Source organism: Artemia franciscana, chromosome 7 (genome assembly GCF_032884065.1).
Source record: "Artemia franciscana chromosome 7, ASM3288406v1, whole genome shotgun sequence".
In the NCBI taxonomy this organism is placed as follows: Eukaryota; Metazoa; Arthropoda; class Branchiopoda; order Anostraca; family Artemiidae; genus Artemia; species Artemia franciscana.
Window position 1 is genome coordinate 26,264,210 of NC_088869.1, and position 266,114 is coordinate 26,530,323.

The following is a 266,114-nucleotide window of genomic DNA, read 5'->3' on the forward strand; positions in this document are numbered from 1 at the left end:
TTTCAAAATTTTAATTTAATAAGTCTGGGAAGTAATGGGTGTGGGGAGGAGGCATATAGCCCTCCAGTCGCTTTTGACTATTAAAAGACAATAGCCCATTGAAACTCCAATCGAATGAACCCTTTTCAAAGTTTCTACGACAAGAAATAGCCATCTTAAAATTTTGATCATATACATTTCGGGGAAATACGACGTTAGGGGGGGGGGGGGGTTCCACCCTCCGATCAATTTGACTCTTAAGAAGGGCACTAGAACTTCTGATTACCAGTCCAAAAAACCCCTTTACACGACCACCCTTCCTATAAAACGTAATATACCCCAGGGCATAACCTAAAATCATTGCCCTAAGGGCTATGGGGTTTTGTCATCCTCAAAGATAAAATTTCCGGAGATTTAAACTGCGCTGAACAGAATGGCTATCTCCTTCTCTGAACAAAGAGGCTGTCATCCTCAAAGATACAATTTTCGGACCTTTCAACTCCGCTGAACAACAGGGTGTGGGAGGGGGGCTGGTTGCCATCCAATCACTTCTGACTATTAAAAAGGGCAGTAGCCTTTTTAATTTCCATTCGAATGAGCCCCTTTTGAAGTTTCTGCGACAACCCCTTCTATACAAAGTGACCTGGTCTGTAAAAACAAAAACAAACACACACACACACACAATAAAAAAAGTAGTAATAATACTAATACATTATGCTCACACCGCTCTTTACTTAGGCAGCGGCATTACGCTGTCTATAATAGAACTCATATGCAATAAATTGAAAATCTACAAAATATAGGGATTTGCCCCAGGAGTTGTGGGGGGGGATCAAGTCATACCAATTGCATATTTGTTGGATCTTTCAACGATTTTCCTAAACTTTTTATCCCGGGTCTTGAAGGGGAGAGTAGCACGAAATGGCAGGGAAGCAGTTCGGCTGCCATAAATTGAATATGCAATAAATTGAAAATCTACAAAATATAGGGATTTGCCCCAGGAGTTGTGGGGGAGGATCAAGTCATACCAATTGCATATTTGTTGGATCTTTCAACTATTTTCCTAAACTTTTTATCCCGGGTCTTGAAGGGGAGAGTAGCACGAAATGGCAGGGAAGCAGTTCGGCTGCCATAAAATCACTTTTGCCATTTAAAATGGCACTCAAACTTTCAAAAACGAACCCGCTCCAAAGCTATTAAAATTAGAGCCAGAAACGCGAGACCAACTTAATAGCAAGCTACCCGAAAAAGAAAAAAAACTGCGATTCTGAGTGATTATTCGCAAACCTTACATTTTAATATGGCTCATTTACCATAAAATGTGCTTCACTTTAGTAGCTGTAACATCTAAGAAGAAGATAAAAAGTAAAGTAATCACCGCAAGAACTTTGTAGCCGAAAGTTGACTCCGAGGGCTGGTTTTCAGAAGAAGGAGAAAATAATATTATAGTAACAAAAGTATGTAAGAAAAACCTTACTAGTTATTTTGATGATCCCAGCTGCCCTACAAGTACCACTTGCTGAAAGGATATTTAAAGAAGCTTGCGGAGCAACACCATTTCACGAGAGAAAGAAGTCATTTCTTAACGCAGCAGAAAATAAATCTATTTAAAGAGGGCTCAGAGGATGGGGCATTGACTAGAACAACATGCATCTTTAAGGGTAAGGTTGACAATGAGTGGCTTCGCTGGGAGTTCCTATGCTACTGCGAAGTAATTGCATCTTTAACGACAACTTAACGAGCTGAAGCCACCACGGAGCATGCATAAGTATAAAAATTCTTAAGCTTGCTCCATACTGCGATTTAAGGTAAGTAAGGTATTGCACTGAAAATTGCCTAAAGGAAAACAAAGTTCGCTAATTTACTAAATCTAGAGTCCATTCTACTTAACTAAAACCTCTTTTACCTGTTTTAGACGAAGCAGACCAAATACCGTCTAGGTCAATAACCATTTGATAAGTACCTTGATTGGGTGGGGCCATCGCCAATTTATTTTGGTAAAGCATCATTGTAATCCTTTTGACATTGCATGACAAATTTAAGGAAATAATGCAATTGAAGACCGCATAACCTAATCAATGAAAGAAAAATAAAATAATAACAGTTATGTTGTTCATGTGACTAATGAGATAAGGACAAATATAAACTGAGAAAAAAAATTAAGCTAAGCACGAAATAGTAAAATATTTCGTACAGACAATATTTTTTACTTGATTTAACCAATGACGTACTTCTCCATAGTCAAAAATATGATTAATATTCCATTTCTTGTATTTTTTTTATTTCTATCTTATTTGTTAGTATCTCTGGTTTGCTACATTTCTTCTTTCTTCCCCGGCATCTTCCAGGATTACTCTAGAATTAGTAAATTTATATATTGGTATACCTCTCAAGGTACTGCTGGCCTTAGAGAAAGTAAATTTTGATACATTAAAAGAATAATTCACACATTCTATAAGGAAAATTTTAGGTGGCTAAATGCTAACCATTACAATTTATAGAATTAACAAATTAATGCTATTGCAGTTTTCGTTACAATTTTCTAGTTGCGATTTCAAACCTGACGTCTCATGTATTGAATAGACCCAACGTTGCTATTTCTATCATGAGAGTTTCTACTGGGACAATTCAAGAAGTACCTCATCTCCTAGTGATTTTGACCAGGACTAATTCCACCATTGCAATTATTTTGAAAGCTATTCCTGACCCAAGCATCCCTAGAATGACTATTCCTACTCAAACCCTTCCTACCAATATTACTCCTACCCATACTACTTCTACCACCAATCCGGACTTTTCATCCGGACTTTTCCCAACACGGCACCTCCTACCACCGCTCCTCTTACCATGATTAGTCCTAACCATAGCTACTTCACCGAAAATTACTGCTACCACGTTTCAAGACAAGCGGTATTAACTCCTATTAACAGTGGAAGCTACGTTCTTTTTCACAGCCAAACGGAGAACCTATCACATCAGAATAATCTAAAAGAGACTCTAGACAGTGAATTATTTTGATCAAAAGCTTAGTAGCGGTCTTTCCCTTCAAAGCTTCAGTCCTTCACAGGACACATACCAGGGCCAATGAATACCTCATTTGCACAACCGTATTAGCACACGATTTGGGTGAATGATCGTATTAGCACACGATCAACCGTATTGACCGTAAAAGACTTGAAGTATTTGATAGTCATTTGCATGAATTTTCAAAGTGATCAAATTTTCCTGAAAGTCTGACTGGGAATAAACATATTTAAAGTTGATTAAGGGATTATAGAGAAAATTAAAAGTTTTTTTTAAATCGTTTTAGGAAAAAACTAGCACACTAAGTGGGTTTCATGATTTAAAAGGTATCAAACCAAGGCTTCTTTGTATCAATGCATCACCTATTCTTGTGCTAAAGGGTAATTGACGTTTCACACCGCGTTTACGTTCAAAATCGCTCAAGCTTTGAAAGATGTTCATGAAAATGTTGGCGAAACACTAAGTTTATGTTTTCCCACCGCACTTTTACAAATCGAAGGAATTAAAAGAAGTTTTTGACAGGGTATTTATACAATGAACCCAGCTACACACTTTATCGCAATCATAGAGTTTCTTGGCAGTCAGTATCAAAAGACTGAGGCCTTTTCCCATTGCATATATTACAAGCAGATCTTATTGACTCAAGACGAGATTCAAAGACGTCGTAATAGCCCATAAAAGTATGTTTTACTTGCAATCATTGTTTTAGTCGCTATACATATGCCATTTCATTGCGTTCCAGACAGAGGTGATGAAGTTGCCAGAGTCCTTTAATCTATATTTGAACAACATTCATATAGACAAAAATTCAAACAGATCCGGGTAATGAATCTATTAATCCACATGTAAAAGAAAGTTTTAATTAAATATAATAAAATACTCTATCACAGTCTTAGTCGGATTATGGCAGCATTGGCTGAACGATTGATAAAAGCTTTAATCTTGTGATTTTGTGCATTGAAAAATACTGCTGCTTTTATTCCAGATCTACATAAATTTTGATTTATAATCAGCGCAGTCATCAATCCTGTTGGATCATGCTTCTCTTGAAGTTCATCACAGTAACAATACAGCTAAAATTGTTCTTCTAAAATATTCTAATGAGGGGGAGGGAAAGTGAAGAAGAAGAAACTCAATGTAGGTGATAGAGTTCTAATCAAACGAACAGGTAATGTTTTTTAAAGAAGAATTACTTGTGGTCCACAAAAATTATTTAAAGTGTCAAAATTCTTAGACACTAAACTTGTAACGTGTCGTCTACGTGATATGAAAGATGAAGAGACTCTTGGTGGTTCTTACGAGTATGAATTACAAAAACTTAAGTGGACTGTATAAAATTAAAAGATATTAAAGGTTGAACTTGCTAAGGTTGAAGGAATGTGCTTGATCGTTGGCTGGGATACAACTCTGATTTTGATTCTTGGATTGCCGCTGAAGATGTTCACAATACCTAATGATTTCCATGTGAAACTTATGTTTAATTTCTCTGACCCCTTCTATGATTCTAATACTACTATCACTACTAACAACTCACCACAACCAAGCTGCCTGAGACCACCGTAGCTACGCACGCTCCCCTTCCGTCCCAATTTATTCAGAACCCCCCTCTTTACACTCTTCCAAGAAGTTCCCATCTCCTTTAAGCCTTTCTTGATGACATCCTCCCACCCCAAACGAGGACAACCTGCTTTCCGTTTAGCCCTAAACGGTTGGCCTAAAAGGACAATCTAGGGCAATCTGTCATTCTTCATCCGCAGAATGTGCCATGCCATCTCAAGCTTTCTTCCATTGTAACCCAAGAAAGCGCGATTGAACTACATTTTTCGTACAGCCTACTGTTTGAAATTCGATCAGGCAGCCAGTTACCCAGAACAATATGCAGGCATCTCCTGGGTTACATCTAAGTAAATCATCATCCGCTTTTCGGAGTGCCCATTCTTCAGAGCCATTTTTGACCTCTGTCATCACTGTGCCTTCCACTATTCTAATCTTGGTTTGCAGACTTATCTTCCTATTCTTCTAAACTTTTTTTTAATGTTGAAAAAGCACAATGGTTCTTGGATATTCTACTTTTAACATCTTCATTGTTCCCACCTTCTTTATTAATAACACTACCAAGATAATTGAGTCTATCCACTTGATCAATCTTTTCGTTACCTAACGTCACCCTTTCATCTTCTCTTTTTCCTAGCCTTAGTAACTTAGTCTTTTTAACATTAATTTTCAAACCTATTCTCGCATCCTGAAGTCACAAAACCTCTAAAAGTTCATTCATTTAGCTCAAACTTTCATCTAGGATGCTTAAATCATCATTCACCAACTACCATTTAAAGCACCTTCAATATATTCCAGTGTATACTTCGTATTTGGAACTCTCTCCGTTACCATTAAGAAGTGAATTAGGCGATCCTATAGCAATAACAAAGATTTGGCTGTGATTAAATGTAATTTTTAACACATTCAATAACGAGATCGCTAACTGAAAAATACTTTTGTTTGTCCTGATGCTGATTGCTATGTTGCTAAGACCAATACATTTAGATCAAAGACTGGAAAGTTACAGGGGTCGTTCGCCAATTTACGGTTACGGTTTTGGCAATTGGTTTGTTTAGTTGTTCTGCTCTGCATTGTTACTTGCTAAAAAAAAAATATATTATTCCAGTTGCCACGGATTTTGCGTCCTCTACACTACATAATTGAGTCTCTGGGAAGGATTTTGAAGATAGTGTTTCACAAAATAGTGGACTAAATAGTCCACTAAATAGTGGACAAAATAGTGAATAGTGGACTCAGGTCCTTGGTGTGATCTTTTGGTGAGCGGTGGAAAACCGAACAAAGTGGAAAAGGTTTAAAAAGGAGTAGAAAGATCTCATCACTCACCTGTCTCAACTCTTGTCAAATAAGAAAAAGACACCAAGAATAAAAATTTTTAGACCAAAAAATAATCCCTAGAATCGGCAGATCTACCACATAAAGAATCTCATTCTTCGGTTACCTCGTCTCTAAATCCTTTAAATGCATAACATGTTGATGTTAGTAAAAAATGGCTACTATGAACAATTTTAACTGCAACAACCGCTCTCTGAAAACGTTCGTTTTCAAATGTGTTTTTGTGAAGACTATTTCATAGATTTGACTTCATCATTTATGGATTTGCAGGTGATTATCAAAAAGTCTAACAATGAAAAACCAAGTGGAGCTGAGGGGCTTTTCTATGAAAATCATGTGCTGAACAATTTGCTTAGACAAATAAGTGTCTACATAAATAGAACGTCGGTGAACACAAGCAATAGTTTGTCAAACTACGCAAGTTAAATACAATTCACGTTGATTAATCCAATGTAATGTAAGAAATTGAGAGGTTTAGCTACTGGATATGAATAACAAACGGACACTGACACTAGCTATATAATAAAAAACGTGGCCAATAAAGATTTACACTTGGTTGGGAAAATAAATGATGAAATATTTAATTTACCTCAATGGATGCATCCTAATGTTAAGAATCATATAGAGCTACGATTTGCTCCGTCCGATTTAATTTTGCGAAAAATAGTTGCAACAGCGCCTGTGTAACAGTCTTTGTTATCTCGGCAATACAACATGTACGTAAACTACACGTTATAAGCTCTTTTGATTTGGCAATTAATAAATTAAGAACTACTGGAAACAATATCAAACTTTTGGTTCCGCCTACAATTATGAATCAACGACACATTGCTACAGTTACTCATACCTACACCGATTCATCATTTATCAATGGAGAATTTCCTTGAAAACTTTCTTTGGCTTTTGTAAAAAGTGCTAGTGTCACAAGACCATGGAAAAAATTTTCAAATAAATTTGAAATGTTTGAATTTTCATCCCCTGTATGTAAAGTAAAAGGAATTCCACTCTACAATTTATCCTTTGATAAATCCTATAGGACCCTATTTGAATTGAAATATAATCACTAGATCAAGAGCCACAGCTATTTGAAAAAGGTATGACCGATGAAATGCTTGCAAAAACTCATGGTATAATTGTATGGAATTTGTCTGCTGCTCAAGATATGAGTATTGACCGAACGGGCAGAGTACGTTTAGAGTGTACCTTTTCCAGACCACTGGGAGAGTATAGCATTAATCTCGCTAAATCAGTTTAAAACCTATTTCAATATTACCCCGATGGTAGTGTTTTATTTGACTGTGCACCATTAACACAAATCAAATAATCGATCTATTCAAGTTGGATCCCTACATGTCCAAATACAAATCCGAATGTATACCTTCGGATTTCCTCGACCATATTCAAATTGTTAAAAATACCCTTATCATAGTTAATAGTAGCCCATTAACTGTAAAAACAGGATATTGGCTTTGTATCTTTCTAACAGTAAAGAATATTGTGCTTTTCGATCCTCTTGGCCTACCGTATGTTGTCTAGATGCCTTATTTCCAAAATTTTCTTGAGCAAGTGAAAAATCTATTATTCAAAATCAGATGCAACTAGAAAAACTATCGGCCAAATCTATGGTTCTTATGTACTATTATAGTTTATTTTTCGACGTCGTGGCATACTTACAGTACATTTTTCAGCATTTTTGTAGACAATTCTCGATTGAACGACTTTCTAGTTGAAAATACTTTTTCTTATCTTTATAATATAAACTTCAGCGCCCTAATAGTGAAATGCTTGAAAAATGTTTGTGAATTTGTTTATTAGTAAAGCTTGTATGTACAATAAATATTGATTGTAAATTTTGGACCATGATCATATATTTTTACAACCGTGACCTCCCCAATTGATTAGCGGACTTTAACAAGTCCTATTGCATAGCAACCAAATAATGAATGATTTGGCGGGGCCCCTAAAAGTTTTCCTTGCTCTCGTAGATTTTTAAACAAAAGAACCAAAGAAATCTTAAAGAAAAGACCCGTATTATGTAACAAGCACCTGAATCTTGACTATCAACCCTGGAACTATAACAAGTCCTATTGCTTAACATCAAAAGAAATCATTTGCATTTGTAAAAAAAAACCTATTACGTAACATACAGGTGCACTATATCTTTACAGGTGCATTATAGTATTACATAAGACCAGGGTGCAGGTAATAACGTCTTGAGGGACTAGTAGCTCAACTAGTACATCCTTATAGGCGTCGTAGGAAGCCTTATAGTGTCACTACTGATACTATGTTTCAAATTGAAAAAATCTGCTTTATACCAGCCTTTTCAACAAAAATTTTGCAGCGGGGACAACCAAGTGCAGCTTTTATAGTTCGTTTTTGCACTGACTAATGATTTTGATTGTTTTTGGCCTCAATCAGGACTGGACTAGCTTTTACGTGGAGTCATCATCCAATTTCTATTGAATGTATGAACCATAACGATGAAGCTGTCAATCCCTGGAAGTTATATAAACTGATGCCACGAGCTTTTATTAGTTCATCAAGGATTGTGTATCATTCTTTAAAAAGAAAGCGTAACTGTCGTAGTAGAAAAGTTGAATTTATCGTCGCAGGCCTTTTTTGTAATATCACCACTAGGACAAAAAAATTTGTTTTTCTTAGAAATGAAAGAACCAATTTTTCTATTTATTAAGGTGCAGAAAGCAGATGTAATACCATTTCCTGGCTGCGTCCCAAGTGTAGAAAAGGAAATGACAAATTCAACCTAAATTACAAGTAGATGGGGCTAGTGGCAGTAGATAATGGTCCTTTCAGACCCATGAAAAATTGCTCCTTTTGGTCAATTAATTTTAGATTTTTATTCTAAGAAAATACTTCGGCTATAGGACCATAAAGCACCCCACGCCTTAAACACTTTCAGGTTCAGCTCGTCTTTAATCTGAAACTGGTGCCTGCATGCTTGATTGCTGGAACGAAGTCTTCTACTTGATGAAATAAAAAATGAGGAGGGGTTTCCCCTCCTCAACACCTCACTCTTCACGCTAAAGTTTTCTTAGTACTTCTAAAAAAAACCTTCTTATTGTTTTACTTAAATGACCCTTGTGTTTCAGGAGTAATTCTCAAAGAATTGGGATAACATTAAAACTTTAGCGTAAAAAGCGAGGCATTGAGGAGGGGGCAATGCTCCCACATACGTAGTAATTTCCGTTCATTTTAAGTTTCAATGTTTCTCCTTACTTTAAGCTTTTTTTATTTAATTTCTTATCGTTAGTTGCTAATTGTGTGTTATCATGTTCATCAATTGATTGATGTTCGTCAATCAATGTACCTCAAAGGTTAGACCTCTACCACATTCCCCAATTAATTCAGATGGGTTGCATAGAAAAAAAGAACAGGAAAAAAGCAAAGTTTTGCTTCACTTACGCAGAAAACGTTTAAAAATACAAATAACCCTCTAGCTGCTTTAAAGGACTTGTACAAATTTATAAGTCACGTTTCAACAATAAGTTCAAAAATTATATGATGCTAATCCGTGTGCCCGGCTAGTAGTACTTGATTTAATACGAACGTCTTCAGGTTATCTGTAACTAGTTTCGCAAAGTCTGCAAGTTCGTTCACCGCAAAATATTTGCATAGTTAGCAATGTTACTAAAGGGAAATCGCGGCTTTTTCTCTTCTTTAGTGATCTCCACCGTAGCCTTTTTAGAACTGATTTTACTATGGAGGATATTACGTTCTGAAAACCATAAATATGAAGAAAGTAGCTGTGAAGGAGTTGAACGGCGACTTTTTGCTCGTAGTGGAGGATTATCCGAACTAGCTGGGCCACTTGTAAGTAAAAGCATCCATCTCTCTCTTTACTTAATGAAACTTATAAGATTAATTATTTAGTGATAGTTCGATAGCAGACAGTGCTATCGAAAAGATTAATTATCTTTAATTAATTATCTAAGATTAATTATTGATTTAGCAATCATAAAACTGAACAGACACTGCAGTGATTAAGCAAAAAAAAAAAAAAATTCCAACTGAAAGTAAGGAGCAACATAAAAACTTCAAACGAACAGAAATTATTGCGTATGCGAGGGGGGGGGACTGTCCCCTCCTCAACACCTTGTTCTTCACTCTTAAGTTTTTTAGCACTTTAAAAGAAGTTACTTATTATTCTAATTAAACGACCTATGTGCAGGAGTCGTTTTTATACTATTGGGCCAAAAGTTAAACTTCAGCGTTAAGAACAAGGTGTTGAGGAGTGGCCATCCCCCTCATATATGTAATAATTTCTGTTCGTTTTAAGTTCTAATGTTGCTCCTTACTTTCAGTTGAAAAACTTTTTTTTTATTTAATTTCGATTTTTTTAAATAACGCCAGGATATCTGGCTCCACCTCCATGGAAAAATTCCCCCGTCAACAGAAACATTCTCTGGACAATTCAATTCTGACGAAAATTTACACCGGACAATTACCCCTGACATCTCCACGCGTAAAATTGAGTCGGCAAAGAGACAGCGAGACATGTAAAGAAATTTTGCATAGGAATTCTGGCAAATTTACCCTGTACAAAATTTCCCCTGGAAACTTCCCTATTCATAAAAATTCTCTTCGTGAAAAATCCGCCCAACAGAAAATTTTTCCTCCTATCCTCAACCCAAAAATGTATGCATACTCCCCAATAACAAATACTATACGTAACAATGGGAAAATTTTATAACTTAAAGACCTCTCCCCCGGGACTGTGGAGGGAGGGGTCATTTTATCTCCAAGTACATAATTATTTAGTCTTTCAACTATGCGAACAAAATGGCTATCCCAAAATTTTCATCGGGCGATTTTGGGAAAAAAAGTGGCATGGGAGGCGGACTAGTTGCCATCAAATTTTTCGGCCAATTAAAAACGGAACTAGACCTTTTTATTTTTGTTAGAATGAGCCCTCTCCCATCGTTCTAGGCCCACGGTCGATACGATAACCCCTGAGAAAAAAACAAATAAACACGCATCCGTGATCTTTCTTCTGGGAAAAAATTCAAAATCCGAAGGTTTTGCAAATAGGAACTTGAAACCTCTACAATAGGGTTCTCTGATACGGTAAATCAGATGGTGAGATTTTCATTAAGATTCTATGACTTTCAGGGGATGTTTACGCCTTTTTTTCAAAATTCAGGTAAATTGGCTCGTAATCTTTGATTGGTAACACTAATTTAATGAAACTTCTTTGCTTGAAATCACCATAAAAATTAAATTCTTTTGACATGATTACTGATACCGAAATTCCATTTTCTAGAGTTTTGGTTACTATTGAGCCAGGTTGCTCCTTATTTACAGTTCCTTACCACGAACTGTTTGACATTAAATATTGGTTCTGGGTATTTATCCCCACCCCCATGTTTAATTCCCTGGAAAATACCCTCCGATGAAAATACACTTCACCGCGAAAATACCCACCCCCCTGGAAAATACCCCTCGACGAAAATACCCACTGGTAAATATCCCCCCGGTAAAATACCCCTCCCCCTCAAAAATACCCCCCGGGGAACGTAAAGCTTCCCAAATTTGAGAGATTTATCTGAGTTTTGTTTTTTTTTTCCGCAGGGGGAAGGAAATTTGGTACTCGTGTATTGTGCGCCACTCACTCAAGTTTACACTGTATAACAATCGAGAAAAAAAAAACAATTCCTCGTTAGTTTCTTCCAACTTAGCATGAGACAAGAAAAAGACAAGTGACAGAATAGATGGGGAATGTATAACTTGGGCTATGTATATGCACATAAGGGGGGGGGGTAAAGTATTTGGACAGTTTTAAGTCAGAAAACAATTCTTACTTTATAATAAGCAGAATAATTGTGCCTAACACATTTTGCATGCAGACCGGTATCCCTTACCCACCCCCCCCCCCCTAATGTGCAAATATATAGCCCAAATTTGCTTCTAAAGTAACAAAGAAACTAATAAAGAAAACAATTTGTTCTCGAGAATTGCACATCGTACACTTGAATGAGTGGCGTATAATACACAAGTACCAGCATTTTCAAACAGTTCGTGGCAACGACCTGTAGTAAGGAGCGACCCGGCTCAATAGTAACCAAAACTCTAAAAAATAGAATTTCGATAAAAATGGCTACATTAAAAGAATCGCATTTTAATGTTGATTTTAAATATATAAGTTTCATCAAGTTTAATCTTACCCATCAAAAGTTACGAGCCAGAGAAAATTTGCCTTATTTTAGAAAATAGGGAGAAACAACCCCTAAAAGTCATAGAATATTAACAAAAATCACACCATCAGATCCAGCGCATCAGAGAACCCTATTGTAGAAGTTTCAAGCTCCTATCTACAAAAATGTGGAATTTTGTATCTTTTGCCAGAAGGCAGATCACGGATGCCTGTTTATTTGGTTGTTTTTTTTTTTTTTTGTTTTTTTTTTCCCAGGGGTGATCGTATCGACCCAGTGGTCCAAGAATCTTGCGAGAGGGCTCACTCTAACGGTAATGAGAAGTTCTAGTGTCCTTTTTAAGTTACCAAAAAATTGGAGGGCACCTAGGCCCCCTCCCACGCTAATTATTTTTCCAAAGTTACCGGATGAAAATTCTGAGATAGCCATTTTATTCAGCGTAGTCAACACCTTGTAAATATGTTTTTGGGGATGAATTACTTCCCCACAGTCCCCGCGGGAGGGGCCACAAGTTACAAACTTTGACCAGTGCTTACATATAGTAATGGTTATTTGGAAAAGTAAAGACGTTTTCTGGGGAATTTTAGGTTGAGGGGGGGGGGGTTGAGAAGAGGGGGATAAGTTGGGGGGAACTTTCCTTGGAGGAATTTGTCATGGGGGAAGAAAAGTTTCATGAAGGGAGAGCAGTATTTTCTAGCATTATTTAAAAAAAATGAAAAAATAAATATGAAAAAGTTTTTCAACTGAAAGTAAGGAGAAGCATTAAAACTTAAAACGAACAGAAATTATTACGTGTATGATGGGCTCCCCTCCTCCTAATATCTCGCTCTACTCTAAAACATTTTTAGTAATTTCAACTATTTATTCTACGGCTTTTGTGATTCAGGGGTCATTCTTAAGAAATTGGGACAAGATTTAAGCTTTAGTGTAAAGAGCGAGGTACTGAAAAGGGTGGGAATCCCTTCGTATACGTAATAAAAACATGAGAATACAGAAGTTTGTTACGTAAGCTAATTTTTAAGTTACGTATATCTTTTACTAATAAACATTTGTATAAAATTAAAAGTTCTAGTTGCCTTTTTAAGTAACAAAAAATCGAAGGGCAACTAGACCTCCTCCCCGCTCCTTTTTTTACTCAGAATCACTCGATCAAAACTACGAGAAAGCCAATTAGCCAAAAAAAAAAAAAATGCAAATTTCGTTTTAATTATTCATCTGCGGAGAGCCAAAATCAAAACATTCATTGATTCAAAAACGTTCTAAAATTAAATTAAAAAAACAGGTTTTTTTTAACGGGAAGTTAGGAGCGACATTAAAACTTAAAACGAACAGAAATTACTTCGTATATGAAAGGGCTGCTTCTTCATCGACACCCCGCTCTTTACGCTAAAGTTTTTACTGTTTTAAAAAGTAGAATTAAGAAAAAAAGTCAAACTTTAGCGTAAAGAGTGGGGTGTTGATGAGGAAGCAGCCCTTTCATATACGAAGTAATTTCTGTTCGTTTTAATTTTTAATTTCGCTCCTTACTTCCCGTTAAAAAAAACTTGTTTTTTTATTTAATTCATGGAGAGAGAGACCCGGATCCAATATTATTTAAAAACGATCAGAAGTTAAAGTACAAAAACACAAGTTTTTTTCAACTGGAAACTATGAGCAGCATCAAAGCTTAAAAAGTAACAGAAGCTATTTCGTATATGAAAGGGTTCTTCCACAAGACTTTGTTCTTTACACTAAGGTTTTGACTTTTTGTCCTAATTCTGTAAGAACCATTCCTGAAACACTATGGCCGTTTAATAAGCTTTGTTTCAAAATGCTAAAAAGAATTCTAAAAGGTATTTAATGGAAGGGTATTTTCTGCAAGGAGTATTTTCCGCGGTGCGTATTTTCCACGGAGGGTGTATTTTCTGGAGGGGTATTTTCCCCGAGGGGGGTGTATTTTCCGAGGGTTTATTTTCCGCAGGGAGGTATTTTCAGCAGGGTGTATTTTCCGGGGGGGAGGGGAGTAAACGCCAGTTAGAAGAGGGCTCATTCTTTCGCATATTCTGATATTGTGTGCACGTCATGGTCTTGTGCACCCATAATCCTATATAATATCAGATCCAGATTCCAAGATAGTCATTTTAACGAAAGTTGTATAAACAACTATAAAGTATGCCATACGAGGCATTATAGAGATCAGAATTACGTCAAGATTGTTAATATAGAAAATTCGAGAGTCCAAAACTGGGTCAAAGACCCTTTTTTCTTGTCCCTTCGCTTCTCATGTTCGAACTTATCGAGGTGCTGTACCTGTTCTTGAATTACGTCAAGATTGTTAATATAGAAAATTGGAGAGTCCAAAACTGGGTCAAAGACCCTTTTTTCTTGTCCCTTCGCTTCTCATGTTCGAACTTATCGAGGTGCTGTACCTGTTCTGAATCATGATAATTCTCGGGTCACTTATGAAGTGGCTCTAAATGAGTAATTAAACAAAAAAAACAAGTTTTTTAAATGAAAGTAAGGAGCGACATTAAAACTTAAAACGAACAGAAATTACTCCGTATATGAAAGAGGCTTTTCGTCCTCAACGCCTCACTCTTTACGCTAAAGTTTTTTAAATTTTTAAGAAGTCGAGTTAAGAGAAAGAGTCAAACTTTAGCGTAAAGAGCGAGGCGTTGAGGACGAAAAGCCCCTTTCATATACGGAGTAATTTCAGTTCGTTTTAAGTTTTAATGTCGCTCCTTACTTTCATTTAAAAAAACTTGTTTTTTTTGTTTAATTTCTGGACGTTTTTTAATTAATGCATTTTTTTTTATCTTGGCTCTGCACGCATAAATAATTAAAACGAAATTTGCATATTAATTTTTTTTTGGGGGCTAAATGGCTTTTTCATAGTTTTAATCGGAAGATTTTGAAAAGAAGGAGCGAGAGAGGAGGCCTAGTTGCCCTCCAATTTTTTGATTACTTAAAAAGGCAACTATAACTTTTAATCTTTTACGAACGTTTTCATAAGTAAAAAATATACGTAACTTACGAATTAACTTACGTAGCGAACTTCTATATTCGTATGCTTTTACTGCGTATATGAGGGGGCTCACCCCTCGTCGATACCTCGCTCTTTACACTAAAGCTTAAATTTTGTCCCAGTTCCTTAAGAATGACCCCTGGATCACAAAGGCCGTAGAATAAATAGTTGAAATTACTAAAAATGCTTTAGCGTAAAGAGCGAGGTATTACGAGGAGGTAAACCCCTAATATGCGTCTAAATTTCCTTTCATTTTAAGTTTTAATGCTGCTCCTCACTTTCAGTAGAAAAAACTTTTCATATTTATTTTTTCATTGTTTTTTTTTTTAATAATGCTAGAAAATCCTTCGCCCCCTCCATTGAAAGTCTCTTCCCCAAAAAATCGTTCCTCCATTGAAAGATCCTCCCACGTAACCCTCCCCCCTTCAACTCTCCCCCCGAACCAAAAAAAAATCCCCTGAAAACGTCTGTACACTTCCCAGTAACCATTACTATATGTCAACACAGGTCAAAGTTTGTAACTTGCAGCCCCTCCCACGGCGACTGCGGGGGAGTAAGTCGTCCCTAAAGACATAGTTATTAGGTTTTTCGACTATGGTGAATAAAATGGCTATCTCAGAATTTTGATTCGGTGACTTTGGGAAAAAATGAGCGTGGGAGGGGGCCTAGGTGCCCTCCAATTTTTTTGGTCACTTAAAAAGGGCACTAGAACTTTTAATTTCTGTTAGAATGAGCCCTTTTTTGACATTCTAGGACCACTGAGTCGATACGATCACCCCTGGAAAAAAAAACAAAAAAAAAACAAATAAACACGCATCCGTGATTTGTCTTCTGGCAAAAATGCTAAATTCCACATTTTTGTAGATAGGGGCTTGAAACTTCTACAGTAAGGTTCTCTGATACACTGAATCTGATGGTGTAATTTTTGTTAAGATCGTATAACTTTAATTGGGTATTTCCCCCTATTTTCTAAAATGAGGCAAATCTTCTCAGGCTCTTAACTTTTGACGGGTAAGACTAATCTTGATGAAACTTATATATTTAAAATCAGCTTTAAAATTCAATTCTTTTGATGTAACTATTGGCATAAATAATTCCATTTTTTAGAGTTTTGGTTACTATTGAGCCGGGTCGCTCCTTACTAGAGTTCGTTACCACGAACTGTTTGACTATTAATAAATAACAGCTACTTGTATTGTCTAAAGTTAATTTTCTAGACATATTTGATTAAAAACTTAAACTAGACAAAAATTTAGCTTTACAAAAAGCATATGACCCATAAAAAAGGAAATTTGTAGCCTTGCAGAAAGTATTCAGCTCCAATACAATTGCTACTACCACAGCAAGTACCAAGGCTATTTATGTCACGACTTCTCCTACCAGTACTGCGTCTACCACCAACTACCACTATCCTTACTGCTACACCTAATACCACTATTACGACGATTACTCTACAAATTCTTCTGCTAGTACCGGTGCTAGTCCTACCAGACCACCACTCTTGTTAGGACTACCACAATTATTGTAGGACTACCTACAATTCTTACTGTGACTAAATAATAAAACCAGTTTTTTTCAACTGAGAGTAAGGAGCAACGTTAAAACTTAAAACCCACAGAAATTATTCCGTATACGAAAGGGGCTGCCTCCGCCTCAATTCCCCGCTCTTTATGCTAAAGTTTTTAGTACCTTTAGAAAATATTCTGATTCTAATTAAACGACCCTTGTCTTTCAGGAGTCGTTCTTAAGAATTGAGACAAAGGGTCAAGCTTTATTGTCAAGAGTAGGGTATTAAAGAGGGACCAGCCCCTGTTATATACGAAATAATTTCAGCTCGTTTTAAATTTTAACGTTGGTTTTACTTTCAATTGAAAAATACTTGTTTTTTTAACGCAGAGAAATCCACCTCCACCTGCATGTGAAATTCTCCCCACCCCACAAAGTTATTTCCGCGTAAAATCCTCCCGCCAGGAAACTGCCCTGGACAATTCCACCTAAGCTCTTATGGCCCGCAGAAAATTTCTTGTGAACGATTCCGCCCTAAAAGCTGTCTTTAGGCTAATTTAATTTTAAAAAAGATTTTTTCTATTTTCTACCATTTTAAATCATGCTAGAAACAACCACCCCTATTTGGAAATTTTTCTGAAATCCAACCCCCCCTCCTAATGGAATGTTCTTACCTTGGAGATTTCCGCATGGAGAGGTGTCCTGGTGATAATTTCCTCATGAGGATTCATTTTCCCCCTTACAGAAAAATGCTTAAAATAATTTTGATGCTGCTGAAAATTCTCCCCGGCAATTCCCCCAGAACATCTCCACACGTAAGACAAATAAAACAAATTCCATATGTGAATTTTGACAAATTCCTGTGTGTATGACTTCCGGTGGAAAGTTTGACCCCAGGCATCTCCATCCCATAGACAAATTCTCCTGTACCCCCCTTCCCCGCGGAATATTCTCAAATCTCCAAAATGCATGTATACATCCCAATAGCAAACGCTATACATTAATAATGGTTGCATAAATGCAGTCCTTTCCTTGGGAGATATGGGAGGTCATGTAATACCCAAAGGCATTGTTGTTGGACCTTTCAACCATGTTGAACTAAATGGTAGTTGCAATTTTGTGCAGAAAAGAGCATGGAAGGGGGCCAATTGCCCTTCAATCTTTTTGGTCACTTAAAAGGACACCATATGTTGATTTAAATTTAAATAATCCCTGTCCCGGTATTCTAGGACTATTGTTTCGATGTGACCGTCCCTGAGATGATAAAAAAATATATAAGTAAAAGCCTATAGTAAAGTTCTTACGGCTTCAATGTTTTATTATTTATTTATTTTTTTCCCAGAGGCACGTCATATGGAAGTGGTTGTCGCATAAACTTTGGAAGGGGCTTATTCGATTGGAAATCGGAAGTTCTAGTGTCCTTTTTAAGAGTCAAAAGTGATGGGAGGGCAACAATCCCTCCCACGCCCTTTGTTCCCAAATGCATCTGATAACAGTTTTGAGACAGCCAATCCGTTAAAAATATTTCAAAGATCATATAACAAAAACTTGTGTGTCCAAACAACCCCCCAGGGCCCGCGGCCAGGCGTTGTAAGCTACGACCTGGGGGCATATATGGTTATTATTGAAGGGATGCTCGTATAAACTTCAGAGAGAGCTCATTTGATTGGAAATTGAAGGTTACAGTTTAGTTTTTAAGATTCAAGAGAGATCGCAGAGTAACTAGCCCCCTCCCCCTCCCTCTGCACCCTTTTTTCTTCAAACCCATCCGGTAAAAACTTTGAGATAGCCATTTTTTTAAAATAGTTCAAAGATCATGTAACGAAAACTCTGGGGTCCACTCAACATCCCAGGGCCCAAAGCAGGTGTTGTATGTTATGCCCTGGGGGCATATAAGGTTCTTATGGAAGGGATGCTTGTATAACTTCAGATAGGGCCCATTTGATTGGAAACTGAAAGTTCTAGTTCACTTTTTAAGAGACAAAAGAGATCCGATGGCAACTTGCCCCTCCCCACGCCCTTTTTTGCCAAAACCCATCCGATAAAATAGTTATTTTAGAGATAGCTATTTTGTTAAAAATATTTCAAAAGTCAGATAAGAAAAACTCTCTTTCGATACAACCCCTCAGGGCAATGGGCGTTGTAAATTATTTCCTAGGGTCATATATGGTTCTTATGGAAGGGATGCTCGTATAAACTTAAGAGGGGGTTCATTTGAATGGAAATTGAAACTTCTAGTTCACTTTTTAAGAGTCAAAAGAGATTGTAGGGCAACTACTCCCACGCCTATTTTCCCCAAATCCATCCAATAAAAGCTTTGAGATAGCCATTTTTTTTAATAGTTCAAAGGTCAAATAACATAATCTATGACCACCCCCCAATGACACAACCCCCCAGGACCTGGGGGAAGGCGTTGTAAGTTATTTCCATGGGGCATATATGCTTCTTATGAATGGGATGTTCGTATAAACTTCAGAGATGACTCATTTGATTAGAAACTGAAAGTTCTAGTTCATTTTTTAAGAGTCAAAAGAGATCCAAGGGCAACTAGCCCCTCTACGCCCCTTTTTCCCGAAACCCATCCGATACAAATTTTTAGATAGCTATTATTTTTTAATAGTTCAAACATCACATAACAAAAACTTTGGGGTCGAAACCCCCCCCCCCCAGAGTTCGGGAGTAAGTTTTTAAGGTTTTTTCATGTAAGAGGTGGTTGTATAAACTTCGAAAGTGGCTCATTTGATTGGAAATTGAAAGTTCTAGTTACCCTTTTATGATTTAAAAGTTGACAGAGGGCATCTAACTCTCCCCCTCCCTCACACAAACACCCTCTTTTTCTCAAATACATCAAATTAAATTTTTTAGATAGCCAGTTTGTTGAAATAGCCCAATGATAAGATAACTAAACTTCGTTGTCAACATGCCCCCCCCCTCCCGAGCAAGGGAAGGGTTGTAACTTATGTCACGGGGCATATAAGGTTTTTATAGAAGAGGTGGTTGTATAAACTCTGTAGGGTACTCAAATGATTAGAAATTGAAAGTTTTAATACACCCTTTAAGAGTCAAAAACAATCCCACCCCATTCTCTCAACCTGTTTTTCCTCAAATACGTCCAATCGATTTTCTTATATAGCCATTTTGTTCAAATTAGACAACAGATAATATAACAAAAACTCCACGGATAAAACAGCCCCCCCCCCCCCGAATCCAGAGGCAAGTGTTGTAAAATGTGCCCTGGGGGCATATAAGGTTTTTACGGAAGGGATAGTCGTATACAATTCGGAGGGGGCTTAGTTGATTGCAAATCAGAGTTTCCTCAAGAATCAAAAGTGATCGGAAGCCAGCTAGGCTTCCCTCAAGGCCCTTTTCCCCCAAATTCATCTTATCAAAATTTTGAGATAGCTATTTTGTTCAAAATAGTTTAAAGTTCAAATAAAAAAATCTGAGGTTGACATATCCCCTACAGCCCGGGGCCTAGTGTTGTAAGCTATACCCTGAGGGCATATAAGGTTATATGTAAGGGATGGTCGTATAAACTTCAGAGATGCATCGTTTGATTGGAAATGGAAAGTTCTAGTTACCTTTTTAAAGTCTTCAAAAGTCATCGAACTGTATTCACCTCCCCCCACGTCTTTTTCCCCAAATAAATCCGATAAAAAATTTGAGAGAGCTACTTTAATTTTGAAAGAGCTACTTAAATAGCTCAAAATTCAAACTACTATAAATTAGGAGTTGATAAATCCTCCATGGCACCTGGGACAAGAATTGTACTTATGTAAGTTCTTAATAATCAAAAATGATCAAAATGTAACAAGTCCCCCCCCACATTGTGCCTTTTTCCTCCTAATACATTTTATCAAAATTTTGAAATAGCCATTTTGTTCAAAATAGCCCAAAATTCAAATTACTATAACTTAAGGGTTGAGAAATCTTTCCTAGCCCCCGGGGCGAGAATTGTTACTTATGTAAGTTGCCCATTATTAGAACATAAGGTTATGTGGAAAGTGTGGTCGTATTAACTTTGGAGAGGGCTAATTCGACCGGAATTTGAAATTTCCAGCTCTTGTTTAAGAGTCAAAAGTGATTAATGGCCAACTAGCCAACACCCCATTCTTCAAAGGGCATCCGTTCTAAATTTGGACATAACAAATTTGTTAAAAATAGTTCAAAGGCCAAACAGCTATGCTTCAGTGATTGACCTCCCCCAGACCAGAGGAAATGGCTCTGAGTTACGGACGTATGAAAACAAGAAAGGAAATAATAAATGAAAAACAAAAATAAAATAGGTGAAAAAACGAGGATTTTGTCAGCCAGTAGCAAACTATGGAAAACAAGCAAATATTTCAATACAGACCTCCGCCTAGTCGTCCTCGGTGCTCAAAAAAATATAAGAAAGAGGAAAAAGAAAAAAAAAGAAGAAACAACAACAAAGTCTAACCTTCTTAAGTGAACTGTACGAGAGGAAAAAGACACTGAATTAAACAACAAAAACCAACTTTAAATCAATCAAAGAGAAGTTACCAATTACATTGAATAGGTATCCTTTGCCTTGCAATAGATTTCGCCTGTCTACAAAGATTTCTACCTATCGCCTGTTGCAAGGGGTCACCTTTGATCCTTTCCTTACTTTGATACTTTGATATTGTTACTTTGATACTAGTTTTGATATTTAGATGAAAGTTTGATGTTGAAAAAAAAAATCTTATTTTGAAATATGGAGTTTTTTAAAACTTGAAACTTTTTGTAATTAAATAAAAGTTAATTTAAAAACTTTCCGAAAGTTTTTTTCCCCAATTCTTTGCGAAAAAATTTGGTTTATGTTCTTTTAATGAATAGCATTTTCAATACAAACAAGAGTATGGCTACTGCCCGTTTCCCAGACTGTAAAATTATTATTCACTTACTTAAATAACCAATTCTCTTATTTACAATTATCATTCTCTTACTTAAGTGGCTACAAGTTTGTCAAATGTAGTTTACCCTTTTTTTTATTATAATAGTTGGGAGAAGAGAATTCGAGAACAAGTGAGAATTGGATTAAGAATTGGTTATTAGACCGTGGTTGTTTTGAGGAAGTAGGGGTTATTTACATTCGTTTTTATTAATTTTAATAATGGTTAAATGGTTAATTAAATTTAATTCAATAATTTTATTAATATTATTAATTTTAATTTTAATTGTTATTTATTAATTTTTTGATGACTTAATAGCACTATATGGTAGCAGCTGCCCACAACGAATATTTTAGTCATTTTAACAAAGTTGATTTGATACTCCTTTAGATTATTATTCTTATTCCAAAAAAATGACATATCAAAATATTACTGTGGTTTGTTGTGGGTGTGTTGAGCACCACGAGTTCGTAATAGTCATTGTAACTTTTGATATTCAAAAAAGATAATTTCTTAAACCACATTGGCCTGCCATGACATAAAGAAAGAAAACGATCCAAAATTGATTTTGTGCAAGTCACGGATATTGGCGACTGACACACTTTATGATTTTCAAGCATTTGGTTTTAATTCTTACTTTTTTATCTTTTAATGAATTTATTTATCTTTTAATTTTTGTTTGTTTTTCATTGATTCTATTGACTTTCTAAGTTTGTTTTTTGTTTTTTTCTTCTGCATTTTCATTGATTATACTATTTGTTCGCGCTGAAGAAGAGAGGCGGTTATTCTCTCGAAATATCAACTTTGCGTGAGTCTTCAGTATTTTCGCTTGGCCTTTAAAAACCCATTTTTGATCGTTTTCTTTCTTTATGGCATCCAGAAAAACTAAATACAGTCAATTATGGCTGAACACCTTGTCCGAAACTGGTCACAAAACTTCCAGAGGCAGGGTTATAGTGTTACCTAAGCAAAGAACCATAATCCTTCATTGTATTCTTTTCCTATTGACTTCGTATGGAAGGGATAGTCCTAGGAACTTCGGAAAGGTCCTTCGATCGGAAATCGAAAGTTCTCGGGCCCTATTTAAGACTTGAAAGTGATTGCTGTGGAACCCGTATCTCTTCTGTGCCTGCAATCCAATCCCTTCGTAACCCCTAAATTCATTAGATCAAAATTTTGAGATAGTTATTTCGTTCGAAATAGCTGAAGGTCCAATAAGTATGCATCTGGGGATGTCTTGTCTCAGGGAGCTATGACCGCCTCGTCTTAGGTTTTAATATAGCTCTTCGCCTTTTTTTTAAAAAAGCTTATTCTTCAAGAAAATTCTAAATTAATTTCATAACCAAGTTTTAATACCATTCTTTTTTTGTTCTTAGGATATCACCCGGTGGCATGCTTGGAACAACTTTGGAGCGTGTAAAAATCTCAAATTTTTTGGAGGACGGCTTTGGAGGAAAGCTGATAAGCATCAGGATTATATGGATGGTCACAAAGCAGTTTGTCTTGATGAGCAAATCAGACCAGTTCCTGGGAACTGTCTTGTATATTCTTTCGGCGTGAATGATAACTGGTCATTTGAGGATGCAATGTTGAAATATGGCTGCGAAGTCCATGGTTTTGATCCAACCATCGGAGAGCCAAAACAAACTGGAGAAAGACAATTTATATTTCACAAAATTGGTAAGGTTTTATTTTTGTTTATTCTCTCTCAGATTTTAAGATTTTCTTGAGTTATAATCTTATTTAGGACCAGCACTGTATTTTTCATAATTTAAGTCAAATAACCGGAGAAAAATGAGAAGCTAAAATAACGTAACAAATAACGTTTTTTACTGTTTTAAAAAGTAGAGCTAAGGGAAAGAGTCAAAGTTTAGCGTAAAGAGCAGGGCGTTGATGAGGAAGCAACCCCTTTCATATACGAAGTAATTTCTGTTCGTTTTAAGTTTTAATGTCGCTCCTTACTTTCCCTTAAAAAAACTTGTTTTTTTTTATTTAATCGTCTTGTAAGATAGTTCACTCGTCTTGGCGAATCATGATGTTCACACGCCTTTGACTCCCTGATACAACCTCTTGTGCTTTTAAGAGCTGTTGAAAGAGGAGTAAGTCCACCTGTAATCAGATCTCAATGAGATATGTGTGCTAAGCTACGAGTCTGTTTTAAAATCCCTCCCAAGCAAGACAAAATGACGAAAGGCAATATGTTAATACTACTGCTTCTACTAGTACTACCGCTATTAATATTAATACTGCTACTAGTAATGTCAATACTACTACTGTAACTAATATTATAGCTGTACCTAATGGTATGAAGGTGAAATTTTCAAAGAATTTTGAGGGGGAAGGTGAACTGAATCAAAACACGCCATCTGTTTGCAGGTTGTCGAAAGGGCGTAATATCAGTATCTTAGGACCACTTTGATGTGTGAAGTTGAAACTAATAGGGCTTGTTGTGGGGGAACGTTGAACTACCCAAAAGAAAATATGTGAATCCTAATGCTACTGCTTATACTCATACTATTACTGCTGCTGCTATTATTATTACTACTACTTCTATTACCGCCACTAAAATTATGGCTAGTACTATTAATTCTGTTGCTCCTACCATACTATGCCCACACACTATGCCCACATAGGTTTTCAAGGGAATGTATAAGAAATACTTTAGGAACGGTTGTTGGTATTAAGTTGAAACTTTCAGCGTGCATTGAAGGGGAAGTTGAAGAAACCAAAGGTGCTATGCACATACTGCTACTATTGTTACTACGCAAGCTAAGAGTAATAAGGTGAAGCTTTTAAGTAATATTTAGCGCATTTTGAACTAAATAAAACAAACTATGTTACATAAACTAAGTGAAAGTTATGCAAGCATTACCTGAGTATCAAAGTTATCACCGGGAAAAGGTCTTAGTCCTTTAGAAATGAAATATCATCACAGATTATTTTAGACCCAAATCCTGTGGAAACTAACAAATATCACAAATGTTTCTCCAATATGCAAATAGAAAAACAGACTATGGATTCTTTTGGAAAAAAAAACGATAAGATATACCATAGAAGACTACTTCAGTAAAAAACGAACAGAAACTAATTTAACAAACTTTTTCAACAAAATAAGTGTTTCGAAAAAAAGTAAGGAGCTCCATCTAGCCAAAAATGAGTAAAAATAAATTAAAATAATCTTCCAGACGCAAAACTACCACAAATCACAATAAATAAATAAATAAAACTCAAAACGAACAGAATTTACAATAAATAACAGAGTCAAACTCAAAACGAGCAAAAATTAACATGAGTAGGGCTGACAAGAATAGAACGTGCCTTCTCAAGAACAGAACATAATTTGCACTTTACTGAAAAAAAAGACAAATGACCATTGTCTGTTTAATATACGTTACTGATATTCATTCCATAAAATTATGATAAGTTTTTTATTTACTAAAGCAAAAAAGTTAAAACATTTAGAATGTATTTCGTTTTTAGTACAATGCAAGTTATGTTTTGGTACTGATAAGACATGGGGGTTTTCAGCCCTACTCATGTTAGTTTTTGCTCGTTTTGAGTGATCTCCCCTTGAGGGGATTCAATGAGATTAATCATTGGATGACTGAAATAATTATTGCAGTGACTACAGACTCTTTTCTGTAACAAGCATAATATTTGCCCAAGTCTATTGTGTAATTAAATAAAAAAACAAGTTTTTATAACGGAAAGTAAGGAGCGACATTAAAACTTAAAACGAACAGAAATTACTTCCTATATGAAAGGGTATGCTTCCTCATCAACGCCCCGCTCTTTACGCTAAAGTTTGACTCTTTCTCTTAACTCTACTTTTTAAAACAGTAAAAAAAACAGTAAAATATCGCTCCTTACTTTCAGTTAAAAAAAACTTGTTTTTTTTATTTAATATCTGAACGTTTTTGAATCAATGCATGTCTTAATTTTGGCTCTCCGCAGAGGAATAATTAAAACGAAATTTGCATATTTTTTTTTTTTTTTGCTAAATGGCTTTCTCATAGTTTTGATCGAATGTTTTTGAGAAAAAAGGAGCGGGGGAGGAAGCCTAATTGCCCTCCGATTTTTTGGTTACTTAAAAAGGCAACTAGAACTTTTAAATTTTTACGACTGTTTTTATTAGTAAAAGATATACGTATTGTATTGTATTGTATCAGATTAAGGCCGCTACTTGACTACTATGGTCCCTGCGTCGGCCCTGCAGTGCATTGCTGCAGCATGATTTCATCTCTGGGTCTCGTATTACCAAGCTAAGGTCAAACCCACTGCGCCGCAACAAGACGTAAAAGATATACCTAACTTATACATTAGCTTACATAACGAATTTCTGTGTTCTCATGTTTTTATTACGTATATGAAGGAGTTCACCCCCTCTTCAGTACCTCGCTCTCTACACTAAAGCTTAAATTTTGTCCCAACTTCTTAAGAATGACCCCTGAATCACAAAAACCGTAGAATAAATAGTTGAAATTATTAAAAATACTTTAGCGTAAAGGGGGAGGTATTAGGAGGAGGTGAACTCATCATATGCGTAACAATTTCTGTTCGTCTTAATTTTTAATGCTTCTCCTTACTTTCAGTTGAAAAAACTTTTTTATATTTATTTTTTCGTTGTTTTTTTTAATCATGCTAGAAAATCCTGCGCTCCCTTCATGAAAATTTTCTCCATGACAAATTCCTTCAAGTAAAGTTCCCCCAACATATACCCCTCTTCTCTCCCAAACCTAAAAATCCCCCTGAAAACGTCTGTACACTTCCAAATAACCATTACTATATGTAAGCACTGGTCAAAGTTTGTAACTTCCGGCCCCTCCCACGGGGAATGTGGGGGAGTAAATCGTCCCCAAAGACATAGTTATAAGGATTTTTGACTAAGCTGAATAAAATGGCTATCTAAAAATTTTCATCTGGTGACTTCGGGAAAATAATTAGCGTGGGAGCCCTCCCATTTTTTTGGTCACTTAAAAAGGGCACTAGAATTTTTCATTTACGTTATATGAGCCCTCTTGCGAGATTCTAGAACCACTGGGTCGATACGATCACCTCTGGAAAGAAAACAAAAATATGTAGATATTCGACCAAATCTTTACTCTTAGATTAGTAATTGAAAAGTCAATGAGTTCCCAAACCCCATTAGTCGTCAGTTTTATAGATTAATAGCTGTTGGGGTGGCGCTTCGCGACCCCCCAACACCTAGTTGGTGGGGCGCTTCGCACCCCCCCAAGCCCCCCCGCGTGCGTAAGTCGTTACGCGGCATATTAGTTACGCGCCATTGTAGTTGTGTCCCTGTGTCCCACCTGTGAATATAGATAGATTTATATATGTGTTTCAAACTACGTAAAAATTGCGAATATATAACATTCTTGGCTTTCCCATTGTCTGTGGATATACAAAGCCGTATGTACTAATAATGACGTCATATGCAAACGCTCTTTTTACAAACAAACAAACATGCATACACACAACTCGTTTTTATATAGATGGATAGATAGATAGACACAATACAAATTAACTGCGTAAAACTTGCGAATATACAACATTCTTCGCTGTCCAATTGTCGCTGCATATAAATAGATTGTCAGGTTTACCGACCCTCGAACATGCAACGTAAAATTGTCCATGGGAAAAACAATCAGTATTAAGATCTATACCACATTTTTCTAATGATTGACCTTGAGCTTTGTTAATGGTGATTGCAAATGCTAATCGAATTGGGAATTGCAATCTTTTAAATTGAAAAGACAGATCCGTTGGAATCATGGGAATGCGAGGAATAAGAACAGCCTCACCCTCAAAAGGTCCTGTCAAGATTCTGGCCTCTATTAGGTTTTCCATTGTTTTTTTTTACGGCAAGCCGCGTGCCATTGCAAAGCTTTGGTGGGTTGATATTTCTTAAAAGTATTATTGGTACGCCTATTTTAGTTGTAGCACGTGTGGTAGAAACCCTGAAGGATCTATGGAATTTAAAAATTCAGATGGATAATTAACCGCTTCATTTGGTTCCAAAACTGTGTCGACTGACTTGTAAAGGACTGCCTGGTCTCGAATCTTGGTCAAAACAATATTGTTGATTTCGTGGACGTCTATATTTTTGGGTGCGAGAATCACTCTTTCACTTAGCCATTTAATATTTTTAAAATTTTTAAGAATATTCGGAAATACTTTTTCAATCAATTCATTTTTGGACGTCACTAAATTACAGAAATCAGCAGGTAGTTGTATACGTCCTGAAATTGAGTTCACTGGGAGCTTTCTGTTTCCAATTGCCAGCAATTGATCTGAAAATGTTTGACCAGAGTCTTGCGAATATACAACATTCTTGGCTTTCCCATCGTCTGTGCATATACAAAGCCGTATGTACTAATAATGACGTCATATGCAAACGCTCTCGTCATATGCAAACGGCCATCCAAGGGGTAAAATTAACCTGGACAATTTGTCTTGGCTTTTTTCGTCAATTGGCCATGACTTCCGTTCAAAAATCAACGGATGCTATCGGACACGCATATTTGTAGTTAATTTTAATATTTTTAGGTGTGCCCATAAATTAGAATTTTTCAGGCAAGCATTCATTTCCTTGCTGTTCTTTTGATTCCTCGGCACGCTTTCTTTTCTGACTTTCTCTATCAGCAGCAAGTTTTTTGGCATAGACTCTTTGAGCATCTTCATCGGCTTTTGCCATTGTAAGTTCATCAGTCATTGTAAACTTAAACATTAATAGATTTCTACGTGAACATATGTCTTAAATATCTTGAATGACGTCACCGTCAAAGCAAAAATGACGACAACTAATTTCATGACGTCAGTCAACACAGAAACATGACGTCACCTGATCCACAGACAGACACACAGACAGACAACTTATTTTTATATATTTAGATAGATGAGCAAGCGTTTGATTCAGCTGGTCGAAGATCATATACTAAAGCCCCCGCTTCCAACTTTGGAAAATGGCTTTGCACAGCTTTCAAAAATTTCTTGTATTACCAAAATTGCAATATTAGGAATTCGGCAGATTTAGTTTAAAACCTTTATAACAAGTATTTCAGAAAACACAATAGTTAGCAGTTTTGACATTGTCTCCATGTATATGAATTAAATAAAAAAAAACTAATTTTTTTAGCTGAAAGTAAGAAGCGACATTAAAACTTAAAACGAACAGAAATTACTCCGTATATGAAATGGGTTGTCCCCTCCGCAATCCCTCGCTCTTAACGCTAAAGTTTTTAATTGTTTTAAAAAGTAGAATTGTGGCAAAGAATCAAACTTGGATTGACTCTTTACATGGATGACGTAATTTAATTTTGGAATTACGGGGAAAGTGTACTTCGGGGTTTCATAGAGTATCTTAATACTTATGATAGAAATTTGTAGTGTACCCTAGAAATTGAAATTAAAAGTAAACTAACATTTTTAGATGTGCTAATTATCCGTGATACTAGCAAACTAAACTTTACTATCTATAGAAGACCAACACAAAATAATAGATATCTTCATTTTAATTCATATCACCCCCCCCCACAAGTTAAGAGAACAGTTGTAGCTTCTCTCGTTGATCGTGCACTGAACATATGCTTCAATTCTTATATAAATGCAGAAATAAATTTTATCAGAGATATTCTACTTGGTCATGGTTATTACCCCATTCCTTCGTCAATAATATGTTTAACCGTAGACTAAAAACAAATTTCCATAAAATCAAAGATGTATCACAATTTTAGGCTCCTCATAAACCGTCAAATATTATCTATCTTTCGTACATTCCAAAATTCACAACAAAATTAAAAAATATTTGCACAAAAAATAATCTGTATGTAGTTTTCACTAATAATTTTAAAATCACAAATTTCTTAAACTCCGATAAAGATAAAACCCCAGTTACCCACCAAAGAGGGGCTTTATCAAATTCCCTGCGATTGTGGCAACTACTATATTGGCAGGGCCCATCAGAATCTAGAAAAACGGCTACACCAGCATAAAGAAGACATAGACAAAGCATCAATTTCTAATGGTTGTGCTATTTTTTTAATAGTGACTTGGGAGGATTCACTAAATTCCTTATGCTAAAATAAGTATAAGCATAACAGGTGGTTCGGGAATCAATCAAAATTAGTCTCAAAATAAGTAATATTATTTTTTTTAATAGTGACTTGGGAGGATTCACTAAATTCGTTATACTAAAATTTAATTAAAAATGATTTAACTAAACATTTTACTACACCAATTTATAATATTATTGAACTAGTTGCAACAGTCTACCGACACAGGTTCCTGTGGCAGATATAGTTTCCTCTCTAGAGTCCGCTTTGCATAAAAACTACCCATCTGTTTCTAACCCTGATGAAGTTATGTCTTGTCTCATAAATATCATATATAACAGCCAAAAAAAAAGTTAAGTCTCATACCACTTTCACACCGAAAAGTTTGCACGATATTCAAACATTATCTAATCTCCGCAAAGACCCGTCTATTATAAAAACCAAAGCAGACAAAAGCAATTCCATTTCTGCCATTGATACAACAGACTACGAAATAAAATCCTTTCACATTCAAATGACACAACTACATATAAAGCAATAACTAGTGATCCTACTTATCAGTCTGCTAGTAATATTATAAATGAATTAAAGCAGCTAAAACAGAATGATAAACAATCCCCTAAAAATATTTAATAAATTTTCCCCCGTGGTAGTTTCTGTCCAAAATTATACCGTTTACAAAAAATACATAAATAAGGTATTCCCTTAAGACCTATCGTAAGATGTACGACAGCCCCGCTTCCAACACTGGAAAATGGCTTTGCACAGCTTTCAAACCTTTATTTTATTCCCGAATTCCTATATTAGTAATTTGGCAGATTTAGTTAAAAAATTAGTAACACAAGCATTTCAGAAAACACAATAGTTAGTAGTTTTGACATAGTCTGCATGTATATGAATATAGATGTGTCTATTTCTGAGCAATTATTAAAAAACAAAATAGAAGAAAATTATCACTTAATCAAGGTTCCAGTGACAGGAATTGATTGTGAAGTTTTAATGACTCTAATTAAAATTTGTAATAAGTTTTTTATGTATTTTTATTTTCGTAATTCGTTTTATCAGCAAATAAATGGCTTACCCCTAGGACCTTTTTTGTCCGGGCTACTGGCAAATGTTTGTGCCGAGAACCTTGAAAATTGGGCTTTAAAGTCTTATTTTTTAAAACACGTTTATTGGGGTCACTACACGGATGATGTAATTTCACGTTGGAATTACGGGGAAAGTGAACTTCGGGGTTCCTTAGAGCATTTTAAATACTTATGACAGAAGCTTGCACTTTACCTTAGAAATCGAAATTGAAAGTAAATTACCGTGTTTAGATGTGCTAATTATTCGTATTACTGATAAAAGGTAAAAACTACAAAAAAAACTAAAAAGAAAAAAAAAATTAAAAACTAATAAAAAAACTAAAAAAGCTAAAAAACTAAAAAAACTAAAAAAGAAAAAAAAGAAAAAAGGAAAATAATGAAAAATAAAGGAGAAAAACAAAACTAAAAAAATAAAATAAAAAAAACTAAAAAGACGAAAGAAAAAAACTAAAAAAAACTAAAAAAAAGTAAAACCAAAAAAAAACTAAAAAGAAAAAAGGGGAAAAATACAAAAATTTATTTCATCATATACCATTTCAAAAACGAATGTATATACAGACCGGGACACCGGGATACAAATGACGACCGGATTAAAAACTAATAAAAAAACTAAAAAAGCTAAAAAACTAAAAAAACTAAAAAAGAAAAAAAAAGAAAAAAGGAAAAAAATGGAAAATAAAGGAGAAAAACAAAACTAGAAAACAATTAAAATAAAAAAAACTAAAAAGAAAAAAGAAAAAACTATAAAAACTAAAAAAAAGTAAAACCAAAATACAAACTAAAAAGAAAAAAGGGGAAAAATACAAAAATTTATTTCATCATATACCATTTCAAAAACGAATGTATATACAGACCGGGACACCGGGATACAAATGACGACCGGGACACAGGGAATATAAATGACGACCGGGACACAGGGACACAACTACAACGGGGACGCCGGGGGGCACAGGAGGATATATAAATGACGACGGGGACACAGGGAATGTTCGATTAGCAATCACCATCAACAAAGCTGAAGGGCAATCATTAGAATCATGAGGTATAACTAAAAAATCTAAAATAAAGGTAAAAAAGTAAAAACTAAAAAAAGACCAATTCAAAAACGATTGTATATACAGACCAGGACACCGGGACACAAATGACGAACGGGACACCGGGACACAAGGAATATAAATGACGCCCGGGACACTCAAAGAGAAATCACAGACTGGGACACCGGGACACAAATGACGACCGGGACACAGGGAATATAAATGACAACCCGGACACAGGGACACAACTACAACGGGGACGCCGGGGGGCACAGGGGGATATATAAATGACGACGGCGACACAGGGAATGGTCGATTAGCAATCACCATCAACAAAGCTCAAGGGCAATCATTAGAATCAAGAGGTATAGATCTGAATACGGATTGTTTTCCCATTGACCATTATATGTTGCATAATCAAGATTCGGTAAACCTGACAATCTATTTATATGCACAGGCAATGGGACAGCGAAGAATGTTGTATATTCGCAAGTTTTACGTAGTTAAAAACATATATATATATATATATATATATATATATATATATATATATATATATATATATATATATATATATATATATATATATATATATGTATATATATATATATATATATATATATATATATATATATATATATATATATATATACATATATATATATATATATATATATATATATATATATATATATATATATATATATATATATATATATATATATATATATATATATATTCACAGGTGGGACATAGGGACACAACTACAATGGCGCGTAACTAATATGGCGGGTAACGACTTACGCGCGCGGGGGGGCTTGGGGGGGTGTGAAGCACCCCCACCAACTTTGTGTCGAGTGACGTCATGTTTGTGTGTCGACTGACGTCATGAAGTTAGTTGTCGTCATGTTTGTTATGACGATGACGTCATTCAAGGTATTTAAGACATTCGTTCGCGGAAAAATGTTTAATTGTAAAATGACTGAAGAACCTACAATGGCAACAGCCGAGGAAGCTGCTCAAAGAGTCTATGCCAAAAAACTTGCTGCTGATAGAGAAAGTAAGAAAAGAAAGCGTGCCGAGGAATCACAAGAACAGCAAGAAAACAGATCTGAATACGGATTGTTTTTCCTATGGACAATTATATGTTGCATGTTCAGGAGTCAGGAAACCTGACAATCTATTTATATGCACAGACAATGGGACAGCGAAGAATGTTGTATATTCGCATAGCGTGCCGAGGAATCACAAGAACAGCAAGAAAACAGGCTTGCGACTGATAGAGAAAGTAAGAAAAGAAAGCGTGCCGAGGAATCACAAGAACAGCAAGAAAACAGGCTTGCGGCTAAAGAACGCAAAACCACGTAGTTAGATGAAAATCCACCTGGACAGCGAGAGTCAAAACATATCAAAACTGAAAATGATAGCGATGATGATTGGGTTTGGGATTTTGACTTGGATAAGGTCATCAATGCCTACCAGATTTAAGTTAAAAAAACAAAGGTTTGGCGATATGTACTTCATAGTGACACTGAAAAATAAAGAAGAAAAAGAAAACTGAAAAAAGAAAAGAGGTAAAAAACTAAAAAAAAACTAAAAAGAAAAAACACTCAAAGAGAAATTACAGACCTGGACACAAATGACGACCGAGACAGAGGGAATATAAATGACGACCGGGAACCTCAAAGAGAAATTACAGACTTGGACACCCGGACACAAATCACGACCGGGACACAGGGAATATAAATGACGACCGGAACACAGGAACACAACTACAACGGGGACGCCGGGGGCACAAGCGGGATATATAAATGACGACCGGGACACAGGGATTGTTCGAATAGAAATTACAGACCAGGACACCGGGACACAAATGACGACCGGGACACAGGGAATATAAATGACGACCGGGACACTCAAAGAGAAATTACAAACTGGGACACCGGGACGCAAATGACGACCGGGACACAGGGAATATAAATGACGACCGGGACACAGGGACACATCATTAGAATAATGAGGTATAGATCTGAATACGGATTGTTTTCCCCATGGACAATTATATGTTGCATGTTCAAGAGTCAGTAAACCTGACAATCTATTTATATGCACAGACAATGGGACAGCGAAGAATGTTGTATATTCGCATGTTTTACGTAGTTAAAAACATATATTTAAATCTATCTCTATTCACAGGTGGGACACAGGGACAGAACAACAATGGCGCGTAACTAATACGGCGCGTAACGACTTACACGCACGGGGGGGGGCTTGGGGGGGTTGCGAAGCGCCCCACCAACTAGGTGTTGGGGTGGCGTGAAGTGCCACCCCAACAGCTAGTATATATATATATATATATATATATATATATATATATATATATATATATATATATATATATATATATATATATATATATATATATATATATATATATATATATATATATATATATATATATATATATATATATATATATATATATATATATATATATATATATATATCTTTATTCACAGGTCGGACACAGGGACGCAACTACAATGGCACCTAACTAATATGGCGCGTAACGACTTACGCGCACGGGGGTCTTGGGGGGGCGCGAAGCACCCCCACCAACTAGGTGTTGGGGTGGCGCGAAGTGCCACCCCAACAGCTAGTAGTTCTAATAGCTCCTTTGATTCTGCTCTAGCTTGGCATGTATTTAACAATCCCTCCCACACAATACTTTCTGAAAAGTCTTTTTTCATTAGTGATGATTTAGGGATAAAACAGGTGGTACGGGAATCAGTCGAAATTAGTCTCAAAATGAATAATAATATTTCTTTAAATAGGGACTTGGGAGAGTATACGCACAATTCATTATGTTCAAACTTAAATAAAAGAAGATGTAACAAAATATTTTACTAAACTAATTAATAATAGTATTTAACTGCTTACAAAAAGGCCTTTGAGGCAAGCTGCCAAAAAGCAAAATTAGCTTTGAGAAGTTGTATTTAATCATTTTTGTTCTGTTTCTACTGCAACTACTACTAAGGCTAAATATAACAAGGGGAAAAATTCTGGAAATGTTGAGGTGGAGGTTGGAATAAACTTAAACACACTTTGGGTATACAGGTTTTCGAATCGGCATAACGGCAAAATCATGGCAATAGCTTATTGTATTAACTTGAAACTTCCAGGGCTTGATGTTCAACTGACCAACAGGAAATGCGTTAATACTACTGCAGCTGCGAATACTAGGGCTATTACTATTGATAATAGTATTTGTCTTACCAAAAAGCAATATAGAACACTACAACTGTTACTAGCACTGGTGCTGCTACCGTTAGTACTACCACTACACTGCTAGTACTACTACTAGCGTGACTACTACTACAACTAAGGTTAAGGATGTGAAGATAAAAATTTCAAACAACATTGAGAAGTAAGTTGAAAAGAAACAAATAACGACGTGTGCATGCAGGCTGTCAAAAGAATGTATCAGCAATATCTTAGGAATGGCTTTAAGATTAAAATTAAAATTTACAGGGCTTGTTGTGGGGGATGTTGAACTAATCAAAATGTGTGTACGCTACTGCTAGTTTTACTACTACTATTACTACTTCTACTACTACTGCTACTACTACTACTAATACTGCTACTATTACTACTACTAATACTACTACTGCAATTACTGCTACTATTAGTACTACTACTACTACTACTACTACTACTACTACTACTACTACTGCTACTACTACTACTACTACTACTACTACTACTACTACTACTACTACTACTACTACTACTACTACTACTACTGCTACTGCTGCTACTATTATTACTGTTATTACTACTGCTGCTAATGCTAAGTGTATTAAGGCAAAAAATTTCAGAGAATTTTGAAATAGGGTTGAAGTATATCAAAACAAAATATGTGCATACAGGTTGTGGAAGAAACGGATCATCGAGACCCCAGGAACTGTTTACGGTATTAAGTTGAAAGTTTCAGCGGTAGTTGAGGAGGATGTTGAAAAAACAAAAGGTGTTATTTGCATACTTCCACTAATGCTACTACTGGTGCTACTGATACAACTATTGCTACTTCTGAAGCTAAGGTGAGCTTTCAGGGAATGTTTGGAGGGACGTTGAACTAAATCAAAATACACTATGAGCAAGTAGATTCTCAAAAGGGTGTACGAGTAATGTATCAGATACGCTTAGATTATTAATCAAAAACTTTAAAGGTACGATAAGGTGGATTTTGAACCTACCAAAAGGCACTATGTGCATACAAGTACTATTACTACCACAACACTACTGTTGAGGCTGATGGTATTAAGGTGAAACTTTCAGGGAAGGTTCAAATATTTCAAAACACACTATATGTTTGTGGGTTTTCAAAAGGGCATAAGAGTAGTATGTTAAGAAAGGTTTAGAGTATTAAGTTAGAACTTTCAGGTCATGTTGAGCGGGACGTTGAACTAACCAAAAGGAGCTATGACCATGTTACCACTATTGCTACAATTATTACCCCTACGACTACTACTTCTACTGAGGCGTAGGTTATAACGGTGAAATTTTCAGGGAGTATTTAGGGGAATCTTGAACGAAATCAAACCACAATGTGTGCCCTCAGGTTGCCAAAATTGCGTATGATCGAAATCTCAGCAACAGCCTATAGTATAAAGTTGAAACTTTCAAAATGTTTCGAGATGGATGTTGAACTAACCAAAAGGTACTCCATGCATGCTACTGCTGCTACTACTGCTGTTACTTCAGTTACTATCACTGCTGTTACTGTGACTACTATACTGAGGCTAAGGGTAGGAAGGTGAAAATTTCAGGGAATGTCCGGGGGGATGTTGAATTAAAGCAGAACACACTCTATGCATGCGGGTTGTCAAAAGGCATATCAGCAATGGCATAGTATATTAAGTTGGAACTTTTAGGGTATGTTAAGAGGAATGTCGAAATAACCATAAGTCACTACGTGCATGCTGCTATCACTGCTACTGCTACTACTACGGCTGGAACTACTACTACTACTACTACAACTACAGCTACTATTACAATTGCTACTACTGCTATGACTTCTACAACTATCCCCTTTTGCAATTCCTTGCTGAAGGACCGTGAAACGGAGACCAGCACCGCCGGTAAGGACTGGAAAGTCAACTGCTGTATTTTTTACTTTTATTATTGCTGCGACTACCTCTACTACAACTACTACTATGACGATTACTACTAGTGCTACTGCACCTAAGATTATTACGATGGAACTTTAAGGAAATGTTAAGGAGGATGTTGAACTAAATTGAAATACGCTATGTGGAATCAGGCTATCAAAAAAGGCGTAAATATCTCACAGGAACAACTTAAAGTATTGCAAAGATGTATCGGCAATATCTCAGAAATGGCTTGAAGTATTAATTTAAATACTATCAGATGATGAGATTTCAGATGATGAGATCAAATCATCAGATTTTATGAGCAAAAGACACAGTGTGAATACTATTGCTGCTTACTACTGATACTGCTGCTATAATCTACTCAGATTTTCAGACGAAATATTTTCAAGAGGGTGTATATTACGACATTGAAAAATTTTGTACAATCCATAAATAGGAGGCTGAAATATGGATTCTTATAACCAAAAAAAAACGATAAGATCTGATATATTCTTTTTTTTTACCAATGAAAAAGACATATATAAAAAAAATCCAACAGTTCGTGGTAACGAACTGCTGTAGTAAGGAGCGACCCGACTCATTAGTAATTGAAACTCTAAAAAATAAAATTTTGATACAATAGTTACATCAAAAGAATCGCATTTTAATGCTGATTTTAAATATATAAGTTTCATCAAGATTAGTCTTACCCATTAAAAGTTACGATCCTGAGAAAATTTGCCTCATTTTAGAAAATAGGGCAAAACGCCCCCTAGAAGTCATATGATCTTAACGAAAATCACACCATCAGATTCAGAGTATCAGACAAGCTTCTTGAAGAAGTTTCTAGCCCCTATCTACAAAATGTGGAATTTCGCATTTTTTGCTGGAAGACAAATCACGGATGCGTGTTTATTTGTTTTTTTTTTGTTTTTTTCCCAGGGGTGATCGTATCGACTCAGTGGTCCTAGAATGTCGAAAAAGGGTTCATTCTAACGTAAATCAAAAGTTCTAGTGCCCTTTTTAAGTGACCAAAAAATTGGAAGGCACCTAGGGCCCCTCCCACGCTCATATTTTCCCCAAAGTCATCGGACCAAAATTCTGAGATAGCCATTTTATTCACCATAGTCGAAAACCTAATAACTATGTCTTTGGGGACGACTTACTCCCCCACAGACGCCGTGGGAGGGCCTGCAAGTTACAAACTTTGACCTGTATTTACTTATAGTAATGGTTACTAGGAAGTTTACAGACGTTTTCAGAGGGATTTTTTGGTTTGGGTGGGAGAGTTGAGGGGGGGGCTACCTGGGAATATTTTTCTATGGAGGAACTGCTTATGGGGGAATAGACTTTCAATGGAGGGGCGCAGAATTTTCTAGCATTATTTAAAAAAAACAATGAAAAAATAAATTTTAAAAGTTTTTTACTGAAAGTGAAAAGCAGCATTAAAACTTAAAACGAACAGAAATTATTAGGCATGTGAGGGGTTTACCTTCTCGTATTACCTCGCTCTTTACGATTGGGACAAAATTTAAGCTTTAATGTAAAGAGCGAGGTATCGACGAGGGGTGAGCCCCCTCATATACGCAATAAGAACATACGAATATAGAAGTTTGCTACGTAATTTAATTCGTAATATTTTTTACTTAGAAAACGTTCGTACAAAATTATAGGTTATAGTTGCCTTTTTAAGTAATCAAAAATTGGAGGGCAACTAGGCCTCTTCCCTCGCTCTTTTTTCTCAAAATCTTCCGATTAAAACTACGAAAAATCCATTTAGCCCAAAAAAATTAATTTGCAAATTTGGTTTTAATTATTTATGCGCGGAGAGCCAAGATCAAAACATGCATTAATTCAAAAACGTCCAGAAATTAAACAAAAAAAAACAAGTTTTTTAAATGAAAGTAAGTTTTTTTTAATGTGACGACGTGAGGACAGGAGAAGAAAACGAGCTTGGAAATTTGAAGATTGTTGTTAAATATGGAATTTGATATTTCATATGATACAAATTTTATAAACTAATTGGAATTTAACGTTTTACGGTAAGAATGACCGTCGACTTACAATATTTTATTCAGATATTTTTTTTGTGCAATCCAGGTTTAAAAATCGTTTATTTTCTAACTTGTTCATGAATTTAGCGCAACCGTCTTTTTTCTTTAAATCGAATGTTCTATTGTCTCTTCGTCGTATTTACTCGCGAAAATAAGAATTCTTAGAATGGACTTTCAAATATCTCGTTTTATTTCAGGCCTTCAAGGGAAAGATGAAATAAACACAAAGGGTTGGCAAATGAAAAGCTTTAGATCAATCATGAAACTTCTTGGACATGAAAAGCGTATTATCGACGTTGTAAAAATGGATATTGAACAATCTGAATACGAAGCTATCCCAAATATGATTGAAACAGGTAGTTGCGAACGAAATTTATTTTAATATTTATTAATCAAAAGGGATAGTGATTGCATTAGTTGCAAGAATACTTATAGTAGGAGTTGTAAGAATCTGAATCGAATCTGAAATCGAACTGTGTAAGAGAAACGAAGCATTTTCTATATCAAGCAGAAGAAAACAGTTCAATCAAGACAAAATGCCGATGAGAGGGTTTTTATTCTTGAAAACTCTGTTCATTTCCTGCTGTTGAGCCACATGTGCCAAGGAGTAATATTTCCTAGAAATAAAGAAACCCTTTAAGTAGGAAAGAACTGCCAAATTTGGCTATAAATCCTCAGTGGTGGCAACCCAGGACTTATAGGCTCATTCTAATAAAATTTGCTGTTGGTGAAGAGCTCAATTTTTAAGTTTATGTCTTAGACAAAGTTTTTTTTTGCTATTAGTAGCTTTAAGTTTCATTGTATCAATAATTTATCATTGCCCTAGGTAGCATTGCATAGTCACGGTAAAACGAAAGAGTGGTACACTTTTTGGAAAGTAAAAGGGATTTCTCAAGTGGATAATCATCCACTAGTCATTTCCAATGACGTATCTACTTCGTTCTAACTATTTACTCCTTAAGATTATACCCTAAGAACAGCCTAAATAAGGACAACCAAATTTTCAGTATGTGCATCTTGAAGACCGATTGATGTTTTGTATACAAAACTGAAACCACACAGTCAAATTCATCTCTCTACTTTTGACAAATTTTTACTTAAATCTTCAAGCAAAAACATGTCTCCATGACAAGCGTAACAGCACATACGCCCTTTGGAATTTTAAGAGGATAATTTTTCTTTCTTGCATGCCTTAAGGACGTATTTTATTTATATATGCATGTACATATACGTATTTATGTCTATTTAATGTTTTTAGGTATAAATATTTGATTTTGGGTTTCGATCTGGAAAGAACACTATTTTCCAAAATAAGGGTAGGTGGTAACGTTTGCTGCAAGTGGTCTATAATCTTTCTCTACCTGGAATACTTATAGTCGCTATGTTCTTGTTTTGGGTCACAAATAAGTGCAATTACCAAGTCCTTGGAGATGTGCATAAGGATTGATTTTGGGACCAACATTTCTGAGGGAGCCAAAGTCACGACAATACAAAAAAATAGGAGAATTCTGTAAAAAATAAAGTATATATATGCGCAACCTATCCAGAAGATGGCACCAGATTTCCTCAGATAATTTTTTCTTGTCTAGTCCTTGGGGGCGGAGCCACCAGCTAAGTGTTACCGTTTTGGAGAGAGCAGCACAGGTGTGTCACTTGAAGTCGAAGTATTTTTGTCGATACTTATCAATACACACTTGGTGCAACAATGTTCAAAATGTATGGTCTACGTTCAAGAACGTACAACTTATGCCAAAACAACAAAAAGAATTCAATAAACCATACATTTCTGTTTAATGAATGTTCACTACGTGGGTGAAAGCTTTAAGATTCAATCGCTTAAAACCATGACATCCAGTTAGGGACACAGCTAAGGGGTGGAGGGGGGCTTAGAGGTGGGAAGGGGAGAGTTCCAAGGTGTCGTCACCGCTTGTAAGTTTTGGAAACCTTGGAAATATAGCTAGTGTGTCCGGATTTGCCGGCATACTCGACAATTTTGTCGACACTTTCTTTTAATCCATCATCCGAGCTTAAAACTCAAGCTGCACTCTTGTATCCAGTATGACTAGCATAGGTTTGTTAGTAAGAGACCATAACATATGAATGAAAAGTTTTCATATTAATATTTGAATGATAAAAATTCAATGTACTGTCATTGAAATTTGGGTTTTGAATAATCAATTTCAATAAATATTTAACGCTTCTTTCAATCAGATTTTCACGTATTTGTGTTCATGTAACTGATCCTCCATCTTTGATTAATGTTTTTTCTTATTTATCACTTCCAAAAATATCCGCCATTGGTTTGTGAGCTCAGAAGTTGCTGATCAGAAAAGGTAAAGAAATGGCCTAATTTTTGGAATCCACAGTGAATTATCGATGCTGTTCTTTGCAGTGTAAAAGAACAAGGAGAAAAATCTGAGTATGAATATGGGCAGAGAATGGGGGGATTAAACCTTGGGTTTTTTTCTGGAGACGAATCCATCCGTCTGTTTTATCGGTATCGTATCGGTACGCTACGATTATATCAATATTGGTATCGGACCCTAAAATACAAATTAGCCGGGCCCTAGTTACGACCTACCTTAATCAGCTTAGATTTTCCCTTGCATTTTCTCTTCTATTTATATTTAGCTATCCTTTTTTATCTGTATTTGTTTCTTCTTAATATGTAGCGCTAACATTGATAATGTATTGTGCATTGTGCATGTGCATGCACATGTATTGTGCGTGGTGCATTGTGCTACTTTAGACAGATGCAACACATTTTAGCTTTGATTAAAAATTTAGTTTTTATTTATGTTGGGAGCATTACGAAGCACGAGCCGTTCACCAAATAGCACGATGACAAGAACAGGCATTTTTCATTTGCCCCTTTTCAAACAGATAGCTTCCACTTGTTTTTATTTTTATTTTTTATTTTATTTTATAGTATTCCACTTGTTTTTATTTTCTTAGCAAGCTGCTTTGACATTTCTTCAGAAGTTACTAAACTATAAAACCTTGTGCTGAGCCAAGAAATAGATGCACTCAATATTGATCAAACCTAAATAATTGCCTTGCATAATTAACAACCTAATTTTGTTCTAGTATTTTCATTGTGGAGAGTGTTTTGACATTTCTTCTTTCATTTCCGCATTTCAAACCATGCTTCATAAGAAAAGTGTTCTTATGAGGTTCGCCAAGCCACCTGAGGCCGAATCAGCGGTGTACCCCGCTTCTCCACCCAATCTGTTCAAAGCTCCACTCTTACTCCTTCCTATGAAGTTTCAGATCCTATTTAATCCTTTCTTATGACTTCTTACCACCCCATTCGGGAACGACTTCCTTTTCTTTTTGCCCCAGGTGGATGGCCAAAAGAACAACCATTGGCAATCTGTAATCCTTCATCAGTAAAACAGTTCTAGGCGTTTACTCTCCCTGAGAATACCTCCCACCCCCGAAAAACACCCTCACAGAAAACATCTCCTCTGGAAAATACCCCCCCTAGAGAATATTGCCTGGAAAATATTCCCCTCCCCGTGGAAAATATTCACACAGAAAATACAACTTGCAACTGGTTGGTCTCCAATCACTTTCGACTAATAAAAAAAGACTAGAATCCCCTCGTCTTTCCCTTAGAACTAATTTAGTATTTATCTGAATCAGAGCCATATCAAACAGTTCGTGGTAACGAACTGTAGTAAGGAGCGACCCGGCTCAATAGTAACCAAAACTCTAAAAAATGGAATTTTGATACCAATAGCTATATCAAAAGAATCGCATTTCAATGCTGGTTTTAAATATATAAGTTTCATCAAGTTTAGTCTTACCCATCAAAAGTTACGAGCCTGAGAAAATTTGCGTTATTTTAGAAAATAGGGGGAAACGCCCCCTAAAAGTCATAGAATCTTAACGAAAATCACGCCATCAGATTCAGCGTATCAGAGAACCCTATTGTAGAAGTTTCGAGCTCCTATCTACAAAAATGTGAAATTTTGCATTTTTTGCCAGAAGGCAGATCACGGATGCGTGTTTATTTGTTTTTTTGTTTTTTTGTTTTTTTTCTTTTTTTTTGTTTTTTTTTTTCCAGGGGTGATCGTATCGACCCAGTTGTCCTAGAATGTTGCAAGAGGGCTCATTCTAACGGAAATGAAAAGTTCTAGTGCCCTTTTTAAGTGACCAAAAAAATTGGAGGGCACCTAGGCCCCCTCCCACGCTAATTATTTTCCCAAAGTCATCGGATCAAAATTCTGAGATAGCCATTTTATTCAACGTAGTCGAAAAACCTTATAACTATGTCTTTGGGGACGACTTACTCCCCCACAGTCCCCGTGGGAGGGGCAACAAGTTACAAACTTTGACCTGTGCTTACATATAGTAATGGTTATTGGGAAGTATACAGGCGTTTTCAGGAGGATTTTTTTGGTTTGGGGGAGGGGTTGAGAGGAGGGGGATATGCTGGGGGAACTTTCCTTCGAGAATTTGTAATGGGAGAAGAAAATTTCCATGAAGGGAGAGCAGGATTTACTAGCATAATTTAAAAAAAAAACAATTAAAAAATAAAAGTGAAAAAGCTTTTTCAGCTGGAAGTAAGGAACAGCAATAAAACTTAAAACAAACAGAAATTATTACCCATATGAGGGGCTCACCTCCTTCTAATACCTCGCTCTTTACGCTAAAGTATTTTCGGTAATTTCAACTACTTATTCTACGGCTTTTGTGATTCAGGGGGTCATTCTTAATGAATTGGGATAAAATTTAAGCTTTAGTGTAAAGAGCGAGGTACTGACGATGGGGCGAATCCCCTCATATATGTAATAAAAACATGAGAATACAAAAGTTCTTTACGTAAGCTAATTTATAAGTTACGTAAATCTTTTACTAATAAAAAGATTCGTAAAAAATTAAAAGTTCTAGTTGCCTTTTTAATTAACCAAAAAATCAGAGGGCAACTAGGCTTCGCCCCCCCCTCTTTTTTCTCAAAATCATTCGATCAAAATTATGAGAAAGCCATTTAGCCCCCCCCCCCCCCAAAAAAATATGCAAATTTCGTTTTGATTATTCCTCTGCGGAGAGCCAAAATCAAAACATGCATTGATTCAAAAACGTTCAGAAATTAAATAAAAAAAACGAGTTTTTTAACTGAAAGTAAGGAGCGACATTAAAACTTAAAACGCACAGAAATTACTTCGTATATGAAAGAGGCTGCTTCCTCATCAACGCCCCGCTCTTTACGCTAAAGTTTTTTACTGTTTTAAAAAGAAGAATTGAGAGAAAGACTGTTTTGTGTATGGCATATATTAATGGCCTATATGATGGCTGAATTTTTGTGCTCGGAACAGGGTGTGTTAGGGGGGGGGGAGTTACGTGGTAAGATCTTTCCATGGAGGAATTTAGTATAAGGGAAGAGATTCTTCATGAAGAGGGAGCAGGATTTTCTAGCATTATTTGAAAAAAAAATGAAAAAATATATAACAAATTTCTTTGCAATTGGAAGTTAGGAGCAGCATTAAAACCTTAAAACGAACGAAAAATATTATGTATATAAGGTGGTTCGTCTTCTCCGCAATACCTTGCTCTTTACGCTAAAGTATTTTTAATAATTAAAACTATTTATTCTACAGCCTTTTAAATGGAGGGCTCATTATTAAATAATTGGGACAAAATTCATACTTTAATGTAAAGAACGAGGTATTGACGAGGGGGTGAACCCCCTCACATACATAATAAAAATATAGAAGTTCATTGCGTAAGTTAATGCGTAAGTTACGTATATGTGTTACTAATAAAAACGTTCGTAAACAAAAGTTCTAGTTGCATTTTAAAGTTACCGAATATTGGAGGGCAGCTAGGCCTCCTCCCCCAGTTCTTTTTTATCCAAGTTATCCAATCAAAACTATGAAAAAGCCATTTAGCCAAAAAAAATTATTATGCAAATTTCGTTTTAAATATTCATGTGCGATAATATTCAAAACATGCATTATTTCAAAAACGTTCAGAAACTAAATACTTTTTTCTTTAACTACAAGTAATGAGCGACGTTAAAACTTAAAACGAACATAAATTATTCCATATATGAAAGGGGTTGCCCACTCGTAAACATATTGCTCTTTACGCTAAAGTTTCTATTGTTTTAAGAAGTAGGCTTTTGACTAAGAGTCAAACCTTAGCTTAAAGAGCGGGACTTTGAAGGGGGACAGCCCCTTTCATATACGGAATATTGATCAGAAATAATGAATTTGAAATAATTAACAAGAGGGGTTGCCCCCCTTCTCAGTATATCATTATTTAAGCTAATGTTTGACTTTTTGTTCCAATTATTTAAGAATGAATTTTGGCACGCAAGGACCTTTTAATTAGAATAATAATCTTTTTAAAAATTCAAAACACTTTAGCATAAATTGCGAGGTACCAAGGTGGGGGCAACCCACTCATATACGTAATAACAGCCAAAAGCAAATTCCGAGAGAAATTTCCGTTTCGGTTATAAAAAACCTATACTGGGTCCAGGAGGAAAAGAATGGTCAGTGGGAAGGAGTATTTTTCCGTTGAGCTGCGAGCCGGATTTTACAGAATTAAAACAAACATCAGAAATTACATGATTTTTTTCCAATTTGTAAAGCAGAAAGCAAAAAGGGTCATATAAATTTAAAATACACATAATTCATATTGTAAAAGCAGAAAATTATTCCTTCATCAACATCGCAATCTTTTCACTAATGTCGCAAGAGGGCTCATTCTAACGGAAATGAAAAGTTCTAGTGCCCTTTTTAAGTGACCAAAAAAATTGGAGGGCACCTAGGGCCCCTCCCACGCTCATTTTTTCTCCAAAGTCAACAGATCAAAATTTTGAGATAGCCATTTTGTTCCGCATAGTCAAAAACCATAATAACTATGTCTTTGGGAATGACTTACTCCCCCAAAGTCCCTGGGGGTGGGGCTGCAACTTACAAACTTCGACCAGTGTTTACATATAATAATGGTTATTGGGAAGTGTACATGTACAGGGGGCTATGTGGGAGGATCTTTCCATGGAGAAATGTGTCATGGGGGAACAGAAATTCAATGAAAAGGGCGCAGGATTTTCTAAAATTACTATAAAAAAACAATGAAAAAATAAACATGGAAATTTTTTTTTCAATTGAAAGTAAAGAGTAGCATTGAAACTTAAAACGAACAGAGATTATTACGCATGTGAGGGGTTCTAAAAATACTTTAGCATAAAGAGCGAGGTATTTAGGAGGAGATAAATACCTCGCTCTTTATGCTATAGTATTTTTAGTAATTTCAACTATTCATTCTACGGCCTTTCTGATTCAGGGGTCATTCTTAAAGAATTGGGACAAAACTTGCGATTTAGTGTAAAGAACGAGGTATTAACGAGGGTACAAACCCCCTCGTACACATAATAAAAACATAAGAATATAAAAGTTTGCTACGTAAGTTAATTCTTAAGTTACGCATATTTTTTACTAATAGAAAAATTCTTTAAAAATAAAAATTTATAGTTGCCTTTTTATGTAACCGAAAAATTCCATGGCAACTAGGCCTCCTTCCCCATCCCTTATTTCTCAAAATCGTCTGATCAAAACTAAGAGAAAGCCATTTAGCCAAAAAAGGATTTAATATGCAAATTTCATTTTAATAATTTATGTGTGGAGAGCCAAAATCAAACATGCATTAATTCAAAAACGTTCAGAAATTACATAAAAAAACTAGTTTTTTTAACTGAAAGTAAGGAGCGATATTAAAACTTAAAACGAACAGAAATTACTCCGTATATGAAATGGGTTGTCCCCTCCGCAATCCCTCGCTCTTTACGCTAAAGTTTGACTCTTTGCCACAATTCTGCTTTTTAATACAATTAAAAGCTTTAGCGTAAAGAGCGAGGGATTGCGGAGGGGACAACCCATTTCATATACGGAGTAATTTCTGTTCGTATTTTAAGTTTTAATGTCGCTCCTTACTTTCAGTTAAAAAAACTAGTTTTTTTTATGTAATCTATATTAAAATTCAAAACGAGTACTGACTGATTCAAAAGTCAGCTTATATAAGTAGCTAAACCCTCTAAACCAGTGATTCCCAAAGTGGTCAAGGTGGGCCCCCAGGGGTGCACGGAAAACTTGACGGGGTTTAAGTTGGTGTGACGAAAAATAAGGGCTCACAATCAGTGAAAAAGAGTCCACGAAATTTTATCTGATTTCGATAGTGAACAAAAAAAAATATTGGCTTGACTTCACCTATCAATATAAGCAGATATTATTCTAAGAAGCTCAGCAACTGTTACTTGTAAAAGCTTTCACTACAACATTCACTACATTCACTGTAGCATTCATTCACTATAAATATTCACTAGAACATGTCAAGACTTGCAAAGCACTGCTTCTGCCATCAACGCCTTCTGCAACGCTTGTTTAGAACTGCAAAGGGACGAAATATGACTTGTAGTGAATGTGCTTACGATCTTGCTTGAACTTGTATGATTCTTCACCAATATAAACACGAATGGTAAGGATAAACGTTTTTCATTTATTTTCGAATTTGTGAAAGGAAAAGTAAAGCGAACCGATGTTTTTGTTTAAAAAGTAAGTAATCGCCTGCCTTTATGCTGTAACTTCGTACTTTTAATTTATGATTTGACGATCTATTTTACACGTAAAAAAACAAACAAAGAATGAAGTCGGATCAGTCGTTTTCATAAAACTTCATTATTGACCTTAGCGATTTATTGCTTTTAAGATAAAGAATCAGTTTGCTGACAGTTCTTTGTTTATTTCATTGCAATAATTAATTAATAAAATTCATTGCTCCTTTTCTGTTCAAGTAGCCATATCTTGTTCAGTAAGACTGCCATAAGTTTACTACAACAATTTTTTTAATGTATGAATCCAACATGGCTGAATCCAAGATGAAATGTCGACAATACAGTGTTAACTATTTAGAATTTGGTTTCTACCATCAAAAGCAGACAAGTTGTTGCCCATTATGCAACAAATTTTTGAGCAATGACTCTATGAAACCATCAAAGCCTGAAGATCTAATCCTGATAAAATAGATAAAGATTTGGAACATTTTCTTAAAATAGAAGGAAAAAAATGAGAAGAGGCCCACTGTGCACAGTATGTTTGCTTCAACATATGAAAGAAATGATAATGGCTTGCGAGCATCTTACAATATTACATGACTTATAACAAAATCTGGAAAACCAAACATCATTGGAGAAAAATTAATTTTACCCGCTGTTGAAGATGTTTTAAAAACTATTTTGAGCAATTCCCCATTTGATATACTCAAAATAATTCCTTCGAGTGACAACACTGTGCAAAGACGTATTGATGAAATGAGCTCTGATATTGAAAGTTTCTTATGTAATTATCAGCAAACAACTCATTTTTTGATTCAACTGGATGAGTCAACCTTACCTGGTAATGAAGCATTATTATTGGCATATGTTTGATTTGTTAATTCATGAAGAGTTACTATTCACAAAAACTTTAAAGACGGACACAAAAGGTGAATCAATATTTATTGTCCTGAGTGATTTTTGTGAAAAAAAAAATCAATTCCATTTACAAACGGTATTTTGGTGTTAACTGATGGGGCTCCTACCATGGTCAGGTGGTTTCGTGGGCTAATAAGCCATCTTAAAAAAAATATACCAGAGGTAACAACAATTTACTGTGTCATACACTGACAACAGCTAGTAGCGAAAAATTTGAGTGAGGAATTCACCAATCACTTCAATTTGTGACTAACAACTCATTTTTCTATTCAACTGGATGAGTCGACCTTACCCGACCTTACCCAGTTAACAAAATATGAAGCAATGCATTGAATACGTGTTTATTTGCACAATTGTGCGATGAAAATGATGAAGGGTTTCAACGATTGCTCTTACATAATTAAGTACGCTGGTTATCGAAGGATGCATGTTTAACAAGATTTTACTTAAATTTTAAATTAGTATTAGAGTGTCTGGAAAGTAAAGATCAAAATTTAAGAGAAAACCTAATCAGTTCGAAAGCAGACACCGAGTATTTGACAGATTTGTTTAATAAAACTTATGACATTAACTTACTATTACAAAGGGGCAGTCTCAATTTATTAAAAGCAAAGGGTGTAATTTCAGCTTTTCTTGGAAAATTGAAATATATGAAGCAAAATATCAGTTGGGGCGAACTTTCCCAGTTTTTAAACTGTTTTCCAGTTTTTAAACTGTGATGAGGATATTCAGACATACGTCCAACCTTTAATTACCCTGCATGATGACTTCAAAATCAGATTTGAAGATATTCAGACGATGGATATACCATCATTGATCATATCAAATCCATTTGATGAAACGGAATTGGGCAATGTTATATTGGAAGAGGAACTACCCAAGACTAGTACTAATGAGGAGCCGAAGGTGAAAATTGAAAGAGGGAATCAAACATTTCAGTTGTAGGCAGAAATACCCGAAAAATATAGCGTTTCCCTCGTCATATCTTTTTGAAAAGAGTCTTAGTGTTTACAAACCTTTTAACAGAACAAAGGAGCAGATTGAATATCACAGAACGGGGAGATCTGCGGTTATTCCTAACCAAATTGAACCCTAATATAGGTAATTTGCTCTCAATTCATCAAGTACATTTTTCTCATTAATATATGACTATTTTGTGATTGTTATTGTAGAAATATAAAACTTAGTTTACTCTATTAATTAAAAGTATAATAATTACATATTTGAATATATAAAACACAGGAAAGTATTCTTTTTTCATTCCAATTATTTCTAATAAAATAAGTGAGAAAAAAATTTAGTGAGAATAAAATAAGTGAGAAACAGGTTCCTTGTGCTGTGAGTAGATGTCAAAAAAATTAAGTTGAATAGACACAATTTTTTTTTGACAACCACTCACTGCACAATTAGTTTATTAATTAACCAACCAGTTCTCACTTTTTTCTCGAAAACTGTTAATTTTTGTTTGGAACTGAGCCACAAAGCAAATTCCCATAGGTAAATCTGATCTTCACATTTTTATCGGGTTTTGGAAATATGCTAGAAATGTAGCTAAAGGGGGTCAACCAGAACCAGTAAAATTTTTAAAGTAATCGAAAAAAAAAATTGGGAACTTCTGCTGTAAACGAACAGTGCTGCGACATTTACAGAGTACTCGACATCTGCTTCATTTCGGGAAACTATTTTTATGAAACTTCTTTGATCTTACATTCTAGGGCTACAACGAAAGAAAGATTAAGATGGCTAGGCCACGTTTTACTGGGTGGCTGGTGATTACCCCCCTCAGCCAGAAAGTATCACCAGAAAATCCCTCCTTCCCCCAGAAAATACCACTTTGGAAAATTCCTTTCGGAAAATACCCCGCCCTCCCCCTGTGGAAAGTAACCCTGGTGGCTGACTGATCTCTAGTTGCTTTTGACTTATAAAACAACTAAAACTTCCTTGAGATTATAAATCAATTTTTACCTCCACCCTCCTTTCCTCTCTCCCTTAAAAATAGCCATTTTTCGTGGGGAAGTTTTCCGCAGGGTGGGATTTTCAAGGGGGAGAAATTTTTGAGAAGAATTACCCTGTAATTCTTCTACGGAATTCTTTTATTTGTTTTCTTCCTCTTTGGATGCACAATTTTAAATATGGAGAGAATGTCACTGAGGAACTGTCCAGGGGAAATTCTGAGCGGGGATCAAGTTTTATGGCAAGATTTTGCCATTAGAAAATTTGGTTAATGTCCACAAAGATGCTTCAAGGATGCACCTCCTTTTTATTGCACAAAAACATTTCTAGCGTTGATTTTAATGCTTTAAGAAGAGAGGCTCCACCTTGCATCACCCTTGTGGACATTACCCATATTTTTCCAAGGAAAAATCTTGTCAGATAATTTGATCTTCCCTGAAAGGAAATTATTACCAGAAATTTTCTCTCCACTTAAAATCCGCCAGGCAAGCCCTCCTGCAGAAAACTCCCCTGTAAAATTGTCCGCATATTTCCCAGTGGTAAATACTATCTGTAATATTATTGGATAAATTAACTGAAAAAGGCACTTATACTTCTACAACGGGGTTCTTTGATTGTTTTATAGTTAAGGAGGGAGGGATATACCTCAAAGGGTACATTTTAATACCAAAACATCCCAGAACTCATTGAGCTATCCGATAAGTACAGAATTAATTCTACGGGGGAGACGAGTGGTGGGTTGAGGTGGAAGTTAACGTATAATTCCCGAGGCCGTAACTAGGATTTTTTCTTAGGAATATTTTTTGGGGGGATGGGGGTACAAAAGAAAATTTAAAAAACGCATCAAAATTTGAAATTTACATCTTCTCCCTTCTGATTTCTGGGAATATTTCGGGTCTACACTGTTATTACGAAGTAAAGAGTAACATTAAACCCCAAAATGAGCAGAACTTATTCCGTATAGGAGGGGGCTGCCCCTTCCTCATCTAGAGCTCCACCTCATGGTCACAAAAACTTCGAAGGGTGCTCATTAATTCAAAAATTGAGAATTCTACTCCTTTTTCACAACTCAAAAGTCACTGGAAAATAACCAGTCTTCGGGGGCTTGGGTGTCATTCAGGGGACTTTATTCCGAGGGGTAGTTTTCTGCAAGGTGGGTATTTTCCGGAGGGATTTTCCGCGGGGGATATTTTCTGGGAGGGGGTATATTACGGGGGAAGGGTAAACGCCGGCCATACAGTAAAACGTAGTCTAGCCGTCTTGATCTTTTTGATTATTCTACATCACCATAGAATGCGAGATCAAAAAAGTATCATAAAAATATATCCACAAATGAAGCAGATGTTGAAAACTCTGTAAATGTTGCAGTTTCTTTGAATGGTTTGGTTACTTATATTAGCTGATTTCTGCTCGTTTTGAGTTTTAATATTGATGTTTACTTTTTGCTGAATTAACCTTGTTTTCCAGTTTAATCCTGTAAAAAGCTCACTCACAAGATCGTAATGTATGAAAAAGTAAAACCTAAGAAATCCATATCCTTCATTTTCAGATGTAATATAAAGCTTGTGAGATTGCAAGCGCAAATTTCAGCAACATGCTTCGATAAATAAACAATCTCGTTGATGTAAAAAATGTCTTCTTTTACTTTTTTATTTTATATTTCAAACCTGTTTTCTATCTTTTAGACTATTGCATAAAGACTCAATAACTAACAGATTGTGATCAGGATTTATTTTCTCTTTATTTTACAAAACCTGTTTACAGCCCCTTGTGTAATTGAGATTTGTGTTCTCTTTCTTTTGTCAATTTTTGCTCCTTTGATTTGCATTTACCTTTTTTTTCTTTTTTTTTTTTTTTTTTTAGGTGTTATGGGACAAATCAAGCAAATAGCATTAGAAACTCACAACTATGGAATGGTTAGAAGTTGGCGTGAAACATATATTATTAGATACCAGCAAATATGGAAACTGGAAAAACACGGGTTTGTCAGGTTCAGCTCACAAGCAGGCATGGGCACTGATAAACTCAATGAAATCGCAAATATAAGTGATCATTTTATTTTTGAGATGGCTTGGTACAATCCGAAGTTTTATTTTGCTTGATTTCTTTTGTATTAAAGTATTTTAATTTCCTTATACACGTATTACTCCATAGCTAAACTATTTGCTTTACTGACCATGTGTCGTTAAGTTATCAAGGACAGTGAAAGTAAGATCTCAGTGTTTGTAACGACAGAAATTTTATCACATCTAATTTCGAAGCACCGTATATGATTTACCAAGGACAATGAAAATGATTTCTAATGGTATGAATATACAAGTGGAAACATAAACTTGCATAATTTTTTTATCTCTAAATTCGTGGCCCTAGGTATTTTTAAATATATAATTTATCAAGGACAGTGAAAATGAAATTGAATTGTCGGGATAGATAAGTGGAAACTTACATCACCATAGGTGTTTTTCCTTAAATTTCCTTAAAAACACAAGGTGTTTTTAAATATATATTAAGTAGAAGTTTTTCCTAAAAAACAAAAGGTGTTTTTAAATAGATGTTTTACCAAGGAGAGTGAAAATTAAATTTTATCGTTTGAAAAGATAAGGGGAAACTTACACTACTCATTTTTTCAGTCCCTGGTGCCGGTGTCTGGTGCCATTTTTCAGTCACCTGGTGCCGCTTATAAAGCGGCACCAGGTGCTTATAAATATATGATTAACAGGGACAATGAAAATGAAACTTGACTGCTTGAATGGATATGTGGAAACTTGCATTACATAATTTTTTTTACCCCTCAATTCGCGGCACAAAATATTTTTTTTAACATATGGTTTACCAAAGGCAGTGAAAATGAAATTTGATTCTTTGAATGGAAACTCACATCACCACATATTTTTCTATCCATAAGTAAGCTGCAACAGGTATTTTTAAATACATTATTTACCAAGGACAGTCAAAAGGATTGTTTGAATGGATAAGATGAAACTTGCACCACACAATTTTTTGTCCCTAAATTCACAGCACCAGCTATTTTTAAATATACGGTTTACCAAGGACAGTGAAAAAGAAATTTGACTGTTGGAGTGGAAAAGTGAAAATTTACACCACCATACAGTTTTTATCCCTAAATTCTTGACACTAGGAATTTTGGAATATATGATTTACCAAGAACAGCGAATACAAAATTTGATTGTCTGAATGGATAAGTCGAAGCTTGCACCACAAGCAATTTTTTATCCCTAAATTAGTGGCATCAGGTATTGACACTAGGTATTGTATGATTTATCAACGACAGTGAAAATGAAATTTGATTTTTTAATGAATAAGTGGAAAATTACAATACCATAAATTCTTTTTATTCTTCAATTTGTATTTTTAAATATTCAATTTGCCAAAAGTCTCTGACATCAATTCATCCTGAGAAATTAAATGGTTGTGAAGTCTTCTTTTTAAGGAGTCAACAGAAAAACTTTTAGGAAGAAGGTCCCCAGGAAGATCCCCAGGAGAGGCGACGTCGAACGAAGCTGTTCTTCAAGCACTCTGTTCTCGACATGTCGATCTTGAAATAACTGGACCGATCTATGTGCCTTTATGTCTACTTGACGGTTGGACAATGGATGGGACAATACGAGAAAGGTCTATAAAAGAGGTAAATTTTTGTACATATAGAAAACAGCCATCGACACTACATCTAAACTCTCTCTAACAGACTAAAGAAAGTCATTGGTAACGACTAAATCTATCTACAAGTCCATTCTGAGTCCTTTGAAATAGTGTCAAAAGTGTTTTTGGAGCACCAGCATACAGTTGGAATCCATCAGATGATAGGTTTGATGCAAGACTTGTAAAGTGGGATAATTAAGCTTGGTGGTGGTAGTTTTTCTGCAGTGAAAACTGATCCCTAACTTTCTTACACAGGAGGATCTCACCTAATCAAGGTGGGCTTCCCGAGCGATATTTGTGGAGAAGCTGATTTCAAGGTGACGAACCTTGTCGACTTTTTTTTATAGTTTCATTCTTAAAAATAAAGTTGTTATGTATGCGTCACGCTTTTAATCGTGAAATCAGCAGATCCTTTTGTTTTCGACGCATTAATGTGTCAGACCACTTTTCAATTTACAAGATCTGTCTGTAATGGTGGGGAGACTTGAGCTGGATCTTCGTTTTGAGGTAGCCACATATGCTGTGGTGTTATCAGCCAAATGATTCAGAGGGATTGCAAGGTTTCTCTTATGCCCTAGATAAAGAAAAACATATGTCCCAAGATACTACCCTTGGTTACACCTGCCTTTATTAGATGTTCGAGGGAAGTGAGCCTGTCGAGAAAAATTTACAGTGAATGATCAGAAAGAAACCACTTTATTACTTTTAATACACCTCCATGGACACTACATGCGCATGGTTTAGTTAGTAGACCACGATGCCATACTCTGTCAGAACCTTTAGTGATGTCTAATACAATGGTCAAATAATACGTCTAATATAATCAAATAATAATCGTCTAATACGTCAAATAATACGTCGTATTCTTTTGACGGAAGTTAGACCCACTATTGGCGCTGGGCCACGAGGTATTCAAGCTTTTCGGTGGCATCCATATTGATAGTCACCAAACATGTTGTTTTAGAGACAAAGTGTGTGATTAGAAACGCTTTCGTAGACTTTTCTAATGCAAGAGAGGAGGCTAATAGACCTATGTGACCCCACAGTCGTTGGCATAGTCATTTAGCTTAGGTCCACGAATGAAATTGGTGGTTTTTCATAAGTACGGAAAGGTTCCTTTCGGAAGCCCTTCCAGGAAAGCGATGGCAAACGTCCAGCTAATTTGATACTACAGGACTTCCAGACAAACTAGGTATGCTGTCAAGATCTGTGGATTTGGTTACATTAAGACGATGCAGAATGCACACGACTGTAGGACCAGAATAGTTCATTAGATCAAAGGCAGTATTGAATGTATGAGAGAACTCGGGAACTTCTTTATCGTCATCGTTTGGATTCGAGAATTCAGCAAAGGTGAATTCTTCTCCACGATAGTGTGCCAAAAATTGACGTGCTTTGAGAAATTAAAATCTGTCCTTTTCACTCTTTGAGTGTAGCCAGCGCTTGAATGCCTTTTGTTTTGCTCGGATAGCCTTTTTGTTATGAGCGTTAAATTAAGGTTTGTCCTTGCTGGATGCCCGGATGACCCAGCTCTATGGAATATAACATGTCATAAAGTCGACTATTGCCTGTCAGTACTTTTAACTAGCCACTAACCCTCTTTTTCCAAATTGTGTCTGATCGATTTTTTTTATATATGTAGCCATTTTGTTCTTATGTTGTTACTAATGCCCGGGGGGTATATAAGGTCTTTACGGAGGAGGTAGTCGTATAAACTTTGGAGGGGACAAATGATAAAAAATTGAAAGCTCTAATTACCTTTTTAGAGTCAAAACTGATCCTATGGCAACTAGCGCCACGCCCCCTAAAAAAATTGGGGTCAACAAACCCCCTCTCTCATAGCCCAGCCGAAGGGTTGTAACTTATGCCCTGAGGTATATAAGATTTTATGGAAGAGATGGTCGTAAAAAGTTCAGAGGGGACTCAATGATATACAGCATGTCTTACGAACAAAAATATTGTCGTATAATAGGTTCCACGAACAAAAATCAGCGCACAGCAAGTATCATGAACAAAATACGTTTTGTGATGAGCAAAGTCAATGTACAAGTTCCAAGAAGAGAAAAATCAACATGCAACAAGTTTCATAACCAAGAATTAGCGTGTAACATGCTCCATGAACAAAAAATTAACATGCAACAAGTTCGATCAAGAAAATCAGTTCTACGAAACAACTTAGTTTCACGAAGATAAAAATCAGGATAAAAGTTTCACGAAGAGAAAAACAAACACGCAACAAGTTTCACGAACATAAATCAGCACACAACAAGTTAAAATAAAAACCATGGTAAATTTAAAGTCGATAAATTTATTTTCCTGGGAGAGAAGGTTGTAAAACCCTTAAGCGTGATAATGCGTAAAAGAGGGATGTTTTGCCAATCATAAGTTTATGATTCAGTTTGTCATAATTCAGTTTCATAATCCATAATTCAGTTTGGAATTATGGCGAAACTGAACTTAAAGGTTTTCTAGAACATTTAAATACTTACGATAGAAACCTGCAATTCACTCTAGAGACCGAAAGAGATGGAAAAATACCTTTTTTAGATGTATTGATAACACGCAGTGTGAATAAATTTGATTTTACGGTTTACAGAAAACCTACGCATAATAATAGATACCTACACTTCAAATCTAACCATCCTCCACAGGCTAAAAGAGATGTGGTAATATCTCTTGTGGATAGAGTACTTAATATCTGTTCAGAGCCGTATATTAAAAAAGAATTAAATTTTATTACAGACATAGTTTTTGGCAACGGGTATCCAATTTCTCTCATAAACACTGTTATTGCTCAAAGATTAAAGATGCATTCTTCTTAAGCCTTAAATCCCACACCAGTAAACGATTCGAATGAACCCACAAGCACGATTTACCTACCTTATATTCCGAAAATTACTTCAAAACTGAAAAAAGTTTGTTTAAAAAACAATTCACGTGTTGTGTTCACGAGTAATTTAAGTATAATGAATCTTCTCAATTTTGGTAAGGATAAAGCTTCCAGTTACTCGTCTACGAGGGGTGTATCAAATACCATGTAGTTGTGGAAATTATTACCACACCAAACCCACCAAAATTTAGATTGGGGAAATCCACCCAAATTTAGGAACAAGATTACAGCAACACAAAGAAAGTATTGAAAAAGCATTAAAATCGAAAAATAACTCCATATCTTTCAAATTAGCTTTAAGCAATCATATTTTCGAAAATCCAAACCATTATGTTCTATTTGACGAAACAATTCTAATTAGCAATGACCTAGGAATCAAATAAACTGTCTGCAAGGCAATCGAAATCAAACGAAACTTAAATAATAATACATCCCTAAATAGAGACTTGGGTGAATACACACTTAACCCTATGTACACAAAATTAATTATAGAAAATAATTTGATTCAAAATAAAATAAAAATAGGAACGAATAAAAACAAGCCCAATCCCAAAAGAACTATCAGATTAGCTGCAGAGAAGGCAAATATAGCAATAATAAATTATTCCAATTTTTAATGAATACAGTTAGTGAAATGAATGAACCTTTTTAGCTTGTAAAATGTTAGCTTTTATCACACAGTCTTGGCTGAACTTTTCGTTAAGAAGTAATGATGCCAAGGCTATTTAAAAAAAAAATGGATTTTTAACCGAGAACTTTTATTGTAAGTGTTTCATTGTTTATTATTTTCTCTGCTGAAGACGGCTCTTAGATATAAAGGCGAAATATTTAAATAGGTTTTGTTGGTTCACTGTCTTGGGAAAAAAGTCCTCATTATTATCTCCTTTGTTATTGTATTATGGAAAGGCAGTGTGGTCTACGTCATTATTTTCATAAACTACCATGGAGGCAGCCGCATTCAAAATCTTGGAATCGATGGGACTTGACTTGGAAACTTGGACTTGGGAGTTGGAGAGTAATTAACTGGATAGGAATTGTGGAATCTGAGGGCAGACGTGGGGAACCTGGAACTGACGCAACGAGAGCCATGGAGAGCCAAATTCAGAGGGGGCATAGTAGGAACTGGAATCGGTTGAACCGGGGTGGAAGCCAGCAGAATCAAAAGTGAAACCGTTGTAACAAGGGTCGGAAGCAGGGGAAGCGGAATTGCATATCTCTTTATTAAAAAAATGTCTAATACATAGATATTTGTTTCGGCCTAAAAGACTGCCCCATAGTAAAGCGGCGTTTTCAAGCATTTTCTGGTACAAAACAACGATTTGGTACAAAACAAAAGAATGTCAAAAAAGCTATTGTGTGAAAATTCTGAGATAGTCAGTTGATTTAGAATTACTAAAAAAAAACTATAGCCGTATTGAGCCTCCTGTTTCAGAGGCAGCAATTCCTATGATGGAGCATTGGTTTCTAAAGATGCAGGTAGTTCTACAAAATAAATGGCAACATAGACATTTATTTTGACGCTTCATATGAGTTTATGATTTGGCTGAAGCTTGAGAAAATTGTATAGAATTGTATACAATAGAGCTTCAGCTAAAATAGAGAAGGCTCAGTGTTTCTAAGTGTAAGTTGGGGGAGGAGTTCGCCTTAAGGCCAATGTACCTGTTTCTTTGGGACAGAATCTCAGATGACAACGTTACAGCCCAAAAACTGGATCAGTGTCACCCGCTCTGTCAATAGTAAACAACCGGTAATACAATAAAAAAAAAACACGTCTTCAGATAAAATAACAGCGGGGATTGACACTTGTCAAATATCTAGGCAAAAGGTAAGTTTCGAGAGGATATCAAATCTTGCCTGGGACAAGACATTTTGTCTTGAAATGGTTGAAAGTTTTCGATAATATGAAAAGGGAATGCATGCGAATAGAATAACTAACAATAAATAGTTATAAATGCGTTTCAAAAAAGGAACAAAAAATCTCAAATTTTGTTCGACTGTAGCAGTTAGCCTGGATTTCTACGAATGGCAGAATTGACAGAATATATCTTTTCTGGTGACCGGCGTTTGCCCCCTGGGAAATAACCCCCCCCCCCCCCGTGGATAGTTGGTCTCACTTTTGACTTATAAAAAAGGACCAGAAATCTCAATTTTTGGTCTAATGAACACCCTCCTAAGCTTCTGCAACTATGTGTCGAAGGTGTGGATGAAGAAGGGACAGTCCTCCTCCTGTACGAAAGAAATTATGCTCATTTTTGGAATTAATATTACTCTTTACATTCATAATAAAAGAATAGGCCGAAAACATTCCCAGAAATCATAAGAAAGTATATATCAATTTTACATTTTGATGAGTTTTTTTTTAATATTCCTTTTGCACTCCTTCCCCTAAGGAAATACCGCCTGACCCCAAAACACCCAGGTTATGGCCATGGGGACTATACATAAATTTCTACCTCCATGTTCTCCTCATCATTCCCTTAGAACTAATTATGTATTTATCTCATGGCTCAATGAGAGCTGGAATGTTTTGGCCTAAAAGTGCACTCTTTGAGGTATTTCCCTTCCTCCCCGACTACTAACAAAAATCATAGATCCCCATTACAGAAGCTCAAGTACCTTTTTAAGTTTTGTAATTTGTACATTGCTTGCAGATAGTATTTGTTATTGGGAAACATACGAGCATTTTTCGCGGGAGAGTTTTCTTCGGGGGGGGGGGTATTGTCTGGTGGAAAATTCACGGGTTCTTTTCAGTGGGGATGTATTTTCCTTGATGGTGGGGGGGGGAGGGTTCCGGGTGTTATTTTCTGGGAGTGTAAACATCTAGAACCATCTTTATCATGGAGCCGCGATAAATTTTCAATGAATAGTATACAAGAAAGGTGTGAGACACTTGCTATTTCTATCAAATCAAGGTGGTTATCAAGGTGAATCTGTCCTAAGACCGAGGATTGGAATGAAGGGTTCTGGGTACTCGTTTGATAGTGGCCAATATTACGCATCAGAAACTGAATGTGCTATTACAGGAGAATAATACTAGTGATAATTATTATATTTTTAATGCAGAAAACCGATAGGCTCAAAGATAGAGTACAACAAAAGTAAGAAATAAAACTTGTTCAGAAAATAAGGACATCTTTTGCAACCAGAAAACTTGAAGTATACCAGTAGCATCCATGGTGCTTTGTGTTAGGTGAGGGACTGCACTGAGACAAAAGATATTCGTGTATTTTCACTCAGCTGAGGGGTTGTTTCTATATATTTTGGTGTACACTGACTGTTTGAACAGCCTGTTAGCTATTCCTCTAAGCTATCTTTTGCCGTGAAAGAAGATTTTATCATACGATAAAATTTTATGAAGTTTATTTTTTCATTTTTTTTAGTAAGGACGTTGCAGTTATTCGTAAAAATATGCAAAGCAAAAGAAAAGGCTCTACGATGTCGAAATCGGATCAAACACGAAAGTAGAAGCAGCTGGCTATTCTTTTTAATATCGAGTTAAAATAAAAATATATTGATCATTTTCGGATTCCGACCAGTTAAACAATGAAAAATCTTGGGTTTCTGAGGAATTTTCCGTTTTTTTCCGGTTTCCAGTCAAGTTTCCGGTCAGTTTTTCGTTTTTTTCTGCTTGCTTCTTCGGAAGTTGATGCACGTTTTTCATTACGACTAGAAATGAGTGCTTGTTTTTATATGTGGCTATTGTGACACATGCTGGATCTTTTATTTCTAAATTCCTATCCATTCTTGAGTCAACTATTTCAGGCAACAAGCAATCCATCCAAAAACCCTCCCAATACTGCCTTGATCTTTCAACTTTTATTATTCTCCAGTCTTCTTGATTATTGTAGACCAGCAGATGACATTGCTCTTGATTAGTGATCTCTAGCTGGCCTTGAATTTGGCTATCGTATTTGTGGTTTACTTTTAGGTGGAGTCCTGAATCCCTTTATTAGGCCTTTGATACGAGCTCCGTCCTCTATAGTTTTCCCTTGTGGTATGTTATGTACTGTCTTTACTTTTTCCCAGCTCTGAAGCAAATATAACAATATTTATTTTTGATTCCTACATATGGTAGTTTTTTAATGAAAATCCCTACACATCCTTTGGCTGTCTAGTCATGGCCATTGCTGCGATTGTTCCATCCCCCGTCGCCCACTAATCTAGTCCAATAGGAACTATTCAGAAACCTGTCTTTGTAAACTGCCATTTTCAGTAGCTCCTCTCCGTTCTGCTATAAGATTTCCGTCAACATCTCCATCCATACGTTGCCAATTGTCGATTTAGTTTTCATGAAAATATTTTTGACATAGGGCAGACGCCTAAGACGCGTGGCGTAATAGCGTGGCGTAGCCTCCATCTGTTCCCATAATACCCCGCACAGCCTTAGTGTTCATATCTCCTCGTACATTGGTATAGCACTCTGCTGTTCCTTTAGGCTTGCTGTCTGTAAAGATTGTCAAATAGTCTTTTACACTTGCTGTGGGAGAATTAGGTTCGTTTTTTTACGATTCTTTTTTCCAGCCACCGGCACCACATTCCGCCACTAACTTGGTTCTGAGTCCAGTGGACGACAGTTTGGTTATTCTATGTTTCCGCACTTGAAGGCCGTGATTAAGTGAACTGATAAAACTCGAAAATCCCCTGTTAAAATTGAAAATTTATATTTAAAAATCACTCGAGTATTCATTGGTGGAAGATACCGCTTTTAATATCCGGCCGTAGCTTCTTGAAGATGCTACAAAATGTTTGCCAGGATTTTGCTCTATTTCCTCTAATCGCTTAGAAATCTTAGAAAATGTCTAGCTCTTTTCCACAAGTGTACTCAATGAAGGATATTGCTTTTAGAACAAAATCGGTACTATCATTAGCAGAAGACAATTACCTGTAAGATGATTGCAACCATTTTTCGATGTAATTTCCTGTTTTCCAACAGTCCCGTAGAATATTTTCAGCTACCTGAAATTTTTACAAGTTTTTTGCCAGAAAGAATCGTTTCAGATCGCCGATAACACCCCTAGAGACCAGATTGCCAAGCTGGTATAATTGACCTGCTATTTCCTAAAATGAATAAGTGCTATTTGAAGGGTTTTTGACAATCGACGATCTCTAGAGAATTGAGAGACAGAAGGCTACCCGAGCTTCAGTTTTGAACCTCGATGTTTTCAAGTTCACTTAATCACGGTCTGAAACCACACTTCCGCACTTGGTTTTCCTGAAGTATAACTTCAGCATCACCTGCGGAGATGATGACTGAGGTGTAGATGACTTCCTAAAGCCTCTGGCTCACCACTGCACTGAGTGTTTCATGTGGCAATAAGAGGGATTGATAATCTGGATTACCTTGCCTCCTAATAACAAAATATGTATATGCAACAGTGACTACTTCTGCCGTATCATTTTCCAGCGAACATTTTTATAAATTCACACTTTCTAGTCCAGCCAGCTTCTCTATAGAGCCTTTTGTATTATATTGATTGTTTTTAGAAATAAAATTGTGCCTTATTTGTGGTCATTTTATTTAAAATTGCTACTAAAAACTGAGATTAGACGAAGCTTTGCTAGTGTATAGATGCCCTAAAAATTAGGATGATAAATTTTGTATTTTATGGGGAGGAGGCCCTTGAATCTCAGGTTCTATAAATTTTAAACCACACCCCTTGTTGGTGTCCTCCACAGTCGAATCTTAGTGTCTTCTTTGTTGTGTCAGTCTGCCCATGGTCTTACTTTTTTGGGCTATATTATCCATCTAATGTAATCCAGTAATGGTAGCTCAATTCAGAGTTTTCTAACCAGCCAAACAGACTGAAGACCCCTTCTCCCAAGTCCACTTACAACGTGTATGCCTTTGTCTATTATCGGTTTTACACGATTTTTCTTCTTCCATACACAGGACTTGGAATATACTCTTTTAGACGAAGTAGGATTATCGGTTATCGGTTTTTTATCTATTTAAAAAACCTTATATAGGATTATCTATTATCGGTTTTAGACAAAACATAGGATAATATTAGAAGCGACTGAGGCCGGATCAAATGATAATGTTTTTTTTTTTTACAAATAAAATAACAAACAATTGCCGAAGAATGAGAGAGAGAGAGAGAGAGAGAGAGAGAGAGAGAGAGAGAGAGAGAGAGAGAGAGAGAGACACTTTTACACGATTTTGCTTGTTCCGCATACCAGGGCTTGAATATAATTTTGTAGATATAATCTAAAGAATATATCTTAATGATTCGAATCTAATCTATATAAATTCAGTAATGGCCTGATAAAACACCAGGTTGATCAATTTCAGAATCACTTATTACTAATAACTAAAATAATAGACGCGACTGGGGCCAGATCACATGACAATGTTTTTTTGTTTTTTTTTTTTGAATAAAATAATAAACGATTGCCGAAGAATGAGAGAGAGAGAGAGAGAGAGAGAGAGAGAGAGAGAGAGAGAGAGAGAGAGAGAGAGAGAGAGAGAGAGAGAGAGAGAGAGAGAGTTTGACAACTAGCTAAAGATATTTATAGTCGCACCCGCCAAATTACGACGCGTACGCCTTGTTCTATTATCGCTTTTGGACGATTTTTCTTATTCCGTATACATGACAAATAATATGTGCGACTGAGGCTGGATCAAATGACAATGTTTGTTTTTACAAATGAAATAACGAACAGTTACCGAAGAATGGGAAGAAACAGAGAGAGAGAGAGGGGGGGGGGGAGAGAGAGAAAGTCGGATAACTAGGATTTTTTCTCGTTCCGTATACAGGACTTGAATATAATCTTATAGATGTTAATCTAAAGAAGATATCTAAAGGATTCGGATATAATCTAAATAAATTCAGATAAATTCAGTAATGGTCTTATAAAACACTATGTTTTTCAATATCTGAATTATCTGTTAATAAAAACAAAATAATAGACAGGACTGAGGCTGGATCAAAGGACAATGTTTTTTCCTACAAATGAAATAAAGGACAGTTACCGAAGAATGGAGAGAAACGGGGAAAGAGAGAGTGAGCGAGAGAGAGAGAGAAAGAGAATGAAAGAAGATGAAATTCCTATTCATCCTAAGATAATAATTCCCCCCCCCCGATTAAATTACGACGCGTATGCCTTCGCCTATTATCACTTTTTCACGATCTTTCTTGTTCCATTTATGAGATTTGGATATCACTTTTTGGACTTTTGCCTTTCGTGGCTCTTGCTGAATTGGTCCCGAAAACCATCTGTCATGGGCCCCGCAGCCCCTCCTACAAATTTTCTGGTATCCTCATTTGGCTCTTGCTCTTTTTTTAAATAAACGTGCCAATTCGGTGAATTATTGGCGTCCTTGCCAAATTGACCCCCTCTAATACTTTATACCTCTAATACCTCTAATACTTTAGATGCGCCTTTGCCATCAGTTGGCTTGGGACGGGAACTTAATTTTTTCACACCCATTAACCCTCTCCAATCCTCCCTGGCTACTGTTTTGTCCTCTTCAACCAATTAAACGATGACCGTAACGCCATGGTTGTATTTTATACACTACTGCGGTTTACCTTGCCTCCCCACGATCATGAGGCCTAAAACTGCGAGGCTACGCATCAAAAACTAAACTAAACTCTTAATACAAACAATCAAATTACTTATAATATACGTACTTACCGCACTTGTTTCAGATTTAGCCATTCTTTGTTCAACATTTTTCTCTGGTCATTTTTATATGATCAAACAGTTCGCGGTAACGAACTGTAGTAAGGAGTGACCCGGCTCAATAGTGACCAAAACTCTAAAAAACGGGATTTTGATGCTAAGACATACATCAAAAGAATCGGATTTTTATGCTGATTTTAAATATATAAGTTTCATCAAGTTTGGATTTACCCATCAAAAGGTTTGAGCCTGAAAAAATTTGCCTTATTTTAGAAAATCAGATTCAGCGAATTAGAGAACCCTATTGTAGAAGTTTCAAGCTCCTATCTACAAAAATGTGGAATTTTTATTTTTTGCCAGAAGGCAGATCACGGATGCGTGTTTATTTGTTTGTTTGTTTGTTTTTTTTTTCCCAGGGGTGATCGTATCGACCCAGTGGTCCTAGAATTTTGCGAGAAGGCTCACTCTAACGGAAATGAGAAGTTCTAGTGCCCTTTTTAAGTGACCAAAAAACTGAAGGACACCTAGGCCCCTCCCATGCTAACTATTTTCCCAAAGTCACCGGATGAAAATTCTGAGATAGCCATTTTATTCAGCGTAGTCAAAAAACCTTATAACTATGTCCTTGGGGACGACTTACTCCCCCACAGTCCCCGTGGGAGGAGCTTCAAGTTACAAACTTTGATCAGCGCTTACATATAGTAATGGTTATTGGAAAGTGTACAGACGTTTTCAGGAGGATTTTTGGTTGGGGGAGGAGTTGAGAAGAGGGTGACATGTTGGGGGGAGCTTTCCATCAAGGAATTTGTCATGGGGGAAGAACATTTCCATGAAGGGAGCGCAGGATTTTCTAGCATTATTTAAAAAAATAATGAAAAAATAAATATGAAAAAGTTTTTTCAACTGGAAGTAAGGAGCAACATTAAAAGTTAAAACGAACAGAAATTATTACGCATATGAGGGGCTCACCTACTCCTTATATCTCACTCTTTACGCTAAAGTATTTTTAGTAATTTCAACTATCTATTCTACGGCTTTTGTGATTCAGGGGTCATTCTTAAGGAATTGGGACAAAATTTAAGCTTTAGTGTAAAGAGCGAGGTACTGACAAGGGGGTGAACCCCCTCATATACAAAATAAAAACATGAGAATGCAAAAGTTCGTTACGTTAGCTAATTTGTAAGTTAGGTATACCTTTCACTAATAAATGTTTCAGCTCTGGCCTAGCATATATACGAAATTCCTGACCATTTAGTTCCTTTTGAAGAGGCAACTTTAATCTCTACCGTAAACGGCCTACCACAATCTTTTAAAGAGGCAATTGAGATAAAAAAAAAACAACATATAAATAGAAATTTGGCTATAAATAGAGACACAGTCGATATTTCCTTAAGCCCAATTTATAACAATTTAATATTAAAAGACTCTATGAATATTTTCGCCCGGTCTAATTTAAGACAACCTGTCCGCATATCTAATGAAAACCGAAATTGTAGACATGCGAAATCTGCTGCAAGGCAAAGGATACTTATTCAATCTAATTAGTAACTTCTCTTTAATTGATTTCAAGTTGGTTTTTGGGGTTTGATTCAGTGTCTTTTTTTCTCTTGTACAGTTCACTGAAGAAGGTTAGATTTTGTTGGTGTTTCTTTTTTGTTTTTTTTTGTTTTTTTTTCTTCTTTTTTATTTTTTTTTAGCACTGAGGACGACTTGGCGGAGGTCCTTGTCGAAATATTTGCTTGTTTTTCATATTTTGCTACTGGCTGATAAAATCCTCGTTTTTCACCTATTTGATTTTTCTCTTTTCATTTATTATTTCCTTTCTTAGTTTTCATACGTCATGCATAGCCAGTATGGTCTCAGAACGTATTTACTTTTTCTATTTCATTAGCTTCCACTGCAGGCAACAAATTATATTTAGACTTTTCAGGGTGTTTGAAGGGGTGACAATATCAAATCTACTTTTCATAAACATTCTAGATATATGGTAAGAATTCTGGACATGCAGCATTTGAGGCAATTCATTTTGTTTTGTTTTAAAGTATTTCATTTTTGTCAATGTTTTCTTCCTTCAATTCCACTGTTCTCAAATATATAGAAAACAATTGGTTAAGTAAAGTCTTTAGCATATGATATAGCGGTACACTGTCCTTGTTAGTGTTGGGTTATGCTTGTTTTCAGTGTGGCTTAATAGTTCTCTGTAATTGTGTGGTTGGAGCAACAATTTGGTTCGTCCTGTTTTTAATTTCCCTATATTCTGATTCCAGTTTATTCTGAAGAAATGCTAAGGGTCTAACCTTGCCAGTTTGTATAAAATATGCTGACTTCGAGCTGCACTCATGCATAGAAGATTACATTTTGAAAAGTTGCGTAAAAACTTAAAAGCTAAAAACTTGCCTGGGATTAAACAGGATTCTTTTCACTTGTCCTTGAGTCAAATTAAATAAAAAAAAAAAAAATTTTTAACTGAAAGTAAGGAGCGACATTAAAACTTAAAACGAACAGAAATTACTTCGTATATGAAAGAGGCTATTTCCTCATCAACGCCCCGCTCTTTACGCTAAAGTTTGACTCTTTCTCTCAATTCTTCTTTTTAAAACAGTAAACAGTAAAACAGTAAAACGCACATAAGTTATTGAAATGAAATTTGTATATTAATTTTTTTTTTTTGGCCAAATGGCTTTCTCTTAGTTTTGATCAGACGGTTTTGAGAAATAAGGGGTGGGGAAGGATGCCTAGCTGCCCTCCAATTTTTCGGTTACTTAAAAAGGCTACTAGAACTTTTAATTTTTAACGAACATTTTTATTAGTAAAAAATATGCATAATTTAAGAATTAACTTACGTAGCAAACTTTTATATTCTTATATTTTTATTATGTGTACGAGGGGGTTTGTACCCTCGTTAATACCTCGCTCTTTACACTAAATCGTAAGTTTTGTCCCAATTCTTTAAGAATGAACCCTGAATCAAAAAGGTCGTAGAATAAATAGTTGAAATTACTAAAAATACTTTAGCATAAAGAGCGAGGTATTTGTCTCCTCCTAAATACCTCGCTCTTTATGCTAAAGTATTTTTAGAACCCCTCATATGCGTAATAATCTCTGTTCGTTTTAAATTTCAATGCTATTCCTTACTTTCAAATGAAAAAACTTTTCGTGTTTATTTTTTCATTGTTTTTTTTTATAGTTATGCTAGAAAATCCTGCGCCCTTTTCATTGAATTTTTCTTCCCCGTGACATATTCCTCCAAGGAAATATCCTCCCACATAGCCCCCTCCGATCAACCCCACCTCCTAAACCAAAAAAATCCCCCTGAAAACGTCTGTACACTTCCCAATAACCATTACTATACGTAAACACTGGTTAAAGTTTGTAACTTGCAGCCCCTCCCCCAGGGATTGTGGGGGAGTAAGTCATTCCCAAAGACACAGTTATTATGGTTTTCGACTATGGGGAACATAATGGCTATCTCAAAGTTTTAATCCGTTGACTTTTGGAAAAAATGAGCGTGGGAGGGGGCCTAGGTGCCCTCCAATTTTTTTGATCGCTTAAAAAGGGCACTAGAACTTTTCATTTCCTTAAAAATGAGCCCTCTTGCGACACTCTAGGACCACTTGGTCGATACGATGACCCCTGGGAAAAAGAAAAAAAAAATAAATAAATAAACACGCACCCGTGATTTGTCTTCTGGCAAAAAATACGAAATTCCACATTTTTTGAGATAGGAGCTTGAAATTTTTGCTATAGGGTTCGCTGATACGCCAAATGCGATGGTGTGATTTTCGTTAAGATTCTATGACTTTTAGGGGATATTTCCCCCTATTTTCCAAAATAAGGCAAATTTTCTCAGGCTCGTAACTTTTGATGAAAAAGACCAAATTAATTGAAACTTATATATTTAGAATCAGCGTGAAAATTCAATTCTTTTGATGTATCTTTTATTTTCAAAATTCCGTTTTTTAGAGTTTCGTTTACTATTGAGCCGGGTCGCTCCTTACTACAGTTCTTTACCACGAACTGTTTGAAACTAAATTTATGCGAGGTGAAGTAGAGTTTTACATTCTAGTTCAGAGAAGTGTATCTATGGTCAGTCTGCCAAGCTTTCATTTCTTCGAGCATTGATTCTGCTTTAGAGCAGAAAGATTCGTCTAAGCTAGAAAGCAAGCAATGGGTTCAAATTGAAGTTAGACTGTAATCCGAAAAATTTTCAAATTCAGACGAATTATTTTGGAAGAAAGGAAAATTCCTGTTCGAAGTAAAATTCTTCAATGACTTCCCAACTAACTCATCAGAGTAAAAAAAAACTTGGCTCATGGCTCTTCCGGTCATCTAAACTCTGAAAGAAAAGTGGGCAACTTGTTTGAACTGGAATTAAGTAAGTATTTTCAATCGCCAAGACTTGAAAAATAAGAATATAATAACCGTATTGTTGGAGGAGTATAACGGAACGATGGATCCTCCAAAGCTCCCACCCCGCAAACTATCAAATTCTTAGCGAAAAGGTGGGAATCCTACACTTTATCCTTTCGTAAATGTACAATAATTATCAATCGGTATGGTTTGACGCATAAAAAGGGACAGTGTCCTCTCCATTTCCTCTATCTCCACTCTCTCCTCACATCGAATTTTTAGCAGAAAGATAGGCATGTTACACTTTGCTTCAGGTGGAATCACACAATAATTATCCATCTGTATTACTAGAGGCGCAAAGTGGGCTCTCGGCCTTTCCGACACCACCCCCACCATCAATTTCTCAGCAAATAGATACACAGTTTTGTTGGCACCAATCGGCTTTTTATGGGGCAACTACATTGTTCCAATGAGATCTGAGGATGATGATTTTCACAGTTGTAAACACTTCTCCGTTCTTTCTATGAACAATCCCAGATCCGCCTTGAAACGTATTGGGGCAAAGAATGTTTGACAAGGAGATAGAGGGGATGGATTTTCAAAGGATCGGGTGGCATTCACTTCTTCTGTACTTTACTCACCTTCCGCTCTAAAGGATACGTACTCGGAATTTCCTAGGCAGGTTCCTAAAGCCAAGACGAAGCAATTTTAGGCTTTTGACCTTTACAAGTCTGCCGGTGACAAGCTTCAGAGTTTCATTGTTCGGGTGTTCTGCTCCATAATAGAGAATGACTTGTAAGTAAGAATGGAAAATCATGTTTAAGTTCAGGGCTAGGGGTTACATATGTTGGCTAATCGTCAACCCTTTATTCGTACTTGGTGCATTTTGAGTCAGATAATTTTTCTTAACTCAAGTGGTTACACAATAATTACAATAAATAATGTGACATATTGGATTAGTTCCGCAATATTAAGCAAAGAACGTATCCGCTAAGACGTTAGACTTGTAATCAAATTTTTCTTTGTATCAAAAAAATGAATGAAAAAATAGATTTATTTAGAGGCAAAATAAGATAGCCTTAGGTTGTACATGATGCATTTTCAGAAGTAACCTAATAATTGGAGTTAAATTCCAACGTTTTACGTTTAAATATCAACGTTTAAATTTAACGTTTTTTGTCCTGCAGTATTTCAGGTAGAACAATAATATATAAAATATCGACATACCCATGAATTTGAGAAAATTTAGGGTTTCTGAGAGGCTGAGCCTCAAGAGGCTAATACTTGGAGTTAAATTTCATATTTTGGAGCAAAATAGTACAGCAATAGCTTGCATACAGAGCGAACTTAATGGCAATAATGTATTTGGAAATAGAGAATAAAGTTGATTTTAATCAGATACTGCGTATTTTGAGATCAGTAGCGGTTTTAAGCCTCATAATCTGGGGGAGGGGCAAGGCATAGCACAAAAGTGTAAAAATATAACATAATTGGAACGTAATTTTGGATGCCAGAAAAACTGAAAAAGAGCAGCTGCCCCTCCCCCTGCCACGGCCTAGGACTGCCACTATTTGAGACCGTGTTCAAGATTTAGTTTTCTACTTTGAAGAAACCATTTTAAAAGCTATGAGGTTTGACAACTACTGCATTTAATAGATAACTTACTTGACTTAAGGTTCCTGCCGCTAGGTATGCGGCGCAGAAAGCAAAACAACTTCTTTCTTCCAGATGGACCTCTCTGCTACTATGAGGGAGACCTCAACAGCAGCAATATAGGCCATGTTGTGGAACTTGTGAAAGTTCCTCCAATCTGGTCCTAGGTCTACCCCTCGGGCGTATCCAACCATGGGATGTGGGGTCAAAGTCGTATATAATTCTAGCACAGTTTGTTGGTGGCATCCAAAGACGAGACAGAAACCATATGAGAGTTTGCTGTGTAAGTTTTGAATTCCGGAGGCATAACCGATGGCTGTCGACTCAACTACACCTATTTAGTTTTTTTTACCAATTTACTTAAAGTCCAACTTTTTCAGCTTCTTCATGCAGGATATTCAGAACGTCTGTTAGCAGTTGTACAGAGTTAGAAACGAGTCAATTGCATCTGCGAAGTCGAAGTCCGTTGGGATTCGATCTTGACATTGGAGGCCAAAGGGCAATCAATTGGTTGTTCGAGTCATGACATGGTCTATGACACAATTAAGCAATTCTGAGGCGAAAGCACACCCTCACCGCACAATAGTTGTGATGTTGAACAACGTGCTTCGCTTCCCATTCACTTGGATGCAGCTCTTGGTTTCCTCATGTAGGAGGATGGAAAATCAACAAATCCAAAGTTCAACGCTTTCGCTAACGAAGTGAACCAAATATTGGTGCAATCTATCATGCTGTAGAATCCAAGCAGCGTAGACCCATTTTCTGTTTGATATAGCTCTCATTTCTTCATTCAAGGTGAATTTTGCTTGTTTCAGCCAAGGAACTTGCTGGACGTTCGGAAGTTTTAAATTCGCTCTTTATTTGGAAAAAATGTTTCATTTACATTTAATTCACAAGTAACCTTATACTCTTCACAGCTATAAGGGTATTCTGATGGTTATGTAAGGGTAATCTGACTATGGCGACGGATTTCTGAAACTATGATGGTTAATTTTTGGGTAAATTTAAGTACCCTAAATATCATTCTTAACATGCTCATCTCTCTTTTATTTGACTAATTATAAAACATCCACCCTGTGTTGTGACCTAGTAAAGTGTAAAAAGTGTAAACCATTACCCACAGTGACCAAATAAAAAGAGGTTTTGAAATTTAAAACATTTGCCGTTTGTAGCTGATCTAGAACGGTTACTATTATCTATTATCCATCTTAAACTTTAAATAAAAATTAATAATTTATTGGAATTTCTGAAAGAACCTTCAAAACACTTGAAATCTGTGGCGGGTCGAATCAAAAATACGCCATTGGAATTACCTTGCTCAACATCTCTTAACCCTAAACCGCAGGTTTTTCTCTCATGTTAAATTTGAAAAAGTTACATTTAAGCTGAGGTAGCACTGATTCGCCCTTTTTTTTACTTAGTGCATGGCACTATGAGCATTTTTATACAAGATTAAGTAATATGCTTAAAAAAGATCTTAAAATTCTTCTTTATAGAAGATTTAACCATAACCACCAACGAATTAAAAGTAAAATATAAAGAAGCAAATACAAAAACCAGCAGGTTAAAAGTCGCGAAAAGAGATAAAAAAAACATCGAACCATGAATGCAAGGCAAAAAAACAACAAATAAGTCACGCTTTGGCAACAAGCACTCTCATTATTTCGGTCTACTGGCTATGCTTCCTCAGTCTGAAATTGCATCTAAACTTTGGCAAGTTATTCGCTTTAAATAAGCGTTTAAAAGTTCAAATGGTTGCGAAATTAAAATAAATTACTTACTCTATAATGTTATTTAAAGGAAACCATAGTATTTTTCTTGGCTGGTTATTTTAACCTTATCTTGTTTAGAAATAATTATGTTTATGACGATATTACATCCTGAAAAAAAATAAAAATGAAGAAGATACGTGTGATAGAAGTGAAACACGAACTTTTATGCTTAGTGGAGGATTGTCCGATTCAGCGAAACCACTTGTAAGTAAAAGTAGAGGTGCTTCGAAATTTTCAATAAAATGAATAACAGCTCTTTAAATGAAATAATAATATGGATTATTTTAGGTCATTTATGTGCTTGTGCAAGGGGTACTCAAGAGACTTTTTTTAATGGCCCCCAGACGTGTCATTATCCCGACCGATAAAAAAGAAAAAAAATGTCTCTTTAAACAATGATATGTATTTGTGCTTTGTTTAAATTTAGTAAAAAAACAAGTTTTTTGAAATGAAAGTAAGGAGCGACATTAAAACTTAAAACGAACAGAAATTACTCCTTATATGAAAGGGGCTTTTCCTCCTCGACACCCCGCTCTTTACGCTAAAGTTTTTTATTGTTTTAAAAAGTAGAGTTGCGAGAAAGAATCAAACTTTAGCGCAAGGAGCGGGGTGTCGAGGAGGAGAAGCCCCTTTCATAAGGAGTAATTTCTGTTCGTTTTAAGTTTTAATGTCGCTCCTTACTTTCAATTCAAAAAACTTGTTTTTTTATTTAATTTCTGAAAGTTTTTGAATTAATGCATGTCTGATTTTGGCTCTCCGTACATAAATTATTAAAATGAAATTTGCATATTAATTCTTTTTTGGCTAAATGGCTTTCTCTTAGTTTTGATCAGACGATTTTGAGAAATAAGGGGTGGGGAAGGAGGCCTAGTTGCCCCCCAATTTTTCGGTTACTTATAAAGACAACTAGAACTTTTAATTAAAAACGAACGTGTTTATTAGTAAAAAATATGAGTAACTTAAGAATTAACTTACGTAACAAACTTTTATATTCTTATATTTTTGATTATATATATGAGGGGGTTTGTCCCCTCGTTAATACCTCACTCTTCACACTAAATCTTAAGTTTTGTCCCAATTCTTTAAGAATGACCCCTGAATCAGAAAGGCCATAGAATAAATAGTTGAAATTACTAAAAATAACTTAGCATAAAGAGCGAATCTCCTTATAAATACCTCGCTCTTTATGCTAAAGTATTTTTAGAACTACTCATATGCGTAATAATCTCTGTTCGTTTTAAGTTTTAATGCTTCTCCTTACTTTCAATTGAAAAAACTTTTTCATGTTTATATTTTCATTGTTTTTTTTTTAATAGTAATGCTAGAAAATCCTGCGCCCTTTTCATTGAATATCTCTTCCCCAATGGAATATTCCTCCGAAGAAAGATCCTCCCATATAACTCCCTCCCCTAAATCCCTCACCCAAACAAAAAAAAAACCTGAAAACGTCGGTACACTTCCCAATAACCATTACTGTATGTAAACATTGGTCAAAGTTAGTAACTTGCAGCCCCTCCCCCAGGGACTGTGGGTGGTAAGTCATCCCCAAAGACATAGTTATTATGGTTTTCGACTATGCGAAACAAAATGGCTATCTCAAAACTTTGATCCGTTGACTTTGGGGAAAAAATGAGCGTGGGAGGGGGGCTAGGTGCCCTCTAATTTTTTCGGTCACTTAAAAAGGGCACTAGAACTTTTCATTTCGGTTAGAATGAGCCCTCTTGCAACACTTCAGGACCACTTGGTCGATACGATGACCCCTGGGAAAAAAAACAAAAAAAAAACAAATAAACACGCACCCGTGATTAATCTTCTGGCAAAAAATACGAAATCCCAAATTTTTGTAGATTAGACCTTGAAATTTTTTCTATAGGGTTCTATGATACGCTGAATGCGATGCTGTGATTTTCGTTACGATTTGATGACTTTTAGGGGTGTTTTCCCTTATTTTCTAAAATAAGGCAAATTTCTGAGGCTCTTAACTTTTGATGACAAGGACTAAATTTGATACAACTTATATATTTGAAATCAGCATAAAAACCCGATTCTTTTGATATATCTTTTAGCATCGAAATTCCGTTTTTAGAGCTCCGTTTACTATTGAGCCGGGTCGCTCCTTACTACAGTTCGTTACCACGAACTGTTTGATAAAGAAAAATAAGTTTTTTGTAACTGAAAGTATGGAGTGACATTAAACTTAAAACAAACAGAAATTATTCCGTATGTGAAAGGGCTGTCCTCTCCTCAACACCCCTCTATTTAAACTAAAAATTGCCTCTTTGTCATAACTCTACTTTTTAAAATAATAAACAATTTTAGCGCAAATAGAGGGGCGCTGAGAAGGGAACAGCCCCAATCATAGACTGAATAATTTCTTTTCCGCTAATCACTTTCGACTATTAGAAAGGCCACTAGAACTTTCGTTTTTCAATTAAAGGAGTCTCTTTTGCAGTTTTTATGACCACCTATTCTACGAAAACCTTATATGCCCCAGGGTATAACTTGCAACCCTTGCCCTAGGGTTCTTACGGGTTGTGTCAACCCTAGAGGCATTGTTATATGCTCTTTGGACTGTTTTCAACAAAATGGCTTTCTTATAATTTCAATCAGATGCGTTTAGTGGAAATAGCGGTAGTCGGGGATGGGCTACAGTTGCCCTCCATCAGTTTGACTCTTATAAGGGACCTAAAGCTTCCAATTTTCAACCAAATGAGCCTCCTCTAAAATTTATACAATCATACCTTCTATGAAAACCTTAAATACATCCAGAGCACAACTTCTAGCACTTGCCCTTAGGCTCTGGGAGTTCATTACAACCCCAAAAGTGTTTATATGATCTTTGGATTATTTTGAATAAAAGGGCTATTTCAAAATTTATATTGGTTGTATTTCGGATAATACGACATGTGTGTGTGGGGGGGGGGAGCTTTTCTCAGATAATTTTGACTCTTAAAACCGGCACTATTACTTCTGATTAACAATCTAATGAGGCCCCTGCAAAGTATATACGACCTTATATGCCCCCAGGGCATATCTTAAACCCTTTACTAGAGGTGTTGCGATCCTCAAAGATGTAATCTTCCAACATTTCATCTACGCTGAACAAAGTGGCTATCCCAAAATACTAATCGAATGTGTTTGGAAAAATGATAAGTTTGTGTGGGGCTGGCTGGTCTTCAACAGAATTCGGCTATTAAAAAGCACACTAACCCTTTCTATTTCCAATCGATTAAGTCCCTTCCAAATTTTCTACGACAACTTCTTCTATAAAAAGTGCAGATATTTAAAAACATTACGAGCAGTGATGCCTCTCTGCTTCCGGGCACTCAGATAAGGGATAAACTATTAGAGTTACTAGCCCTTCAAGAAATTATTACGCATACTTTACGCAATAGTGCACGTGCATAGTACACCTGCGTCATTGGATTTGAGGTTGACGCAATCTTGCGTGACTTTGCTTCAGTATTGAAAGAGAGTTCAGTGTGTCAAAATCAAGGATGGCTTAGTAATGGATGGAGTTACTCTATTGGTAATGAAAGCACTAACAATGGTGAAACGAAACCTAGATTGTCTATTTCTGCCGAAAAAATTGCAAGGGGTTGCCGACTAACCTTCAAATGGGACAAGATGTTTGCACGATATGCGAATTCAAGCTGGAAGAACAATCATACTTTGTGAATATAAGTGATTATAAGTGCATTAAGGTGGATTAAGTGCATTAGAGAAATATATTGAATCCAACAACCTGAATCAGTCTGCAAAAAAGGAGTATGATTGTTACTGGCGAGATCTATTGTTAGTCTATAATCGATAGTGAAAGTGTCAGGGCTAAAAATGAGTGAATCTGAGAAATACAAAATCATACGGAATCTAGTGACTTTGGAAATATGTTTGATTCTAGGTGATTTTCTATGATTATTTTCAAAGAAAACTATCTTCTATAAGAATGCTTAACAATATAATGAAGTATGAGTCCCCATACTTGGACTATTGCATGAAACTTTTAAATCACGAACAATATGCATTTACTCAATATATTGAAAAATCAATTGAAACAAAACAAAATGATATTATGATTTTGCTTTTAACCCCTATCTAGACGGCCGTTTTGCAAGGCAACAAGAAATAGCTCGAAAAATCTTGTCTATTACTTTTTGTGACTATCCTTCTTCTTCTACAAGACTTTCATTTCCCCACTGTAAGTTTCTTTTTGGGAGTAAGACTGTCAACATCGAAAAGTATTTTACACATGAAAATTATGTTTCTAAACATTGGGCACTTGGTCACCTGTGACAATTGTACTTTCCTTGATGATTATAATGGAACGTGTCGATTATGTAATCCGTGTAAATTATATGGAGCATACGAAGTGCAAATTAAAGCCTTTAATTTCTGTCTTGAAGAGGTTTGTGACTTTCACGCTAGAGGTTTCCTATGCTCCAACTGAAACTATGATATGTGTCATCAATGGGAAAATGCTTACCCCGGAATGATTACAAAAATCCCTAAACGTGATTTCAGTTTATTTTTAAGACACTCGTATCTTCACGGTTTTAAACTGTTTTGAGAAGTATAACCTGGTCTACGCCTTAATTACTATTCTGGTTTTTACACCGTCGTTGTGAAGATACCGGCTGCTATGATTATAAGCCTACAGACTTTTATTTGGCTGTTACAGAAAGGGATTCTTCATATGAGAATTTTGTATGTAATGTTGTGTCAAACAACCAAATCGAAACACCTGAACTTTATAATACGAATCAAAATAGTATTATTGATTTTAGGAAGAATCAAAATAAAAATGAAGTTAATTTGTTGTTGTAGAAAACATGACCCTGACTGTGAATGCCAGGATGAACGCAAGTCTAATCCTATGGAGTGGCCGCCACTTATGGCTTTCGACCATTACCTATACGTGAAAGAATAAATCTAAGGGATGTGGAGTTTTTTGTACATAAAAGTGTCATTAATAAACAAATTTACAAATATTTTGAAAGCACTTTACTTTTAGGGTACTGAAATTTATACTATACATGTAGGAAAGAGTATTTTAAACTAGCCAGTTGTCAAATCGAGGATTTTCGACATAAATGCTAAGAAATTCACTGTATGTATATCCTCAAAATTGGAAAATAAAACATAATAGTCCATGAAAACCACAGCTTTTGGCTAATAAATCTTGTACTTGCATTTGATTTTGAATAATAGATTTTTCAATTTGCTCAAGAAAGTTTTAATTTGAGGTGCCTAAAACTTATATGGTAGACCAGTAGATCAAAACATTCAATATTCTTCGCTGTTTGGAAGACGCATAGCCAATGCCCCTTCTTTAAAGTTGATGGGCTACTATTAAGAATGATAAAGGTATTGTTAACACTTTGAATATGGTCGAGGAAATCCAAAGGCATGCAATATGATTTGAATATGGGCATGTAAGGATTCTAATCAATTACATTGATTATTTGATTTGTGTTCATGGTACCAAGTCTAAGAGAACACTGCCATCAGGGGTAATTTCCAATAGGTTTCAAATTTATTTAGTGAGATTAATTCTATCCTCTCCTCTAATGTTTCGGCAAAGGTACACTCTAAACGTACTGTACCCGTTCGGACAATAGTCATATCTTGAGTACCAGACAAATCCAGTACAATGGCACCATGAGCTTTTTCAAAAACTTCTTCAGACATACCATTTTCAAATGATTGTGAATCTCGATCTTGGGATTGTACTTTCAATTCATATAAGGTCGTGTAGGATTAAGGATAAATCGTAGAATGGAAATCCATTTACTTTACAAATAAGAGATGAAAGTCCAAACGCTTCAAATTTATGTGGAGAATGTGTCCATGATCCAACGGCACTAGCACTTTTTACAAAAGCCAAAGCAAGTGTTGAAATAATTTTTCCATTGATAAATGAAAAGTCCGTGTAGGCAAGTGAACCCGTAGTAATTTGCCGTTGATTCGTGATTGTATAAGGAAAGAGCAGTTTGATATTATTTCCACTAGCTCCTAATTTCTCGATTGGCGAAGCAACAGAACTCATAACTTACTGTTTTCATAAATGAAGTATTGCCGAGGTGAGAGAAACTGTCACATCGGGTGCAGTGCCAACTACTTATCGCAAAATAAAATTGGACAGAGCAAGTTGTAGCTTTATACCAATTTTTACACTGAGAGGCAACCATTAATGTACATTAAATATATCGGGATTTTTTTTTACAGCCAAGTGTAATTCTATAGTTGCCGCATGTCTAAGTATATTGCTAGTGTTAGTGTCCGTTTTATATTCATATCAAACAGCCATACCCCCCAAATGTTTTTAGGACATTGGACTCATCGACATCAATTGTATATAGCCTGCATGTATTTAAAGATTCACAAACGTTCAATTTATGTAGACACTAATTGTTCTAAACAAATGCGCAGTACACAGTTTTCATAGGAGGTCCCTTCGGCCACTCTTGGTTTTTCATTTTTATGTTTTTTGACAATAACATGTAAATCTATAAATGCGGGAGTAAAATCTATGGAATAATTTTCAATGGAATAAAGTCAAAATGAACATTTTCAGAGAGCGGTTGTTGCAGGTTAAATTCATCATAGTAATCATGTTTTAAGCTCACATAAAGATTTTCTGTATTGAAAAGATTTAAAGATGAGTTGCTTGAAGGATGAGATCCTGTATGTGATAAATATCTCATTTCTAGGACAAGAAATCCTTTTTCGATCTGACAATTTTTACTTTTTTTCTTCTGTGACAAGAGCGATTTCTTACGCTTCTGGCCAAACATTAAACTCATGAGTGATAAGGTGTGTCTCGCCCTCTTTAAACCTTTCCTGTTTTGTTGAGATTTTAGACGCTCGCCTAGGGACTATGCGCTGGACCTGAGAATTTTTGAAATACTTTCTTAAAAATTGCTCCCAATACCCAATCATTTAATGTAGAGGACGTAAAATCTGTGGCAACCGGTGCAATACAGTTTTCAGCCAGGGTTAAAGCAGAGCGAAACAACTTAGCAAACCAATTTCAGATACCGTTACCGAGCATTGACGAACAACCCCTGTAATAGTCCATTTCATGACCTTATTGTCGTGGTCTAAGAGTATGAACATAGCAATCAATATCAGGACAAACAAAAGTATTTTTCCTAATAATAGAATGGATCGAAAATGAAATGTAATAACAGCCAAACTTTTTGTTATTGCTAGAAGGTCACACCGATTAGTCGAACCCGAACCTCACGGAAATCCTCATTGAGGACAATTCTTTCATGTTCCAATGGATTGGTAATATAAATTCTCCTCTGTTCTAATGAATAGTTGAATGTGAAACTACCCTTTTTTCACTCGCAATTTTCTTGTTGATAATTCAACACAGCTCTAGCACGTTGCTGTGTTACTCATAGGATATAGTAGCGAGGTGGTATTCATCAGAGTCATAATTTGCCACCAAAACATCGCCAGAGAAGTCAAAATGTCTTACCTTAATCTCATATGTACGATCTTTTCTCTGGATATCAAAAATGTATTTTCGAAAATGCAATCAACAAGAGCTACTTCAAAAATCACTTGTTATCTTCAAACCGTCATAGAGAGGGTCAGAGACATTGGACATGAATGTCACATAAAAAAATCATTAGACATTATGAAGGTCTTCAGCGGCAATCTAAGAATAAAAATTACAGTTGTATTTTAGCGAGCGAACAAGCAACTGTCTTTTACCCTTGCGAGTAGGACTCTAATATCTTTTCAATTTTATACGTTCCATTATTTTTAACCTTTTGTAGTTCATAATGATAAAAACTGCCATGATTTTCATCATCTTTTATATCACATACTTCATACGTTACAGGTTTAGTGTCTAAGACTTTTGACACTTCAAAAATTCAGTGGACCACAAGTAATTCCCTTTTTCAATAATATTGGTAGTTCAATTGATTCGAGTTGTATCATCGGGATTAAAGTTTTTCTTTCCATTAGTGACATCGATTAGAATATAACCACCGAATCAATGCTTTTAAAAGTTCCTTAATCCTCTGCTTCAAATCATCTGTGGACTCATCAGCAACAGCTGAACCTGTATTATCAGCAAACTAAACATTGAAACTCCCCCCGTCAGAAGAGTTGCAAAAATCATTAATATAAATCAGGAATAGTAAGGAACCAAGTATGGACCCCTGTGGAAGGCCAACCTTTTCTGACTGAAGACGAGGCATTGACAAGGAATCATCAATTTGCGTTACGTGATACCGACAATGTAAATATGATTTCACAAAATTCAGGGCTGGGCCTCTAATACCACAATTGTTTAACCTGTACAGCAATATTTCATGACGAATTGTGTCAAAAACTGTTCTAAATCCAAGAACATCGTCGCAGGAAGAAGCCCTTCATCTAAACATTCATGAATATACTGCAGCATGGCTGGATAGAATGTTCTTTCCGAAGACCAAACTGAAATTTACTGAAAAGTTGCCGCGCTTCCAAGAACTCGTACGCTCTATTGTAAAAACACCTTTCAATTACGTTACAAAACCCAGATAATGTGGAAATAAATCACTTTACATTCAGTCCCCGCTATTATAGGCAGAAAGGAATACCTCTTTCAATTACTCTGGCTAATTAACATAGTCAAAATCACTGTTAGTCATTGTCAATTAACATAGTCAAAATCCTTCAGGTAAGTGGGAAGAGTTTTACCTATATTTTTCTGTAATGTAGTCTGAACAAATATTTGTGGCAATGTAAACTACCACACAAAGAAAATGACCAAAAGCAAAATACTATTTTGAACAATCTAAAATACAGTCTTTCCCGTATACTAACCAATAGTCTGCACTGCACAAAAATCGATCATCTGACTCTCTGCTTTTGACGTGGAGTGCAATGCGTTGTTGGGAAGAAATCATCCGAACTTCCCGTGTTTTTCCCTTCAGATTTCTTCAGGTAGTCATTTACAGCTCAGTTGAATCTGGCTGAGCTTAAAGAGTCAGATCGCTAATCCCCTTCAGAAACAGATATTCAGTGACACTAGGACACAAACCCCTGCCCTTACAGACACGAGATCTCAAGTCTATCATATCATACCCGTTATACAATATTTAAATAATGTCTTAAATTTCCGGGAATATCAACTCTGAAGTAGCTAATATCAATTTAATTTGCGTAAAAAAAAATCTTCGAAATATGAAATTACAAGAGCTATGAAGGTAAGAAGGAAATCAATCTGAACAAAACATGCGAATAATTTTTTTCGTTTTTAATAGTAAGAGAAGTACGGTACTGATAATATTGAAGAGTGTATCCCTAGCCCAACGAGGCTTATTCTATTTGTTGGGGGAAGCTAGTTTATTTTGATGTGTTGTCTGTGTGTCATTAATTTTTACCTGCTGCTTCACATATCACATGACCACTCATACCATGGCCACAACTAGTCCTAAATGACTACTCCAACAAGATTTACTCTCACTACTACTTCTATTGCTACAAATCCTGATGATTTTTTATTATTCCATCGAAAATACCCCAAAAAATTTATGATAAGTGGGGCAAATGCCCCCTATGCCCCCAATTGGCATCATTTGGCAAGATGTGGGTCCTTTGAAGCACCAAAACTATATCCTTATAACAACATTTTTAGAAGTGGAAAACCCGTAAAAACCCTGGAATCTGGCAAGGATCCATCTCCCAAAGGTTGCAGTGGCTAAGCCTGACAACGTCTTTTTTCCCTTGATTCCCCTTTCTACCGTCAACTCATGAAACAGGTTATTTTGGAAACTGTTATGAAATTTGATTACAAAAGATATCTTGTTTTAAATTGTAAGTAAGTTTTGACAACTCATTGGACTCTATTTTAAGCCCTTTTCCTGAGGTTTGACACCTTTTATTGGTGTAATGGGCACAGTGAGGCACGGTTACCTACTTATGTGAAGGCAATCTTCAATAGCCTACAAAATACAATTTTTCTGAGTTCATCCTTCAGTGGTCATTTTACCATGATCAAAATCTCTCTTGTTGGGATCTTTTGAAGAAAATATCTTCTGTGGGTCTAGATGGACAATACATGTCAAACATAACAGGGCGAGAATTCACCTTTTGGTTTGTGCTAAAATAATTGATGTGACACTCGTTTGGGAGAAGAGAAACTGTATGACTGTATGCACTGTAAGTAGTGATAGATAGTTAATAAAAATTTTCTAATCCAGTCGTTACGAAGGAATGTTGTTTTGTTTGCGACAACATTGTTTAAGGTCAAATGGTCAAAGATACCGCATGCAAAGACACATTGTCAATCTTGATATTATTCATGATTGTGCAAAAACGTTGTTGTGGCATATTCTGGATTTGGTGTGTTTTGGTGTGTTTGGTGTGTTTTGTGCGAGAGTGTGTTAGAGTAATTCAGTTCAAAACTGATTAAAAAGGTTTTATAAATAAGTATAAATCAAATTTCTGCAGGATTTACAGTTTCTAGGCAGTGGTCTATACCAGTATCGTTGGCAGCATTGCATAATCAGTAAAATACTTCAGTGGAGCAATAAGGTCAGTTAAGGAAAATCTAAGGTAGCGCAGAGTCTGGGTGAATGGGGCAATTTGCTAATGAATACCTAAAAAGGAATAATGAAAATACTCCCGAATAAGTATTTTTCAGATCAAGGGGGGATTTATAGTTTCCACTATATATACTGATCACAGTTTTTATTTCCCAGGATATTGCCCGGTGGCATGCTTGGAACAACTTTGGAGCATGTCGAAATCTCAAATTTTTTGGAGGACGGTTTTGGAAGGAATGGTTATTCCCTGATGGTAAACGTCGGGACTATATGGACGGTCATAAGGCAGTGTGTCTTGACGAACACATTAGACCTGTTTCTGGTAATTGTCTTGTTTATTCTTTTGGAGTGAAGGATAACTGGTCATTTGAGGATGCATTGATTGAATATGGCTGTGAAGTCTATGGTTTTGATCCAACTATCGAAGAGCCTGAACAAACTGGAGAGCGACGATTCATTTTTCATAAAATTGGTGAGTTTCCTATTATGATAAATACAGTTTTTGTTAGAAGTCTATATTTCTGGAATGAAAAAATGAAAATTAAAAAAAAAAGAATTGTGTGAATTCTTTTAATGGTGTGATAATATGTCTACTGATGCCAATTATGGTTTTCAGCATTGAAATGTATTTTGATTTCGGATTTTGCTAGATTAATTTTTGTATGCAACATAAACCCATGGCCACAAGTTTTTTATCTCAGGTGGCGCCAAAGGTTCAACTAGCACTGCTCCCATAAGTTTTGTTTTGTGGCGCCGCCGCAGATTCTACCATTGCAGTTGCTATTAGTGCATGATTATTGGGAAGTGGGTGTCACACAGTTTGGCCGAAGGTTTCCTGAGCCCGTTATCGCTACTGTTAGATCACAAGAGGAGTGGTATCATCCATTGCAATCTAGGTCAGACAATCTAAATAAACTACGCCTTTATTAATTATTCCTGCAACCAAAAAACTCTCTCCACTTCTCACACCACTACAAATCTTCGAAGATCAAGACTGGAGTGATGGAGAGAATTTTCCGGCTCTGCCAACCGGTGCTCTATTTTTAAAATTTCCCTAGGCCCTGGGCCGCACTCCCAGCCCACATCTTCCCGCTTGGATAATTTTAATGAAATATGCACATAAGGTAACAGTATATGAGGCCCTTTTACTAATCGACCTTTTCAACACTTAGAGAGTAGGCAGAGTAGGCAAAGAGAGAACTAGGCAGAGTTGAAGCAATGTAACATCGATATAAAAAGGACAAAAATATTGCTCTTTACAAATCGGAATCTATTAAAAAAACAAGAGCTAAGAGCTCATATGGCACTTATGACGAGGCGAGAAGAGCTAAGAGCGAAGAGATCATACGGTATGAGCTCTAACAAAATTCTATGAATCAATAGATTGATTCAAAAAGGAAAATAAGAGGCTGAATGCCGGTCAAGATTTAAAATAAGAGCTCTGAGTCGCAAAGTCCTTCTAAATCTCAAAATTCATTAAGATCCGATCACCCACTCGTAAGTTATAAATCCCTGATTTTTTCTAATTTTTCCTCTCCCTTTTGCCTCCCAGATGGTTGAATCTGAGGAAACGAATTTATCAAGTCAAATTGTGCAGCTCCCTGACACGCCTACCAATTTTCATCTCCCTAGCACGTCCAGAAGCACCGAACTTGCCAAATCACTGAACCCCTCCCCCCAACTCCCCCAAAGAGAGCGAATCCAGTACGATTATGTCAATCATGTATCAAGGACATTTGTGTATTCTATCCACCAAGCTTCATCCCGATTCCTCCAATCCAAGTGTTTTTCAAAGATTTCCCCCTCCAACTCCCCCCAATGTCAAAAGATCTGGTCGGGATTTGAAATAAGAGCTCTTGAGACATGAATTCCTTCTAAAAATCAAATTTCATTACGATCCGATAATCTATTCGTAAGATAAAAATAACCCAATTTTCATGTTTTCCAAGAATTCCGGTTTCCCCCTCCAACTCCACCGAAAGTCATAGGATCTGTTCAGAATTTGAAATTACAACCTTCAAGCACAACATCCTTCTAAATATCAAATTTCATTAAGATCTGGTCACCCTTTCGTAAGTTACAAATACCTCAATTTTCAAAATTACCCCCCCCCCCCCAATTCCACCAAAGAGAGCAGATCCGTTCCAGTTATGTCACTCACGTATCTTAGAAAGGTTTCTATTCTTTCCATCCAGTTTCATCCTGATTTCACCGCTTTAAGTATTTTCTAAGATTTCCGGTCCCCCCAACTGCCCCCCCCCAATTAGGCTTGATCCGGCTGAGATTTAAAATAAGATATCCGAGTTACGAGGTTCTTCTAAATATAAAGTTTCATGAAAATCCGATCACTCCTATGTAAGTTAAAAATACGTCATTTTTTCTTATTTTTCAGAATTACCCCCCCCCCCCCCCAATTGATTAGATCCGTTCCAATTATGTAAATCACGTATGCAAGACTTCTACTTATTTTTCCAACCAAGTTTCATCCCAATCCCTCCAATCGAAGCGTTTTCCATCATTTTAGGTTTCCCCACCCCAAACTTCCCCCAATGTCACCAGATCCTGTCAGGATTTAAAATAAGAGCTTTGAGACACGATATCCTTCTAAATATCAAATTTCATGGAGATCCAATCACCCGTTCGTAAGTTAAAAATACCTCATTTTTTCTAATTTTTCAGAATTAACCCCCCCCCCCAACTACCCCAAAGAGAGCGAGTCCGTTCTGGTTATGTCAATCATGTATCTGGGACTTGCGCTTATTTTTCCCGTCAAGTTTCATCCCGATCCCTCCACCCTAAGTGTTTTCCAAGATTTTAGGTCCCCCCCCCTCCAACTCCCCCCTATGTCATCAGATCCGGTCGGTATTTAAAATAAGAATTTCATTAAGATCCAATCACCCGCTCATAAGTTAAAAATACTTCATTTTTTCTATTTCTTCCGAATTAACCGGCCCCCCACTCCCCCCCCCCCCCAGATGGTCAAATCGGGAAAATGACTATTTCTATTTTAATCTGGTCCGGTACCTGATACACTTGCCAAATTTCATCGTCCTAGCTTACCTGGAAGTGCCTAAAGTAGCAAAACCGGGACCGACAGACAGACTGACAGACAGACCGGCAGACAGACAGACCGACAGAATTGGTGATTGCTATATGTCACTTGGTTAATACCAAGTGGCATAAAAGCCGAACCATTTTGCAATTTTTGAAGCTTTATTATAATAAAATAAAGTAGAGGCTTAAGTAAGAAAACTCAGAATTAAATAAACGGAAAATTTTGTTAACAAATGAAAACAACGATTCTCATTTTTTGACCCTTTATAATAATAGTAAATCGTTTCATGAACTAATAAAACTATTGACAAAACCTGGCTTTAAAACCAGGCATGAGACTACCTAATGTTTTTACCATAATTAAAACGACTTCCAAAATGAATATACAAACCTTCTTTTTATTTCCAGGCTTTATTCCTGGGCTATCTTTTTGAAGCCGGTGGGATTGGGAGACTTTAAATTTTTTCGGTTTGTCTTATTTTTTGTGTGTATACGATTTTATTTTGTGTTTTTTATCTTTTTTAACTGAGAAGAGCTAATGGGATGTCTCGACCAAAATATATGCAGTACGTTCGGTTTTCTGTATCTGAAAATTCTCCTCGTTAATTTTGTCTTACGTTATTTTTAGCTAATTTGATCTTACAATTCAACTTAAAATTTCAAAAGCGACGCTTGTTAATACTTTAAAAAAATACGGTTCAGAGATCATGAATGAAGTGTCGTCAGTGAAGTGTTGGGTATCCATTTGAGTTCATATACTTAAGTACATATTAAAGTACTTAAATGGTCACTAAAGGAACATTCAAGGTCACTTTAAGTAAATACTACAATACTTTTTCACGAACTTATCGAATTAATTCCGAGGCACGTTTTTATTTTAAAGTGTTTAAAAATCGTCCAGGTATCAAAAAGCTTCAAGATTGTTGTACACAATGTTTAGAATATTTAGAAATATTATATTATAAACATTTACTATTATATTAGAATATTTAGCATAAATTAATAAAGTATAAATAATAATAAAGTATAAAGTGTTACAATATGTTAGTATTATAATATATTATAATACTATTATTGTATTATAATATAATACATATATTATTGTATATATACATATATATACATACATATATATATACATATATTATACTATATATACATATATTATTGTATTATAATATAATATATTGTATTATATTATAAGTATTATAATTATAATAATATATAGTTATTATTATAACTTTATTAAATATTAGAATACTTAGAAAGACACAATATTTAGAAATGCACAGTGACCATTTAGAGTCTGCAGATTCAACGCGGTCATTCTTCCCCATAAGAGAGAAAAAGTAATGTTGCATTGTAAATGATTTTTTTATTTGAATTATCAAGTTTTTGCTTTTACAACTCTCTGTCAGGCATCATTTAAAGGCTTTGGCAAGCTTTCTAAAACCTAAGGGAGAACCAAGAAACCAAGCTTTGTAAAGCCTGCTCTGTCAGGCGAGCAATACTAAAACCTAACACAGGCAGATGCAGATATATATACTATTTTTTAATTTTCATAAGACTATTCCTCTTGATCTTTGTTCACTTTATGATTCCTTTACTTTTTTGCAGTAATGATTGTTTTTATTCAATTTGAACTATCATAAAACTTTGTTTCTGCTTATTTCAGGTCTTAAAATCGCTCTTTACTTTTCTTTGAAAATTTTTCTGTTTCTTTTACGATTGTCTTTCACTATCAGCTAAAGAGAGTTTGGGACGTATTCAAAATGTTTTTGCTTAGGAATAAAATATTGGATTGCAAATAAAATTTTAGGAGAAATTTGAACAATTTATAAAACTTTGCAACTTGTCACAGTCTTTTTTCAGTAGTTTTTGAATTATATTTTTACGAACTGAGTTATACGGACTTTTCAATCATACGGACTGAAACCCTGCATAATTTTTAGTCTGCTAGGGGGCTGACGTCATCCTGACCCCTATCGTCCAGAGACTATTGAATGCACACATCTTAACGCACCAGAGGCATTGCAAAAGTAAAGAGTCATGTATAATTCCTTATTTTTTAGCCAGTAAACGGGGGTGTGTGTGCTTGGTATTGGGCGAATAATATTGATGTCTTTGATAAGTTTGATACCTGCAGCCGCAAGTACTGGGGAAAGAGAAGCCCAGCATAAAAAGAAATTTAGTTTGCGGGCTTGGCCCCCCAAAAATAGGGCCCTAAAAGGACCGAAAATTTTTCTTTGTTTTAAATTTGTGTCCGTCAGTTCTAGATTCAACAGAATTATAATGCACAAGAAAAAAACAGACAAAAATAGTTCGTTCCCCCAAAAAAGGGATAGAAAAGGCAGGTAAAATGTGTTTCTTGACAAATATTATTTTAGGGTCGTAAGTTAAAAGCAAACACATAATGAACAAGCAAAATGTTATTCTTGTTCCATTTTGAAATTCGGGTCAAAAAGGGCAAAATTGCTTTCTTTCCAATTTGCTTGAAACTATCTAGGATTGTTGACTGAAATAAGGAAACCGCGCAATGAAACCTATAGTCTTAAGTCTTTGGGCCAAGGGGAGCCAGTAAAAATATATCTGCTGGTGGGGCCATCAAAACGGTCTAAAAACATACTTTTCGGACACAGTTTGAAGAGCCGTATGTGTTTCCAGATATGCTTTACATTTACATATAGACTAAGTCTATACGTAAGAATAATCTTCAACCTTTCGAAGGGCTGACGATTTCCTTGTTGTGAAACACAAGGAAAAAAAATTGGATAATGCCTACTCAAAACCAATCAAAGAACCTTTTCGTGGCTACTACTACTTAAACAAAAAAAGTGGACCCATGGTTTCTCTAAACAAGCTTTCTCATGCCCGCCATTATCTCACCCCTCCTCTCTCAACTTTTTGCAAAAAGTAGGTAGCCCACATTGCACTTTTTTAATCGAAATCACTCAAGGATTTCAATTTATGTGATGAAAAAGTCAAAGTGGTCAAATGACCCCTCAAATGCACCCCTCCTCTCCCTCATAAAACAGACTCTTTGAATGAAAAGACTAAGCCAAGGGACAAATGAATTATAAATACGAAGCAAAAAAGACATTCTCTACTGCTTCAAAAAAAAGAAACTATATGATAAAGACTTTCCTTTCAAATGACTCAAGAAATAAATAAAATAATACCACTTGGAAAAAAAAACAGAAAAAAGGAGCAACCTTACAAAAAGGAAGTAAATACATAACTAATTCCAAACATAAAAACATAAATTAACGACCATTCAACATTTTTCAGGCATGAAACAATGGTAAATTTGAATAATTTAGGGCCCTGGAACCTCTGCCTTTGTGAGTCATATCAACACCAGGGAGAAACTACGTAGAAGTTTCAAAGATTTTCAACAAAATGACCATTTCAAAATGTTAATTCGATATCATAGGGGGTTGTTTGGGTTAACAGCTGAAAGATAGGGATCAGGAACGGGGCTGGTTGTCCTTAAGTCACTTTCAACCCTTGAAACAGGGCTATAACCATTAGTTTTAGTAAGAGTAGGCCGTGTTCCAATCCCCTACGGCCATCTCTTCCATACAAAGTGCCCAGAGTCTTAAGTTAAAACCAGAGCTTAAATTAAGAATTATTGGAATGAACATGTGCATTTTCTTTTATTTTAGGCCTTCAAGCAAAAGATAAAGTAAACACCAAGGGTTGGCACATGAAAAGCTTACGATCAATCATGACACTTCTTGGACACGGGAATCGTATAATCGATGTCATAAAAATGGATATTGAACAATCCGAATACGAGGCTGCCCCAAATATGATTGATAGTGGTAAATTGTTTGAATATAAAACTATCATTGTCATTATCATTATCAAAAACACCAAATTTATCATGAATACAATGATGGAGTTTTTCTCTTAATATAACAAATAAACGATTTTAGCAATTTTCAGGTACATACAGAGGAAAAAAATAGGAACAAAACCAGCCGGCTTATAATGAAAGTTAGCCCTAAGCACTTCCATGGAGATGCATGCGTTTTATATTCATAAAAACTCAAAACAAAATTATTTTCTACTTTTTAGTTCATTTTAAAACGAGTTTAATTTTTTTCATATTTGTTATTTCAACTTTTAGCCTTCTAATTTTATTATCATGAAATTGTATTCATTATTATGCAAACATTTATACACTTTATGCCTCTAGCTACTACAGCCTCTTGATTTCCAATTAGAAGCAATTTGATTTCAAATTCTATTTTAAGCTCCTTTAAAATTTGAGTAATTTAAGATCCGAAACTAAGTTACCACCGCAATAAGCAAGCGTTTTTACTATCTGACTATCAAGTGGTGTAATCGTCGAAAAATGGGACAAAATGCAAATCGGTGAGCTGAGGAAAACGGATTAATTAAGAAGCCTTGATCATTGTAAATGAGACTTTATCAGTCAACTTAAGATTTCCATCACAACTGGCCTGAAAATATCTCCTCTTAGGGGAACCAAGTGCCAAAAAAGGGTTTATACAAAAAATTATCCATATGTTTTCCCATAATTGCCTGAATTCTCTATATAACTCTTTTGGGGTGAAACGAGGTTTTAGCTAAAAAGATTTCCGTGTTTTACGCTATACCAGAAACATACCTAGGTTTTTTTCAGTTATTGCTGCAGCAGTAACTGAAAAAAGGGGTGCTCGGGGTTTCTCTGTTCGCAGAATGATTTTATGTCTATATGGTTCTATTCCTACTTGCTTAGACTGTTCAAGTTTTATCCCCCTTGTATCTCTGACCATGGAGCCTTTCGAGGGGGAATAAAGTGGATTTTAATTCCATTTTGAATTGTATTTTGTATTGTATTGTATTGAATAATAATCTTCTTCTTCTTCTTCTTCTTCTTCTTCTTCTTCTTCTTCTTCTTCTTCTTCTTTTTCTTCAAGCCTTTTCAATAAGGTAGATTCAGTAGACCTCATTGGTTGTGGGTTGTTAAGGCGGCCATGCGGGTGGCCCTAAGAAGCTTTAATGCAGAAGAATGTTATTTGAAGGCAGAGGGTATATTTAAATTTGGATTATGAATTCATCTTAAACTAAAGTCTTTGCTTCATATGTTCCCTATGGGTTATGTTATATTTGATATTGAATGTTGCCTTTATCGATTTTTACAAAATCTAAAGAGGGACTATAGCTCCTTCCCTGCCTCTCCCATTGAGTTAAAACGTTTATCATTGTTATAAAATCCCTCCATTGAATATAATTTGCTAATAGTATGGTAAAATAACTTTGAGCTTTCGCTCCAAGATGTTTTTTCCCATCCAATTAAATCCTTGTCAATTAGAAACTATTCTAAAGGAAATGCATCAGTACAGTTACTATAGTCAGCCTCTATAACTTACGCGTGAGTACAGGTCCCTGGGTTACACCACACATACAGTTAATTTCCGTATAAATCAATAAATCAATTCGTGTGTACGTCCCTGCTATACTTGAATAGCTTTCTAGCCTTTCTTACTAATTATTGCAAGAAAATTCATTATATAGTATTTGCTGGTATTTCTGATTCTGCTATTACTCTTGATTTAAATCTAAGTAAAATACGAGCAATCAAAATGGTTTTGAAACTTTTCTTGTAAATCAAGATTTTAACTTAGTAACAAACAATTTCACATTAGTATGCTAAAAACGTGGTGTTATTTCTTTATTTTAGAGTCTTTAAAAGAGTAAAGTTGCAAGTCAGCAAATTATTTAGTCCTAACAATATAAGGCATTCGGGTCAAACTCCGATTGAGTATCAGATCCCAAGTTACACAGCTCAACTAAATAACGATCGAAGGTTCGATTTTAGGCTTTAATGATGATCTTCTCTTGCTATCGTCCATCTCCGCTTGCATTCGACATTGATCCTTCCTTAATCCTTTAATTTTCTCCATACCTTGTTATACATTTTTTTTGTATGGTAACCTTTTATGTTCTTACATATTATCCTTTATCAGAAACGGAAACTATAAAAAAAATTTTATTGCCAGGGCAACATTTTTTGCTGCCGCAACTTTCAGTTAACCTAGCCGAAATAGATGTTGCGCGAGCATAATTTTATGTTTTTACGATTTGTTAAATTTTGCAGTTGGCAACCCCTCAAAACTTTAAAGATGATGGGTCTGAATAATTTTTACCTCAAAAAAAAAAAAAAAAAATGAGAAACCTTCCAGAAAGACGGTCTCCAAGTGCGGTTTTGAAACCAACCTAATTCTAAAGCTCCTTGCACAACATCAATATTGCTAGTTTTAAAATGCACTATGTAAACAAGCTATTGCTTTACTTTGCCCCAAAGCATGAAGCCTAAGACAATATACATTGCTGTTTCTAAAATAGCAGCGTTGAAGTTACGTTACTTTGCCTCAAAACATAAAACCCATTAGTTGTTTCCTGTGTATTTGATTAGATGATAAAAGCAATTTGATTCAATGCCTAACTTCAAGCGATTGCCACATAAGTGCAACGTCATTGTGTTATATTATTAATTATAATTTTTGCGCAACCACTTGCACGAAGACACATTTCCATTCCGTACAATGCACAAAAGCGAATAAACGGTAGACTAAGTAGATCAACTGTGTAACACTGTTTCCCTGAAGATGAAAAACTTAGCGATTCTTGCTTACATGTCACTCTTTGTAATAGTATCAGATATCCCCATACAACAAAATATCCGATATCCGATACAACAAAATTTTCGATACAACAAAAAGTTGTATCAGATATCCGATACAACAAAATTTCGAAGCCTGAAAACAGCCTAGATTATAAGGTTCAACGGTTTAAAATTGCTTAAGTGACGTTCAATTGGTTTCAGGTAGCCTTCTCCTCAAATTCAAGTGAAATTTTGATGCAGAAGGTGGGTGGATGGTCCTTGAAATGCATCCACTGTTCAGAATCAATTTCCGAGTAAGCAGTCTACATGCCTCTGAGAATCATCACTCTCATGTCCCGTCAGTCCAAGGTACTCGTCCCCTTGATTTTCAAGCCAATTGGTGGAAATAAAATACCTGTCTACGGGAAAATTATTTTTGTGTTTGTCTTAGAAGGACCAAGGACAAACTTTTGTGCCTTAGATCATTCAGATGCACGATTATTTTAAGGCTCTGCTTAAAATAAAGCGAACGTGTCGACTTTCCTGCTAAAAATCTTGTGGTGAGGTATTTTCGACAGGCCATGGTCTTACTGTTGCCTAAATTCATACGGTTTGAAACAATTGCATATTTTCGATTTGAAATTTTACTACTTGCACTATATTTCTGTCTAAAATTTAGAAGTGAGATGGGTGGTGAGAGGGGATTTTAGAGGAATCCATCCCACATTGGTTTCACATCATACAGATTGAAAATTTTGCATGATTGGTATGGTTCTAAGAAAGCGTAATATGTCTACCGTTCTTCTAAAAAGTTGCCATTGAGAGTGCGGGGAGGGAAGTGCTGAAGGGGCCAATGAACAAATTTGTGCCTCCACAAATACATATTGAAAATCCTTACTTTTTTCTGCTTCAAAAATTGTTTAAAAAGTCTACTTCCGTGCTACAAAGCTGGTCGGCAGAAGACCAGGGGATGGAAACGCCCTGGGTCTACATAAGTCCTCCAGTCATTCAAACTAAAAAATCTACCGATATGTCGGTCTAAACATAGCGCAACATGCCTACCCTTCTGCTAAAAAGCTGATGAGGAGAAAAGCGGGAGAAATTGGAAGGGCCACTGCCTCTATTAATAAAAATTTAAATCCTTGCATGATTTCTCTTCAGTCAAAGTGCAATATGGCTTATTTTCTCCAAAGAAATCAACCGGTAAAGGGAGAGGAGCTGTTAGAGAGACCATGACCACACATATTGTCCCCAATCGTGCTTATTTGTAAATCCTTGTGTGATTCTGGTTCAAAGAAGGCGGAGCAATCCTACCTTTCTGCTATATAGATGGTAGGTGTGGGGAGAAGTGGCATTGGAGAATAACAGCCCAACTCCACTTTGTTCCACTAATCAGTCAGATTCAAAACACTTGCATGACTCTGATTAAAAAAAGTGGAACACAACTAATTTTGGGCTGAAGCTTGACATTGGTTAGGGCCGGATGACACTGAAGGTTTCCTCGTTCAATTTAAATATCTAATGATACCAATTGAAAACCCTTGCATGATCCAAGCTCAAACAAGATACACCATGCCTACCTATCTTTAGCAGATGGCTAGGAGATTGCATGAAGGCTATCAGAGGGATCATGTACCAGCTTTATCTTCCATCATTATACTAACTGAAAATCTTTGTACGATTTTGCTTCAAGCAAGGTGCAGCATGCCTAATTTATATCAAAAGTATAGTAGTGAAGTTTGCACAAGGGAGGTGCTTTTTGGAGTGGCCGTAGGTTCAATTTGGTCTTTAAGTCGTGCAGATCAAAAATCCTTGCTTGATTCCCCTTCAAACAAATCAACATGTTTACCTTTCTTCTAAAGCGTTGGCTGAAGAAGTGGCGGTGCTTAAGAGGCCATTGTTTCACTTTAGTTGTTCAATCATTCACATTGAATCCTGTCAATCCTTTTGCTACAAAAAAATTGAGATGAAAATAAGGGGATGGAGGAGCCAAGGGCCCACTTTTTGCCTCTGGCTTGTTTTTGCATCAAATCAACACTTGATTCGTTTTTGAGCTGATTCATTTTCCTTTTTTTCGATATGTAATACAACAAAGACGTTTTCGACTCTTCTAAATTTTTAAAATAGTTTATCTCATCAACAAATTTTCGTACACAAAAACTGACAGCAGCTCTTCAGTGGTTTCGTAGTAACGAACTGTAAGTAAGGAGTGACTTGGCTAATAGTAACCCAAACTCTAGACCAAAAGATTTTGATAATATTTAATATGTCAAAAGAATCAACTTTTTATGCTCATTCCAAATATATAAAATTCATTAGGTTTAAAGCTACCCATCAAAAGCTAAGAGCCTGAGAAAATTCGCCTGATTTTCAAAAAGTGGGGAAACATCCGCAAAAAGGGAAGTAGTCCTGATTAAATCACAAAACCAGATTCGGCACATCATAGAACCCTGATATAGAGGTTTAAAGCTGTTATCTAGAAAAAGGTGGAATTGTGCATAATTTTTCGGAAAAAAAAACAGGGATAAGTGTTGTTTTTTTTTTTTTTGCTTTCATTTCTTATTTCAGGGGTGATCGTTTTAAACTGATGTTCCTAGGAGATTGGGGAAGAGATAATTACAAACGGAAATTAAAGGTTCTAGAGAAAGTGGCGTTTTCTGGCACTTTGTGGGACTAAACTATTAAATTTCCCTATGGAGGACGAATTTGCTATTGATCGAAAAATCTGAGACAGCAAGTCGATTTAAAAGTATTAGTAATATACTGCTATTACCAGCTGCAGAGAAAGTAGTGCCACACGGTAGCGTAGTCATTCCTGAAAAGTCACGTAGTCCACACAAGATAATGGTTAATATTGGCATTTATCTTGCTGCTTGATTTAACTAAGTTGATTCACGTGATTTTACAAGAATTATATTTAGTGATGTATAACTACGCAAGAATTATTATGAAGGTGGGGTGGTGGACAACTGTATAGGTGGAGGAGGGGTAAGATATTTTAATGAGCATATTTCAATGCCCAAACAGACGAACTTTCCACGAACCTTTAAATAAATATTGGAAGGAGTTAGGGGGTTTGGAATTAATCTCTCAAAAAATGCTTCTGACGTTTATTTTCATATAACTAAACGAATTTGTTTTATCTTTCAAAAAATTATGTATATTGACAATTAAGTATCAGCTATTATGAAAGAGGGATGGTGGGTCGTTTTGTTGGGGGAGCAGGTATAGAATTCTCAAAGAGTTAATTTTAATACCCAAATATCCTTGCTCTCATTTAACCTTCAGATAAATATAGGATGAGTTTTGGGGTAGGGGGAGGATAGAAATTGAAATCTAATCCCTATATTCCCGGGAACATTTTGGTTTTCACCTCTATTATTGGTAAAAGTTAGGGGGTTGATGGTTCACTTCCCTTTCAAAAAATTCGTTCAATGTAGCACAAAATATTACAATCATCTGCCTGCCGGCGCAGAGGTGGAAAAGGCTAGGCAGGACTTCGTGAGCCTCCCTAGGAAATTTCTTGGGGGAGTGGTTAGCAAGTGCTACAATGTCGTTTATATTGCTACCAGCAATTTCAAATGTTAATATTTTTCTTTTCCCATTTGTGTGCAAATTTTTAATGTATTTAAACATCAAAGAACCCTGTTGCAGAGGCCGCGATGGCTTCTGCTACGTAGAAGATCAAAAGCCACGTATAATTGCCATCGGTATGAATATTAATTCCCCTATCCATTCATCCAAAACTCTGCAGTAAAAAATATAAATAAGAGTGTATTCCCCAAAATCACAAATTTTCTTAAAATATTCAAATTTTGTCTAAAACTTAATTACAACCCAAAATTTTAACCCTTAAGCAGAAAAATTGAAGAAGCTGGACGCTACCAATCAGTTTACAATAATTGGCATATACATTTTAATAGCAAGAAATCGGGGTTTGTCGGGCCGGTAGCCAACATCACATCTAGTTAGGCCTTGGCATGATTTGAAAAACAAATACAAATTAGTTATAAAAAACAAGCTTTTTCAAATGAATGTAAGGAGCAGCATTGGAACTTAAAATGATAAGCAATTATTCTTTATTATTCTGTACATGAGGGAACACTCCTTCCTAAACCCCTCGTTCTTTATGCCAAAGCTTTACTTTTTTCCCATTCTACTGAAAAACAAGGGCTGTTGAAGTCCTGCCCAACCTTTTAGCTGGAAAAACCAGCTCGTTTTAAACATTAAACACTTTAGAATAAGGAACAAGGGGCTTAAGAAGGGGCAGCTCCCCTCATATATGTAATATTTTCTCTTCGTTTATTTTTTAATGTATCTCCTTACTTTCAGTTGAAAAAACTTGTTTTTTTATTTCATTCTCTAAAATCGGATCTCCAGTACCCACATCGGTGGTCTTTGGGATCTACAATTAGGTTACCAGATTGCTATTTTTGGGAAACGGAAGTGTCCAAAGCTTGTATATCAGTTTGCTGATTTCGGTACCCTAAGATATCAGAAAATTTCGCAGGAAAATTTCCTGCGGATACTTCCGCCTGGAAAATTGTTCTAGCCTTGATTTGTTCGCAAAACAACTTGTGTTTTTCTTAATTTATGATCGTTTTTCAAGCCATGCCTGTATCCTGGAGATACAGACAATTTCATTCCCGCCACCCCCCCCCCCCACTTCATGAAATATTTCCCGCCTACCTCAACGCGAAGTCTCTCTCGTAGAAAATTCTCCCATAGAGAATTCCTACTACGGAAAATTACCCCCAGAAAAATTCCCAAGACAATTCCAGTCTTGCTGGAAAATTTCCCCCGGTCAATTCCCCTAGAACATCTCCATATGTAAAATTGAGTTGCCAAAAAGAGAATAATTCAGATAAAAATAATTTCGTATAGAAATTTTAGCAAATTCTCTCCGTGTAGAAGTTCTCCTGGGAAGTTCATACCCTGAAACTTCCCTCCTTGAAAATGTGAAATCTGATGGTGCAATTTTCATTAAGATTCCTAGACCTTTTTTGGGTGTTTTCCCCTTTTCTTAAAATCAAGTAAATTTTCTCAGGCTCGTAGTTTTTGACGAGTAATATAAGACTTAATGAATTTTATATATTTGAAATCAGCAAACAAATGCAATCCTTTTAATGTACCTATGGTTACCAAAGTTCTGTTTTTAGAGCTTCAATTACTGTTGGGCCGAATCGCTCCCTAACCACAGTTCGTTACCACGAACTGTTTGATAAAACAAAAGTAAATGGAAGGCATATTTGAACTGATAAAAAAAGAAAGGTTTGGGGTAAACTTTGCATACTCAATCTAAAGACAACTAGTCCCCAAGGAAAATTTCTCTTCTTTCCCTTAGGATAGTCCTACAGCGTTTCTGGAGAATTGTAACTATTTTGTTTTCTTTTTTAGGTGTTACAGCCCAAATCAAGCAAATAGCATTAGAAACTCATAATTTTCTAATGTCAAGACAAGATAGTCAAAACTACCGCTTCAAATACCAGCAAATATATAAATTGGAAAAGCATGGATTTATCAGATTCAGCTCGCAGGCTGGAATGGGCAGTGATAGACTAAACGAAATTGCGAATATTAGTGACTTTTTTATTTATGAGATGGCTTGGTATAATCCAAAATTTTATTTTGTTTGAATTCTTTCGCATTAAATTATTCTGTATGTTTCATTGATTATCATTAATGTGCTATGTAAGACTTGTAGGACGATCAATACTTTCAAGTATAGAAACAACTCATGATACCCAGCTACACCTTACAATGGCCTTAAAGACCAGGGTTTAAATAACTGAGACTGGGAGATCTACACAGAACCCAGGTATAAATAAATAATCTTAGCCTCTTGATAAAATATAAAAAATAACAAATATAGAAAGAGTCTTATCTACATAGGTAGAGTTGATATTGAATTGATATAGTTGTAAATTTAAAGGGTTATGTAACTCGCTTGTTTGAATTCTGATTGAGTTTTCCTACTATGTTTATTTTAGAGTAAGGCTATTATGTTCCGTCTCTTATCACATTGGCAAAGTTAAAAAAGTAGAGGGGCTTGATCCCCAAACTATAGTTGGAAAACATTCAGATAAGAAAGGGAACAAATTAAGATTTGCGTTTTCTAAAGGACAATAACCTATAGCCAAACCTAAACTCTTAAGTCAAAACCAATAGCAAACTAACTCCAGCTAAACTTTTTTTCGTCATATATTACAATCTAAAGCCCCATTTTTGTAATTCCAAATCAGTAAATTAACCAAGAAGAATGCCTTGCAAATTGTCTATTATAAATCCGGCTTAGTTCTTTTTTCATGGAAAGGCCCAAGTTCTTTTTAACTGAGGGTTTAGAGCTAAATAAGAATCTACGTCGATTTTAAGGAACAGCTATTACAGCTACACTATAAAAAATAAAACCAGAATTTCAATAAAAATTTGTTTGTAACATTTATGTTGTTTATACCATTAGCTCAAAACTATAGAAACTCCAAAATCTAAAAGTTCAATAGCAACGGTAAGTTCAGACGCACAGGATTTTGACAAAATCCTTAGTGAATTTTGCTCTTAATTTTAACTCCAAAAGTATTCATTTCTTTTTTTTAACGGAAGACAATGAGAACATTTAAGATTTTATTATTACCTTACTTTTACTACTAGTATCTCACTCTAGCACCAAGCCACCTGAGACCAACACAGCTACACACGCTCCTCCTGCAGCCCAATCTATTCAAAAGATCCCTCTTTACACCCTCCCAAGAAGTTTATATTTCCCTTAAATTTCTTCTCACGGTATCCTCCATCCTAATTCAGGGTCAACTTACTTTTCATTTGGCCCTAGACTATTAGCCGACAATGTTTTGCAATCTGTCATCCTTCATCTGCAGAACGTGTCAAGCCGTCTCATCCTTTCTCTCATTATAGCGCTCGAAAATTTTGAACCAAATTGAAACATTATTGAACCAAATTTGTCGTACAGCTTACTGTTTTAGACACGGTCGGTCAGTCGGGTACCCAAAGCAATCTCTGGGAATCATTTAGTACCGTTGTACTGTTGTTAATTTTTGATTCTGTTGGTGAAATTACATTTTGTTGAAAACAAGGAAGTAATATTTTCCATGCCCTTGTTAAAGCTCATTCTATTCCGAAGCGCAGCTCCTTAGCTACGCTTTCGAGTTAAACTGAGATAGAAGTCCGTAATCACCTAGATTAAACTAAGAGCAATATCAGTTGATGTTCGCTTTAGCCTGGATTAACACCAAAAAACTAATGAGTAATTATGATGCACAGTATATGTATATACGTTGCTTTTAATGTATTTTGATAAGATAGTGATTGTCTTGTTGTACAATTTCATGAATGCCAATTATGATCGTGAGAAGCATAGAAGGCAATGCTGCGCTCATTCAGGCAGAACCCTCAAGAAAGGCCCAAACTCAAAGAGTTTCTAGAAATGTGGTCGCAAATAGCTGGTATGTGCTTTCCAGCATACCCTGCCCTTAATTTTTAGGATTTTGTTATAAATTTCATTAGCCAGCTACAACGTTTGGCTGATAACTTTCAAATAGGGATAATTAGTATGTTTGTCTTGAAAAGGCAGTCAATAACCAGTGATTCGAATATTTTGAATATTGTGCCTACATGTTATGCGATTCAATTTGAGAAAACACCATTAAAAGCTTTGAAAAAAGAACAAAAGTTTTACTTTTGAAGAATTACACGTTATAAGGAAAGAAGTTGATATTTTACTGCATAAAGACGCTATTGTTGAAGTTCCAAGTTCAGAAAAAAGGAAATACTTTACATTTCCCCCATTTTTTACGGTCTCGATGAAAAATGGCTCTTCTCAATTTATTCTGAATCTTAAAGAGTTTAACAAAAGCGTTAAATACCGTCATTTTAAAATAGAAACTTTTAGTCTGCAATTCTCTTAATAACACAAATCATTACATGACCTCTGTTAACCTTGTCGGTTTTTACTATTCATATCTTGTTGATCTTGATGGTCAAATGCAGCTTTGTTTGAAGAAGATTGTTGCTAGGTTCTAATGCCAAATTGTTTGTCAGGAGCCCCAAGGGTTCTTACAAGAGAAATGAAACCAGTCTTCTCCCTACTTTGACAAAGGTTTGACAGAGGTTTGACAAAGGTTTTGACATTCGTCTGTTGTTTACTTGAAAGATTAGCCTTTCTGGGAAGGTTATTTGGTACTTGCGTATTATTCAGAACAAACTCAATAAGTGAAGTTAGGTTATTTCGTGAAACAAACTACGATGTTAGGTTAGGTTTAATTAGGTTATAAAGTAATGTGGTGTCCATTGACGCACTGCTCTGTTGTGGGCAACAACCCCCGATCCTGGAAAAATATAATTGCCTCTTTTCAGTCTTTGGCACTATCTTCTAGCACTATGCGTAGCAAACTAAATCGAGTTTTGTCTTTGTGGCTATGAAACCAGATTTTCTCAGCAAAATTCTTGAGTGTGTTCTGAATTGAACTGAATTAATTGAATAATGAACAAATACCAAATTTGTAATTAAAATGTACCTGCATCGCAGTTTGTTTCACGAAAGAACCTAGCTTCACTTATTGAGTATGTTCTGAATAATACACAAGTACCGGTTACTTTCAGAATGTCAAAACAACATTCATGAAAAATCAAATTCACTGTTAGAATTGAGGGTTTGTCACTCAACTGGAAATTCAAGTCAATAAATAAAATTTATGGGTTTTCTGTTAGATCCGCAATCAATGCGTCTTTTCCTGCCAGAAAGAAAACTTCAAAAAGTTTGGGGTGTCGTTTCAAAGCTTCTTAGTCCATAATCGACCACGATTCAAAGATTTTCCAGCTAGATAAGATAAGATTTATTCATCACGAAACACGCATACAATATTACATTTTACTATTTCCCCAAAGGCTCTTTGGCCTGTAAAAAAGGGGAAAATAAACGAGCCACTTACTCAGAGAAGAAAAAAAATAATCACTTACTCACAGAGAGAAGAGCAAAAAGGAGAAGAGAGGAAAGTATAAATAAAATGAAAAACTATAGAAAACAAAACTAAATAGACTAATAGATTGAACAGACTAAATTAATTAAGTAGATCTGTAGATAAAATAAACTCCAATGAAATAATCAGGAAATATATATGCATACATACACGCATATACACATATAAAAAGAGATAAAATAATTTCTAAGAAGCCAATGAATTTTTAATAATTTTTTTGAACAAACCAAATGAGTGGCACCTTCGAGCTGATTCGGGCAACTTATTCCATACAATATAACTCGCAATTAAAGGATTAAAGTCTGACCTTACACAAGGAGTAAAAGGAACTTGAATATGATTTTCGGTATTGCGAAGATTATAATTATTCTGATCAGAGGTGAGAGATGGCTGAACACTTAGGGGACGGGGGAGGTCACCATGAAGCTAAGAAAAAGTAAAACATGCACACGAAAGAATATACAGTGACTCGAGATCAAGTAATGGGATAACTCTTGAACGGTTAGTTTCCTTAATGAGGTTTCTAGCTTTATTATAAACCTTAGAAAGTGGTTTTAACAGTGAAGGAAAGGTTGACATCCATACTATTGGACAGTAGGAAACGTAAGATCGGATCAAGGAGTGAAAAAGGATTTCCAAAATTGATCCAGGAAAAATATGTTTGAGTTTCCTTAAAATACCGAGACTCCTGCATATCTTCATTTTAATCAAATCAATGTGACGCTTGAAAGACAAGTTTTCATCAACAAGAATGCCCAAAAAACGAACATATCGATCTTTAGATCTGTGAATTATCCCATTTGGCTGATGAATTTCTGATAACTTGGGATAAATCTGAGAAACATGCGAAAATATCAAAAAATTGGATTTTGAATAATTTAGGGAAAGAAAATTAGCATCAAGCCATGAAATTACTCTCTCAAACAAGTATTCCAAGTTTAATCGAAGCTCGGATTCACAGTTCCCCGAAGTGCCGAGTGTGCTATCATCAGCAAAACAAACAAGGACATCAGAAGATGGTGAACTATAGCTGGCACTATGGGCAAGGGAAGGTTTAGGATGACAGAGTCTACAGCAATGAATAGGTTTCTGCTTTTTTACTGCGTAAAAAAGATCATTTATATAAATCAAAAATAGCACTGGCCCTAAAACTGATCCCTGAGGGACGCCAAAATTCACTTGTGATTGACAGAAATTAAATTGTGGATTAACAGAAATTAACCTATCATTCAAATAAGATTGAAACCAAGAAAATACATTACCCCTAATGCCAAAATGAGACATCTTCGATAGAAGAATTTCATGGGTTAAGAAATCGAATGCCTTGCGAATATCCAGGAATATAGCAGCCGGAATTAATCCCCAATCCAATTCAGAACGTATAAAATTCAAAAGGGTCATACAGGCATGCTAAGTGGAGTGCTTCATTCGGAAACCAAATTGAAAATCATGAAGAAACTCTTTAGATTTTAGAAATTTAAGCAGACGAGAAAGCATAGCCTTTTCGAAGATTTTACTAAATACTGATAAAATTGAAATTGGTCGATAATTTGCTGGATCATTTCTTGGTCCACCTTTATACAGAACAATAATCCGAGCACGCTTGAGAGGATCTGGAAAAACCCCATATTTAAATGAAAGATTAACAAGTTTTGTAAGAGGCACAACTATTGAAGGAAGAATAGATTTAACTACCTTAGTAGGAATAGAATCTGGCCCAGATGAAGATGAGTCTTTCAAGCCATTAACAATTTTAGTAATTTCAATTTCTGTTACTGGCTCTAGAAACATAGACTTAACACAAGACGGCCCGAGGTAAGATCTAAAGTCCGACTTAGACCGAGAAAAAGTAGCTGTGAAAGCGATATTATTACCAATACTAGCGAAAAATGAAGTAAATGCTTCTTGGACATTAAGCTCACCCTCTACAGTCTCATCACCAATGACCAGACTCATAGGTAAAGAGCTATATTGAGAACCAGGTTTAAGCACAGAATTTATTACCTTCCAAGTTTTACGAATATCCTTATTACACGCAGCAAAATTATTTAGATAATAGAGAGATTTGGCTTTCCTACACAAGGAATTATATATATTCCGGTAAATCTTGAATTGACAAAGACGAATAGCACTCGTAGAAAGTGTAGCGCATTTATAATACCTCCAGAGATTATTTTTCCTTCTCCAGCTTTTGAGAAGTCCGGATGTCATCCATGGGTTTAGAGGAATAATCCTTTTAGACCTGCGATTAGAAGGTGGTACTTTACAAATGTTAAGAATAGCCTCTTTTATGGTTCCATAAAACGACTCAAATAAACAAGAAAAATCCTTGTTATTATCAAATAAGCTCCACGAATTTTTCGCTAATTTAGAACCAAGAAGAGATAACTCATTTTCACCAAACCTAGTAGAATAGGAATCAAACACTTGAGCCCGGTTATTCCTTCCCCGATTAAAACTGAACCGAGAATATATGGGAAAATGATCGGAGATATCAGTAACTAAAATTGAGTTTTTCTTCAAGCAAAGCGTAGAGAAGATATTGTCAATCAAAGAAGCTGTAACATTAGTTACTCGTGTGGGGATGGATGTAGTTGGTAGAGTTCCTGCGGCAAGCATGGTTGAAAGAAAATCAACTGAAGCCGAAGAATTTGAATCCATCAAATTTATATTAAAGTCACCCATTATGATTAACTGACACGGACGTTTCAATATTAAGTCAAGTATTTCCTCAAGATTCCGAAGAAACAACGAAACCGCGCCACTAGGAGAACGATAAATATTGCCTATGATTAGATCAATACCATTAACTCTAATTTCTATAAATTGTGACTCAAAGATATCTTCAAAATTCCTTGATAAGTCATCCCGTAAGCAATAATGCAAATTACTAGATATAAACATGGCAAGACCTCCTTTAGCCATCTTACAGCGGTTTATATGTTCCATTTTGTAGCCATGGATATCCAATAGCATTTCATTTCCAGAATCCAAAAATGTCTCGCACAAACCAACAACATCAGGCTGTCCATCCGAAACTATTTGTCTTAAATTATCTATTGACGAGGAAAGACCCTGAATGTTAAGCTGAAGTGCAGTCAGAGAATAATTTCCTTTGGTAACCTCCTCTCCCCCCAATTCCGAAACATATTTACTATTACAAACAGGGTTTATATTAGTCAGGTTTTGATTAACCTGACCCACAGAATTATTCACAATACTAATTAGATCAAAAGGATTATTTTCAAGCTCGCAAAGGCGTCTTTCACGACTTAAAATATTGACAAAAGCAGGTTTTACTTGGAGTCCATTTAAATCACCAGATGAACAAAAAAGAAATCTTTACCTAAATCTATTACGAAAGAAAAACCTGTCAAAGGATTATAAACACATAAATAATTAATAGCACAGAAGGTACTATCGGGATGAACCATGAGCATGAAAAAAAAAATGAAACGAAATAAAAAAGAAACTGTAAAAAAGAATGACTTAGGAAAGGATACGCATCAAGAAAATATTAACCAGTCACATACTAATACATTCATGCAAATAATTTATTTTGCGTATACGAGTTTCACCAGGAACTTTGGCTAGAATTTGACCGTGATCAGACCAAACACTTCTTGGGCCAAAGGTGCTACGAGCCGCGTTTAATAGATCCCGACGCTTTTTAGTTAGGTTTTCTAAAACAAATACACCTGACTTTGCCAACTTACTTTTTGCTGCAAACACTTTACGAGCAGTATCTAAGCTTGAAAATTTTACTAGAACTGGGGCGATTTTCACATTCTCAGTTTGATTAGCAGGCATGCGGAATCGATTAACCTTTAAGAGGTCCATTTCTTTAAAATCTTGCAAGCCCATTATTTGTGTTATCACTCCATTAAGATTTTCTCTCAGTTCCACATTGGGGTTTGGTTTCACACCGTAGAAAATTAGGCTATCAAGTAAGGCATCCTGCTCTAGTTGGTCAAACTTGTCTTCTAAGTTAGAGATTTTATTTTCAAGCAAGTTCACGGCATTATAAAGTTTTCGAAGGGTTGTTTCAATTTTTTCAAATTTGGCATTATATTCAAGGGAAATCGAATTATAAACTTCGTTCACAATATCTTCACTTATAATTTCCGAAGCTCGGCGATCTTTCATTGTATTTGATACGACACGAGAAATATCATTCATTAGGTTAGACTTAGTGCTCATTAGTTCCTCTTGAGTTTCGTTTATTATTTCTTTTAAAGTTGATGCTGCTGCAGAAGTTGGAGTTAATGGTGCTAGACTGGATTTTCCTTTAGTTTTAGCGGGTAGTGATAAGTAGGACTTACTTAGAGTCTTGAAAATATCAGGGGATAAGCGCTGCTCTTCAAAAGCCTTATTTACATCTTTATCTGTCCTCGCACAAGCTTCTTTAAAATGGTCATTCCAATTGCGGATGTGTGCTTCAGCTATATTATGCTCCGAGTGGGTGCCATAGCAAAAGACTAGATATCTAGCTTGATTTTTCTGGTTTTTGGTGGTTTTAATAACTACTGATGGCCATAAGGGATATCCTTGAAATGAAGCTAGGACAAGATCAAACGATTTATATTTTGCCATTTTACAATCTTCAGTCACAATGGGGGGGGGGGGTGAAGACTACAAGTAACAAATTTCAAGAACAGAATGTTCCAATTTGCCGCCCCAAAAGTACTCACGTTTGTAATATGTGCTTGGTTATTCACGCAAGTTCATCAAATTTTTAGCAAGGACTATATCCAATTCAATTGAAAACTGGTTTAGCTCTTCACTCTTTGAACTCTCATAGTCGACTGAGAGCTCTTGCTTGATATGGCTCTCGAAGCCCTGAAATTAGTTGTGGGGCCGAAAGATCTAGCTCTCGGAGCCCACAAATAGGTTCTAGAGCCCTCAGAACTGTCAAAGAGTGCCCCATAAGAAATCCATGACCAAAGAAATGACAGAAAACGGAAGGTTTCTCCGGAAAGGCAAAAAGGCAAAAGATTAAAACAAAGCACGTCAAATGATACTCTATTTAAAAAGGTTTCTGATGAACGTTCTGGTACCAAGGAAGGTCCTAAGATCCTTAAAAAAAAAAAACTCCCCAAATTTACAAACAACGCTATCTCCTGAATCTCTGGAAATAAGGAAGATGAAGGATTTACTTGAGTTTTCTCTGCCAGTTCATAATAACTGTTCTGAATTGCAGTTCAGAACTGCAATAGTGGTTGGATATTCCCAATCATTCTTCTGAAGCAGTTGAGTCTAGATTAGTTGACAAAATTTGTGTGTGATATTGCATCCAAACAAGGCTGTGGGTGATGCATCAAGACTAGCCTGGGTATTTGTGGATGAATATTCCATGAAAACGGCGACAGGTAAATGGTCCTCAGAAGAAAGGGGTTTGACATCAATGGTTTAGAAACAAAAGTTGTTTATCTGGGATTAAACAGCTATTCTCGGAATAGCAACGACATACATGCCCGGCTGTGCTGAGAAAATAAAACCACAGTAGCTTACATAAATAATTAGAGAGGCGTGAAATATGAGTTTTGTAATTATTTCGCAAATAATGTTTGGCAGCTGGTTTTGCAGGGTAAAGTGTGGTTATCTGCAAAACATATGCCTGGAGTGGCTAATATCACAGATGAAATATCGCCAAAACATGTAACGAAAAAGACGGAAATTGAATATTTATAAATATGAACTCTTTTGTATCTCAGTCGATAGATATTGATTTGTTTGCAATTAGTTAAAATTTTCATATTGAACCATTTGTTTCTGGGAAACCAGATACAAAATTTTTTTCATAGATGCAATTGCAAGGAGTTTGAAGCCTCATTTCTTCTATGTATTCTCCCATTTAATTTTGTTCTGAAGAGCCTTCAGAAATCAGAAACGGATCAGGCAACTGGTATTTTGATCTTTCCAGATTGGACCACATAAGCCTAATATCCCTTACTATTATATGTTTTAGTATGAAGTCCCATACTTCTACCAGATGATATTTTTTATTTTGTCTCTGCCACAGAAATAAATCTTTCACCATCCATTGTCGAAGACGTTATGCCTAGCGGCTTATGTAGTCTCCGACAAGGTCTTTACGGACAAGGATATTCCCCTTCCATAGTCGATATTATCATGGATGGCTGGCGGGATTCGACAAGGCGCCAGTAAAGGGTTTACATTGAAAAAGTTCGACTTTTGTAGAAGATACGTGATCCAGCCTTTAGAGGCAACTTTGCTAGAGACCTTGACCTTCCTTTTTGAGCTTCTCCACTCTGGCGTTGGATATAGTGCATTAATACTGCAAGCATTGCTTTGCCGGAAATTTTACCAAGCCTTCAGTCAGGCAGTACTTAAATCACATGAAGCCCATGAGAGGTGTATTTAATAGACGGCCTGGTCTTCTCAAGCTTTCTAGTATTTGGGATGCAAAACGTGCATTCGATCTTTTTAGATTACCAGCTTTGTATATCGAAAATCTTCAAGCAAAGACACTAGCACAAAATTTTATCAGAAGCTGATAAAATCAAAAATTTCATATTGATTTTATCAGCTTCTGAAAGAGTTCAGATTTAGACTAGTTTTTCACATAGTAATATGACACATAATGACGATGAAAATTCTGTTTTTCAAATCAATGTTTTGTTAAAAACAACAAAATCGTGCTACCACAAATCAGTCGTTTAATTTTGGCCTTGCTTGTGCCCGGTGACGCATCTAGCTACTTATATTAGAATGACGAAATATGAAAATAGAGGCGACGCAATTTTTCTTACATATTGTAAGCCTCATATTGCTGGGTCTAAATCATCTATTTCTAGATGGATCTAAGAAGTGTTGTTTCTTGCAGTTATAAATCTCAGTGTTTGTGGTGCTCATAGTATCAGGTCTACTTTAATGTCCCACCTTAAACCAAGGCTCTACGACAAACCAATAAAAAGTGGACGACAGTTATCTGTCCTTGGAATTTATTATTGTATTTTTTGTGTTTGAAACATCTTACTACAAATGAACAATAGCCTCTTTCTACAAATAGGGCTATTATTGATTGTTTGTGATGGTTTAACTCATGGTGAACTTTAAAATCTCAGTTTAACTCGAAACTGTAGCTAAGGTGACCCGCTTTGGAGTAGAATTGATAAATTAGACGAAAATTTACCAAGTCTGAAGTTTGGTTGTAATTCTACTCCAAAAAAGGAGCACTAGCGTAGCTGAGAGTTCAACTACCCTCCCGATTTCCCTTCCCGTGGAACTCTCAGCGATTCAGCGTGAGCTTAACCATCGCATACTACAAGGACACTGATATTATTCTGAATCAATCCAAATGATCGCGGACGTCTATCTCAGTTGAATTCTCAGCTACGGTGGTCCTCCTTTTTTGGAGTAGAATTATAATAAAACTTCAAACTTGGTAAGTTTTTGTTTAATGTATCATATAAATACCTAATGGATCGAATGCTTTGACCCAAATACACACATAAGTGGATATACATTTTAACTTAATTTTTAAAATATGAAGAAATTTAACGTTGAACTTCCCAAAGAAAATAAAAATGACCTAGAACACAACTTATGTTTTAACATACTAGAACACATCTTAATTTTTAACATATGAGGAAATTTAACGTTGAACTTCCCAAAGAAAAGAAAAATGACCTAGAACATAACTTGTGCAGTTTCAATGAAATTTGGAACAAAAACCTAAACAATTTTTAAGGCAATCTTTGAAACTAGAATTTGACCTGAAAACTTTATGTTTCTTTAATTAATATTATTAATACTCGAAAAAATATGATGAAGTTGACTTGGCCATTAAATATATTGTAACAGCTGTAAACAGTTTTGAATGATTTTGTGAATGTTTTTTTCCACATAAGTTTCGTAATTTTGTTGTGTAATATTTCGTCTTTTTCTTTCTTGTCGTTAATTGCGACTTAGTAAACTAGTCTATTCATGTAGCATCTGGCATGCATGAAGGATTTGGCTTTCAGGTGGGTAGGATAGGAAACAGACAATAAATTTGCCGATTATAAGGAAAACAAATAAAAAATCAATTGAGAATAAGAAATTTTAAAAGAGAGTGAAAATGGATACAAAGGCTCTGGATAATTAATCGAGAGTGAAAAGTGATCTTCAAAAGGGATTACAAAAGTGATCTTCATCAGCTAATATACTGAAGTATTACAGTTAAAACAAACTGTATACAGAATAAAGTAATTCTTTCCGGGTCACAGATAGTTTTTATTTCATTGGCTGAGAGGGTTAACAGGAACTTAACAAAAATGGATACAAAAAGAATTATGCGTGTTTGAGTTTTTTGTGTCCTCTGACCCTGAAAAAATCCTTGCGTAAAACACCCCCCTCTAAAAATATTCCTGGGTACCGCCTTGTCTATCATTCCCATACACACGATGTAGGTATCTTTTCCAAGACCACACTTCTTCCTATAACGAACAAATAAAATTCAAATAGAGAGAAGTCCTCCTAATAGACAGTTGAAAACAGATACAAAAATTTCTAGATATTTCGACCACATACAGCAGTAATTGTCAGCAGAAAAACTTAAAACAAACGGCATTTATACAGAACAAAATAATTACTTCCTGGTCATAAATAGTTTCCGGTTTATATGAAAAGTTACATTTACCTATGTCTTATATGGAATATTCAGAGAATTATCATTCGTTTTCGGGGGTGCAGACCCATTAGTACCCTCCATTTTAAGATGACCCTCTTCTGTACATTCTGTAGGGTAGTGTACAGCTACCTGATTATCATTAAGACATTAAACAAGTAAATCAAACACTAGTTGATATGGATGTATACATAAGAAACAGTAAATGTTAAAAATTGCTTTTAAGAACGTAAAGAGTAAATCAGTGTTGACAAAAGATAGCCTACTGATCACGTTTCTTTTCATACATTAACAGTAAAACAGCTTTTAGTTCAAACGATTACTAGCAGAGCAGCCAGGGTGGTTTCTGCTCATTTGTCTTCAATCTTGCTGGGCAGCAAAAAGAGATTTTATTTTTAATTAAAATCCATATAATTGTCATGTCATTATACCATATCACTATAGGTGTTCCAAAAGCTTATTTTCATTGTGGTCGTTTCTTTCATTTCACCCGGGCTATAGTTGGAAACTTTTTCTTGGTGCGGGGCACTGGTTTATAATGTTTAAGTTGAATTTGTGTTTTACTGAAAACTAATAAGATTTTACGAATTAGCCCTGGTAATTGTAAGTGTTTTATTTATCTATTCCCATTCAAAGCATTTGAATTGAAATTTTATTGTACAAAGCAAATTGCAGCGAGGTAACCATATTCATTCTCAAAACATTCTGACATTTATAACCTTATCATAACTTTTTTTTAGTACTACTTTAATCACATCTATTTTTAAAATAATAACAATTTATATTTTGTTATTCTCTTCTGTCGTACCAAGTTTACGGGAGCGTTAAACAAATTTTCAAGAATGTTTCTAGGCACTATCATAGAGATATTTTGTTTTCAGAAGTTACATTTTGAAGTGGAATTTTGATAGAGCTATCCTGAAATACTTTTTGATTTTCTCAGTGATTTTCAACGACTATAAAAAAAAAGATACTAAGAACAGGCGTTAAAAGAAGCTGATTCTTAATGGCAACAACATGACAATAAAAAAAAATATAAGAATGAAGACTTCGGAAATATTGAAATGATGGTGACCTCGAGTCTGTGACCCCTGAAACATTAGCATTAAGGTTCGATATAGTACCTTCATTTTCCTACCGAGTCATCTGTGCTTCCTTTTTTTTATAATAAGTGCTCCTAACCCTATTCAGGAATATTGGACCACTTAGGACACAAATCCTCTGAATTTGCCTGGAAGGTATTTTCCATTGCTTGATATTTCTGCAGTATGTAAGTGTTTGTCTTTCTTTTGTCTTTTTTTTGTTTTTTCTTCATTTTCTTTTATTGTTTTTCAGCAATGAGCAATATGTCATTCTGCGCAACTAAATGATAGTAAAAATAGACCTAGCCGCCATGTTTTAAACTTTACTCTTTTCAGAGTATATCCTTTTGTATACCTCCTTGATCCTTTTGCTAATCCAGCTAAAAAAAATTTACGGTTCTTTTTTTTATTTAATTTAATTTTACGGTTCGGGAAGATAATAAAATACCAGTTGGCAATGAGAAGGATGTATTCACATCACTCTAGGAAGGTTTGACCCAAAAAAGGACCCAGGATATTACATTCCCTAGAAGTTTGCAGTCGCAGAGCATTGAACCCAGGAAGACTACTCCACGGAAAAGTGAAGCCAACGAAGATTGCTAAGACAGTTTTCCAATAGAAGAGGGCGCTCACTAAAAAAAACTGCAATATAGAAAATAGCAACCCAAAGATGTACGTACCCATAAAATTCCTTTTCCAATGAATAACCTAAATAAGGAGGAACTAGTAAAAAATATAAGAGTGGATATAACTAAGCCATATTGAGTTTTAGGTAAATTTATATTGTATGAATAACAAGACTTACGACATAAACACTGTACTATCACAAATACATTCACAAGAACTGTATACGCTTGAAACTGTTGGAGAATACACAAGAAAATCCGAGACAAATCAGGGCTGGAGAGGTGAAACAAGGTCTAGAGGGGCAGGGATGAAAAAGGGGTGCTCGAGGCCAAGGTTACACTCCCCTCTAAAAGTATAAATTTACCCGAGTTCATGGCACGTCATTTTATCTTATTCTTATTCAAATTATAAATTTTTACATAATCCCCGGCCCCCAAGAAGAATCCTAATATATCCAGACCATGAGTTTGAAAATGAAAGCATTCTACCATTCATGCAGTAGGGTAAATTGGGAGGGGGGTCAAGGAGGGTATATTCCCCCAAGATTTTTTGCCCCCCTGCAGATTGAAAAAAACTTTTTCGGTATTTTTAGTAAAAAAAAAACAGATTTCTTTAGTATTTCCATAGAACAAAACTGAAAACAAACAAATTGCCCCCTCCCCCAGATTTTCATGCATTGACGCCAGTGCATTTAGGGTAATATACGGTAATTAAAAGCAATCCTCGCTAATAGCGAACAAAACTCTTAAATATGTAAGTTTAAAAACAACAGTAATTTAGTCGGAAAGAATTTGATCCATTATTTTGCAACGTCACAAAACAAATTTCGATGGAAATAATACTGGAAATGAAGACGAATAAAGTAAAAAAAGGAAAAACATCGTGAGACGGGAATTTGTCAAGGTAAATAATGAAATAATTAAAGGCAATTATATGCATTGGCGATAGTGACTGACAGAAGTATTTACTCATCATAGTTCTCGAAAAAAAACCCATCTTTAACATAAGAGCTGTTGAAGTCCGAATTTTAATATATAAAACTAATCTAAATTTGTTTCTAATTCTACATATCTAAAATTTGCTGAATTTAAAGCTACCTATCATTTGTTATTAGAGTAGTATGGCCATATTTACTTCCTACACATACCTCATTTGCATAAACGTATTAGCCAAAAATTTGTATAACTGACTTACCTAAATACTAAATCCGGTGAATGACCTACATATTACTGTCAGGACATGATCAACAAATATTCAACCTTCACTGGTTAAGTGGAATGACCACTTTAGCAATACTTGTCTGGACATGGTTAACATATATTCAACCTTTACTGAATTAGAGTAGAGACCACTTTAGTAGCCGGTTTATATGAATTCAGATGAAATGGTAGAAATGGCGAAATAAGAAGAATTATCACTTAAATAAACCATTTTATTTGATTGCAAATTAGGTTAATAGAAATTAAGATATAGTATGGAACTTTACTTCACAGTATATATTAATGTAAGCATAGTATAACCACTTGTATCATCATATTCATAAGACTGAGCCCTTATATCAACACTTTGTTTTTAGAGGGAACTTACGGTCATCCATCTCACCTGCCCCTGTACCTCTAACCCACTTTTTTATCCCTCTTTTTGGACTCAGTCTGTTTGGACTTAGGTTTTTGCGGATATAGAATTTTTGGGGGACTAAGAATTCTTGGGAGCTTAGAATTTTTGGACTCAGAATTTTTTGGACTTAGAGGAATTGAATGAAACCGGCTCACATTTTTATAGGAATCCTACATTGAGTGAATCTAAAGCGGGGTTTTAAACGTGTTTTATAAATACGAACCAAATTGTAATGAATCGAAAACGAAGTGTTGGCTGCCTCTTTTTTCTTACGACTTGCACTTGGGTAAAGTAAATATCCGAACCTACGTCCCCAATGAATCAGTTGCTATGCATTTTTTAAGAAGGGATTAAAGGAAACCCGTTTATATTTTTATGGGAATCCTACATTGAGCGAATGTAAAGCGGGATTTTAAATACATATCATAATAAGAATCGAATTTTAATGAATCAAAGTGACAAATCTGCTAGCCTTTTTACCTTATTAAATAAAAAAACAAGTTTCTTTAACTGCAAGTAAGGAGCGACATTAAAACTTAAAACGAACAAAAAATTATTCCGTATATGAAATGGGTTGTCCCCTCCTCAATACCCTGTTCTTTACGCTAAACTTTTTTAATTGTTTTTAAAAAATAGAGTTGTGAGAAAGAGCCAAACTTTAGCGTAAAGAGTGGGACGTTGAGGAGAGGAGAAGCCCTTTCATATCCGGAATAATTTATGTTCGTTTTAAGTTTGAATTTCGCTCCTCGCTTGCAGTTAAAAAACACTTGTTTTTATTTAATTTTTGAACGTTTTTAAATTAATGCGTGTTTTAATTTTGGCTCGGTGCACATGAATAATCAGACGAAATTTGCATATTAATTTTTTTGGCAAAATAGCTTTCTCATATTTTTGTATGGACGATTTTGATCAAAAATGGGTGGGGAGGAGGCCTAGTTGCCCTACAGTTTTTCGTTACTTAAAAAGGCAAGTAGAACTTTTTATTTTTTTTTAAGAACCTTTTTATTAGTAATAAATATACGTAAATTACAAATTAACCTACGTAACGACCTAATATATTTGTATATTTTTATTACATATATGAAGGGGTTGGCCCCCTCTTCAATACCTCGCTCTTTACACTAAAGCTTAAATTTTGTCCCAATTCTTTAAGAATGATCCCGGAATCACAAAGGCTGTAGAATAAATAATTGAAATTACTAAAAGCACTTTAGCGTAAAGAGCGAGGTATTTAGGAGAAAATGAACCCCTCATATGCGTAATAATTTCTGTTCGTTTTAAGTTATAACGCTGCTCCTTACTGCTAGTTAAAAATCTTTTTCATATTTATTTTTTCATTGTTTTTTTTTATAAAATGCTAGAAAATCCTGCACCCCCTTCGCGAAATTTGATTCCCCCATGACAAATTCCTCCAAGTAAAGATCCTTCCAAGTAGCTCCCTCCCCTTAACCCCCTCTCCCTCATCCAAAAAATCCCCCTGAAACGTCTACATACTTCCAAATAATCATCACTGTATGTAAACACTGGTCAAAGTTTGTAACTTACAACCCCTTCCCTGGGGACTGTGAAGAATTAAGTCGTCCTCAAAATAATCTTATAGTATATTTGACTATGCTGAACAAAATGGCTACCTCAAAATTTTGATCAGTTGACTTTGGGAAAAATGGGCGTGGGAGGGGGTCTAGGTATCCTCCAATCTTTTCGTCACTTAGAAAAGGCACTAGAGCTTCTCATTTCAGTTAGAATGAGCCCTCTTGTGACATTATAGGACCACTGGGTTGATACGATCACCCCTGGAAAAAAGGCAAAAATAGACACACACCCGCGATTGGTCTTCTGGCAAAAAATACAAAGTTCCACATTTTTGTAGATTAGAGCTTGAAATTTCAAGCTCAAAGCTTGAAAATTCACAGTGGGGCTCTTTGATACGCTGAATGCGATGGTGAGATTTTTGTTAACATTCTATGACTTTTAGAGGGTGCTTTACCCTATTTTCTAAAATAAGACAAATTTTCTCAGTCTCGTATCTTTTGATGGGTAAGATGGGTAAACTTGGTGAAACTTATAAATCTAAAATCAGCGTAAAAATCCAATCCTTTTGATGTATCTATTAGTATCAAAATTTCGTTTTTGACTTTCGTTTACTTTTGAGCCGGGTCGCTCCTTACTACCGTTTGTTACCACGAACTATTTGATGACAAGCGCTTGGGTAAAGTAAACCGAAGAACTTATGTTCCCTAAAGTGTTCCTTTGTTAACTTTTTGATACTTAGTAACCAATTAAAAGACTGAAAATTTACCAATCAGTTGAATTTTTGTAGTCAAAAATTCTTTTATTAATTTTTTCGTACTCAACCAGCGACTAAAAACTTGGGACTCGTCAACTACCTGAGTTTATTGCAGCCAAAAGTGCCTGTGTTAAATTTTTAATATTCAGTCAGCAGCTAAGACACTCCGAATTGACCTACCACCAGAATTTGGTGTATACAAAAGTAATTTTTATTTATTTTTTATGCTAAGTCACCAATTTAAAGACTCAGGATATGCCAAGCAACTTGAATTTTCGGTATTCAACCAGAAACTAAGACACTCAGAATTAACCTACTAGCTGAGTTTTTTGCATGCATAAGTGTTTTTTTTTCATTTATATGGTGTTCATGAATTTACAAAGTACTCAGAATTGACCAAGTATCTGAGTTTGTAGTTGCAAAAAGTGCTTTTATTATTTTTTTTTGCATTCACCTAAAAAGGGAAACACTCAGAATTTATCAGCTCCCTGATTCTATTGCATTCAAAAGTGCTTTTTATTAACCTTTTGATGCTCAGTCAGCAACTAAGCCACCTGGAATTTACCTACTAGCTGAGTGATCTATGTAATGTACCTTTTCGTTTATTTTTGATGCCTGGTCATCAATTAAATACTCTTAATTTACCAAGTAGTTGAGCGTGTTGTAGTCAAAAGTAATTTTATGAATTGCTTAGTACTCACACAGAAACTAAAATGCTCGGAATTCATCAGCTACCTGAGTTTATTATTGTCAAAAGTGCTTTTATTAAATTTTGATTCTCATTCAGCAAATAAAACACTCAGAATTTACCTACTAGCTGAGCTTGCTGTATGCAAAAGGGTTTTTATTATTCTGTTTTTACCAAGTCACCAATTAAATCACTCGAAATTTACCAATTATCTGAGTTTGTTGTACACGTAAATGCTCTTAATAAATTTTTGATACGCTGCCGGTAACTAAAACACTTGGAATTTATGAAACTACTTGAGTTTATTGTAGTCAAGAGTTCTTTTATTAAACTTCTGATGCTCCGTCAGCAACAAAGACACTAACACTCAGAATTTACTAAGTAGTTGAATTTGTTGTAGTCAAACGCGCTTTTAATAACTTTTTTGGTGTTTAGCCAGCAAGTAAAACACTCGGAATTTCTCAACTGCCTGAGGTTACTGTAGTAAAAAGTGCTTTTATTAAATCTTTGATGCTCATTCGGTAAATAAAACACTCAGAATTTGCCGACTACATGAGCTTATTGAATGCTAAAGTGGTTTTTCATTTTTTTTTTATACTCAGTCGCCAATTAAAAGACTCGAAATATGTCAAGTAGCCGAGTTTGATGTAGCCAAAGGTCTGTTATTAAATTTTTAGCTCTCAGCCACCAACTAAAAGACTCGGAATCTATCAACTACCTGAGTTTATTGTACTCACAAGGGATTTTATTTATACTTTTGACAGTCAGTCATTCAGCAAATAAGACACTCAGAAAATTTTTTTTATTTTTTTTATATACATTTTTTCTACTCATTCACCATTTAAAAGACTTTGACTTTAGCAAGTAGCTGAATTTTTTGTAGTCAATAGTGCTTTCATTAACTTTTAGGTAATCTGCAGCAACTACAATACTCGGAATTCATCAGCTTCCTCAGTTTATTGTAGTCAAAAGTACTTTTATTAAACCTTTGATGGCCAGTCAGTAACTAAGACACATGAAATCTGCCCACTAGCTGTTCTGCGCAAAAGTGCTTTTTTATTGATTTTTTGATGATCAGTCCCCAATTAAAACACTCAGCAAGTCAACAGTTAGTTGACTTTCTTTTAGTCAATAGTGGTTTTATAAATTTTTGGTACTCAGCGAGCAACTAAAACACTTGGAATTTATCAACTACTTGAGCTTACTGAAGTCAGAAATGCATTTATTGAATAGTTTATGCTCAGTCTGCAACTTAAACACTCGGAATTTATTAACTCCCTTAGTTTATTCTAGTTGAAAGTGCTTTTATTATACTTTTGATGCTTAGTTAGCAACTAAGACACTCGGAATTTACCTACTAGCTGAGTTTGTCCTATGCGAAGGCGATTTTTTTTAGATACTCAATTACCAATTAAAACACTTGAAATTTACCAAGTATTTGAGTTTGTTGTATTTAAAAGTGCTTTCATTAATTTTTTTGGCACTCAGACAGTAGCTAAAATACTCGGGAAGCAAACATTCCTCTCAGACACACGGACACATAGAGAGAAAGTGACAGGCTAACATTCCTTCGGATACATAGGCACAGAGAGAGAAAGGGAGAGTCAAAACAACACAAAAACACAACGAGTCAGACACATAAAAACGCTAAAACATACACAAAGACAAACTAATACCCGCTCAGAAAAACAGGCACGGAGAGAGAGAGACAAACAAATATCCGCTCAGACACGCAGGCACAGAGAGAGAGACAAAAAATAACAACAAACACTAAGAGTGAGAAACAAAGGAGCGAGAGACAAAAGAGTGAGGGACATAAAAACACACGAAAACAGACACAGGGACAATTAAATACTCACTCCGACATATAGGCGCAGAAAAGGAGAGACATACACTCAGTCAGAGAGAGATATGGAAAAAAACACCTACAAACACACTGAGTGAGACAGTATGTCTGACACTCTGTGTGCCTCTACGTCTGGGCACATGTTTGCTTCTGACTCTCTCTCTCTCTCTCTTTCTCTCTCTCTCTCTCTCTCTCTCTCTTTCTCTCTCTCTCTCTCTCTCTCTCTCTCTCTCTCTCTCTCTCTCTCTCTCTCTCTCTCTCTCTCTCTCTCTCTCTCTCTCTCTCTCTCTCTCTCTCTCTCTCTCTCTCTCTCTCTCTCTTTCCCAGTGTCTATGTGTCTGAGCAGATGTCTGCTTATCTCCGTGTCTGGCTTTGAGTGTTTTTGTGTCTCAATATATGTGTTTGTATGTGTTTTGTCTCTCTCACCCGTGTGTTTGAGCGTCTAACTCTGCGTAATTGTGGATGTATTTGTCTCTCTCTCTGTGCCTGTGTGTCTGAACGACTGTTTCCTCTCTGTTTCTCCCTCTCTCTCTCTCTCTCCTTCTCTCCCTCTTCCTCTCTCTCTCTCTCTCTCTCTCTCTCCCTGTGCCTGTGTGGGTCTGAATTGCCATTTTTGTCTTTGTCTCTTTCTGTATCTGAGTGGGATGTTTGGTTTCCGAGTTTTTATTTACTGGCCGAGTATAAAAAAATAATAAAAGCACTTTTGAATACAACAAAATCAACTACTTGGTAAATTTTCAGTCTTTGATTTGGTAACCGAGAATCAAAAAACTAATAAAAAAAGCACTTCCGCATTGGACAAAACTCAGCTATTTGGTAAACTCCGAGTGTCTTCAGCTGGATACCAAAACAGTTAATAAAAGCGCTTTTGACTACAAAAAATTCAACTACTTGTTAAATTCAGAGTGTTTTAATTGGTGACTGAGTACCAAAAAAATAATATAAAAGCACCTTTGGATAGAAAAAACTCAGCTAGTATGTAAATTCTGAGTGTCTTAGTTGCTGACTGAGTATCTTAAACTCAATAAAAGCACTTTTTATTACAATGAACTCAGATAGTTGATAAATTTCGAATATTTTAGATGCTGGCTGAGTACCGAAAATTTAATTAAAGTACTTTTGACTATAACAAACTCTAATACTTGGCAAATTCAAAATCTTTGAATTGTTGACTGAGTCTCATAAAAAATAATAAAAGAATTTTTGCATAGAGCATATTCAGAGAGTAGGTAAATGCTAAATGTCATAGTTACTAGCTGAGTACGCTCTGGGATGTGAGACATGGATGAACACAAGTTCCCGTTTATAAAATTTAATAGCAATTGATTTATCAGGGAACATAATTTCTCCGGTTTACTTTACCCATGCACTCGTAATAAGAAAAAAAGGGCTAACAGACTTGTTGCTATTTGATTCATTAAATTTCGATTCATATTAGAAAATATATTTAAAACGCTGCTTTATATTCACTCAATATAGGGCTCTTTTGAAAAATGCAAACCGGTTTCATTCAATTCCTTGAGGTCCAAAATGATCTGAGTCCAAAAAATTCTAACTCAAAAAAATTTCAAGTCCCGAAAAAAATTCTTTGTAAAAAATTCCCAGGGTTCAAAAAGTTTCTAATGCCAAAAACTAGCGACGGGCAAAAGATGGGGGAGGGGTATTGAGGGCCCTTTGAGGTTGTGACATGAATGATCATAACTTTCCTCTAAAAAACTGTTAATGTAAGTGCTCATTCTTATGAATATCATGATACAGGCGATTACACTATGCCTATGTCAATATATATGCTGTCAAGTGAAGTTCATTACTATATCGTAAGTTCTATTAGTCCAATTGGAAATAAAAAAAAGGGTTTACTTAACTGATAATTCCTCTGATTACAATAATTCTATCAATCCATTTAAATTCATGTAAATCGGTTTACTAAAGTGGTCATTTCTCTTATTCAGTGAAGGTTGAATATATGTAAATCATTTCCTGACAGAAATATGTTGACCATTCACAGGATCTAGTTGCTAGGTAGAACGATTATGTAAATTTTGTGCTAATATGGCTATGTGAATGAGGTCCGCGTGGGAGTAATTAGGGCCATACTAGTTATTAGCTTGAAATAATTTAAGCAAATTTAAAAAAAGGGGGAAGAGCCCTCAAAAGTTTAAAATTTCAATTGGATTTTGCAATCCAATTTGACACTTCAGAGAACCTCTGAGCAAGGTTGTCAGCTGCAAACGTCTAAAAAGAGTGGAAATCAATGCCAAAAAGAGGGATTTTTGCTCAAAAGGAGTGCAAGTCAAAAAAAATTTGAGCCCGCGCGGCTGCGTTGAAAATCTGAGTTAAAATTGGGTGCATTCGATACGAAAAGTATGCAAGTTGGCAACACTGGTCCTTGGGTTAAATCTATTTCTGACGAAGTTAGCAACTACTGACGTTTTACGTGAAGGAAAATTGCCACCCAGAAAGATTTTCGCTCTTCACCATCCCCTCTGAGGTAAAAAGAGTGCACTCCACAAGAAAAGTGTGTAAGTTGGTAGCCTGTCTACGAAAAGAGGTTACTGAAAAAAAATCAAAATAAATTTGACATTTTTTAATAGTTTGTTGTAACATAGGTAATCTATATACACATATAAGAGGAACGAGGGCTATAAAACTGGTATATATCTTGCCCTATATGTGTATATGAAAAATAACACTTAAATAATATGTCGCTTTTAGGAAAATCATGCCACAAAACAAAAATTTTGGTTTAAGTAAGGCCAAAGACTATCGAGCAAAACGTTTGAGATAGTCAATCAGTTAAACTATAAAGAATCTTTTCTTGTAGGCTTACTTCAAGCCCCTGTCAAAGAAATGGTTATTATGGATATTGAATGCTTCATTTCACCTGATTTTAAATAATAATAGAAAAAACATATTCAAACGTAAGTGAAGAGTCATGTGTTAACTTAAAACGAACGGAAATTATGCAGTGGCACCACTATTACCTTCGTAAAATTGAGCATGCCCAATTTGATTTCCTAGTCAAAAATTTGTTTGAATGGTTATTTTAGCCTTTTATGCCTGAATTCTTTCCATTCAAAGTAAAGCCAAATAATTTAATGGAGGGAAAATTCCAGCTTGGATGTTAAATATTCTCAGTTAAACTGATCGCTAAGGACATCTTCGAAAAACTTTAAAAAGATACGAGCAGAGTGGAGGAATTCACCAAAATTTTCACCCCCCTCCCACTAGATTTTAAAAAACAGTCACTTTCTATATTTTTATTGCAAATTTCTTTTTTTTATATTTTCATTGAAGAAATTGAAAAAATATCCCCTCCCATATATTTTGAAAATATGTTTTGCCTATCCCCCCCCCCTATTTTCGTGAAATGTCAAGACTGTGTGTTTTTCGTTCGTTTGTTTGTTTATTTTTAACTCTCTTTGTTCGAAAATTGTATTTTCTTCATTTTGACGTCCACCACGTAAAATCAAAAAGAAATTATATATTGACGCTTCCACCGCCCCCGCCCCTTGCTCGTTAAACAAACGTCAAAAACAGAACTTTGAAAAGGCACGAGCAGAGATAAAATTGCTAAATGCAGGAAAACTGACAAGCAGGCTATAAAGCAATAATCTTCGTATAAAAACTACATGATCGAGCAAATCGAGTCAGTAACTAACCCGTCACTCACACAGATGTTCACATATGAGTAAAGTTCACTTTGTATGGCAATTTAGTAGCATTACTTTGCGAATTTTTCTGTTGTCTGGATGACTGGGAGAATTTTCCAGAAATTCTTTTTTATAAAATTGTAACAGCGATTTGATTTTTGTATTGTTGTTTTCATATACAAAGCCGAAAATCTTAGAAAATATAACCCTGCGTTATCATAACGACAATTAGAACTGCTCAATAAGGGCGAAAATTCCCTGTCAGAGCAATTTTTCGTGAGTAAAAAAGACATTGTGAATTCAGACCACCAGTCTCGATCAAACTGTGCTGGTGGTCTTTGAACGTAAATCGCATAGTTTTAGTGTGACGTGCAACTTTGACCTATTTTAAAAGTAGTTTTTTGCTGCTACTGGTAACAACTCATTGAAGTGTCAACCAGCCTAGGCCCACCACAGCCCACAAGCTCCTCCTCCATTCCAGTCTACCCAAAGCTTCCCTCTTTACTCTCTCATATGGAGTTCCGATTTCCACTAGATCTAATTCTATGATCTCTTTCCATCATATTCCGGGACGAACTGCTTCTTGCTTTGGCTTAGATAGAAGACAAATTACCACAATATTTGACAATCTATCATCCTGAAAACGTTGCTTAGCCATCGTAACCTTTCTTTCATTAGAACCCTAGAAAGTGGGATCAAATCACATTTTTGCACAACCTATTGCTTGATCTACGATCATCCAAACGATTAAGTGGAACTACTCCTAGTCAATACATTCTAAACATATAGCATATTTTCTTGATCCTTCCGGAGTACAAACATTTCAAACATACCGCTATCTTTGACCGCTATATTTTTGTGGCTTCCAATATTCTAACTTTAATTCAAAGTTTTATCTTTCTATTCTCCCAAACTTTCCTTAACTGTAAAAAAAAATACCCTATGCCTTGGCTATTCTATTATTAACACCTTTACCGCATCCTCTATCTTTAAAAGTAATGCTGTCACATTATTTGAGGCTACCTACTTGGTTGATTGTCTTGCTACCTAATATTGATTTCTCTTTCTCATTTATTCAGTCTAAGCGCCTGAGTCTTCTAGACATTAATTTCCAAACCTATTCTTGAATCCTTAACTCGCAAAAGTTTCAAAATTGATCTGTTTCGCAAACATCTTTACCTGAGATACTCAAATCATCCGCTTAGTCTAAGCCTCTAAGTCTATGAGTTTTACCTTCTCATTTAGTGCTAGTTGTTTCTCATAGCCTTTCTGTGCACCCATTGGTGTCCATTCACAGAAATCAGGGGGGGGGGGGTCTAATTCTCAAAATCTAGGGGATAAACAAGTTGTTCTTGTTTTTTTCAAGTGTTTCAATGAAAATACCAAAACTAATGTATTTTCCAAAGCCTAGGGGGGTCAAAAGATTTCTTTGGGAGGGAGATTCCCCCTTCAGTTGACGCTACTGTGTGTATCTTAGAACTAAGTCCATTAAAGTAGTCCATATTAAAGGGGATAAGACACACTCCTGCTTTATTTCTGATTCCACACCGGAGTAGGCTAACCACAAACCAAATTTCAGTGCAACAATATCATTCTCCTAAATAAGATGTTTTTTTGTTTGTTTGTTTTTTTGTAAATTCAGGTGGTACATAAATAAAGTTATCAGTTTTGTTATATAAAGATATTAGTATAACTGAGAGAAGACGAGGAGTGATTAAAAAGATAATATTAACAATTATAGAGAATAAATATATTAATAATAGGCTACACTTGCGCGGCGAGGAGGCCTCAAATACTAAAATTCAATACACAGAATAATAAAGAACAGTTAACTTGACCAGGAAAATGCTTTTGAAGGTGTTTTGCAGGCAGAAAGTCAAATATTCAGCTCGAATTTGTCATATTTTTCATATTTTTATTTGTCGTATTTTCATATTTTCACTTTGCTTCTTTACATGAATCTTCAGCTTGATACCAAATTTTACAGGGTTTTAATCTGAAACACTATACAACTGATAAATTAAATTACTTTCTAAATTAAGCTTTTTACTAAATTTTGAGCTCTGAATCTCAAAACATTTATGACAAACTCAACTAATGAAAACAAAAGGAACAAATTCGTCATTTCTAAATCGTGGGCCATTGATAAAGGAATTTCTTAGAATGAATCACATCTTATTTATCTTATTTTTTTTCTCCATTTTTTTCTTCTCGACAGGGCAAATGTTAGGGGAAATAACTAATATTACTAGCAGTGACATGCACACAAATATACGCTTTGGTAGCGAAATTTTAATCAAGATTAAAAGGTATGGTGAATGCAGGCCGACCGCCATAAAAAATCCTGATTGGGACTCTTGAAAAATGTCAATTTAAATTAGCGTTTAGCGTAGATGAGTCTTTGGTTTTTGAATGGTTAAAATGCGTTATATAAATTATTGCTGTTATTTTGTATATTATTCTTATTAGTAAGGAACCTAAACACCCATGGCGAGTCTCAGTAATTCTCAAAACCATTTTATCTGCTTAACTCGTTTTTTACAGCCCTTATCAACTTATCAGCAAAATTAGTTTTCCTTATTATTTAGAACGTTGATAGGAAATCAAATTCCAAAATATTTCGCCCCGCCCAAGAACGGCGCGTTTCTGCCCATTGTAGCTTTGAAGACGATAAAGTGAGCATGTTAGATGTTGATTCGATTAAATTTAATTTTTAGATTTATTCAAAAATGAGGTGTCAAACCCCTTGAATGACTCTTTATCTGTTCTCAGACACATCTTAAATATCAGAGATAGAACAAAAAGGAAAACAACACTATTTGCAGTATACTAAAGGGCTAAGGTAATACCTAAAGGGCAAATGATTGCTCTAGTTTCTTTAAGAATTTAATTATTTTCTATGTATTTTGACTCTTTGTCTGCCTTTTCCATTTTGTTTCCTTTCATTGTAATTTAAGCATTGTATTCTAATAAATCCTAATTTTTCTGCTAAGCATTGAAATATATTTCCCCACCAGATGATTCCTACATTATGAATCGAAACATTTCACCAAAAATTTCAGTTTGGCCTCTGAACGATTCTACTATAACCAATGATCTTTTAAACAGCTCATAAAACTAAACCTTCTGCCTCAATCCGAGATAGACTGACAATTTGAAAAGCCAAAACTACATATAATGCAAGAAAATGAATTAAAACATAAATAAATAAAATAATTTTATACAAATTAATTAAACAAAATAATACTTTGGATTATACCAAGCTATCTCATAACAATAGAAATCACTTATATTTGCAATGTGATTAAGTCTAGCAGTGCCCATTGCCGCCTGAGAGTTGAACCTGACAAATCCATGTTTTTCCAATTTCCACATTTGCTTGTATTTAAAGTGATATCTTTCGCGGTCTTTTTCGTCCATTGAGAAGTTATGAGTTTCTAACGCTATTTGCTTGATTTGCTCTGTAACACCTAAAAATACAAAATAGTTCAAACAGGCCTACTTCAGAAATTTTTTTTTTATCAATGTCGAATATATTTATAGATATATTATATATATATATATATTTATATATATATATATATATATATATAAATAATATATATATATATATAATTATATATATTATATATAATTATATAATTATACTAATTATAATTATATAATTATAATTATATAATTATACTATATAATTATATAATTATAATAATATATAAATATATATAGATATATATTTATAGATATATTTATAGATGTTGAATAACGAGAGGGAGGGGGAGTGTACAGAGAGTCACAATGGCTTCTAAGGAGCCACTGGAAGTCTGTGCAAAATAAAAACGATATTGAAAAGATGGCCTAAAAATCACTAAGGTTGTCACAAGAACAGTTTCGACAAATGGGAAGGGATAGCCTGATAGCATTCTCCATTTAGATTTTTCACCCTACTTTCCACATTGAGGAGACTGGTCCTCTAAGTGCAATCTTTCCAATTTCGTTTTTATTCTGAATAGAATTTTAGTAGATCTTAGGTTGTCACAAGACCAGGCTCACAACTAGTGAGAATCGGAGGCTTTTGTCCCCAAAATTTCTCCTCGATTTTGAAAAACACGCCTTTTTTTGTTTTTACATTAACAACACCTTTATCTGGTATTTTCATTGAAGAAAAAAAAACCAAAAATAATGCAAGGTTGATCCCTCCCCATCCCTGAATGAACCGACGCTGCATAAGACATGTCGTACATACAATTAATCGCATTTTGCACCAATTTTGCTGCAGATTTACAACACGTCTTGCATTTTAATGCAACGATCTCAAGTAAATATTTTCAATAGTCTTGTACAATTTTTAGGATAAGAGCACATCTGTCAACTCAACAGCAATGAAAGAACTAATAAAAGTAAATTACAAATAAACCACCGGAATTGTTTATTTTTTTTTCTATAAGGTATCACAGTTTACCTCACAAGAAAAGGATAATCGAATCATATTAAGACAGTTAAGACTTTTTTTTTCTCTGTATCAATTGCATTGTGAAACTGCGCTTCTAAAGCATTAGTGCCTCTGACAGTAAGCTCAAAGTTAATTGCAGGGGATCAAAACCCTAGTGACGCTGCCTGGCAGCAGTTCTGCATCTGTGGGCATAAACATGAACGTCCATGAAGGGCTAGACCACACAACTAAACCCATCCAACCTTAGAACACCGAAAATATACAAGTGAAAGCAAATTTCAAGAAAATAGAACGACTAGAAGTAAACGTAAATAAATTGAGGACTTCCCCATAGCATGTGTGTGATTTCTTGGACGATTGGAGCGAAATCAGACTAGGTATTTTGGTAAACCATGCAGTCTTTGTTGAACTCATAAAATCCGATGGAAGGCCCTAAATAGGCGAATTAAGTGGAAAATAATAAGTCGAAATCAAGAAATTTCACAGGACAGGAGGGACATAAGCCCGGAGGAGCCCAGCTCTCAGTCCAACCAGTCAGTAACAGTGGTTATTAGATGCATGTTTAGCGAGACTTTCATGCCTAGGTACCTGCCTAGCCTGATATCTGGGTGAATTTGGCACTCTGACGCTGTAATTTTTTGTATGAAGTTCAATTCACATGCATGAAGTGCATAGCCACACTTAGATATCTAGGAACAATCACAATCCACCAATCATGAATTGCTTCCTTTTTTGTAAGCACTCCTGATTGATCAACAGTGATGACAGTTAGAAATTGATGTGTAGTCAAGCAAACGCGTGAACACGGCTTAAGAGTCAATGACAAGCATCTATCTTTTAGAGGCTGTATATAAGATGTCAAAATTCAGCCAATTAGGAAGCTTTAAGTGTCACCACTTTCATCGTGTGTGCTTGAAACTGGCTATCTTGTGCAGATCTAGCGGGACTTCCGTGTCTAGGTAGATTTCTGGTCAGAGTCAAACATCTGTGTCTAGGCTTGCAGATGGAGGTCTAGGAAGCAGAACTCTTTAAATCAAAATCATAACTCTAAAACAAGATTGCGCTTATAAAGTTACTACATAGGTTTTTTTAATGGAATATTGTCACCCTTGCGAAACGCATACAATTATAAACTGGACATCAATGGTTTCGAAACTTATTGTGAAATTTGAAACAGCTACACAAGCCACACCTGCTGATAAATAACGCCAAGATTTATGGATCACATGTTTTTTTTTTATTAGCTTCATACACGTTATTTTACCGCTGATCTTTACGTTAAAGCTTCTTGACTTTATGCTCGAGAAGTAGGAAATTGAAATGACAAAAAATTGGTTAGGAAAGCATATTTAACGAAAATTTATTCCAAAGTATTGTGTTCTAACCAATGACGAAAAATAATATCAGAATCACGATCATTGCCTTTTCTAAAGCATAGGAATCATTCCGAGAAATCAAGCAAATGATCCCGATTTTTGAAACTTCTGGCACAATGTAGTTCAACTTTTGTAAAAAAAATGCTATATGATGCTTTTTTTTGTAAATAAAACTATTACTTGATTTTTCTGGATCAAATTTGTATGTACCAATTTGTGTACACCTGAACTGCTTAATCAGCCCTCTTATTATTAAACAGGTCAGCTGAATAAAAAGGTAACAGTCTATATTAACTGACAATACTTGCTTTTAGTCCCTTTGTTTTTATTCATTAGTAGTATTTACAGAAATTAATTTTTGCTTAGTGAAGAAAGCACCCTTGCCTCGATGCATCAACAAAGTTAACATCTCTGTTAAGTTTTGCTTTGTTTTTGTTTTTTTTTTACTGTGTTGTTTTCTCTGACGTATCCTTATCACACTTTGGATTTGATAGACATAATCTCTGTTACCTATGTTTCTGATTAACTATTAATCAGGAAGATTAATATGTGACTGACGTTCCTGAACTCGCGATATTTGTCACACTACCGTAAATGTATCACTATCCTCCCCCTCCCCTTACAGAGTAATCTCACGCAATGGGAGGAAGCAGGGGATTGCCCGTGATTGAAATACAAATTATTTCTGTGTCTCAAGCTCCTAAACTGCAAAAGTTAGTTCACGGAATAAATTCAAATAAAGTGCAAATAAAAGAGACCCAGGGAGAGGGAATGTGTGGCTCCAACTTTTCTTGAACGTTAAATCAAATTAACTGAAAGTGAAAGAAACACTGAAACTATGTATTTACAGAAGAAAGCGTACTAAATTGCTGCCCATAGTATCTCCATTTGGTTTTTCAACGGGTCTTGAAGGGAGATTTCATTGGCTCCTTATTTAATGGTTCTAAGTTAGAAATTTTGGAATTATACAGAGGCTATTTTTATACTTCCAAAAGCTTATAAATTACGATTTTAAAGTATAAAAATCAGGCTCAGGCGCAGGATTTTCTTTTGGGGGGGGATTTTGTTATTCTTTTGCACAAACTAATCAGGTAAGTTGTATAAAAATATCAAATAGTTTGTGATAACGAACTTCGAGTGAGTAGCGAGTCAATTGTGACCGAATCACAGGCAGCGCAATAGCGCTGCTTTAGTAAAAAGCAATTTGGACACAATGTATTATTTATTTATTTTTTGTTTTGTTTTTAGACCAGGGCACTTGGTATCAAAGGAGTTAACGTAGAAACTTCGAAAAGGACTCATTCGACTAGAAATGGGAAGGGGCGATTCAATGTGTGGGGCGAGTCCATGTGTGGGTTTTTTTTGGGGGGAATGGTGGGCGTGGTGGGGGGAGTTAATTGCCCTCCAATCACTTTCAACTTTAAAAAAAGGGCACTAGCCGTTTCAATTCCCGATTCAATGAGCACTTTTCGAAGTTTCTACGACAATTCCTTCGATATACAGTGCCCTGGCTTAAGACAAAAAAAAAATAAATAATAAATTGTGCCCACACGTATTTTATTTAGACAGCGCTATTGCGCTGCCTATAAAAATCCAGCAATTGTATTTCAACGCTACCAATGTCAATTTCAACTTGAGAAAATTTCAACTTGTTTATAAACTAAGACTTACTTTACTAAACAACTAATTACAAAAACTATACATACAGACAACCGCCCGGGGAAGGCTCAAACAGCCTGATGTTGGACAGCTGCAATCCATGATTCTCAACCAATATATTTAAAAACAAAAAATAAAGAAGGACAAAAACACTCTCACTCAATTACCCTTTAATACCGAATATACATACATAAAGGCTAACAATAATAAGAAAAAAAAATTCTCAACGCTCCCAGTAAATATTTTTTAAATTTTACTTCAAATGACCCAATGTGTTCAGCCTCCCTAATGCCAGCTGGGATATCATTCCAAATAGCCGGGGCTAAATACCTTATTCTGAAAGCTGCACGTGTGGTGTCTCGGTATTCAAGAATAAAATTATCCGCCTCTCTAGTCTCATACCTGTGGAGTTAACGATTTACTCGAAAAATATTGGTAAAAACTGGAGGACATACATCATTGCAACATCGATACGCAAAACAGCAGCTTGATAATCTCGAATCCGACCAATGTTAAGCACTCGTAATTTCTTAAAACATGACGCGGTATCATTCACATTTTCTACATAATTACCAAGAAGACGTACTGTTTTATTTTGTAGGATCTGCACTCTTTTAAAATTTGTATAGAAATTACTAGACCAAAGGACACAACCATAAGAAATATAAGGCGCAACATTGGTGTGATACTTCGGCGACAGGCTATTCGTCGATGGAAGCAGAGACAAGTTTCTAGCCTATCAAATGATATCCGTAATAATCCCCAACAGCTTTGGAAATATGTATCTAAATTTACTTCTTCGCCTTCTTTACAGCCTAATCCAATTAATATGTTGTCATTGGAAAAACATTTTTCTTCTTTTTTTTTCTGACGATCTCCCACCATTGGATATTAGGTTTCTAGAAATCCTAGAAAACCATCTTTCAAAACTTGATCACACTCGTAACCTCGTTACAATCACTCCATCACGAATTAAGACTCTGATCCGGCTTCTGAAGAGTAGAAAAGCGCCAGGGTCTGATGGTCTTCAGCCCAAACATTTATTTCATGGAACCCAAAATCTATTTGAACACCTTGCAATATGGTTTCAGGCATTGGCTGCTCAACAATGTGTACCGGATGCATTGTATGAAGGTATTATAACGTATGTCCCAAAGATTCAAAATGATGTGATTCATATAGACCAATTACAGTATGTTCAGTTTTAGGAAAACTATTTGAAAAGTTATTACATAGAGAAATTAGTCATAAGTGACTAAATTCTTCTTACATCATACAAAATAGGTCTTACAAAAGAAAAATTCTTACAAAACAAAAATACACCCCAAAAGATCAAAAATTCTTCTTACAAACTACAAATTACTTGTTACAAAGAAAAAATAATTCAATTTCTGGGAGTCATCAGGAGAAACGCTAAAGGAGGTTTCTTCATTAAGTTTAAATCATCGATACTAGTGTAAACGAAAATTCTTGCATGAAAATACCAGAAGTGCGATAATACCTTCTCAAGGGTGCTACATGATAGCCATTGAGTTTCACAGGCTGGGAATTGAGAGAAACTAACACCAAGCAAAGATAAATATAATATAGAATTAAGTCACATGCCTTGTATCCCTATTTTCCTATGTACATTGTTCCCACGCTGGCCTCAATTTCTAGGAGTCATCAAGAGAAACGCTAAAGGAGGTTTTTTCATTAAGTTTAAGTGATTGATACTAGCGTAAACGAAATCTTTTCTGGAAAATGCCTGAAAAATACCATAAGTGCGATAATATCTTCTAAAGGGTGCCACATGCTAGCCATTGAGTGTCACAGGCTGGTTTTTGATAGAAACTGATACATAAAAAATATATAGAATTAAGTCAAATGTCAGTTGCCCCTGTTTTCCTATGTTTTGAGCAGACTTAGATAATTCTCTATGAAAACATCTCTAAAAGTTCTCTAAGAAGGAGTATTTTCCTATGTTTTGGGCAAATTTATATCATGCTCTTAGAAAATTTCTCTAGAAATTTTCTAAGAAGGACCCCACCAAAAATGCTAGGATCATATCGGTAAGAAGTGAAGAAAGGCCTTTTCTGGGGTTATAATACTCTTCTAAAGCATTATTTAGCAAGCTGGTGAACTTCAAATATAACCAAATTCCAGTAATCGATTTTCCCCTCGGCATTTGAATTATTGCAGGCATAGGAAACAGGTCATCAATAGCTTAATCCTTCTAGTAAGCGGGAAGGGATTTCTGCATGGGTTGAATAGGTTATTTGGTAGAATATATATCCTGAATCATAATACTAGAAAGGTTTTCATGCTCATCCTGGTTAACGCTCAATTCTATTGGATGGAAATGCCCTTTCGAATACTAATGGGGACTAAATCATTAGAATATAAGGTTTCCCTGAGAAAAATATATTGAAAGAAAAATTAAATCTAAAAAAAAAACATTTTGAAAGAAAAAGAAATCCTGGAGAAAAAATGCCTTGAAAGGATAAAACACCTTGAAAGAAAAATGCCTTAAAAGAAAAAGATCTAAAAGAAAAAATCTCTTAAAGTATTATGTAACACCGATATGTGTACCGTCATTACGCAGCATCCCACGTGTGCGCTGTCATTACGTAACAACCAGGTGTGCCCCCGTCAATATGTAACATCCCACGTATGTGGCGTCATTACGGAATAGTCACGTGTGCGCTGTCATTACGTAATACCCATCTTTGTCCCCCGTCATTACGTAACTCAATTGTAAGATTGCGTCATATCCCACGTGTGTGCTTCCACTATGTGCCATCACACTTGTGCGCTGCCTTTACGTAAAAGCCACGTTCATATCGCCATTACGTAACACCCATTTGTGCGCTGTCATTAATTAACACCCAAGTGTGCCCCCTGTCATAACGTAGTACCCACGTGTGTGCTGTACTCAGTTATAATCGGGGATTCCCCAAGGGCCCCTGAAGTCCAGCATGTCACGCGAGGTTGCATTACTACTAATAAATACATCAAGTCACGCAAGATTGCGTGACCCTCAACTCCAATTACGTAATTAACACCTGCATCTCTTAGAAACCATTCCCTTAGAAGTAACAAACACGTGCTGGCTGTCATGGAATGAGGGGATAGTGATCCATTTAAAAGGGGCTCCGTTTAAAACCAGAGATAGGGCTCCGTTTAAACCTGAAGATAGGTAACTACGAGTCGCTTCGGTACTTATGGTATACGAGAAATACTCGAGAAGTGAAGTTTGGTTAATGCTAATGAAATAAAACAAAACATGATGAAAATATAATACCTTATTTACAAAATTATGAGTACGACAACAAAGAATTATGGAAGGGGGGTCGTCGCCCAGAGCGCATTTTATTAAATACGTAGCCTGAACTAACATAACCTAATCAAAATACCAACTAAATATTTAGTTGAAATACAGCTACTACATGTTTTTGCAGCTACCCAAAACTAATTGTCTGGTATTATCACCGTGAAAAGCGGGTTATGTCTCATGTCTGAGATCCAAATTCTCGAGTGTTTCTTGTATAATACTTTAGTACCGTCGCTTCAGCTAAAACTGAATATATCGTTTTTGGTTGTCATCACCTTCCCGATTCCAAAATTGAGGTTAGCCCTGATTTAATTTTTGTAATTGCGTCTCTCAAGTACCTTGGACTTACATTCGGGACCTCGATTCGAGCAACAAGGTCACTAACAATAAATATTTGAGAGAAAGGTTGAGAAAGTCCTATGAGCGTTTTTCTAGAGTTAAAAGTCAAAACTAAATATCTCGTTTTTGGTTGTCATCACCCTCCCGATTCCAAAATTGAGGTTAGCCCTGATTCAATTTTTGCAACTGCGTCTCTCAAGTACCTTGGACTTGCATTCTGGACCTCGATTTGAGCAACAAGGTCATTAACAATAAATATGTTGAGAGAGAGATGGAGAAAGTCCTATGGGCGTTTTTCTAGAGTTAAAAGTCAATTTGACAAAAAGACATTTGGTCGGTTTTATAACTCGTTTTTTGCTCCTCATGTATTTCTTCTGGTGCCATTATGAAAGTTTTTTTACCGCGTCAGAACGTCAACAAATTCGATGTGTCTTTTTCAAATTTTGTAAGTATTTTCTTCGTGTTCCTATTTGGTCACGTAACAGTTATATAATCCAAACGTTACGGAGTTTGTTAGATATGTGATAACATGATGTTTAAGAAGGCAGATTCAAACAACGATCTGAGCCAGTCGTAGATCTTCCGTTGGGGTTTATTAATTGCTTGTGAGGTATTATCAGTGTATTTTTTAATGTTCATGATGATAAGTGTTTTATTATGTATGTGTCTTTTTCCATACTCCTCAAGTGCATTTAGTATGTATAGAGGGTTCAAATAAATTTTTGTTATTTATGTATGCACATAGAGGGAAAACTCCAGACTCATTTCCTCACTAGTATCGAAATTGTGCAATGTTTTTGCACAATTTACTTGCCACTAGGGTCTTTTCTAAGCTTAGGGCCCATGGAAGAAATTTTGATGCTAAAGCCTACAAAGATTCTCCAAAGATTACGCCCTCTATTCTTATCTTTTTTGTTTTCCCTTTTCCTTTCATCTTACGTATTAGAAAAGTCCGTATTAGAAAAAGGTCCAAAATTTTGTTTTAAAACTAATGAAGTCCCAGTAGAAGAAATTATCTCTTCAATAGAAACATCTTTACATAGAAACCCCATCCTAATCAAAGATGTTAGCCTAGTAAGAGCTTCTACAGTTAAAACCCTGTCAGAGTTTGCTTTAAAACCAGAAATCCCTAATAATTCTATCAAAGACATAAAGATTCTTAATAATTTAAGAAGGGATGAATCTATTATTATTACAAAAGCAGACAAGGGTAACACTTTAGTGGTAATGGACACCAAGGACTACGATTTAAAATTAAACGCTTTACTGAAAGATGAAAACACATACAAAAAACTTTCTTTTGACCCGACGGACTCATACACAAAGAAGTTTAAGAACGAGTTAAAGAGTTTGAAGGAAGAAGGGAAGATTACACCCCAACTTTTCTACAAATTCTTACCAAGAGGTTCTTTGTGCCCTAAATTATACGGACTTCCAAAGATACATAAGCCAAATCTGCCATTACGACCAATTGTTGCGAGTAACAAGTCACCAACAAGTGCTCTGAGTAAGTGGCTAGTGTCATTGTGTAAACCACTCATGTCTACACAAATTTCTTACATTAAGAATTCGTCAGAACTTGTAAAGAAAACTAAAAGAAGTTGAGATTTCTTCAAATTCTATAATTTCAAGTTTCGACATAGTGTCAATGTATACGAGTATTGATGTAAAAGCCGCAGAAATTCTTCTTGAGAGAAAGATACTAAAAAATTTGGACTTAATTAGTGGTGAAACAGTTTTGGAAGTCGGTGTAATTATGAATTTAGTTAGGTTGTGCAACATGTTCTCTTATTTTTTTCAATTCAGAGGTTTTTTTTTCGAACAAGTAAATGGTTTACCCATGGGGGCCCGTTTAAGTCCTTTATTAGCAAATTGCTTTTTAAAAAATACTGAAGCAATAGAGTTAGATTCATACTTTTTAAAACATAAATTTTGGGGGAGATATATGGATGACATAATTTCAGTATGGAATTATGGGGTGGAGGAATTAAAAAGTTTTTTAGAACATCTTAATTTTTGGGGAGGGGATTTGAAATTTACAATAGAATTAGAAGAGGATAATAAACTTCCTTTTCTGGATGTCATTCTTTTAAAAAATGAAAATAGTCTGGATTTTAAGATTTACAGAAAACCTACTAACAATGACAGATTTTTGTCGTTTTTCTCCGGTCATGCTCCCCAAGTAAAAATTGGTTTAATCATGTCCTTAACTGACCGCATTTTTAGAATTTGTTCTCCAAAATTCATTGAGGAGGAATTATTGTTGTTAAAAGAGATTTTAATAAGTAACCATTATCCGGGTCGGTTAATTGACCAGACTTTTTCGAAAAGAAAGAAAAAATTTCTAAAATGTTCTGACGATATTCTGGAAACAACAGAAAAGAAAGATATTTTTTGTTCTCTACCATATGTTCCAGGTTTGAGTGAAAAACTTAAAAGAATTTTACAAAATAATGGCTTAAGGGTAGCTTTAAGAGATAGTAATACTTTGGCTAGTTTTTTAAATTCTGGAAAGGATCGGACTTCCGTAGAGCAACAAAGTGGGGTTTATAAAATCCCATGTACTTGTGGAAGCTCTTATGTGGGACGTACTAACCAGAATTTAAAAACGAGATTGCTACAACATCATAATTCTATTTCATCGTCTTTAAAGCAAAATACCAAACCTGAAGATTTCACGTCGGCCTTCTCGGAACATATCTTTAATTTTCCAAATCATTTTATTTTGTTTGGAAATGTTTCTTTGATTTCTAGGGACCAAGGTTTAAAGCAAATTTTCAGGGAAACAATCGAAATTAAAAAGATTCAATTCGAGAATAATTCCATAAACAGAGATACACGTGAATTTGGATTGAACTCAATTTATGATAATTTACTGAGGTCAAATAAAGTAAATATCACCTCACCTAAGAGCTATGACCTCTGTCCACGTAATATGTCAGATAATTCTAATGAACCGGAACCGAAAAGGTCAAAGAGATTTGCCTCCGCTGTTGCATTGAAAAAAATAAGAGCAATAAACTATATGTAATTGGTTTATTAGGTATAAATTTTGTTTATTTTTATTCATGTCTTTTAGTTTTACTGCTGATGATGAACACTGTGTATGTGTTCGAAATATCCAGTTAAATAATTTTATATCTATTCACTGTCAATAAAAAGGTATCATCCCTATTTTGAACTGTTTTACTTTCCTTTAATTTTCCTTTCTCTACTTGATGCTAAAGACATCTTGTCTCCAGGTGACTACCGGTCTGAAACATCTGCTAATTTCTTTTTTGCTTTTTGGGGCCTTAATCTATTTTGGACATTCGGAAAACAAGCAAAAAAATGATGACACTTAAGTAATCTATGCTATAAACATAAAATTAAAATATGGAATATATTTAATTTACCTGTATCAATCATATTTGGAATAGCTTCATATTCAGATTCTTCAATATCCATTTTTAAGACATCAATTATTCGATTCTCGTGACCAAGAAGTTTCATGATTGATCGCAAACTTTTCATTTCCCAACCCCTTTTGTTTACTTCATCTTTCCCTTGAAGGCCTAAAATCAAACAAATATATAATAGTTTATTCCACTAGGCCTTGTTTCACACAGCTACGTTTCCACGTAAAAACTGACAGTTCGAATTTTTTGTCAGCCTTTATCCGATATTTACACGTAAAACATGTATCTTGCCGACTTGAATCGGTCAAGCGAAAAAGTTTACTTACAGGGAGCGTTCTAATACATTAAATGAGTCTTTAAAAAACGCATCCACTAGAGAAATCGCCTTTTATCCCATTGTATGTTTTTTTATATTTGCTGGGTTTTTTTTTCAAAGGATTAAATAAACCAGTGTCCGTTTTTCGATTAAATAAATCAAATCGTTTTTCGTTTTTGCTTCATCTGGTTCGCATGAATCATTTTGTGCCGAAAAACAAAACGCAACTTTTTCGACTTAGGGTAATTCAGATTATACCTTGTGTATCAGAGAAGAATCAAACTGACTCAACAAAATCATATGGAATGTATCGTAAAGTTAATCTTTTTTAAGTTTTTCCTCGAACAGCAGAGAGCAAGTGTTAAGTTTAAATGAGCATAAATCACTTTATATATGATATTATTTTTAAAACAAACTATGATACTAAAATCTATAACGAACAGAAATAGAAAATCTGGTCAGAAATCAGACCAGAAATGTAAAACAAATGAAAGATTCAAACTTCAAACACGCATAAATTACAACAAAAAAGTGAAATCTTCCTCCCCAAGGCACCTTCCCCCTAAAAAAAATTTTAGGTTTCATTTGCACTTTACTGAAAGCAACGTTTAATTTGAAAATTCCACCCCCTCCGTGGAAAATCCTCCCCATGAAAAATTTCTCCATAGGTAGTCCTCCCCCGAAAAATTCATCCGACAAGGAGTTATCCCCAGACACTTTCATCCTCGATGCGAATTCCCCCCCCCCAGAAAATTTCTTGCTTACGATTCCGTTTGAAAAATACTACTGAGCATACTTTCAGTTGAAGGAAGACTTGCTTTTATTTAATTGCAAGGCCTCTTTAAGGTCATGGGGGAATCCTCCTGTTAGGAAAATATTTACTGGAAATACGTCCACCCAAAGGAAAGTTTCTCCATGGGAAAGATTCTCCCATGGAGAATTTCTTCTGGTGATATTTCCCCCATAGAGAAGTTCTTTCGTGTATAATACCCCCACGTACAAATCCCCTGGCAATTCCAACTCCACTAAAAATTTCACTTGGACTATTCCCCCAAACCATTTCCACATGTAAAAGGGGAGGGGGGTCGCTAACGAGAAAGAAAGACAAATAAAACGAATTTTGCATACGAATTCTGACAAATTACCCCCCCCCTTAAAATCCCCCTGATAATTTCCTATAGCAATTTTCATGCGTAAACAATGGACAAAATTTCATAATTTGCGGCCATTCCTCCGTGGAGTTCGAGGGTCATGTCATATCCAAAGACATAGTTATTGTGCCTTTCTACTATACTGTACAAAATAGCAATCTTAAAATATTGATCAGACGACTTTTGGGAACAAGGGCATGGGAGGGTGGCTAATAGCCGTCCAATTTCTTGGTCACTTAAAACAGGCACTAGAATTACTCATTTCTATTCTAATGAGCACTTTCTCGACTTTCTAGGGACACTGCTTTGGTGCGATCACCCGGGGAAAAAATTAACGCACATCCCTGATCTTTCTTCAAGCCAAAAAAGCATAATTCTAAACTTGTGCAGATAAGAACTTTGAACCTCTACAGTAGAGTTCTCTCATAATCTGAATTTTATGGTGTGATTGTTATTAATATTTTTTTTACATTTAGGGGATGTAACACCCCCTTTTTCGAAACTAAGCCTATAGATTTAAAGATGTAAACTCTAGTTTATCCGTCAATTGATTATTTTCTTGTGTAATTGAGGGTAGGAAAAGCAAATATTGAGGACTTCCTTTGGTTTCTATTGTCACAAGCTCATTTGTTTTAAAACACTGATAAATAAAAAAAACAAGTTTTTTTAAATGAAAGTAAGGAGCAACATTAAAACTTAAAACGAACCAAAATTACTCCGTATATGAAAGGGGCTTTTCCTCCTCAACGCCTCGCTCTTTACGCTAAAGTTTGACTCTTTCTCTTAACTCTACTTTTTAAAACAGTAAGAAACTTTAGCGTAAAGAGCGGGGCGTTGAGGAGGAAAAGCTACTTTTATATACGGAGTAATTACTGTTCGTTTTAAGTTTTAATGTTGCTCCTTACTTTCATTTAAAAAAACTTGTGTTTTTTTATTTAATTTCTGGACGTTTTTGAATTATTGCATGTTTTGATTTTGGCTCTCCGCACATAAATAATTAAAACGAAATCTGCATATTAATTAATTGCCATTAATCGGAAGATTTTGAGAAAAAAGGAGCGAGGGAGGAGGCCTAGTTGCCCTCCAATTTTTGATTACTAGAACTTGCAACTAGAACTTTTAAAAACGTTTTCATCGGTAAAAAATATACGTAACTTACGAATTAACTGACGTAACGAACTTCTATATTCGTATGTTTTTATTGCGTATATGAGGGGGCTCAACTCTCGTCGATACCTCGCTCTTTACACTAAAGCTTAAATTTTGTCCCAATTCCTTAAGAATGACCTCTGAATCACAAAGGCCGTTTAATAAATAGTTGAAATTACTAAAAATACTTTAGCGTAAAGAGTGAGGTATAACGAGGAGGTAAACCCCTTGTATGCGTAATAATTTTTGTTCGTATTAAGTTTTAAAACTGCTCCTTACTTTCAGTAGAAAAAACTTTTCATATTTATTTTTTTATTGTTTTTCAAATAATGCTAGAAAATCCTGCGCCCCCTTCATTGAAATTCTCTTCCCCCATGAGAATTTCCTCCGTGGAAATATCCTACCACGTCACCCCCACCCCAAATCTCCCCCCTAAACCCAAAAAATCTCCCTGAAAACGTCTCTATACTTCCCAGTAACCATTACTATATGTAAACAAAGGTCAAAGTTTGTAACTTGCAGCCCCTCCAACGGGGACTGCGGGGCAGTAAGTCGTCCCTAAAGGCATAGTTATTAGGTTTTTCGACTATGGCGAATAAACGACTATCTCAGAATTTTGATCCGGTGACTTTTGGGAAAAAATGAGCGTGGGAGGGGGCCTAGGTGCCCTCCAATTTTTGGTCACTTAAAAAGGGCACTAGAACTTTTAATTTCCGTTAGAATGATTCCTCTTGCGACATTCTAGGACCACTCAGTCGATACGATCACCCCTGAGGAAAAAAAAACAATAAAAAAAAAAAAAAAAAAAAAAAAAAAAAAAAAAAAAAAAAAAAAAAAAAAAAACACGCATCCATGATCTGCCTTCTGGCAAAAAATGCGAAATTCCACATTTTTGTAGATAGGAGCTTGAAACTTCTACAACAAGGTTTTCTGATACGCTGAATCTGATGGTGTGATTTTCGTTAAGCTTGTATTCTTGTAGATTGTATTGCGATTCTTTTTATGTAACTATTGGTATCAAAATTCCGTTTTGTAGAGTTTCGGTTACTATTGAGCCGGGTCGCTCCTTACTACAGCTCGTTACCACGAACTTTTTGATTACAGCCTTGACTATATAACATCAGAGCTACAATAGGAAAAGTAATATACACAACACAAAACGACAGTGAAATATTATAAGTAAAAAAAAAATTATGAGCATTAATGTTTGAATTGTTTCAAAGCAAGTTTCAGAGTAAAAATGAGCAAAACAAAGCTCCTCAAGAAAAAGAAAATTACAACGTTCTGACGGTGTTTAACGATGTGTCCAATACCGATACGGTATATAGATGCCGATATGCCCGATACAGCTTCAGCCCTTTCCCCATGGACTATGCAAGGTCATTCCATCACCAAAAACATAATGGATCTTTTAACTCTGCTGAACAAAATGGATATTTAGAAATTTGCATCACACGACTTTGGGGGGAAGGGACTCGGGGGAAGGGGGCCGGCCGCCCTCCAATCTCTTTGGTCACTTAAAAAGGAGAACAGAAATTTTAATTTCCGTTCTAATGAGCTCTATGCCAATCTTCAAGGGCCATTGGTCTGACATGATCACTCCTGGGGAAAAAAGAAAATAATAAAAAATAAATAAATAAATATGCATCCGTGATCCACAAAATACAAAATTCCACATTTTTGTAGATAGAGACTTGAAACCATTGCGGTAGGGTTCTCTGATATGCTGAATCTAATCGTATGATTTTCATTAAGATTCCTTGATTTTTAGGAGGGTGGGTGGGTGTTACCCCCAGTTTTTGAAAATCTGTCAGATTTTCTCAGGCTCGTATCTTTTGATGAGTAACACTAAACAAAAAGAATCTTATATATTTGGAATGGCCATAATAAGTCAATTCTTTTGGTGTATTAAATAAAAAAAACAAGTTTTTTCAACTGAAAGTAAGGAGTGACATCAAAACTTAAAACGCACAGAAATTACTTCGTATATGAAAGAGGCTGCTTCCTCATCAACGCCCCGCTCTTTACGCTAAAGTTTGACTCTTTCTCTCAATTCTTCTTTCTAAAACAGTAAAAAACTTTAGCGTAAAGAGCGGGGCGTTGATGAGGAAGCAGCCTCTTTCATATACGAAGTAATTTCTGTGCGTTTTAAGTTTTGATGTCACTCCTTACTTTCAGTTGAAAAAACTTGTTTTTTTTATTTAATTTCTGAACGTTTTTGAATCAATGCATGTTTTGATTTTGGCTCTCCGCAGAGGAATGATCAAAACGAAATTTGCATATTTTTTTTTTGGCTCAATGTTTTTCTCATAATTTTGATCGAATGATTTTGAGAAAAAAAGAGCGGGGGACGAAGCCTAGTTGCCCCCCGATTTTTTGGTTAATTAAAAAGGCAACGAGAACTTTTAATTTTTTACGAATCTTTTTGTTGGTAAAAGATTTACGTAACTTATAAATTAGCTTACGTAAAGAACTTTTGTATTCTCATGTTTTTATTACATATATGAGGGGATTCGCCCCATCGTCAGTACCTCGCTCTTTACACTAAAGCTTAAATTTTATCCCAATTCATTAAGAATGACCCCCTGAATCATAAAAGCCGTAGAATAAGTAGTTGAAATTACCGAAAATACTTTAGCGTAAAGAGCGAGGTATTAGAAGGAGGTGAGCCCCTCATATGGGTAATAATTTCTGTTTGTTTTAAGTTTTATTGCTGTTCCTTACTTCCAGCTGAAAAAGCTTTTTCACTTTTATTTTTTAATTGTTTTTTTTTTAATAATGCTAGTAAATCCTGCTCTCCCTTCATGGAAATTTTCTTCTCCCATTACAAATTCTCGAAGGAAAGTTCCCCCAGCATATCCCCCTCTTCTCAACCCCTCCCCAAAACCAAAAAAATCCTCCTGAAAACGCCTGTATACTTCCCAATAACCATTACTATATGTAAGCACAGGTCAAAGTTTGTAACTTGTTGCCCCTCCCACGGGGACTGTGGGGGAGTAAGTCGTCCCCAAAGACATAGTTATAAGGTTTTTCGACTACGCTGAATAAAATGGCTATCTCAGAATTTTGATCCGTAGACTTTGGGAAAATAATTAGCGTGGGAGGGGGCCTAGGTGCCCTCCAATTTTTTTGGTCACTTAAAAAGGGCACTAGAACTTTTCATTTCCGTTAGAATGAGCCCTCTTGCAACATTCTAGGACAACTGGGTCGATACGATCACCCCTGGGGAAAAAAAACAAAAAAAAAACAAAAAAACAAATAAACACGCATCCGTGATCTGCCTTCTGGCAAAAAATGCAAAATTCCACATTTTTGTAGATAGGAGCTCGAAACTTCTACAGTAGGGTTCTCTGATACGCTGAATCTGATGGTGTGATTTTCGTTAAGATTCTATGACTTTTAGGGGGCGTTTCCCCCTATTTTCTAAAATAACGCAAATTTTCTCAGGCTCGTAACTTTTGATGGGTAAGACTAAACTTGATGAAACCTATATATTTAAAACCAGCATTAAAATGCGATTCTTTTGATGTAGCTATTGGTATCAAAATTCCATTTTTTAGTGTTTTGGTTACTATTGAGCCGGGTCGCTCCTTACTACAGTTCGTTACCACGAACTGTTTGATATATTGATATAAAAATATATTTTTGATATTCTTTTTTAGAGATTCAGTTATTATGGAGCCGCGTCGCTCCTTACTGCATATCATTATCACGAATTATTTGACAATTTTCTGAAAGGGCTATTTTTTTCAACCTAGACGTCTTTTTGGTCAGAAATAAAAGTGGATGGTGATATCTTAGCTTTAGCCATACTCTATTCTACCCTGACACTTGCATAGTTTATTTTGTTTTTATGTAATTTGTGTCTTCTAATGAAACTTTTCAATGCATAGTCGAATTTTCACCGAACCCCAAATAACTGTGTTTTGACTCATGAATAATTGTTTATGCGTTATTACAGCTTCACTCAGGGGCACCAACTGTAGGGGAGATTAATTTTTTTGTCCCCACTTCCTTAGACATTGAAAAATAATTTCTAACAAAAATTCAAATGGTACTTACGTGTTATAGCGACCACACCCAAGACTTACGTTAGGTTAATCCTAATGAAATTTACAAAAAATGATATAATACTTAAGTAACAAAATTATGGAAACTATAACAGAAAATTATGGAAAGCAGGCCACCTAGAACGCATTATATGAAATACCAAACCAACTTTATATATAATGAAAAGAGAAATCACCAATAATACAGCACAAACACAAAAAAAAAAAAAAAGAAAAAAAGGAGACAGAAGGAGAAAAGGAAGACTGTTTTCCTAAATTAGTGATTAATATAGACCAGCACTTGAATGAGGCCTTAACCCTACTCATCCATACAATCACATAGGTCAAACAGCATAGCCACACACAATCAACCATAAAGAATAATCCATGGACAGGCAGTCATGTCGTCAATAAGTATAAGTCGTCATTTACCAAACAATAGAAAAAATAATATAGACAAATAATTCAGAGGCAACACCCAACATAAGGGCTCATCAGGAGAATACACTGGCCTATATAGGGTTTCGCCACTCTAAATTCTCTACCCAGCACAGTGTTATTAAATATTTAATTAAAATGTACCTGCATAGTAGTTTATCTCCCTGAGACTAAGCTAATTATCTCCAAATGCAGACAAGGAAATCGGTTTTACTCATATCAAGAATAACAGTGTGGTCGCTATAACGCGTAGGTACCGTCTGAGTAATTAGCAAAAACTAAGCTTGTTGCGTCATTTGCGTTTTACTGAAAACGAAATATATCGAAAATATTTTCTTTTTACAACGTTGAAATATAAAAATAGAAATGACATTCAAATAAAAATGTGAACTGCTGAGTTTCCAGGAATGGAAACTCAGAAGGTAGTGGGTGGCCCGCATTTGCGCCATATCCAAAGAAGAGTTCATTTTACTGAACATGAAGCTTCGTTGGTTATTAGAGATTTGGCCTAATCTCTTGCCTTTTTACACAAAAAAGGTATTAAATTTTTTGCACGTCTATCCTTCTAGCTTATAGTAAAAAAAAAGCATCGGGACGATTATAGTCACCAAATTTTAATTCTAGGATGAAAAGAAATTCATGTTTAAAATAATTCACGCGCACAAAGTAGCTGAAATTTTATTGGTTACTAATCAAATGAAGTCAAATTTTTAATTATAGGGTATCAATGAATTTCAACGAAATTAGACTCTGCTAAAACTCAGCGGCACTGAATATCTTTCTCCCGTCCAGGAATGCCCCTTCCAGTAATGGAAGGATGTTTTATATTAAATTTGCGTTTTATTTTCATTATTTATTTCCAGTCATCTTGATTATAGGAATTTTATATTATATTTTTTCGTTGTCGATGTTATGAAAAACAAAAGTATAGTGTTAAAGATAGATACATGTAGTTTTCCATAGAAGTCAATTGACCCAACAAGCTTTAGACTTTTACGGTTGGGGAAGGGGAAAAAGGGCAGTAGCCAAAAACCTATTTGTGGTAATTTTTGTTCGTTTTAAGTTTGACTTGAACATTCAATTTAATTTTTACTCGCTTTAATATTTATTTATTCATCTATATTGGGACATGTTTTATTATGGTTTATTTTAATTTCTGTTCCCTTTGGGTTTCATTTATTTTATAACAGCAATTTCTTGTCGTTTTGAAGGTACTTGTCTATTCGGCGGAACACAAGAAGTGAAGTTCGGTAAATTTTAATTAAACATACCTAAACATGATGATAACACAATATTTTAAAAGCAAAATTATGAAAACTACGACAAAGAACTATGGACAGCAGGCCACGCAGAACGTATTATATCAAATACCTAACTTAACTTAACCAAACCCCTAACCACCTCTAAATATTAAATAATTTAATTAAAATTTACCCACATCGTAGTTTTCTCAATCAAAATAAGCAAATCATAACCGATTCCAGAGAGGCTAACCGGTTTTTGTCAGATTTTAGACAGTGTAATTCTTGAATGTGTTCTGTTTAAAAGACAAATACCGTTTCGAGTTTGAACCATTATAGGAATTAATTTCTGCTGGCCTTAAGTTTAATATAGTTCTTTATTTTTTTTTTAAACTTCTTCTTCGTTTTGTAACTAGCTTTATAAAAATAAATTTACTTCATATCAGTCGGATCTAGCCCATTGGTACTTGGACTACTCAAACACTGCTCCAAAGAAGAATGTTACCGAATTGTATGAAGAATATACTGATGCGAACACAAAGATGTATAATTTTTCACAAAAAGATTAAAATTGGGGAACGTAATTTAAAGCTGGAAAAAAACTCACCAATTTTATAAAATATAAATTTCCTCACTCCAGTCTGTTTTGGTTCTATAATGCTCGGATCAAAGCCGTACACTTCGCATCCATATTTCATCATTGCATCCTCAAAAGACCAATCATTCTTCACTCCAAAAGAATATACAAGGCAGTTACCAGGAACTGGTCTGATATTTCCATCAAGACAAACAGCTTTATGACCGTTCATATTTTCCCTATATTTGACTGCACCCCTCCAAATCCGACCTCCAAAAAATTTGAGATTTTTACATGCTCCCAAGTTGTTCCAATTATGCCACAGGGCAATATCCTGTGAGTTAAAAACAATTTTGTTAATCCTTTTTATAGTATATTTGTTAGTTTACATATGTATTCATGGTACTTACTCTGGGTCTGTATTTACTTTTTTTACTCTTTTTGTTCACCCCTCCACATCCTCTTGATTCGAATAAGGACAATATTTGTACATGGGCAACTATATGGGGGGAGGGGCGGCTCCAGCCCCCCTGGCTAAATGGTGCTGCCCTACAGTTTTATATTTTGCTTTGAGATTTCTAATATACAGCACTGGAAGTGCCGATTACACCAGGTAAGCCCCCGTAAAATTCAGCTTAATGGTGCCCATGTATTTGTATTAAATTTAGTGTTTTCTGTCTGTTTGTTTTTCGCTTTCTTATTTGTATTAATAAGTATAATTGTATAATCTTCTTTTTCGCTTTCTTATTTCTTATTTGTATCTTTCGTATTTGTATTAAATTTAGTGTTTTCTGTCTGTTTGTTTTTCGCTTTCTTATTTGTATTAATAAGTATAATTGTATAATCTTAATTGTATAATCTTCTTTTTCGCTTTCTTATTTCTTATTTGTATCTTTCGTATTTGTATTAAATTTAGTGTTTTCTGTCTGTTTGTTTTTCGCTTTCTTATAAATTATCTTACTGTTTAGGAGAGGATGCAAACCGGTACTTATGCAACTAATCACAATGCCTCAGTCTCATAGCAATCAAATTAAAACTAACTACTAATTTACGTTATTAAAACATTTTTAATCAATTTACCAAAATCCAAAGAAGATGGAAACTCTACTTCCTCCCTACGGTCTGAAAAATTCTAGAGACATAGATCCCAACTTTTAAACAACTTTCAAATCTGGCTAAGAGTCACAATTGTCGGAATCACAACAGAATGGCATAAAAAACTCTTGGTATTTACGAAATGTGTCTATGCTACAATTATGCAAAAACACCTTTCCAGGTCCAATTTTGCGTGATGGATTTATCCCTAAAAGTTTCGTCGAAATTTTACCTTCTTTTTCCCTAAAAGTTAGCACATTTCTTATCAAATATTTAAACCTGGTGCTTTCAGGTTTCCAGTGGCAGGGAGAGTGTTCGGTCGGTTCCCTCCCCTGCCGCAAAATTATGTGCCTCCCCTGCCGCAAAATTATGTGCCTCCCCTGTCGCAAAATTATGTGCCTCCCCTGCTGCAAAATTATGCAGAGAAATATGCATCCACACAAACTCGGCAAGAATTACAGGAGCCAAAGAAAGGAAATATGTCCAGTGATATTTTGTGCATTTTATGATAAAAACATCAAAGACAAGAAGAACAACGGGGAATTCTTTTTCGTAAGACAGAGGAAATCTAATTTGAATAAATATTTCGGCCCTTTGGCCATCCTCAGCAAAACATAAATATATGAAAGAAGAAAAATTTACAACAACATACGACCAATAAAACTAAAATGAATTCGTTTTTTAAAAACTTTTTTATCAGTCCTGGTTCAACTTCGCTGAGGTAAGGATGCTGGGATTGTTTAAAAAAAATCTTTTTATTTTTATTGGTCGTATGTTGCTGTAATTTTTCTTCTTGTATATATTTATCTTTTGCTGAGGACGGCCCTTGGACATAGGGCCAAAATATTCGTTAAAATTAAATTTCCACTGTCTTACGAAAATAACTCCCTATTCCTCTTCTAGTGTTTGATGTTTGCGATGGAAAGGCAGTGTGGTCGTCGTCGCTGTCATGCCCGAAAAGTAACCTATAAACTCTGGATTGGGGCTATTGAGAGGAAAAAAAAATTTTTTTTTTCATAATATGCAGAAATATTATAGTGAAAAAATTTTGAAGGTGCTTTCATTACACTTTACACCAAACCCCCCTAAATGCTCAAATATGCAGCCGAAATTATATATTTCCCAAGCATTTTGTCAAGCGGCATTCTTGTTTCAACCCGTATACCCCTAAATTGAATCAGCAGTGAAGAAATCAAGAAACAGAAAAATACATGGGAAATATATAGTTTGGACTATATTTTGACGCATTCAGGGGGGGGGGGCTAAGTATAGTAGAAGTGCCTTCAAAATATATCAAACACTTCGTGGTAACGAACTGTAGTAAGGAGCGACCCGGCTCAATAGTAAACGAAACTCTAAAAAACGGAACTTTGATACTAATAGATACATCAAAAGAATCAGATTTTATGCTGATTTTAAATATATAACTTTCATCAAATTTAGTCATACCCATCAAAAGTTACGAGCCTGAGAAAATGTGCCTCTTTTTGTAAAATAGGGGGGAACACCCCCTAAAAGTCATAGGATCTTAACGAAAATCACACCATCGCATTCAGCGTATCAGAGAATTCTACTGTAGAAGTTTCAAGCGCATGTCTACAAAAATGTGGAACTTAGTATTTTTTGCCAGAAGACCGATCACGGGTGGATGTTTATTTGTTTATTTGTTTTTCTTTTCCCAGGGGTGATCGTATCGACCATTGTTTAGGAATTCTGGCAAATCCCCATCATCAACAGAATATTCGTCCCCCTTTCCCATACAAAAATGTATACATACTTCCCAAGAACAAATATTAAGCGTAAATTATGAGGAAATTTTATAACTTAAAGACTTTTCCTCTGGGGCTGTGAGGGGGCTTGGTCATGTTACACTTAAAGGCATAGTTATTTGGCTTTTCAATTATAATGAATAAAATTGCTACCTCAAAATTTTGATCGGGCGATTTTGGGAAAAAGAGGCGGAGGAGGGAGCCTAGTCCCCCCCCAATCTTTTTGGTCAATTAAAAAGGGCAATAGAGCTACTAATTTCTATTCAAATGAGTCCTCCCACAAAATTCTAGTACTATTGGGTCGATATGATCACCCCTGAAAAAAAATAAATAAAAATAAACACGCATCCGTGACCTTTCTTCTGGCAAAAAATACAATATTCCACTTTTTTGCAGATAGAAGCTTGAACCCTCGACAGTAGGGTTTTCTGATACACTGAATCTGATTGTATGATTTTTATTAAGATTCTATGACTTTTAGCAGGTGTTTCCTCCTTTTTTCGAAAATCAGGCAAATTTTCTCGGGCTAGCAGCTATTAATGGGTAAGACTAAACTTAATGAAACTTATATATTTGAAATCAACATAATAAGCCGATTCTTTTAATATATTTTGGTATAAAAATTTCATTTCTTAGAGTTTCGGTTAGTATTGAGTCGGGTCACTCATTACCACGAACTGTTTCAGCACAAAATTCATGGCTGTTACAATTCTGGGTGTGGTCGATGACTCCATACTCCGTTAAAATGACAATTGCTAAAAAAAAAAAAACGGGTTAACGGAATGAGTCTTTTATGCTAAGCATTGCAATATGTCATTACTACGACATTCGACTTATGGGGAATGCAATTGGCAAATTATAAATTCTTTATTTGCAGCTCCAAGCATTTGAACAGGAGTTTATTCCATGGTACCACAGGGGGGGGGGGTTAGACCAACACAAAAAGAGACGGTTACTTGAAAAACAGAGGGTTTTATGGAGGATATTATACCATTTCTGAGGTGTCACAAGCCCAACCCAAAGCCCCTTGCCTCTGTGTCAGTACCTGAATAACTTTGATTTCTTATTTAGTGCACTGACCATATTCAAACTCAGCGCCGGGGGACAGGTTTATTCCTATTGGTACCACTTTTCCTCCACACAAAAAGTCGTTTTTTACTTACAATTGGCCTTGCTGAATCGGATAATCCTCCACTGTGGGCGAACTGGTGGTCTTTACCTTTAAAACAACTTGCTTTTTCACATTGTTTGTCAGAATACAATATCTCAGAATACAATATCCTCCATAATATAATAAGTTCTAACCAAGCTATGGTTAAAATCACTAACCAAGTGAAAAATCCGTGGTCTCCCTTTAAGACCATTACTAACTAAGTATCTTAAGGTGAATGAACTTCTGCGCAAGCATAAGATTCACTATTTTGAAACTGGTTAGAATAGAATTCATTTGGGTTTGTATTCAAAATTAAATAGAGTTGACTTAGCATAAAATCTATCACGATTTTCAGTACGTAACTTTAATGCCTTTAGCAAAAGCTTGACTTTTTACTTTTCTTCTAATTTCTTTTTGCTTGTCATATAGACCAGCCTGATGGTTCTCCTTATGATAGTTGCAGCGACAGCTTAAACCTAGTAAAAAGTGAAGCAGGGCCCATAGTAACAGTAAGTTTAAAACCCCTATTTTAGAAATGAAACTATCTTGTGGAAAAAAACCAATTTGAAGCTGAATTAGGAATGGTAACTATTATTTCTGTAAATTTTAATAACATGATTTAATTGCGATAAGAGTTTCGAAAAAGGCCTGTAACCCCTCAGTGGGGTTTCAGTGGAGTGATGAATGTGGGGGGACAAGGGTTTCTTCGATTTTTTTTTTTTTTAATGAAGATAGAAAAAGAACAACATTGAGCAAATATATCTAAAACAGGGGGAGCGGCGACTTTGCTGCTTGGAGAAATCGTCAACTAATCTATCCAAATCCAGTTTCTATTTTCCTCTTTTCCAATGGCCATGATAAATAAAATCACTGGATCTGTCATTCCCAACCATCACTCTCTATGATGTTTTAGTGCCCCGCTAGCTGCGGAAAAGGAAAAACGGAAAAAAAAGATGCTTTCGATGCAGAATCAAACAGTTAGTGGAAACGAATTGTAGTGAGGGAGCGATCCAGCTCAATAGTAACCAAAACTCTAAAAAACGGAATTTTGATACCAATAGTTACATCAAAAGAATCGCGTATTAATGCTGATTTTAAATATATAAGTTTCATCGAGTTTAGTCTTACCCATCAAAAGTTACGAGCCTGAGAAAATTTGCCTTATTTTAGAAAATAGGGGGAAACACCCCCTAAAAGTAATACAATCTTAACGAAAATCACACCATCAGATTTAGCGCTTTAAAGAACCTTCTTGTAGAAGTTTCAAGCTCATATCTATAAAAATGTGGGATTTCACATTTTTTGCTGTGAAAAGCAAATTTGTTTTTTCTCATGTTTTCTTGTTTTTTTTTTTCCAGGGATGATCGTATCGACTCAGTGATCCTAGAATTTCACGAGAGGGCTCATTCTAACGGAAATTAAAAGTTCTAGCGCCCTTTTTGGGTGACCAAAAAAATTGTAGGGCACCTAGGCCCCTTCACACGCTCATTTTTTCCCCAAAGTCACCGGATCAAAATTCTGTGATAGCCATTTTATTCACCGTAGTCCAAAAACCTAATAACTATGTCTTAGGGGACGACTTTCTCCCCCACAGTCCCCGTGGCAGGGGCTGCAAGTTACAAACTTTAACCGTTGTTTACATATATTAATCTCTATTGGGAAGTGTACAGACATTTTCAGGGGGATTTTTTGGTTTGGAGGGGGGGGGGAAGTTGAGGGGGGATTACGTGGGAGGATCCATGGAAGAATTTGTCATGGGGGAAGAGAACTCCAATGAAGGGAGCGCAGGACTTTCTGCCATTATTTAAAAAAAAAACAATGAAAAAATAAATATGAAAAGTTTTTTTCAACTGAAAGTAAGGAGCAGCATTAAAACTTAAAACGAACAGAAATTATTACACATGTGAGGGATTCACCTCCCCGTAATACCTTGCTCTTTAAGCTAAAGTATTTCTAGTAATTTCAACTATTTATTCTACGGCCTTTGTGATTCATAGGTCATTCTTAAGGAATTGGGACAAAATTCAAGTTCCAGTGTAAAGAGCGAGTTATTGACGAGGGGTTGAACCCACTCATATACGTAATAAAAACATACGGAAAATAGGAGTTCGTTACGTAAGTAGATTCGTAAATTACTTATATTTTTTACTAATGAAAACGTTCGTAAAAAATTAAAAGTTCTAGTTGCCTTTTTAAGTAATCCAAAAAATTGGAGGGCTACTAGGCCTCCTCCCCCTCCTTTTTTCTCAAAATATTCCGATTAAAACTATGAGAAAGCCATTTAGCTAAAAAAAATTAATATGCAAATTTCGTTTTAATTATTTATGTGCGGAGAGCCATAATTAAAACATGCATTAGTTCAAAAACATTCAGAAATTAAATAAAAAAAAACAAGTTTTCATAACTGAAAGTAAGGAATGACATTAAAACTTAAAACGAACAGAAATTACTCCGTATATGAAAGGGGCTTTCCCTCCTCAACGCCCCGCTCTTTACTCTAAAGTTTTTTACTGTTTTAAAAAGTAGAGTTAAGAGAAAAAGTCAAAACGTTAGCGTAAAGAGCGGGGCGTTGAGGAGGAACAGCCCATTTCACATACGGAGTAATTTTTGTTCGCTTTAAGTTTTAATGTCGCTCCTTACTTTGAGTTAAAAAAAACCTGTTTTTTTTATTTAATTTCATTGTAGCAGCCACTTTCCTTGTTTTTTAAGCCAATGAATTTTCCTTGTTGTCCAGGCCACGGCACTGTAAAGTTCATTTCTAAGGTTTTCGGACAAGGCGGTAGTACAATGCTATAGGGCCCCACCGATATTGATTTTTCTGTCGATACCAATATCAATATATCGGTATGGTTCTGATGCGTACCAACAGGCACTTTAAACCAAAAATGAGCGAAAATAAAATCAAATAATCTACCAAGTGTAAAACTACGACAAATCAGCATCGATAAATAAATGAAACCCAAAACGAACAGAAATTACAATAAATAACCGAGCTAAACTCAAAACGAGCAGAAACTATCATGAGTAAGGCACAAAACCCATATGCCTTCCCAGTGCCAGAAAATTGTTTTCACTTTACTGAAAAAAATATGAATGAATGTGCATTGTGATTTGATATACATATTTTGTTATTTATTCTTTAAAATGTTAATTACATTAGATTTATTCAAGTTATAAAAATGAAAAAATTTAATATTTATTTTTTTAAATACGACAAATATACGACATTATTTACCATAGTAATAGAAGATATGTCTGTGGGATTATTTCGTTCATAAAGAATTGATTCAGCTTCAATATTTTTTTTTCTTGACGATTCCGGTCAGTGGCATCACTAATAACCTATTTTGACTACACTTGACCTCTCTAATTGAATTTGGAAGGCGATATTAGCATTTTTTTATTTTTTACATTCACTTAATTCACTTCATTGTTTTTTGGGTTTGTCTTGCTTGGTTGAAAGGAAATGTCGGAAAAAATGAAGATATCCAGTTTGGGAGGAATATGATTCTTTTGTATCGCAAATGGGGATCAGTAATCATAGACGAAATATACCTTAATCTCTTCTTGTCTGTCTTTTAATTTCAAAAGCCATGACGCAGACTCAGGTTTAAGAATTTCAAGATTAATAGAGCAGATATCTGTCCGGCAAGCAAAATCGTTAACACGGGGTTTTGGATGCGTTATTTAATCACTGGTAGAACGTAAGTAGGGCTCGGTCTGAACAGGTATCTCATACTATAAGTTGCTTTTTAGTTTTCTATTGGTGGTGTCAAGAGTAGAGGATATGTTGACAGTAAAAATGGCACTGTCCTCGTCTGACAAGCAACCTCAAGAAGAGGGGACGTTACTTCATGCTGGAGGTAGGGAGCAGCTGGAATCAACTCCTGTGACAGGGGGGGGGGTGAACGGTGATTTAAGTTCCTTTAGGATATTAAGCATCCTAGCTCTCGAGTTTGGAGAACGGGGGTGCGACGTGAAGGTAAAACAGGTGAGTTTAAAGAATTCACCTGTATGGTTGAAATTTTCTTAGAGGAGCAGCCCGGACAACACCAGCTCTCACTCCAATTAGCTGTATCAATTTTGGCACATTTTTCCGCTGCTGCATGGAACGAGCAATTTTACGCTTTCACGTTGCACAGAGTTCGAAAAGACTCTCGGCCTACATTCGGGACAAACTATCTTTGTCTAATCATCTTTTTTAAAATGGTTAGTGGTCCGAAAGATAAACTTTGTTCACCGGGTAAAAACAAAGATGCTCTTACGTTGGATGTTAGATGAAGACTCAAAACTGCGGGCGAGATCCGAACTGTAGAATCAGAGGGCAGAATTGGAGAATCCGGGACTGAAGCGACTGGAGCCCGATTTGGATTTGGGATCGGGCCAACCATAGTGGAAGCTGGAATCGGTTGAACTGAGGTGGGAGCCAGGATATTCGGAAGTTGAACCGTTGTAATAGGGGGTTAAAAGTGTATAAGGTGGAATTGGTTATCAATTTATAAAAAAAAAAATATATCTAGAAATGTCTTAGGAATTATGAGGGGTACCAGAGGGCACCAGATGAGAACTCATAGTGTGGCACGGTGGCGTGTATCACAGAGTATTGGCTTGCAAAAACATGAACTAATGGATTTAATGCATGATTTTTAACAAGAAAATGTCTGGAAAAGGTCTAAAGAATTATGAGGGGTGCCAGAGGATGCTAGAAGACCAGTAATAGTGTGATCTAGTGGTGTGAATTTACATGGTGTTTCATGGAGGGTAGGGTTGCAAAAACATGAGCCAATGGATTTAGTGAATGATTTTAACAAGAAAATATCTGGAAAATATCTTAGAAATAATGAGGAGGTGCCAGAGGGCAGCAGAGCGCCAGTCATATTGCAGTACGATAGGGTAAATTGAGTTTATGTATTACATTGAGGTTGGCTTATAAAATCACGAACCACTGGAGTTGAATCATATTTTTATCATGAAACTATCAGAAACATGCCTCTGCAACGATTAAGGGTGCCAGGGGGTACTGTGTGCCCTCCATAGTGTGACACGGTGACGTTAATTGCTTGGGCTAACCTGTTCTTCAACTTAAAGATAAACTGGGAGGTGTTCAAAGAATTTTTAGGCGGTTGGTGGACTGGGATCTAACACCCAGTCAAAGAAATGGGGCATTTTATTAAGACTTCTCCGAAATAACTCTTAATATGGATTAAATTTATCTATAATATCAAGCCGCTCCTCTGGAATTACTTGCTAGGGGCAGGGCCAGTCACATATTGTTACGGTAGCATGAAATATGCATAGTCTTAACTCAAAGAAACGTCGCATTTTCATTAAAACCTCTCAGAAATAACCGAATGCAAAAATATGTCTTTTTCTTGCAGGTGCGTGTAATAGAGCAATAGAAGCGATGTATTTTCATGAAAAGCTCTCAGAATATACCAAATGCAAAAATATGTCTCTTTTTTATTTTTTTGTATGTTTCATTTTTTAAATGAGATTTTGCTAGTATTAAGATTTAAATTAATGAAAAAAACAGGCAGGCGCATCCAGTAGAACAATAGAAAGGAAGTATTTTCATTAAGAACTGTTATACATATCTCTTATGGCTTAAATTTACCTCTAATAACAACCCACCCCCTCTGAAATTGCTTGCTAGAACCCTCACCTTTCTTTAGCTCATAGTTCTTTTTGTTTATATTTTATCCTTTATAAGCTTTTTGCACGTTTTTACCCATTTGTTAAGTTTTCATTGCTTTTTTCTGTGTTTTAATGATGCTTGTAAATATTTTTTATTGATGAATGTTGTATGCACAAAAGTCCTTGTCCTTTGAATTTCTTGCTACAGAACGATCTTCAATACTTGATCATTTACGCAACTTAAGCATCTTGTGATCTATTTGAATAGGTATGCTCGTTCAAGATTGCCTCTACTATAAGTGCTAAATTCCGTGTATTTATGACCTCTTTAAGATCTTTGTAATTAAGACCTCTCAAAAATTTGTTTCATAAATTTGTAAATTTGTTTTTATGAATACAATTTGTATATACAAAAGCCTTCACTCTATAGATCTCTTGTTCGAGGACGAATCTTTTCTGCGTAATCACTTACACAATTTAAGCATCTTGTGGCCTATGTACATAGGTATGCTCATTCAAGATAACCTCATAAGTGCTAAACTCTGTGTAGTGGAGAGGAAAAGAAAAACTTTTGTTCGTATATAAAGGTGTGCCATGTTCTAGCCATAATGATACTTTCCCTTTTACTTTACCTCTGATAGCACATTCAATTTACAATAGAATATTTTTGAGAGATCTTAATGAAAATGCCTTACTGCTTTCACTGGGTATTACAATTCAGTCCCCCGCCGCCGAAAAATCCTTTAGAACCTTCTAGCCTAACTTTTAACTGTGGAACATGAAGGTCCAAGCAATTTACGTCACAGTGTCACACTATGGATGGCACAGAGCACCCCCTGGCACCCTTCATTCTTCCAAAGGCATTTTTCCAGATATTTTCATGACAAAATATGGTTTATATCAAATGGTTCACGTTTTTGCAAGCCAAACTCAGCGTGATAACAATCTCAAGTCACACCACCGTGCCACAGTATGACTGACCGTCTTGGACTTTCTGACACCCCTCATCATTTCTATTACATTTCCACACATTTTCTTGTTGAAATTTTATGCATTAAATCCATTGGTTCATGTTTTCGCAACCCAACCTTCTGGGATACACCATGTCTATTCACACCACCGTGTGACACTATTACTGGTCCTCTGACATCTTTTGGCACCCTCTCATCATTCCTAAGGCATTTTTCAGATATTTTCTTGTTAAAAATCATTGAAGGAAAAAGTCTCTTAAAGTATTATGTAACAGTCCATGTGTGCATTGTCACTATGTAGAACCCATGTGTGTACTGTGTTCAGTTACAAGCGTGGATCCCCCACAGGCCCCAGATTAAAACAAGTCACGTTAGAATGCGTCATCTTTAACATGAATAAACATACCCTTATTACATAACAAGCAATGGAATCTTGAAACGTCTTTAATAAGGTATTGTCGGTGAAATTTGTAGCTATGGAACCCTGATGGAATTGGAGGGTAGGGTCCCCCTTATAGTTACTTGCTAGGGGGTCCTGGTGAATTTGGTTGCTAAGGGCCAGCGTCTTGAAGGCTTCCCACTAGCGGACTCTGAAGGCTTTTTCCTGGCCCTTGTGGGTTTTTAAGAAAAAATACTCTCTATTATGTAACAAACAAAGCCAATTACGTAGCAACCAAGGAAATCCTGATTTGGCAGGACCCCTGAAGGTTTTTTTTTAAATAATCAAAGAATTAAGGAATTAACAAGTGTTTAGTTTAGAAAACATTCCCTATTATGCAACATACACCTGCATCTTTTAGAAAATATTCCCTACGTAACATCCACCTGCATCTTGAAGAAGTTTGAAAAAAGTGTCGGGACTGGGACTCAAAGGGACAGAGATGACTTAAAACCATGGAGGCGATACTACCGATAGGTATGCATTAAGGGTAATTCAGATAGTCTATCAGTTCTGTGAGCCATTTTTATGCAATCGGAGACCAAAAAATGATTCGAAAATTCAAAATTCACAATGTCCACAAGACTTGCAGTTGAGTGGGCAACCAAGACCATTGATATTATATAGGCCTGGTCACTATTCTTAGTACTTTCACCCAGTCTCTTAGAACAATCTCGAAACTCCAACGTATGTTGTTTTGATTTCAGAAGATTTTTCCCAGAAGGATGATGATTTTGATGAGATTCCCAGATGATGATGATTTTGATGATCATTATCAGAAGGATAATGATTTGGAAACAGGAAGAGTGTGTTACGAAACCTTAATACTTTCATATCTTTACTGAAACTGTTTGTGCCAATGTTAGGAGATGAATTTGTCATCTCCCATGGACATATGATTCAAAACCAGCCACAGTCAAATAGTGATGAGACAATAAACCAGAAAAAGATTCACGAGTCATGACGATCGTGGTTTTCTAATGATCGAAATCAAATGGAGAATTGAGTAAATTTTTCCGATTCTTGCAACGATTCCACGGAGTAATTCAGGTTTCGTAAGAAAAAAATGACATTTATTCAACTAAAGTTATTTCTTTATCTCTCTAAGGTAGAATAATCAAATATTTATGTAGCAACTCGCATGTTTCAGAATTCCTCAGTTTTCCACCTTATTACGAAACAGGTCAATCGAATAATAAAAGCATATTCTTTATGGCATTTGTTCGCAATTCTAAATTTTAACTTTACAAGGTAGTTTTCATCCATTGCTTAGTTAAGGAAGCCCCCACTCCTTTATCCATCAATGATGTTAAGGTAATATCTCTATCCAGTTTTGTGGTACTATTTCTTCGGCTTAATTGATTTTTTTCTGACCTACCTCGATCACTCTTTGGTGTTGGTTTAACTTCAGTAACAACTTACAAAACCACGACCAGGCGCATGTGTAGGATGTTTATATCAGAAGAGGCAGACCTCTAGGAGTGAAACAAAGTTTCGAAAAACAGGCAAATTGTATGGAAAACATTATATGTTGAAAGAACAATTATAGAAATTTCAATATTATGTCACTCACTTACCTAAAGGTCATATTCTACTTCCTATATCTCTGATTAAATACTAAGAATCAAAATGTATCTTTTTTAAAGCTGATAAGCAGTTACAGAAGAGAATAAGCCATTATTAATGATATTCTTCTTTTTGTGTACAAAACAAAGAGCCAGCCTTCCTGAATTCTTTAAGATCTGTAAAACAGACGTAGATACATCCAAAGTGCGATGAAATCTCTTCAAGCCTGGTCTGGAATTTCCAGATATCTAGACTTGAAAATACAAGCTGCGCGCATCTACAGAGTCATATGTACTTAATGCGAGGTAGCTGGGGATGAGCCATATCAAACAGTTCGTGGTAACGAACTGTAGTAAGGAGCGACCCGGCTCAATAGTAACAGAAACTCTAAAAAATGGAATTTTGATACCAATACCTACATCAAAAGAATCGCATTTTAATGCTGATTTTAAATATATAAGTTTCATCAAGTTTAGTCTTACCCATCAAAAGTTACGAGCCTGAGAAAATTTGCGTTATTTTAGCTAATAGGGGGAAACGCCCCCTAGAAGTCATAGAATCTTAACGAAAATCACACCATCAGATTCAGCGTATCAGAGAACCCTACTGTAGAAGTTTCAAGCTCCTATCTACAAAAATGTGGAATTTTGTATTTTTTGCCAGAAGGCAGATCACGGATGCGTGTTTATTTGTTTTTTTGTTTTTTTGTTTTTTTGTTTTTTTGTTTTTTTTTTTTTTTTCCCCAGGGGTGATCGTATCGACCCAGTTGTCCTAGAATGTTGCAAGAGGGCTCATTCTAACGGAAATAAAAAGTTCTAGTGCCCTTTTTAAGTGACCAAAAAAATTGGAGGGCACCTAGGCCCCCTCCCACGCTAATTATTTTACCAAAGTCAACGGATCAAAATTCTGAGATAGCCATTTTATTCAGCGTAGTCGAAAAACCTTATAACTATGTCTTTAGGGACGACTTACTCCCCCACAGTCCCCATGGGAGGGGCAACAAGTTACAAACTTTGACCAATGCTTACATATAGTAATGGTTATTGGGAAGTGTACAGGCATTTTCAGGAGGATTTTTTTGGTTGGGGGAGGGGTTGAGAAGAGGGGGATATGCTGGGGGAACTTTCCATCGATAATTTGTCATGGGGGATGAAAATCTCCATGAAGGGAGCGCAGGATTTACTAGCATTATTTAAAAACACAATGAAAAAATAAATATGAAAAAGTACTTTCAGCTGGAAGTAAGGAACAGCATTAAAATTTAAAACAAACAGAAATTATTACCCATTTGAGGGGCTCACCTCCTCCCAATACCTCGCTCTTTACGTTAAAGTATTTTTAGTAATTTCAACTATTTATTCTACGGCTTTTGTGATTCTGGGGTCATTCGTAATGAATTGGGACAAAATTTAAGCTTTAGTGCAAAGAGCGAGGATCTGACAAGGGGGCGAACCCCCTCATATATGTAATAAAAATATGAGAATACAAAAGTTATTTACGTAAGCTAATTTATAAGTTACGTAAATCTCTTACTAATAAAAATATTCGTAAAAAATTAAAAGTTCTAGTTGCCTTTTTAATTAACCAAAAAAATCGGAGGGCAACTAGGCTTCCTCCCCCGCTCTTTTTTTCTCAAAATCATTCGATCAAAATTATGAGAAAGCCATTTAGCCAAAAAAAAAAAAAATGCAAATTTCGTTTTAATTATTCCTCTGCGGAGAGCCAAAATCAAAACATGCATTGATTCAAAAACGTTCAGAAATTAAATAAAAAAAAACAAGTTTTTTTAACTGAAAGTAAGGAGCGACATTAAAACTTAAAACGAACAGAAATTACTTCGTATATGAAAGAGGCTGCTTCCTCATCAACGCCCCGCTCTTTACGCTAAAGTTTTTTACTGTTTTAAAAAGAAGAATTGATAGACAGAGTCAAACTTTAGCGTAAAGAGCGGGGCGTTGATGAGGAAGCAGCCTCTTTCATATACGAAGTAATTTCTGTTCGTTTTAAGTTTTAATGTCGCTCCTTACTTTCAGTTAAAAAAACTTGTTTTTTTTTATTTAATCTGGTACAAAAGATGTTGCCGAATCACAAGCTGGATTACTAGCAGACATTATAAACTATTCTACCAACCGCTCATCTCTGAGAGGGGGCGCTATCCCACCTTTCTTCTTACTTTAACTGGTATTTGGAAGAAAATCAAATTATACTTTGAATCAATTGTAGTGGCTAATTCAAAACAAGGTGGAGGATGTATTAAATTCATAAGCCCAAAAGGCAAAGTCCATTTCAGCACAAGAAGCTAGTAAACTTACTGGAAAAATTAATATAAAAAATACAACCATTCATGTGGCATTAAGGTCCTTTATTTGGGTATTCCTAGAAATTTCACTGACAAAAACGAACTACCTTCCCGACATGCAACTATTTTCTAGTTTATTTTTCTGTAAATGTTCTTAAGCTTGGAATTCTAAAACAGAAAATGGTTGATAGCCAACTATTTCACGAGGACCTTGTCTAATATCAGCTTCATTAGAAGATGTGGCGACTTAAAATCTTGCCAACTTTATTGTTATGTAAACAAAAAAGGAAAAAAGACAAATCTTATTTTTTCCTTTTCTTTGGAATCCCGGTCTTTAGAATCTGAGCATTCTTGAAGTCCTATCGGAACCAGCAATCACATCGGAATCGAAATACTGGAAATAAATCGGGATTAAGATCCAAATCAGGGGGATTTTTGCAACGTTGTATCATCAAGCCAAGTTGCAAGTTGTCAGGATTGTGCTAAGCCAACTTCTCGGGTGGAAAACTTTATTGTCCTAGAGGGATGAAGGGGCAATCAACCAAGTGACTTCCCGGTCAAACAGGAACCGAACGTCACAACTAAAATTACCATCTACATAATCATCATTTTCATCGCCATTGTCCAGGCGACGATCATTAACTCTCTTAATAAAGCCATTCATGTCCATGCTGTTTTTGTGTTCCATTTCATTCTGTTTTGGTTCCTGCACGCTAAAAAGTCTTAATTTGCGGAATTTTGACATACCCGCAGAAATAAAATTTTTGGTATTAGGCTAGTGCTCTAGATCCACATTACTTTTCGGAAAAGCTTCAAACAAGCTTCAAACAAGTTCAACTTGTTTGAACTTCAAACAAGTTCAAACAAAACAAGTTGTAACAAGTTCAAAAGCTTTTTGTTGAAAAGCTTCAAACAAGTTCAACTAAGCTACACTTTTTTGATGGCTTGAACTTTCTTTTTTTTTTATTTGTTACTATTTGTGTGCTCATGGCTGTACTGAGAAGGGTTGTGTTTTCATGTCTAGGCCTCTTTTTCATGGATGAAGGATTTTATAATACAAAAAATTGTGCTTTTTAAGCATTAATCTGGAGCCAAGCAAAAAGTGGGTCGTTCCCAAAAGAAAAGTTTAAAGTCAGAAAAAAGGATTGCACTGACGCGTGCACTAATAGAACACAACTGTTATATAATTAGATTCATTAGTCCTAAGTTTATTCGTTCATCAAGGCAAAATTATGACATTATTTAGACTTTTCATTAGAAAATGATATAAACTTAGTTTTAAAAACAGGAAAATTTCATTTTTTTTAACGATTTCCAGCCAATTTTGAACGTATTTTTCAGCATAAAAATAAACAAATCAAATTCAAAACATGCAGTTTTTATCACACCGAAAAACGTGCACAGAGAAAATAAACCATAAGCACTTTAGGAAACACAAAACACTTTGAGTAATTTAGACCCAATGACCAGTAAATTATAATCAAAATCGTCAATATACCTTATGGACCCCATTTCTTGGTTGTTTTACAAGGTATCTCTCAGGCAAATGAATGGCACGATTCAAAGGCAATCTCAATGCCTCCAAACATACCTTCGTTTCTGCAGCTGGTTAAATTGATTTCGTGAAAGCCTGGATCCAGCTTAATTTTTGTAGAAATTTGAGGAGAAATAGGTGTAGAAGTATAATGTTTCTTGGGTGATAACACTAAATTAGTTCTTCCAAAAAAGCATTTCTATCAACTGGAATTTCATTTCCTTCTTCTTTAAAAAAAAAAATAAAAAGTTGAATTTTTGGTATGCAATGGCTACATACCCTATAAACACCTTTTCTCGCAGTTAGACACCTCTTCTCCTAATGAGCACCACCCTCTCTTAAATGAAACCCTGTATACACTCCCAATGTAAGAAAATACTTCTCCTTTGATTTGGGTTAAATAAAAAAACTAAGTCTTTTCAACTAAAAGTAGGGAGCAACATTAAAACTTAAAACAAATAGAAATTATTACATACAGAAATTGTATTATTGTTTGAATTGGTCGTGTCCGTCCAAAATTAATTCATTGCTAGAAAAAGTGGGAATGCTTTACTTATGGAATGAGGGTCTTGGTTCCCGTGATCTACCAACAGATTTGGAAAGCCAGGTACGACTTATCTTAGAGGGTCAAGATATTCAGCATTGGCAAGTGCCGGTTTCAATATTGAATCATTATAGTCAGGCTAAATTTAGTTTTTGTGAGGAAGTTTATTTTACATTTAATTTGCTGGCCATGATTTTATGTCGATGGATTCAGCTTAGGGCAAATTACCTTCCAATCCAGGGCAGGCAAAAGGTATTCCACAAAAAGAAAGTTGGTCCTGAATTGCGGTATGTGTGTCTTCTTCGTAAAGATACGGACGAAGATTTGGACCATTTTCTCCGGAAGTGCCCGGTGCTTTCTGATTTAAGGAAAAAATACTTATATGGGATTGTTTTTCTGTTTCCTGGTATTTTAAAAAGTAGTAATCTAAACGTAATATTTCGTGTTGGTGTGTACATAGATATAAGCTTAGATAGAAGAAAAGTTCATACAATTCATTATTAGTTACTATATAAAATTATAATTATTTTCTCGCTAAATTACCATCAGGTATTTTTTTGCTATGTATTATACTTCTGCGTGCATAACACCCCAGCAGACCAAATTCTGTTGTTGATTTCTTTATTTTTCATAAATATTTGTTTGTATATGACTCTTTGACTTTTGAAATACACGATATATCTATCTATCTATCTAAATGAAGGGGATTGCCACCTCCTCAACACCTCACTCTTTACACTAAAGTTTTTGAGTACTTTTAAAAAAGCTTCTTATTGTTCTAATTAAACGACCCTTGTGTTTCAGGAGTCGTTCTTGGGACAAAATTCAAACTTTAGCGTAAAGAACGAGGTGTTGAGGAGGGGGCAATCCCTTCATACAGGGAATAATTTCTGTTCGTTTTAAGTTTTAATGTCGCTCCCTACTTTTAGTTGAAAAAAATTTTGAATTTAATTTCTGATCATAAGATAATTTTTCATTCAATTTCTGGTATTAAATAATGTCAGGAAATCTGGACTCCCCTCCACGGAGAAATCCCCCTTTCCATGGAAATATCATTTAGATAATTCAAATCTGTTGAAAATTTATCCCAGAAAATTAACCTCAACGGCTCCATGCATAAAATTGAGACGGAGAAGAGAAAGAAAGACATATAAAAAGGATTTTCTATGGGAATTCTGGCAAATTTCCCCAGTGAATAATCCGGGGCCAAGAAATCTGGACTCACCTCTACGGAGATATCCCCCTTTTCATGGAAATATCATCTAGATAATTCAAATCTGTTGAAAATTTATCCCAGAAAATTAACCTCAACGGCTCCATGCATAAAATTGAGACGGAGGAGAGAAAGAAAGACATATAAAAAGGATTTTCTATGGGAATTCTGGCAAATTTCCCCAGTGAATAATCCGGCGCCAAGAAATCTGGACTCACCTCTACGGAGATATCCCCTTTTTCATGGAAATATCATTTAGATAATTCAATTCTGGTGAAAATTTATCCCAGAAAATTAACCTCAACGGCTCCACGCATAAAACTGAGACGGAGAAGAGAAAGAAAGACATATAAAAAGGATTTTCTATGGGAATTCTGGCAAATTTCCCCAGTGAATAATCTGCGACCAAGAAATCTGGACTCACCTCTACGGAGATATCACCCTTTTCAGGGAAGTGTCATCTAGATAATTCAATTCTGGTGAAAATTTATCCCAGAAAATTAACCTCAACGGCTTCACGCATAAAATTGAGACGGAGAAGAGAAAGAAAGACATATAAAAAGGATTTTCTATGGGAATTCTGGCAAATTTTTCCAGTGAATAATCCGGGGCCAAGAAATCTGGACTCACCTCTACGGAGATATCCCCCTTTTCATGGAAATATCATCTAGATAATTCAATTCTGGTGAAAATTTATCCCAGAAAATTAACCTCAACGGCCCCACGCATAAAATTGAGACGGAGAAGAGAAAGAAAGACATATAAAAAGGATTTTCTATGGGAATTCTGGTAAATTTCCCCAGTGAATAATCCGGGGCCAAGAAATCTGGACTCACCTCTACGGAGATATCCCCCTTTTCTTGGAAATATCATCCAGATAATTCAATTCTGGTGAAAATTTATCCCAGAAAATTAACCTCAACGGCTCCACGCATAAAATTGAGACGGAGAAGAGAAAGAAAGACATATAAAAAGGATTTTCTATGGGAATTCTGGCAAATTTCCCCAGTGAATAAGCCGGGGCCCAGAAATCTGGACTCACCTCTACGGAGATATCCCCCTTTTCATGGAAATATCATCTAGATAACTCAATTCTGGTGAAAATTTATCCCAGAAAATTAACCTCAACGGCTCCACGCATAAAATTGAGACGGAGAAGAGAAAGAAAGACATATAAAAAGGATTTTCTATGGGAATTCTGGCAAATTTCCCCAGTGAATAATCCGGGGCCAAGAAATCTAGACTCACCTCTATGGAGATATCCCCCTTTTCATGGAAATATCATCTAGATAATTCAAATCTGTTGAAAATTTATCCCAGAAAATTAACCTCAACAGCTACATGCATAAAATTGAGACGGAGAAGAGAAAGAAAGACATATAAAAAGGATTTTCTATGGGAATTCTGGCAAATTTCCCCGGTGAATAATTTTCCCTGACAAGTTCACAACCTGGAAACTTTCCTCCCCTTGGAAAATTCACCCCTGGGAAAAACTCCAGCAGAAAATTTGTCCCCCACCCGAAAATGTATACTTACTTCCCAATAAGAAATATTATGCGTAAACAATGGGCTAATTTACAACTTGAACACCTTTCCCCTGGGGCTGTGAGGGAGGAGGCTATGTCATATCCAAAATCATAGCTATTGGCCCTTTCAACTATGATGAACAAAATTTTAAAAAATGGTCGGGGAGGGGACCTAGTTGCCCTCCAATCTTTTTGGACACTGAAACGGCACAAGAACTTTTAATTTTCGTTCAAATAAGCCATCTCACTATATTCTAGGACCACTGGGTGGATACAATGACCCCTGGATAAACAAAAAAATAAATAAATAAATCAACACGCATCCGTGATCTTTCTTCTGGCAAAAACTACAGAATTCCATATTTGTTAGATACAGTAGGTTTTCTGATACGCTGAATCTGATGGCGTAATTTGCGTTAGGATTCTCTTACTCTTACGGGGTTTTTCCTTTTTTTCGAAACTCTACATAACTAACTAAACTTTAGTTACTTTAGGGTAAAACTAAACTTTATGAAACGTATATATTTCAAATCAACACAATAAGTTAATTCTTTTGATACATCTTTGGTATCAAAATTCTGTTTTTTAAAGTTTCAATTACTATTGAGCCAGGTCGCTCCTTACTTACAGTTCGTTACCACTAACTGTTTGGTAATGAACCTTTCAATTTACAATATTTAGCCCTTTTCTTTTGTCTGATGATAAAAAATGGGTGGTTGAAAGTGCATATGGTTTAATGGGTAGATGAAAGAGGTAGCGCTGTAAGTGAATTAAATAAAAAAAAACTAGTTTTTCTAAATGAAAGCAAGGAGCAACATTAAAACTTAAAACGAACAAAAATTACTCCGTATATGAAAGGGGCTTTTCCTCCTCAACGTCCCGCTCTTTACGCTAAAGTTTCTTACTGTTTTAAAAGTAGAGTTAAGAGAAAGAGTCAAACTTTAGCGTAAAGAGAGAGGCATTGAGGAGGAAAAGCCCCTTTCATATACGGAGTAATTTCTGTTCGTTTTAAGTTTTATTGTTGCTCCTTACTGTCATTTAAAAAAAAACTTGTTTTTTTATTTAATTTCTGGACGTTTTTGAATTAATGCGTAACGAACCTCTATATTCGTATGTTTTTATTGAGAATATGAGGGGGTTCAACCTTAGTCGTTCTTTAACACTAAAGCTTAGATTTTGTCCCAATTCCTTAAGAATGACCTCTGAATCACAAAGGCCGTAGAATAAATAGTTGAAATTACTAAAAATACTTTAGCGCAAAGACTGAGGTATAACGAGGGGGCAAACCCCTCATATGTGTAATATTTTTTGTTCGTTTTAAGTTTTAATGATGCTCCTTACTATCAGTACAAAAAACTTTTCATATTTATTTTTTCATTGTTTTTTCAAATAATGCTAGAAAATCCTGCGCCCCTTCATTGAAATTCTCTTCCCCCATGAGAAGTTTCTCCATGGAAATATCCTCCCACGTAACCCCCCCCTAAACCAAAAAATCCCCCTGAAAATGACTGTACAATTCCTAGTAACCATTACTAAATGTAAACACAGGTCAAAGTTTGCAACTTGCAGCCCCTCCCACGGGGACTGCGGGGGAGTAAGTCGTCCCCAAAGGCATAGTTATTAGGTTTTTCGAATATGGTAAATAAAATGGCTATCTCAGAATTTTGATCCGCTGACTTTTGAAAAAATGAGCGTGGGAGGGGGCCTATATGCCCTTCAATTTTTTTGGTCACTTAAAAGGGGCACTAGAACTTCTATTTTCCTTTAGAACGAGCCCTCTCGCGACATTCTAGGACTACTCAGTCGATACGATCATCCCTGGGAAAAAAACAAAAAAAAACAAACAAATAAACACGCATCCGTGACTTTCTGACTTTGGGTAAAAAATAAGCGTGGGAGGGGGCCTAGGTGCCCTCCATTATTTTTGGTCACTTAAAAAAGGCACTAGAACTTTTCATTTCCGTTAAAATGAGCCCTCTCGCGACATTCTAGGACCACTGAGTCGATAAGATCACCTCTGGGAAAAAAAAAAACAACAAAAAAAACAAATAAACACGCATCCGTGATCTCTCTTCTGGCAAAAAATGCGAAATTCCACATTTTTGTAGATAGGAGCTTGAAACTTTTACAATAAGGTTCTCTGATACGCTGAATCTGATGGTGTGATTTTCATCAGTATGGTATGACTTTTAGGGGGTGTTCCCCCCTATTTTCTAAAATGAGGCAAATTTTCTCAGGCTCGTAACTTTGTATGGGTATAACTGATCTTGATGAAACTTATATACATAAAATCAGCATTAAAATGCGATTCTTTTGATGTAACTATTGGTATCAAAATTCCCTTTTTAGAGTTTCCGTTACTATTGAGCCGGGTCGCTCCTTACTACAGTTCGATACCACGAACTGTTTGATATGGTACACATAATTAGTCATCTTCTTCTTTTTTAATTCAATTTTTCCTTTAGGCTCAGACAATTGCTTCTCAGAACCTTCTAGTTGTTGACCATGAAAAGGCATCAATTTATATTAAGCAACATAAGTTGCAGAATATCTTCTTCTCTACATTGCTAGGTAGGGCTGCATCGATTGTTTGATAAATGTGAAGCTCAAAACAATTCTCTTCAGTTCTTTTTTAGGTAATTAAATAAAAAAATAGCTTTTTTTAACTGAAAGTAAGGAGCGACGTCAAAACTTAAAACGAACAGAAATTACTCCGTATATGAAATGGGTTGTCCCCTCCGCAATCCCTCGCTCTTTACGCTAAACTTTTTAATTGTTTTAAAAGGAAGAACTGTGGCAAAGAGTCAAACTTTAGCGTAAAGAGCGAGGGATGGCGGAGGGGACAACCCACTTCATACACGGAGTAATTTCTGTTCATTTTAAGTTTTAATGTCGCTCCTTACTTTCAGTTAAAAAAAAACTGTTTTTGTATTTAATTTCTGAACGTTTTTGAATTAATGCATGTTTGATTTTGGCTCTCCGCGCATGAATTATTAAAAGGAAATTTGCATATTGATTTTTTTTGGCTAAATGGCTTTCTTTAGCCAAAAAAAGATTTTGAAAAGATTTTCAAAATCAACAGATTTTGAGAAGTAAGGGGTCGGGAGGGAGGCCTAGTTGCCCTCCAATTTTTCGGTTACTTAAAAAGGCAACTAGAACTTTTAATTTTTAACGAACGTTTTTATTAGTAAAAAAATATACTTAACTTAAGAATTAACTTACGTAACAAACTTTTATATTCTTAAATTTTTATTATGTATATGAGGGGGTTTGTCCCCTCGTTAATACCTCGCTCTTTACGCTAAATCTTAAGTTTTGTTCCAATTCTTTAAGAATGGCCCCTGAATCAGAAAGGCCGTAGAATAAATAGTTGAAATTACTAAAAATACTTTAGCAAAAAGAGCGAGGTATTTATCTCCTCCTAAATACCTCACTCTTTATGCCAAAGTATTCTTAGAGCCCCTCATATGCATAATAATCTCTGTTCGTTTTAAATTTTAGTGCTACTCCTAAATTTCAATTGAAAAAACTTTTTCATATTTATTTTTTCATTGTTTTTTATAGTAATGCTAGAAAATCCCGCGCCCTTTTTATTGAATTTCTCATCCCCCATGACATATTCCTCCAAGGAAAGATCCTCCCATATAGCCCCTCCCCTCAACCCCGCCCCCAAACCAAGAAATTCCCCCTGAAAACATCTGTACACTTTCCAATAACCATTACTGTATGTAAACACTGGTCAAAGTTTGTAACTTACAGCCCCTCCCCCAGAAACTCTGGGGGAGTAAGTCACCCCAAAGACATATTTATTATGGTTTTCGACTATGTAGAACAAAATGGCTATCTCAAAATTTTGATCCGTTGACTTTGGTAAAAAAAATGAGCGTGGGAGGGGGCCTAGGTGCCCTCCAATTTTTTCGGTCACTTGAAAAGGACACTATAAATTTTCATTCCCGTTAGAATGAGCCCTCTTGCAACATTGTAGGACCACTTGGTCGATACGATGACCCCTGGAAAAAAAATTAAACACGCACCCTTGATCTGTCTTCTGGCAAAAAATACGAAATTCCACATTTTTGCCCATAGGAGCTTGAAATTTTTACTATTAAGTTCTCTGATACGCTGAATGCAATGGTGTGATTTTCGGGGGGTGTTTCCTCTTATTTTCCAAAATAAGGCAAATTTTCTCAGGCTCGTAACTATTGATGACAAAGACTAAATTTGGTAAAACTTATATATTTAAAATCAGCATAAAAATCCGATTCTTTTGATGTATCTCTTAGCATCAAAATTTCGTTTTCTAGAGCTTCGTTTACTATTGAGCCGGGTCGCTCAACAGTTATCACGTTACCACGTTACAGTTACCACGAACTGTTTAACCAGATATGCGGAGAGAACAGAATTTAAAATCACATTGCTCTATCCAGAATATTAAATTCAAGCAGAATTCATTTACATGAAAGCAAAGAGCAGCGTTTAAACTTGAAAAGAAAAGAAACTGTCCTAAATATGAACAAGGGGTCACCACCCTACTCAGCCCCTCACTCTTAACCGCAAAGTTTTATCTACTGACCATAAGGCTTTGAGAATGAAACAGCTCATTTCAGAGCGGTTGCTTGAAAAGAAATAAGATATTCAGCTCAAATGTTTCAGACTGTGATTGGTAAATAAAAAACTTCCAATAAATCTACTGGCTATATTTGTTGCATTCTAAAAGCACAAGTTCCACTTCAATTTAAAGAGAAAAGAATGGGGGGGGCATCTATTTGCAATAATTTTATCTACTGTAAGCGCTTTAACATGTCTATTGACTTCATGAGAACAAAAATGTTTTTACTTATTTAATTTATGATAGTTTTTAATCTTTTATGTAATAACAACACACAAAAATATATTTAAAGCTGCAATTATAAGCCCACCCATTTCCAAGTGTCTTAAAATCCTTCAAAGGAAGGGACAGGGAACTGGAAACATGCATTTTTAGGTTTCTATTTTTCAGTTTATTTGCAAATGGCACGGGTATATCCTCTCAATGGCCAAGGATAGTACAGCTAATATAGTTCTGATAGATCTAGGGAATAGTTCAACTATTCGCAAAGTATAAGAGAGAGGCCGGACACTCCAGATTAGATAAAGATGAGACAACAAAAATTGTGCTTTTTTGGGCCTAAGAAAAGTGAAATAAAGAAAGAGCTTTTACCAATGAGTTAGCTTCAGGTGGCTTAGTACTACATCCAGTTTTTAGACAAAGTAGTAGTAGTAACAAACTCAAACACACTTTATAATTTATGATCTTTGTCTTACTTGCTGTATGATCCCTTAATGTTTCCCTTAACTCTCTTGCTGTCACAGACAGTGCAGATCAAAGCAGGGATGGATCTAGAGAAAAATCTTGGGGGGGGGGGACTGGACCAAGGGCCCCAATATGATTCGAGAGTAATGATAGAGGGGGGTATAGGGAACGCTTTCGTCGGACCAGTTCGTTTGTGTGAATCTGGTCGGTGCTGATGTAAAATGACAAAGAAACCTTCTGTTGATCCTTCAGAAGTCCTTCTGTTGATTGATCAGAAAGTTTCACTTCAACGTCTGTGTCAGAATCGAGGGAAAAAGTCGGTAGTGACAGCTTGTTGTCCTTAGTGGAGTAGGTAGAAAGTGTCTCTGTAGTCGAATCTGTGTGAGAATTAAACAAAAAAAAAAAACAAGTTTTTTAAATGAAAGTAAGGAGCGGCATTAAAACTTAAAACGAACAGAAATTACTCCGTATATGAAAGGGGCTTTTTCTACTCAATGCCCCGCTCTTTACGCTAAAGTTTGACTCCTTCTCTTAACTCTACTTTTTAAAACAGTTTAAAAACTTTAGCGTAAAGGAGGAAAAGCCCCTTTCATATACGGAGTAGTTTCTGTTCGTTTTAAGTTTTAATGCCGCTCCTTACTTTCATTTAAAAAACTTATTTTTTTTTTTGTTTAGTTTCTGGACGTTTTTGAATTCCTGTATGTTTTGATCTTGGCTCTACGCACATAAATAATTAAAACGAAATTTGCATATTTTTTTTTTTGGCTAAATGGCTTTTTCATAGTTTTAATCGGAAGATTTTGAGAAAAAAGGAGCGAGGGAGGAGGCCTAGTTGCCCTCCAATTTTTTGATTACTTAAAAAAGTATTAACTTTAAATTTGTTACGAACGTTCTCGTAAGTAAAAAATATACGTAACTTACGAATTAACTTACGTAGCGAACTTCTGTATTCGTATGTTTCTATTGCGCATATGAGGGGGCTCGCCCCTCGTCGCTACCTCGTTCTTTACACTAAACATTAAATTTTGTCCCAATTCCTTAAGAATAGCCAATGAATCACAAAGGCCGTAGAATAAGTAGTCGTAATTACTAAAAAATACTTTAGCGTAAATAGGGAGGTATTACGAGGAGGTAAACCCCTCATATGCGTTATAATGTCTGTTCGTTTTCAATTTTAATGCTGCTCGTCACTTTCAGTAGAAAAAACTTTTCATATTTATTTTTTCAAGGTTTTTTTAAATAATGCTAGAAAATCCTGCGCCCCCTCCATTGAAAGTCTCTTCCCCAATGAGAAGTTCCTCCATGGAAATATCCTCCCACGTAACCCTCCCCTCAACTCTCCCCCCCCCCCAACCAAAAAAAATCCCCCCTGAAAACGTTTCTACACTTCCCAGTAACCATTACTATATGTAAACACAGGTCAAAGTTTGTAACTTGCAGCCCCTCCCAAGGGGACTGCGGGGGAGTAGGTCGTCCCTAAAGACATAATTATTAGGTTTCTCGACTATGGTAGATAAAATGGCAATCTCAGAATTTTGATCCGGTGACTTTGGGGAAACATGAGCGTGGGAGGGGGCCTAGGTGCCCTCCAATTTTTTCGGTCACTTAAGAAGGGCACTAGAGCTTTTAATTTCCGTTAGAATGAGCCCTTTCAAAACATTACTGGACCACTGAGTCAATACGATCACCCCTGGGAAAAAAAAACAAATAAACACGCATCCGTGATTTGTCTTCTGGCAAAAAATGTGAAATTCCACATTTTTGTAGATACGGGCTTGAAACATCTACAAAAGGGTTCTCTGATACGCTGAATCTGATGGTGTGATTTTCGTTAAGATCGTATGACTTTTGAGGGGTGTTTCCCCTATTTTCTAAAATAAAGCAAATTTTCTCAGGCTCGTAACTTTTGATGGGTATAACTGATCTTTATGAAATTTATACATTTCAAATCAGCGTTAAAATGCAATTCTTTTGATGTAACTATTGGTATCAAAATTCCATTTTTTAGAGTTTCGGTTACTATTGAGCCGGGTCGCTCAAATAGTTCGTTACCACGAACTGTTTGACTAGAGGCAACGGGTAACGGCAAACTTGAAGTTATATTCGGAGTCATTGAATTTGGATGAACATCCTGAACTGAGGGGAACGTCAGACTTGAGGCATCTGAAATGTTTTTTTTGCTTTTTTCTTGTTAAAGAAAGCCCTTAAAAAAAAATACTAGAGACGGTAGGTGACCAAAAATGAATTATATTTTTCTCAACGCTCGTCGACAGTAAATTGACAGTGTCTAGGCAAAATTAATTTTCTGAGTTAGCTTTTTACCTAAACGAATTTATAAGGTTTCATTAATTCTGTTTGATCAGTATATTGACCTCCAGTGTTCAAGTCCTAAATGATCAATTCTGTATTCTTATCGTTAGAACCAGTTAGGTCTTTTTTCTTTGTAAAATTCCCCGTTAAGCGGTGAAAATTAAGAAAAATATTCTAAAAATACAACCTAAGTAGATATAGCGTTTTCTTGTGATGATATTGTTCACTTCAGAAATGGAAGGTTTTGGATGTTCTACCTTATCTCATTTTAGAGCGTTTTGCCGAAACACGGCCAAAATGCTGTTAAGACACCTGCTTTAATAATTTCTAACTTAACCCAGTAGCGTCCAGCGTTCCCATCTGGGAACACCCTACTTTAAATTTTTATGACTAACACGGTAGCAACTAGGGCAAATTTTAAACGACCCTTAAACTGTAATTAAATAAAAAAAACAAGTTTTTTTAACTGAAAGTAAGGAGCGACATTAAAACTTAAAACGAACAGAAATTTCTTAGTATATGAAAGGGGCTGCTTCCTCATCAACGTCCTGCTCTTTACGCTAAAGTTTGGCTCTTTCTCTCTACTCTACTTTTTAAAACAGTAAAAAACTTTAGCGTAAAGAGCAGGACGTTGATGAGGAAGCAGTCCCTTTCATATACGAAGTAATTTCTGTTCGTTTTTAAGTTTTAATGTCGCTCCTTATTTTCAGTTAAAAAACTTGTTTTTTTATTTAATTTCTGAACGTTTTTGAATCAATGCATGTTTTGATTTCGGCTCTCCGCAGAGGAATAATTAAAACCAAATTTGGATTTTTTTTTTTTTTTTTTTTTTGGCTAAATGGCTTTCTCATAGTTTTGATCGAATGATTTTGAGAAAAAAAGGAGTGGGGGAGGAAGCCTAGTTGCCCTCTGATTTTTTAACTTAAAAAGGAAACTAGAACTTTTTATTTTTTGCGAATGTTTTTGTTAGTAAAAGATATACGTAACTTATAAATTAGCTTACGTAACGAACTTTTGTATTCTCATGTTTTTATTACATATATGAGGGGGTTCACCCCCTCGTCAATACCTCGCTCTTTACACTAAAGCTTAAATTTTGTCCCAATTCGTTCAGAATGACCCCTGAATCACAAAAGCCGTAGAATAAATAGTTGAAGTTACTAGAAATACTTTAGCGTAAAGAACGAAGTATTAGGAGGAGGTGAGCCCCTCATATGCGTAATAATTTCTGTTTGTTTTAAATGTTAATGCTGCTCCTTACTTCCAGTTGAAAAAACTTTTTCATACTTATTTTTTCATTGTGTTTTTTTTTAAGTAATGCTAGAAAGTCCTGCGCTCCCTTCATGGAAATTTTCTTCCCCATGACAAATTCCTCGATGGAAAGCTCCCCAAACATAGCCCCCACCATATCCCCCTCTTCTCAACCCCTTCCCCAAACATAAAATCCCTCTGAAAACGTCTGTACACTTCCCAATAACCATTACTATATGTAAGCACTGGTCAAAGTTTGTAACTTGTATCTCCTCCCACGGGGACTGTGGGGGAGTAAGTGGTCCCCAAAGACATAGTTGTAAGGTTTTTCGACTACGCTGAATAAAATGGCTATCTCAGAATTCTGATCTGTTGACTTTGGAAAAATAATTAGCGTGGGAGGGGGCCTAGGTGCCCTCCAATTTTTTTGGTCACTTAAAAGGGAACTAGAACTTTTCATTTCTGTTATAATGAGCCCTCTCGCAACATTTTAGGACCACTGGATCGATTCGATCACCCCTGGGAAAAAAAAACAAAACAAAAACAAACAAACAAATAAACACGCATCCGTGATCTGCCTTCTGGCAAAGAAATTACAAAATTCCATAGTAGATAGGAGCTTGAAACTTCTACAGTATAGTTTTCTGATATTCTGAATCTGATGGTGTGATTTTCGTTAAGACTCTATGACTTTTAGGGGGTGTTTCCCCCTATTTTCTAAAATAAGGCAAATTTTCTCAGGCTCGTAACTTTTGATGGGTAAGGCTAAACTTGATTAAACTTATATATTTAAAATCAGCATTAAACTGCAATTCTTTTGATGTAACTATTGGTATCAAAATTCCATTTTTTAGAGTTTTGGCTACTATTGAGCCGGGTCGCTCCTTACTACAGTTCGTTACCACGAACTGTTTGATTTTTTCGAAATATGGAAAAGAGAAAGTTTTTGAAAGCTATCTTTTTCTAATGGAATATCAGGAAAGGCAATTGGCTGACACCTCTTGTTTTAGTGTTTTGTTGTTCTATTATCACCACTCTTCAAACCTATGAAACAATTGCACCAAAATACCTACAAAAAGAAGGATGCAGTATCAGTTAACCAAAAGTGTTCCCAACCGGAAAATTTGGGTGTTTCGCAGACCTAAAATTTTCCACATGCTTTTTAGCAGGCGATCACTTCTGTTTTGCAGATGGTTCCCAAGGAATATGCTCCTATCAAAGAAATTGTAGCTATGGAAGACGAAATAATATACGATGAGACAGACATTGACATGGTCATTATCTATTTATCCCCCTTAATTTCTTGGTAATAATAAACAAAATAGGGGGGTAATATCAGGGTATTCAATGACGAAAGGGAGGGAAACAAGGGCAATAAAAATTCAGTAGTCTTCCAAGTCGTCTTGCAGGGACGATAGAGCTTGAGATAATTGATACTTGTGAATCAGCCAGCCTACGTCGACCTTATCAATCTGGGTAGTTTCTAACTTCCCAATTATGTTCGGATAACATAGGCGTCATTCCACTAGGACTTCGTGTTAGGAAGATAGTATTCTACCCTGCATCTTACTACAGTCAGACAGCTCAATAAGATATGGCACGTGAATTAGCTCTCCCAAATCCCACTTGGCAAACTCAAATGTCCAAAACATTGCCCAAAACCCCTTTTATGATATCTCTCCCTCCCGCGACCCGTCATCATCATACCCCTTTCAATGAATCCCAGAAATCGTACCTTAAATCGATGGGCTCTAAAGGAAGAAAATAAAAAAATATGGCAAAAAATGAAAAAAAGAAAACACAATCCGAAGATGAAGATCTAGCAAGCAAGTTTAATTATATGAAGAATGTTTCCTGAAAACTAGGATTATCTTATAATTTTATAACGAAATGATTCGTAAACTGATCGTGAGAGCAGTTTCATGTCTGAATCTCAAGCAGATAGAGATCAAAATCTTGGGTAAGGGGGGCACTGGACCAAAAGCGCCAATGTGACTCGAGTTGGGCACCAAATTAAAAATTTTATTTTAAAAAAGTAAAACAGTTCAAAATTGGGATGAAACCTTTTTATTGACAGTGAATAGATATAAAATTATTTAACTGGATATTTCGAACACATATACAGTGTTCATCATCAGCAATAAAACTCTGCTGATGATGCTGAGTTTTACTGCTGATAATGAACACTGTATATGTGTTCGAAATATCCAGTTAAATAATTTTATATCTATTCACTGTCAATAAAAAGGTTTCATCCCTATTTTGAACTGTTTTACTTTCGTCATGGAAAGGCAGTGTGGTCTTCGAAGTTATCTAAAAAGAAAAAAGAAAAGAATAAGGGCGCCAGAAATATCTTGGGGGAAGGGTCACCCCCCAGACCCCATGGATCCGTTCCTGACCTAGATTCTTTTTAACTCTTTCATTCATCTAATTTCAACCAAATTAGCTATATAGTCAAAATAAATAGATAAAGATTAATCACACGAAAGCCCTATTGATCCATTCGCTATTTAATTAGTCACAAAACTAAGATTAAATATTTTTTGAGTGGGGAGTGGACAGGGGCAGTTCGAAAAAATGATCCTTAACATAAATTAATGCTGTAAGTTGCCTTGTTATATCCCCATCATTGAAGCCAAGACACCATACCCTAAATCGACGGGCTCACAAGAAAGAGAATAAAGCAAATCTGTCAAAAAAGAAAAGAACACATTCTGAAGATGAAGATCTAGCAAGCAAAATTAATTATATAATTTTTCATGAGAACGAGGTTTATCTTATAATTTTATGACGAAATGATTCGTAAACTGATCGTGCGAGCAGTTTCATCTCTGAATCTCTAACAGATCAAGAGCAAAATCTTGGGTAAGGGGGCTGCTGAACCAAGGTCGCCAATTTGACTCGAGGCGGGCACCAAATTAAAAAGTTTATTTTAAAAAAGATTAAAAAAAAAGAACAGAATAAGTGTGCTAGAAGTGTCTTAGGAGGAGGGTCACCCCCTCCGACCTCATATATCTGCTCCTGGCCTAAATTGCTTTTAATTCTTTCATTCATCTAATTTCAACCAAACTAGCTATATAGTTAAAATAAATAGATAGAGAAATGTATTCACATGAAAGCCTTATTGGGCCATTTGCTTTTTAATTTGTCACAAAACTAAAATTTAGGATTTTGATGGTGGAGGGGGTTTATTATGAGTCAAAACTTACCGTTCAAATTCGAGTATTTTTGGACATTTTACCAAAATATCCTGAAATATCCTCGGATCCCCTTGCACATTCAGCAATCATTCTTCGTCTCCTATCCATTCTAAGCTCGTGTCCACAATTTTTATTTTTATCCATTTTGAACTTTTAGCTACAAGACTACAATTCAATACGTCGTTGTGAACAGACAAATAGCTATATAACTATAATGCTACGTTTATGAAACGTTTTAAAAGATACCACTTTTATTTTCAACAGGGTTTCGTGAAATAGAGAAAAAATCGATGTTCGTAGAAAAATCTTTGCAGCAATCGAAGATTTTTATGCAAATTTGACATATATATTCCGAACCAGTTGAAGATAAATAATTTTTGTTCGTTTTAAGTTTCAACTTTGCTCTTTACATTCACAGGAAAGCATTGGTTTTTGTTGTTAATTGGGTAAATCACCTACGAATAATTGATCAAATTGAAAAGTATGCTTAAAAAAGAGTAAAAACAGAAGAATGAACGGAATGCGAATGAGGGCGCCAGAAAAATCTTGGGGGGCCAAAGACCCCCAGCCTCCTTAATCGGCTCCTGAATCAAAGGCTAATCTGGGGTAAAAATTTCCTTTGATAACAAAAATATGAAATAAAATTTCCTTTGAGTTCCATTAGTGACATTTTAACATTGACGATTAGTGACACAGTAAAAAACATTTTGTTTGCTGTATTACTTTGGGACACCACTAGTGCCTTGAGTTGAGATGAATTATCCTTGAGGTACCCAACAACTGTATTAATTTGAGTTACAGTGGTAAGTTCTTCTCAGATTCATTTTCAATATCATTGCTGTCTTTGAGAAAGGTTTTCCAATAGCGAAGTAGGACCAAACAAGGCAAACGAGGTGTGAGGGATATCAGGACTTTACATGGGACCACTACATGGTATGTAGTATAAAAGGGCTGATAACCGCTATGTCTTGTCATGACCAGAACACAATTTGCGCTTTACTGAAAACAAAGTGCGTTTGAATGTTTTCACCTTTCTTGCTTTCATAAATGAAAAATTATCAAAACCTTAAGAAAAAAAATGCCAGTAAATGTCAATTAAACTGACAATCCACGGTCATTTGTTTGGTTTTATTTGTTTTTTTTTTCAGTAAAGCGCAAATTGTATTCTGGTCTTTACAAGACATAGGGGTTATCATCCCTCCTCAAGTTAATTTTTTCTCATTTTGAGTTTGAATCGGCTATTTATTTTGATTTCTGTTCGTTTTTAGTTTCATTTATTTATTTGATTGGGATTTGTGATAGTTTTACGCGTGGAAAATTATTTGACTTTATTTTTGCTCATTCTTGGCTTAATGGAGCTCTTTAATTTTCTCTGAAAAACTCGTCTTGTGGAAAAAGTTTTTTAGATTAATTATATAAACGATGTTTTGCTGCATCTATTTTCGCTGAAGTTTTCAGAAGGTGATGTCTTAAAAACAACCAAATATTATTTTTGAAATCGTTGCGAATTGAGTGACATCTAAAAGTGTGGGATTGGATAAACTATGGGTGCTGGCAGGGGGTACAGGGGGGCATACTCCCCCGGAAGTTTGGGACCGGAAAATAAAAACCAAAGGAAAGAGAGCAGAATATTGATATACCATGGAAAATACTTGAGCTGCTCCATTGTTGGCTACCTATCAATAGATTTTGACCATTAACAAGGAAAATATCAGTTCTAATTTGTGACTGAGTGACCGCTTTCCAGTTTTCCACAGACATCTTTTTTATATGGCTTGGCTGGAGTAACAAAAACAATCAAATTTTTCATAGCAATGAATTGTAGGTAAATAACAATCCTTATCAATAGCAAAAGTACAAGAGCCGAACTATTGATAACATTCAATCAAAGAATCAGCTTTTTATGGTGCATGCATTTTTTTTTTATTAGTAATTGGCGCAGTTATTATTACACAAATAAGTTCGTATAATTATAGAAAATATAAAGGAAAAAACTTAATAAGGGGCAATTTCGATAAAAATATGCCGTAAACTTTTGCTTGCATTGCAAAAGTACTCATGAGCTGATATTTGAAGCTACTGTAAGCAGAAATGTTTCCCATTAACGGAATCCTGGAAATTTCCGTACTTTCCCCATTAACAGATACTTTTTTTGTGTTTTATTATCATTTTTTTTTTTCAGGAATGATTTAGTTTTGTACAGTTATGAAGTATAGAAGTTAAATAAATAGGTTTTTGGCATTCAAATTTAAATTAAAAATATTAAATTAAAAATTTTATTTGTTTTGTTAATCTTAGTTTCAACATTTTATTTTGAACAAACTATTTTGATAATCCGTTACTTTTGTATAAACACTAAGTTTAAAGGTATTAAAATTTTGTTGTTTATAACAAAGTTCAAAACTGTTAATATTGTTAAAAAATACCCGTCCAAAATTTTGGCACTGCTCAACAGAACTGAATGATGGGAGTTTATATCTAGTTTTTGTTAGTAGGCTACTCTTTTGCGTATTTTTTGTAAATACTTACTTTTTCATTTTTAAATACTCTTTAATTGATATTGTTTTTCCTTTGTATTAAGAAAAATGTTTGCCTCTAAGCTTTATTAGATAAGAAAAACAAGTTTTTTTCCACTGAAAATAAGGAGCAACATTAAAACCTAAATTGAACAGAAATTATTACGTGTATGAGGAGTGTTGCCCCTTTCCTCAACACCTCGCTCTTCAAGCTACAGCTTTCGGTATTTAAAAAAAGTTACTTATTATTCTAATTAAACGACCCTTTTTTTCGGGAGTCGTTTTTAAAGAATTGGGACAAAATTCAAATGTTAGTTTGAAGAGTGAGTTGTTGAGGAGGGGAAAACCCCCCTCATATACGTAATAATTTCTGTTCGCTTTAAGTTTTAATGTTGCTCCTTGCTTTCAGTTGAAAAAACTTGTTTTTTATTTAGTTTCTGATCGTTTTCGAAATAACGCCAGGATACCTGGTTTTACATCCATGGCAAAATCCTTCTCCCCACAGGAATATTCTCTGGAAAATTCAATCCTGGCAAAACTTTACCCTGAACAATTACCTTTAACGTCTCTACGCGTGAAATTGAATCGGTAAAGAGAAAGAAAGACATATAAAGAAATTTCGTATAAGAATTCTGGGAAATTCACCCAGTGTACAATTTCCCCTGAAGGTTCAACCCCCGGAACTGTCTTCTCCATGGAAATTTCTCCACGTGCAAAATCCTCCCAGCAGAAAATTTGTCCTCTTCTTCCCACCCAAAAAACGTGTGCATGCTTCCAAATAATAAATAAAACAGTGGGCAAATTTTATAACTTAAAAACCTTTCCCCATGGGCTTGGGGGAGTCAATGTGTCACCAAAGACATAGTTATTGGGCTTTTCAACTATGCTGAACAAAAACGGTATCTCAAAATTTTGATCAGACGATTTTGGGAACAAGGGACGTGGAAGAGGGCCTAGTCACCCTCCAATTTTCTTGGTCACTTAAAAATGGCACAAAAGCTTTTCATTTCCGTTAGAATAAGCCCTCTCCCAACGTTCTCGGACCACTGGGTCGATAATATCACCCCGGGGGAAAAACAAATAAACACGCATCCGTGATCTTTCTTCTGGCAAAATAACAAATTCCACATTTTTGCGGATATGAGCTTGAAACGTCTACAGCAGGGTTCTTTTATACGCTGAACCTAATGAGGTGATTTTCATTCAAATTTAATGACTTCAAAGGGGGTCTTTCCCCACTTTTTTGAAAATCAGACAAATTTGCTCAGGCCCGTAGCTATTGATGAATAAGAAAAAAGCTAATTCTTTTGGTATATCGATTAGTACCAACATTCTGTTTTTTACAGTTTTGGTTACTATTGACCCAGGTCGCTCCTTAATTTCAGTTCGTTACCACGAACTGTTTGATTACCCATAAAAATTCAACAGATGTCATTGAAACATTGATCGTTTTTTCAGCGTTACCAAAAGTAGGCTATTGTATTCAAAAAACTTTACAGTTTCATGAAATGTCATTAAACAAACAGAAAGGATTTTCAACTAAAGTAGGGAGCAAGATTAAAGCTTAAAACAAATATAAATTACTCTGCTTATAAAGGGGACTGACTCCTTCCCAACACCTTGCTTCTCTCCTTCGGTTCTCATTCAGCAGTCAATGAGTGAACTTATTTGACTGCATTTAACCTAACGCAGCGAAATCAATGTAATTTTGTGATTCCGAATACTCCTGGTAGAACGAAATAACTTTAATTGATAGTTGGATAAGAAGGAGTTTCCTGTATTGTATATTTTTTGGCCAGGGATTTCTATTTTAAGGAAGTTCCTGATTTGGGTGTTAACCGGGCCCTTTTAACGGCATTAGTAAATTGCACGCTGTGAACTAGCGTGGGTAAAAAATAAGTTCATATTAAGGTAGGCGAATAGTCTTATTTTCATTCCGTAATTATGAGAAAGAAAGGCACAGGTAAACGTAATTGAATTGAACCTGAATCATCGGACCTCATGATGAACTCCACAATTAATTCTGATGGTAGTGTTCTCGCTGATTGTCAGAGGTCAAATGTTGAGAATATTATTAAAGTCCTGGAGAGTTTAAAATTTGACAATGTGGAAGATGGATGGAATAATTTCAGAAAAACAAATTGGGAAGTTGCAGATGGTGTCTTGGGGAAGAGTGCTAAGACTGCAACTAGGAATATTAGTAAAAAGGTTTAGGTTTAATAGAGAGTAGAGTGGGTTTGTACAAGAATTATCTGAGTGATAAATCGTATGAAAACAAAAGGAATGTAAAGAAAGCTGAGAAAGCATTAAAATATGAACTAAGGAGATGTGAACTGGAGGCCATGGATAAAATTGCTGAGGATCTGGAAGATGCAGCTAGACGGCATTATAGTGAAATATTATACTGGCATGTTAATAAATTGAAAGGGAGTAGTCAGTCCAGACTAGTCCCAGTTAAAGATAGGAATGGGGCCACAAGTAGTGATAAGGAAAAAGTTAAAGAAAGATGGGTGGAACATTTTGAGAATGTGCTAAACTGATATACAATCGCAGGAAAAGATATAGATAAAAATGAAAAATTTTATGATACCTTGGATGTGAAGGAAGATTTGTTTTGTGAGGAAGAATGTTAGAAATAAGCTACTGAAGATTATGGATATGATTTTTGAAAAAGGGGAAGTACCTAAACATTTTAGGAAAACCTTAAGTAAACCACTGTATAAGAAAGGTGACAAGAGTTAGTGTCGTAATTATCGAGGCATTAGTTTGGTATCCGTAGGTAGCCAATTACTTAGCAATATGACACTTTTAAGATTGAGAGATGCTGTAGACAAAGTTTTAAGGAAAGAACAGTGCGGTCTTAGAAAAGGTAGAGAATGTGTCGACCAATTTTTCACTCTTAGGTTAATAATTGAGAAGTCCTTTCGTTGTCAAACACCTTTGGTCCTCAGTTGTGCATTGTGCGCAAGGAACTCCAAGGTATCTGTAAATGTCTAGTGGAAAAGAGAGTAGAATACTGGGCACCCTCTTCCTTACCTTCTGTTATTTTTGAAAAAAAAAAACACTGTAGGAAAAGCGCCATGGTATAATGCAAAGAGTCTCTTGATAACATAATTTGTGTATTTTGGTTGATTAAGTCTTATTGAAGCTTTGTTATATTAGTTTTTGAGTGATCTTATGATCTAGGGTTTGTGTGAATTACACAGTTGTGAGCCGTTCTGTTAGGAGCTTGACAGATGAACGTGTTACAGGCAATATTTTCATGGCCTGTGCTTTTTCTTATTAGTGTTCTGAAATCGATTATTTTGTTTTTATTTATTGTGTCTTTTTGTTATCTTTATTATTATTGAAACCATGTACCGAGGTTTATTGTAAATTTAATGACAATGAATAATTATGATCACGATTCCCGCAGCATTAGCTCTCTTAATAATCTGGAAGCTTCTAATGTAGATTTTGGAGGTATGTTTACGGAGTAGCCATCGGGGTTATCTAAATAAAAACAGCAGGCAATAAAGATAGCAAGGCAATTTAAATCTATTAGTGCGAAATGTTTGTTTAAAGATGGAATTCAATCTGAGTATGATAATGCGAGGGGCCTCAAAGTCTTCCACCTTAATTGTCAAAGGCTAAATTCTTCGTTTAATTTTTTAATGAAATATGGGAACTTTTTGTTTTTCAGGTCATCGGTCTTACTGAAACCTGGCTGAGCGACCACAACTCAGCAATTTTCAGAATTACTCTTACAAATTTCAGGATACAAATTTTAGAATAGGAATGGACAGTTTAGACAACCTCGAGAAATTTAGCATATATTCGAAGTGATATTGTGGTTCTGGTAAGAAATTACCTAGTTGTATATCAGGAAATGTTATTTGAACCATCTATTCTTCAGCTTAGGCTGAAACAAAGATGTATTTCTTATTGCACGATAGAGGCTGCCATCTGACTCCATACCAATCTATATGGATCTTTTGGATAAGCAGCTTTAGAAACTACCAGCTGGTTCACATCTAATTTATGATGCTCGGGGATTTTAATATTGACCTTCAGGGGCTCGATATGAACCTTTCTATGGATTTTTTGCAGCGTTGTATGTCATATGGTTTATTTTCTAATATTAATATATGCAAACGAGTCATCACCTCATCATCGAAGCTTATTGATAATATTTTTTTTTTTTCAAATTTGGATTTATCAGCTCCAAGAGTTATTATTATAGATGTATCAGATCATTTTGGGATTTCAACAAAACTTGAGGTTTGTATTCCCCCAAAGCCAGCACTAATAATTCCAAAGAGTCCAATGCCCGTATTTAGCCAGAGTAGCCTTCAAAAGCTTAAACAGGCAATTGCAGAAATCGATTGGAATAATTTGGTCGATCTTACGGATGATTAAATAAAAAAAACAATTTCTTTTTTAACTGAAAATAAGGAGCGACATTAAAACTTAAAACGAACAGACATTGTTCCCTATATGAAAGGGACTGTCTCCTCCTCAACGCCCTGCTCTTTATGGTAAAGTTTGTATTGTTTTAAAAAGTACAGTTGTGAGAAAAAGTTAAACATTAGCGTAAAGACCCTCCTTTGGAGTTTTTTTTTCTTATGAGGATTCCAATTGATATTCCTATGTATATGAAACCCATTCTCCGTGATGAAGTAGAGAAAATCATTTTTGGGATGAAAATTACATCGGCCGGTAGTGATTCACTTAATCTTTGTGTGCAATTAAATAAATAAAAAAGACTAGTTTTCTTAACTGAAAGTAAGGAGCGACATTAAAACTTAAAACGAACAGAAATTACTCAGTATATAAAATGGGTTGTCCCCTCGTCAACGCCTCGCTCTTTGCGCTAAAGTCTTTTACTGTTTTAAAAAGTAGAACAGTGACAAAGAGTCAAACTTTAGCGTAAAGAGAGAGGGATTGCCGAGGGGACAACCCATTTCATATACGGAGTAATTTCTGTTCGTTTTAAGTTTTAATGTCGCTCCTTACTTTCAGTTAAAAAAACTAGTTTTTTATTTAATTTCTGAACGTTTTTGAATTAATGCATGTCTGATTTTGACTCTCCGCAGATAATTTATTAAAATAAAATTTGCATATTAATTCTTTTTTTGGCTAAATGGCTTTCTCTTAGTTTTGATCAGACGATTTTGAGAAATAAGGGGTGGGGAAGGAGGTCTAGTTGCCCTCCGATTTTTCGGTTACTTAAAAGGCAACTAGAACTTTTAATATTTAACGAACGTTTTTATTAGTAAAAAATATACGTAACTTAAGAATTAACTTACGTAACAAACTTTTATATCCTTATATTTTTATTACGTATATGAGGGGGTTTGTCCCCTCGTTAACACCTCGCTCTTTGCGATAGATCTGAAGTTTTGTCCCAATTCTTTAAGAATGATCCCTAAATCAGATAGGCCGTGTTTATTTTGTCCGATATTTGGTTACGGTAACCAAATATTTGGTTATTTGCTTATGAAAAGGAATTATAAACCCAGAAAACTCTTGCTTTGAAGGCTTTCCGAAAAGAACTTACAACAATTTACAAAAACGTATCCATGATTTTGTTAAGAAGATGGGAAGTTTAAAAAAAACTTAAAAAACGCGTCAAAATTATTTATATTGATATTTGCTATGTTTTAACGAGCCGGACAGAAATTTGGGAAGGGTTAGCATCCCCTGTCCCTTCCCACCGGAAACGGCCTTGTCAATTTAGTCTTCGGAATAAAAAAAAAACAACAAAAAAAAAACTGAAAATAGAACAAACGCCAACGAGTTAACGGTGTACCACCGATCAGTTTTTGGCGACATAACGCAAAAATTTTAGCACGCCAGTGGCGTGCCATCACCGAGCATTTTATTTAAATTAAATTTTTTTTCTCACAAATTCGTGGACAAAATAATGTTCAGTTAAGCTCTTCCTTATAGCTTTACCTATACTCCTAGCTTTATTCTATTACTTTCCAATGCTAGACTTAATTTTAAGCACAACTCTTAGAGTCAAGAAAGTGTTGAAACTATTTTCAATTAAGGGTTGCTTTGTTAGTAAACTTTCGCAAATTTGAAAATGGACAGCCTATAGTAGGCTATAGGACAAGAATTGAAAAAGATCTACCAAATTTTTTTTTCATAAATACAACTGTCAAATATAATAACTGCATCCTACCCACACCCCCATCCCCTCCTCCATGGGAACATTGATCGCTCAAGGTCATACATAAAAGTATCAATTTTGTCTATTCTTTTAATGGCTTTGTTAACCCAATCTTACGCTGTATTACCTTTTTGATTTTACCCTAATTTTACACTATATTTTATGAAAATTATGTATTTCTATTTCCATCTCTTTCTTTTTTTAGACGTTTACTTACACCAGCGGATACAGAGGACCCGGGGGGACTCTGGGCCCCCCAGGCTTTTTTATGTTGCCCTCTTATTTTGGGTTTTCTCTGATCCTAGTCTTTTTTTTAGAATAAATTGGTCGATTGTTGGCACCTTTGTAAAGCTGCCCCACCCAAGATTTTGCTCATTGACAGCCTTTTCATACTGCCTCCCCGCCCCCTCCCCCAAAAAAACAAAAATTGTTCCAGATCTCCCCCTATTACCAAAAATCTTCTATTGGTTTCAGTGGTACTTAGGGTATCATAAGTGATATCAGTCTGTCCCCAGGCTTGGTACAGCCAGTACATCCTCCCATTTGGGTTATAAAGTTGCATAGAGATTTCAGAGTTCATTGGTATGGCCATGTTTTGGCAATTCTTTGCTTGTTTACCATTCGAGAACAGCATAGGGCAGACAAGTTTCATTCATGTGGAAGGCAGGTCCTAGAAAACTGGTCCAAATTAAATTGCAGAAAACTAAAAAGTACGTGTAAGAGTAGATTAAAAGAAGTTTATTGTTCATTACACAGTAAAATATAGGGTATTTATTATTTACAGTTAGATTGTCAAATGAACACTCTGATAAGCATCTCTTTCGTCTTTATACATATGCACCTCTTTGCTTACACCTAAGACTTTTATATGCTTTTCGGTATTAACAAATAGCTAATTTTATTCTTTTGGCTGCTCTTGTGACAGCCTGATAGGCACCTAAAATCCATTTTTGTCAAAAAGGGTTTTCAAAAAGTAAAAAACGATTTTTGTAAAAAATGGTATTGAACTATTTACAAGAAAATCCTATTATTTTCATGCACCCCAAGGCTTTATTTTTCCTTGATTCAATCTTAAACTCGATATATCCCTTTTATTAACCTATTCTTTTGCACTTGAGATCATTCATCCAGCTGTAGCTATTTGTGAAATATAAAATCGATATGTAGGTCCCATGGATGGGCATTGATCGTTTAATCGATCACAGCTCCTAATCTAGCAACCACCAAACCTGTTATAAAGCGTGACTGCAACCTTGCCACCTTGCGAGTAAGTAATACTAGTTGGTACTGATTGAGGTTTTCAGCCATTATTTCAAGTCAGAAATACCACCGTATTTACCCACTGAGATCAGAATTTCGGAAGATACCATGTCAGTATTTTCATTTTCATTTTTTTTTTTTTATTTAACCGAAGAGAAATTTGTGACACCATCAGTATATTTTTTGCTTGCACAAAGCAGGGTGTGAGTGTTTAAAATTGTTGAATTTATCGAACGTGGTGTCTTTTTTTTTGGGGGGGGGAAGGGGTGTAGTTGTCCCCCTCAATAATTTTGAGAAAAAATATTATAGCCTGTAACCCCCACCCCTTGACTCTCTGAATGTGCACCCTTTTTGCCTCACAACAAAGAAGCAGGAGCTACGCTCCTGTTTATCAACCGAAATTGAGATTTTGATAAATGTCATAGATGTCATGTCATTTTTTTTTGCTTTTTATTTAATTGAATGGGAAATCGGGTGCTGTCCGTAAAGTTACTGCAGGAGTTGGCACAAACTCTAAGCTTACCAACCAAGATCGAGACACTTCATTTCATGGTTTTCATCTCCTTTATTAAACCGAATTTTATTTAATCGAATGTAAGAACTTGGAACCGTCCGTAAAGTCAGACAATTTAACAAATGAAAATATAGGGAATAAACGGGTATAATATTGATCATTTCCGTAAATTCGCAACAGAAGTATTTACAACAGGAGTATTCACCAAAGTGTTACCGGTAAAACAGCTGTATTTACCGACCTAAGTTTAGATTTCAGTAGATACCCTGTCAGTATTTGTATGTTCTTTATTTAGCCGAAGGAAAAAAAAATGTGGCACCATCCGTAAAATCACTTCACGAGTCGGTAAAACCACTGCATTTACCGACCGTGATTGAGATTTAAGTATATATCACATCAGTATTTTCACGTTCTTTATTTAACCGAATGAAATGTAAAGATGTGTTGGCCTCTGCCGCCTCTGTGCTGCGGTGAGTTTGTAGTAGTAGTAGCAACAGCTGTTTGTTTTGAGTAGCATAGGAAACAACATGTATAATCGCCATTAGAAAGATTTTTCGTTTTTTTTTCGGTTTTTTAAACATTTTGCTGATTTGAGAATTAACGTGTATTTCCATAGAATATTTAAAGAAGAAAGAATAAGCGGAAAGTCAATATAACCTAGAATTTCGACAAAAGAAACAAATCTAGCAATAGCAAAATTTTTGTTTTATTATTTCAGAACTACTCTAAGACGACCCGGTTCACAAATTTCATTACTCCCGGTCTTTGCAGCCTGTATTATAAACAGTGATGCCACCTTCTCAAGTTTCCTGTGAAATGTTACACACGTACGGATGAGTGTTGTAGACAAGAGGTCTTATTTCAAAGTGCTCATAAGAAAGGTTAGTAATACACCCCCCCCCCCTAACTCTTCTGTCTATTTTAATTTTGACTTGATTAACTTATTTAATATATGTTTGCTCTAGGTCTCACCATTAGTCGTAGTCTTATTAGCAAGACTGTAGCGATAAATAAAAGTGCAAGTACGGATAAAATCTTTTTAATGGACAGTGATAAATTCCCCAAAAAACACAGGTACGAACGCTCCTTGTCCATCCTAATCTTTTCAAAGTCTCCCTCTTAACACCCTACCAAAAAGTTCCTATTTCCTTTAAGATTTTTCTTATAACATACTCCCACGTCATTTAGGGACGACCTGGTTCAAGACGGCTGGTGAACAAGGACAATCTTTGGCAATCTACCATCCTTCATCCGCAGATACACCTTAAAGACTTACTTTACACCCTAACAAGAAGGTTCTGTTTCTTAAAAAAAAATTCCTTACAACATCCTCCGACCCCATTCGGAGACGACCTGCTTTACGTTTGGTTTAAGACAGTTGGCCAACAATGGCAATCTTTGACAATTTGCCATCCTTCATCCACAAAATGTATCCTGGCTATCTTATCCTTTCTCTCATTATAACTCGAGAAAGCAGGATAGAACCGTATTTTTTGTACAGCTTACTGTTTGAGATATAGTCAACTGGTCGGGTATCCAAAACTATCTGTATTAGATACTGTCCCTGGAAAACAACTAGCAGAACCTCCTCCAAAATTTCGGAGGGTCCACGCTTCAAAACCATACGTGACCACTATCATCACAGACTTATTATCTTTCTACTCTTTCTAACATTTTTCAATTGTGAAAAGGTTCTAGGTGTTTATACTAGTATTACTACTGATAACAGTTGCAGCATAAGTGACCAAGATTTCTTCGGAAATTTATCACTGTCTATTAAAAGGATTGTAACCCTTTTTAAACTTTTATTTATCGTCATAGAAAGGCACTAATGTATTCGAAATTATCTAAGACTTTATTCATTATTAAATAAAGAAAACTAGTTTTTTTTTTCTACTGAAAGTAAGGAGCGACATTAAAACTTAAAACGAACAGAAATTATTCAGTGTCCCCCCGGGCTGTTCCCTTCTCAATGCCCCGCTCTTTACGCTAAAGTTTGACTCCTTCTCTCAATTCTACTTTGTTAAACAGTAAAAATGTTTAGCGTAAAGAGCGAGGTGTTGAGAAGGGAACAGCCCTTTTCACACATGGAGTAGTTTCTGTTCGTTTTAAGTTTTAATGTCGCTCCTTACTTTCAATTAAAAAAAAGTAGTTTTTTTATTTAATTTTTGAAGTTTTTGAATTAATGCATGTCTGATTTTGGCTCTCTGCACATAAATTAAATAAAAAAAAACTAGTTTTTTTAACTGAAAGTAAGGAGCGACATTAAAACTTAAAACGAACAGAAATTACTCCGTATATGAAATGGGTTGTCCCCTCCGCAGTCCCTCGCTCTTTACGCTAAAGTTTTTAATTGTTTTAAAAAGTAGAATTGTGGCAAAGAGTCAAACTTTAGCGTAAAGAGCGAGGGACTGCGGAGGGGACAACCCATTTCATATACGGAGTAATTTCTGTTCGTTTTAAGTTTTAATGTCGCTCCTTACTTTCAGTTAAAAAAACTAGTTTTTTTTTATTTAATTTCTGAACGTTTTTGAATTAATGCATGTTTGATTTTGGCTCTCCGCACATAAATTATTGAAATGAAATTAGTATATTAATTTTTTTTTGGCTAAAACGTCTGTACACTTCCCAATAACCATTACTATATGTAAACACTGGTCAAAGTTTGTAACTTGCAGCCCCTCCCCCAGGAATTGTGGGGGAGTAAGTCATTCCCAAAGACATAGTTATTATGGTTTTCGACTATGCGGAACAAAATGACTATCTTAAAATTTTAATCTGTTGACTTTTGGAAAAAAATTAGCGTGGGAGGGGGCCTATTTGCCCTCCAATTTTTTTATCACTTAAAAGGGCACTAGAACTTTTCATTTCCGTAAGAATGAGCCCTCTTGCGACACTCTAAGACCACCTGGTCGATACGATGACCCCTGGGGAAAAGAAAAAAACAACAACAAACAAACAAATAAACACGCACCCGTGATTTGTCTTCTGGCAAAAAATATGAAATTCCACATTTTTTTAGATAGGAGCTTGAAATTTTTGCTATTGAGTTCTCTGCTATGCCGAATGCGATAGTGTGATTTTCGTTAAGATTCTATGACTTTTAGGGGATGTTTCCCCCTTTTTTCCAAAATAGGGCAAATTTTCTCAGGCTCGTAACTTTTGATGACAAAGACTAAATTAATTGGAACTGATATATTTAGAATCAGCGTGAAAATTCGATTCTTTTGATGTATCTTTTAGCATCAAAATTCCGTTTTTTAGAGTTCCGTTGACTATTGAGCCGGGTCACCCCTTACTACAGTTCTTTACCACGAACTGTTTGAAAAGAAAATAATTCGGTATTTCGGGGCTTCTGACATTATTACTCCTTTGCGGAAGTTAGGCTCAAAATTGAAAAATGATTATATTTTTTCTCTGGGCCCCTTCCACCTCTTAGTTCGTTTATTTTCCCGTTAGTTTTCACCTGTTTTCGCTTTATAGTTGTGTTATCTCTTAGCAGTTCTTTCGTTAGTTGAGTTATGGTTGTGGTATATATGTTTTATCGCTCGTATAGTTGTGTTATTTTCAAATTATACTCCATAATAGAGAGGCTCCGAACACCCAGCATTGTATATTAAGCTCTGAATTTGACGTTTTTTCTAACGTGACCAGATTCGTCCTGCCCCCCATGGCATTTTCCCCCATGGCATATTTCTCCAAGGAAAGATACTCCCACATAGCCCCCTCCCTCAACCCTACCCCCAAAACCAAAAAAATCCCCCTGAAAACGTCTGTACACTTCCCAATAACCATTATTATATGTAAAAACTGGTTGAAGTTTGTAACTTGCAGCCCCTCCCCCAGGAACTGTGGGGGAGTAAGTCACCCCCAAATACATAGTTATTATGATTTTCGACTATGCTGAACAAAATGGCTATCTCAAAATTTTGATCCGTTGACTTTGGGGAAAAAATGAGCGTGGGAGGGGGCCTAGATGCCCTCCAATTTTTTTTGTCACTTAAAAAGGGCACTAGAACTTTTCATTTCCGTTAGAATGAGCCCTCTTGCGACATTCTAGGACCACTTGGTCGATACGATGACCCCTGGGGAAAAAAAAAAAAAAAACAAAAAAAAAACAAACAAATAAACACGCACCCGTGATTTGTCTTCTGGCAAAAAATGCAAAATTCCACATTTTTGTAGATAGGAGCTTGAAACTTCTACACTAGGGTTCTCTGATACGCTGAATCTGATGGTGTCATTTTCGTTAAGATCCTACGACTTTTAGGGGGTGTTTTCCCCTATTTTCCTAAATAAGGCAAATTTTCCCAGGCTCGTAACTTTTGATGGGTAAGACTAAACTTGATGAAACTTATATATTTAAAATCAGCATTAAAATGCGATTCTTTTGATGTAGCTATTGATATCAAAATTCAATTTTTTAGAGTTTTGGTTACTATTGAGCCGGATCGCTCCTTACTACAGTTCGTTACCACGAACTGTTTGATTATTAAAATAAAATTTTCTAATTTTTTTTGCTAAATGGCTTTCTCTTAGTTCTGATCAGACGATTCTGAAAAAAAGGGTGGGGGTGGAGGCCTAGTTACCCTCTAATTTTTCAGTTACTTAAAACGGCAACTAGAACTTTTAATTTTTAACAAACGTTTTTATTAGTAAAAATTATACGTAACTTAAGAATTACCTTAAGTAACAAACTTCTATATTCGTATGTTTTTGTTATGTATATGAAGGGGTTTGTCCCCTCGTTAATACCTCGCTCTTTACACTAAAGCTTAAATTTTGTTCCAATTCTTTAAGAATGACCCCAGAATCAGAAAGGCCGTAGAACAGTTGAAATTGCTAAAAATACTTTAGCATAGAGAGCGAGGTATTTAGGAGGAGAAGAACCCATCATATGCGTAATGATCTCTGTTTGTTTTAAGTTTTAATGCTGCTCCTTACTTTCAGTTGAAAAATTTTACTTATTTATTTTTTCATTTTTTTTTAATAATGCTAGAAAATCCCCCCCCCCCTTCATTGAATTTCTCTTCTTCTGAAACATATTCCTCCAAGGAAATATCCTCCCACATAGCTCCCTCCCCTCAACCCCCGCCTGAACCAAAAAAAAATCCCCCTGAAAACGTCTGTACACTTCCCAATAACCATTACTGTATGTGAACACTGGTCAAAGTTTGTAACTTGCAGCCCCTCCTCGGGGACAACCGCAAAGACATAGTTATTATGTTTTTCGACTATGCTGAACAAAATAGGTATTTCAAAATTTTGATCCGTCATTTTTGAGAAAAATAGCGTGGGAGGGGGCCTAGGTGCCTTCCAATCTTTTAGTTCACTTAAAAAGGGCTCTAGAACTTTTCATTTCCATCAGAATGAGCCCTCTTGCGACATTCTAGGACCACTTGGTCGATACGATGACCCCTGGAAAAAAAACAAAAAAACTAATAAACACACACCCGTGATCAGTCTTCTGGCAAAAAATATGAAGTTCCACCTTTTTGTACATAAGAGCTTGAAACTTATACAACAGGATTCTCTGATACGTTGAATGCAATGGTGTGATTTTCGTTAAGATTCTATGACTTTTAGGGGGTGTTTCCCCCTATTTTTCAAAATAAGGAAAATTTTCTCAGGTTCGTACCTTTTGATGAGCATGACTAAATTCGATGAAACTTATATATTTAAAATCAACTTAAAAATCCAATTCTTTTAATGTATCTTTTAGAATCAAAATTCCGTTTTTTAGAGTTTCGTTTACTATTGAGCCGGGTCGCTCCTATGTTTTTTATAGTTAGGTCATTTATTTTCACTCATCTTTATTTAAAAATTGCACCTAATTGAAAAATATTTTCCTTCTTGCGCTCAGAGTTTGCGTGTAAGGAGGAGCTAGATAGTGAGAACCTATAATTCTAAAAAAAAAAATTTCGTATTTTGTTTCTTTCTATCGAGGGTCAGACATGTGTCCACCACCGTAAAAGTGAAAGCGCACTAACAAAATCACAATTACTGTTTTCTCTGTCACTATAAAACATATAGCATATACAAATGCTGTCCTGTGGCTTACATGCAATATTAATTTTTTTATCAATAATTTATCTAATGTTAGTTTAGTTTCATGTGATTTTGAGAGTTAATTGATAAGGTAAAATTCAAAGGCAGTAAAAGTTTCTTCGCAAATATAAAGAGTTTTGTACAACTAAAATGCGACTAGAGTCACAGTTTAAAATCAATTTCGCAAATACACTTAAAAACCAAGATAGTGGATATTTTTTATGACGTCAATTAAAAAAAAAAACAGAAAATACAAAAATTACTAAATATTTTTGGTTGGAGCAGGGTTGTGTTGTGTTAAGATAGTTTTCCTTCCCTTAAATTTCAACAAAAAACTAAAACACACAAACATGCTACATTTGTTTTTGTACTATGAGAAGTAATACTACTCTTAGAGTTTTCCTTACAATGACAGATGAAAATGAGTGTGGCTCCATGAAGAATAATCTTTTCCCTTTCTACTTAATATAGATTTTCACCTTTTTGGGGTGGGGAGACATTTTCTACTAGGGGGGATTTTACACGGTAACATGCCAGAATTTCACAGGGAACTTGCCCGAGTTCCTATAGGAAATTCTTTATAGTTGTCATAATTTGTCTTTGCCGACTCAATTTTATATATGTGTACGTTCCACGGAAATTTTCAGCAAGATTGGAGGATATTTTCAGCGAGTCTGGAGGATATTTCTGGGGTGGGGGTGTAATTTTCCTCGAGAAAAATTCTCCATGGGAGAAATCTGTGGGTAAAATTCTCCACGGGGTAATCTTTCGCGAGAGCAACTTTCCACTTGGGATTGAGGATTTCCAGGAAAAAATTTTCACGGAGGGAGGAGGTGATTTTCGGCGTGACTTGAATAATAACCAGATATTAAAGTCTCTTTTCCAAATAAAAGTATGCTAGGGAGAATTTATCAGTTGGAAGCATCTGCAAAAATATTTTCAGAGGATTATCAGCGAGGATGGAAAATTTTTGGGGAAAATTTCCTGGGAATTTTACGTGGAAAAAACTTTACTTGGAGACATTTTGGGCATGGAGGGGAATTTTCCATGGAGGGAAGCCGTATTTCCCATCATTTTTAAAAAGATCAGCAATTAAATTAAAACAATTATAACATATTTAAATAAAAGCTTTTTTCAACTAGAAGTAAGAAGCAACTTTAACACTTAAAACGAATTAGTGCAATCGTCAGCAAGAAGTCTTGGTCAATGCTCCTATTACCTGAACAATTGTTTAGGGTCATGAAACTATTGTCAATAGATGCATTTTGACTTTTGGAACATGTTTTCTCTCTTTCAAAACTACCGCAAACTCACCGTTATGGAGTTATTCAGGCCCAAATATTCTTGTATTTACACATATAGAATTGCAATCATTTCCATTTTCGTTGATCGGATATTTGAAATCGCGAATCTGTAATAGTTTAGAAACAAATTTGGGCTATATATTTGCACATTAGGGGGTTGGGGGTAAAGATTAGCATATATTAAATATGTAAACTAACCATTGCTGTATTTAATATATGCTATACTTTACCCCCCCCCCCTAATGTGCAAATACATAATAATTCCATAACGGTGAGTTTGCGGTAGTTTTGCAAGAGAGAAAAGATGCTCCAAAAGTCAAAATGCATCTATTAACAATAGTTTAATGACCCTAAACAACTGTTCAGGTAACAGGAACATAAACCGAAGTTTTTAGAGGATTTTCAGCGAAGATGAAATGATCAAGGGGGATATTTCGGGAGGTACTTTACACGGAGGAGTGGTATTTTACATGGGAGGAACTTTACTTGGAGGATTTCCAATGGAAGGAATCAGATATTTAACTTTTTTTTTAAATTAATTATTTTTCATAAATACAATCTAGGACCAGACTGGCTATACATGACGCATGAAACCAAGAAAGGATGTAATAAATGAAGAATATAATCAAATAAATCAAAAAACAATAATCAAACAAAATCAAATAATAATCAACATCAACAAACAAAATCAAACAATAATCAAACAAAATCAAATAAATCATGAAAAATAAAATCAAAAAACAAGATTTATTCAGCCAGTGGAAAAATATGAAGACGAAGAACAACCAGAAATTTTGACAAGGACCACCGTCAAGTCGTCATCAGTGCTCATAAGAAAAAAAAACAACTGACCTTTCGAAGTGAATCTAACAAGACGAGAATAGATACTGAATAAAAAAAAACAACCAGAAAAAAATGAAACAAAATCCACCAATTATATTGAACAAGCATTCTTTGCCTCGCAATAGACTTTGCCTTTCTGCAACTTCGATTTTCATTAGATATGTGGAACAGGTTGCCTTAAATTAGACTGGGCGAAAATATTGATTGATTCTTTAATATTAAATTGTTGTAAGTTGGGCTTAATGTAATATCTCCCGTGTCTCCATTTATAGCCAAATTTTTATTTATATACATTTTTTTTTATCTTAATTGCCTCTTTAAAAGATTGTGGTAGCCCATTTACAGTAGATATTAAAGTTGTCTCCTCAAAAAAAAAAAAAACATTCAGGATTTTTGAAGATATAGAGGGCCAAGGTAGAATCAAAGTTGTCGTTTTTATTTTCAAATCTCAGCGACTTATCTATTGAAATTTCGTGTTCATGCTATCGTTCCCCCAGTTGTTGACGGGTCCTACCATTGTAAAATTGTAATCGTCTATCTATTTTAATCGTCTATCTATGATATTGTCAATAAGGTGAATTTGATAGCTACTGCAGTATAGAATATCTTTAACATCTTTCAATTCAGATTTTACATGATTACGTGAACAGGTTTTTAGAACTTTGTCGACTAAAAAGATTATTAACCTGCTTTTCACAGAAGGAGGGTGATTTGACGAGATATGTAGGTACGGACCATGATGTGTCGGCTTTCTATATAATATATAAAATTTTAGGCTGGGAGTATTTTTATTACCAAAAAGGAGACAAAATAGTGCTCATGGTTAGGCCCATACTCTGGAGGATAAATTTTTCTCGGACTTTATAATACAAAGAGAAGTTGCTGCAAAGACGAACAAGCTTTGTTCTTTTATTGTGTCAATTTCCAAGATTTTATAATCTAACCAAGCAGAACTTTCTTTTATAATTTTCTTTGTAAGGCCTGTTCACATTTATGGACATCGCATGAAGTGTAAATGGAAACTGCATCAAAACTAGATAAGATATTTTTTCTGTTATACTTTGATTTTTTAACTTGTCAACAAGATCTATGGAATTTTTTGTATAAGATTTCTGTATGGTTAAAAGAGGCTTAAAAATGGTGGCTAAGAACTTTTCAACATTCGTAGCTGGAGAACTATAGCATGCAACGATATGATGTGACGGAGTGTCTTTCTTATCGATTTTAGGTAAAACATAAAATTTTGGGACTGAAAAACCTTTGAAGTTTTCTGCACATTTGAGGGGTAATTAGTCTATTGTCTTCCAAATTTTCTAATTTTTTTCTCAACTGCCGGGTGTGTTTATCTGGGGGATCATTTTTATTTCTTTGTAAGTATGTTTATCCATTAAAGGGGTACTTTTTATTTTGATAATCTGCAGAATCCATAATTACAACTGTTTCCTTTGTCCGCTCTTTAAATTGCTGCATTTTTATCTCTTTTCAAGTTTCGGAGGGTTTATTTTCTTCCTTTCATTGAGTTGAAAGAGATAGTGATGGCTATAATCAAGAATACTCTTTACGATTTCTCCCCAAAGTAGGTCTGGATTTTCAACCTCACCATGAGAGCTGATAGTTCTGGACTCTACACCCGTAATAATTTCTTATATATTTACGTGTGCTTGAGCCATTGCAAATTTAGGTCCTTTTGATAGAGTGCTTAGGTCCTTGAATGTGAAAACCTTGCAAGATAGATTTTCCAAAGAAGGGCCAGAAGAAAATCTAGGAAGGGAAACCCGTATTTGTTGAAAATGTTGAAATTCCAATTCTGAAAATTTTTACGTTATGTGAGTTTTTGCCAAATGGAAAACGTGTCAGAAAGACCTTTGTGAGATATGTAAACACATAAAGTCTGATATAGTAAAGATTTGAAATTAAATATTTTATTACTAAGGACGTATCTTTTGAGTCTATGGTCTTTTAAAATATGTGTTAAAGTTTTGAAACCCATTCTCTGGATAAACAGGCCTTCAGATTGTGTGCCTAAGTGTAGATTGAAACGTAAAGAAGCAGGAAGAATTCGATTTGTTTGGAAGTTTCTAAAAAATTGAACTGACAAATAAGATTTGCATGAACAACAAAGAGAGATAAAACTCCACGTTCGCTTAAACGCTTAAACGAATTTTAGGTAAACATAACATTGATACTTGTTTCCAATCAGTGAGACCATTAGGTAGTTTTCTTAATTCTGGGAAGGATTTAACTCGGGGAGATTTAGTTAGTGGGGTGTATGAAATTCCTTGTTCTTGTGGTAAGTATTATATTGGTATAAAAACCTTTATATAAGACCTTTCAAGACACCAAGACATTTTCTTAAGAAATTTTTTATTCACGACATTTTTCAAGAAATTTCAAGACATATCAACATTCTTTTTAAAGACACAATTCTTCCAGACACCCAAGACAATTTCAAGACATTTCAAGACGTTTCAAAACATCCCAAGAAGTTTTTCATGACATTTCTCTTCAAGACGTTTGAAGACATCCTAAAACGATTTTGACATTTCTCTTCAAGAAATTTTAAGGCATTCCAAGACGTTTTCTCAGACGCTTTTCTTCAAGATGTGGTTTTGAGACGTTTCAAGACATCCCAAGACGCCTCCTAAGACATTTTTCTTCGTGACAGTTTGTATAGACGGTTCAAGACACCCCAAGCAGTTTCCAAAGACACTTTTTTCAAGGCATTTTTGATTAAGATTTCTTTGGTTCAAACGTCACAGGGAAATGTTTACATATGTTAAGGATAACACATTCACACATGACTTGTTTTTTCAGGCCCCAGTGGATGTAACTGCTTGTAACTGAGGTGGACACACACGTGAGTGTTGCGTAATGATGGTGCACACATGGGATGTTAAATAATACTCTAAAAGTTTTCATTTTCGTTCAATGTATTTTTTTCTCAGGGAACCTTTATATTCTAGAGATGTTCACTCCCGTTAGGATTCGAAAGGGTACTTTCATCCTATGGAACTGCACCCTATACACCTGGACCGTGAATTTCTTTCTAATATTAAGATTCAGGAAATAGATTCTACGAAATTACCAGATCCAAATGCAGAAATATCCCATGTCCCGCTCGCTAGAATGAATAAGCTATTGATTACGTATTACCTTTGACTGCAGGAATTGAGATGCAGAGAGGAAAATCGATTACTGAAATTTTATTATGTTTCGTACGTATCTGCATATTAAGTAATACTTTAGAGAGTGTTATCAGATAATATTGTGGGTTAACGTTAGTATATTTCTTAGTAATAGAGTCTGTTACACTGTTTGAAGTTGAATGTGCTATTAGGGGTAAAATAAAGGCGAGAGGGGCTACTAGATCCTTAAATTGTGTAAACAATTACCCATCGAACTTTTGTCCTGGATTAATAAATCTAAAGTATAAAAACCTTTGTTTATTTAAACTGTATTAAAAAAAATTACAAAGCATTATTAAAACACATGAAAAGCAGTTAAAACTCAACAATAGAAATAACAAAACGAGAAAATATACCTATCATCGTGTAAAATATAAACAAAAGAAGCATTAATTAAAGAAAGGTGGGGGTCCTAGCCACCATCTCCATAGGGGAGGGTTCTGATTAGAGGTAAATAAAAGCCACATTAAGATATTTTTGAGGGCTTTAATGAAAATGTCTTGTTCCATTGAGCCAAGCCTACGTACACCCGGTTAACAAGCGCACATTTGAATAGAATTTTCTCTTCAAATTTCAGAGAATCTCGGTAGAGGTAAATTTAAGCCCTATCAATACCTATTTCTGAGAGCTTTTAATAAAAATCTCTCGTTTCTTTGAGCTAAGACTATGCACCCCCGGTTTATAAGTGAACATTTGAATAACATTTTCTCTTCAAATTATATTTTTTGATGGCTTTTAATGAAAGTACAACGTTTCTTTGACTGAGCGTTAGATTTTACTCCCCCAAAATCGAAAATTCTTTTAACACCTCCCAGCTTAACTTTAAGCTCTAGAAAATGTTAGTCCAAGATATTCACGCAGCTATGGCATAATATTGCTGGCTCGTAAAATACACAAGAAGCAGTTAAACTAAAAAACGAAAAAACAAAACATAAAAAAAGCTTATAAGGGATATAATATAAGCTAAAGGAACCATGAATTTAAAAAAGGCGGGAATCCTACAAACAAAATTCAGAAGGGAAGCTTGTTATTAAAGGTAAATTTAAACCAAATTATGATATTTTGAGGACTTTTGAGATTAAAATCCCTCATTTCTCTAAGCCAAGACTATACATTCCCCATTGACAAGCACAAATTCGAATATTATATTCTCTTCAAGTTGAACATAATCCCACTAGAGGTAAATTTAAGCCACTTTAAAATATTTCTTAGGGCCTTTAATGAAAATACCTCATTTCTTTGACTGGGTGTTAGATTTCAGTTATCCCATCGCCAAGAAATTTAAGACCCTTCAGCTTATCTTTAAGCTGTAGAAAATGCTAGTCTAAGCAACTCACACCGCCAGGCCAATATGCGGCTGACCCGTAAAACATAGAAAAGGCAATTCAATCCCCAAGAAATGGAAAAAAAAAACAAACAAGAAATAAAAGCTTATAAAGGACAGAATATAATATATTAAAGATAGTTTAATGTCGAAAGCAAATTTACGCAAGAGGAAAAGTGGTTTTATGTTCGAGATTAGAGTCACATTGATCGTCAGTTATTCATGTCCGTGTGTTACCTGATACTAAACAAAATTAAAGTTGCAATTCACCTACTTAGTTCAGAATGCAGGTCTTATAATAGTGAATGCGAGATCAAAATACAGCTTACGGGTTATATTGCAGAAATCAACTTCATACTTCGATGTATGGAAAAGTGTATAGTCCCATCTAGACTTGTTCGCAAAAAGACAGAAGTCATCGACAGATCTAACAATCCAAGTTTTGTTGCGACTTCCGATTCAGCTTGCAAAATTTTGGCTCCATTCCTGGAACAAATCCGATAAATCGTGCTCTGGTATAGTAAGCGAATTGCATTTGAAGACTAAATGAAAGTTCACAAGAGCACTTAAAGACTACAAAATTACGTTAATTAAAAAATATCGATTAAACAGTTAGTGATCCTGTGATTTTTTGGAAAAGTTTTAAAAGCAGTGATTAAACGTAGTTCTGTCAACAAAATTCCAGAAGAAAGTTGGATTGATTATTATAAAAGTGAGTTTTCATCACCTGACCTTGTTGCAGAAAGTAAGTATGAAAAAGAGCATGACCGTTTGTTTGCTAATTCTATGCATTCTGCTTTTATAGTGACACCATCCTATTATAAAAAATATAACAAAAATCATTTGCCGGAGTTGATTTAATATCTGATAAACATGTTTCGTTAAATTTAAGCCACTTTAAAGTATTTCTGAGGGCCTTTAATGAAATTCCCTCATTTCTTTGACTGGGTGATAGATTTCAGTAACCCCAGCACCGAAATATTCATATATGACCCTTCTTAGCAATTCGCTAAAAAAAAAAAAATCCCTATAGGGATTATAGTGACGTATAATCCTTACTGACATAAATATTAATGCTATTGCACGGACATAATTAATTCGTTGTTCTCGATTTAATACCTCTGCTCTTGGATTTTAAACTTGTTTGCTGCTTAGCTTGTTAGTTGATTAAACAAACAAAAAACAAGTTTTTTTAAATGAAAAGTAAGGAGCGAAATTGAAACTTAAAACGAACAGAAATTAATCCATATATGAAAGGGGCTTTTCCTCCTCAACGGCCCGCTCTTTACGCTAAAGTTTGACTCTTTCTCTTAACTCTACTTCTTAAAACGGTAAAAAACTTTAGCGTAAAGAGCGGGCCGTTGAGGAGGAAAAGCCCCTTTCATATACGGATTAATTTCTGTTCGTTTTAAGTTTTAATGTCACTCCTTACTTTCATTTAAAAAAACTTGTTTTTTTTTGTTTAATTTCTGGACGTTTTTGAATTAATGCATGTTTTGATCTTGGCTCTCCACACATAAATAATTAAAACGAAATTTGCATATTTTTTTTTTTTTTTGGCTAAATAGCTTTCTCATAGTTTTAATCGGAAGATTTTGAGAAAAAAGGAGAGAGGGAGGAAGCCTAGTTGCCCTCCATTTTTTTGATTACTTAAAAAGGCAACTAGAACTTTTAATTTTTTTACGAACATTTTCATTAGTAAAAAATATACGTAATTTACGAATTAACTTACGTAACAAACTTCTATATTCGTATGTTTTATTGCGTATATGAGGGAGTTCGTCCCTCGTCGATACCTCGCTCTTTACATTAAAGCTTAAATTCTGTCCCAATTCCTTAAGAATGACCCTTGAATAACAAAGGCCGTAGAATAAATAGTTGAAATTACTAAAAATACTTTAGCGTGAAGAGCGAGGTATTACGAGGAGGTAGACCCCTCATATGCGCAACAATTTCTGCTCGTTTTAAATTTTAATGCTGCTCCTCACTTTCAGTAGAAAAAACTTTTTTATATTTATTTTTTCATAGTTTTTTTCAATAATGCTAGAAAATCCTGCGCTCCCTTCATGGAAATTTTCTTCCCCCGTGATAAATTCCTCCAAGAAAAGTTCCCCTAGCATATCCCCCTCTTTTCAACCACCCCCCCAAACCAAAAAATCCCCCTGAAAACGTCTGTACACTTACAAATAACCATTATATGTAAGCACTGGACAAAGTTTGTAACTTGTAGCCCCTCCCACGGGGAATGTGGGGGAGTAAGTCGTCCCCAAAGACATAATTATAAGGTTTTTCGACTACGTTGAACAGAATAGCTATCTCAGAATTTTGATTCGGAGACTTTGGGAAAATAATTAGCGTGGGAGGGGGCCTAGGTGCCCTCCAATTTTTTTGGTCACTGAAAATGGGCACTAGAACTTTCATTTCCGTTAGAATGAGCCCTCTCGCAAGATTCTAGGACCACTGGGTCGATACGATCACTCCTGGAAAAAAAAACAAAAAAAAAAAACAAAATAAACACGCATCCGTGATCTGCCTTCAACCAAAAAATACAACATTCCACATTTTTGTAGATAGGAGCTTGAAACTTCTACAATAGGGTTCTCTTATACGCTGAATCTGATGGTGTGATTTTCGTTAAGATTCTATGACTTTTAGAGTGTGTTTTCCCCTATTTTCTAAAATAAGGCAAATTTTCGCAGACTCGTAACTCTTTATGGGTAAGTCTAAACTTAATGGAACTTATATTTTTAAATCAACAAGAAAATTTGATTCTTTTGATGTAACTATTGTTATAAATATATCCGTTTTTTAGAGTTTTGGTTACTATTGAGCCAGGTCGCTCCTTACTACAATTTGTTACCACGTAAATTTATCGCAAATTACAAACGTAAGGAGAACTTTCCGTGCTCCCACGATTATATACGTCTTTATTTATCGTTTGGTCAAAGAAAGGAGAAGTGAGATCACGGTTTTCATTAATTACGAAAAGTATCTAGAGATGCGAATGTAAGAAATTTTGGAAGACGGCGATATAGTAAAATTTTAGTTGAGAAAAGCAACATTTGACAAGGCGTTTAAGGATCTTGCGAAGAAGATGGAGCAAAATTTTGCCAACATGCAGCAAAATTTTCAAAAAGAAATTTGTGTTCTGAAAGATATTATTACTGAAAAGGACTCTCAGATAAGCAAGCTAGAAGAAACTCTAGAGGCCCAGCGCACGACTCAGGAAAAGGCTAATGAGCGTCTATTACAGCTAGAAGTTCGAGACCGTAGACATAATCTGATTCTGCATGGTTTACCAAAAGAAAAGCGTGGGGACTCCTTAAGAGATGAAAGTTCGATCTGTTCTAAAAGACAAAGTTGGCCTCAAGGAGGAAATAAAGATTTCCAGGTTTTTTAGACTAAAAGAAAAAAGTGTCTCCGATCGTTCCAACAGAACTTCAGCCCCGCCTGTTCTCTTCACATGCACCTCTGATCATGATATTCTTTCGATCATGAAACTTATAAAAAAATTAAAAGGTTTTGGTCTCCGAATCAGTACTGATCTGCCTCCAGAGCTAAATACTAAGCGGGCCAAGCTCCTTGCAAAGATCAAGGACCTTAAAGCTATCAATCTATTCGGCTCAAGCAGGCTGGTGCTTCGCTTCGACTAGAACACAGGAACAACGATAATGAATACTGGTCTGAAATCTTCATTAGTGATAATGATGAGAGTGTCCTTATTAACGATACTTGAAGTTGATTATCGTGTTCCACCTCCTTTTTTTTCTTTCATTGCCATATGACTATTTTTTTTCCTCGCTGTCTCATTGAAAATGACTAAGAATGCTGAATTTTTCTTTACTTTTTTTTTCTTTTTTCTTTCATCTTATTTCTTATATTTTTTTTCTTTTGTTTTTTCTATAGTTCAGTGTTCCCCCATTTCACATATTCTCCCTGTTTTGTGTGTTAGTTTTAGTTCTGAAAAATGTAGTTCAAGTTTCTGGCGTATATATTTATTTTCAGTGAACCCCGAGTGCGAGTCGGGATATTGGTTTCATTTTTGCCTGCTTTGTGCCCTCGGAGGGCAAGTCGAGTTTCACACCATGCCCACACAAATTTTGGTAAGTTATGTTAATTAATTGTTCTCAGTCTGGCCACACGGATTCCGCTGGGATGATTTCTGACCTTAAAGCTCTTGAGAAAAGCCCCCTAGATTTATTGGAATTATTAAATAGTTCAGAAGGAATTCTACCGAATAAATGTGATATTGGGATTAGTAATTTAGTTAATTGTAGATATGGTTCAACTCTGGGTAGGGTTTCAAAACGATCTGATTGTCTACGGACTCTACACCTTAACATCCAAGGCCTTTCGTCATCTCTGGATCAGCTAAAACGTGTATGCGAAGATTCTTCACGTCCCGACATTTTAGGCATTTGCGAAACGTTTGCTACAGAGCAAACGGATTTATTACTGGAACTACTTGGATACGACTGCGAGAAAACACATAGGAAAAGGTTGAGTAAAGGACGATTGGCACTGTATGTCTCCAAAGCGATTCCATACACGGTCCGACACGATCTCTCTAAGAACATTGAAGGAGTTTTAGAATCACTTTTTGTTGAAATTAATCCTGGTAAATCTGGTACTTTGATCATTGGAGATGTATATCGTTCCCCTAGTGGCTCTTCGGTGACTTTTCTGCAGATCCTTCGTGAAATCCTTAAAGCTATACAGAACCAGCCGTGCGAAACGGTTGCCATGGGTGATTTCAATGTCAATCTCCTAGACTACGAGGGTTCGTTTCCTGCAAACTTCTTATCCGATATACCTGCATCTGGACTACTACCATCAGTCACAATGCCCACAAGGGTTACTGAGAAATCAGCAAATCTAATTGATAATATATTTTCGTCAATGACATTTCAGAATAGCTTGGTTATTGCTAGTGATATATCTGACCATTTCCCAGTTATATCAGATCTTTTGTTGCCGAATATGCAGGCTCCACGGTCTAGCCCCTCAACATCACCTTACTTCATTACGGAAAACAACCTTGAAGCTTTAAAGACTAAACTGCAAGAATGTCAAGCTCCAGCCGCAAACACTACTTATGGAAAAGATACAAAATTTCTCCTAGAGCTCATCACCTACAAGAATTCAAAACTTATAATAATTTATTCAAATCATTGATTCGCAGAGTGTAAAGCTCGTATTATGCGTTAAAGTTTCTGGAGTGCAAAACGGACATGAGAAAAACTTGGAAAGTCATCAATTCTGTCATTAGACCATCATCTCATAGTCCCGACATTCCGACGAAGCTTGATATTGAAGGGGTACTGATCGAGGGCCCTTGTGAGATTAAGAACTCTCTTGCATCATATTTTGCTTCCGTTGGCGAAAAGACTGTCAAGGGACTTGGTGGAAGTAAGATTTCCCTCGCACAAGATCAACATCTCAAGTTCATGGGACCCCCCTGCCTTAAATCTATTGTTAAAGAGCTTGTATTGGAATGAGAGGTGGCAAGACACATCCAAGGTTTAAAAGGTGCATCATCATCCAGCAATCAACTAAAGCTGTGCAAGTTATATTCCCTTCAATTCTGGGCCCTTTAACGAAGCTTATTAATATGTCATTTGAAAAAGGAAAGTTTCCTAGGTCTCTAAAAACTGCAAGAGTGATAGCTCTATTTAAGGGTGGGAACAGAAGTGACCCGTCAAATTACCGACCAATTTCCCTTCTTTCAGTGTTTTCAAAAATATTTGAAAAGCCGATGCAAAAAAGGCTCACAAGTTTTTTTTACATTCTAAGGAGTTTTTGCACAGTCATCAGTTCGGATTTCGATCGAAACATACTACGGAGCAAGCATGACTACACTCATCAGTTTTCTTCATACCGCTTTAGATTCTGGAAAAATACCAGCCGCTATTTTCCTTGATGTGCGGAAAGCTTTTGATAGTCTTACTCATAAGATGTTTCTCAATAAACTGTCTCATATGGGAATACGAGGTTCAGCCCTATCATGGTTCCGTTCTTATTTACACGACAGAACGATTTCCATGGATCCTGACTCACTAAAGTCCATTGGTGTAAACTATGGAGTACCACAAGGATCGATTCTTGGTCCTACTCTGTTTTTAATATATATCAACGATTTATTTAGAGCGGTAAAGAACGCCATTCCTTCTGCGTGTTGAACTCTATGTCACGAAAAGGAAAATAAGGTGGATCTTCTGATATTCTGCCATCCCCTCATGAAGACTTAGTTGCCTTCGCTGACGACAGCAATATCCTATGTGCTGAAGCCACAGAACAAGCTTTAGAGGTTAAACTTCACATGCTTATGGAGCAGTCTTACCACTGGTTTGATACTAACCGACTTGCTTTAAATATCGCTAAATCACACTTTATCATATTTTCTAGAACTGGTAAGGTATGCTCGTCCTTATCAACTATATCTACCTCGAAAGGACCTTTGTCTCGACCTAACGTAAAATACGCACGTTTCCTAGGAATTTTGTTGGATGAGAATCTTTCTTTTAGAAACCACATCAAGATAGTCCAAGCAAAAATATCATGTAATCTTGGGATTATTCGGAAACTTAAACACATCTTTCCTGGATCTATTCTTCGGACCCTGTATTTTTCACTCATTCAGTAGTATTTAACTTATTGCAACTCGATTTGGATGTCTACTTTCCAGTCTCTGCTCCATCCGATTAAAGTAATTCATCAAAAGGCTCAACGGTTAGTTAAAGAATTTAATAAAGGTCATCGAAAAGTGCTTTTGAATACTTATGCACTCTATGTTGTCTCTTGCTCTTCAATGATTTTCAAGTATCTTCATGGTGAACTGCCTCGCTGTTTCAATTCTTTCTTTCCCGATTTAGTTAATTCAAGGAGCTCTCATAATCTACGCCATAAAGACCACCAACTATTACCTCAAACTAAGACTGTCAGATCAGATTTTAGTCCCCGAATAGCATGTAGTAAAGTTTGGAACAGTCTCCCTAATAATGTCCGCAGCATTCATTCGTTTGATGCCTTTAAAACCCAACTAAAAATATTTTTGGTTGATAAATATAATGGGGAATAAATTTGAGAATAAATTTATTTTTGAATTGGTTTGATTTAATATTGTTATTTGTTTAATATTATGATGAATAATGAGGGTAGGGCGACATCCCTAGTTGCTAGGCTTGAGCACATTTATTTATTTAATTTTAATTGTTGTGATTTTGTGTTGATGGGAGATGGTGCGGACTTGGACTTGAATTTTGAGGACGAAGTGGTAAGTAAAAATAACACAAAGTTATTTAATTGGATTTCTTGTTTTTTTAAGAAGAGACTCTTTATTTGGTATTTATTTTTGTTTTAACCCCTATGTAACGGGCCATGGAGCCTTGTAGGGGTAGAGAGTTATTGTTGTCCATTTATTTTGATGTTAGTAAACTGAACTGAACTGAACTGAACACACCACCAGCGTAAAACATAGAAAAAGCAATTCAAATCCCAAAAAATGGAAAAAAAACGAACAAGAAAAAAAGCTTATAAAGTATAGAATATAATATATAAAAGATAGTTTAATATCAAAAGCAAATTTTTGCAGGAGGATAAGTGGTTTTGTGTTCAAGATTGGAGTCACATTGATCGTCAGTTATTCATGTCCGGTTGTTACCTGATACTAAACAAAATTAAAGTTGCTATTCACCTACTTAGTTCAGAATGCAGGTCTTATAATAGTGAATGCGAGATCAAAATACAGCTTACGGGTTATATTGCAGAAATCAACCTCATGCTTCGATCTATGGAAAAATATATAGTCCCATCTAGACTTGATCGCAAAAAGACAGAAGTCATCGACAGATCTAACAATCCAAGTTTTGTTGCAATTTCCCATTCAGCTTGCAAAATTTTGGCTCCATTTCTGGAGCAAATCCGATAAATCGCGCTCTGGTATAGTAAACGAATTGCATTTGAAGACTAAATGAAAGTTCACAAGAGCACTTAAGGCCGTGATTAAGTGAACTGATGGAACTCGAAAATCCCATGTTAAATTGAAAATTTATATTTAAAAAGTACTCAAGTATTCATTGGCGGAAGATGCCGCTTTTAATATCAGGCCATAGCTTCTTGAAGATGCTACAAAATGTTTGAAAGGATTTTGCTCTATTTCCTCTAATTGCTTAGAAATCTTAGAAAATGTCTAGGTCTTTTTCAATAGGTGTACTCTATGAAGGATATTGTTTTTGGAACAAAATCGGTACTATCATGAGCAGAAGACAATAACCTGTAAGATGATTGGAACCACTTTTCGATGTATTTTCCTGTTTTCTAACAGTCCCCTAGAATATTTTCAGCTACCTGAAATTTTTGCAAGTCGGTTGCCACAAAGAATCGTTTCAGATCGCCGATAATAGCCCCTAGAGACCAAAATGACAATCTGGTATAATCAACTGCTTGTTAATAGAGTGTGAAATTTTCATAAATTATTTCAATGCAATGAAGAAACCTAGAAATGAGAAATAGTCAGGAGCCTTCCGTAAAGTTGTGCACACAAAGCTGAAATCATGGGGAAAATTAAATCAAAGCGCGGTATGCAACTGCGAAACTGTGAAAAATTTGGGGATAGGCGAGTGGATAAAAAATCGAAAAGAGGCTAAGGCGGACTGTTGCATGGAAGTTGAAAAGAATGGACTGGTCAACCTCAAACGAGGCCAAGACTACTTTTACCAAGTACAATGTCAGCTTGAATGTGCTCAGCTAGATACTTGCTTTTTCATGATTTTTACCCAGAAAGACTTCTACATTGAAAAGATAGACCGCGATCCAGGCTTTTGGACCGATAAGATTTTTCCCAAGCTAAAAGGATTCTTCATGGATGCTTTGATCCCAGAGTTCCACGGGGGCTTCCAATACGAGAGCCGTACTTATAAGATTAATCGTCTAGTACCGGTAACAGGAAAATTCATTTTCCTTACATTCTATCCTTCTTTGTATTTACATACTTAATTGTATTGTCATTTGAAACAAAATACCTTTGTTTATATTGCTTGTCCTCCAACTTTATCAAACAGTTCGTGGTAACGAACTGTAGTAAAGAGCGACCCGGCTCAACAGTAACCAAAAATCTAAAAAATGGAATTTTTGATACCAATAGCTACATCAAAAGAATCGCATTTTAATGCTGATTTTAAATGTATAAGCTTCATCAAGTTTAATCTTACCCATCAAAAGTTACGAGCCTGAGAAAATTTGCTTTATTTTAGAAAATAGGGACAAACAACCCCTAAAAGTCATAGAACCCTACTATAGAAGTTTCAAGCTCCTATCTACCAAAATATGGAATTTTGTATTTTTTGTCAGAAGGCAGATCACAGATGCGTGTTTATTTGTTTGTTTTTTTGTTTGTTTTTTTCAGGGGTGATCGAATCGACCTAGTGGTCCTAGAATGTTGCAAAAGCGCTCATTATAACGGAAATGAAAAGTCCCAGTGCCCTTTTTAAGTGACCAAAAAATCGGAGGGCAAATAGGGCCCCGTCCCACGCTTATTATTTTCCCAAAGTAACCGGAACAAAATTCGGAGATAGCCATTTTATTCAGCGTAGTCGAAAATACTTATAACTATGTCTTTTGGGACGACTTACTCCCCCACAGTCACCGTAGGAGGGGCTACAAGTTACAAACACTGACCAGTGCTTACATATAGTAATGATTATTGGGAAGTGTACAGACGTTTTCAGGGGCGTTTTCATTTGGTTGGGGGCAGGGGTTGAGAAGAGAGGGATATGCTGGGTGAACTTTTCATGGGGGAAGAAAATTTCCATGAAGGGAGCGCAGGATTTTCTAGCATTATTTAGAAAAAAACAATGAAAAAATAAATATGACAAAGTTTCTTCAACTGAAAGTAGGGAGCAGCATTAAAACTTAAAAAGAACAGAAATTATTGCGCATATGAGGGGCTCACCTCCTCCTAATACCTCGCTCTTTACGCTAAAGTATTTTTAGAAATTTCAACTATTTATTCTACGGCTTTTGTGATTCAGGGGTCATTCTTAAGAAATCGGGACAAAATTTAAGCATTAGCGTGAAGAGCGAGGTATTGACGAGGGGGTGAACCCCCTCATATATGTAATAAAAATATGAGAATACAGAAGTTCCTTACGTAAGCTAATTTGTAAGTTACGTAAATCTTTAACTAATAAAATGTATTTTTACTAATAAAAAATTCGTAAAAAATTAGAAGTTCTAGTTGCCTTTTTAGGTTACCAAATAATCGGAGGGTAACTAGACCTCCTCCCCTGCTCCTTTATTTCTCAAAATCATTCGATCAAAACTATGAGAAAGCCATTTAGCCAAAAAAATAAATATGCAAATTTCGTTTTAATTATTCATCTGCGGAGAGCATAAATCAAAACATGCATTGATTAAAAAACGTTCAGAAATTAAATTAAATAAAAACAAGTGTTTTTCAACTTAAAGTAAGGAGTGACATTAAAACATGAAACGAACAGAAATTACTTCATATATGAAAGGGGCTACTTCCTCATCAACGCCCCGCTCTTCACGCTAAAGTCTGACTCTTTCTCTTAACTCTATTTTTTAAAACAGTAAAAAACTTCAGCGTAAAGAGCGGGGCGTTCACGAGGAAGCAGTCCCTTTCATATACGAAGTAATTTCTGTTCGTTTTAAGTTTTAATGTCACTCCTTACTTTCAGTCATTTTTTTTTTATTTATAAGAAACCTTTGGTTTTCTAGGAATCCTCGAAGAAAGCTTTCAACTAATTTTGGTATTTAGTTTCGAATTAGTCAACTGAGGTATTTTAAATAGCCTATCCCTAGGAAAAAAGTGGGAAAAACAATAAATTTTAAAATGCACACTATGCATGCCGTCAATGTTGCATATACATGGGCATTTTGTACTTGAGAATTATAGTGCTCTTTTGCTCATTTTCTCTTCCCCCTTGGTCGGTAACCAAACTTTGCAAGACGCAGCCAAATATATTAATATTTGTCGGCTGAAGGATCTCACCAAAGGAAGCTGTCAATCAAAACTTTTGACAAGACTTCATAATTGGTGCTATTTTAAGTTTTGACAACCGACGGTATCTAGAGAATTAAAAGACAGAAGGCTAACCTAACTTCAATTTTGAAGCTCGAGGTTTTCAATTTTACTTAATCACGGCCTTAAAGACTACGAAATTATGTTAATTAAAAAAATGTTGATTATATAGCAAGTGATCCTGTAATTTTGTGGAAAAGTTTTAAAAGTAGTGATTTAAACGTATTTCTAGCATTGTGCTTCAAGAGTTTTGCATTGGCCAGATTATGCCTATACTAAAAAAAAACAGATCTTGATGATTGTAAATCGCACAGACCTATAACCGTTTCAAGCACTTCTTTTATTTTATTTTAGTCTGTCATTCTTAGATATATTTTCCAAGAGTTGTCTGTGCCTGCACCTCAATTTGGTTTTCAGAAAGAACTCAGTCGTGAGCATGCACTTTTTTCCGTTTTTGATGTTCTTGTAGAGGTGAAAGGCTCTCATTATTTGCTTGATCTATGCGCACTAGACATAGTCTGAGCATTCGATTTGTGTTTTATTGCTTAGGTTTTAGTAGAAGCTCTAAAGAGAGGGGTAGACTTCTCACTCATAAAACTCTTTTCAATACTTTTATAAAAATCTTCGTGCCTATATTCAAAAAAGGGGAAAAAAGATCTTGATGATTGTCAATCGCACAGCCCTATAACCGTTTCAAGCACTTCTTTTAGAATATTTGAGTCTATCATTCTTAGATATATTTTCCAAGAGTTGTCTGTGCCTGCACCTCAATTTGGTTTTCAGAAAGAACTCAGTTGTGAGCATGCACTTTTTTCCCTTTTTGATGTTCTTGCAGAGGTGAAAGGCTCTCAGTATTTGCTTGATCTATGCGCATTAGACATAGTCTGAGCATTTGATTTGTGTATTATTGCTTAGGTTTTGTAGAAGCTCTAAAGAGAGGGGTAGACTTCTCACTCATAAACTCTTTTCAATACTTGTATAAAAATCTTCGTGCCTATATTCAAAAAAGGGAAAAAAGATTGATGCACTTTTTTCCGTTTTTGATGTTCTTGTAGAGGTGAAAGGCTCTCATTATTTGCTTGATCTATGCGCACTAGACATAGGAGCATTCGATTTGTGTTTTATTGCTTAGGTTTTAGTAGAAGCTCTAAAGAGAGGGGTAGACTTCTCACTCATAAAACTCTTTTCAATACTTGTATAAAAATCTTCGTGCCTATATTCAAAAAAGGGGAAAAAAGATCTTGATGATTGTCAATCGCACAGGCATATAACCGTTTCAAGCACCTCTTTTAAAATATTTGCGTCTATCATTCTTAGATATATATTCCAAGAGTTGTCTGTCCCTGCACCTCAATTCGGTTTTCAGAAAGAACTTAGTAGTGAACATACACTTTTTCCCCTTTTTGATGTTCTTGTAGAAGAGAAAGGCTCCCAGTATTTGCTTGATCTATGCGCACTAGACATAGTCTGAGCATTTGATTTGAGTATCTGAGATAGGTTAGGTTCGTAGATTGTAGCTTAGGTTTTGGTAGAAGCTCTAAAGAGAGGGGTAAATTTCTCACTCATAAACTCTTTTCAATACATGTAAAAGCATCTTCGTGCCAAAATGAAGTGTGACTCGGAGCTTTTTAATGTGCTAAAGAGCTTTAGGAAAGAGGGTCTTACTTCCCCCGCACATTTTAGCAATTTAGTCAATTATAGTACTTATTTTCAGTAATTCTTATGATTTATCTTTTATGTGTTTTCTATCATGATTCTGTTACATCACGGATCTTTTGATTATGTTCTTATGATTGTAGCAACTACTTATTTAAGTTAAGTGTACAATTTTTTTCCTTTTTTCTTTTTTCCCCTATGTTGTACTCCGTCATTTAGGGGATCTGTGCCCCATTTTTTTGACAGGTTTCAAGTAAATTGAACTGAACTGATTAAACAGAAAGAACACTGAATTAAAGAAAGGCGTGGATCCTAATTAAACAATTCCAGAGAAGAAGCGTGTAATTAAGGTAAGTTTAAACCACTTTAAGGTATTTTGAGGATTTTTAATGACATTTCCTTCTTTCTTTGAGCCAAGTCTATACATTCCCTGTTGACAAGCATACTTTTGAATAATATTTTCTTTTCAAATGTCACCTGATCTTGTTAGAGGTAAATTAAGCCAAATTAAGATATTTTTGAGGGTTTTTAATGAAAACCCCTCATTTCTTTGACTGTGTGTTAGATTTCAGTCACCCCACCACCGAAAAATTCATTTAACACCCTACCCAGCTTAATTCAAAGCTTTGGAAAATGTTATTCCGAGCATTTCACGCCATTGTGGCAATATGTGGCTATCTTATGGCACATGATGAGACATATTTTCGTCCCTAAGACATTTTAAAGATAATTTCATAAAAAAATAGGCAAAAGTCCGTTGATTTCGTAAGTCCATTTTTTTGTAAGCCACCCTTCAACGCAATGCCCTCCATGAAAATTCACGCCCCCTTGCAACACTATTACTGACTCTCTGCTACCTCTAATCACTAATCACCTAAGACATTTTCTGGTTAAAAGATCAAGCATCAAATCCATTGGTTCATGTTTTCTTGCAAGCAAACTCTCACTGATAAACAATGTCATTTCACACAACCTTTTCACAATGACTGACATCTCTAATCATTTCTAAGCCATTTTCAAACATTTCTTGATAAAAAATTATGCTTTAGCTCCATTGGTTCACATTTTCGTAAGCAAACTCTTTCGTGGTGCCCATAAACACTTCACACCACTATGACATTGCGTGCCAGTTCGCGTGGCATCAATGTGGTGCCCAAAATCATCTCTAAGGCATTTTCAACTTTTTCACCACCAACTTTTTCAACATTTTGCGTGCTGATTTTTGATCGTGAAACTCGCTACATGTTGACTTTTCTCTTTGTGAAACTTTTACTTTGATTTTTCTCCTCTTGAAACTAATTTTCTTCATGGAATTTGTTGCGTGCTGATTTTTTTTTTCATGAAACTTGTTACATTGATTGTAACAACTCCTGTTACTTGAAACTTGTAAATTGATTTTTCTCATCGCGAAACTGATTTTGTTCATGGAACTTGGTATGTGGTTCTTTTTGTTAGTGAAACTTATTGCTTGTTGATTTTTTTCTTTGTGAAACTTGCAAGTTTTGTCCATGGAATTTATTGCATGCTGAGTTTTGTTCGTGATACTTGTTGCATGCTGGTTTTCCTTTTCGTGAAACTCGTAAAAGGATTTTTATCCTCGTAAAACTGATTTTATTCATGGAACTTGTTGTGTACTATTTTTCATTCCTGGAGTTTGTGGCATGCTGGTTTTTGATCGTGAAATTTGTTGCATGTTGATTTTTCTCTTCGTGAAACTTTTACTTTTGTTTCATTTCATGGAGCTTGTACCGTGCTGATTTTTGTTTCTGAAACTTGTTTCCATCTGATTTTTGTTAGTGAAACTTGTTGCACGTTTATTTTGCTCTAAGGCCAATTCTACGTAACACCTCACTGACTTTAGTATCTAACTTAAACTGTCCTTGCTTAACTCACGCCAGAAAATTAGTAAGAATATAAAAACCAGGTTTGCGTAATAGATCAATAGCACCTGCACACGGGACAAAAACCTTTGGTGTCTAACTGCCGAGTTAAATCATTTGCGCAATAATCCTTAGGCAGCACTTCACTGACTTCTAAACCTACTTAACCAGTTATTGTCCAACTCAGGTCAAATATTATCTAACAAAAGACTTTAACATTCCAACCAATAATGAATAAGTGAAATGATTCTCGCACTAAAAGATCTAAAGCCAATCCTGCGTAACCCCTCAATGACTCCAATACCTAACTTTACCTATCCTTGTTTAACTCCCGCCAGAAAATTAGAAAGAATATAAAAACCAGGTTTGTGTAATAGATCAATAATAAATAACCCCTGCGCACTGGACAAAAACCTTTGGCGTCTAACTGCCAAGTGAAATCATTTGTGCAATAATATTGACGTAGCACTTCACTGACTTTAAAACCTAACTTAATTGGTCATTGTCCAGCTCAGGTCTAAGATTTACCAACAGAAGACTTTAAAATTCCGACAAATAATGAATAATAACTGTTGTTAGTAGGATTCAATTAAAATTGGTTGCTAAAACCCCTACCGAAATTGGTCACTAGGGTCCCGTTGGAATTGGTTTCTAGGGAACCCAATGAAATTACCTGCTAGGGTCCCCTGTTGGAATTGGTTGCTAAGGTTCTCGTTGGAATTGGTTGCTAAGGTTCTCGTTGGAATTGGTTGCTAATGCCCCCACTGGAATAGGTCACTAGGGTCCTGTTGGAATTGTTTGCTAGGGACCTGGTCAAATTCGTTGCTAGGGTACCCATTGGAATTGGTTGCCAAGGCCTGGCGTCCTGAATAACGCCTTAAGGGAAAAATCTCGAAAAAAGATTCTTAAGGAAAAACATTTCGAAGAAATTGTGTCTTGAAGAAAAAAAATATCTGGTAGAAAGAAACATGTAAAAAAAATGTTTTGGAGAAAACCACATCTCGAAAAACATCCCTAAGAAATAAAATATCTCAAAAAAATGTCTTAAAAAATATCTCGAAGAAAAAAAAAGGCGAAGAAAAAATATTTCCTAAAGTATTAAGTAAAAAACACACGTGTGTTTCATCCTAATTTACAACCGGGGCTTCCCAATTGAATAGGGGACCGTAAACTCTAGCAAAACAAGTTACGCAAAATTACATTATCCTTAATAAATTTTTTAAATCACATGATATTATGTCATCACTAATTAATTTACATTGGTAAGCCAACGGGGCCCTGAGGGGTTTTTCTACAACGCCTAATATTTAGCCCCTGAAGAGCGTTTAGCATTCATATTAACATACCACTGATGATTGACAGAGCAAAAAAGGCACTTGTGCGTTAGTCAAAAGTATTGTATTTAACCAAAAGAACTGTACTACACAAAGAAGTAAGAGAATCCAGCTTATTAAGTTTATTAAATCCAGTTTATTACGAAATAGGGATTGTTTGTTAACTTATGCAACTTTTTTCCTTCAAGATGTCATCACTTATTCAATTTCACAACAATCTTTAAATGGCACCCCTAGAAAGTGAATGGGAGGGGGTTCAAGTGCAGGGGTGAACTCAATTAATATAGCTTCCCCCAATATTGATTTAGACACTTTCGTGAGGGATCTCGGCCTTGATGCGGAATGTACGGAACGAGTCTTAGATCAAGTGCCAACTAGCGAGGTCGAGAGAGTTCTAAATCAGTTGCCCGCCCTTCAAGGTGGCAGTGATTAGGAGAAAGCGGGACAAAGTGGCGCAGTTTCAACCCCTGTTTTACCTAGATTTTATATTGCAGATGTCGCATTGCGTAATGTTTATGTATTTAGAGCTGAATTTGGAGACCCCTTCAACTTTCTAACAAGCGGTAGTATCTATACACATACAGTTGATATAGTCCACTCCTATATGGGAAAGGTTTGGGTTCCTCTTGAAAAACAAATTTTGGAGAGGGGTGGATGGTAAAGTATAAGGGCATCACCCAAAAAATATTTTAATGCAATGAAAAGTCCGGAGAATAGTATCCACATTACCTACAAAAGAAAATGCAGACACTGCATCCGGACTTACATTATCTTGAATGTGTTTTCTGAGAGTTGGTGGTAAGTATTTTTAATAAAGCAGAAAATTACAATGAGATGGGAGGTGGCTACACATTGTTATTTATAGAAAGCTTGGATATTAATGTTACTAAATTTTAATAGGAATTTGTTTTAAGAGGTGGGAGGGGGGAGAGAGGTGTAAAACATAATACTAATTTATAGGGTTGTAGGGGTTTAAAACAATTTTCTTTCGATACAGTGCTTCAAGTATGTAATCCTCGCAGCATGAAATACCCATGTAATTATATACTAGGGCTTGGTTTTCCCGTACATAAATAGATTCATGCTTAGGGATTCACTTAGTCTCTAAGATATTTTGTTATTAGAGAATGAGAGTATGTACAGGACACCTTCAAAACTAAAGCTTATTGCCGACCTTCACCAGGGACGGAATATTGTTGTACACCTCGTTCTTTTGGGGTGGATGCTAGCTAACGGTTTCAAGGTCACAAAGATTCATAGAGTCCTCCAATTTGATCAGAAGCCATATTTGAAGACATTTATCGACATCTTTATCAGTAAACCCTCTGAGGCAAAAACAAAGGTTGAAAAAGAAATCTTTAAGCTCATTTAAAACTCAGATTCCAGTTAAATGTGCGAGTGTGCGCCCGCCATAGGAGCCTTTTTGACGTTTTACCCGACTAAAAAAATATACCGAATAAATGTTGATCAAATCTCACATCGTTCATGATCATAGACCCCAATAAAATCCTTTCACATAGGAAGAAAGAAGTGTAGTTTTAAATAGAAATATTGCCGCTGGTAGTGCCATTTTAAAAATTTCCAAAAACTCTGTTGAAATTTTATTACAATGTGTACAAGCTCCGATGGCCGGGGAGGGAAAAGTCTAAGCTTATTACGGGGATATAGACTCACTATTGTTAAAGCAGATGATTCTTACTTTTTGGTGCATAGAACTTCAACACTTGTTTTTGATTCAGGATAAAAGTACCATTTATTTTTAGAACCCACAAGCACGATGGTCAGTAACGTAAATAGTTTGCCGAAAAAAAAAAAAAATACTAAGGATTGCTCTGATGTCCAATTATCCCACGATGTTATTGTGTCACAAATTAATTCAAGTCAGCTAAATTCAAACATAAATTCCTCAAGACAGGAAATTTGACCGATACTTTTCCAGATATTTAATTTACTTGAATTTATACGATTATCCCCCATAAAACTTAATTTCCCGATTTCAGCTGTTCATCAAAGAGTTCAGTCGTACTTCCTGGTTCTAGTCGTACTTCCTTTCAGAAAATTCTCCCATTTACAAAATTAAGTAGTAAAAGAAAGAGTACTAAAAAAAATGGAGAAAAGAAAGAATTTTCAACTATTCTGCCTACATCTTAGGCAGCAAAATAGCACTGCGTAAGTAAACAGCAAATTGAGGTTATTGTTCCCAAGAATGCTAAAATTAAGTACTTAGAAGTCTATACAGACAAAACACTCTCTTTTAGGAAACATATTCAGCTTATTATATTTAAGATTTCCCAAAATGTTGGAATGTTCGTCCTCTTCGTGTGCTGCCAATTTTAGCTACACGGAATTTAAATTGTGTCTCGTGTTTCAGTTAGACATCTAGCAAAAATTTCGAGTAGTGTCAGTGTTTGGTTTATTCTTTTACAGTAAAGCTAATGAGTCAGATTATGAATAGCAATCTTGGACCCTGCTTTAATTTTATGCTTCAGCTAGAAATTCAGTTTTGTAGGAACATCTGTTACTCCGTCTAAGCAATACACGAATTCTTGTTAGGTATGTTGGAATTAGATGTTGGTGAGATGTGTCCAAAGGTTTTAAACATATTAAGGAATTATCCGAGTTTGTGTTTCTAGTTGTTGTATATAGTCAAATTATAAATGAGTATTTTTGCGTGTATGAATTGATTGATTACCACCATGTTACGTCAGTAAAGTAATGCAAGTTGAAAATTGAAAGCAAAAGAAATTTGACCCTAACATAGACCTCATCCAGGTTTCTGAAACAGAATTGTGAATTGAAATCTGTTGTATTTTCTCTGTTGTTATTCTGTTTTTATAATTTTGTTGTTTAAAAAATCTATCTCTCTCTCTTTCTCATGGCTAGTAAAAGATTGCTGAGACCTTCATAAATTGTCTAACCTTTATTTACTGCTATTTACGGAATTTTCTTTGATCGCAATTCTGGTCTGTTGCGTCAATTTCATGTATTTTAAAAAAGCTAGCGCACAAATTCTATAAATATAAAGACATATCACTAGCCAATTTTTTTGGAATAGTTTGTCGAAAATATATTAAACTTCACTCTTAATAATAAAACGTTAATTTTTAAGCTTATATATAAAGAGAACATGATATATAACCCCATAGTACGATAAATGACATTAGACTCTAAACAAAATCCCATTTTTAAATGTTTTAAGAGAAGGTTAGGCCACCTTTAAAGCCACTTTATCGAGCAGCACATAGTGATCTTAATTTCGTTTCAAATGTCAGCGAAAGAGAGGCAATGTGAATATTATGAATCGCTAGGCAATGTGAATATTATAAATCAACTATTGGACCTAGGAGATGAAGCTAGCTTCATCGTCAGATACTCTGCGATTCTATTGTGTATTTCTCAGCTACAAATAATTATTTAGTAGTAACAGTAAATTATTCAAACTTTTAAGTAATTGCTGAAACAAGCAGTTAAATTCTTAGTCCAAAGTTGTTGCAATTGCAAATATTCACAGTCACAGGTAGTCGCAATCGCAAGTAATCAGAGTCGCAGGCAGTCGTGGTCACGGTAGTTGAAATTAGTAGTTACAATAATAACTTACAAATAGTGTTTTTCGTTTAGTTTAACAGGGTCTGAAACTTCCAACTTATATCTTAAGCCGTTTCTAGGATATTGCTGATAGACAATTTTGACAACCAGCATGCCAGTGTATTTTCATTTAGTTTTACATCCTTCTCACAATTCCCTGAATAGTTAACCTTTATAGTCTTAGCCTCAGTAGTAGTCATAGTAGAAGTAATAGTATGTTTATCTGTCTTACTAATACTAGCATGACCATAGCATCAATTGATTAGCTTAACATCCATCGATTAGTAGTAGTGGTGGTAGGAGTACGCTAATTTTTGTTCAACATCCCCGACAATTTTCACCCCTGTAACATTAGCCTGGCACAAGCAGTAACAGTTGTACTAGCAATACCAGTAATAGTAGCAATATTCTGTAGTATGCACATAAGCTATTGTTTTTATGTTAGCTCGATATCCCCCTCAATAGATCCTAACAGTTTTCATTTAACACTCCCAGTTATCCACATGACATTGCTGATAGGCTCCAATTATAGCCTGCATACACGTAGTGTTTTGATTAAGCTCAACATCTACCTCAAAGTTTCATCAAAGTTTCCCATTCGTAGGTTTAGCCTTAGTGAAGGGAGTAGCAATAGTAGTAGCATCATTAATAGAATGCACATATCACCTTTTGATTATTTCAGTGTTCCCTTTGAACATGTAGTAAAAGTTACAACTTAACATTCTGAAGATATTGCTGATATGCTCCATTGATAACCTGCATGAACACAGTGAGATTTGCTTTAGTTCAAGTCCCAGATTTAATGTAAGTTACACCCTTGTTTCCTAGGCCTTAGTAAAAGTAATAGTACTATTAGCAGTACAGACATAGTGGCTTTTAATTAATTCAACATTCCCCTCAACATGTACTGAAGGTTTCAACATAATAAACTAGAAATGTTTGTGAAACACTGTACTGATTACCTGCGTAAGTTCTTGTTTTATCACAACACTCCCCTTGACATTCCCTGAAAATTTCGTACCGACACCCTTATACTTGGCCGCAATAGCAGTAATAATAGTAGCAGTGTTATTAGTAGATGTAGTATCGGTAGCATGCAAACAGTGTCTGGTTTGTCCGACCCCACTCCCTTCCCCCGTGAGTTTCCAATTTAATATCCTAAGGCAAACCTATTATATTCCTGGTACTCCTTTTTTGATAATCAGCCTGCACACAGTACGTCTTGATTTAGTTTAATGTCCCCCTGAACATTCTCTAAGAGTTTCAGCTTAATATCCCTAGCTTCAATAATAGAATTAGAAAAATTTAGTAGTACTACTAGAAGTAGTTGTAGCGTATGCATATGATTCCTTCAGAAGTTTAACATCCCCCTTAGCATACTCGGAAAGTTTTGACTTCATACCTTAGGCAGTTACTGAGACAATTTTGATATATCCTTATGAATATCTGCAAGAAATAGCGTTTTGATTTTATTCAACACTCCCCTCAAGCAATAGCTAAAGGACATTTAGAGTATTAAGCTGAAGCTTTCCTGGCACTTTGAGGGGTGGCTGTGCTACATTAAAACGCACTATGCACATTTAGGTATAAAAAGGAGAATACTAGCAAAATCCCAGCAATGCCTTAGGGTATGAAGCTGAATCTTAAAGGAGTAATACTTTTACTACTTGTTTTGCTACTACTTTTACAACTATTACTTCTACGATTGAACTAAATCAAAGTGGTTTAAGCGCATCCAGGTTCTCAAGATGTCCAAGTGGGATATATTAAAACTAGAATAGGTTAAATAATTAAAAATTTCAGAGAAAGCTTCTGTAGCATTAAAACCAAATCAAAAGGTACTAAGAATATGGTTATTAACAATAAAAAGTCTGAAATATCTTAACAACGCCTGAGGATATTCATTTGAGACCTTCAGGGCTGTTAATATCAATACGTCTGCTCTTTCTATTAGACTAAACCAAAAAGGGTGTACGTAAATCCATGTTTTCGAAATAGCATTAATACAATATCTTATTAACAGATAAAGTTTTCTTTTTCTTTTTCAGGGTAAGTTGTGGTCTGAAACTACACCAAAATATACTATGTCTATCCGGATTTTCTATTGGGCGTATATTATTAAAACTTTTTGAAAGATTTTGTCAGTCATAAATATAGCAGATAAAAATTCAGATTCTTATAGGAGAAACCGAAAAGATTTAAATTATTATTTGAATAAGGAAAAAGATTCCATTACCAAAAATTGTTAACTTTAAAGTCCATTACACAAATTTTTTCAGAGGAAATTAAAGTACTAAATTCAGCCGAAGATAAGCAGAAATAGTCAAATAATTTTTCAAGCTAAATACTACCATAAATCATTATAAACAGATAAATGGGACCCGAAACGATGAGGAACTACAGTAAAAATGGATTTAAACTCTAACCGAGCAGAAACTAACAGGAGTAGATTTGACTTTCTCCGTGCCTTCTTTAGGGATTGATTAACTGATATTAGTTAACTGATGATCCACATTCATCTGTTTTTTAAGAAATGTCAGTTATGATGGAGTCATATTTTTTTTCCATATTATGAGAAATAAAACACATGGTTTTAAATAGAAATTGTTTTCAGTAAAGTGCAAATTATGTCGAGTTATATAGAAGGCACGAGGAACAGCAGCTGTACTCTTCTATTTTCTGCAAGTTTTGCGATTGAGTCGGTTATTTATAGGAATTTATTCATTTATTTTGGTGTTCATTTATATATTTATTGTTGTCTTACACTTGACAACTGATGTATATTTGATACACATTGATAATATTCCAGCAATTCGTAATCTTGAATAATCTATAAGCAAAGCCATCCAAAGGGTGGGGGAGGAGGGGCAACCTGGGAATTTGCCCCGTGACTTGAACGGATGGGGGATTACCCACTTTGATCAAATTTTTGTCTTTAATTTGGCTTTTTATTTTATATTCGAGTCAGGAGGGGCGCTGCAATAAATCTTTTTCAGGCACCACAAGCCAAAGGAAAGGATTTGTCTGCAAGGCTGCTGTTAAATAAATTTTTTTCAGATTGCACGAAATGGGTTTCGATTCTGTTTTCAACACTAAAAAGCTTCCTACATAGCTTCTTAAGGCATCTAAATTCTATTTTAATTTTCAGGAAATTGGAGCGAGTTTTGATAATTCCAGTAATTTACTCGTATTTAGAACTTAATTTTTAATGATTTAAACAAAAAAGGACAACATACATTAACTTAGAAGATAGTTATATAAAACGATCAGCCACAACTTATTGTTGAATAAAAATCAAATAAGACAGTCTCAGCTTGAAAGACCGTTAAACTAAAAAACTAATGAATTTCAGTACCGGCAGAGTATCCAATAAATTGGATTTATCCAATTTGGACATATAGCTTTGGACATATAAGTACCGAAGCTTTGGACAATATGTCTTCACAGTTTCGATTTTGCTAGTCACTCCACGACAACCCTGGAAAGAAGGAGAGAAAATAAAGCTCATGATTTAAAAAAGAGACAAAAATTCCAGGGCAAGTAAACAAAATCTATATTAATTTTAAATGCTTCTCAATACTTTCACCGAAAAAACATTATTTCTTTAGGCGTTCATATTCATTTTCATCTTTTTTGTATCTCTTTTTTTTTCGTGGAAAATGTAAAAAATTTAATTGTAAAATAATATGTAAAAAAAATTAACAACAGGAATATCAAGTATTCATTATTAATTTTATAGCACATTTACTCTTTTTATTTGACAATTAATGTTCAAAACTTTGTTTTTCCATTTTTCAATGATTTTGAAGACAAGTCAATTGTTAATTGACAATACCCATTAGTAATTCAATATTGGCGAAAATTATAGCTGAGCAATTGCACTGCTTAAGTAAAGAACAATAATTTCTTTCTTCTGACCAAGGCACAGTGTAGAAAGGGATGGTCATATAATCTTCAAAAGGCGCTCATTCGATTGGAAATTGAAACTTCTTGTGCCCTCTTTTATGTTGGCTTCTATTACTTTTGACCCTTAAAAGGTGAGCCAGATCCTTTAGTTTCCAATCAAATGAGCCTCCTCTAAAGCCTCAGTCAAAGTGATGTGAGGGCGATTAGGCCTCCCCTCATGACCAAAATTTCCCTAAACATATCGAAAAAAACAAATCAGATCACCATTTTGTTCAACATGGTTGAAAGGTTTTTGGGCTTTTGGGAATGAAGTCTTTGGGTATGACAACTTTCTCTACCCCAAAGCCATCAGAGGTAGGGGCTATAAGCTATACTAGTTGTCCATTGTTAACGTATAAGGTTTTGTGGAAGAGATGAGGGAACTAGCTTTATTGGAAATAAGAAGTTCCAAAGCCCTAAATAAGAGTTAAAAGTGATCGGAGGCTACCTAGTGCCCCCAGGTCCTCTTTCTTAAATGCATCAAATACAAATTTTGACATAGCCATTATATTCAAAATAGTACAAAGATCATATAACAAGTCTTATTGGTTGATAGAAAAACCCCAGAGCATGGGGGAAGGGTTGTAGGTCACGTCCCAGGAAGATTATGGAAGATAAGATTATGTCCCAGGAAGATAAGTCATGTCAGGAGTAGATTTTCCGAATATCTTTGCATTGCTCACAATCCTTGCGACGCTTCCAGTTTCAAAATGCGAGACAGACAGAATTTTTACTCAAGGTCGACAAAACGTATTCTGCACTCATATGCACAACGTCATAGGAAAAGTTAGAGGTGCTGTTGTTTATGCAATTATACAGGAACGAACTGCCGAAAAAAGAAGGTGTAATAAATTCGTTTGCCATCAGAAAACCTCGGAGACTGAATCTGATACTCTAGTATGGCCTTTTATTTCTTTTTGTTCAATTTTTCGCACCTCATTGAATTAAAATCAAGTATTTGTTGGCATAAAACCATGGCCAATTGTAGAAAAAGCCAAGACAGATAGTCCAATTGAGTGAATGGTGAACTTGGCATTAACCCATTTATTAGGATTGTGTAATAATGATATTAGTTTATTTGTTAATAGATATGTCTACCTATTATCCGTCCATGTATCATTCCTAGGGCAGAAGAACTATGGTAGATAATGATAGAACTAAGATACTCATAGAATCTAGTTTTCCAAGTTTTTGGTTAAATTGCACTGATAAACGGCGCAAATAAGTAAAGTATAACTCTCTTATTAAACCCATACTTGTTTGTTGGCTTTTAGAAAGATGCGTCATTCCGTCTTGGTACGCACCATGATCTCATCCGGTTTCTTCATTGAGTGATTTTCCGTTCGTTGTTTGTTGTATTTTCTTTATTTGTTTGTCTTTCATACTCCACTCTGTAAAACTTGTATAGTGGGTTACAATAAATTGTGTGGGTTACAAATAATTGTAGAAGAATTTGTCTTTCCAAAGAGTTAAAAGTCATTCAAGTGACTTTCAGGGAATATCGAGGAAAATTTTGGGCAACATTAATATACGCTATGTGCATGTGGGTTGTCAGAAGGGCCTAACTCAAGAATGCCTAAGTATACTTATTTGGAACTTACAGGAGATAATAAGCAAGATGGTCAATTGACCAAAAAGGCAACGTTTACACGCTATTACAACTACCACTACTACTGGTAAATTTACTGCTACTACTACTACTACTGCTCACTGAAACTACTGCTTCTAAAAAAAGAACTAAAAAGGCTGTAGATATCGAAATAAAAATTCCAGGGAGTGTTGAGGGGAAAGTTGAATTGAATCAAAACATACTATTTGGATAACGATTGCTGATACTGGCGTATCAGCAGTATTTTTGGAACATCTTACTGTATCAAGGGGAAATTTTGGGGCATCATGAGTGGGATATTCAACTGACCAAAAGGCAACGTGCACCTACTACTACTGCACTTGCAGTTACTCTTACTACTAATAAACACTATTACAAATTGACGAAGATCGTCCTTTTCAGTCAATCGTCTTGGGCTAAACAGGAAGCAGGTCATCCACAGTTTTGGTAGGAGGCTGTCGTAAAGAAAGATTTTAAGAGAAATAGGAAATCCCTGTGAGCGTGTAAAGAGGGAGGCTTTGCGTAGATTAGGGAGAAAGAGGAGCGTTCGTAGCTGTATTGGCCTCAGGCGGACTGATGCTGTGATGAGTTCTTATTAGTATTAGTAGTACTGCCACAGCCGTTCCTACTATTACCACTCCTACTATGATACTGTACAATTAAGACTATGAGAAAATGCTAGGAGACAATTTAAGGCAGAAAATGAAGGGCAAAGTTTTAACTAAATCAAAACATGCTTTGAGGATACATATTGCTGATACGAGCATATTAGCAATCTTTTTGGAACGGCTTACCGTATCCATAGGAAACTTCTGAGGCATCATGGGTGGGATGTTCAACTGACCAAAAGGCAACGTGTATCTGCTACTACTGCTACAACTACTGTTCCTACTACTACCATTACTGCTATGACACTAGTATAATTAAGGCTATGCATATTTAAGGGGAAAATTTGACAGAATATTGAGGTGGAATTTGAACAAAATCAAAACACACTATGTACATGCATGTTTTTAAAAAATCGTATCTCATGGAAAGATTTGAGTTGGAGATTACACTATAGAGATTACTTTTAGGGTAAAATCAATTCACAAAAAGGTAACAATTGCATTCTCACTACTAACACTGCTGCTTTCGCTGATACTACTACAAATACTACTAGTAAACTACTCAAGCTGATGCTTCCATTGCAACAACTTATAAGCCATTGAGTATTCAAGTCAAAAATATGTTAAATGGAGTCCACACGGCACATCAGCAATATTTTTGGAAGGGCTTACTGTATCAAAGAGAAAATTTCGGGGCATCATGAAGAGGGTATTTAACTGACCGAAAGGCAACACAATCATGCTACTACTGCTGTTAAAACTACTACTACTACTGTAATTACAACTAATAATAATACAATACTACTGCTACTATTTCCTACAGCCACCATAACTACTGTGTTACTAGTACTACTAAGCATAAGTCTATGGAGGTGAAAATTTTAGAGAATATTAAGAGCAAATTTGAACTAAATTAAAATGCATTATCTGCATTGAGATTGCCAAAAGATTATATCTTAGGAATCGATTTCTATATTAAGTTGAAACTCTCAAACTCTCACACTACTAGCAATACTACTACCACTCCTACATTTAGTAGTTCTGATACTATTATTAATCGAACTACTAATTCTATTGCAACTAAGAGCATTAATTGGAAAATATTGACAAGAATACATATCGGCAACGTCATAGCAATGGCTAATTGTATTAGGCAGAAACTTCCAGTACTTCATGAAGGGTATTTTCAACTGACTAAAAGGCAATATGTTAATACTACTGCTGCTACTAGCACAACTACTACTGTTAATACCAATACAATTACTACTGGCACTAATACTACTGCTGTGGCTATTATAAAAACTATTCCTAAGGGTATGAAGAGGAAATTTTCAGGGGAAGATGAATTGGATCAGAACACACCGTCTATATGCACGTTGTCAAATAGACATATAAGCAATGTCTTAGGAACAGTTTTGTATGTAAGTTGAAACCAAGAGGGTATTTTGTGCGTGATTCCGACTTCACCAAAAGATAATATTTGAATCGTAATGCTACTGCTTTTGTTTACACTGCTACTATTACTACTACTGCTACTACCATTACTACTAGATCACTATGCCTTCTGAAAACATGACTATAATTTGCAATTTACTAAAAACATACCAATGATTGTGCATTGTCAGTTTTTATATACATATGCTGATATTTATCCCTTAAAGTCTTATTCCTTAAGTCTCAGCTTCCCTATTCACTTCCCTCAGAAAAACTTATTCGCTTAAATTAATGGTTGTATAACAATCAAAATCAAATCGCAGGAAACCACAGATTTAAGGAATGAACAGCCCTAAGAAGGAACCAGGAGATAAAGCTGTTTACACAGATAAAGACATTTTACCATTATGTGCTAAATTTAACTCCAAACCCGGGTAGGTTGTTTCTCATTGAAGTATAAAGGACTGCAAAATAAAAACATATTTTGCTCCCTAGCTCCATCTCAGGACTATTCATATCTAAAACAAGGATGAGGTTTGTTTTGGTTATTAGAAGAATATTAAGGTAAAAACACTATGCAAAGTTTTCCTTGACAATATTGCATTGAACCGTGAAATAAAGAAAAAGAAGTGGAAACTAATCCAGTAAATTGACTAAACTATTCACTTATAGACATTGAAGCATAACTAGTTTTGTGTTTTAAAACAAAAATGTTGGGAACACATAATTGGCTTTTTACACGATTGGCTTGAATACTGGATGAATACCCTCAAGGTAATACCCAAAACTCGTATAAATACTTTAATGACATTAACTATGCATTAAACATGAATTTATATTTTGGAATTTCTGCTACTAATCGAATTTGATAGTCTTACATAATATGACAAGAACTAAATAATAAAAGTAACATTGTCAGAAATAGAGGAAAATAAGTATTTTATTGATAAATAATAAGGTATGAAACGCCAAGTTGAAAAATTTAACAAATCTCTCGATTAATCGCTCGAAGATCTACTTACAGACAAGTCAATTGTCTCTTAGATTGAAGAACAAACTTGAAATAATTGAAACAATAGACGTGCTAATGTATAGCTTAGATACTTAGCTATTCAATGATCTAGACAATAAGATAAGTATTTTTGCCAGGTTATACAAAAAATAAGAAGAGTAAAGACAAAAAAATTTAACTGAATTTTTTAAACTGATTGAATCAGGAAACTGTTCGAGTAAGTATGTGATATTATTAGTTACATGGTGAGGAAACCGTTTCCCAATACGAACTCTGACTCCCCCACAGTCCCAAATCTTACTTTACCATACTCTTGCGATTCCAACATAATTTATGACTACACAACTTAGTTTTCTATGTGAGAAGTTATTTTTACCTACAATCAGGGAAATGATATTATTTCCTTCTTTACAATTTCCATTTTACCAGATTAAAAATGGATGAAATGTTTTAGCTTCTGACCCTAGCTCTTTGGGTTTATTTCAAAACAAATTAAAATAAGCATTTCTTAAGGCAGACTTTTTTAATACCTAAGTTCGGTATAACCCATCCTGAGCAGGTACCTGAGCCCTAAAATGCGTTAGACAGTGAAGATTACGAAGTATAAGGTGAAAAAGGCACTTGCAAAAGATAAAATCACAATTCACAACCTTAAAAAACCCAATCTATCCTACAGAGAAATTAAAATGAACAATCACATCAAAGATATGGTAACAGATACTGCTATAGATGGATAAATAAACTCTAAGACAAAAGTGCTAGAATATGCCCTCCCGAAGAAAGGTTGTTTATTTTCCCCTTTATCTCTTTTCCTGTTGTTTCTCCTTTTTGTGTGTTTATTTCACTTTTCGATCCAATTTTTGCCAATTCTGCAATTTTCCAGTTGATAGTTAATATGTTATTTTAATTTATTGAGTGATTTTCGCTTGTGTTTCAATTTGCAGTTTTATAAATTTTTAAAGAATGCTTCTGGGGACCCGGTTTTTTTCACTAGTTGTTTTGTTTGTGGTATAATTGGTATAAATAAATGATAAAGATGATGATGAAAGAAATCAAAATAAAAAATTCCGACTAAAAACGAACAGAAATTACAACAAACAGGAGAAGGCCTACTACCCCCTAAAGCCTCTAAAGGCTATAGCGTCATTTACGTTTGACTGAAAACGATTTATATTGAAGCAGTGTGTTCCATTCCAATCTATCCTTAGTGGTCTAATCTTTAAAAATTGTAAATAATCTATTAGTTCAATCATTTTAAAATTTAGAATCCTCAATAAGTGATCAGGAATGACACTGTTTGACTAACAATAATCAACGAGGACAGACAATCTTGTTAACCACAGAATTAAATCTTCGATAAAATAAATCCTCGGAAAAACAAGTCTTTTGGTAATTCTACTGCACATAAATAAGCTTAACTACATCTCAAAAAAATAAGAGCAAGGCATTGTTAATGTTGATGTCTGTTGTGCAGACAAGGACGCAAAAATTACAAATACTGTGAAGCATTCTGACATGACAAAATTGCCATATCCTCTTTTATTAGCAGCTGTCAGAGTACAATTCCAGTGTGAACAGGAAGAAAGCAGTAAAACTGAACGCCAGTCCTTCCTACATCTAAGAATACTTCACCATGCAATATTGCTACAAGGGAAACAAATTCCAATCCTTTTGGCACATTGCCAATCCTTTAAAGAAGTCCACCCAACGTCCGTCTAAATCTAACAAAACCCACATTCAATTTTTTGTATCTAGAGAAACAAACTGGACTATAAAACCAGCAAAACTCATTCTTTCCACTAACACTTTCTTCTCTATAGAACTAGCAACAAACTGTTTGACATTAATGTACAAAAAGTGGAAGCAGATGAAAGGAAATTAGCAACAAAACTACTCTACTTTATTAGGATCATGAATCCTATACTAGTTCTTGGATGGCACCATCTTTCTTCCCCTCAGAGAATATAGAAAGCAAAAATTCGGGTTGAATATAGTCTTGGAGTTGTTTTATGGATGTCCTCAAGGATTGTGAACTTTAATTTGACTTGTGCAATATAAAAGCTTCTAGTCTCTCTTTCTATTTTATGTCTGCAATGCACAGCAGCAAAGCTTTAGCACTGCTGTTTTAAATTTTTTCATTAATATAGTACTTTCTATACTTGTTTGAATAAATTCATAAAAAAAGGATAGATAAGATACGGTTTCATTTCTGAATGGTTTTCACTATTACAAATGCCATAATTGCATTACTTGTCACCCAATACAAAAAAACAAAAAACAATAAAACACAACAATTCGATACAAACAATAAATGTGATAAATAGACAAACGCAAAGGCTAACAACAATGAATGTCTGATAACTGAAACCAGAAAAGAACACTATAAAAAAAAATACAACAACAACAAAAACGTGGTAATATTTGCCATCTCGAAAAAAGTTAAGGAGCAAATACATAAATTCACGGCCTGTGGGACTGCAAGGGAACACAGGGTGTATTATTGAATATTTCAAAATAATTTAGCTCTAGGGATAGACGGAAGAGAGAATATAGAAAACGGTTGAGAGAGAGAAATCTATTCTTTTAAAATAGGTTTAATAGGAGTTCACAACTAGCGCCATTGGCAGTACGGATTACCCAGTACAATCAGAAAACTTAAAACAAGCTGAGAGAATAATTTTAGAAAAGTTGGATATAATTTTAAATAATTAAAATTTGCTTTTTAATAAAAGGTCTGTGTTTCTTTACAGTCAATCCAAATTTTCGGAAAGCGAGTAGATATTTTAATTGTAAGCATTTTTTTTTTAGATTATAGAACTGTTAGGGTTAGGTTAGAATTGAGAAGCAGTATTTCGACAGCCAGCCCTTGAATTTGTGGGGGATTCTCAGGATTTCCAAAAAGGAAATAACTCCAAGATCTCCCATAAAAATTAATGTTAACGAGAATTAGATATATGCATTTTGTGTTAACGTGTGCGTATTTACCAACGTTAAATTTTGGCAAGGTTTGGGAGAAGCCAATACTCTTCGAAAAGTTAAGGAATCCCCAAGACCAAAGGAGAGTGAAGCACTTAACAGAGCACAGGCTTGCTACAATGCAAATGCATACATATATGCCTAATGTGCCTATTAGCCAAAAATTGACTGTTTGTGATTTTCCGGGTATGGCGCTAGTTTTTTTCCCCAGACAAGAGCTTGAGCTTTCTATTATCAGTTTTCTCTTGAAGTAAATCATACGTTGACCATCAATGGTCCCATTTTGATTAATACAAAGAGAAATATACGAATCTGCGGCCGTAAGAACGCAAAGAGGCAAAAGAATTTTTGAACATTATAACTACTATACACTAAAGTGTCAAACTACTATGGAAAATGGGCTCAACAAATTCCAAAAAAATGCGGTTAAACTAGATAAGTTATAGAGCCTAGGAGAGCCGGGCAAATTAAGAATGTCGCACTTTCATTTTTTGTTTGTTAATAGTTAAAAAAATTTATAGTTTATTGGTTTTCCAAATTTAGTTTTTGAGCAATGTTGATTGGTGCAACCCACAAAAAATAAAACAAAAAACAACACTGAAAAATTTAGTTTCAAGGTTGTAACTAAAATGTGATTTATGGTTGTCTATATTTTTAGAATGAATTGTGAATTAGCATGAGAGGGTTGACTCTAGTTCAGCATTGTGGAGTGACATGCATGAGAGGAAAATTTTCAAGTAAGTCAACCCGTAGTCAACCTGCGTGTGTTCCCCAGGGAGAACCTCCAACAGGCACGACTCTAGTTCGGCATTGTGAAGGGACACGCATGCACCGAGAGGTGTAGCATAAATGGGAGACAGTAACAACGGCAATCAAAGGGGTAAAATTAACCTTGACTTGGGTTATATTGGTCTATTTTTTTATATTTTCCGGATTTTATTGCACGTTGTTCATAATCGTGACTAACAGATATCCAGTCACGCTAAACAGCAAGGTCTTGAAAGTACATCGCTCTCTTTTAAGTACTTTTTTTTTAATTTCGACAGATCCTAATGTCCGTACAGCAAAAACGCGCACGATCCTTCGAGGCGTAAGGTATGCACACTTTTTTCTACGACAGATTGTGCCTCCACCCTCAAACTCTCTCCCTCTCTTTCTCTCTCTCTCCCTCTCTCTATCTTCTGAACAAGCTAACGTTTTTCGACAAACGAAGCATAAATCAGCGACGATGGCAAAATACTTTAAGAAAACTTAACATCAGGAGATCTATCAAAGGAAGTCGAATTAAATTGATAGAAAGGGGGCTTGCTGTATCACGTTTCTCGTCATGTTCATCTTTGACAATGAAAATCATGTCGAACCGAGAGAGGATGGTGGGCATGAAGTCAATATTCTCTTCGCCTTTCATGTCATCCCAACGTCCAAAAACTGAGTTAGCTGCAGCTAAAACCGAACAGCGAGAGTTCAGTGTTGTTGTTATTCCAGCCTTTGAAAAAGAATAAGAAGTAAATAGTGATAAATTACGAAGGTTAGAAGATCGTAACAGAATAAAAGGAAGAGAGAGAAAGAGAGAGAGAGACAAGGAGAGATTATATTTTAATTCACAAAATCGTATAAGCACTTTGAGGATACTAGCTCAAATCTGATGTCACTACACTATTAAAAAAATATACAGCCAAATCTAGAAAAGGAGCATAATTAACAAGTGTAGGCCTACTCTCCAATGGGACTTGCCTCAAAATTTAACTTGCTCACATCACATTTTCTACATCTGAACTAAGAGATATGTATATCATAGCTTTTAGAAAATATATGACTTAAATGTAACTTTAGCTTGAAATACCGGCAAAATTTACATTAATTAAAAAAATCCGCAATTTTAGAGTTTTGATCCCCAGTTAATAACTGATTTTTTCCCGACTTCCTATCAACACGGAAATTTCGCAAATAGGGTTTAACTGGCGAAACTACGACGTTCATGGAGGAAAAAAAGGCAGCAGAATCTTTATATAGGGGACACATATTTTTGTTAATTAACCGTTAAATCAATCTTCTGGCTTATGATAGAAAATTATAATCATAGTTTAAATATGAAAGGCTTTTCAGTCGGTATCATACTCTAAGAAAATTATACTCGACTTTTTTTTATTAATATGATCGGATTTACCAGATATTCTTCGTTTTTTATTATTCTTTAGAAAAAGAATATAATATAAGGCTGGCAAACAATCTATAAAGTTGAAAAAATTTCTAAAATCACCATATAGAAACTATTAACAAATACTCGAGGAATAAATCAACTCTTAAATGTATTTCCCGCGCTTATCGTTCTAAAATCAAAGGTTTTTCGACAGAGCCGCCTTTGTACCATTCCTAATGACAAACGCAGAAAAAATGCATGATTTCAAACATGCAATCCACCATCTTAAGAAAACAGAGCACACAAAAAAATGATTCATTCATCACGCATATAAAACCTTTCTTGCATTATTTAAGAAGTTTTTAAAAGAAAGTTCTGTTTAATTAGTAACAAAAACAGAGATTTTTAAACATGGCATTATAATTATATGGATAAGAGGTTAAATCAGTCTTTAGGACAGGAATAAAGATTCAGCAAAAGAATGAAAAAAAAGATAAACATACACAAATATACCTAATTCCCTAAAAATACGACTAGCGCCCAAAAACACGTCTGAAATTCGATACCTCTTGAAAAACCATGCGATAAAAATATACACTCATACACACATATATATATATATATATATATATATATATATATATATATATATATATATATATATATATATATATATATATATATATATATCCTTCATGGAAATTCTCTTCGCTCATGATAAATTTCTCCATGGAAAAATCCTCCCATGTAACCCCCTCCCCGACCCCCCCCCCCCCCCAACACAAAAAAGTCCCCCTGAAAATGTCTGTACACTTCATAATAATAATTACTGTATGTAAACAATGGTCAAAATTTGTAACTTGCAGCCCCTCCCCCAGGGACAGTGGGGGATGAAGTCGTCCCCAAAGACATAGTTATTAGGCTTTCGATTAAGCTGAAGAGAATGGCTATCTCAAAATTTTGATCCAATGACTTTGGTGAAAAAATATGCGTGGGAGGGGGCCTAGGTGCCCTGCGATTTTTTGGTCACTTAAAAAGGACACTAAAACTTTTAATTTCCGTTAGAATGAGCCCTCTCGCAAAATTCTAGGACCACACGGTCGATACGACGACCCCTGGGAAAAAAACAAACAAACAAACGAACACGCATCCGTGATCTATCTTTTGGCAAAAAATACAAAACTCCATATTTTTGTAGATATGAGCTTGAAACTTCTACTGTAGGGTTCTCTGATACGCTGAATCTGATAGTGGGATTTTCGCTAAGATTCTATGACTTTTAGGGGGTATTTCTCCTTATTTTCTAAAATATGGCAAATTTTCTCAGGTTCGTAACTTTTGATGGGTAAGACTAAACTTGATCAAACTTACATATTTAAAATCAGCGTTAAAATACAATTCTTTTGATGAAACTATTCGTATCAAAATTATGTTTTTCAGAGTTTCGGTTACTATTGAGCCGGGTCGCTCCTTACTACAGTTCGTTACCACGAAGTGTTTGATACTTTAATACTAAACGTGAATATTTGTAGGATAGGTCAGTATCATTAAACGAATAACTTCTGTTTTTGCAACAAAAAAAGCGGTAGTAAACAGCTTAAAATACAGCAATCTATTTTAAGATGTGCTTCATTTTATAATTCAAACGAATAATTATAATAATTTCAACAGTCACTGTAGAAGGCTTTTCTAGTCACGTGACGAAAAAAAGTTTATATTATAGAAAGTAAAACGTAAAAATACTACTAAATACTTGTTTTAAAAGCGGGAAAAGAATTTAAAAAAAGAACAAAATGCTTATTCATTCATACTACATCTGACATGAGCTTGATAAGGTTGATAAAGTAGGTTGAGCTTGATAAGGTAACACCCCAAGATAAAAGAAATGATATAATGTTGTGATTTACAGGCGTTAATATGCGCCTTTATGCGAGCACCTATGCGATTATAGGCGTTCCTGTCCCAATACCAAGGAACAGGAAAAAAAGACACCCCAAGATAAAAGAAATTACATTAAAAGCAGGAAAAGAATAAAAAAAGAACAAAATGCTTATTCATTCATACAACATCTGACATGAGCTTGAATGGGGACTTGCCCTTGTATGATTGCCCAATACCAAGGAACATGAACAAAAACACCCCAAAATAAAAGAAATGATATAAAGTTGTGATTTATAGGCGTTAATACGAGACAAATCAAAAATCGCAATTTTAATTTGAATAGACATCAGATGCCAGACTATCAATACTAATTAGTTCAATCTGATGGAATATTTTCGCTTTCAACTTTTTCGTATAGGTGGGGTGACCGTAGAAACTTTGGAGGAACTCCTTCGACTGGAAATTGAAAGTTCTAGCTCACTTTTGAAGGGTTAAAAACGATTGGACAACAGCCCCGGAATTATTCCAAGAGGAAGACATATTTTATTTGGACAAAGTGAGTGTTAAGGCCCCCAAAAAAGGGCCAGAAAATTTCACATTAGATTGGCTCGAAACTTATATCCCGAAGTCCTTCGGTTAGGAGAATTCGAATAAGAAGAAGAAAAAATTAGCTGGCGCAATAATGGGGCCCGATAAAGCGCCGATAAAGATCCAATAAACATTTTCTTCCTGAATAAGAAGAAAACGTATAACTGCATCTCCCTGGGCCAAGGGACCATAGTGTACAAACATAATTTTAGTTTGGAGACACGGAACCCCCGGAACTAGAGGGCTCTAAACGGGTCAAATTTGTTTCACGATCATTTTGAAACTTATATTATTAAGTCCTTGGGCCACGGTGAAACAAAAGCACACAGGAAGAACAGTAAATTTGGTTCCTCCAAAAATGAGGAAAAAAAAGAACAAAAATCTTCTTTTAGGTGGGGCAGCGATCCCCAAAATGGTCCAAAACTGTTTGCGATTGGTTGGTAATTTTCAAGAATCGTTTTCTGGGCCAAGGAGACAAGACATTTTTCTTAAGGGGAAGGTGGGTGTTAGAGGTATTTTTTTGTCTAATTGAGATACTCTTGACTCAAGGACTTTAGGTAGGTAGGTAGGTAGGTAATTTCATTCAAAAAACAATACAATAAACTTTCATTCATCAGCTAAAAAAAATAGGAAGGAAACAATATTTTCTGAAGCCACTTTTGTGGGTCCTTGTCCCCAACCTGATATATTTTTTTTCTGTGTGTGTATATGAATGTTCCCTAGGCCCAGGAGCTTACGGGTGCAAGGTTATATCCTTTCAGAAGATTTTTTTTCCCTTTTTTGGCTATTTTGCCGGGAGGAATCCATTATTTTCTAAATTATCACAAATGAAAATTTTAAACAACCAATCTACTTTCATAAGTTAGTTCCTGTAAACTCGATTATGATAACACTTTCTTTCAACACAGGTCAACATATATATTGTTTCCAATAGAACGCAGAACATGTAACATTCAAGCCGTTTGTAAAAATTGAAGTGGGTAGCCTACTTACTTACGGTAGCTCTTATTCGTAAAACTTTACGCTCTTATTCGTCTTGTGATACTATTTATGTCGTTGTTTTGTTGATTATATCAAGAAAAATAAGAAACTAAGGTACCGATCTGGTGTATGACCACCTCTAGAGGAAAGACTAATTCAGAAAACTACTTTACAACATTCTAAATTATTGACTGATATTATCCCCAAAGACCAGTTTGCAGCACTTAACCACCTCCAATGGATTTTCGATAGCGCGACTCTTCTTTTCTTATTTAATTTAATGACAAACGGTAAACAAGTGGCGAGAAGAAAAGAGTGGCGCTACTGAAAATACAATGATTCTATGCAATTTGGGCAACCGTAGATATTTTTCCATTAAGAGGGTACAGGAGGGAGATGCAGTGAAGCAAAGCAACCTTTAGGAATGATATAAGTAAGTAGCCTATAGAATGTTTTAAGATAGTCTTCAAAATTGTATAATGCTTCCTTTAGAAGTGGTCGTGCAATTGACCGATAAAAGAAACGTTCTAAAAAGAGAGAACTCACTTTCGCAATAGAGATAGTTTGCTGTTCCATAGCTTCGTGAATAGCAACACGGTCGTCTTCTCTCATTTTATCAAATTCATCGATGCAGACAACACCTCCATCGGCTAAAACCATGGCCCCTCCTTCCATCACAAAATTTCTCTGAAAGTAAATACAGAAATACGAAATAGTAAAAATAAAACTGGTAAGAATTAACCTTATTTACAACGAAGAAACACAAGAATTTCTGTCCCAAACAGATGCCACAGCAGCCTTTGTGGCGGGACTTGTGCCATGTACCAGAATATTTCAAATGAACTAAAAGTATACTAACATCAAATTTGATTTTTTTTTTTTTTTTCGTGCTTACTTACACTCACATATATACGGGGTTTATTCAAAACAACCATAAAAAAAAAATAATAAATAAAAACAACGTAAAAAGGCAAATCTACGAACTAAGAATTGATGTGGCCGTCATCTGAACTGCATGAAATAATCAAAACAAAACACAAAGGTACAAAGTTACAGGTACAGGCACAAAGTTAGGGATTGAATTATTCCCCACATTTTTTGCCTTATGACCAAGTTCTTTTTCTCCTTCTTTCTTTCTTCTTATTTTTCTCAAAATTTTATTGTTAACCGAAGCTGGAAAGGGCTCGAATGGTATACTACTTCGTTAGCATGAATTTAACATAAAAGGCAAAACAGAGGCAATGGTATCTTAAAAAGATACTTAAGAAGAGAAAAAAACGCCCACAAGCCCAAAGTATTCTTCCCCCAGCTGTCGACCTCACGCTTTAGAAGCCCCTAGGGAATTTGTTCCCTCCGTTAAAAAATCCCAGCAAACGAAATAAGAGACATAAACGGATAAAGAAAAAACCAAGATTATTAGGTAATAAATCTTTTGGAATGAATGAACTTTGGTCCGCCAAACTTTTAAATTCATGAGCCATAAAAAACACAACAAAAAATTATCAAGGGAAATAATTATGGAGAACAGAGTTAAATGAACGAGATCCCCTTCTCCGTTTCCTAGGGTATGAAAGACTTTAAAATTTGCTGACAATTACCCTTCAAACAACCGAAAAACATGAATATATTAAGTCCATTCCATCTTAGGTCGTTATAATTAGGACAATATTTGAACAGCTCAAATTGGGATTCCAGCCAACTCACATCATGATTCACATGGGAGCACATGTCATTCTTATGCTATGGCTTGTCAATCCGACGTTAATAATTCAAAAGAAGTTGTTTCACAGCGTAATTTTATAGAGAAGTAGAAAATGTCTTGGATTTTTTGCCAGTTATATAACGCCCGGCGTTTTGTAGAACGAAGACTTGACTTTGAAGAAACAGCAAAAACCATTGCAATATCGAAAGTTCCAATTTCCCACTACTTGTGCATGTGAAAAGCAGATACAGGAAATTTAGGAAAAAAACTTTTAGTCACCTTGAGATTAAAATGATAGGATAAAGGTAAATGGATTAGGTCTACTGATGCAGCAAGTTGAGTTTGAGGGGTGTACAGTAAATATTAATTGGCAAAAAAATAAAAATATAAAAAGAAAGAAAGAAAGATGTTGCACATCCCTTTTGTATTACCACAGATGAATCTTCAAAGCAAAAACCCATCTACATGAAACTGCCACTTGACAAAATATTCATTGCCCACAAAGTTAGCTGTTGTTTGCAGGAGCAGAAAGTTCAATCAGACAGAGCTCAGTTAGTGGCACTGATAAGAAAATAGTTATTTTACCAGCTAAGAGTTTAAAATGATCATGACAATTTCTTGGTTCAGGTCTCTAATTTCTTTCACCGGTGTCAAGTCTATAGCCCTTGAATGTTTCCAGTTCAGCTTAAGAAGTAATTTTCAAGCTAATAGGGAAGATAGTACTGATTTTCGTTTTAGATAGTAATTACGTTGAATTCGCTGTTAAACTACCGTTGAGTAATGAGTATGGGTAAATATACGTTATTTTCTTCTGGTGTAGTCTAGTAAACCAGAAGGTTGAAGACTCTTTACAATCTTATGAACAGTTACCGTCAACACTTTCAGACTCTAAGAAATATTTTCAGAAGCAGCTGAATCCGGTAGATAGCTAAAGCAATGAAACAAAACCTGACCTGATTTTAGACAAAAGAAAAGTAAACAACTTTTATTCTTTTTTTTTTTTATTGTCAGCCTCATGTGAAGCACAATCCATTAAAGAAGAAACAAGTTGACAATATTGAGTTAAAAGTTTCAATTTATTTCGTAATCAAGCATTTAATTTCTTCGTTTTCTTCAAAATTAAAATTTTGTTTATGAGTTAGACCTTGTTTTGATTTCAATGATTCATCAGTAAAACCTGTCAATTATGAATATAGACAGTGAAAATAGTTAAAGTTACAAATTAATGGGGACTTGATGGTGGGTTCTAGATGTTAGGCTAAGACCTCAAGGATGCATAATAGAGCCGAGACCAGTAAAGACGCTTCGAGAAGGGCTATTACAGAATTTTAAACAGTTTAAAACTGCAAAAGAATGATATCAGACATAAAGAAAGCTTAGCTGAAGATGTCATTTCGAAACAGCAAACCATAAATACCAGGAATTGGACAGGGCTTCCACTTTTAGGGATATTACCCTATTTTAAGGAGAAATCACTTCTTTTAGGGATATTTATTTTGAATATAGGGACAAAGGAAAATCTGGGGTAAAGTAAGGATTTTCAGGGAAATCTGGGGTAAAGTAAGGATTTTCAGTGGAAGTTAGATTTTTTCAAACAAAAGATTGAAAAATTCATCATTGTAATATTTTTTAGTGAGAAAGATCTAAAACTTCATGTTGAAGTATTTGACATGGTTAAATGTAGTGATGGATCAGCTGAGGGTCTGACTAACTGCATCAAACAAGTCATTGAAAAAAGCTCGGTTCACAGGCAAAATATAGTTAGGTTTTGTGCAGATACTACTAACGTCATGTTTGGAGCCAATAAATCTGCTTCAACGCTAATGAAAGCCATGGTGCCTCATATCTTGAATGTGAAATGCTCGTGCCATCTTATTCACTTATGTTCGTCCTAAGCATGCTCGTCGCTTCCCAAGACACTAGAAGACTTGGCACGAAATACCTATGTACACTTTTCCAGGAGTGCTTCCAGGCGAGATAAGCCTGCCAAATTTCAGAAGTTCTTTGGATGCAAAGCACTCCCAATTCTTCCACCAGGACAGACGAGTCAGTTGTCCCTTCAGGCCTGCATAAAGAGGCTTATTGAGCACAGGGTTGCTCCTACTCATTATTTCAGAGAAACCACGTTTGACGACTCAACTACAACCAATGACCTTATCTTGTCGACATTACAAAGCAAGTTGACAAAGTTGACTCTCCAATGAATTCCATACAGTTTTTCAATCTGAGCTTCCACTTCTTGGCCAGAATCTCGAGAAGTTGCAAATAGATGGGATGGGTATAACCAGGAGAAGGAGTATTACTTATTGTACCAGCATCTGGTGGTTTGAAGCTACAACAAATTTGCACCGAAAGTAGCGGAAAGATGGAAAGATACGTTGTTTTGGTGGAGGAATGACAGCACCAGCAATGAAAATCATAGGACGGACCTACATTTTGAGTACCGGTCTCACAAAGGTAACGAAGAGCACTGTCCAAACACTGGCAGGATGATAATCAAGCTTTCTGGATCTTAAAATTAACACAAAAGCTCTGAATAATTTCATTTTGCAATGAGGAATTTATCATCAGGCTCAAATGGCAGAAAATCCTTGCCGGTGACGAATCAGTTCAACCTAGAAACTGTTTTTATTTACTTCAAACTTACAGGGAGGGTAAGGCCTTAGGGTGTGCCCCCCTAAGAGATGCGTACAATTTATTATAAAAGTTCATTCTTTCGAAATATGAAAAGTAAAACAGTACTTTGAAAAAAGACAAAACAGTATATCATTGGAATGTTGCTTGTCTGTTTGCTAAGAGTGCAAAAAACCCATTAAAGTCATAAAAAATACGAGCAGGCTGTGTGAAACCGTTATGTGTTTCCACAGCACAATAACGTCTTCAGAATGTAGTATAAAATAAGACCATATTGTATAACATGTCATAGTACCCACATCAACCTTGTCTTCCAAGCTAGTCTCAACAAGAACAAGAAGGTATTTATAACTTTACCCTTTCGATAATTCCTCTGATTCTGCTTCTTTACCCTAACGTATAATTTGATTGATTAAAGGTTTTGAAATAAAAGGATTGATCACAGTTTTCAAGTATTTGTCACACTAATTTAAGGTTCCTCCCTTTTTTGTATAACCTTTTTTTTGCAAAGTTAAGACAGCAAAAATAGTAATACCAATAAACAGATTTGCATTCTATAAGCTGAAGATGCGAGAAATTCAACTGCCGAGGCACATTTATGCAAAATATTACGGAGAACAGAGTTGAAAGGAGTAACAAAAGCTCTAGTAAAATCCCCGAGACATCTACTCGCTGTTATTTACATCCAGATCTTTACAAACTTCTCTATCATTGAAAAAAAATATATATATAAAAAGGGTAAAACCATTTGCATATACCAACCCAAACGAAACGGTGAGAGATAGACAAACCATGTAAACTACCCGTTTGTAACAGTACTTCTTTATGGGTGCTTAATGGAAACGGGGCAAACCAGGAGGCTAAAGAAAGAGACAATTTTTTATATTTAAAATGATACAGCACCTCTGATAAAACTAGCTTTCTCAAATCTTTGCCCTCCTCTTTCTCATAAAAAAGTATTGCAATTTTACTCCCCCACCCCACCTCCTCCTCCGAAAGATTTGCCACGGGTGCCCTTCGTACTTTAAGAGATTATAGCTGGTAAAACTCTAAGACAATATGATGCACTCCATATCACGGATTCGGAATACCATATTCACTATATAGTATTAAACTGCCTACGGGTTGTTTTGGGTACCCGACTGACTGACCAGATCTCAAGCAATAGAATGTACAAAAAGTGTGGTTTTATCCCCCTTTCTAAGGCTATAATGAGATAATAGTAATAGTAGATAATAGTAGGTCGTAATGTATGGTAAGTAATCTCCATTAGAGCTTTTCAGCCTTGAAAGATTCACTATCAAATAAGTTGATTCTTTCTTTGTCATGGAGTATTCTTGTAGTAAGCTGAGTGTTGAACGAAAACAAAAATAAGTAATAACTTGCCTGTCACAGTAAAGTTGTAAATGTCTCGGCATTTCTCCTTGTGGAATATCATCAGGCGCCTCTTGCAGTTTCAAAACTTGGATATCAACACATTTGCATTTATCAGGAACAATATAATAAGGATCCAGAGAACATGGCGGCCGTCCCACTTGTTCCCTAATCATAAACTTTGAATCAGTATTAATAAAATGGTACGGCTGGGAAAATCAAAGAGAAATATAACAAGAATAGATTAGTAATGCGTCCTAGTGTAATCATCACAGAAAAGGAAGACTATGATGAATATACCGTTCTATTCATCACTCCCTGTACTCATTAACGTGTCAATTTTGAATCATCTTCATATCATTCTCTTAAGAACAATGACACACAGGGAGAAAATAAGTAACAGCCCATTTCCCATTACTGAGACCAAAGACGATCAATTCTTCTTATTTTTCCTTAATTTAACAAATACTTTTGCTCTTTGAATCCTAAAGACAAATGAAAAATAATTAGGACTTGGAAAATTAGTGCTTTAAGAATTAAAGCACTTAATATTTAAAATAATATTTAATATTAATATTTTATATTTAACATATATATATCTATATATATAAAAATAAGTTGTCTGTGTGTGGATCTGTGGATCAGGTGACGTCATGTTTGTTCGCATATGACGTCTGAATTATTTCACACTAATACAAAAGAAGAAAAAAACTAAAAAAGGTAAAAACTACAAAAAAAAACTAAAAAGAAAAAAAAACTAAAAAAGCTAAAAAACTAAAAAAAACTAAAAAAAGGTAAAAATCTAATAACTAAAAAAAAACTGAAATAAATAAAAAAAAAGGCAAAAACTACAAAAAAAATAAAAACTAATAAAAAAACTAAAAAAGCTAAAAAACTAAAAAAACTAAAAAAAACTAAAAAAAGGTAAAAAAACTAAAAAAAACTAAAAACTAAAAAAGAAAAAAACTAAAAAAAAGGAAAAAACTGAAAAATAAAAGAGAAAAAGAAAACTAAAAAAATATGAATAAATATACATAAAAATAAGTTGTTTGTGGGTTATGTCTGTCTGTCTGTCTGTCGAGTGACGTCGTGTTTGTCCGCATATGACGTCTGAATTATTTCACACTAATGCAAAAGAAGACAAAAAACTAAAAAAGGTAAAAACTACAAAAAAAACTAAAAAGAAAAAAAACTAAAAAAGCTAAAAAAACTAAAAAAAACTAAAAAAAGGTAAAAAACTAAAAACTAAAAAAACTGAAAAAACTAAAAAAAGGCAAAAACTAAAAAAAAACTAAAAACTAATAAAAAAACTAAAAAAGCTAAAAAACTAAAAAAACTAAAAAAAGGTAAAAAACAAAAAAAAACTAAAAACTAAAAAAGAAAAAACTAAAAAAAAGGAAAAAACTGAAAAATAAGAGAAAAAGAAAACTAAAAAAATATTAATAAATATAAAAAATATAAATATAAATATAATATAAATTAGCAATCAACAAAGCACCGAGACAAAAATGACGACCGGGACACAGGGAGTATAAATGACGACCAGGACATAAGTAAAAAAAAAAAACTAAAAAACTAAAAAAATGGTAAAAACTACAAAAAAACTAAAAACTAATAAAAAAACTAAAAAATCTAAAAATCTAAATAAACTAAAAAAGAAAAAAAAGAAAAAAGGAAAAAAATAAAGGAGAAAAACAAAACTAAAAAACGAATGTATATACAGACCGGGACACCGGGATACAAATGACGACCGGGACACAGGGAATATAAATGACGACCGGGACACAGGGACACAACTACAATGGGGACGCCGGGGGGCACAGGGGGATATAAATGACGACCGGGACACCGGGAAACAAGGAATATAAATGACCCCCGGGACACTCAAAGAGAAATCACAGACTGGAACACCGGGACACAAATGACGACCGGGACACAGGGAATATAAATGACGACCGGGACACAGGGACATAACTACAAAGGGGACGCCGGGGTGCACAGGGGGATATATAAATGACGATGGCGACTCAGGGAATGGTCGATTAGCAATCACCATCAACAAAGCTCAAGGGCAATCATTAGAATCATGAGGTATAGATCTGAATACGGATTGTTTTCCCATGGACCATTATATGTTGCATGTTCAAGAGTCGGTAAACCTGACAATCTATTTATATGCACAGACAATGGGACAGCAAAGAATGTTGTATATCCGCAATTTTTACGTAGTTAAAAACATATATATATATATATATATATATATATATATATATATATATATATATATATATATATATATATATCTATATTCACAGGTGGGACATAGGGACACAACTACAATGGCGCGTAACTAATATGGCGCGTAACGACTTACGCGCGCGGGGCGGCTTGGGGGGGGGGGGGGGGGCGAAGCACCCCCACCAACTAGGTGTTGATATATATATATATATGTATATATATATATCTATATATTTATATAAATAAGTTGTCTGTGTGTGTGTGTGTGTCGAGTGACGCCATGTTTGTGTGTTGACTGACGTCATATTCGTTGACTGACGAAATTACAGACCGGGACATCGGGACACAAATGACGACCGGGACATAGGGAATATAAATGACGACCGGGACACTCAAAGAGAAAGTGACCGGGACACAAGGAATGTTCGATTAGCAATCACCATCAACAAAGCACCGGGACAAAAATGACGACCGGGACACAGGGAATATAAATGACGACCAGGACACTCAAAGAGAAATTACAGACCGGGACACCGGAACACAAATGACGACCGGGACACCGGGAATATAAATGACGACCGCGACACTCAAAGAGAAATTACAGACTGGGACACCGGGACACAAATGACGACCGGGACACAGGGAAACAACAACAACGGGGACGCTGGGGGGCACAGGGGGATGTATAAATGACGACGGGGACACAGGGAATGTTCGATTAGCAATCACCATCAACAAAGCTCAAGGGCAATGATTAGAATAATGAGGTATAGATCTGAATACAGATTGTTTTTCCCATGGACAATTATATGTTGCATGTTCAAGGGTCGGTAAACCTGACAATCTATTTATATGCACAGACAATGGGACAGCCAAGAATGTTGTATATTCGCAAGTTTTACGTAGTTAAAAACATATATATATATCAATCTATATTCACAGGTGGGACACAGGGACACAACTACAATGGCGCGTAACTAATATGGCGCGTAACGACTTACGCGCACGGGGGGGATTGGGGTGGCGCGAAGCGCCACCCCTACAGCTAGTTATCTATATATATAAAAATAAGTTGTCTGTGCGTCGAGTGACGTCATGTTTGTGTGTCGACTGACGTCATATTTGTCGACTGACGAAATTACAGACCGGGACATCGGGACACAAATGACGACCGGGACACTGAGACATAGGGAATATGAATGACGACCGGGACACTCAAAGAGAAAGCGACCGGGACACAAGGAATGTTCGATTAGCAATCACCGTCAACAAAGCACCGGGACACAAATGACGACCGGGACACCGGGACACAGGGAATATAAATGACGACCGCGACACTCAAAGAGAAATTACAGACTGGGACACCGGGACACAAATGATGACCGGGACACAGGGAAACAACAACAACGGGGACGCCGGGGGGCACAGGGGGATATATAAATGACGACGGGGACACAGGGAATGTTCGATTAGCAATCACCATCAGCAAAGCTCAAGGGCAATCATTAGAATAATGAGGTATAGATCTGAATACAGATTGTTTTTCCCATGGACAATTATATGTTGCATGTTCAAGAGTCGGTAAACCTGACAATCTATTTATACGCACAGACAATGGGACAGCCAAGAATGTTGTATATTCGCAAGTTTTACGTAGTATATATATATATATATATATATATATATATATATATATATATATATATATATATATATATATATATATATATATATATATCTAATCTATATTCACAGGTGGGACACAGGGACACAACTACAATGGCGCGTAACGACTTACGCGCGCGGGGGGGGCTTGGGGGGGGGGGCGAAGCGCCCCCTCCAACTAGGTGTTGGGGTGGCGCGAAGCGCCACCCCAACAGCTAGTATAATATATTAATATAAAATATATTATATTTATATTTAATAAGATAATATTTGATAATAATATTGATATTTAAAATAAACATGCACCTAATATATAATTATTAATCTGTTCCACCCAACTAAGACATTTCTTTTTTTGAGTCGTCTTCTATTTTTTATACACATACTATTATGAGGTGTGCTTCTTCTACTAAGAAATAAGATAATCTTTAAGGGGGTTAGATCCAAACATTACTCCTCCCAAAATTTCAAGATAATTTAATTTTTTGTATTAGAAAAGTTTCAGCTCAAATATTAAACATACTGGTTTAAAATTATAGAAGTCCAAGCCAGGGAATTACCATCTATTAAATATTTGATGAAGGAATGGCCAATGAAGCTAATTCTAATCCCGCGTGCAGGGATCAGACACGATATTTTAATATCAGCTAAAACTGCAAATTCACATAAAAATTTCCTTTTTTAGCTGTTTAATCTTTATCGAATAACATCAACTAATAGATTGCTATGGACAAGCGGATAATTCAACACACAAAGGCAGCTGAAATTTCGTCATAGAACTGGACTTATAAACAACAACCAGATTTTTAAATCACTTAAATTTTGCAACCTGTATGATCAAAGAAAACCATTTTATATCAATAATTTTACGTTTTATTTCTATAAGTAATAATGAATAATCGAATAACATGTTTGAACAATAATACTTTCCAAAAATGCTTCAAAATTTTATTATTCCTAAGCTCACTTGCAACGTGAATCATATTTGGGCTCTCACAAATGTTCGGTTCTCTAAGAGTTTGGGTTCTCTCCGCTTTTGGCTTTTTTGGCATAGTTCACATTCATGTTTTTTTGTTTTTTTTCATTGTGGACTTTCGTATGCCTATTCAAATTTGAATTGTCTTAATAGTTCTTTTTGCATTCTTTACATGTGGATTCTCATATGCCAAGTCAAACTTGACTTTTGAGAAAATTGTATTGTATCAGATTAACGACGCTTCTTGACTACTAAGGTCCCTGCGTCGGCCCTCCAGTGCATTGCTGCAGCATGATTCGATCTCTAGGTCCCGTATTACCAAGCTAAGGTCAAACCCACTGCGCCACCACAGGACATTTGAGAAAATCTCTTTTGGCAGAGCTGACATTCAAGAGGTTTCGCTCCATTGTGGATTCTCATATGTCGGAACAAACTCCGTTGGCTAGAATATTTCTTTTTGCATACTTCGCATTCATAAGGTTTTTCTCCATTGTGGGTTTCCGTGTGCATAATCAAATTTATCTCTCGAGAAAATTTTCTTTGGCATATTTCCCATTCATAATGTTTTCCGCCATTATGGGTTCTCATATGCCGAGTCAAAATACATTTGCTATACATCTTCTTTTTGCATATTTCACATTCATATAGCTATTCACCAGTGTGTGTTCTCACATGCTCGCTCAAATTTATCTTTCGAGAAAACTTTTTTTGGCATAATTTATAGGGTTTTTTTCCACTGTGAATTCTCCTCATATGCACGGACAAACCCCATTTGGTAGAAATTTTCTTTTTGCATACTTCACATTCGTATAGTTTTTCACCATTGTGGGCTCTCAAGTGTCTTTTCAAATTTGATATGTCAGAAAAATTCGTTTTGCATACTTCACATTCATATGGTTTTTCTCCACTGTGAATTCTCATATGCAGGGACAAACCCCATTTGGTAGAAATTTTCTTTTTGCATACTTCACATTCGTATAGTTTTTCACCATTGTGGGCTCTCAAGTGTCTTTTCAAATTTGATATGTCAGAAAAATTCGTTTTGCATACTTCACATTCATATGGTTTTTCACCATTGTGGGCTTTCAAGTGCCTATTCAAATGAGACCTATAAAAATATTTATTTTTGCATACTTCACATTCATGTAGTTTTTCACCATTGTGGTTTCTCATGTGCATAATCCATTGTGATCTATAAGAATAACTCTTTTTGCATACTTCACATTCATAATCCACTCTAAGCCGGAAAGGCTGTTTCTGATCATGCATCCTTGCGGTATCACAATTCAAAGAAGTAGAAGCTGAAATCAATTGCTTTTGTGACTGATCTGGATCTGCCACTTCTTCCATGGCTATTGTGGGTAATTTTTTTGATGTGGATGCTACATCAAGGCAATCATTGCTCATAGCTATATTTTCAAACTTTTTTAATTCACTAGATTCACTAGGATACATAACGAATGCAACAACTACAATCAACTAATAAAGTGAGGTTTAAATAAGGTTGTATATATACATAAAATGACGTCATACCTATGATGACAGAGGATACCATCGTTTATTTGCTGATAATTTTAATGACGTCAATCATAAGCAAGGTTCCTTGTATACCCAATATAATGTCATTATATACCTTATTTATTATTCGTAACGTCACTCAGCAAAATGTGCACTAATAATAACACAAACACCCGCCATGTTGAACAATAGTAGAGCTTAAGGAAATACAGTGCAGGATCACGGGTCATCTGTGCAAAGGGTATATAGCCGAGAAGCACTATCAACAACAAGTGCAGGGTTTCACACATGATTCAGTTGATTGGATAAAAGTTTAGCTCCTAAATAGACTATGGTACTTTTTTGTTGTGCTCCATTGTACAAAAAAGCAGCCTGAGGAAAATATTTGAGTGACCTTATAAGAAAGGTATGCCCGCCCTTATCTCTGTATTCTAGACTATTTTCCAATTGTAGCCTGTGTGATCGACATATCAGGCTACGTTTGCTTTCTGAAATTTTACCAATAAGGTAATTGTATTCTAGGGCCCTAATCTTTATAGGTTAGCCGGCTGAAACTAAACAAACTAGCTTAGGCTACCATGAGAAATAGGCTAAGTTCAACTAACCTATTTTAAAGTAGCTTTCTGATTTATAGTCTAATTGAAATGACTGGTCCTTAGGTAGCTTAATATTTCAGAAACCGATATTGAGGCTTAAGACCCAAGAATGTAGGTGAAGATACAGTCTTGAGCAGGTAAGGCTGCTGAACTTGTAGGCAAACGGGCGACTTAGATTTGTCATACTATCTGGTATTATAAGCTGGTCGGGTCTGTGCGTTTACCCCCCAGAAAATACCCCTGCAGAAAATACCCCCGCGGAAAATACCCCTGTAGAAAACACTCCCCCTCCCGGATAATAGCCCCCGTGGAAAATAAGACTTTCAGAACTTGAGAATTTTATTTGATTTTTTTTTTATTTTTCGTAGGAGGAAGGAATTTTGGCACTTTCGGAATTTTGGGGGTAAAGTATTTGGACAGTTTGAAGTCCGAAAACAATTCTTACTTCATTATATGCAAAATTATATGTACCAAACACATTTTGCATACAGATCCGCTATACTTTACCCTCCCCCCTAATATCTGCAAATATATAGCCCAAATTATATATTTCCCATCTATTCTGTTACTTGTGTTCGACTTGTCTCACGCTAAGCTGAAAGAAACTAAAACAGAAACCGGTTTGTTCTCGAGTTTTGCTCAGCGTAAAATTGAGTCAGTGGCGTATAATACACAAGTACCAAAATGCTTTCCCCCTTCAAAAAAAAACAAATATAATTTTCAAATTTGGAAATGTTTATTTTCCACGGGAAGGGAGGGAGGTATTTACTAGGGGGACATTTTCTGGGGGATATTTCCTGGTGGGGGCATTTTCTACGGGAAGGGGGTTTTCCACTGATGGAGTTTTACTTTCCAGGGAGGGGTAAACGTCGACCACCAAGCTCGTCTAAAGTACAAACTATTGAGAACGAAATATGTTAAGGGAACAACTATAATTTCGTAACATGTAGAATAATTGTAACAAGCATATTTTGACGAAAGTTCCGCTATACTTTAGCCCAAATCCACAAAATGCAGATACATAGCCCAAGTTATAGATTTCTCAGGTATTTCGCCACCTGTCATGCTTGTCTTTCGGGTTCTTTTTTTTGTCACATTTGAATCAATTAAACCAAGTACACGGGTTTAAACAAGATAGACGCCTTGGTAGAATGGATGGGAAACATAAAAAAGATGACTTGGCTTTTTAGAGTATGATGGTAATTGCCGTGTAAAAAGTGATTTTCCTTGTTGAATAAAGTAGAACGTCTTGTCAGATCAGGCCCACTGTCGGTCTTATTGAAGAATAACTGCAGCGTGATGGCCTAGTAATGAGCGCGTGCCCTAATGGATAAGGCATCGGAATCCATATCCAAAGATTATAGGTTAGAGTCCTGCCGTGATCCAACTTTTAGTTCTACTATGGGCTGTTCGTCATTTATTATTAAATTCTTCAATCCGACACAGTTTTTAGGAGTTTCTGACTATTCTTTTGTTACTACGAGACACGTTTGTCTTTTACTGGATTGCGGCTACCGCTGCAGCCACGATGCATCATCATGCATATGATGATTGATTTAACATTTCAGTTACTATGGGCTAGAGTTTGTTGTTAACTGTAAGTTCCTGGCTATTCTTTTGTTACTATGAGACACGTTTGTCTTTTACTGGATTGCGGCTACCGCTGCAGCCACGATGCATCATCATGCATATGATGATTGATTTAACATTTCAGTTACTATGGGCTAGAGTTTGTTGTTAACTGTAAGTTCCTGGCTATTCTTTTGTTACTATGAGACACGTTTGTCTTTTAATGGATTGCGGCTACCGCTGCAGCCACGATGCATCATCATGCATATGATGATTGATTTAACATTTCAGTTACTATGGGCTAGAGTTTGTTGTTAACTGTAAGTTCCTGGCTATTCTTTTGTTACTATGAGACACGTTTGTCTTTTAATGGATTGCGGCTACCGCTGCAGCCACGATGCATCATCATGCATATGATGATTGATTTAACATTTCAGTTACTATGGGCTAGAGTTTGTTGTTAACTGTAAGTAAAGAACGAGCAAAGTTCTCACTCAATTTTGTCTATAATATATACATAAACAGTACGATGTCTATCTGCTGCCATAAACATACAGATTTTGAAAATTTTAATGTAGAGAATGATTTCTCCACATTTTGGAGGACAAGCATACCTTCTTTTTATGAGACAAAATAACGTCATTAACTGGCCCCACTGCCACGTCGATTTGAGAAATTTTTGTGATATTGTGAAAATAACTGAAGGTGCACTGATATACGTATTAACCGGAGAAGTAAGTACACTACTAAATAAAATCCCAATAATTTTAAGAAAATATACAAAAAAAACACTAAAATGTTGATATTACTTAAAAACTGAAGAAATTTACGTTCCCAGTATTTTAAAACCTAATCAAACAGTTCGTGGTAACAAACTGCAGTAAGGAGCGACCCGGCTCAATAGTAAACGAAACTCTAAAAAACGGAATTTTGATGCTAAAAGATACATCAAAAGAATCGAATTTTTATGCTGATTCTAGATATATAAGTTTCATCAAATTTAATCTTTGTCATCGAAAGTTACGAGCCTGAGAAAATTTGCCTTATTTTGGAAAATAGGGGGAAATGCCCCCTAAAAGTCATAGAATGTTAACGAAAATCACACCATCGTGTTCAGCGTATAAGAGAACCCTATAGCATAAATTTCAAGCTCCTATCTACAAAAATGTGGAATTTCATATTTTTTGCCAGAAGACATTTTTTTTTTTTTTTTTTTTTTTTTTTTTCAGGGGTCATCGTATCGACCAAGTGGTCCTAGAATCTCGCAAGAGGGCTCATTCTAACGGAAATGAAAAGTTCTAGTGCCCTTTTTAAGTGACCAAAAAAATTGGAGGGCACCTAGGCCCCCTCCCACGCTCATTTTTTTCCCAAAGTCAACGGATCCAAATTTTGAGATAGCCATTTTGTTCCGCATAGTCGAAAACCATATTAACTATGTCTTTGGAATGACTCACTCCCCCACAGTCCGTGGGGGAGGGGCTGCAAGTTACAAACTTTGTCCAGTGTTTACATACAGTAATGGTTATTGGGAAGTGTACAGACGTTTTCAGGGGGATTTTTTGGTTTGGGTGGGGTTGAGGGGAGGAGGCTATGTGGGAGGATCTTCTCTTGGAGGAACATGTCATGGGGGAAGAGAAATTCAATGAAAAGGGCGCGGGATTTTCTAGCATTGCTATAAAAAAACAATGAAAATATAAACACGAAAAAGTTTTTCAACTGAAAGTAAAGAGTAGCATTAAAACTTAAAACTAACAGAGATTATTACGCATATGAAAGAGCGAGGTATTTAGGAGGTGATAAATACCTTGCTCTTTATGCTAAGTATTTTTAGTAATTTCAACTACTTATTCCACGGCCTTTCTGATTCAGGGGTCATTCTTAAAGAATTGGGACAAAACTTAAGATTTAGTGTAAAAGGCGAGGTATTAGCGAGGGTACAAACCCCCTCGTATACATAATAAAAATATAAGATTATGAAAGTTTGTTACGTAAGTTAATTCTTAAGTTACGTATATTTTTTACTAATAAAAACGAGGGGACAAACCCCCTCATATACATAATCAAAAATATAAGAGCATAAAATTTTGTTACGCAAGTTAATTCTTAAGTTACGTATATTTTTTACTAATAAAAACTTTCGTTAAAAATTAAAAGTTCTAGTTGCCTTTTTAAGTAACCGAAAAATTTGAGGGCAACTAGGCCTCCTTCCCCACCCCTTATTTCTCAAAATCGTCTGATCAAAACTAAGAGAAAGCCGTTTAGCCAAAAAAATTAATATGCAAATTTCATTTTACTAATTAATGTGTGGAGAGCCAAAATCAAAAATGCATTAATTCAAAACGTTCAGAAATTAAATAAAAAAAAACTAGTTTTTAAACTGAAAGTAAGGAGCGATATTAAAACTTAAAACGGACAGAAATTACTCCGTATATGAAATGGGTTGTCCCCTCCGCAATCCCTTGCTCTTTACGCTAAAGTTTGATTCTTTGTCACAATTCTACTTTTTAAAACAATTAAAAACTTTGGTGTAAAGAGCAAGGGATTGCAGAGGGGACAACCCATTTCATATACGGAGTAATTTCTGTCCGTTTTAAGTTTTAATATCGCTCCTTACTTTCAGTTTAAAAAACTAGTTTTTTTTTTATTATTTAATTTAAGAAAAAGAACGTAAATAAATATTGTCAAAGGCTTTGGAATAATGAGATTTGTCCATCGAAATTAGGTTAGGTGAGAAGTAAAACAACACTCAAAATCGTGAACTGGCTCCTCGCTCCTCTGTATTTATTGAGAAAAGATACCCCATGCAGAAGTGTCAATGAGATAACATTTACCAGAGGAGCACAATAGGTCATTTTCAGAGAGTCAAATATATAAGATACAACCTTAGATCCAGCACAAAAATTTAGAAATATTCTCATAGCCTAACCCCCTCCCCTCCTTTTTTTTGAAATCACTACCAAAACAGACGGGCATTAATATTTGAAGATGGGGCTCCAATAACTATGCACAGTTTCAATTAGATTTTTAGTTTCACGGGTAAGCAAAACAAAAGGTTTTTTCGCGCAATTGGAAAAGCGTTTTGGTGGCCCTCTTATTGTGGTGATTTAAAATGCAGACTCAGAATTCACAATTAAGTCCAGCTCCATTTAACTCCAGCTTTCACCTATTGTTATTTTTAAGCTATTTATTTCAAAACAGTGGCTATTATGCAACACATTTTACAAGATTTAAAAGTGAAAAGCTAAAGCGTTCTCAGTTTAAGGAAATATGATTGATTCATTAATTTCCAAGTAAAGTAAACACGATATATCACCAAATTATTTACCTATATCATGAATAAACAAGAGCTCATATGGCACTTGTGACGAGGTCGGAAGAGCCAAGAGCTCATATGAACTCTAGCAAAATTCTTAGAATCAATAGATTGATTTAAAGGATAATCAGATGCTTAATGCCGGTCAGGATTCAAAATAAAACCTCTGAGACACAAGGTCCTTCTAAATATCGAAAATCATTACGATCCGATCACCCACTCGTAAGTTAAAAATACCTCATTTTTTCTAATTTTCCTTCTCCTTTCACCCCCCCCCCCTCACAGATGGTCGAATCGAGGAAAATAACTTCATCAAGTCAATTTGTGCAGGTCCCTGACACGCCTACCAATTTGCATCGTCCTAGCACATCCAGATGCACCAAACTCGCCAAAGCACTGGACCCCCCTCCCCTAACTCCCCCAAAGAGAGCGAATCCAGTTCAGTTACGTCAATCGCGTATCTACGATATTAGCTTATACTACCCGCCAAGTTTCATCCGATCTCTCCACTCTAAGCGTTTTCCAAGATTTCTGGTTCCCCCCTCCAAATCCCCCCCTATGTCATCAGATCTATTCGGGATTTAAAATAAGATCTCTGAGACATGATTTCCTCCTAAATATCAAATTTCGTTAAGATCTGGTCACCCGTTCTTAAGTTACAAATACCTCAATTTTTCTAATTTTTCCGAATTAACACCCTCCCCCCGCACTCTTCCAAAGAGAGCGGATCCGTCCCAATTATATCAACCACGTATCTAGAACTTGTGCTTATTCTTCCCATCCAGTTTCATCCCGATCTCTCGACTCCAAGTGTTTTCCAAGATTTCTGGTTTCCAAGCCTCCAGCCCTCTATGTCCCCGGATCCAATTCGAAATGAAAACAGAGCATCTATGACATAAGATCTTTCTATATATTAAGTTTCATTAAGATCCGATCGCCTACTCGTAAGATAAAGAAACCTCAATTTTCACCCTTTCCAAGATTTCCAGTTTCCCCCTCCAACTCCCCCCAATGTCATCGGATCTGGTCTTGATTTAAAATAAGAGCTTTGAAGCACAAGAACCTTCTAAATATCAAATTTCATTAAGACCTGATCAACCGTTTGAAGTTACAAATGCCTCATATTTTCTAATTTTTCTCAATTACCCTCCCCCCCAAATCCCCCAAAGGGAGCAGATCCAGCTCAATTATTTCAGTCCCGTATCTTGGACTTGTGCTTATTCTTCCCACCAAGTTTCATCCCAATCCCTCCACTCTAAGCCTTTTCCGAGATTTCTGGTCCTCCCCCCTAACTCCCCCCAATGATACTGGATCCGGTCGCGATTTAAAATGAGAGATCTGAGTTACGAAGTCCTTCTAAACATGGCATTTCATTAAGATCCGATCACTCATTCGTAAGTTAAAAATATCTCCTTTTTTCTAATTTTTCAGAATTAACCCTCCCCAGACCTCCCCCAAACAGAACAGATCCGTTCTGGTTATGTCAATCACGTATCTAAGACTTGTGCTTAGTTTTTCCACCAAGTTTCATCCCGATCCCTCCACTCTAAGCGTTTTCCAAGATTTTAGGTTTCCCCCTCCAACTCCCCCCCATTGTCACCGGATTCGGATCGGGATTCAAAATAAGAGTTCTGAGACAGATGTCCTTCTAAATATCAAATTTTATTAAGATCCGATCACCCGTTCGTAAGTTAAAAACACCTCATTTTTTCTAATTTTTCTTAATCATTCATACCACCACCGCCCCTCCGCCAGATGGTTGAATCAGGGAAACGACTATTTCTAATTTAATCTGGTCTGGTCCTTAATACGCCTGCCAAATTTCATCGTCCTAGCTTATCTGGAAGTGCCTAAACTAGCAAAACCGGGACAGACAGACAGACCGACAGAATTTGCGATCGCTATCTGTCACTTGGTTAAGTACCATAAAAAGTCACAAATAAAAATAATAAAGGGTAACAGGAATGCTTTGCTAATCAAAGAGAATTTGGCAAAAAAATACAGACTAGGAAGGTAAACAGCAAACAGAAACCAAACGTAACATGACAAGAAAAGAAAACATGCCTAAATTGGCAGAATTTGATACATTTTAATTGAAGGAACTTACAGAAAGACTGGAGGGATAAAGCTAGATGAAACTAGATAGAGATAGGAATATGCTAAAATTTGATAAGTATGTCATAAAGATAGAATGGTGAGAGTATAGCAAAATCATCACTTAAGAGATAATATGATGGAGGAAATATCACAATTGGATGCGGACAAAGCTGATTCGATGTTTCTCTAAGAGGACGTTCCCATATGGGAGGAGGAAAAACAGGGCGAAAATTAAATTACAGCTAAGGTAGATTAAGGGACGCTGGGCATTTAATCAAGAATGGATAGGTCTTGTCAGGGTATATTGAACTATACACTCGACATATTTTGTGACAAAGCCATTAAAATAATGTTTACTACACTTTCACAGATGCATCAATGACGACATTAAACATGGGAAAAAATCAAACACTTACGTATTACAACGGCGAGGAAGATTGTATCCTTCTAGGCCAGGTCTTATAGGTAGATTTGGGATAACATTCCTGCATGAACGACATTGTATTGTAATACTTGTGGCTTTAGCTCGTATTCCGGACGCAGCAATACAGATACCTGTCACTTTAGTAAGATGAGATACTTGATCAGACTGGAAGATAGATTTTTGTGAGAATAAACTAAATGCGTAAAATCACGCTGCCCATATATTATGAACAATTTATTAAATTTCAGTTAAGACCGAGAAGTGATTTAAGTCTATATTTTAATATCTCCTAGCATTTGGAGAAAAAAGGAAGTACTTAGGGAGAGTAAGAGTAATAGATAGTTCTTCTCGAGCCCCATGTTTGGAGATATGGAGAGGACCTGCTTCACTTCATGGCTCTTTGTCTTGAATTACAAGATTTGAGAAAAGAATTATTTTCTAGTAGTTTGGGGTCAAGTAAGTGGTTGATCTCAATAGTGGGATCAAAATATTATGGGACAATAAAAAAGATTGCAAAATATATGAAACTGGGAATGACCATAAGGAGATTCTTGAGGTGGGGGAGGGGGCTTGAAGTATTTTATTTTTCCTTTTTGTACCAATGGTCCCCGTTTATGCAAAGCATTTAGTATGTATCTATTAAGTGTGCAATATTTTGTGTTATTATGTGAGTTAGTTTTATAGTATTATGTGTTTTGTTCCGTTTGTTTTAATTTTGAAATGTTCGTCATAGTTATGTACAGTTCACTCTCGATAACTCGAACCTCGAAAACCCGAAATCCTCGATATCTCAAATTATTTTCAATCCCCTTGAAAAAGATGTACAAATCGAAGAAAAAACATGAATAAATCGAAATAATTTTGCGTTGTATGTCGAAGTGACCCTGAAAATCACCCCTATAACTCGAAATTCAGTATATAAGACTTCATTTTCTTTTCACTTTACCTCGACAAGTCAAAGTTTAACTCTGTATCTCGAAGTTTCTCCAGTGGATCTCTGTTAGTCAAAACCCCGGTATGTAGGTAGCAGCGTTTAAACTTTGATAGGCAAGAACTTGGTTGAACATATTTTTGCATCAGATTCTGTTAATGTTCAGGTGTCTATTTCCAAGCAAACTGATCATGTTTTTGAAATTTGAAAGTAAAGTCTTGATATGTCAAGTCAATAATATACTAATAAAGTTATTTTTAATCTTGTAGTAGCTGTAGGGAGTGAGCGATTTTGTACCTCTGTACACTCATTACTCTAAAACTCATTACCTTAATAAGTCGGATTTTATGTAAAATGACCTCTATAACTCAAACTATGCATAAGTCAAACTATACGTAACTCAAAGAAAAATCGTGGACCCGTAAGTTTCGAGTTAGCGAGAGTCAGCTGTACCATGTTTTGTTATGTGTGTTATTAGCATGTGCCATTATTTTGTGCGACTTTTTTCCCATGGACCAAAGAGGCATTTGCTGCAATAAATATCAGTGGTCTATCACTCAATCTACCGGCTCTCCTTTAAACGAGTGCTATTCATGTTTTTTGGCTGTCTTGTTTTCTTTCTTTTTTCATATGCAGCGCGAAAGCGCTACCTAAGTAAAGAGCGATGTAGGCACAAAGTATTATTTGATTTTTTTTAGGGGTGGTGGTGTTTTTAGACCGAGGCACTTCGTTTCGAAGGAGTTGTCGTAGAAACTTTCAATAGGGCTCATTTGATTGAAAATTAGAGAGGCTAGTGCCCTTTTTAATGGTCGAAAGTGATTGAAGGGCAACTAACAACATTCCCATGCCAACCATTTCCCCAAAAACATCCAATTAAAATTTTGAGATAACCAATTTGTTCAACGTAATTGATAATTGAAACGTCAGTGAATTATGTCTTTGAGGATAACAACCCCCCAGAGCCCTCAAGGCGAGGATTCCAAGTTATGCCCTGGGGGCATATAAGGTTTATATAGAAAGAGTGATCGTACAAACTTCGAAGGGGGCTCATTGGATTGCTAATCAGAAGTTTTAGTGCACTTTCCAGATTCAGAGTGATGGCAGGATGTATACCCTCCCCCCTTCCATACCTCGTATTTTCCCGAAATGCATCTGATAAAAATTTTGAGAGGGCTATTTGTTGTCGCAGAAACTCCAAAAAAGGCTCATTTGATTGAAAATTGAAAGGGCGAGTGCCTTTTTTAATAGTCGAAAGTGATTGGAGGGCAACTAAACCCTTCCCACACCCACCATTTCCCAAACACATCCAATCAAAATTTTGAGATAGCCATTTTGTTCAGCGTAGTTGAAAGATCTGAAAATTATGTCTTGAGGATGACAACCCCCAGAGCCCTCAGTGCAACGGTTATAAGTTATACCCCGAGGGAATATAAAGTTTTTATGTAAAGAACAGTCTTACGAATTCCAGAGGAGGCTCATTTGACTGAAAATCAACTGTTCTAGTTTCCTTTTTAAGAGTCAAAATGATCGGGGGAAGGCTACATACAGGTCAAGCTTTAAGGGTAAGTTGTGGAGTATTTTGAACTAGCCAGAAGGCGTTATATGTATACTGCCACCACAGTCTTAAGGGATATTAGGCATGTTTACCCCCCACATTTATACAATTGACCCATTATGCTTTAAAACTAAATGTTACTTTAAAATAAATCAAAAGCCATTTTGATTATGGTTGCCAATAAGACAACTCAGCAATATATCGAGAACGAATGAGGGTAATAAGTTGAAACTTTTGGGATACTACTATTACTACTTCTGCTCTTTCAATTTAAAGAAATAAAAACAGTGTAAGTGTATCCAGGGTGTCAAAGAGCAGAGACAGAATCTTTTGGGAGTGATATTCAATTTTATTTTACTGGTCAACTTCAGAAGCTATAAAATTAAATTAAAAAAGCATTTGCTAGAAATTACGTTTTTTTTTAGGTCAACTTCAGAAGCTATAAAATTAAATTAAAAAATGTGTTTGCTACAAATTACGTTTCCTTAGGTCAACTTCAGAAGCTGTAAAATTAAATTAAAAAATGTGTTTGCTATAAATTGCGTTTGTTTCGATTATTTTCAGGTCAACTTCAGAAGCTATAAAATTAAATTAAAAAATGCGTTTGCTACAAATTGCGTTTGTTTTGTTTTTTCAGGTCAACTTCAAAAGCTATATTAATTAAATTTAAAAATGTGTTTGCTATAAATTGCATTTGTTTGTTGTTTTTTTTTGTTTTTTTTTTTCAGGGCAACTCCAGAAGCTATAAAATTAAATTAAAAAATGCAAATTGTGTTTTGTGTTTGTTTTGTTTTTTTTTGTTGCTGTTGTTGTTGTTGTTTTGTTTTTTTCAGGACAACTTCAAAAGCTATAAAATTAAATTAAAAAATGCGTTTGCTATAAAATGTGTTTGCTATAAATTACGTTTTTTTTTCAGGTCAACTCCAGAAGCTATGAAATTAAATTAAAAAATACGTTTGCTACAAATTGCGTTTGTTTGTTTTTTTTTGTTTTTTTTTTCAGTTCAACTTCAGAAGCTATAAAATTAAATTAAAAAATGTGTTTGCTATAAAATGTGTTTGCTATAAATTGCGTTTTTTTTAGGTCAACTCCAGACGCTATAAAATTAAATTAAACAATACGTTTGCTAGAAAATGTGGTTGCTATAAATTGCGTTTTTTTTTCAAGTCAACTTCAGAAGCTATAAAATTAAATTAAAAAATGCGTTTGCTATAAAATGTGTTTACTATAAATTACGTTTTTTTTTCAGGTCAACTCCAAAGTGCGGTTGCTATAAATTGCGTTTGCTATACAATGCGAAGCTATAAAATTAAATAAAATACGTTTGAAATATTTTCACTTTTCTTACTTTCATAAATAAAAAAAAAATATTAAGGATTAAATATCATTATATGTCAATTAAACTGACAATCCACAGTCTTTTTTTTTTTTTTTTTTTTTTTTTTTTTTAGTAAGCACAAATTGTGTTCTGGTCTTGAGAATGCATGCTGGTTATCAGCCCTACTCATGTTAGTTTTTGCTTGTTTTGGGTTTGACTTGGCTATTTATTGTAAATTCTGTTCGTTTTGAGTTTCATTTATTTATTGATAGTGATTTGAGGTAGTTTTACGCTTGGAAGCTTTTTGAATTTATTTTTGCTCATTCTTGGCTTAATGGAGTTCTTTACTTGTCTTTGAAAAAATTGTTTTACGAAAAAAGTTTTTTTTTAAATTGATCTCTCCAAAAAGGCATTTTGCATTATATTTTTAGCTTAAATTCTTGTTCTCTAAATTTTTATCTTGATACATAATTTTTTTAATTTAATTTTTGTGAATCTAATATGACAATCTAATATGTTTTTAAATTTTCTTTTGATTATTTTTCTGCTTCTCGGAATTGTATCTTCGTTCCCATTGTTCCTTTATTTGTGTTAAGTTGGACTGTCATTGTTCGTTCATCTCTAAAAATGATCAGTTAAGAGCTCTTAGAATAAAGCCCTGATAAAAACACCCTTAAAACACAATTTCATTACCGAATGCACAAAAAGTGAATGATGGAACAAAACTTTGTTTTTTTCATTCTACTTCAAAAACCTAAACTATTTAAGGCTCAAAATGAACGCCAATGGCAGTTGTAACGTATCTTATAGCTACCCCCCCTCAGCCCTCCAAATTTTTTTAGCCAGTCGGTAAAAAAAATCAATCTGATAAAATAGAGGCGCAAAGAACCTTTAGTTCACTGGTTCTTTTTTTTATTATTAGATAAATGGGAAGATGGAAATAAATTAGTTTTCTTCTTTTTCTGAGAATGAGCTTCCATTTTCAGTCTTAAGAATTTTTTTCAGATGATGGGTAATTTTTTCTTTTGTTTCATTTTATTAAATGAAAAACAAAATTTTGTACATTTATTTTATTTTTTGGTAAATCCTGAAATCAGTCTTCGTCCACCACAGTTACAAAATACTTTAAATGCGATTTATAATTAACTCAGTACCTGTAAAGGAAGCTAACTATTCAACACTTATGTAATAAGTTGGCTAGTGATATCATGAAACTACATCTAGTTCCGTCGAAATAGTTATATTTATTCTTATTTTTAAATATGATTTTAAATACAGATATTTATCTGTACTCTTTTTATGTTTATGGGTCACCAGAAAAAAGGAAATTGAGCTTTTATGACAGACTTATCTATCAACAAGTGAAACGACATCATTTTATACAATCATAAAAAGGGCTTATGCCAGGTTTGCCTCTCACTCACTCCGACTATATGTCTTGGCTTTTTTTTACAATTAATCCATGGCTTGATGGCTGAAAAGATCAGCTGAAAGTGATAAAATTATTCCATTTTACTCTCATATATATTTAGGATTTTCTGAAGTTATGATAAAAACATTCAAATCAATGAGTTATTGAGCTCCGAAAGTCATTTTTGAAAACCCCTATACTTACTTTTTTTAATTTATTAGCACCCTGAGAAATAGGCTTGAAGGCACACGTATATATTTCGATGAAAAACTCCAAAGTAAAGCTATATCTTTGAAAACATATAGCTTTGACTTGCAGAAAACCGAAACACGGAATAACTTGGAACCGGAAAACGATCTTCCCTTCCCACACAAAAGGGTCAAATACATGTCCAACAAAAAAAAAAAACTTTTTGCTCCATTGCATGCAGGATGTATTTCCAACAGCACTGTATATTCTCGCAGTAATTCTTTTTTAACTCGGTGTAATTTTGGTCCGGTTTAAATTTCTATCTGTTAACTTTTCTTTTCTTCCATATAAAATCCGATTAATCTTTTATCATACCTAACCTGTATTATTAATTCTTTATCATATTCTTATAATTCTTATAATTTTCTATAATATTCTTATAATTCTTTATCAATTAATCTTTATCATACCTAACCTGAATAAAATATACCGACTAATATACTGACTAAATGAAAGTAGTGTGTGATTTATAGTAATTTTGTTTAATAAATTATTTGTGAACTTGAACTTGAAATCCCCAACAACATATATGGACTCCTTCCTTCTATTTTTTTTTTCCAAAACACATGAAAATAAGCAAAAATAAGAATATTCGAGACTAAAAATGGCTTTTAAGAGCCACAGCTCATTATTAAAAAATCCCATGCCTCTTTCCAAAACCTGTTAACCTGATAATATTATAGTTTTGTCTTTTTAAACCTATGGCCAAAGCTAAAATAGGCTGCTACAGGGCCATATTAGTCAAGTTAGAACCTCTTTGACAAGTTTCTGCACTGGATATACACTTGCCTTCGTTAAAATTCAACTTATGACGTGGGGATTTTCCCCTTGGGTTTGGTTATCTTTTCAATCGATTTCCAATGACCTTTGAGTCTTTTAAGGAAAAGAAAGGGGACACATGAGTGCTACCCATGCAAAAAGTAATTGTTGTTCAAGCCAGGGGATTGTATGTTTCCTGTATAAGGTTTCCGGTCATGGCGATCCCTGTAGTGTACTTTGTTTCTACACAATAACATTTTTAGGGGGTTCCAAGATATTATTCGAAATTCCCATCAATTGGTTTTTGAGACAAATTTATTATTCAGACGAATCAAGATAATATTTATCATTCCTGATTCATTTACAAATGGGGATTTTTTGTCACTAGCCAGTTTTTATTAGAACGCAGTTTTTAAATTTTTGGTTACTATGAGGCGTGATTTGTTTTTTACTAAGTTGCAGCAACCACTACAATCATGAGTGCAGGACCTAACAAAGATGTTCTTCAGTACACCGTCCTAAATGTTATACGTTAATTTATCTAAAGTAGGTAAAATGTCACTGAGTTTGTTTTATGACAAACAGACTTGGTTTCTTGGCAATTTACAGCAAAAGCAGACAAAGTCACGAGAAAAAGATGGTCAAATACAGACCTACTTACCGGACATTAGAATGAGACAAAATTAAACCATTTGTATAAAGGCAGCAACCAGCGACCTTTGGCAGTGCAACAGCCTATCCTACTAGCCTATTTTAATTTTTCTTAAAGTAAAAGAAAATGAGTTTCCGAGTCCAATTGTAGAGCACGCAGCAAAGTAAGCGACAAGTTTAAGGATCAATTTTAGTTACCTTAATGTCCCTAATAGGAACAGGATTCGCTTCTGATTTAATTATAACCTGAATGTCATCAACATTTTCTTCACCAATTGGACGTGGACGAGTAATATCATCAGCCACTTCTTTAGTTGCTTCTTCGAGCTATAAAAGAGAAAAACATACATATAAGACTTCATTTACATGACTAGAATAACATTTAATTATATATACCTTTGTTATTACTATCACTATTAATCATAGTAATAAAAACTGACCTTAACTCGGTGAAAAGAACAGTTTTTTAAAATCTTTAGCTAAACAACTTTAATTTCATTTTATTTTATACGGCAAACATTTTTGCACATTTATAAATACTGTTGATAAATACTGGCGATTCCAGTGAGGCGGATGCGTCGCAGAAGTGAAAAATATAGGTGGTCTAGTAACCCAGTTCTAGTGTCGGCCTGTGCTACGGCGACGCGGTGGTTGCGGCTCTGGAACGGGTGCGAGAAGCCAAAGACTGTGGTTGTAAATACGGTCCAGATTTATTCTAAGAGAATATTTAGGAATGCTGTGCAGGAACATGTAGTGACGGTCAGGTCGGTCACTGCCGAGAAGATTATAAATGACCCTACTTACCTTTGGAAGTCTCGTCCCCTTTCTGGGAAGTCTGTTTGTATAGCCCAACTGCAGTGTAGAAATTTATTTCGACAGTGAGATGGCTTCGTTGCTTGATTCTATTCAAAAACCTAAGTATATTGTGATAACATCGTCTGCTATTAAGGAGGCTGTGTTGAAGCTTAGAAAGAAGAGATTCTCGGCTGGCGCCAACAGTACTTGTGCTGAGCATTTTATCACCGCAAGTAACCTCCTCTATAGCCACCTTGCATTACTTTTCAAATAGTTTTTAGCATTTGTGTCGCTCCGGACAGTTCATGCATTGCAGTGATTAGCCCAATTCGGAAGAAGTATAAACCAAAATCATCATGTTCATCAAATAGGCCAGTGACTGTGCCAAGCGTTTTCGCAAAGATATTTGAGCTTCTGATAGTTGACAACTTAAATAAAAAGTGTATTATGCTACCATTCCAGTTCGGGTTCCTGTCGGGTTTAGGTTGCTTCCATGCTCTTAGAAGTTTCTGTAATATACCCAGAGATATATAAGCATCTGCAAGCACTCTGGTTCTCGGAGCATAGATGTTATGAACGCTTTTGGTTCCCTTATCCACTCGCAGGCCATATTGGAGTAACATAGCCGTGGTGTTAGTCTTGATGTAATTTTCCATTATATTATATGTATATCCATCTAAAAGTTCGTTTGAAGTTGGGATATGTGCTTTCGCATAGTGAGCTCCCTGTGTTCGTCAGAACAAAGCAAGGAGCTATCAAATCACCCATTATCTACAACAACGCGTCTCTTCCTGCGCAGATTGGCCTACCTATTCGTTGCATTTTAAAAAAGATGGATACATCGGTGCTTTGTTATGCGGACGATCTGTTAAATCCGTGCAGGTCAATAGCTAGTCTTCACCGGAGTTTTGATAGCCTACCTGATAGATATCTACAAATAGGACAAAGTATGAATGCTGCGAAGTCCCAAGTCCTCTTGTGTGGTTACATCACAACTTAATCTGGAGTGGAAAGCCCTTTCTCGAATATATAGGAGTGTGGCTCCCCCGCACATTCTATATTTGGCCCATTTTGGGACATTTTTACTGAATTTGATAGGTGAGTGTTGCGAGATTGCTATTTTAAGTACGCGAAGTTTTTCCTTCAGGTCCCTGGGTGGTTCAATAATAGGTAAATCGTTAACCGTTTCGGTGTGGTGGAGCCGGCTAAGGCTGGGGATTTGCAGTTTCAGAAACTGAATAACCAGTCCTCTTCTCATCCGTGGAACGGCACACTATTTTAGATTTGGTATTTTACATACAATGGTGTTTTGGTATTTTAATACATACATACATACAAATTAATTTTCAATGTGCTTTTTAAAATATTTGGCACAGACA

The 266,114-nt window shown here is 35.4% G+C and overlaps 5 protein-coding genes across 9 annotated transcripts; 2 read left to right on the forward strand and 3 right to left on the reverse strand.

The window, feature by feature from the left end:
* The first annotated feature begins 9,482 nt into the window (after window positions 1-9,482).
* On the forward strand, window positions 9,483-52,419 carry LOC136029075 (probable methyltransferase-like protein 24). The gene is made up of 4 exons (XM_065707123.1): window positions 9,483-9,726; window positions 22,844-23,147; window positions 39,048-39,206; window positions 52,148-52,419. Exons 1-4 carry the CDS (start codon window positions 9,538-9,540, stop codon window positions 52,384-52,386), a joined length of 891 nt encoding a protein of 296 aa, XP_065563195.1. The 5' UTR covers window positions 9,483-9,537; the 3' UTR covers window positions 52,387-52,419.
* Window positions 39,277-149,612, reverse strand: LOC136029074 (probable methyltransferase-like protein 24). Of its 2 annotated transcripts, none has more exons than XM_065707122.1 (4): window positions 149,367-149,612; window positions 145,370-145,673; window positions 136,416-136,574; window positions 39,277-39,467 (listed from the first exon to the last, which is right to left on the reverse strand). In XM_065707122.1, exons 1-4 carry the CDS (start codon window positions 149,565-149,567, stop codon window positions 39,424-39,426), a joined length of 708 nt encoding a protein of 235 aa, XP_065563194.1. In that variant the 5' UTR covers window positions 149,568-149,612; the 3' UTR covers window positions 39,277-39,423. The 2 variants fall into 2 exon arrangements, with proteins under 2 accessions (XP_065563194.1, XP_065563193.1); XM_065707121.1 differs by lacking the exon at window positions 39,277-39,467 and adding an exon at window positions 125,037-125,353 and having other exon boundaries at window positions 149,367-149,605.
* Window positions 53,801-98,127, forward strand: LOC136029076 (probable methyltransferase-like protein 24). 4 transcript variants are annotated; one of them, XM_065707125.1, is made up of 5 exons: window positions 53,801-53,930; window positions 68,527-68,835; window positions 82,945-83,260; window positions 89,508-89,666; window positions 97,856-98,127. In XM_065707125.1, the coding sequence occupies exons 3-5, from the start codon at window positions 83,059-83,061 to the stop codon at window positions 98,092-98,094; spliced, it is 600 nt and encodes a 199-aa protein (XP_065563197.1). In that variant the 5' UTR covers window positions 53,801-53,930; window positions 68,527-68,835; window positions 82,945-83,058; the 3' UTR covers window positions 98,095-98,127. The 4 variants fall into 4 exon arrangements, 3 of the variants coding, with proteins under 3 accessions (XP_065563197.1, XP_065563198.1, XP_065563196.1); XR_010617967.1 differs by lacking the exons at window positions 53,801-53,930; window positions 68,527-68,835 and adding exons at window positions 72,153-72,439; window positions 92,681-92,827 and having other exon boundaries at window positions 97,856-97,946; XM_065707126.1 differs by lacking the exon at window positions 53,801-53,930 and having other exon boundaries at window positions 68,497-68,835.
* Window positions 149,613-229,824: 80,212 nt separating the features above from the next.
* On the reverse strand, window positions 229,825-264,383 carry LOC136029078 (DNA replication licensing factor mcm5-A-like). Its single transcript, XM_065707127.1, has 5 exons — window positions 264,139-264,383; window positions 257,059-257,231; window positions 242,683-242,838; window positions 237,507-237,647; window positions 229,825-232,856 (listed from the first exon to the last, which is right to left on the reverse strand). Exons 4-5 carry the CDS (start codon window positions 237,633-237,635, stop codon window positions 232,590-232,592), a joined length of 396 nt encoding a protein of 131 aa, XP_065563199.1. The 5' UTR covers window positions 237,636-237,647; window positions 242,683-242,838; window positions 257,059-257,231; window positions 264,139-264,383; the 3' UTR covers window positions 229,825-232,589.
* Window positions 248,198-249,004, reverse strand: LOC136029651 (zinc finger protein 570-like). The gene has a single exon (XM_065708152.1). The coding sequence runs from the start codon at window positions 249,002-249,004 to the stop codon at window positions 248,198-248,200; it is 807 nt and encodes a 268-aa protein (XP_065564224.1).
* Window positions 264,384-266,114: the final 1,731 nt, after the last annotated feature.

Bases quoted from the DNA above. Each gene is read 5' to 3' on its own strand.
- LOC136029075 (XM_065707123.1), top strand. From the start codon at position 9,538: ATGTTACTAAAGGGAAATCGCGGCTTTTTCTCTTCTTTAGTGATCTCC. The intron at 9,727-22,843 runs GTAAGTAAAAGC...TTTTGTTCTTAG, and splicing joins CCGAACTAGCTGGGCCACTT to GATATCACCCGGTGGCATGC. The intron at 23,148-39,047 runs GTAAGGTTTTAT...GTTTTATTTCAG, and splicing joins ATTTATATTTCACAAAATTG to GCCTTCAAGGGAAAGATGAA.
- LOC136029076 (XM_065707124.1), top strand. From the start codon at position 72,401: ATGCTTAGTGGAGGATTGTCCGATTCAGCGAAACCACTT. The intron at 72,440-82,944 runs GTAAGTAAAAGT...TTTATTTCCCAG, and splicing joins CCGATTCAGCGAAACCACTT to GATATTGCCCGGTGGCATGC. The intron at 83,261-89,507 runs GTGAGTTTCCTA...CTTTTATTTTAG, and splicing joins ATTCATTTTTCATAAAATTG to GCCTTCAAGCAAAAGATAAA.
- LOC136029074 (XM_065707121.1), bottom strand. From the start codon at position 149,567: ATGGTCTTAAAGGGAGACCACGGATTTTTCACTTGGTTAGTGATTTTA. The intron at 136,575-145,369 runs GTGAGTTTTTTT...GTTTGATTTTAG, and splicing joins ATTTATATTTTATAAAATTG to GCCTTCAAGGGAAAGATGAA. The intron at 125,354-136,415 runs GTAAATTAAATA...TTGTATTTTTAG, and splicing joins TCCAAATATGATTGATACAG to GTGTTACAGAGCAAATCAAG.
- LOC136029078 (XM_065707127.1), bottom strand. From the start codon at position 237,635: ATGGAAGGAGGGGCCATGGTTTTAGCCGATGGAGGTGTTGTCTGCATC. The intron at 232,857-237,506 runs GTGAGTTCTCTC...TCTTTTTCAAAG, and splicing joins AAACTATCTCTATTGCGAAA to GCTGGAATAACAACAACACT.
- LOC136029651 (XM_065708152.1), bottom strand. From the start codon at position 249,004: ATGTATCCTAGTGAATCTAGTGAATTAAAAAAGTTTGAAAATATAGCT.